Source organism: Vulpes lagopus, chromosome 5 (genome assembly GCF_018345385.1).
Source record: "Vulpes lagopus strain Blue_001 chromosome 5, ASM1834538v1, whole genome shotgun sequence".
Taxonomy (NCBI): Eukaryota; Metazoa; Chordata; class Mammalia; order Carnivora; family Canidae; genus Vulpes; species Vulpes lagopus.
Window position 1 is genome coordinate 24,624,499 of NC_054828.1, and position 288,358 is coordinate 24,912,856.

The 288,358-nt window shown below is 44.2% G+C and overlaps 3 protein-coding genes across 11 annotated transcripts; all 3 read right to left on the reverse strand.

Annotated features, from left to right (window-relative positions):
• Positions 1-25,854: 25,854 nt before the first annotated feature.
• Positions 25,855-65,908, reverse strand: IL1RL2 (interleukin 1 receptor like 2). The gene is made up of 11 exons (XM_041756128.1): positions 65,513-65,908; positions 64,928-64,996; positions 63,848-64,082; positions 61,285-61,480; positions 53,128-53,287; positions 48,862-48,936; positions 41,385-41,514; positions 40,482-40,618; positions 38,582-38,725; positions 29,515-29,676; positions 25,855-27,925 (listed from the first exon to the last, which is right to left on the reverse strand). Exons 2-11 carry the CDS (start codon positions 64,983-64,985, stop codon positions 27,564-27,566), a joined length of 1,659 nt encoding a protein of 552 aa, XP_041612062.1. The 5' UTR covers positions 64,986-64,996; positions 65,513-65,908; the 3' UTR covers positions 25,855-27,563.
• An 8,652-nt stretch (positions 65,909-74,560) lies between these two features.
• IL1R1 (interleukin 1 receptor type 1) lies at positions 74,561-146,900 on the reverse strand. 9 transcript variants are annotated; one of them, XM_041753977.1, is made up of 13 exons: positions 146,570-146,900; positions 142,834-142,928; positions 142,601-142,662; positions 95,689-95,755; positions 92,530-92,764; positions 92,232-92,421; positions 91,081-91,249; positions 88,592-88,657; positions 83,455-83,572; positions 82,549-82,700; positions 79,782-79,925; positions 78,637-78,804; positions 74,561-77,866 (listed from the first exon to the last, which is right to left on the reverse strand). In XM_041753977.1, the coding sequence occupies exons 4-13, from the start codon at positions 95,747-95,749 to the stop codon at positions 77,451-77,453; spliced, it is 1,719 nt and encodes a 572-aa protein (XP_041609911.1). In that variant the 5' UTR covers positions 95,750-95,755; positions 142,601-142,662; positions 142,834-142,928; positions 146,570-146,900; the 3' UTR covers positions 74,561-77,450. The 9 variants fall into 9 exon arrangements, with proteins under 9 accessions (XP_041609911.1, XP_041609912.1, XP_041609907.1 ...); XM_041753978.1 differs by lacking the exon at positions 142,601-142,662; XM_041753973.1 differs by lacking the exons at positions 142,601-142,662; positions 142,834-142,928; positions 146,570-146,900 and adding exons at positions 100,159-100,315; positions 100,788-100,905.
• Positions 146,901-216,030: 69,130 nt separating this feature from the next.
• IL1R2 (interleukin 1 receptor type 2) lies at positions 216,031-251,748 on the reverse strand. Its single transcript, XM_041754183.1, has 9 exons — positions 251,605-251,748; positions 234,722-234,849; positions 233,700-233,964; positions 227,295-227,475; positions 224,741-224,915; positions 222,583-222,645; positions 220,168-220,303; positions 218,368-218,510; positions 216,031-216,223 (listed from the first exon to the last, which is right to left on the reverse strand). Exons 1-9 carry the CDS (start codon positions 251,616-251,618, stop codon positions 216,081-216,083), a joined length of 1,248 nt encoding a protein of 415 aa, XP_041610117.1. The 5' UTR covers positions 251,619-251,748; the 3' UTR covers positions 216,031-216,080.
• Between the last annotated feature and the right edge of the window lie 36,610 nt (positions 251,749-288,358).

A 288,358-nucleotide genomic window follows, 5' to 3' on the forward strand; every position in this document is an offset into this window, starting at 1 on the left:
ATCTCCACGTGCCCTGGGCGAGAGGAGCCTCTGGGATCATTTGAGGGTGACGGGGGGAGGCCGGTGGGCACCCACACCCGCAGCCAAGGGACCCGGGGTGGTTCCCAGGTGCCCCCTTTCGCCCGCTCCCCAAACCCGTTTTCTCCACCGGTGACTGGGCACCGCAGGGGCACAACGCTCATTGGCACACCGGGCCGCTCCTGCCATTTCACGGCCCAGACACCTTGGCGGGCACCTGCTGCGGCTGGGGCCTCCCAGCCCGAGGGGCGCTGGAAATGGAAGGGTAAGAGGAACAGAAGCTTCTCTTTACCAACCACATAAAAGCAGTTCGCTCTTCTCAGGTCTTGCATTCACAGGGCCACATTACCCAGCTGCAGGGGACGCCTGCCAGGTCCCCACAGACCCTTCTCCGCCACCCCCCACTCGTGGCCTTTATTGTTCCCACAGCGTCTTCCTGGACCTGCCATTTGGCTGGAAAATCCATCTAGGAATCTCTCATTCCGCTTCACTGGTCCCCTTTCCTCGCCTCTGAGGAAGCAGACACCATCTGAAGGGCCACTACCCCGTCTTTCCCAAAGCAAAATTTCCAGGATTTTCACCCATGTTCTCCCTCCCCCCACCCCACTAATCCTCCCTGAGAAGGGTGTTTTTTCCTTTCTACCTATAGAAAAAGATGCTGGGTGTGAGTCCTCCATCCCTCCAGCCCTGAGTGCAGTCTTACCTCTTAAAGGCTTCGGCCCCGTCTCATTCGTATGGGCCTACGGGCTCCCCCACTGGTCTCCATAGAGGCCCTAATGGAAGCCTCCCCCTACATTCACTTTCCTGTGCAGCTGCCCCCCTCCACCTCCCCTTCCTTCCTGCCCAAAGGCCCAAGTCCAGCCTTCACCACCCCCACTGCACACCCACTCCTTGGACGCTTCAGTTCTGATTTCCAGAGTCCTACTTGAGCTGCTAATTAAAAAGTAATTGAAACCTTTCAAGTGGCATGCTCTCCATCCTCGTCTGCCCTCCACTGGGACCATTTGACTCTGTGACCACTTCCTCTTCAAAACTCCAACCCACACCCTACTCCCTTCTTGCCCAGCCTCCCACCACCAGTGGCTCTTTTTGGATTTCCACTCTGACCCTCCTCTCCTCCTACAGCTCAAATGCAGGCATGCTCTCCAGACCTACCATCACTTCTCTCTCCAGGGACTCCCATGGGTTCCCACAACTGCAACCAACAGCACTAACCTGCGGCTTTCAGGCCTACATCCAGGTGGGCTTTTTTTCTCAGCCCACCCCGCTTCACCCAACTTACAAATCCTTGCATGCCACCTACACAATAGGCATTGTGCTCACCCACTCCTTTTAGTACTCCACTGACGTTACCCCAATTCGGGCTTTCGTCATCTCACCAGGACTGCTGCAATGGCTTCCTAATTATTCTCCATGTTTGCCATAGTCATAGGGCATTCAATTTAGTTTCCTTCTAGAAAATCAATGATGATTGACACAGCCCATAAAATACTATCCAAATTCATTGCTTAAGAATCTTCACTCTGGATACATATCCCTGCTCCTAATGAAGCTGCAGAGCTGTGGAAAAATTATTTGCTTCCTTTGAACCTCACAGTGTTGCTATAGGAACAGTTGCTTAGGTTGTATACACTGCACAAGTGCGCCCAGGTGATGGAACAAGTTGAAACTAAAATCCAACTCATGCTCCAATCACCAGATCAGTCACCTAGGCTGAGTCTCAGTCTGGTCAGAGTGGGAAGAAGCCTTTCCCTAATTTCCCCAAACATTCAGTAAGGACTGGGACTTCCCAGATTTCTCTGCAATACATACATATTCCTGTTGCTACTCAACACTGAGACTCAAATCTTTTATTTTTCCCAAATATACCAGGTACTTGAACAGCCCCGTGTGTGCCTCCATCATCTCCGCAGCAATTTGTCCACCCATCATGTACCTAGGGAATGCTTATTCTCCAATGGCCCTCTGTCTGAGAAGGCTCTGTGCATCCTGCCCATTTGGAATTTCCTTTCAGCCACATCCTGGTAATAGAGTTATTGAGGACCATGTCACTCTGGCTTGGATTGTGCTTGTGGTTGGGAATCTATCTCCTTCACTTGTATCTGGGTGACCTGAGAGCAAAACCCAGAGTGGAGCCCATTCACATTTGCTGTTTTGAACTCAGTATTCCTGGCAAACCTGAATTTATAAATAAGCACTATTGGGTTACAATCTGGAAAGCAGAAGGATAGAGCATAGTTTAAGGAGTAAATGTATATTTTGCGGGAGCCAGGTTAGAGAATTATTTTAAAATAGCTTTTTAAATTAAAGCAATCACACACAATGGCCCTAGGAAAAACACAGATATGTGAAACAAAACCAAAATCACTTCTAATCCCTCCAGCCAGAGATGACTATTGTCCTCACTTTGCTCTAGAATTTTACAAATGGTGTTATATATTGGTGATTTCCCCCCAAAATGAGATTTATGTATTACCTGCTTCTTTGCTTAGGATATCATGAGCATTTTCTGATGACAAAGTATTTTCTCTTTTTTTTTCACATAAAGTATTTCCTATGGAAATAATATATTTAATGTCTTCATAGTAGTCTGCTTGGTAATGGTACCATAATTTATTTAAATATTCCCTAAATAGGTAGACTCACACTTTTCTCTATTTCAAGTAATACTGCAGTCAACATCCTTGTACCTAACTATTTGATACAACATAAGTTCTCTTAAGAATAAATGCCTAGAGGGCAGCCTGGGTGGCTCAGCAGTTTAGCGCTGCCTTCAGCCCAGGGCGTGATCCTGGAGACCAGGGATCGAGTCCCGTCAGGCTCCCTGAATGGAGCCTGCTTCTCCCTCTGCCTGTGTCTCTGCTTTTCTCTCTCTCTCTCTCTCTCTCTCTCATAAATAAATAAAATATTTTTAAAAAAGAAAAAGAAGAAATGCCTAGAGGCAAAAAAAAAAGACACATAGATCAATGGAACAGAAAAGAGAACTCAGAAAGACCCTCGACTCTATAGTCAACTCATCTTCGACAAAGCAAAAAGGACAGTCTCTTTAATAAGTGGTGTTGGGAAAATTGGACAGCCATGTGCAGAAGAATGAAACTAGACCATTCTCTTACACCATACACAAAGATAAACTTAAAATGGTTTAAAGATCTAAATGTGAGACAAGAATCCTTCATAATCCTAGAGGAGAACACAGGCAGCAACCTTTTTGAACTTGGCCACAGCAACTTCTAGCAAGATACATCTATGAAAGCAAGGGAAACAAAAGCAAAAATGAATTATTGGGACTTAATCAGGATAAAAAGATTCTGCACAGTGAAGGAAACAATCAGCAAAACTAAAAGACAACCTACAGAATGGGAGAAGATATTTGCAAATGACATATCAGATAAAGGGCTAGTATCCTAGATCTATAAAGAACTTATCGAACTCAACACTCAAGAAACAAACAATCCAATCATGAAATGGGCAGAAGACATGAACAGAAATGTCACCAAAGAAGACTTACACATGGCCAACAAGCACATGAGAAAATGCTCCGCATCACTTGCCATCAGGGAAATACAAATCAAAACCACAATGAGATACCACGTCACACCAGTGAGAATGGGGAAAATTAACAAGACAGGAAACAACAAATGTTGGAGAAGATGTGGAGAAAGGGGAACCCTCTTGCACTGTTGGTGGGAATGTGAACTGGTGCAGCCACTCTGGAAAACTGTGTGGAGTTTCCTCAAAGAGTTAAAATAATAGCTACCCTACGACCCAGCAATTGCACTGCTGGGGATTTACCCCCAAAGATAGAGATGCAGTGAAACACCAGGACACCTGCACCCCAGTGTTCACAGCAGCAATGTCCACAATAGCCAAACTGTGGAAGAAGCCTCGGTGTCCATTGAAAGATGATGGATAAAGAAGACGTGGTCTATGTATACAATGGAATATTCCTCAGCCATTAGAAACGACGAATACCCACCATTTGCTTCGATGTGGATGGAACTGGAGGGTATTATGCTGAGTGAAGTAAGTCAACTGGAGGACAATCATCATATGGTTTTTCACTCATATGTGGAATATAAGAAATAGTGAAAAGGACCATAAGGGAAAGGAGAGAAACTGAGTGGGCAAAAATTAGAGAGGAAAACAAACCATGAGGGACTCCTAATTCTGGGAAACAAAGGGTTGCAGAAGGGGAGGTGGGGGGGGGATGGGGTAACTGGGTGATGGGCACTTGATGGGATGAGCACTGGGTGTTATACTAAATGTTGGCAAATTGAATTTAAATAAAATAAATTTAAATAAAATAAATTTAAATAAAATTCTTTTAAAGTAAAATGTCTATTTTTATTTATTTATTCATAAGAGACAGAGAAAGAGAGAGAGAGACAAAGAGAGAGAGAGAGAGACACAGGCAGAAGGAGAAGTAGGCTCCATGCAGGGAGCCCGATGTGCGACTTGACCCCAGGACTCCAGGACCACACCCTGAGCTGAAGGCAGGCGCCAAACCGCTGAGCCGAGGGATTCCAAAGTAAAATGTTCTAATTGATTTTTTTAAAAGGATAAATGCCTAGAGGACACCTGGGTGGCTCAGTAGTTGAATATCTGCTTTTGTCTCTGGGTATGATTCCAGAGTCCTGGGATCAAGTCACACATCGGGCTCCCAACAGGGAGCCTGCTTCTCCCTTTGCCTATGTCTCTGCCTCTCTCTGTATGTCTCTCATAAATAATAAATAAAAATCTTTTTAGAAAAAGAATAAATGCCTAGAAACAGAAACACTGGGTCAAAAGCCAGGTACATGTTTAGGGCTTTCGATATCTGTAACTAAACTGGCCCTGAGCATCACAATACCAACCTCACTTTCTCATTTGAGATCAGTGACTTGCCAATTTCACCGCCCTCACCAAAATGGGTGTTTCAGATCACAGAGTTTTGAAGATGAAAAATAATCTAAGAGATGATCCTCAGCCAGGCTCTCATCCCTATCTGACACTGGAATCACTGGGGGTCCGGGTGGGGCATTATCTGCTCCCCAGGTGACTCTTTTGTGCAGCCAGGTTGAGAACCCCTCATGGAGTGTGCAGAAACTAAGGGCCAGAGAAAATGTGTAACTGGTTTAAGTTGACCCATTGGCGGAATGAAAATGAAAGTGATCCGAAAAGATAAAGAAAAAGAAAAATGATGCTTTTAGATGGGAAATGAAGTGATCGTTGTTTGTCGTTAATTATGGATAAGAGAAGCAGTAGTGACTCTGGGTTTATATTAGAAATCTCATTCTAAGTCTGCAGACTGCTTAAGAACATAGAGTAGGAGGACTGCTAAGCTTTCTTCCATTCCGTGGAGAAACCATTCTCACAAAATCCGCTCAGCACCATTTGCTCTTTTTAAAATCTGCATTTTTAAGAGTCTATCCTTAAAGGAAAGAGCATGGACTCCTATAGATAAACTCCGCGTGAATTGATTTTTACAAAACAAATAGAGTTTATTTTTACAAAAGCTCCAACAAGTAAATTTGTTTGTGTCAAGACGAAGAAAAAGAAGGGCATAAAAACGCGTTTTTAAACAAAGACCAACCCTGATAGTAGAAGTTAAGTAACTGTTCCTTTGTTGGGAAAATAAAACAAAAACATGCCCTTGCAAATGAAAACACTTCACAAGAGGGAAAAAATACCATAGCTTGGAGCCCAGAAGTCTCCAAAAGTCTTCTGAGCATGGCAGTAGGGCATTTGGATTGTGTGTTTGTTTTAGGTTACATTTGACTGAAGTTTAAGAAGAACTGTCATTCCTGTGACGTGTCATTGCTGCAGATGTGAGCACGTGGAGAAGAATTGTGAACGCGTGTGTGCGGATGTGTGTGTGCGTGTGTGCATGTGTGTGTGTGGACAGGAGAAGCTGAGGAATCATGCCTGACACGCATTATCTTTTAGAGACCAGCTGAATTAGCAGTTGTGACCAGTGGCTGCTCCCAGTCACCACTTTACAAGAAAGTGATTGTAGCACCTTTTTTTTTTTTTTTCTGAGAAAGGAAATATTCTCAGAAAGGAAAAGAAAAGGGTTTTTTTTTTTTTTTTGCTTTGTTATTTACTGCTCTCAGGAGATACACAGCTTGTGGTTTTGAAAATTTGAGTTGCCTGTCACCATATCCACCTTACCACACCCACCAGAGAAATGGAAAGAGTTCTGTCTTTAGTATTGATCAGTCGGTAAACAGCTTTGTAAATGAGCGCCCCCTCTCCTGCATTGCCAGGAGTGGCCCCACACAGGGCCTGGGACCCCAGGGAGCTTAGGCTACAGGATGGGGAGAAACCGTAGGGTCACTTCTCAGCCAGCAGGCAGGATTCTCACTTCCCTTAAGCTTTGCATCGGAGACAAAAAACAGGGACATACCCGAAAGCCATTGGCTTGCTGGTGCAATTAGGCCAAAGGACAAAACAGCCAAGTGTCTGGAGAAACCAGAACATCTTTATCCAGGAGACTATCTTTTCCCATCCTTGGAGAGTTAAGATAAATCCTGGGCACATCGGGGTCCTTGGGTGACCGCACCTGGAGGACACTCCCCAGGTGGTTCTGATGGCTTCTCGATCTCAGTACAATTGACAGGGGGGCCTGGCAATGCTTTGGTGGGGGCTCTGTCCTGGACAATGCACGGTGTTCAGTAGCTTCCCTGAGCCCTCTAGGCACTGGCAGGTGAGGAAAGCATCGGAGGGGAGCACCTAACAAAGGCATAGACTGGAGAACAGGGCAGTTGTCTGTGGTCTTAGGTCGAGAGCAGGGACCACAAGCAGCTACGGTGAGATTAGTGTGCCCCCAGGTCGGGGAGGCATTATTCTATCTCACGGATCAGAATTTAAAAAGGCTAAGCTGTATTCTTAAGGTCACCCAGCCACTGTGTCACCAGGTTGGGACCTGAACCAGGTCACTCACGCTCTTTCATTACTTTAACAAGGTAGAGAACTAATGATCAACTGTGGAATTTTGTCATGTTTTGGTTTTAAAAGATTTTATTTATTTATTTGACAGAGAGGAGTGAGAGCACAAAGCAGGGGGAGCGGCAGGCAGAGGGAGAGGGAGAAGCAGGCTCCCTGCTGACAAAGGATCCCGACTCGGGGCTCCATCCCAGGACTCTGGGATCATGACCTGAGCCGAAGGCAGATGCTTAACAGACTGAGCCACCCAGGCGCCCATCAACTGTGGAATTTTGAGCAAAACAAGGTAAAATGGGGTCACACGAGAAAGGGCCTAGATTTTAGTATATGTGCCGCCAAAGCGAGCATGAAGGTGCTTAGATTACCAAAATGAGCAATTGATTTTTTCAATGCAAGAGACATCCTTCTCACTAATCTTGACTACACTTTTTCGTAGGCAGTGGATGTCAGCTTTGGACAAAAAATGGAAATTTTAGGGGAAAAATGTTCAGGGAAACATTTTTATTGGCTGGGCCCAGACAGTATGAATGGATAGCAGAGTCATAACAAAGCAGCTAGTTACGGTCCAAACTAGAAGCTTAAAGATATCAATTCGAGAAATTTTTAGAAGACAGAAAATAGAAATTCAGGGGATACTTCTTTGTTCTTATGTATTAAGTAGCCCTACCAGAGGGACACCCAATCAGAAATTAAACTTGGGTCTCTGTGCAAAGAATTGTTCTCTTAGCTGAGACACATTTCCACTATGTCATAATATAAGTGAGGATAAGAAATCACTTGCCATTCCCTGTGAGGCCATAGTCATTTAGGAAGTCCTATCACCTTTCACTCACTGACAGTGTCTTCCCTTAGAAGTGTAGGTCCCAGGAAAACAAAAATAAAAAGAAGAAGAAAGAAACCATTTTCTTGGGGGCGGGAAGGTGATTGCACTTGGGAGAATGACTTATGGCCAAAGAGACCCGAGCACAGGGTGGCCCTGGTGCACAGAGTGGCATGCACGAGGAGGACACCTGATGCCAGGACCATTGGAGCTGCCAGGACACTGATCACAGCGTCACCCACAATGTTCTGGGTGCACACAGCTTTGCTTATGTGGGGAGTTTCTCACCTCCAGGCAAGGCTCTCCCTGGATCTTCCACCATTCAGTTGTCCCAGCCACTTTGTACTCACTCCAGACCCCAAAATGCCAGTTTACCTTCACCATCTCATGCCCCGGAGGTGACAGCACACCTACCAGTGCCCACTGGGCTGCGAAGGGCGGCTGAGGGTCCCTTCACAATTGGCCTCTAGCACCGGGTATGCTAACTCCACTTTGAGCCTGAGCCCCAGCGATGTCTGGCTGGGCATGGTACCGTAGACTTAACAACTGTGAGGAAAGGGATTCGAGAATGTGCAAATTGGACACTAACGTTGTCACAGGAAAACTATCATCTTGCTTCTCGCAATTACGGAATTCGGGCGATGAGTGCCCAGAGATTATTTAACGGGATATTAACACATTTTTCTGGGCAGAATGCACCAGAGCTAGGAATAATTAACAAAGTTACATGCAAGGAAACTGAACCACTAAGGAAAAAAGAAAGGCAACCCTGTGGATCAAATGAAAATCAAAATTTAAACATCCCCAGATGAGTACAATCATAACCAGAAGAACGTCATATATCAAATGTCTGGAATGCAGCCAAAGCAGAAAAACAAACAGAAGTGTGGTGTGACCTGTATACCTCCTGTATACATGGGAGGTACCAGGAAACTGAGTAAAACTCCCTGAAACAGCCCAAGGCCGTCTCCAGCTAAAGACAAAAGAAAGATGTTGGGGTCTGGGTGGGAGGGCAAGGGATGTGGTTATAGGGGGTTAGGAGAAAGTACAGAAAACAAGGGTAGGTGGCCTTGCAGACTCAGATAGGGTGACTCCTCTCCTGGTGAGTGTTTCTGGTGATTTAGAGTCTCCCTCCTCTTCCTGGTACAGAGAGGGAGACTGACAGATGAAGATTCCCCCTAGAAACATAAATACTCCACGCAGAAGGAGAACTTCTCCTGGGTTCAGGGCTTCTGTCATTTCTTAAAAATAATCAGCTCAAATAATTCTGGTGCCCAAGAAGCATGTTTGGGGTGGCCCATTCTATAAGCCCTCAATCCTTAGCCTTTAAACCAGTTTATTGACCTCAACTCAAAATGCCTTTTAAACACAAAGTGGTTCTCCTACTAGGGATGCTTAATGTTTATAGTTTTGCTCTCGGGTCCGATTCCATCAGTCCGCTTGAACACAGGCACAAAGAAACTTAAAATACGGAGATTTTTCAAAAGTCTTTGTAAGTCGGTCGTCTGTTTAGATTTCTAAGGCACAGCGGGTTCGTGATAGTGGCCTTCGCTAGAATTTCTTGTTTTATTGTTCAGAATACTCTGTGGCCCCTGCCCTTCAGCTTATCTCTAGCATCAGTGATCCAAATCTCTTTCTGACCTCTCTGATCTTCAACGGTTTCCTCTAAACTCCCCCCAAGGGGTACCTCGTGATCCTTCTTTCTCCTCTACAATATCTGCTCATCGACTTTAATTTTTATTTTCCTTTTGTTAAAGGCAGGGGACAGCTAATGAGTGAGCCCAGTGGTTTGCAACCACTGAAAGAATCAGCTCGTTTGTTCAGGAAAGACCACGAGTAAACAAACTTACCTCTTCACATGTGAATTCACACATGGTAATGGTGGTAACGTGGTAAGCAAATCAGGGCTTCCGGGCCAGAACAAACAAGTGCATATCATCAGCAGAATTTTCTTGTCATGTTTCTATAATCGATCCTACATGTCTTCCACAGCAATATGAAACCAGGTGAGGAAGAAAGAGAGAGAGAGAGAAAGCAAACAAGCAAGCAAGACATGGCCATGCACCGATCATCCCAGCTCATGCTTCTACCTACAGTAAATGGCACAATTCTCACCACTGACCCAGAAGGCCACTCCCCTGGGCTCCCTCCTTTCTAACACCAGAGAAAAACCCAAAGACCAAGCCACCACCACAATCAGAATTGGCCTCATTATGGAGAGCTGTTGTTGTATAATGCCACATCTAAATTCATCCCTGTAGAGTGATTCAAGCTTTGTAAGGGCAGAAAATGCTTTGCTTCTTCCTTTCTAAGTTTGTTGGCTGATGTGATAATGACACTGACATAAGACAGAGCCCCAGGAGAAAAGTAAATTGAATTTCATATGTGCAGGAGCCCCACAAAAATATGAGAACTGAAGAGGTGATCAAAGGAGGCAAGCAGCTTTTCTACCTTTTAGACCAAACATCACTCTGTGAAGAGCTGACAAGACAAAGGCATTTGGGCTTGGGGTGTAAAGCAGTGGAGAGGTAACAAGGCCTGTTGACACAGCCTTCTCAGCGGCGAATTCCCTACCTCTGGTGATAAGGATGCCTTCTAAAACCCTCCTACCTTTCACATGGGGAACTTATTTCCCACTTTCAGGGGAACAAAGGAGGGTCAGAGTGTCCTCCTTACACTGGCTGTTTCTCAAAGATCTTTAATTTAAAATCATCAATATGCCAAAAATGGCATACTTGGGGATGGTACATTCTTCTCTCCTTTAGTAGTCTTTAAACCAGCTAGTGGAGAAAAGGAAAGTGACTTCTCTTCCTTTGGATGTGTCAGATATAAAAACAAAAACCTAAAAACATTCCTTCCCCCACCCCATCTTAGTTGGTACCAAGATGGGCTATGCTCACCATCTGAACATTCCACTTCTGGACAGATGAAGGTAGGAGGCAGTGATAGCAACCCTCCCTCACACCAATGTGTGCCTGTGCTCAGCCCCCATTTTTGTGGCTGCTTGGCTTGTTCCTATAAGAAACTTATTTGTGACTTGAAGCATTATTCCAAGAATCTAAATATGCTGTTCCCTACTCTCTCTCAGGAGCCCACCGTCCTCAGAAAAGACCCACTGATAACTAGCCAGTCTCCTCCAAACTGCTCCACTGGAAGCAGGGATCAGCTCTTTCTCTTTTATTTATTCTCAAGATTTGTGGAGGGAGGGGATCGTGAGGGAGGGATAGGGAAGCATGACATTGTTGGTTCAACTTTAATTTTATTTTACTGAGTATTAAAAGTATGTATTTGACTAGGTTACATGAAATAGGTATATAAAAAGTTGCTATTGTTGAATTATGTGCAGACCATATCATGTTAGGACTGATAGAGCCTGGGTCATGTGGGGTCCATATGTATATAAGAAGTAGTTTCCTAAAGGAATCAAAAGAAGGATAGAAAAATGTATGGATCAGGCCCAGAGTGTAGCCCACCGCAGGCCTAGAACTTTGTCAAGGAATAAGCAAAAATAGGAAGAAAACCATCACTTAAGGGCATCATGGCATATTGAATTTTGGAGTTGGCTAACCCAATATTCAATTCGTATGGTATATTTGGGAAAGGCACTTACTTAAACTCTCTGAAGCTCCACTTATCTATCCACAAAATGTACCTCAGAAGGGTGGTGTGGGGAGTTGTATGCTAAGTGCCTGGCACATAGTAGATGCTCAACCAAATGTTAATCTATAATCATCGGCAGTGCCATTTGAGACACCAGGTGTAAATTCCCTGTGACATGCTCACACATTTGTGCAAAACACCAATCTTGTCCTGCTCTCTCTTTATTTCAAAGAGTACATACACTGCCTCCAGTGTGGTACCCACTACTACCCTCTCCCCACAGCAGCCCGTATTAAATGTCAGCTCTTTGTTCTTTTCCTGTAACAAAGCTTCCATGTTACCTCTCTGTTCTGTCTCAGCTAGCCATCACATTGTAGTGTAATCAACTGAGTTGACCCCTGCAAGTGTGCGAACGTAGTTGTTGGAGGTCTTTTCATTTAAAAACAAAACAAAACTGTACCCTCGTTGATATTGCATACACCTACTCTTGTTTTCATTTAATTCCAGGAAGGTATGTGGTAAGAGACTGATGGAGAAGTTTTTGGAGCAACATAGCATTCTAGAATCGCTAAAATGTTCCGAGGGAGCTAGTCACCTGTGCAGAAAGCAAGATCTAACTGACACACAGGATTAAGTAATAGGCAACAAGAACCATCCAAGAACCAATAACAAGCATAGAACCAAAGGTTTCTGGTGTCCACTGACATGCTGTTCTCATAAGCTTGAGCCCACAAGGACATATGATGATCAAAAGATCCTCCCTGAGGGCTCAAGATGGATAAGATTATGATAAGCTCACAACTAAGGCTACCCTCTGCTTTGTTTCATCCACATACTACAGGAATGCAAGAATCATAGAGAGTCAGACCAATTTCAAGTTTTTCATTATGGTAACATGCACATGTGGGGTTTACCGTTCTTAAGCATGCAGTTCTGTGGCACCAGGTATGTTTGCATCATTGTGCAGCCACCATCACCATCCATCCTGAACTTCTTCATCTTCCCCAGCTGAAACTCTGCACCCTTTCAAATCTAGTTTAATAATAAATGTTTCATGCACATGAAAATACATAGAATAATATCATGAGCATACATGCACCCGCCACTCAGCTTCCCCAAATTTCAGTTTGTCGCATTTGTTCCAGATCTCCTTCTCCTTTATTTTTAACAAACAGAACATTTGTTGATACCACCGGACACTCCCATGTGGTGCACTCAGGCCAACTTCACTGTCTCCCACCACCAAGGTAGCAACTATGTTCATAATTTCATAACATTTGTGCATAGTTGTAAATAATCTATCTCACTGTTGTGTATGTTACTGTATCTTTACTAGGTCTAACTAGTATCACTACGGTAGATATCAGTCTGAAACTTTCCATCAACATTGAAAACTCTTGACTATGGGAAACAAACTGAGGGTCGCTAGAAGGGGATTGGGTGGGGGGATGGGGTAACTGGGTGATAGGCATTAAGGAGGGCACACGATATAATAAGCATAGGGTGTTAGATGCAACTGATGAACAGCTGAAACTAATCTAAATCTACATCTGAAACTAATGATGTACTATATATTGGCTAATTGAATTTAAATTTTTAAAAAGGGGGAAAAAACACCATTGCTTTGAATTTTACCCATGTCAGGGCTTCCGCCCAAATCCAGCTTCAACTCTCATGGCCCTTTTCATCTCCTTTCTTGTCCTGATACTAATTTGTAGGGGGGTAGGGTCAGAGTTCAGTGAACAGTGGGGGAAGAGAAACCATCTCTAGCCCTGTGCTTCCCTAGGTGATACCACAAAACACACTGGATCAAGGAACCTAACTCTCATATCATGGAGTGCCAACCATGTCACCTAAAATCTTCTGTTCTTCTTCATCTGAAGATCTGTGAACAAGGTACCCAAGCAAGATTTTTTTTGTCTTGTTCCTGATTTTCAGCTGAGGGTGAGACTGAGAATGTGCTTAGTTCCCCATAACCTGAATACAAACTGCTCCAGCCAAAGGCCCACAGAGAAAGATATTGGAAAGGAATTGGTCCTATCCCCTCGCCACCCCCCAGCACCTCACCCCTCATCAAAAAACAACCCACTCCACATCTGCAGAGAGGTCAGGGGATAGGATTTCAACTCCTGCTGTGTTTGCTTAGCTGGTAGATTTATACAACTGCCCCTGTGCCTCTGAACTAGGGAAAAGTTGATTTGAGAAGAGGTGGTTTGGGGAGCACCAGGGCAGGTAGAGCAGGGCATGGATGCATGCCCCTCTCCTACTCCCACATAAACACAGGTCACCAGAGGTTGTGGTTTCTAAGAAGTAAGAACAAAAGATCCGCATGAACCTGCTGCCCTGAGCCTAGCCTGTGGCATGAAGCCAAGGTGGAGCTTCATGGGTACACTGTACAAGGTCTCCACTGCTCATCCATAGGAAAAATAGCCAGATGTGAATTCCTGGTAGGTAGAATGTCGGAGTGTCACCATTCCCCCACCTAAGGCCCATGGGCAATGAACGAGGACAGCAGTTGAGATGTCCCAGGAAGGGAACTGCCACCATGTGCAGTCAAAGATGTAGACATCTTTCTTTTCTGTCTCTCACTGCTCTGATTAGGGCCAGAGAGACAGAACAAGGACACAGACGCATGACAGCACCCCACATCCCGCTTCACTCCAGACACCAGAGGCTCATCTCCCATCTCTCCTCAGAGAGCAAAAGGAAAAGAAAGGCTTTGAATCAAACGACTCATATTTTAATATGGACTAGAGCTGCATCCTATAAACCCAGATGACTCTCCAAAATACCAAAAGTGACTACGATGCTATAAAATCTAGCCAAGTTATCATTAAGGGAAAGGGGGAAAGGGGGCTCAGCATTGGGAGGAAAATATATTTGTACCACCCTCACTGATTGATCTCAGTTACCTGGATACACCTGCCTTGGACCTGCTGCGACAACAGTCTTACTTGGCGGTTGGGATGATAAAGTGAGGCTTCGTTTTACACTTGCCCCTTCCTTGATGAGACAGCTCCAGAACAGTCTTAGAGCAAAATACTTACCCGTTCACTCATACAAGAAGCCCCAGGCTGCATGTTTCCGAGGCGAGAAGAAGGAATGTAGGATGAGCGTGCCAATCTACTCCCCGCCGTACATTAGTCACCACTAGAGATTTCTATTGCTTTGTGTCAAGTCAATTTTATTTAGAAGCCCTTTGAAATAGAAGGAAAAAAAATGCCAGGGCGCCCTCTGCAGGACACTTGGAGCAATCGCGGGCGTCTCTCAGGCAGCCTCCAGCCTCCTGGAGTTTAAGGGTTTGGGACCTCCTCGCGGCTCACCTGCAGGGGGGTTTAAGGACTTCCAGGAACCCAAGCAAAGCACATTTTTTGGATTCTCTGTCTGAGGCCACACCCTTGAGATGTGCGGAAGGCACAGCCCCAGTGTTGGGCTGCCCTCCTGCTCTCCCCGGAGCCCCCTGCGCCAAGTCCTGATACCAGGTAGCGCAGCAGTAGAATAGAAGTCTGCTTCCCCTTTGACATTTGTCCTTCAAACCCCAATCTCAGAGTATAGATACAGATAAAATCAGGCCACGTTTTCCTTACTTTGCATGGGAGCCATTATGTAGATTCACAAATCAAACTTGTACAAGAACGAGACTGGGATCCAATGTCACAGATGCTCCTGGGCCCCATGTTCCCATTATTCTTTCATTTGGCAGACCCCCGGGAGGTCCCACTGGGGGGGGGGGGGAGGACCATGCAGGGGCAGGACCTCAACTCCAGACAAGGCAATGGCTGTACCTGTTGGGGCACAAACAGGCTCTTGTCAGAATTGAGAGATATGATGCTTTATTTTCACCTTGAAGAAGATAGACAAAGCCTATCATTCGCAAAGTCATTTGTGGGGATTTTCAAAGGTAGCCGGTATTGCTTGAAACAGAAAAGTTGGAAAACAGTAGGGAACTGATTTTCAGGCATGGAGGTAGGGGTGAAGGTGAACTTCCAGCTCTTGTCCACCCACCCTCAATAAGATATTTGGTTTTGTTGACTTACTTCGAGTAAGTAAGTCAACTGGATGTTCTTCGAGACATCGAGTGCCTACTAAGAAGACCTTCTCAGTGCCTCAAATATCTCTTCCCAAGAGTTTCTGTGCCCTGGGGGCACCTGGCTGGCTCAGTTGGAAGAGCATGCAACTCTTGACCTCGGGTCGTGAGTTGGAGGCCCACACTGGGTGCAAAGATACTTAAAAAAAAGTAAATGAACTTAAAAAAAAAATCTGCATCCTGTCAGTTGTGGTATGGGAAGCGAAATCAAGAGGATGACATCAAAGCAGGGCCAGGAACATCCTAAAACCCCAAGCCCTCTCTTAGGTTGAGGGGATCAACCTCCCCAGAGAAGAGCATCTCTCCAACGCCCCCTGCCTGCCTCAGATGGGACCTCTGTCCTCTTCCTCTCTGGAAAGAGAGGTCTTCCTCACTGGGCCTTTAATGCAAAAGACCCCAAAACATAACATGAAACTTTTTTGCCCTGGGTGGGGTTTTGTCATCACTGTTGTTGAAGTAACTTCTGCTACCAGAGTAGTTAGTGGGAGGCTAGATGTTTCTCTCTTTCCGTGTGGAATCCTGAGTTGTTCCTCACCCCTGTAGAATGGCCCTTCCAGTTTTTAAGATTCCCTCAACTGGCTGGAGGAGTAGCAGAGCCCAAACCTGCAGGAGCACCCCAGCCACCATAATGAAGCCCTGCTAGAGAAGACACCTAATAGGGGTCACCAGGGACCGAGCATGCACATCTGACAGGTGCTCTAGAGGGAGACAGGCCTGAGAATTACACAACCACACCCCAGCACAGAGACCCGAGATGGTATTACTGGGTGCCACCATTTCAAAAACATCTTCCCACCATCTTGTCGATCATTTCTTCGAAATGTACAAAAACATATAAATTGAGAAGTTTCCCATTGTGGTTACCAAAATAAGAACTCAAACATAAGCCTGAAATTCTTCACTGAGATACCTTAGATTATTTCACCTTCTGCCATCTTCAATCAACATGGTGTGAGTCACAACTAGTACAAGGTCTCTGGAGGGGAATTTGGAAGGATATACCAGATGTTTTAATCTGGAAATTCTATTCCCAGCAATTTATTCAAGACAAATCATCAGATGAATGCACCTTGTTTGCCAAAGTTACAAATGAGAAACAACCTAAACATCCACAAATCAAGGATTAACTAAAGTTAATATATCAGTCCAATGGAATCCTAAGCTATCATTAAAGTGATGTATGGTGACAATAGTTAATACAAATATATATCTGAAAGCTGCTAAGAGAGTAATTCCTAAAAGTTCTCATCACAAGAAAAAAATCATAACCTTGTATGGTGATAGATGTTGACTTATTGGAGGGATCGTTTTATAGTATATACAAATATCAAATCATTATGTGGTACATCTGAAACTAATACAATGTTATATGTCAGTTGTACCTCAATAAAAAGTGTAGTTCTATGTTTCTTAGCTTATAACTATGTCTGTGTTATGCTGCTATGTTGGCATATTAGTATGTTACTGGAGAACAATTTGGTATATATTACAAGATAAAATGTATAAAATCTTTGTATATATTCATACATATACTAAAAAGCTAATAAATATGGTTTTTAAATAATTTCCTGCTTTATGAGTTTTTCCAGTGAGCAGAAAATCAAGAAAAGAAAAAGCTGTCTATATTTTCAAAACAAAACAAAACCCAGTGCCTCCTTCCCTAGCTTCATCCTACCCTATAGGACAGTGACAGGCAAATTTGCTCAAGTGTCTTAGAGTTGGGTTTTTGTTTTTTAATTTTTTAATTTTTTTAATAAAAAAATTTTTTTGAGAGAGAGTGCACAAGAGCATGAGTGGGCGGAGGGGCAGAGGGAGAGGGAGAGAGAATCTCATGCAGAGTCCCCAGTGAGTGCAAAGCCCAGTGCGGGGCTAGATCCGGGGACCCTGAGATCATGACCTGAGCCAAAACCAAGAATTTGATGCTTAACTGATTGAACCACTCAGGCACCCTGGGTTTTTGTTTTTTTAAAAATATCTTCTTTTTAACTACTTTATTTTTCAAACTTATTTTGGAGAAAATTTCAAACATATACAAAAATAGAGAAAATAGTATGCTGGACCCCCATGAACCTCATTCGTGGCCATCTGGTTTCATCAATTCTCCCACACTCTCCACACCTCCTTGTATTGGATTATTTTGAGACAAATCTCAGACATCATGGTATTTAATCCTAAGCGTTTCAGCATATCACTTCTGAAACACAAGAACTCTTTTGGAAGCATAAAAATGGTACCATTATCATACCAAAAGCTTAACGGTAATGCTCCAATATTATAAAACAGTCAATCGATGATAAATTTCCCTGGGGCCATTTCTTACAACTGTGTTACCCTGGGTGGGTTACCTACTCTCTTACATCTTTAATTTCTTTATTTTTAAAAAAGAGAAAGTATAGGCTAATTGAGAGTAGTGAATGAGATAATATACTTAAAGAGGTTAGCATGGAATCTGGCACATTCTGAACATCATTAACTAGTAGCGTTGTATGCCTTGTGATGTTATACACTTTCTCACTCACTAGGCATTTATATGAATTAGTCCTAATGTTGTAAATGTCCTGTTCATTTCTTTTGGCTCTTTTTCTAGTGGGCGTTAAGGATATTAATCTGTAACTTTATACTTCTGCATACAGTGTCTCAGGTTATTCAATGCTTTTTTATTTTATGTATGATTATGTAGTAAAATATGTCCATCTTTCCTTTCCTTTGTTTTGAGTCAATATAAAATATATCTATATTTTTTTAAATATATCTATATTTTTTTGTATTTTGTATTTTCCTGGTATTTTTATTTGGCACATATAAACATAAGGTGGAACTACTCCATAATTAACTCTACAAAGTATGTAAGATAATTTTAGGCTCACCATATTCACAGCAATACCAACAACCAGTTTTTGTCTAGGGCTCAAAGTGCTTTTCACATATATTGGTAACCACACTACCAGGGAAATGTTATTCTCCTCTGGATTCTGGAACCGAAACACTGTGGCTGATGGAGCAGAGAGATCAGATCCCTTGAACCCATAGTCTGCCTCTCTTTTCTCCTCTGCAAGGTGGATCAACGCCTGTGAAGCATGTAGTGCTCCACAAATTAACCATCATCATCATGAGCATTAGTGCAGTAATGACAATAAATAAGTGCAAAATAAGAATTACAGTAAAAACGACACTATGGCAAAGAGGATATTATTATTACAATGTAATAAGAGCCAATGTTCATTGAAGTCTTACTAGGTGCCAATAAGCATTTTAGTTGTTGGTTATCCTACAGCAGAGGTACTCTGATTTCCCCCTTTTTACACACAAAGCTACTGAGGCACAGAGTTTGTGACTTGCCTGAGGGAATCGCCCATCTCCCAGGTGTACTCAGTTAGTAGGTGGTGGAGTTGTGACTGCGGCCCAGGCAGTCTAAGGTCGGGGCAACTTTCCGGAACCACCACGCTTAGACCCCTGGCTCTTGGACACAGAAGAAGGAGGACCTCCTCCCACCCCCGGCCCCCCACTCTGGGGCAGGCTGCTGCTGTCCCCGAAGCCCAAAGGAGGGCAGTGACAGACAAAGAAAATGGCACTATCCCAACCGTTCCCACGGCTGAAAAAGAAAAAAGATATTCTTGGCCTTAAATTAGAGACCCTGGGGGAGCCGACTGTGTTCCCTCTCGTGCCCACCTGTGAACCCCCATTTCTGCCTCTGCAGGTGGGCTGAGCGAGTGGAGGGCATTGCCTCGGCCGCCAGCAGAGGGCGCACTGGCGCCGTGTGCGGTGGGGGGAGGTGAGCTGTCTCATTTTTTTTTTCTTTTTTTCTTTTTTGGCCAGATTAAGGCATGAGTTTCACTTTCTCCTTGTGTCTCTTGAGAAGACATGCTTTTCTCTTTCTCAGGGTTTGTCACCCAAGGGGCTGCTTTCTTTTCCTCTTGGTGTCATCCTTTTACACAGGCAGGAAATTATGTTCATTTCCAACTGCTGCTGGGGAGAGACTTCTGCTGTCCTGCAGTCGTTTAAAATAACAAACAAAGCTAACTGACCTGGAAGTTAGATAATCAAAGAAGAGCCATGATAAGTGCTCGATGAAGTCTTGTTGATTAAAAAAGAGCAGAATGTCATGATTGACCGGGTCACCAACAGTCGGGGAAGCTGGAGCCACGTTTTATAAATTGCTTTGGAAACACAGAAGTCGGTCATTAAACAAGTTGGTGGGCTGTGACCTGCATTTCGAAAAACTGAACCAGACTAGAACAAAATAGAATTGAACCCAGAACAAGAAACAGAGTTTCTTTTCCATTCTATGTATATGTGTGTGTGTGTGTACTGAGTTACAGTATAAAATGTTAATAATCCTGTAGTTTCCTGTAGTTTTCAATTCTCAAAATATTTGGTAGCAAATGCCAGCGTTTCACCTATAACCTAAGTTTAAGGACTCCAAGCTATGCACCTCTGGCCTGTGTTGCACATGGCTCTGTCTGCAAAGTGGTAAGAATAAAAGGTGCATCTTTGCTCTGGCCACCTTTGATAGATGTATCGAAAAATCATCCAGGGATACCTGGGTGGCTCAGTGGTTAAGCGTCTGCCTTCAGCTCAGGGCATGATCCTGGGTCCTGGGATCAAGTCCTCCATCAGGCCCCCCACAGGGAACCTGCTTCTCCCTCTGCCTGTGTCTCTGCCTCTGTCTCTCTCATGAATTAAATAAATAAAATCTTTTTTAAAAAAGAAAAAGAAAAATCATCTAGCCCATGTCCAAGCCTCATGTCTTACAAATATTTTCATTTTCTAGAAAGATGCTAACCAGAGTGGGGGTGGTGGTGATAAGGAGAAGGCAAGTACATCCCACCGATAACATAGAAGGTAGGAAATAGGGAGCAAGGAGGGTCAGAGAAATGAGAGTGTGATGAACCACCACAAAGAAACCTTTGGTCTCCAGGGTTTTCCAAATAAGTTCAAGGGCAATGTGAATAAATCAAATAAAACAGTAGGCGTCAGTGACTCAGATTAAGAAGTAATACAGCTACTGAATAAGACAAGGGAAAGTCACTATGCATCATTCTCACGTTTTTCTGTGACTATAATTACAGTTTGGGATTCACCCAGCTTTTCAGCTGGCACAACCACCAGGGTAGTATAATCAAGTTAGAAATATGTGAATGGTGACAAACTGGTTACTTGGTTGTAGTAGAAAAGGGTTTTTAATTTCTAGATTGATTTTGTTTAAATGTCATTTTCATATGAGTTCTAAACAAATAAAACTATGATTTGTATTTCAAAAGTGAGAATGAAATTCACTTGATGGACTTCTGATAGTTCCGAGACTTATAGCTTAGTGTCTCCATGTGGACAGACGGGTGAAGGGGTATACACTGTACCAGTACAGGCTTCGGATAGGATTGAGCCTCCCATGGCCCATAGTGATGCCCCACCAGCTCTGACCACATCCAGGTCTCCCCCCAGGACTGAGCTACTACAATCCCCACACCAGCCCCACTGCTCAGCAAGAAATTGGCATCACGTAGGAGAGAAGAAACAGAGCAAAACACAGCATACTCCGGGAAAACGCTTTGGAGCAAGGTCTTTCAGCTGAGTGGGAGAGTGCACTCCTGTCTCCCTTGAGCCCATTCTGGGCCTGAATTGGAAAAGATGTGCTTTCTCCTCTTCTGAGGTGGTGGGAGGTGAGGGCTGAGTAGTCTGATGGAGACAAGAAAACCTCCATCTTATAGTCCAAACCATCTGATGCTGTATCCCTGTGGATTCCATTCTTCTGTTATCCCTTCTCCTCCTGTACAATCTTTTGAGGCCTTGGCAGATGTCAGCTGTGCTCACAGGAATTAGTCAAGGGTAGATAGGCCAGAGCATCCAAGGTGGGCAAGTGGCAACTGTTGTTAATAGGAGAGCCTCTGACGGACAAGAGCCGGGGCTACAAGATCTAATTTCCCTTCTTAAGGGGAAAATCTCTTTCTCTCTCTCTCTCTCTCTCTGTCTCTCTCTTTCTGTCTCTCAGATGACCAGGGTTTGATTTTATTAAAGCAAATGGCAGGACACCTGGGTGGCTCAGTGGTCGAGCATCTGCCTTTGGCTCAGGTCATGATCCCAGGGTGCTAGGATCAAGTCCCACATCAGGATCCCCAAAGAAAGCTCCTCCCTCTGCCTGTGTCTCTGCCTCTCTCTGTGTCTCTCATGAATAAATAAATAAAATCTTTAAAAAATAAAATAAAGCAAATGGCAGCACCCCTTCAAAGCTAACTGGGTATGGAGGGAAGAAGGGTTCCCATCTGTCAAGGGCCCCAGAAGAATTCCATCTGAGATAGGTGGCCTCCAGCCATTCAGACCCAATGCTCTGCAGCTGTGAGAGCCAGTGTGCATATCCTCCCTCACCCCCACACTTACTCTAGATGTCGTGGATTTGCCATCGATAGAAGACTCTTTAATTCTAAGGAAACCAGGGTAAAATTTTCTACTTTCTTAATTTTCCAAACATAGCCCTGGATAAATCAACCCAACAAAGTATGTGTTGAAGGAAAGTTTATTGAAAAATGAATCGGCATCAAGAGCCAAGGAAAGGTCAATGGATTCCAAAGGCTCCGAGGGACAGTGCCCCCAACCCCATGTAGGTCAGATGGCTCCTTATAGTTCTGTGAGGCACGCCGAGCACTTTTGCCTCTGTGTCTTCATCTCATTTGACCTTCTGGGAAAAGACCAGACCTTCCTGGACCCTTATTTGATGTGACCCAGTCTTCACTCAGGACTTTCTCATGAATAGACTCATGGTATTTGAGGGGAGAAACCAAAGGAAGTGGGTTCTGGGCTGACTCAGTCATTATGGGAAAGGTGAGCCAAAAGGTGACTGAGGGGTTCGGCACCTGTACTTCATATTTTCTCTGACCCATTCACCTCTCCTCTCACCCCTGCCCTGCCCCCAGGATAGCCTGAGGAGAACTGGGGCCCACACCCAAAGAATGGGGATAAGGCCCCTTTTACCTCCGCCCCACCATGGAAACATGAGAGAATTAGTGGAGGCCTTCAGCTTTCATATAATCCACCTTTTGTCAGTTGTCCGTGGACATCTAACCTTCTTTCTTATGCAGACTTAGACATGAGTCCATCAGCTGGCAAATGTGTCTTAACCTTCTAAACACCATTTCAATGGCAAAGCCGAGCTAATTCAGTTATTTATATTTTTACCACATGGTATCCCGTTATCCATTAAAAACTAGTAGAAATTAACAATGGAATTGTTGAAATTAATAAACTAATACTAATAAAATTGAGGATGGGATGGGCATCACTGAGTATTCAGAATGGCAAATATTTAGTATGAGGCTTAACACTTCTTGATTACACAGCCTAATTATGTATCTAAATACTGAGACTAAATGTCAAAGAACACCTACAAAGCAGTGGAAATGCACATTTTGGGGACTGATTATGGATGAGATGGAGGAACCTCTGTGGAATTCCAGCACCCCTTCCCTGAAGTCTCCGATTGGAATCATCCCATTCTCTGACATGAGTAATTAATGGTTTCTCCATTTTTGGCCAAGGCCTAGCTACACAAACGCTTCTTCTCACAAACTTCAAGCCCTTCTCTCCCACCACCACCACCCCAACTGACGAGTGCCTCTGAACCTCTGCTACAGAAATTCTGGAAGGCTCTGAAGGAAACAGTCTTCAGGACAAGTTGTCAAGTCTCATTTGAAGAGTGTTCGGATGAAATTATGGCAAGAAGTGAACAATCTCAAGTACCATAACAGAGTGCTTGGAATCACAGCTGCTGAGTGTCTGAGGAAGAATTGAACATGGTCTGAGACATGATTGGACTGGCATGTGGCCAGGGGAGGAGTAACAGCGCTGTCCTCCAGAGGCCCAGGATAGGGACAGTATTATCAATTGGGTCTCCTCAGCTCAGGTATTTCCTTCAAATACTCCTCTGGCCTGAGATATTGTGTGGTAGAATGAGTATGGCTAAAGGTTCCTGGCACCTACCTTGGTCCGGGCTTCAAAACTCTCTGAGCTCCCCACAATCAAGGCCAAGCAGTGAGTAAGGACAAAAATCAAAAACTCCATTGGAATAGATATCCTGTGTGAATACCCAAGGATCAGGAAGGCTAGGGGTCCCTGAAAACATGGATGAGGATACATGGAAGAGGATACCAGCCAGCAGACAGGGCAGGGTGGTCTGGAAAGTTACTCCAGCTGAGTCCCCACAGGGACATAGTCATAGACCCCAAAGATGCCAATATGGAGCACCCTGTCTCCAGGGGTATTTTTTGTGTGACTTTAAGAAGCTAGAAGAAAATTTAAGATGTTCCAAAACCATGAGCTCCCTAATGCAAAACATTCGGTGCCAATTGATTTTTTTTCCCTTTCAATTAAACCTCTTTCCCTGAATATCATGGCCAGAGTACTTTCAAGTATGTCCAATCTGTTCATAAATAACAACTATTTATCATACCCATACTCACATATGTTACATCTTTTATCCTCGTGTCATCCCTGAATGATGACAAGCTCAGAGAGGTTGACCAGATTCTCAAAAGCCCCACAGACAGTGGAAAAGTTGAGTTTCAAACACAAGCTTTTCCCCACTAGGCAGAGCCCCAGATCCCCAGATTCCCAAGTAGTGAGGCTCTGGGTAAGAGATGAAATTCAGTGAAATCCAGTGCTAGATGTGACAAAGCTTTCCCAGGAAGGGACATAATATCCTCCATTGATGTCTCTCATCTAAAACCTCCAGCCAGTCAGAAGGATCCATTCAAGAAAGGTAAAAGTTAAGGAATTTTTAATCTTGAATGTTAAATTTCACGTGAACTTAAATGCTACAGCTTTGCTTCCTGCTGAGCAAAACCAAGACCAAACAATGGGATGCCTGGGTGGCTCAGCAGTTAAGCATCTGCCTTTGCCTCAGGGCATGATCCTGGAGTCCCAGGATTGAGTCCCACATCAGGATCACTGCAGCGAGCCTGCTTCTCCCTCTGCCTGTGTCACTGCCACTCTCTTTCTGTGTCTCTCATGAATAAATAAATAAAATCTTAAAAAAAAAATAAGACCAAATAAAACAAATATATGTGCCCTCCTGACAAAGCCTTGAGTAAATCAAGGGAAATCACTCAGAAGCCCTGTGTACTTCTAGAAGTCCATTCCCAGGTTTCTAGAAGTTAGTTCCAAAGAGTGGCAGTTGTCACAGGACTGAGAGGGTCAGAAAAGTTGCTGTAGGGTAAGAGCCACAGGACAGTGAGAAGGCAGAGTCATCTGTCCCAACTCTGCCATCAAGTATTTAGTTTACTCCTTTAGCTTTTCCGGATCCCATCTGACTAGGATCTGTTTCCCAATCTTTTTCACATCACAGAGCACAGACTGATAAAGCTCCAGACACACTGTGAGGAAATATCTCAGGAGTAACTGTCCTTGGAGACCAGCAACTCATTTGTGGCGGACCAGTAAGGCAGCCCTGGGCTACATGATGACTAAAATAGGATGAAAATCTCAAATCTGTGTTACTTTCCAAACAACTTTCAGGAGGACCCCAAAAGGCTCACTCGGTACATTTATCACTGGACCTCTACATAGAGTCCTATAAAATTCTGAGATCACATCTTATAAGTACAGAAGTGAAAGTCCCTCTCGGGAAGGGGTCCTTTTCTCAGGGCCTGTGGACCTTTTTCTCCATTGAAGAGTTTGGAAAATTCTGTCAACCTTCTCAAAATGCAGTCAAAATTTCATGTGTATGTGCATTTTTTTCTAGGGAGATATATAGGAGATATATACATCGTTCCTCAAATTATCAGAAAGGGCCACTATTTAAAAGGACAGAATTTACCAAGATAAGGCAAGCCTTATCCGTCTTTTAATACATGTGGCTGTATTGTACAAATCCTGATTCAGAGCACATGGTCTGTCACTAAGAGAATATATTCAAGCCTGAGAACACCAGCACCATGTCCAAATACATAAAATTCACTTGTTTTTCCAGCTGTAGGTTTTTCCAACCTACATATGTAGGCTCCATAAAAGGCTGGAACCCTTGAGAAAAGAAGCTTCTTCCACAGGACACAAAACATATTTGATAACAATAAAGTTGCAATGTGCTGATTTAATTCATTAATGTTATCCTGTTAATATACTTTGGCATTCTTTTAAACAAAAAGAAACATAGGGCACATACTGGAGAGGAAGGAAGTTTTTGACTTAAAAAATAATTCCAATTAAAAAAAATTCACCAATACTGCTGGCCTCCCATCTGCCATAGATTTTTTTTTTAAGATTTTATTTATTTATTCATGAGAGAGAGAGAGAGCAAGAGGCAGAGACACAGGCAGAGGGAGAAGCAGGCTCCAGGCAGGGAGCCCGATGTGGGACTTGATCTGGGGTCTCTAGGATCACGCCTTGGGCTGAAGTCAGTGCTAAACTACTGAGCCACCTGGGCTGACCTGCCATATTTTCAGAAAATATCTTTGCCTCTGACAGAATGGCTTTTTTTTTGTTTTTCTGATAGCCTCAACTTGTATAGATACAGTCATTTATTTATAAAATGTTAGTCACTGGAGAATCCTGGAGAACCTTTTCCTAAAATTCATAGGTATGCTGGGATGGCCTGAAAGAGGACACATTCTATGGTCTCACCCTGTCTCCTGACTCATGGGGCTGCTCTACCTCTCTTCGTCCTCTGAAGAGAAAGGGCTTGGAAAGAAGGGGGAGGCTGTAGGGGATGGTTTCCACATAAGACAAAGTGAAGAGCAAAGTGCCACAGAGCCTTCTCCAACATCAACAGCAATCTCCAGGTACTAAGCAGAGAAGAGAAATCTGAGGGGTGAGGGGGGACAGAATGAGGAACACATCAGAGGCCTATAAAGGAGGACGCAGAGCTAACTGTTTCTGTTCCCTTCCTGCCCCCTCGCCCCACACACTACTCTTTCCTGCATGCTGGGGTCTCTGTTCTCCCAACTCTTTCCTCCTGCTCCTCTTCCCCTTCCCCTGTCTCCTGTCTTACCCATTGGTCGACCCCATCCAGCCCCCATGGACTCTTCATCAGGGCCATGCTTTAGTCTGTTTGGGCCATCACCACGAGATACCACAGGCTGAGTGGCTTATAAATAACAGAAACAGTAAGGGACTTCTTGGGGTATCTTCCATGAGATTCATGAAATCTCCACCCTTCTGACCCGATCACCTCCCGAAGGCCCCAGCTCCCAAAACCATGACATTGGGTGTTAGGATCACAACATGTGAATTTGCAGGACACAAACATTTTGACCACAGCAGGCCACTTGTTAGGGCTTGATATCATCAACCACAGAACAAGAGACTTTGGACTCTTATCTAAGCTCCTCAGGTCAGAGTCTTTGAAAGTCATAATGAGTTTACAGCTAATTTTTAGCATCAAAAATCCTTGGGCCTTGTTTGCTAAGCCATAAATTGACTTATGATGAGGGGATGCTGAAAGATTAATTTGTTTCGCATGGCCTAGAATTGCATCATGTCCAGGTGCTAACTGTGTCTCTCACATGTTGCTCAGAATCCTGGCGTTCATAGGCCAGCTGGAAAAACAAGTGAAATGTTACTTATTTTGATTTGACAGATAAAGTCTTTCAAGGAGACCCAATGGGAAGGTAGTTAATGGGCAATCCCAGTGGGGCCACACTTGTGTGACCTCTAAGTGACTTCCAGTATCAGTGTACTAAGATTGTGGTCATGAAAAAAGTGCTGTTCTCCCTGCCAGCCCTCCCTAGGACCACAGATTGCCTCCTGCCATCCCTTGGCTTCCCTATCTGGCCCCATGGGTGTCACACTGTGCACCAAACTTCTTGACATCTCAACTGCCACTCTATAATCCTCCCTGTCCCATCCCCCAGGGGCTCACATGCTATATCTACTTTGTGTTCAGGGAGGGTTCATCAGACCCCATAAGTGAATGAGGGCCTCTTGGAAAGGTGACATCTTCCCCTAAAGGAGCTCCGATTAAAATGAGCAACAGACAGAGGCCCTGTTGCAACAAGTACACAATGGCAAGCTTCAAGTCGTCGGCCCAAATGCAATGCATCCTTGTCCAACCGTGAGCCACTCCATGCCGCCAACACCGTCATGGGTAACCAACCCCACATCGGCCCCCCACTCGCCAGCCATGAGGTGTCAGGACGTGTGCAGCTGGGCAGAAGAAGATGGTGGAAGCCTCTTGGGTGGCATGTGATACCTCACTTTTTTCCAGAACTTGGTCTTTGCACACTGTGACTGTTCGGTGATGTCCCCACTCCACTGGATGGCCCCGTGCTTCTGCTTGATGTACTGAATGGACTCCGGCATGGCTGTGTAGTCCTTGACTTTCTCCAGTTCAATCAGAATGACTTTCATCCCGTCCTGGACGAGTGCGTTGTAGACTGCAATTTGTTCTTCTGACATGTTCTTTAACAAGTCAAAGCTCAGGGATTCGGGAACTAAGATGATGATCAGTCTCCTGCACAACTTGATATTTTCATCGATGACATTGGCCACAGCTGGAAATAAAGAAGATGTATACTATCTCATGAGTGAAACAGCCTCAATTCATCTCTGAGAATATTAGAAATGGGCCCTGGAAAGACAACGTGGACTTCAGAATAAATGTGACTTAGGAATGGATGACAAAAGCGTTTTTTTTTTTTTTTTAACATTTATCATATCCTCTGTGAAACCTTCCTGATTTTCCCTGAAGAATTGGTCCTTTGTGTTCGTAAGTCATATTTTTTGGTAGTTATTGACAGGTCACTTTCCTCTGCTCACTGGCTCCACCTCCAGACCACAATCTACTCAGAACAAGGATCTTATCATGCCTAACTTTGTGTCACCAACCTAACTAAAGGTCTAGTATATATTAAATAATGAGCACATTTTTAAAATAGATTTTAACAGGGAAAATATAGATAGCTCCAATGTTGTATTAATCTTATTTTGTGTTTTCCTCTTGTACTTTGTAGCTACTTAAATGCCCAGGATTTATAGGACTAATTTGAAACTAAATAACATTCCCTGAGAGTTCTTAAAATATCCAGCTATGGACAAAATTTGGTCTTTTTTAGCAATAAAGATTAACTTTTACTTCCTCCTTATTCTTAGAATACAAGACTAGACTGTGACCTCCCCAAGATCATGTTCTTCTCTTTGGTTTATTTTTAAATTTTTAGTGCCTAGAATATTACCTGGCGCATAGCAGGTGCTCAATAAATATTTGCTGAATAAGTGAGTGAAAGAACATGCTGGTGAAATGTGAGCTCTTCCACATGTTTATGGTGAGCACTAGATCCAATTTTCATTTCCTAATGGAGGCTGATTTTATAACTTGAAAAGATGCGGGCTGAGATACAGTTGTCGCTCCCCGTGGATATGAGCAACCTACAAATCCAGCAACCTTTACAAACGACCCAGAACAGACCACTCTCAAATGTTGTACTCATGGTGTCCTCTTGACTAGTGGAGGATATTTATTTCAAATTTCAGCCATTTGTTGTATGGCATTCCAAGAAAGGAAACATGTAGGCCAAGAGGGAAACTTTATCTGTTGAATATCTGATATGCACTAAGCTCCATACTGGTCCCTGCTCAGGATTTACCTCATTTCATTCTCCCGCCCAGGTCAGGGAAGCATTCTCCTCCCCATTTGACAGATGAGACAGCTGAGGTTCAGAGATGTCACCTGCGTTGCCCAAAGCTACACTCCTGTTCAGCAGGAGACGTAAATAAATAAACTCTATTTTATTTAGGTAGGAGAAGCCTGGGCAGTCAAGGTTTATAAAAATCAGCATTAAATATGAGCTGATTTACATATTCACATGGATGGAGAATAATCAGCTGTTAGTCTCAAAGACTTGAGAGCAAATGACCTCTTTTCTCCTTTTGGTCTCTCAGCCAAGGCTGTCATCCGCCACCTGCTCATGTTACTCACAGTGAGAATCACATTATTTAAACCAGGAATCCCAGTTATCCTGTTACAGGCCTGAGTCTCAGGGACTGTGAGCTGAGCTCCCCACCCCACCATTTGTAAAGTGAAGGAAAAAAAGAATCTCCCTTTCTTTTTATTTGCTGTTCTTACATCTCACTCCAAACATACCTTGTCCAGGAAACTCATCCCTGCCAAATATGAATAACTTATATCCACACTGCCTCTCCAGCACCTCGGGCAGGATCTTCAACACCAGCGTGTCCACATCATGGCTCTGGATTTCTCCTTGAGGCTTGGGGTATAAGACATAGGCATCATACAGCTTGCCATCTGAAAAGGAGAAGGCATTATTCCTAGCAAATTATCTTATTTTAACAGAGCACAACTGAGTGGCTACCGTGATGTCCTCCTCCCTTGGGTTCAATGACTTCAGAGCGCCCGGTGGGCTGACCTGGTGCCAAGCATTGCCACACCAGGCTTCTCATTTTCTCAACACTAAATATTTCACTTCCTGCTCTTTTGCTTGCGTGGTTGGTCTTTTTTAGCAATAAAGATTATTGCTGGGGGACAAGCTGAATGCAATTCACATCTTTGTATCTCGATAGGTAAGGTGTTATTTTTTCCCTCCCTCCGGCTTCTTTGAGGATTTTTCCCCTTATCTTTGATTCTTTTGTAGTTTGAAAATGATATGCCTAGGTTTTTGTTTGTTTCTCCTGTTTGGTATTCTCTGAGCTTCCTGGATTGCGGTTTGGTGTCTGACATTAATTCGTGGAAATTCTCAGTCATTAGTGTTTCAGATACTTTGTTCCTTTCTCTCTTTCTTCTCCTTTGGGGTTCCCATCACACTTATGTTACACCTTCTGTGGTTGTCCTACACTCATTGGATACTTTGCTCTTCTCCTCCCCCACCTCCAGTCTTTGTTCTCTTTCTTTACATTTTTGGAGGTTTCAAGTGTAATATCCTCAAGCCCAGAGAGTCTCTGCTCAGCCATGTCCACCCCACTAACAAACCCATCACAGGCAGTCTTCATTTTTGCTACAGTTTTTTTTTTTAATTGCTAGCTTTCTTTTTAGATCTTTTTAGGATTTTCATCTCTCTGCTTATATCACCCATCTGTTGTTGTATACTGTCTGCTTGTATGCATTAGATTTCTTGGCATACTTACTGATCATGGATGCTTTAAATTCCCAGTCTGATCATTCCAACATCCCTGCCATTTCTGGCTCTGATGTTTGCTCTGTCTCTTCAAATTGTGCATTTGCCTTTTAATATGCCTATACTTTTTCCTGATAGCTGGATAGAATGTACTGGCAAAAGAAAGTATATGGATGCCGACACTTGGTGTCCCTGTACCTGATTCAGCGGTTGAGCATCTGCCTTTGGTTCAGGGAGTGATCCTGGGGTCCTGGGATCGAGTCCTGCATCAGACTCCCTGTGGGGAGCCTGCTTCTCCTTCTCCCTCTGCATGTGTCTCTGCCTCTCTGTCTCTTATGAATAAGTAAATAAAATCTTTAAAAAAAAAAAACAAGAAAGTATAAACTGGCCTTTAGTAACATGGTGATGAGGTGTGTGGGAAGGGGAGGGTATGGTCCTGTGATTGGCTCTGTCTTTTAGTGACTCTGAACTATGAACATCACAAGCATTTCCCAGTTTTTTATGCCCACTTAGGTGGGGCAGGATGGCCAGATTGGGCTGGAGTTGGGTATTTCCCTCTGCACAGGTCATTTAGGCTCTGATAATACACTAGTGGGCAAGGCTTTCATTAACTAGTTTATCCTAAGGGCAGACCTTGGTAATAAGAACAATGCTCTAGGGTATTTCAGAATGATTTTTCTACTCCCTCTGCTGGAAGCACAAGGAAATTTTTCTTTTCTTTTTCTTTCTTTTTTTCTTTTAGATTTTATTTATTTATTCATGAGAGGCAGACACACAGGAAGAGGGACAAGCAGGCTCCCTATGGGGAACCCAATGTGAGACTCGATCCCAGGACCCAGGGATCACACCTGAGCCAAAGGCAGACGCTCAACCACTGAGCCACCCAGGTGTCCCAAGGAGACTTTTCTTTGATATTTATGGTCAGAATCAGGTCAGGCTTCTAGGGGTAAAACTCATAAAGTATGGTTTTTGACCCCTTCTAACTAGGTCCCCCTAAAGATTTTAAGTCTCAGATTTGTCTACATTGAGCCTCCAATGATTTGTCAGTTATGGTTGATTTTCCTGCCCCTTCATCTTTGACCTATGAGGAAGATGGTCCTATCCCTGTTACATAAGAAACACGTCTCCAAAGTCACACAGCCCCAAGTCCAACCTGACTCCTTTGACTCTAAGTCCACCCCTCCACATGGTGAAAATGAGAATTGAAAGCAGGACTCTCCATCCATGTCGCTCTTGATGAGTCCTGTGCATGGGACTGTCGTAACTGCACCAGGCAAAATGGGCCAAGTCTCTCGTGATTCAGACCACCCATGAATTTCATCAGTGCAGGTGCACACGGCATTGGAGAGACCAAGCCTCTTAGCAAACTCCAGGAATCTGCTATGCAGTACAGTGAAGTCCAACACAACAGCCCATTTCGTCATCACCAAAATGATCCAAGCTCTCATTGAGCAACCCACCACATGTAACAGTCACTGTGCTCACCCCTGTACAGATGAACAGGACTCAAGGTCTAACTGGAAAGACCATTCAGAGACTTGGAAGTAAAAACACGGGGGGCTACAAAGATAACAAGTGGCTGAATGAACCGGAGAGACAGAAAGAATCAGAATTCGCTGAAGCTCTTGAGGAAAATTCACAAAGGATGGAGGCACCTCCTGGATTTTAAAGGGTTTGGGGGAAAATGAGGCACTAGAAATGGAGGGTAAAGAGGCCAACAAAGAGAAGAGCTTGGATAGGGAATGCTTATACTCTGCTCCGGGGTCATAGAATGAGTAAGAAGCTGTAGCAGGGCTCGAAGGTTTGAGTGAGCCTCTATTAGAAAATGTGATCTTTTTTGAGCTCCAAGCTATTTGAAAATTCACAGCTAACCTAATGGGACTCAAGAGGGAGCCATTCCTTTCTATTCCTTTTTTCTGAAAGTTTGTTTGATTGACCAGACCTGAAAAGAGGGCTGGCTCTGAACCCTACCACCCCCTGCCCCAAAGAAAAAGAGTAAAATCTTGTATACTTCTAGTTTTTGTCTAAATAATAGTGCAGACGGTCCCCAACTTCAGATGGTTAGATTTAACAATTTTTTGCCTTTATGATGGTACAAAAGTAATACACATTCAGGAGAAACTGCACTTCACTTTTTGAATTTTGATCTTTCCCACATGAGTGATGTGCAGTCCTACCCTCTCTCTGATGCTGGGCAGCACAAAAAGCCACAGCTCCAACTCAGCCAGGCAATCTCGAGGGTCAACGATCGATATACTGACAACCATCCTGTACCCACACAGCATGCTGTTTCCCACCTTCAGGGTAGTATTCAATCAATCGCATGAGACAGTCAACACTTCATTAAAAAATAGGCTCTGGTTAGAGATTTTGCCCAACTGTAGGCTAATGTAAGTATTCGGAGCACATGTAAGCCTGGCTGGGCTAGGCTGTGATGTTCTCTGAGTTACCTGCATTGAATGTATTGTAAACTTACGAAATTTTTAAACGTATGATGGGGTTATCAGGATATAACCCCATCATAAGTCAGGGAACAGCTGTAGTTATATATGTACAGAACTTCAGAGTTTATGTGTAGCTTTTTCTCATTCCGTAAATTCTCACACCAACCACCACTGACAACTTTTGAGTCTCTGCCCACCATTCCTGGCCATCCTATGGGAAATGGCAATGCACACACATGCGCACACATGCACACCCTTCCTCAGTCTCCCCACCCCCTATCATGACAGGAAGCCGTGTGGGAATGGGGGTTCTTTTTGGAGTGGTTCCACCCTCAGTGCAGAGCAGGACCTGAGACAGAGGAGGTTCTATCGGTAGTTGCCAAAGTCTGAAAGGAGCTCGATTTTAAGAGGCTCAAGGAGGTTGTTATATCTACATGGGAGAGAGAGAAGTTTAGACCACGTGCAAATTCAGCTTTTTAATAAATTAGGGTCATAAGGCAGGTACCAAAGGGATGATCGTTAATTTGTGTCTAAACTCCTTCTGTAACATCGTCAATGTGACTAGTCCATACTGCCACTCCATAAGTGGATATTCTTCTGAATTAAATTTCATATCATACACATGACTTTCTAAAGCCAAGGGAAACACGAAAAATATTTTTTTAAGATTTCATAAAGGTTTTGTTTTTAAACATTTGAGAAAAATTAAATTTCCTCACTTAAAAATATGATGGTATTTATCCTTTTATGATAAAAGGTTGGTTGAGCTGGTACTCTCCCTGCCACATAGCAGAGCCTCCCCAGTGAGTACAGTATTTCTTGGTCTGTAAACTGTAGCAAGCATCTGTGTTCATCACCACCTCTGTCTGAAACCCTGCCATTGGTATCTCTCTTCTCTCAAGCTGTTTCTGTTTCTCATTTAAAAAAAAAAAAAAAAAGGAGGAGGGAAGGAACTGTTTGTTGAGTGAATTTTCCCTTTTGACAGTGTTCCATGTTCCCTGTTTTTAAACAGGGTGTCTGAAAATAGAGGTGCTCCATGGTGTGCAAATGCAGACTCCGAGACAGAAGAGATTTGAGTAGCAAGGGATTCTCAAACCTTTTAGAAAATCAAACTATAAAATGTTCCCAATTTTTTGGTCATCTTTTTTTTTCTTTCTATGCTCTGGAGTAAAAATGTTACCTTTGTGGCTTGTTCTCAAAATGCAGTGGGTTCTCGCCAACTTGCAAATGATCAATTCCTCCTTTATTGACCAATAGAGCAAAAAAAAAAAAAAAAACAAGCTATGGCCATTTAGCTTTTTGAGTCGGCCTGTGGTTTGGAAGGGCGTTCTCAGACAACTGTCTGCCAGCACATCACGGCTCTGCCTGTCACGGTCACGGTGAGTGTCACATTTGTACCATCGAATCACATGTAAGGAACCTGAGGCAGACAAGGCTGTGCTATTTCTCTGGTCTTGCAGCTGCCAAGTGCACAGCCTTGGTGCAGACCCAAGTCCACCACTCCCTGTGGTGTGGCTGAGATGAAAATCGGGAGGAGGAAACTTCACAAAGTGTGTATCCTTGATTAGTCCTGTGCAAGTGTGTTAGATGGCATTAAAAGAAAAAAAATAGCCTCAGCAGTATTTCCAGTTCCACATGCTCTTTCAGAAGTGACCACACCCCCCTCCACACACACACACACACATACACACAAAGAGGTGGAATCTATTTCCACTCCCTTAAAATTGACTAGGACTCTGTAGCTGCCCTGACCAGTAGAACTGACATTAGAAATTTAGGATCTGAGTCATAAGAAAAAATACTGCTTTTCCTGGCTCTCTTGTTCTTGGAACGCTGGCGCTTGGAAGCCAATCAACCTGCCATGAAGAAGCCCAACGTAGCCCTCACAGAGACCGCATGGAGTGCCGCTGGGGAAACTGAGGCCATCAACTGATAGGCAAAATCAACTGCCAGTCCTCCAGCTGGGTTCCAAGACATCATGGAGCTGGGACAAGCCATCCCCACTGTGACTGTCCACATCCTGACCCACAGAACCCACCAGCAAAATAAATGGTTGCTCTATGCTACAAAGCTTATAGGTAATTTGCTTCCTGGCCATAGTAACTGCAAGAGCAATTGGGAAGGTAACAATGAATGGCATCGATAATGAAGAGCTTGACATGCTCCCCAACTGTCTATTTCACCCAGAAAACTGTAGAAATGTAGCCCTACTAGGAAGTTCTTTGAGGAAATGGCCTGGGGGCAGATACTCCCACAGCCTGCCTCTATCTAGCAGTGGGGTGAGGTTTATCTAGGTTCTAGCCAAGCTCCTTCTATTTCCCGAGGGGATTCAGTCCTATTTTTGATAAAACATCTGTATATGTCTTTATTGGCCATTGGCAGAAATACAATGTATTGTATACGTTAAGGTTTATGAGAGATTGCTTTTAAAGATTATTCTATCCCCTCTTACTTTCTTTTCTTAGGTTATTGCTAAATTTCAAAAGTAGTCAAACCGGACCAATGGAAAAATCAAACAAAATCAATTTGGCCTTCACATGTTTGTGTGTGTGTGTGTGTGTGTGTGTGTGTGTGTGTGTGTGTGTGTTTTACCTCAACTGCATGAAGTTTGGCATTTTAGCCCTAACATGGAAGACACTAGAAGAAAAGCCACATTAAACACGCTATACATTTACCACAGGAATGTTGTTGTAGACAAGATTCATTATATTCATTACACTCTTTAAACATAAACTTTTCCTTGGAAAATTGTCCCAGAAAAAGCCATGTGCTGTCATGAGTAATTAAAGGGTATTTGTGAACAGCACACAACACATCCTGTCATTGCTTTTGCCTTTACTTCTAAAGCCAAGTCATCTCGAAAAAGTGTCCAAGATTTGTCCTTAGTTCTATCTCCAAGCTTCATTTCACCATTTTACCTTCTGTTCACTCCACCTTCTTTTTGTTTTTCATCGTTCCATTCTACAGGCATGTTCTCCACAAACTTGTTTGGAAGGTAGTGAGACATGTGCAAATCTCCCCAGGAGATGTGCAAGCTCACCCTTGTATTTTGGGACACACAAGCATACCTAGAAGGAGAATTTTTAAAGTAGCTCCTATAATTTACTGGAGAACATACAGAACTCGTGGAGTAGGACTGTCAGTGACTCAACAAAATTGTGAGCTATTATATCCACCTATTACTCATGTTACAAAGCATAACTAATCTAGTTGGAGAAATGATTTACCATAAGAAGGCCACAATTTATCGATTTCCTCATTTGTATTTGCCACCCCTTGCTCCACAGTTTCCCCAATAAGCCAGGAAATATCCCCCAGGATCACAATGCTGGAAATAGCACCCGGGACAGATCTTAAGTCTCATCGCTAGCTCATTGTCAAAGCCAACACTCAGACAGGAATTACGGGGTAGTTCTCTAGGTGAAGCTGCAGAGATTTAGTCATAAAGTACGCAAGTACTTATCTGAATTAAGGGGGAAAAAAAGAGGAACCCTGGCTGACTGTGAGCCCCTATGTCCAAATTCGCAGCCTGAATTTGGGCTGGAGCCCGGTCTCAGCAGAGGGTGGGGCTCCCTGTGTCTCTCATCTGCTCAGCTCTGCTGCTTACCCCCTGTTTGGGGTGAATCACTATTCCTTCTTTCTCTTCCTGCTAAACTCGACCTCACCAGCAAGCAGCTGCACAGGCCCTTGGCTCTCACGCTCCTGGGAGTCATGGTGAGTCAGGGAGTGAGACACGCACCAGGACCAGAGATCTGGGAACACCACTCACGCCCCTGCAGGTTCCAGTCAGTTGATAAGCAGAAAGCCGGCGGATTGCTCACACGCCTGTGTCAGAAAAGATAAGTGGTGGTGCACTGGCCTCCTCTGCCACAGATGCAGGTGGGAGCATAGCCACAGGGAGGCTCTGTGGGGAACCCCGCCTCAAAGACAGACCCACACACAAACCCAGCTGACTGTCCACAGCACTAGGCTGCTTCAGGTTGCACCTGATGTGCAGTCGGGTTTCCACGACTGAATTTTGCCCTCAAAAAAGAACGCGTTGCCTCCTACATTGCTCAGTGACTGCCAATTTTGAATTCTGAAATTGAACTTAAAATAAAGCCCAAGTTAGGGCATCTGCAGCAATTTGCACTGTGTGTTGTATATGCAAACCCGGAACCTGACGTGAATAATGCCCTTCTTAGTGGTAGGTACTAATAAAACGTGTTTGGACACCCACTTCTCTGAATTCTAGCTCTTGTCCACATTGCTAGTCTCTGGATTTGAATGGTGTAAATGAATTTCCATGCACATGAAATGCATAGACTTCTCTCAGCTATGTATTAATTTTCCATCCAATCAGGGGACATTAAAGCAGACATAATACTTTTTTCAAGGCCTTAATAGATCACACCATTCTGAGACAACAAGAAAATAGCACAGACTTTTAAAAACCACCATGGTTGGCAGGGGTGGTGGCTCAGTGGGTTAAGTGTCCGACTCCTGATCTCAGCTCAGGTCTTGATCTCAGGGTCGTGAGTTCAAGCCCTGCATCGGGGCTTGAAAAACCCCACCACTTTGATGGCCAAGTACCTATTCCTCAGTTTCAGGATCACACTCAGGCATTTGTGTGTTCAGACGTGCTGCCAGGACGTCTGCTGAACAGACCACACTGAAACCTGGGGCAGAGTGGCAGAGGCAGCTGGCTTTGGCCTTCAGACAACAAGATGCCCCTTGTGCCCCAGGTCCTTGCTCAGGGTGTTCCTGGACTTCAACTCAATTGTGCCTACAAAACTCTGTGAGGTAGGGTCTGGTCACTTTCTACCCCCTCCCCCCTTTCCTCTGTCCCCTCTTCTTCTCTTTCCCCCTTTCCTTCCCTCTTTCTTTCCCCCCCCACCCTCCTCCCTTCTCTTCTTCCTTCCTTGTTTCTTTTTTTCTTTCATTCTATAGCCAATACTTCCTAAGATCATATGGAAGTAAGTGGAGAACCAGACGCAAACCCCAAGTTTCTCTCCAGCCTTGGGAGTCAGGGACTTAAATCTTCCAGGCAGAGATGCCTGGGTGGCTCTGTGGTTGAGCGTCTGCCTTAGGTGCAGGGCATGATCCCGGGGTCCTGGGATCAAGTCCCACATCGGGCTCCCCACAGAGAGCCTGCTTCTCCCTCTGCCTGTGTCTCTCATGAATAAATGAATAAAATTTAAAATCAATCAATCATTCCATCAGGCATCAATACCCAGTCTAGAAAGAGCTGAGCCACAGGCAGCTCATCACTCTCCATACCATAAACTCTGCTCCTACGCCCATGGTGTTGAAGATGTATTGCGAGTGGAGAGCACACTGTTGCTCTGGGAGAAGCTGTCTTCTTTGGCAAACAGCAGAAGATGTGAGAACCTCTCTGAAATGGTCACAGTGGGACCCAGAAGATGATGTGCTCCTGCTACTTAGCAAAGATTTGCTCAGCCATGATTAGCCCACAAGCCTCATTTGACTAAACGATCCTGGTGACCGTGGAGACGTTCCAGGGAGAGCCCTTCCTCCAAATTTGCCAACAACTCGAAAGGCAAGCTAGTAAAATAGGATCAAGTGTATTTACAATGGTTATATAGATGAGCAGATGCCAAGTAGGAGGCATTCTTCAGTGGCTCCCCACGCTTACCTTCTTTGGTCCCAGGAGAATGGCAGGCACTCCGATACCAGAGTACAATGTCAATCTTAAAAATGTTGTAGATGTACATGACAGACACCGCTGCACCTACCAAGGCGAGAAGCCCTCCTATCAAGTAGGCTCGAACATCTGGAGCTACAAAGGACAGCAAATAAATACATAAATAATCAAATGATAATTATAGTACAAAGAGTCAATTACATACTTTACTTTTTACAGGTCACGTTACAAACGCCAAATGGAAACATATTAGAGGTCAATGAGGATACTGCTTACATTTTTTTTTTCTGGCAGTTAAATATAATAGGTACATGGGAATAGAATAATCTGGTGTGGCCCACGAATTTTAGGAAGCAAATGTGCCCTTGGGAACCTGGAGAGGGCAATTCTGCAGAACCCCAGCTCCCGGGGGTGGCTACGGCGTGACTCCGGTGCATGAGGACTGCTCACCAAACAGGTCTCAATTAGCCAACACTGGACACTCTAGGGGTAAAACCTGAACACGCTTATTGGAAGGCCCTCCCCGGTGGCCCTGTGGCACAATCCTGATTATTCCACTGTCATAACTGCTCTTACGGGCACTCAGAATTGAGCAGCAGGACGCCCGTCATAAATAAAGAGCCATCAGCTGCCTCCCCTGAAAGGCAACTCTGTCTTCTCCATCAGACCAGCCACCAGCCAGGGTCCCCCCTCATTCTCTTCGTGCCAATAAGGTCTCAAAGTCCAGGCCAGATGCCTGTCTGCAAGGCACAGCCTCAGAAAGGGTGTCTCCTCTGCTCTGCTTTGCAAACACTTTGTGGAGCGATTATGGCAAAAGCAATGGGTGGGAGATGACCAAGAAGCAGAACCGGTTCCTCTGGAATGTCAAGTCCCAGCAAACAGGCTCCTACGGGTCCCATGGAGGAACAACACAGCTTTCTCCCTTGCCACAGCCCAAACCAGTCAGGCCATGGAAGGAAGCAAGGAAGCTCTAAGAAGTTCTCTCAGAACTTGAAAAGAGGAAGAAGAACAGAGGAAGAGAAAGTCTCTCCATTCTTAGAACCCACTGCACACACCACTTCCTTCATCAGCCCCTTCCCAATGCTCTAGTCTCCACTAGAAGGTGTCTATGAATGGGGGTGTGGTGGGGGTGGGGGTGGAGAGAAGGGGAAATTCTCTTTTCTTTGAAGCCCCCCAGAGCACATTCACTTAAAAAAAAAAAACACACAAAACTCCCTAAAGAGCTTGTCACAACCTGTCCTAAGTCACATCATGTGGCAAATGGTTTGAGGTCAAAGATATCCTTGTGCACTACTGCACATCTTTAAATGAATGGCATGATAAAGCATAATAACTAAAACACGTTCTGGGTCAACAGAAATAGCAATCTGTTGATTAAGTCCCAGCACGACTCCGCAGATCTGCTCTGCTCTGCTCTGCGTGCGGGTGTCCAATCTCATCCTGACCACCTGTTCGAACCTCTAGCTTCTCACTGTTAGTTGGATCTGCCCTTCCCTCCCACCCTCCACTTCTCTTTGTCCTTCTCCAGTTCTTGGAACCACAATGCCATCTATCCCTTGGGGAGGATGTGGGTCTGGGAACCTGTAACATAGAGACTTCAGGGATCTTGGGACTGCAATGGTCACGATAAGAAGACCGTGTCATGCAATGTTTATGAGACTCATAAAGCCCCTGGTAAGTAGACAGGGGTGATGGCTGGAAATTCTTGAGTTGGTCATTCATTGCCTTCCAGAGCATGCCCCCTCACCTCCTGCCTCTGCAAATGAGCTTAAAACCATAAAATTCCAAACAAGAAACTCATGCCTGAATATCACCCTCCTGCCTCACCCCCAATGTCTCCTTGTCATCATTTTGAACCCTCTGAATGGCATGTACCCCACCAAACCACTACCTGGGAGTTTTAAGATAAAGTATGCTGCTGACACTCCAGCATGACAGATGAAAGGATGGCCATAATCTTCCATTTTCACTTCCAAGAAGGTTATGTTCACTGTGTAAAAAATATGTTTCTGAAAAGGAATGTGGGATCTGTAAAAGAGAGAAGCCAATCAATTATATGTGAGTCACAGTTACCCAACACAGTGTATCATCTTCAGTCTTGAGAATAAAATTCTCTCTCCAGGGAACACTTGGGGCCATCCTGTTACCCTGAGAAGGCTTCACACATTAGCTCAGCGAGGTGCATGGATTGTGCCATTCCAGATCTGCATTTTCTTCTGGACTGTGACAGACGGCATCCTCAGCCCTCCAGAGCTTTCTCCTGCTCCTCTCCACTCATCCTCACTACCTTGCGGGACTCAGCACAAATTCTTCCACCCTCTGGCCTCACTGGTCTTGCTTTACGCCACCCAATTCGTGCCACCACAGATTGGCTTTCTACCATGCCAGTAGCCAATGATGAAATCCTGTCTCCCCGCAAAGCCCCCGGGCTGCTGCCTGCTTCACTACTGAAGTCTTGAAGATCTATGGCTCATGATAAAACCAAACAGGAGTGAGGCCGGTTTTGCGGAGTAGCTGTGAGTAATGGATTTTGGTGTGTGAAGCCCATGCTTGACGCTTTGCCTTCTCTGTCTAACTAGGATGTAGGAAGGATTGAGAACATGAGCACCTCACACTTCTCTGAACCAGGCACTCGGCCCCGCATAGCCCTGAGGAGATCTTAGAGAGACAAAGCCAAAAGGAGTGAGGAGGGGTCAGTGAGAAGCATCTTAAAAAAGCAGGACTAGCACCAATGTAATATAAGTGAAGGAATTCTTGCCAGCTTTTAGGGAAGCCTGAAAAACCCAACACCTACTCAGATCCTTCTCTGATCCGTTTGGATTCATTGTAGTAATCATCCACTAAGGTGTTATTGACTCTCCAGCATCGGAGATTTGTGTTATCCCTTGTGTCTGTGATGTTGCAGTCCACAGTAAGGGCGGAGCCTATAAGAACGAATTCATAAATGTTATATGAAAAGCCTACAAAAAAAGCAATTGATTAAATACTATTCTGAATATCTTTTGATTATTAAAAATTCCCCCTGGAGGTCAGTGCTCCTCTATTTTATTCTTTCCCTGGACACAGATCATAAGGGACAAATGACCTTCCAGGGTGTGTATCTCGTAAAGAGATATCCACATGCTGGCAAATATCACCAGCTTCTGGCCGATGACCTCTACAATATCAGGAACACAAATACTCCTACCAGTCTTAGGAAACTTAGCAAAGAACTTTACAAAGTATTTCACACACATCATCTCCTTCAGTCTTTTAATCTTCAAAACAGTCCTATAATCAGGAAAGAGGAGGTGCAGCAGTGTCCATGTTACAGATGAGAACACTGAAGTTCAGACAGATTAGTAACTTGCCCAAGGTCACACATTTGAGAGGGAAATGAGACATGAACCCTGGTTTTCTATTTCTAAATCCAGTGAAATTTCAACTTCACCAGTTGTGACTCCTATCCTGACTCCATCACACACATTCACAAATTATATTTAATAATTTTATATTTTTATATTTATTTATTTTCTATTTTATTTTGCTCCATGAGCCCAATATATTCCATCTATTTACTCTACATTTAAAAAATACTGTATTTCTACACAGTATACTTCATGATTCTTTATCCGAGGTGGAATTAAGGTGTTTTTTTTTAATCGTAAACTATGACACATATCTACTAAAAAAGTATAGAAGATAAATGTAAAAGACACATCCACACCACCTTCAGCCCAAGAAAATAGTATATTGCCAGAACTCCGGAAGCCTCTCACCAGTCCCTTGCCTACTTTATACTTTATCGCTTACCCCACTCATACTTGAACTGTAGCTTCCATTGCCTCACATTTTGTTTGCGATGCTCACTCACCCGTGCCGCTGCACGTACATGTGCTCCAGTCAGAGAAGAGAATATATTAGTGTTTATTTGGCTGCCGCTAGGCACACATCTGCATCGCTGTAGTGTTTGCCTCAACGAGTACGATTGCTAGGAGCTCCCTCCTGCGTGCCTCCTGAGGCTCTAGTGAACACCTGTCACGTTTACACACCCGTGTACATGACGGGTCCACACACCTATCTACTGGTAAAATTGGTAGATCATAGATGACACACGTACCTTCAACTTTAAAAGAGATACCGAATTGCTTTCCAAGGCAGTTGTACCAATTTACACTTCCGCCAGCAGTATGGGTGAGTGCTGGATACTTTACACACTCAACAGTGTGTAGTGTGGTCAGTCTATTTTTGTCATCTCGATGTGTGTGTGGAGACATCACAAAGTGAATTGAATCTGCATTTCCCTAGATTGCACCTGGTCGAGCACTTTTTTTATACTTTCCCTGGCCATATTGATACCCTCTGTTGTAAACTGTCACAGCGTGAAGTTGTTTTTTTTCTAGAAATGCATTGTTTGGACTTCCATATTTAGATCTATAACTCACTTGAAATAATTTTTATAAGTAGTGTGAGAAGGGAGTCAATTTTTCTTTTATTTTGTATTCCCTCCCATTGTCAAGTTCCATTTATTGAAAAGATCACACCTTGCCTGGAGCAGCATTAGCTTTGCCAAAATCAAGTGCGTTATATGGTGGATCTATTTCTGGGCCTTCAATTCTAACCAATGTCTATCCTTGTGTCAAAACTACACTGTCTAAACTATGGTAGCCTTTTAATAAATCTTGAAAGCTGGTGGTACAGATACCCTCAGCTAGTTCTTTGTCATTAAAAATGTCTTGACTGTTATTCAGTCTTTACCTTTCCATACCAACATTATAATCGACTTATCAAATTCAGCAAAAAATAAAATCTGTTGAGATTTTGGCTCTCCTTCAAAACAAAGGAAATATGTTTAATAGTTCAGTCTTGAGTTTGTTGTTTCTTCTATAGGCTTCTAAAGATAAATTCTTAAAAATCTGATGAAAGAGATTCTCTTACATTCTTAGTTTTAAAAGTTCTTTTTTTTTAATAATAAATTCCTTGTTCAGGTGTTTGAAATGACTTTTTGGTATCTACAAGTGTATTATTTTTTCTCCATTCGTTTATTAATGTAAAATAAAAGGATGACTTACCTAATGTGAAGCAATTTGGCATTGCTTCAGGTAAGCCCAACTTAACTGCAATGTATCACCCTTTGGGTTTGCTGTCAAATAAATATGCTAATAATGTGCTTAAATTTTTTCATCTATGTTGATGAATGAGATTGGCCGGACACTTCCTTTGTAACAACATTTTTGTTGGTTTGAGTGTCAAGATTTTCCTGACCTAATAAAATGAGTTAACGACGACTGTTTCTTCTTTTTCTATGCTGTGAAACAATTTGTTTAAATATGTCAAATTTCTTTATTAAACGCTTTGCAGAATTCACCGGGAAAGCCAAGTGGATCTAGAATTGTTTGTGACAAGATTTTACATTTACAGTCATATGCCTATTCTGGAATCTGTATGTTCCTGTGCCAGATCCTATGTGCTGGTTTTTAGGGAAAATAGCCCACTTCTTTTTAGATTTTCAAATTGTTTGGCACTAGGTTTTCCAGAACATTCTTTTATGATCTTTCTCAACTGTATATGATCGATGGTGATGGCCTCTTTTTCCTTCAGATTGTGCCTTCCTCCCTTTCTTAATCATTCAGGGGGTTGGCAAATACATTCCACTTTTCAAAAAACCAACATCTTTCTCTGTTCATCACTCAATTGCATGTTCATTTCCTATCTCACTATTTTCTGCTATTACTCCTCACTTTGTTTCTTCCATTTCTGTTGGATTTATGTGCTTCTCCTTTTCTGTCTTCAGGGGTGAGCGTGCAGCTCATGGATATTTCAACTAACTTACTTTTCTAATTGAGACTATCAATCATGCTCTGAGCAAATCTTTGTATCCCACCAACCTTGGTGTAATCCTTTCATGAGTATTCATTCTCAAATTATTTTCTGATTTCTATTTTTATCCATGGGCTAGAGGGGTTTTTATATGATTGCTCTCCAACCTATACAGTTATTCTAATTGTCTTTTTATTACATATTTCCAACGTCAGTGTCTTATGTCTGAGAATATATAGTTTACATGATTTCAATCTGTTGGATTTTTACAAATCAATCTTTACAGCCAATACATGGTCAATTTTATTAAACATTTCTCCTTTCTTTTTCTTTTTTCTTTTTAAAAATTTTATTTATTTGAGAGAGAGAGAGAGAGAGAGAGCACAAGATCGAGGCTCCATCCCAAGACCCTGGGATCATGACCTGAGCTGAAGGCAGATGCTTAACTGACTGAGCCACCTAGACGCTCCTTATTAAACATTTCATTGTACTTAGAAAAAATGTGTAATCTATAGTCATTGGCCTCAGGGCTCTAGAATATGAACATTAGGCCATTTGTTGGGCACATTTTGTTTGTCATGATAGGGTGTCTTGTTTGCTTTGTTCTACCAGCTATCTTACAAACTGCCATTATTATTATTCCATTATTGGTGTGGACTTAATTTCTCCCTGTAATCCTACCTAACTCTCTCTCTGCATGTGTACACACACACACGAAACACACACACACACTTTTAAGGCCAAGTAATTATGTGTCTACAGGTTCACAATTGACTTCTAATCATTATGAAGCATCTCTCTTTACCTCTAATAATGCATTCTACCTTCAGATCTACTTTGATATTAGCATAATTATGCCAAAGTTATTTTGGCTAGTGTTTATTCCATATATCATTTTCTAATCTTTTCTCTTCCAGCATCTATAAACAGCCCAGAGTTATGATTTCTTCTTTCAAATCCAGTATGACAATCTTCATTTGGAGCATTTGGTCCATCGTGTAATCGGTAACAAATGTACATTTAAATCAACTATCTTAAATATTTTTTTATTTGTAGCATCTGTCCTGTATCAGTCTTTTTTTTTTTCCTGCTGTCTTTTGATTCCTTCTTATCTTCCTCTTGATTATTTTTCATTGTTCCATATAACGCTGTATTTTTCAAATTATTACTATTTTAGGGTTACTGTAAATATTAAAACATAGATCCTTGAACTTATCAAAGTCTGATATTATTGATATTTATATTCTTTTCCCTAAGAGAATCTAAAATCTTTGGATGCAATAGCAATTAACTTTCTTCCAGCATACAGGCAAATGTGGTTGTGAATTCCAATTTCATATATATTTTAAATTCCATAAACAGTCATCATCATTATTGCCTTATGCATCCAAGATTCATTTGGATTTTTTCATATTTACGCCAACATTTGCTCCTTCCTTCCTTCCTACGCAGCTGATTCACAATCTGGAATCATTTCCTCTTGCTTAAAGAACACTGGAGTAGCTCCTTTAGTGTAAGACTGTGGTTGGCAAATTTTGCCACTTTTAGTTTGTCATATGTTCACCCACTATAAAATTAGCAGTATTTTTTTTTTCAGCTGACAACCTCCATTACTTCATGAAAAATTCCAACAGTGGGCGTATTGTGCACAAAGGGCTTTTTTCCCTCTTTTTTCCCCCAACTCTTAAGATATTTTTCCTTTGTTTTTGTTTGCAGTTTCACTATGGTATTTCAAGGTGTAGCTCTGGTCTTATTTGTCCTGTTGAGTCTCCTTAGCTTCCGGGGCCTTTACATGAACATGTCTACGTTTTGGAACGTTCTGAGATTATCACCTAAATAATATTGCCTCTCCTCCCATTTTCTCTCTCTTTCTTCTGGGATCACAATTATATTCATGTTAGCTCTGTGTAACCTCTCTCTCTAACTTCTGGTCTCTTGTCTCTCTGTCCTTAAGCCATTTTCTCTTGACCTATATTCTCACTCGGTAATTCTTTTTCAGATGTCTCATATGCTACTAAAGCTTTCACTGAGTTTTGGTTTTAGTTACCTGTTCCTTTTAAAACTTAATATTCTTTTGTTTTTAAAGTTTACAGTTGTCTTTTGAAAATTGCAATCATATCTTTTCCTCCTTTTTTAAGATTTTATTTATTTACTCATGAGAGACATACAGAGAGAGGCAGAGACATAGGCAGAGGCAGAAGCAGGCTTTCTGTGGGTAGCCTGACGAGGGACTCAATCCCAGGACCCGAGGATCATGATCTGAGCCAAAGGTAGATGCTCAACCACTGAGCCACCCAGGTGCCCCAATCATCTCTTTTCCTTCCTTGAACATAATAAGCACAATTAATTATCTATCTATCTATCTATCTATCTATCTATCTATCTATCTATTTATCTATCATCTATCTATCTGTCATCTATCATCTATCTATCTATCTATACCTGGGGCCCTTGGGATCTGTTTCTGTTGTATATGGCTTACCATCTAGAATTTACCACCTAGAATTTACATCACAAAAGTTATACATATTTGTGAAGGTTCTGAATACATACTGGCATTTCCTTCTACATAGTTTATACCAGTCCATTCATTTATTTATCTATCTCACAACTATTTCTTGAGCATCGGCTATGTTCTAGAAATTTTTCTGAGCACTGGTGATATAGGAAGGAACAAACCAGAGAAAAGGCCAGCTCCTAAGGAACACTGATTTATTTTTTATTTTTATTTTTTTTTATTTATGATAGGCACACAGTGAGAGAGAGAGGCAGAGACATAGGCAGAGGGAGAAGCAGGCTCCATGCACCGGGAGCCTGACGTGGGATTCGATCCCGGGTCTCCAGGATCGCGCCCTGGGCCAAAGGCAGGCGCCAAACCGCTGCGCCACCCAGGGATCCCCGGAACACTGATTTAAATAGAATTAGAGATACCAAAACAAAATAAGTGAAGTAGTGAAAAGTACTTTACAAAAAATAGAGAAAGGTCAGGGGATAGAGCATAACGGTGAGTGATGTGTGCTATTTTTTTAAAGGATTTTATCTATTTATTTGAGAGAGAACAAGAAAGAGAGCATGAGCAGGGGGAGGCACAGAAGGAGAAATAGGCTCCTCACTCAGCTCAGCATGGGGCTCAATGTGAGGCTCAATATCAGGACCCCGAGATCATGAACTGAGCCGAAGACAGACTCTTAACCGACTGAGCACCCCAGGCGCCCCAGATGTGTGCTATTTTAATGTGGTGGTCAAGTGAGATGCCATTCATCAACGATCTGATGGAAGTGAAGGAAGAGACCACGGAGCTGTGTGAGGAAGAGCATTTCAAGTAGAGGAAACAGCAAGTGCAAAGTCTCTGAGGTGGAACTGTGCTTGAGATGGTCAAGGAACAGCAGGTATGCCAGGGCAACCAAGTGTGAGCTTATCAATGTGAGCACTGGCAAGGGGAAGTCAGCCATGGAGGGCCATATTGGGAATGCAAGGATTTTGAATTTTACTCTGTGTGAGACAGAAAATCTTTGGAAAGCTTTAAACACAAATGGTTTAAAGGGATTGCTCATATTCATGGCCAGTAATGTATTAGAATACCCTCTATATTATCCTTGGTAATATTTGGTATTATACATTTTTTAATCCTTACCAATTTCACAGATACCATTGTTTTACTGCATGTTTCTTTTATTGCAGATGGCTATATTCTCATATTTTGTCAGTCTTATTTTTTTTTTTGGTCCTGTGAATTATTCATTTATCTCATTTGGCTTATTCTTATTCCTTGATTTGTTGGTATTTTTGTACAGAAATGATATTACCTGTTTTTTGATATCTCTGTTCCAAATATGCTCTCCTAGTTTTTCATTCACATTTTAACTTTACCATTTTTCCTATATACAGACATTTACAGTTTTTATGTTAGTCTAATTTTTAATCTTCTGTGATTCCTTCTATTAATTTTATGTGTAGAAAGAACACCACTCAGAAGTTAGCTATAGATTTATCTTAGTTTTTAACGGTACTTTTGTGGGCTTATTTTTATACATAGTTCTTTAATTCATCAAAAATGCATTTTTATGCCTCATAGTCTTCACATTTAACAAGTTATACTAATATCACACATAAACTATACTGTTCTCTACACATTTTTAAACCACAAATCTCCTTTATGAGATTTTTGTATATTCTAGGATCTACTTATTGTTTTCCATTATGTTGTCTTAATCTTTCTATTTGTATGCAAATACCAGTATTTATTTATTGTTGTTTTATAATTAAATACACTTTAATATTCACTAGAAAAAGTCTCTTTATTTCTTCTATGCAATTATTTTCTTGCTAAATTTTTCCAACCTTTTTTACATGAATTTTAAAAATGTTTTTATCAAGTTTCAGTACATTCAATGAAATTCAACTGGTTTTATATTAAACATGTATATTAATCTGCCCTTAGTGATTTCAATGACTCCAATAATTTTACTTACCAAGTTGTACTTCAATTGAATTGTTTTTTGGATAAATGATTTTAGGAATTCTTCCTGCATATCCATTTGTTTCTGCTAAGAAATCATATCCACGTGAAATTGCATTAGAATCATGTATGACACATTCCCAACTATTTATACCACAATGGTGTAAAGAAAAACATGACACTGGGATCCCTGGGTGGCGCAGTGGTTTGGCGCTTGCCTTTGGCCCAGGGCGCGATCCTGGAGACCTGGGATCGAATCCCACATCAGGCTCCCGGTGCATGGAGCCTGCTTCTCCCTCTGCCTATGTCTCTGCCTCTCTCTCTCTCTCTCTCTCTGTGACTATCATAAATAAATAAAAATTAAAATTAAAAAATTTAAAAAAAAAAAAAAAAAAGAAAAACATGACACTGAGCAGGCCTTCAATAAACATTAGTCAAGTAAAGAACAAAACCTATGGTGTGATGAATGACTATCTCATAAATGCATATTTTCAAACCAGAAATAATTAAATTGCTAAGGAAAAACCCTAAAAGCTGGGCTACTGGGAGAGTTCACTTCTAACTAACTAACTAACTTCTAACTAACTGCTAAGATTGTGTAATAAAATCTCACTACCTAATAATCTAACTATAGTTTGTAAGCAGTGGTCCTAGGCCAAGCTCTGGTCTAGGTCCTAGACAGAGAGAGAGAATGACCCTAATGTTTTATCTTTGCTCCTCACTGCTCCATCCTCCATCCCTTGCTTCTCCATATTCTTTATATCCTGTCCTCTTCTGTTCTTCTTCAGATCCTTCATTCCTCCACTCCACTGTAGAGCTATCTCCCCTCGTGTTGACTTTCCAGCCCTTTGTCTTTCTACTACTTCCTTTCCCCATTTGCCCACCAACATCTAACAATCAACCACCTCACCCCACATTCTTCCTCTCTACTTGGGATGGGACACAGAGACGTTATCAAAGGGAAGGCTAGAAAAATGAAAAACCCTGTGTCCTTTATAATGACAATACTACTTGCATGTCCTACAAACTATTCAAATTCAGTGTGTCCCAAACAGAGGTCATCACCAGCCAGTTAATGTATCACTTTGCACCAGACCACACACAACTAAAATCTGGAAGTCACTCTAGGCAACAGTTCTTCTCTCACCTCTTCAAATCATCAATCAGTAAGTCAGACAAAGTTCATCTCCTAACATGTCTCCATGAGTGCCTCCTTCTTCATGGCTAAACTTTCTATTTTCCACTTTCTGGTCCTTCCTTGGTAGTCTTGTTCATATCCACCTCTTCCATTACCATCTAGGCCAAGTTGCATCTCCAGACCTTTCTCTAGACCATGGCCATGGTCAACTTGACATCTCCATGTGGGCACCTCCAAGTACTCAACATAAACCCATGACCAAACTCATGATCTCACTCTTAAATCCAGTTTCCCTCTAGAGTTATATTATTTCATTGAATTATATCACCATCCAGTCTGCTGCATATGCCAAAAGGCCTAGCTCCCTTGACCTTGCCACATCCCTTCTGCCATGTTCAATCCAACACTAACCCCTGTGAGGTTGACCTCCTCAGATACCTTGAACCCATCCACATGTCTCCATCTTCAGTGCCACCATGTAGCCTGTGCCTACCTGATATCTTACCTGCATTTCTGTACCTGTCTCCTACCTGCCACTCCTGTTCTGTAGGGATCATTCTGGGTACAGGCAGCCATGCTGAGCTTTCAGGCCAGCAAATCACATGCTACTCTCCTGCTCGCAACCCCTCTGGCTACTTACCATTGTTCTTAGAATAAACTCCATACTCTCTGCTTTGGATTCCATGTTCCTACCAATTCTTGGCCCTGGATACTTCTCTAACCTCATTATCTAGCATTGCTCCAACCAGCCTGCCTCCTTCCCATTATTCACATATACCATAATCTGTTTTTGTCACAGGGCCTTTACTTTGGTTGTTCCCTCAGTCTGGAAAAATCTCACCCACTCCATCACTCAGGTAATGTGTCCTGACCGTCAGTGTCGCTGTTATCAAGAAGATTTCCCTGACCCTCTGCCTTCTCAATAGGTCCTTGTCTGTTCGATCTCACACTTTCCACTCCTTCATTGCATTAATCTCCTTGGTAATTACACATCTCATGAGCAGACTATCTGATTTATCTCTGCCTCCCTTCCCTGCTCAGACTTCAAAGCTCCATCAGAGCAGCAGTCATGGCTGCTTTCCTTCTTCTCAGGCTGTCTCTACTAGGCACAAGATGGTGGCCAGTAAAGAGCCACCAAATTCCTGTCTGAAGAATCCCCTGCTACTTTCACTCAAGATCAGATTATCAGCACTCTTCTCAATACTGGCTGTTGCAGCAGCTGCCAAAGTGGACTACAGGTTTCAGGACCCTCCTCAACTCTTGCTCAACCATCTCAAGACTGGTCTCATCCATCACAAACAAAGCCTCGTCACTCTTCATCCAAGGGCTCTTCAGCGGCCTCATGGCAAAGCCTCAGTGTAACTGGGCCTCTAAATCCTGACCCTGTTTAACACCTCAGGTCCCAGCACTCTTTTCCCCATGCTTACGTATGCTCTAATAAAATTAGCTTTAAATCCAATGCAAACTATGCTGGTAGACACTTCTATGCTTTGTCTTATACTATACTCTCTGCCCTGCCTCTCACACTTTACTTTTATAAACTTGACTCCTTCAAAATTCAGCTGAAAAGACATCTCCTCCTGGAAGCCTTCTAAGACCATTTCCTTGCCACTCTTGTGGCTATTCCTGATTCTTTTCCTGTACCCCGACACTATCTACAACTCTATCTATAACTCTATCCTTACTACATAATGTGAAATGATGATTCATTTATATCTTTAGCTCCACTACCACCAAGCTGAGAGCTTCTCAAAAGAAGAAACAATGGTTTTGGGTTTGGTTTGGTTTAGTTTGGTTTAATTAACAGGTTCTAACAATTGGGGCATGAACTAGGTCATAAATAAGTGTTTACAGCAATAACATGAAATATAGGTTATTTGAAATTCAATGACCTCTTGATGTAGTCTTCATTCTGTCTTTCAAAGAATTCCTTCAGCTACCAATGTAAAACTAAGCATGATAGTCAAGAAGAAAATCTTTTGTGCATATATTTGGAGAGATAACAGGTAACACAAAACTCAAGAGCATAGAAGTCATAAAATGTAATAAAATTAATTTTCTTAATTAAAGGGTTCCAGGTGGGAAGTAGGAAGCCACTCATGCTAAACACATGCCCCAAGAGAGCCACACCAAGAAATTGCTAGGTACCACCCAGTATTATGAAGTCTGACAGAAATTAGTGACATACAGGATGATCCCAGTTAAAGAAATACTCAGTCTTCAGTTCTTTCCATTTAGATGAGTAAACAGAAAAGACAGCTGTCTACTAACAAAGAGCAAAAGGCAACATAGCAAGAACTCCTCACCGAATGTGTTGAGAAGAAACAGTGCTCATCTGGGCACCAAAAGCCTCCATCCTTGTCCTGTTTCTTCACTGACCAGCTTTGTAATCTTCATAAGTCACCCCCTCCTGAGACTATAAAATTCATGGCTTAATGGGGCACCTGGGTGGCTCAGTGGTTGAACGTCTACGTTCAGCTCAGGGTGTGATCCCAGGGTCCTGGGATCAAGTCCTGTATCAGGCTCCCTGCAGGGAACCTGCCTCTCCCTCTGTCTATGTCTCTGCCTTTCTCTGTTTCTCTCATGAAAAAATAAATAAAATATTTTAAAAAAATAACGGCTTAAGTTAAATTATCTTTAGGGTTTCTTTTACCCTAAAGATTCTGTTTTCAAATATCCAGGTCATATGTTTGAGCAAACTGGCTGCTCTGGGTTGAGAACGGACACTTCATGAGCATCAGGTATCCTGGAGCTCTGCATACCCCAGGCGGGGGAGGCCAAAGCTGGAATGGCCCAGCAAAGTGGTCATACCAGTGACAGCTGAGGAAAATAAGAGGAACAGTAATATCTACCACCTCCTGAACACCTACACTTTGCCAGGCACCCCAGTACCCACTTTACAGACATGCTGTCATTTAATTTTCATACCAAGAGGGTTGAGTGTTCTGTTTTTCCAGATAAGGAGACTAAACTGCTCATGCCCTCTGCCCTCTTCTTTCTACCCTCTGATTCTAACATGGTAAGTTTGAGAGCCCACTAACCTTCAAGAAAATCAAGATTAAGAATTACCATTGCCCGAGAAGCCAGCCATCTCACACAAAGCCAAGAAGAAGCCAAGGCAATGGATATGAGCATACTTACTGATACGCACAGTGATGCTGTTTAAAACAGTGTAGTGTTTCCCTGTGTGTGTCAGTCGGGCTTGGCATGCATAGTTCCCTCCATCCTCTGCTGAAACATTGCTCACCGAAAGCTTTATTCCCCAGCGAATAAACCGTCCTTCTTTAATCTCTTTACAGTCCTAAATATAAATGTATATATACATGTATATTTTAACTCAAAGAGTATTTTGTGTATCAGTTACATTTCTAGTTAGCACCATCCTATGAGCTGCAGGGAGATGCAAAAAACGTATGTGATCCCTAGGTCTCGGGTAATTTATAATCTAACTGAAGACAATATCTGTATCTAGATAGATAGATAGATAGATAGATAGATAGATAGATAGATGATAGATAAAAAGATATCTGCAGATTCGACAAAGGATATGCTACAGGCTACAGTGAGTGCTGTAAATATTAAGTCTAATGGAAGTTGGGAGGATAGAGGCATAGGTGAGCTAGAAGGGAGACCGCACGGAGGAGGACTACATGGGGCCCACAGAGGGGTGCGGTAGGAGGGTGTGAACAGGCAGGAATGCCCTCCACCCACAGAGGCCCATATCTCTCAGTGGACCACCATCTCATGGCACCAAGCCCCTATGCCAAGATCGCAAGCCCACTTGATTATTCACTGCTTTCCAGGCCCAAATACACCTTCTTCACCTATTGGGTTGGACTTTACAGAGGTCCAAAATAACTCTTCAAGAATATTCTGCTTGAAGGCTTGAACAATAATAGTCAAAGTATGTCAGCTAGGCTTATGAGCAGATGTCATCTAACTTGTTACATCACCTGTGCTTCCACCCCAATAACAAGAACCCCAAATCAACTTGAGGCCTGATTAGTCTCAGGAATGCCTTTCTCATTTGTCATTCTCAGCAACCACCCACAGGGCAGGCCTCAACATCCATCTGTCCTGTCAGAGCTCACATTCTCTGTTAATCGCCACTTCTTGCATCTCACAGACCCACTCTGAACTCTCCCAAAACTTTTCTCCTGTCCTCAGAAAGTGCCACTCTACTCAGTGAGTTCTTGGGTTATAAGTCCATTTATTCGTTCAAGCATTCAGGTTCCTGCTCTTTGCTAGGCTGTGAGAGGCCCTGTCATGCAGGAATAAGATGTGGTCTATGTCCTTAGAAGCTCACAATCATAAGATAGAGACAAACTTATAACCCCTAATAAAAATTTAATTGTCCAAGTGTCCAGCTCTCTCGTCACTGAGTCAGCTATAGCTAGCTCAGCATCAGAGCCCATTCTTCACCTTGGAATGGTGTGAATGGATCCATCTTGGAAGAGGAAACTCATTCATGCCAGAATGAGCATTTATTTACAATGTGAAATTCTAGGAGTTGTACATTATTCCCTATTTGGGAAACCCAATTATAATTAGACAATTGCTTACCAAATAGAATGGGAATTACTAGTAAGAATCAGATGGGTAAAGGCATCTGATTCCAATACTGTGATGCCACCTTCTTTAGAGACAAACAAAAAGCATTGAGTCCTTTGACTATGAAAACTTCTTAAACTTCTTCTCTAGAGTGAGAGCTCATATAATAGCAATCTCTGAGCTCCCCTTTCTATGTTTCTATCATTGATCAGTCCTTTTCTAATCAACTCCTTCTTTCTCTCAAAATGTACAAATACTTCATCATATTAAAATGCAGCCTTGATAGCTTAAGAGCCATTCTCTTCCTTCATGGTAACATAGCACTGCTTCTACTGTAATCCACCATGCATCACTTCAGAATTTAAATTCTCAGAAGGCCTTGATGTTTCTTTAAAAATTTGTGGGCAACATCCTATTAATAAGATTTAAAGTTAAAATATTAATAATAATAGCAGCAAACATTTAAATGCATTTTGTCTTTCAAGCACCAAGAAGGACCACCTTTAACCCAATCTGTACAATGATTGGAAACATAAAGTGGCCCCAGAGCATTCTGGCTGACATGCAGTGCCTACAGAACTGGTTAGGCAACCAGCAGCTCAATAACAGAAAACCATGAAGAAGGGGATGAACATTGAAGGTTCCCCAGCAAGGGAATAACATGATTATATTTGTCTTTGAGAATGATCTCAGCAAACACAGAATTAGCACAGTGGTGGAGCAGAAATCATTGTATTGAGAGGTAATTTGGAATAAAAAAAAATACTATTCCAAATGTGAACACTTCATTACCTCTGAGAATGGATATTTTAATACCTGAATCTTTCCGTCTATAACATCTCAATTTCAAGGACCACCTTTACTCCTCTTGGTCTTCAACTCTCCCAGCTACAAGCTGAACTTTGTCATTATCCAGAACCACTATGTCTCTGAATTCCTAAAAACAAATATACCATTCTGATGATAATTTCTTATTATTCCATCTCTTCCATGCCCTCATTTTAACCAAAGAATAATATCTGATATTTATTTATCAAGTAATCACTATGTGCCCACACTGAACTAAGTACCTAATGGATAAGTTATTTCACTAACTCTCCAAAACAAACCTAGAAGACCATTTCCCTCAGACTGAATTTAGTTGCAGAAAACAAAAAACATTCTAGCTGTTTCAGGTGGGAAAGGGATAAAGCAGCATGTTAGGGGCTTACAAAATTTTCAGAGGTATTCAGGGAGTGAGATCTAAGCCAGAATTTCACTGCAGACCTAAGCTCACAGGACACCTGCTGCCTCCACCACAACTGTGAGGTGGAAATCAAGACTTGAAACACACCACACTGCAAGTCAGGGACCAGGGGTCGCCACTATGCAACTATAGTGTGCAAAGTCATGCCACTTCTAGAGGAGCCACACCAATAAACCCATCGGAAGCCATATGCACTGCCTCTCCACCCCGACAGAGCCAGACTCTGGGCCCTGGGACACGGCCACAGAAAATCCCCACGTGCGTGCTCTGGGGCAGAAAAAGGAAGATCTACCATACTCACGCAAGCCCTTCAGGGAAGCCAGCTGGAGAAACTGACTCACATCCACAGCCTGAGATGTAGGGAACTCTGGGAAAGCACAGGTAGTGTTTGAGTTGCTTTGTTCTTCCTTTGTTTTATTATTTATAGCTGCCCTGATTTAAAGAGGCTCACCATGGATAGTGAGCAGCTAGCCACCATATTCATTATGGACTTTTCTACCTGAACTTTCTATCAGACTCATTTTTCTGTCACCTTGAACCAGTCCCCTTAATCCCTGTCTTTTGTTTGAATTACCACTTTCCCTCAAGCCTTCCTTTCTTTCCCATCATGTGGCCATTACTTTGCTCCCCCCTTTCAGTTCCTCAATACGGTCACCCTTGATTCTTCCAGTATATTAAGCCTACAAAACCCCACCTGTGTCAGTTCCATCACCCCTGCCTCCATGCCTACAGCCCGATGAGCACTACAGGAGACAATCCCATCAACATTCACCTTGGCATCTCAACAAGTTCATGATCTTCACCCTAGAAATTCTTTGCTTTTGACTCTCTCATTCACATATTTACCTACGCTGCTTTTTCTAAATTTCCCCCTAACATCTCCTTCCAACTGGTGGAGAAAAGAGGGTCCACCAGGAATGAGTTCCCTCCACATACTCTCCCCTCCTTTCCCCTCACTCCATCACTTCTACATCATACACTCTCCTACATGGAGGCCATGTAGTCACTAAATTTCTGAAATAGCCTTAATGATCCACATGCCACCATTTGTAAACCCTTCCAATGTATTCATAGCAGTGACGACCTGAGGACCTTAGCCTATAAGATCTACTTCCTAACATCACCATACTCCACTCTGACATGGAACCCAAACTCTAACCAATGCCCCCAAACACCATTCTCTCTCACCTGATACCTTTGCAACTGTTGCTTTTTTTTTTTTCTAATTGCCATCCTTCCCTCTGCTCCCCACTGGCTTCATTACTATCCAGTCTTTAAGTGCACAACAGTCACCTCCTCCAGGAAGCATTTCCTGGCACAGATCCAGGCAGATAATAGGCTCTAAATACTTTCATTTGACAGAATAAAACACTGCAGCCCAAATAGCAACTCAACATCTGACAACTAGATCGTAACAAAAACAGAGCCCTAACTGATGTCACTGAATCTGGATAGGTTGGACAATTTCAGAATCTCTCCTCTTTATATTGCTTGGCTCCTAGCCTCTTGTCTTCTCAAGCTGAGCAGTTATTTTATTTTTTTTTAAGATTCATTTATTTATTTGAGGTAGGGTGAGAAGGAGGGAGGAAGGAAGAGGGAGAAAATCTCAAGCAGAGTCCTCCCTGAGTAGAGAGCCTAAGATGGCCTGATCTTATGACCCTGAGATCGTGACCTGATGCTCAATCAACTGAGCTACCCAGGGCCCCTGAGCAGTTATTTTAAAAATAAAAATGCCGGGCAGCACTGGTGGCAGCGGTTTGGCGCCGCCTGCAGCCCAGGGCATGATCCTGGAGACCCTGGATCGAGTCCCACCTCGGGCTCTCTGTATGATGCCTGCTTCTCCCTCTGCCTGTGTCTCTGCCTCTCTCTCTCTGTGTGTGTGTCTATGAATAAATAAATAAAATCTTTTTTTAAAAAAAGATTTAAAAATAAAAATGCCTGAACTTCATCCATGGATAATCTGATTCAGTGAGTAGATTAGTCCAAGCAAGTGCTTTTAAAAAAGGCAAAAAAAAAAAAAAAAAAAATCCATTCCTCTTAACACTGAGGTAGTAACAAAGTTGGTTCTAAAAATCTACCTCTTAGGGCACCTGGGTGGCTCACTGGTTGAGCATCTGCCTTTGGTTCAGGTCATGATCCCGTGATCCCAGGATTGAGTTTCTCATCAAGCTCCCTGCAGAAACCTGATGAAGTTTGCTTCTTCTGCTGCCTATGACTCTGCCTCTCTCTCTGTGTCTCTCATGAATAAATAAATAAAATCCTTTTTTAAAAATTTACTTCTCTACAAATGTCAAATGCTTTCAGATCTATGACCACAACAGGTCCAGGCCAGGAGGAAAAAATTCCAGAAGAGTCCTACTGTCAAGAGGGTCCATTGCCAGGAGGCAAGGATGGCAAGGCTGCAAGGTGGAAGACAGGATGCTTGAGGAAGAGTCTACAGAAGCCACAGAGAACTAAGACTCACCATAATCAGAGAAAGCCAAAGCAGGACTTGGAAAAAGGGTAATGTCACAGTCAGAGCCAACTGAGGCTGAGGGAACTGTGGCCTGGCAGTCAATACCCTCTGAAAAGAACAAGAATACTTTGAGGAAAAATTCTTTTTTCAAGTAGACTCCATGCCCAACATGTGGCTTGAGCTCACAACCCTGAGACCAAGAGTCATATTCCACCAACTGAGCCAACCAGACGCCACATTGAACAGGATTATTGTTAATAATTAAATTGTGGTCAGAGCCAAGGCTAATAGGCGGGTAATGAGAGAGAGTATGCAGAGTGTTTACGATATATCTTGACACACATTAAAGGAATACCTGTGTAATTTTTCCACTGGCCCAATAGTTGATACACAAGGAAGTGTTGGGGAAAAAAGGTTATATTGACTCCTACAAATATAATTGTAAAGTGAATTTTTGCTCAAGTAAAAAGTGAAAAATATTGGAGGTAGAAAGAACTCAGAAGCCATCCACCTATTCACTAGAAACTTACTGAACTAAAGCTAATACCTAAGGGCCAGGTATTATTAGCCTTGCAAGTGGAGAAGGCACAGGTGGTAACTACAAAGTCTATGAAGATGAACTTTTCATTAATGGAACAGTAGGTATTTAGAACTAACTCTCCCCAGTGATTCTGAAGGTGATGGCAGACAGACTGATAAGACAAGGCTTTTGACAGATCTATGTGTGTCAGGGACAAAAGCTAGAGCCAGGGCTCCACAATGAGGAGCATCCTCACCAAACTCTCAAGTGGTCAACTGGGATGTGAAAGGGCCACGTGGTTTGGTCGAACCACTAAAAGCATGGCCCTAAAAAAATGATCAAACCAATTCTAACTTCAAATGATGATTTTCACAAATTTACTTCTGAGCCAAGCAAGCCAGACACAAAATGCTACAAACAACAGGATTCAATTTCAATAAAGTTCATAAACTAGCAAAATTAATCTGTGCTATTGTAAGTCAGGGAGATTGGGAGGCATTGTTTTTGGAAGATGGCAGAAGCGAGCCTTCTGGTGGTATTTTAGTTCTTGACCTTGATCTTTGGAAGGCGTAGCCATAAGGTATGTTCACCTTCTGATTAACCGTCAAGCTGGGCCATTTTTGTTTTATGCATTTTCTATGTATATGCTATACTGCAATGAAAATGTTCATGCATTCCAAATATTGGTGCCCAGGATACACAAATATATAAAATCTCCTGTGAGTCGGGGATGAAATGGTAAGAAAAGTGAAAAAAAATAAGTAGGGTGGAAGATAAGAGTCAGAAGTTCAGAGGATGATTCAAAAATGGTCAGTAAACATGAAAAAGTTGATCAATCTCACTAATAATTAATGGAATTAATTAAGAAATTAATTAAGAAAAATTAAGAAATGTTTTAAGGAAAAGCAATTTAAAACAACAATAAGGTAACAATTGTACCCATCAAACTGATTTTTAAAAATATAAATCTTATAACGCAAAGTTCTATATAAGGTGTTAGGGAGCCCAGAATATTGCAGGAAGAGTATAAGCTGATATAAAATATTGTCGAGTAACTTGGTAGCATCAATAAAATTGAATACTTCGTTCATATACATACCCTACAGTCTAACAGTCAGAAGGCTAAGCAATGTGTACCCTAAAAAACTCTTACATGGGCAGATGTGCATTAAAAGACAGGAATAAAGGGTGCCTGGGTGGCTCAGTTGACTAAGGGACCAACTCTTGATTTCAGCTCAGGTCATGATCTCAGGATCCTGGGATTGAGCCCACCATCGGGCTCCCTGCTCAGTATGGAGTCTGTTTGAGGATTCCTTCTCTCCCCCTCTGCCACCCCTCCCTGCGCTCGTTCTCTCTCTCTCTCAAATAAATAAATAAATAAATAATAAATAAATAAATAAATCTTAAAAAATTTAAAAAGACAGGGATAAGGATACTCATTGCCATGGTTCTGTGAGACAGGAAAGTGGAAACAAAGTAAATGAACATGAAGCATATGATAGGATGCATAAGGCCAAAATTTGATTCTTTGAAAATAAATAATAGAACTGACAGCTCTCTTATGAGACTAATCAAGTGAAGAGAGAGAAATATATTGTAATAGGGATTAAAAGAAGAATCTTACCTGCAGAAACAGACATGAAAAGAGCAATGATAATAAAAGTTGTGTGCCGAAGTATCTGAAATCTTTAATGAAATGAGCGATTTCCTACCGAAAAAAATGAATCTTACCAAAACTCCTTCTGGAAGAAATAAATTGGCATAAGCCTATCTCCATTAATGAAATTGAATCGGTAGATAAAAAGCTTTCCACAGAGGAACCTCACCACCCGGTTGGTTGTATGGGCAAGTGCTAACAAGCAGAGTGACAGGAAAATGAATCCAATCTGTAATAACCAGCCTGTGAGCCTCCGTGCCTAGGATTATGTCTTAGACACTATCATCTGCGAGTAGAGCCAAGGAAAGAGAATGTTTGAAGGTGAAAATCCAAGGTGCAGAAAGGTAGGTGTAGGGTTCTCTGTGTAAAACTGGAAGGACAAGGATACAGTTTCACTGCTTGTACAGCATTATACAAAAATAATGCAGAGAATGCAAGCACCTATTAACAGTGGCTATGTGTTAGGAGAAGTGTGATGGGTTCAGGGCAAATAAAGCTCAGAAGCAGGAAGGACACTTGCCAGGGGTGACTTTTTATACTTTCTGATTATTAAATCATGGGCATGTAGCACCCATTCAAACAAACTAATCAATCTATTCAGAAAAAAAAATAACTGAGGATGGTCTGAAAACTGTAATTGTGGAGAGGTACTGAATACAAGTAACAAAATATTATAAAACTGTAATAACCACAAATTCTAAAATCAATAATTAGCAGGGCAAAATTATCACGATCACCTAACAAATATGTCTCAGATACACAAATCTCTTTACCAGTTCTGCCTTAAAAGATACGACTTAAAACTAAAAAGCAAGTGAGTTTTAAGGAAGAAGAAAAATACCAAGAGGAAAGTTATTTTGTTTCTTTACCTTATACCACGTTATTGAATCCAAAACACAACTCTGTGGGAAGTTCAGATGACACGTAAGACTATCGTCCCTTCCGGCATGTAATATTTGTTTGTATTCGTCTGATAAAATCAGTTGACCATTTCCAGAAATATCACACCAGTATTTTTGTAACACGGTTAGGTTTACATGTATTCTGTGACAGGTGTTTGTACTGCTGTAAGAAAATGGCAAATGGAAACCTCATGAACTCAACCACAAAATCAAATGAAGCCATTCATTCTCAAACACGGCCACATCATCATCAAGATACGGTGAGAATGTTCTACCTCAAGCAAGGCGGGATGCCATCTCACACATCATTAATTACAAAAGGAATAAAAACAGTATTTCTGTCACGGAAATGCTGGACCACACCTTAGCCAAGTGGTCAGGCTAAACACCACCAGTGAGGAGCAAATGGACACCGTGAGCCTTGGAGTGTGTTGTCTGAAGAGGACACAAGTGGTTTTCCAGCTGAGAAGTTTCAATCTCAACCTACTCATGAAGAGGTATCCGGCAAACCCAAATCAAGGGATAGAATATAAAACAATTGCCCATATCCCTTAAAAATGTCAATGTCATGAAGAATGGACTAAGGAACCGTTCCAGGTGGAAAGAGAATGGAAGTACCTGATACCCAAATGTAATCTATGAGGCCAGATTGCCCCCCCCCACCAGAAAGGAAAGAAAAAAACATTGATAAAGGAAAATCAAGACAATTGACAAAATTAGCATATGAGTGGAGAATTGACAAAAAATATTGTATGACAGTTAAATTTCCCAAATATGATGACTCTACTGCAATTATGTAAGAGAACATTCTTGTTGATAGCAAGTACCCACCAAACTACTCCAGGCTAAAGGAACATGATGCATGCAACTTACATGTTTTGGAAAAAATTGTTTAAAAAAATATTGCATGTAAATCTACATATACAGTTGAGCCTTGAACAATGTAAGTATTAGGGGCTCTGGATCCCTTACACCAGTGAAAATCTGCATAGAACTTCTGATTCCCCCCAAACCAAACTACTAATAGCTCTCTGTTGGCCAGAAGCCTTACTGATTACATAAACAATGGATGAACACATATTCTCAACGTTATGCGCATTATATACTGTATTCTTATGATAAAGTAAGCTGGAGGGGAAAAAATGTTAAGAAAACCATGAAGAAGAGAAAATACATTTATAGTAATGTACTGTATGTAAGTGGACCTGTGCGGTTCAAATCCACATTGCTCAGGGGTCAGTCACATATGGAGAGAGAGAGAGAATTTTAAGGTAAATGTGGCAAAATGTTAAACAGTGAGGGAATCTAGATAAAGGGTAGATGGGACTTCTTTATTCTTGCAAATTTTGTGTGAATTGGAAATTAATTCAAAGTAAAAATATGCAGTTTACTAAGTATGCATCGATCTGTATGTCAAAGATTTGTGAGAATCCGTGTTTCTTCCATGACAGACAGCATCTATGTCTACTTTCTATGAAAGGCTTTCTTTCCTGGTTTCACAGCTCCCAGATTTAAGTATTTTAAATGCAGCCTAGACATCCAGATGAATTTGCGTGCCATACCATCTCAAGCTCTCATAATCTAGAGTCAAACAGGACAGCAGACCTCCACAAGGCATCAGCATCCTGATCCACATGGTGAGTGGAATTGTGCAGAGGAGCCAGGAAACAGGGGTTCGCAACCATGCCCCCTCGTGAACCACGGAGAGTCAGAGGCAAACCCCATGGAGACAAAGCAGCGGGGAGAGAGCAAGATCCCCTTTCTGGAGTACCAATTTCATACATCATCTCAGCCAACTGTCCCTTCAACCCTATCAGGCTGGCAATACTTCCATTTTACAGATAGGAAAACCAAGGTTCAGAGTTATCAAATAATTTGCCAAGGATGAGCACATCAGTTAGGGAGGGTAACAAAACTGAGGCCCTCAGCCAGAATTTGTCCACAGATGTGTTTTATTTAAGTCACACACACAAAGCTTACTGAAAAGTTACACACGCACACACACACACACACATACACACAATTTCCAGGTTCCCTTGAAAAATTAGAAAACGGGCTTGAGCTGAACAGACTACTGGTGGGGCATGTGCTTTCTGGCTGTTAAATTCCTATCACAGAACCCTTACAAAAAAAGGTGCTCAAAGGAGGTTTATTCCTATCTAGTTGCACGACTCACACACACTTCTGGCATTCCAAGAAGGAAGGCAGCAATAACACTGGGAGAAACAGGTTTGCAAGCCAGTCTGGCTTGTGGCCTCATTTTAATGGGAAAAGATGCTTCTCCTGTTCCAACAACTGATTTACAAATCTGTTCTAAAACATGTTCACTAGAAATCGTCTGGTAACAATTATAAAACTCTATTTTATTCTTCTCTTTGAATTGTCTATGTTTATTAAGAATTCTCCTAAAAGAATTGTATATGCATATAATCAAAACATTATACATTATATGAATATGTATACATTATACATACATATTCATATACATATATGAAACAGAGAAGAGTTTTATTTTAAATGAGAAACTTACTTTATAACACACTGGTAGATCCCAGAGTCCTCCTGTGTCAGGGGGAGAAACAAAATCCAGTTTTGCTCCTGGTGAATTCTAGACTGTGTGTTTTTGGATATTGGGATTCTGCTAGGATACTTGTACCACGTCACATGTACCTTCCCAGACGTCAGCGGAGGGTATGTACAATTAAAAGCAAAAGGCTGGCCTGCGGAAGGTGCCTCGTTTTGCATACTAACATTCTTGCAAGAGTCTAGAGGAAGAAAGAGGGAAAATCAGGAACGAGAACTCTAGTGTTATTGATGATTAGTCTTAACAAATGCATCCTTAATTTTCTAGCCAATTTGAAATTTTATTGGGGAGCTTTCTCAGTGTGGGAATTGCCTGAAATAGTCTGCCGATGTGAATGCATAATTGGAAGTCCTTCAAATGTGTTCATAAAACACGCTGACTCATCCTCCCCACTTGGCATGATTTCTCTCCTGCCCGTCCTCCCTAGGAGCCCAAACCCCTTCATCCTTCCCTGGCAGAGTAAACGCTCCTGTTCCCAACCCTCGTCCTGTTTCTTTATGCTCTGCTCTCACTGTCTTTTTTTTTTTAAGGTTTTATTTATGTATTCGTGAGAGACACACACAGAGGGAGAGAGAGGCAGAGAGCCAGGCAGAGGGAGAGCAGCCTCCACGCAGGGAGCCCGACGTGGGACTCGATCCCGGGGAGCTGCCCTATTTCACCCTGTCTTGACTATTAGGTGTTAAGTCCCCCGTCCCGAAAAGGAGCGTCAGACAATCGGCTCATTTTGAAGTTCGTTTCTCCGGGATTGCCTAGCACCGCGCTGCCCTGCGCATCTTCTCCGAAGAAACCTGCTGCGCGATGGTTTCTTGGTTTTTACCCTGGGGCGTAAAATGACCTCCGGCCACAGATGAGCAGTGTTCTAGCCCCGAGCGCCCAGGCCTGCCTCCTCGCACCCCGCCCGCACCCCGCCAAGTCACCGCGGAACCCCCCGGTGACGCCTGAGGCCCGCATCCGACGCCGGGCACCGAACCCGCATCCGGACGGGCGACCGCGGGCGGCCTCGGGGCCGGGGGCAGCCGAACCTACCTGCACCGACAAAGGATGGAAGCGCGAGGGACACGCCGCAGAGCAGCAGGGCCAGCATCCCCCGTCGGGCTACAAGGGAGAGAGAAGGAGCGACAGGAGGCGGCGCGGCGGGGCGGGCGACCAGGCCCCTCCCGGGGCCGAACCCACCGGAGCCCCCCTCTGGGGGGGGAGCCCTCCGACCTGGGCCGCACACTCCCCCGACGCGTCCCCGAGCGGGAGCCCCAGAATCCCGCCTGGAGAGGGATCAGCCGGGGCGGGGGGGGGGGGCAGAGCGGCCCGGGAGGGCGGGAGGGCGGCCGGGCCCGGCGTCCGCCGCCGCCGCCGCTCACCTGCAAGCAGCCAGCTTCAGCCTACCTGGCGGAGGCCGGCGGGAGAAGAGGGGAGCCGGAGCGCCGCGGGCCCGGCAGGTGGGCCGAGCTGCGCACCTTCGCCCGGAGAGGGAATCCGCCCCCCCGGCCCCTCCCCAAGGTCTCCCTGGCCTCGGGGTCGCGCACCTGTTTGCCCGCCGCCTCTTCCCCTCCACGCCCCCCGGAGGGTGGGCGCCCCGCCCGCTCGGCTCAGCCCACGCGCCCAGCAGGTGCCTACCTGCCCGGCGGGCCGGAGCGCGCAGGATCCCGAGCAGAGGCAGAAGCCGGCGCACAGGCCTGAACCCAGGCGTGCAGGCTGCTTCCTTGCCGCTGTGGGCAGGGCGAGCGTGGGAAGGAACGGTGGCATCACACGAAGAAGTGGCTTCAGAGGCGTGTTACCTGGGTTTCTGGCGGCTCACGGGTCTTCCGTGGGCAGTCATGTCCGCATGCATCTGTTCCGAAGAGTCCCCGTAGATGAATTCTTTCCTTTCCAAACCCCATGTGAGCAGTTACTGCGTGCCCTGCGCGCCCTGTACAGAATGCCCCGAAGTGGAAGCCGCCCCAAATGACTTCCAAGGAGCAGCGTGCATCTGCCTGAGTCGTGCTGTTCACTCCTGCAAAGCAGACGTCCCAGTGTGATCCTGAAACACCTGGAGCCCAAAGTCTGGTCCTGTCGGAAAGTTCCAAATACGATGATATCAACCAGGACTGTTGCCCTGGCCATCAGGAAACACCCCCAGAGAGACCCCAGGGCGATACTGGGACTTAGAAAAAATGTATAACATGTGATCTCCATTCTGCACATTCCCAGTCAAGCTGTATCTGGTGGTGGTGGTGGTGGTGGTGGTGGTGGTGGTGGTGGTGGTGGTGGTGGTGGTGGTTTTAGAGACGGTCAGACAGAAGCAACCGCAGAAATAGGAGGGGAGTTCAGCGACTGCATTACTAGCAGAGCCCTCTGTGAAAGGCTCGAGGCCAGTGGTTTGTTTGCACATTTCTCCGCTCTTAAACATTACTGGGGATTCCAAAGTGCTTGTTTATGTGGCTTGTATCTGTCAATATTTACTATATTAGAAATTAAAATGGAGAGCATTTGGAACGTTTATTTTCTTACTTATTTTAAATAACAACAATAAACTTAACATAAATGTTGCTGTAAGTAGTGTACGTTTTATGAAAAACAACTGACCTTTCCAAAACAAACAGAACTATTGAGAAAAGTGATATTTTTCTACATGCTACCACATACCCCTACTTAGTGTTTGCAAATCTCTTTGATGTGTAACGTAATAGAAGACAGATTCTCATACCTCCTTTTGTATCAAAGCTCTTACCGAAATAACATGTCAGGAAAAGTCCACTCTACTCAGGTGAGAGAATGAGAATTAAAAAGACAAGTAAGGTCTGAATATTACTGTGAAGATTGTTTTGATTTCACAGATCTTGAGGATCCTTGGGGCTCTCACACTTTGAGGACCCCTTTGTTAAGCTATAAATGGAGATCTTTATTATTTTCCCCTAATATCTGCATTCAGTGAGGTTCCTCTGTACAGACACATTTTGCAAGGTTCATGCCCCCACCCAAAACAAAACAAAGGTGTGACTATAAAAACTGACAAGTGACACATATGGAGCTATTGTTATAAGCAGTGTTAGAAGTTTATTTTCAAATTTTTCTTAATTTTCATTGTTTCAGTTTCTACCTAATGAACAAATTTGTGTCATATCTTATTTTTTTAATAGTTTGAGTATAAGCATGAGTGCCAAGTCCAATCAGTATAGTTGCCCCAAAGCTTATGAAGTTTCAATGGGCTGCCCAGACCCCTGCAGTGCCTCTTTTTTTTTTTTTTTAAGATTTTATTTATTTGAGAGAGAGAGAGCAGAAGCAAGGGGAGCAGCAGAGGGAGAGGAAGAAGCCAGCTCCCCACTGAGCAGGGGCCCCCATGCAGGGCTCCTGGATCCCAGATCATGACCTGAGCTGAAGGCAGAAGTTAAACCAACTGAGCCACCCGGGCGCCCCCCTCGAAGCATCTTTCATGGGACATTTCTGGTATTTCCTTTTGCTGCTGAGGCTCTGGTTGGAAACTTACACTTTCGGGGACGGTTTCTATGCCAACTGTGTTTCCTGATATAGGGAGAATGAACCTCATGGCTTTGCAGGCAGAACTGATGCGGGCAGGATTACAAACTTTACAATTAAAAACAATAGAAAACCAAAACACATATCTAGGATCTCAATTACCTTAAAAGCTTGGAGAAACTCCAGAACATTGTTCGCTAATGAGAAAGGGGGAGGAAGAAATGCAAACTATTTATTTATGGAGCTTTTAGGCTTGCTTTGTTACAGCCATGAGAAAATTGCTGTTTTATGCAGGAACTTCCTGAATTCAATCACTTGATTATTCTTCTCTCATTTTCACATTTAAAATGTTCCTTTTAAGTGTGCATCATGCAACAGTTAACAGCTCAGTAATTTAAAACAAGTCATAAGTCGTGTAAGCAAGACCCAGCCTCAGAAATCACAGTGACCAAGTCTCCTGTATATGTGTCTCTCCCACCACCCAAACTCATTATCCTATTTAGCGCTTACCATTCTGATGTGTGTGTGTGTGTGTGTGTGTGTGTACCCCTTAAGCAATATAAAGTATGACATGCAAATGTTTTGAGAAATGTAGCTCTAGTTCATGCAAAGCCACTACTGTATGATACTCCATTGTATGAATGTGCTGCAACTTATGTTTCAAACCATACCTTTGGGTACGGTTTCAAATTTATATTTGGTCTTAAAAATAGTGTTGTGGTCAGGCTCCTGGTGGCTCAGTCAGTTAGGCATCAGACTAGGGATTTTGGGATTTTTGCTCAGGTCATGATCTCAGGGCTGTGAGATGAAGCCCAGAGACAGGCTCTACACAGGGCAGGCAGTCTGCTTAAGAGTTTTTGTCTCTCTCCCTCTCCCTTTGCCTCCCCCCTCTAAAAAAGATAGTGCCGTGGTAAAGATTTTTGTAATGTTCTTGTGTGTCGACTTTTGAGAAGTTATCTAGCGAGCAAAATTGCAGCATCATTGGGTAGATGCATCTTTGGCTATATTAGAAAAATCCTTCATTTTATCCACATTAGCATTCTTTAGAAGATAAAGTTCTCGTTCTTTCAATGTTCTTGTCGGTAGTTGATAATGTCAGGCTGACTTTTCCATGTTGCCAGTTTTGCCAGTCCAATGATGTAGAAGCTCTCTTGTGATTTTATTTTACATTTCTCTAATCATTAGTAAGATGGGACATCTTTGCCTATGTCCATTGGCCATTTGTGTGTATTTCTAGGAAACTTCTTTTTGTGTGTGTTGCCCTTTTACGCCCCTAGTTGTTGGTCTTCCTCTTGTGGATTTCAGAGAACTCAGTAACTCCCACCCCTGGTGTCTCAGGTGGTGTCTCCCACCCCTGCAGTTGCCTTCAAAAGGAGGCACAGATGTATCTCGCTGCCCTCTCCTTGAACCAAAATTCAAACCCCAGCAGCGCCCCTTATCTGGAAGATAGGGATGATGCCCCTTTTGCAGGGGTAACATTTATAAAAACCTCCTTGCAGAGTGCCTGACAGCAACAGATACTTGATGAGCACGGAGTTTATCCTCATCCTCCCAGTGACTCCTCCTCTTTCCAGGCTTTTCCAATTGCAATGGGAACATTCTTGGAAGTTTATGCCATTAAGCACAAGCCATGAGTAATGGACTCTTTTCAATTGTTTTGTTGTTTGGTTTGGTTTGGTTTGGTTTGTTCTTTTGTTTTGTGGAGGCCGAGAAAAATTAAGGCCATTCCACCTCAAGTTTAGCATTAGCACAAGTACAGCCATCTTAGGGCCCTCGGAATAATTGCTGAACTTTACAGGAAAAGCTCAGAATGCCCTCAGCAGAGAATCCCATATCAGATCTTAAGAAATCCCCCCACCCTTTCCCCCATATTGGAATGGAAAAAATTCCTCCACCCCTTCTGAAAATCCCCTAGACCAGCCCATAAAAAACCCAGCTGTAACCCACTTCGGGGTCCAAGCCCCTGCTCTACTGTATGGAGTATACTTGGACCCAAGCTCGAGCTTGTAAATAAACCCTCGTGTACTTGCATCGGTGTCAACTCCTTGGTGGTTTCTCGGATTCACAATCTTGGGCACAACAGTTTGGTGAAGTGAAAAAATTCCTCCACAGATTCATTGCCTCATCCTGAGAACAGGTGTAGAGCAACAATCTATGGGTGATGGAGGCACTGCTGAGCTCAGATTGGTTGAGTTTCACCTTCTGTCTATTTGCTCCTCAGGCAAGGATATGATGTGTATTCAGAAGAGTAGCAGAGCAATGGTTTTTATTAAAACGTCTCATATATAAATGCATATTTTATATAATGTCCAGTGGCTTTTCTATGGTCTAGTTAAACATCTGATGATTTCCCTCCCACTCAACCTAACATGCACAGAAGGTTTCCCAGTGAGAACGAAGTGGAAATACGTTCACGTGTAATGGGCAAATGCTCTGGATTAGGCTGGGATGAGGGGTGGAGGTGCTCCCAAGATCTTTGTACAATTAAGGTTCTTAGATTCTCAAATGTGTCCTCTCTGGGAGACGTGAAATGTGCAGCAGCAATTCTGTGAGAGGCTTTTGTGGCTGGAATGACATGAACCCCCAGAGATGGAAGGAGCAGCAGCCTTTGGCTTCCTGAGGTCCTGCACCTGCTATCTCCCCCCACAGCTCCATGATCAGTCTGTTCACTCACCCGCTGAGTATCCACACAGCCTCTGCGCCCCTGCGCCCCTGCTGCACACCAGGTGACCTCCTGCGTGCTCGAAACAGCCATAGAGAAGACAGATCCTCTCAGAGTTTACAGTCCAGTGGCTGGTATGTGGAGTGGAGGGACCAGAGATTGGGAGAAACACTGAGTAAAAGATGGTTTCAGGCTCATGAGAACCATATGAGGGTATGAAATATGGTGAAATGATCGGGTGTTGGGAAAGGCTTCACTAGGGAAGGGACCCCATAGCTGAGGCCTGAGTGATGACAAGCATCAGGCTTCCTGGTTCTCAGGGAGTCTGCTTCTCCCTCTGCCTCTGCCCCTCCCCCTGCTTATTCTTTCTCTCTCTCAAATAAACACTTTTTTAAAAAGTTAGTAATTATTTTTAAGTTGTACGGTTACGAGTGACTTTTTTCTTACTTGTACTTTTTAGAAATTTCTGCATTCTCTCAAACCAATATTGGTTCCATAACACAAAAAGATTTTTTTAATTCATTTAAGAAAAATGGTTCTCATACCATCAACTCTCAGAGGGATTAACCGTCCCCACTGGCTGACAGCCTCCCTAAACTTTTACTCCCTAAATGCCCTGCATCGTCATGTCTCCCAGCCAACTTACTTTATGCCTCATGTCCTCCCATCCCAAATCTCAGATAGCTCCCCTATACCAACTCTGAATGATAAAGAGTAGGTATTTTACTCAGGATTTAAGACCTTCTACAGCATGAGTTCATTCCCTGAAGTACTCTCTCTTCACTCTGTTCTCTGTGGCTAGATTTAAGTGTTTTCTGACTTTGAGATTTTTTGTTTAGTATGGCATGAGGCACATAATTAGCACTTTTACAACAATCCAAAAGTAAACTTGAAAGCAAACATATTTCCCCCATGTTTGGGAATTTGAGGGAGGACATGGGGTCCAGATTTAGGAAACAAGAAATTCAAGGAAGGCAGGATTATGGGATGTTCTCTAACAATCGTGTTCAAACAGATGGCCACTGGGCACAGCCCTGAAGGCGACGAGAAGCAGGAGACTGTCAGGCTAAGCAGGACCAGTGATGTAAGATGGCTGAGGAGAGGAAAAGGAGCCACAGCCTGGCGGGACTGACCACAGGGTGAAAGTGGAAGTGGGTTCCCACGGGAGCTGTTACACATGCAATGCCCCGCCCCCGCCCTGGCCTGGCCCCAAAGAAGTCCCAGGAGTCTCACTCTCAGAATATATTTAGTGAAAGGAAAACCAGGGAACCCTGTGGAATGGGGTCAGTGCAGCCCATCCCAGATCCAGAAGGGTGAACTAAGTGACACTTGGGATCACTCCCAGTCAACGGTTCTGAGGAAAACAAGCTTTGTCGACTTTCACTCTGGGTAATCTCCCAACTCCCAGCACAGGCCTAGAGAAGTCAACAGCATCCTGTGGGGCTAGACTCAGTGGTACAGGCTCAACTGGTCTCATAACTGCAAATTTTCCTGACTGCTGTGTTAATGTTTGGGCTGCAGAAATAAGGTGAATGCACAGGGTCTCTGCACTTTAATCAGCCAAAACCTGAGCAATATGTGTTAGGATGAGCATGTTTTTGTTTTGAAAGGTTAATACTCACTTTAGATAACGTCCTGTTTCCTGTAATTCTTCCTCTCCCTGAAACTAATATGTGCATGTGCGCGCACACACACACACACACTCATCTTTTGGGTGTAAACTAAATGTTGGTACATCAAAAAGAGGTCCCTCTCATCTGTCTCCCACGTACATTGTTTATGTGTAGTCTATTTTTGCTATTTTGTGAATTTTGGCTCCTGTTGTGATCCATTTGTGCAACTTATCTTGGCAAAAAAGGAACGAACTGCACCATTCCAACTCCGGAACATTCTCTCACCACCCGCCACCTCTCTGTGGCTTTCACATGAAGCCCTACTCACCGCACTCACAGATTCTAGCCTCAAAAGTGAAAAGATTTTCTTCTGACAATCTGATTTTATAACTCTATGGTACTTATATTTAAAAGTCCCTCGATTAATATCTGAGAAACCTGCTACAGTTGATCCTGGAATCCCGCACAGTTCAAAGCTGTGTTATTCCAGGGTCAATGTACATTAAAAATAACAAGCAGATTCTGACTTGCTAAAATTGGAGTAAACAAAAACTATTATCATTTCTAGAAGTTAACTCCAAGATGATTTGCCTTCCTCCCTGCTCAGTGGGGAGCCTGCTTCTCCCCCTCCCTCTGACCCGCGCCCCCCTGCTGGTGCACATGCAAATAAAAAAAGAAAATAAAATAAATAAAATCTTAAAGGAAAAAAAAATATGATATGCCTTCCTCTCCCTCCATGTCCAAAGCCCCAGAATCTGAAAAAGATACATTTCGGATAAATGAATTTCTTGGTTTTATCTGATCAAATGGCAACTTTATTTATTTTTTTTAAGGCAAAATTTTTAAAATATATATTCTGAGATTCTCTCTCAGTTACTGGACAGAGGCTTTCCGCACATAAAAACTTTGAAACACAGTAGGTCTTATTTCATAGATGAGAAAATGGAGATAGGAAACAGCCAGGTGCTTTGCTCTAGCTTAAAAACTGTGACAGTACAGGAATTTATACTCAGGATTTTTCCCACCAGATAGCGTCCTGACTGAGAAATATTTCCAAAGACCAAAAAACAAACAAATAAAAAAACAAAATAAACCCCCATTTCGAGGAAGCTATTTGGTAAAGAGTATAAAAATCCTCCTGACGAAAAAAGAAAAAAAACACTTTTAAATGGTTTTTTAAAATGGTTGTTAGCACTGACTTTGTTTGCTAATATATATATATATATATATATATATATATATATATATATATATATAAAGTGATAAAAATAACAAAGTATGGTGAAAGGCTCTGAATTTTTCCAGCGACAAATTCTGTATAAGCAAGTTTTCTGGATAGCTGATCCTGAAATTTTCAGGGGTTCTTGCATTTTTTTCATTTTTATTGAAAATCCCATCAAGAACCTGTTAAATCCCTTTCTTTAGAAACTAGACATCCCTTGGGACAACTGGGTAGCTCAGGGCATGATCCCGGGGTCCCAGGATGGAGTCTTGCATTAGGCTCCCTGGGAGGAGCCTGCTTCTCCCTCTGCCTGTGTCTCTGCCTCTCTCTCTCTCTGTCTCTCTCGTGAATAAATAAATAAAATCTAAAAAAGAAAGAAAAGAAAAAGGAGCTAGGTATCCCTTCAAGTCCCCCCGCCAACAGAGGGTCCGTGTGAATGAACATCAGTCCCTGGCCCTCGGGGACACAGGGCTCCTGGCCCCCGTGTCACACAGCTTCATCTGGGCATTGACACTGTATTTTTCCAATTGCTTTACTTCCCCCCTCCGTGTCAGTTGCACTTCTGGTTTATTATTACTCTTCCCTTTCCATTCTATTTGCAGATTCTAGTATGACCAAGCTTATTCACAGAATTGCTACAACCAAGCTCCCGTTCTGGAGGGCCCGCTGTATGCTGGGCACCATGCCTGTGGGAAAGTAGCCCATCTTTCTAATTCTTACGCAGCTCTACAAATTAGATAGTAGGCCCATTTTATAGGTGAGGGAACTGGAGCTCAAATAGTTCGTCCCAGCTTGCACACCAAGTAGGAGGCAGGATCTAGAGTGGGCCCTCAGGCTCCCGGCGGACCTACCTCATCTGGTGTGCCCTCTGGGTGCTGCCAAAGCCACCTGCTTGTGGGAATAGCTCGGAGGGAGGTCAGAACAGAGCAGCACTGACCGGGCAGGCCTGCCTCACCACTGGAGTTGGTGAGCGCTGTGGACGCCACAGTCTGCTAATTTCATTCACCTCCTGGGTCAAAGGAGAAAATTCATGGAAACCTTTTCTAAAATGTAAAAAAGTTCATACAAATGTTGCCCTTATCTGGTAAAGGGTTAATCACAATAATAATAAACCCTCACATTTTAAAAGCAAGCAAACAAGTGGAGCATAGTTGAGGCTACAGATGGGATTCAGGGCTCATTGGTTGGCCAATGGCCTCTGAATTCCCCAGGCAGAAGGGGTCCTCACCTACATCAGAGCTGGGAGTGTGGCCTGGTAAGCCCAGGGCAGGGTCGATGCAGAAACAGATTTTTTTTTTTAAGATTTTATTGATTTATTTATTCATGAGAGACACAGAGAGAGAGGCAGAGACACAGGCAGAGGAAGAAGCAGGCTCCCCTCGGGGAGCCCAATCCAGGACTCGATCCCAGGACCTGGGATCACTGCCTGAGCCAAAGGTAGATGCTCAACCACTGAGCCACCCAGGTAACCCCATGCAGAAACAGATTTTTTTTTTGAGATTTTTTATTCATTTATTCATGAGAGACATGGGGTGGCGGGGAGGAGAGAGAGAGGCAGAGACACAGGCAGAGGGAGAAGCAGGCTCCATGCAGGGAGCCCGACATGGGACTCGATCCCGGGTCCCCAGGATCACACCCTGGGCTGAAGGCGGCGCTAAACCGCTGAGCCATCCAGGAGTCCCAGAAACAGATTTTAATGAGAATACTCAATACCAGGTTTTGCCAATTTTATTGGAAAACTAAGTTCAGTCCATTGATCAGTGATACATGCTGTACATTAATCTGGTGTTTTACTATACAAAAATACTTGCTATCTGCTCAGAAGTATACAAACAAGTTTCTAAAATTCTTCATCATGAATCAGTAAAAATATAATTTATCAAAAATACCACTGGGAAAAAAATGGCTCAATACCTTTTCTCTCCTCACAAATACACAAAGAGAGGTGGAAGAAGGAAAATACAAATTCTGCTAAGCCTGCTTTAAGAACTGGGAGTGAAATGCTTTGTGGCAAACTTCCCTTCAAACACTTAGGCTGACCAAAAAAAAAAAAATAATAATCACCATCAGATAATGTGGTGAAATCTAATTAATGGGGAAGGCCTGAAAGGAAGGGCTTAAAGGAGGTTTTCAGGGAAAACAATAAAACAAAGGAAGTTCCCAGAGAACCAGGAGTGTATGTAGCTCCTTCCTCTGGAATCCTCCCCTAGGAAACGGGAGTGACACCAGGACATGCACTTTCCGGTTGGGGCTCCTCCTGGTCCAGGACCCATCCCTTGACTCTTGTCCCTCCCTAAATTCCAAGTGCAATGCCACCAGTAATTCTCGAATGTTTTCCCCACTCCTTACTTTCTGGCCAACTTTGCTGCTAATTCTAAGTTTCAGAATTGGCTTTCTTGGCCTACACATGCAAGTGTATTTTACAGATGACAGACTAAAAATCGTCAGCAACATATGTTTTGAGCATCTGATGGGTCTTTGGGGGGCATCACAGCCCCCCCACCCCCGCCCCAGCCCCGTGTGTGCTGCCAAATAAAAATAAGGCACTTTTTTTTTTAAACAGCAGTTCCAAAACAGAGCCATTACTCAATCTGATCCAGGAAAAAGCAGGTGGTAAGAGAAGAGGCAGAGAATTCAACTGTTTTTGTCTAGCTCCAATCATTTTGGGGAGAAAAAAATATACTGTATAAGTCTGTGTTCACTCATAACATTAATCATTAAAAATATAAAGAACACAGGGCCTGCCCATGTTCGTTGCCATTTAAAATGGGGCACGTGGCCCGCAGCAAGGGGTTTCTTTCCAGGGTTTCTCTAAGGATTATCATCAAGTTTAGAAAAAAAAAATTCTTATACCAAAAAAACCAATTTGGTTTCATTTGTAATTCCCTAAGAAATATCTACCTTTCAGGGAAAGAAGATATGAAAGCAGAGACGTTTTTCATAAAAACAACATAATTTTCATAAATTCCAACACACTAAAGTTTAGAATTTGCTTTCTTAAGTGAGAGCCTTCCTAGACTCAGCCACCATCCTAGGAAACAATCATTTCTTCTCACAAAAGCCCTGGGGGTAGGGCTGAAGGGGACATGGATTGACCTGAAGTCAAATGTTGAAGTCACCGCACCAGAAGTCAGCAACTCAGTTCTAAGCCCTGCTCCGACCTCAAGAAGAATAGAATTTAAAAAAAAAAAAGTCACTTACTTTATCAAATTACGATGATTGCAAAACTTAAAGAATGACAATCTGTGAACATTTTTCAACAAGAAAGCCCTACCCAAATCTCTGTCAGGTGGGCACACTCCTTGCAAAGGCACCCAGACCGAGGGACACACCCACGGCCTCCGCGTGGAGAGCAAGGCTTCTGGCTGGAAGCAGAACAGCCTTCTCCTGAGTGGCCACCAGCAGACCAAGTGCTACCAGACTAAGACGAGAGAGCAGGTGCCTTAGGGCAGTTTCTTGGGGAGAGCTCTTGGAGAAACAAGAGTTGGAGTAAATTTTGAATTTCATAAAGCTCTGGTCGGCTGGAGAAAATTCGAGAAGGCGTTCTGGTCAGAGGAGACAGGAAGGAGAAGCAGTGGCGTAGGAGCACTGGGGGCAGGATGAAGGTGCACAGAGCTGGCCTGGGGATTCCCAGCACGGGCAGTGAGGGGACAGCTGTGCACACACACTGGGGATGTGGGGCAGTGGTGGTGACATGTAAGTGGGGCATCTGGGGCTTTCGCTCCTCAACCAGGAGGAGCCCTGCCCAGGCAGGAGGCGCTTAGAGCAGCACTTTTTGAAGGGCGGCTAATCCGTGGGTCAGGTGTGTGACAGAGAGGAAGGAGGAAGTGACTTGGAAACTGTGCTTCAGAAGAAGCCATGAGTCAAGTGGAATGCAGAAGAGGAGGGTAGAACGGGATGATCACTGCAGGGGGAAGGCAGGCCGAGGTGGATCAAGCCTCTGCTACTCCCGCTTTTGAAATTCCCTCTCTCCAGCAGAAAGCTGAGGTTATTTCAAACACATGTAATCCTGACGAATCCCGTTTGCCCCTGAAATGGGAATTTTAAAGGTCTGTAAAATGAAATTCGGTCTCTGGAAACTGATGGCTGGCTGTCGATGCATATGGAAAGTGCAAAGCTGATGGAAAGTTCTCCCAGAATACTTCTCTACCTTCCTCGGTGAAATAACCAGTCTCACTTTGCAGGCAGCACCCCCGAGGGGAGCCACTGGGGTGCCAGGGGCTGTGCCATCCTCGGACTGCACCACGGCCCCATCGTGGACTGTAGACAACTTCATAAAACCGTTTATAGATGCTAAATATTTCCTGCCTGTTCATTCCTCTCATTTTCTGTCCTGGCGCCTGTTCCCGGTAGGCAGATCAAGCATTCAGACAAGGCATCTGTTGCCTTCTGAAAGGACTTCCAAGCCCTTGGTTCTGAATTGTGCTGACCTGCTACTGTCACCACATCCTGCTCCCTTAACAATCCGATTTCAGGTGATCTCAGGGGTAAGCGCCGCTACAGGTGGCATTTTATGACTGTACAGTCAATGGGGGCACAGCCCAGCCTGCAGTGCTAGAAGACAAGAGTCACCCAAGGAACTCTTGGCCAAGCTTCTCCCTGCTACCCGAGAGGCACCTGCACCTCCCTCTGCAGCGTCTTCGAGTCTGGCCTGGTGGCCAAGGACAGAAACTGGTGTTTGGATGAAGGTGGCTGCCGCTGGACCGGCATGTGGTACCTGACGTTCTTCCAGAACCTTGTCTTTGCAGATTGCAATCCCTCGCTAAAGTCCCCTGACCAGCGGATGGCCCCATGTTTCTGCTTAATGAATTTAATGGTTTCTGGCATTTTCTCATAGTCTTGGATTTTCTCCAGTTCAAGCAGGACAACTTTAATTCCATCCTGAACAAAAGCATTGTACATTGCTATCTGCTCTTCAGAAGAATTCCCCAGGCAGCCCAATCCTGATGTTTCTGAGACCAAAATGATGATCAGTCTTCTGCTTTTCCTTATGTTTTCATTAGCTACCTCAACAATGTCTGAAAAAGACAAAGCAGAGGAAGAGTAAGTAAAATTTCAATTAACAATCATTTTCTCCCAAACCAAAACCCCACAAGGTTCTTCCCATCTCATCCTTTTTGTGTTCTAATGCACTTTTTTCTCATCTTTTTTTTAAAGATTTATGAGAGAGAGAGAGAGAAAGAAAGAGCGAACACATGAACACGAGCAGGGGTAGGGGCAGAGGGAGCAGATTCCCCGCTGAGCAGGAAGCCTGACTTGGAGCTCCATCCCAGCACCCCAAGATCATGACCTGGGCCCAAGGCAGACACTTAACTGACTGAGCCACCCAGGTGCCCCTTCTTTTATCTCATCTGAATTAAGATGAAAAAATTTCCAATTGTATGGACCAGCTCAAAACCTGACCTACAAGAGTTGAATATCTCATTTAGGACTCAGAATACTTCAGGTGGAAATTTTAAAACATTAAACCATTTGTTCTCTTCCACTCCCATTCCACTCTCTTGCTCTCTCAGTTGTAAAGAGAGAAAGTTGTTACTATTGGATCTAACTAGTTGTGAAGTTTTCCAAAACAAAATAAAACTTAGTTAATTCTTGCACCAACAAAATACGAGTAAAAGTAAGTACTTTGCATTTAATAGATGTGAAAATCTTCATCACACCCCACAGAGGGGGTTCTTAACACTGCCACGTCTGAATACTACATCAAAGTTCTTCTAGAAAGGTGAAACCTAACTTTAGCAATTATTTTCACAACAAAGACTTTTACTTTTTTCCATGACACACATACCTTCCCCAACATAGGCATCCCTTCCATAAATGAACAGCTTATATCCACACTGTTCTTCCAAGACCTCAGGCAAGACTTTAAACACAAAAATATCTGAGTTAGAGGTGGACCCTTCCCCAAGGGTCTTTGGGTATAGTATGTATGCATCATAGGTCTTTCCATCTGAAGCTAGAGGTGAAAACATAAAATATTTAGGTCCAAAAAAGAAGAGATTTGGTAAAGTCAGTATCCCAAACATGCATTTCAGGATGAATTATTAATTTTTGTGTGTGAGTATGAATGAAGCAGCAATACCAAAAATACAGTAACTTTTTAAAATGTTACTCTCCTACAAGTTTCTATTTATTATGTTTTACTGTGAAGGTATTCTTATATTACTGAATGGCCACCTCATGTGCAGAGATTCTTTTTAAGATTTTTTCTTAAAATTAAGAAATTATTAAGATTTTTTTTCTTTTTTTTAAGATTTTATTTATTTATTCATGAGAAACACAAAGAGAGAGGCAGAGAAATACACAGAGGGAGAATCAGGCTTCCTCTGTGGAGCCTGTTGCAAGACTTGATCCCAGGACCCCAGGATCACGACCTGGGAGCCAAAGGCAGACAGCCACTAACCCACCCAGGTGACCTGTGCAGAGATTCTTTACCTCTTGCTCTGGGAACTACCTCTCACTCCCTGGTCTTATCTTCTCCCCCGGTGTCTCAGCCCTGCAGTCTACCCATTCTTTCTTTTATTTATAATTGTAGTATTAATTTTTTTTTTTGCAAAGTTGAAACAAAAGAGAAAGGGAGAGTTTCCCTGGTGCATGAAAATAGTAATTTCTTTCCTCTGAAAGCAGATCATGGGGTCATCCACGTCCTAACCAGCATGGAGCAGGCCCTCAATAATGCACATTGGATTTGTAAACAGACACTGTAAATGCCTGTTTATCCCACCGTTACGAACACTAAAGCAGCAACTTGGAAAACAAAGCTATGCAGTCTATTCAGTCCCCAAACTCCAATTACATACAAGAATAACTACTATTCTTGTATATGCCATATTTCATTTTAAAATTTAAGTATAAACCCTCAGTTATCTTCTACATCCCTTAACTATCCCCTCTCTCCAACAAGGAATTATTGCATAGAATACAACACTGTACCTTTTTTGGGGAGAAACTCATAGCAACAATCCCTGTACCAAAGCACAATGTCAATCTTGAAGATTTTGTAGATGAAAACAGAGCATGTAATCACTACTGTTAACATGACAAATACACCAATCATGTGCTTCTTGAAATCAGGCACTATAGCAGAAAAGAGGAAAAAATATGTTAGAACCAAAAGAATTAAAAATTGGGGCATACCAAATTAAATATTATTATCCCAGAGAAACTATTTGGGATTGGTCTGCAATCTCAAATCCCAGATAGTATTAACCTATTCATTATCATCACTTAAAAAAGCATAGTAATGCACAGAACCATCTAGCATTGATACCATATAAAACTGAATAAAGTGCACTGTATTAAATTTCCACCTAAATATTATAACACAGTTGACCCTTGAACAATATAGGTTTGAGCTGCATGGGTCCATTTATATGTAGTTTCTTTTTATGACAGTTACTATAAATGTATTTTCTCTTCCTTATGATTTTCTTTTTTTAACAAAAAATTATTTATTTATTCGTGAGAGACACAGAGAAAGAGGCAGAGACACAGGCAGAGTGAGAAACAGGCTCCCCGCAGGGAGCCCGATGCAGGACTTGATCCCACAATCCCAGGATCATAACCTGAGCCAAAGGCAGATGCTCAACCACTGAGCCACCCAGGTGTCCCTCCTTATGATTTTCTTAATAACATTTTCTTTTTTCTAGCTTACTTTAAGAGCACAGTATATAATACACATAATATACAAAACATGTGTTAACTGTTTATGTTATCAGTAATGCTTCTGGTCAACAGTAGGCTATCCATAGTAAAGTTTGGGGGGACTCAAGTTATACTCGAATTTTTGACTGGGAGTGGGGGTGATGGTTCTTCTAACTCTCATGTTGTTCAAGGGTCCACTGTATACAATAAACAGAAAAAAATGCCAAAGACTATAGGATAGAGCACTTCAGAATAAAGCAAGTCAAACTCACTCAAAAGCCTACAAAAGAAAAAAAAAAAGCCTACAAAAGTTTCTGGAAGCAGAAGAGTCAGGTGGTGGAAGTTGAAGTCTAGGGAAAAGGAAAGAAGGCGTTTAGGGATGCCATACAGAATGTTTCACTCTTCCACATTCTCCTACCTTCACTCCCTAATCATTCATCCAATGATTGCAGTGGAGGAGGGGCAGAGAAGCAAGGTGAAGGAGAGGTAAGGGGGTATGGTGTAGAGAAGAAAAAAAGAAAAAGTGCCTTCTAAATGTCAGGGGCCATGTAGGCACACAGAAGAGAGAATCTAAAAGCTCTATTATTTTAATTTCCCAATCTGGGTCTTTGATCAATCTGCAGATTATTTGGGTATGAAATGGAAATGAAGATATATGCCATTTTCCAACCCAATATCCAATTGGCCCAATGGATAGTTCACCTTTATAGTCTTGATTATGGCAGTTTCAAACAAGATCATGATATCTGTAGTGTAAATCTTCCAGATTTATTGCTTTTATTCAAGACTACCTTGATTATCCTTATCCCTTTCTTTTTTTAAGATTTTATTTATTTATTTGACAGAGAGAGAAAGACAACACAAGCAGGAGGAGCAGCAGATAGAGAGGGAGAAGCAGGCTCCCCGCTGAGCAGAAAGCCCTACAAGGCTCCAGCCCAGGAACCTGAGATCATGACCTAAGCCAAAGGCAGATGCCTAACTGACTGAGCCACACAGGTGCCTCATCCATTTACATTTCCAGATATTTTTAGAATAAACCTGTCTCCAACAATGCACCCACACAAACACATACCCTCACTTGCACAAATACTGTTGAAATTCATTGGAATTTTTTTGAATTTACTCATTCATTTGGGGAGAACTGACATCTTTATAATATGGAGTTATTCAATCTATAAACATTGTATATCCTTCCACCTATTTAACTCTTCTCTAATTTATTTCGGTAATCTTTTTTTAGTTTGTATGATGGAGGTCTTGAAGAGCCTTTGCTAGATTTCTTCCTAAGTATTTGACAATTTTTGATACTACTGTAAATGTAATCTTTTAAATTTAATTTCTATTTATTGTTGGTATTTTATAGACATACATAGAAACACTGTATACATATATATATATGTTTACATGTAGAGAGACTAGTGATCTTGCTAAATTTGTTTACTAATTCTCATAGTTTGTCTCTAGGTTTTAAAATTTTCTTCCATGTACACATTCATAAGTACCCTATATTTAATTCAATTACAAGTAATCACATTATTTAACAAATATTTTCAATATTGTGTCTGATTATATACTTGAAGAAAACCAATAACTTCTGACATCCCCTCTGGAATGTAGATATTTAGGCTTCTCCTGTACATCCATTATACTGTCATTTACCAAAAAATATTCATTAAATACCTATGATATAGCAGATTTAAGTCACTACTAGCTCTGGAAATAGGATGATTGGTAAGATAAATGGTCAGCACCATCACAGAATTTAAGTCAAGTAAAGAAAACTAAGTATGACAAATATTGTGACAGGGGCATAGGGTTCTCTGAAAGTGTGTAACAGAGGCAATAATCTCATCTGTGTGGTCAGAGAGTTTGTTAAGGGCAGGCAAGAGGACAGAAAGCTTCCTAGCAGAAGAAACAGTCCAGCTGACAAGTGAAAGAATAGAAGTTTGCCAGGTTAAGAGGAATTCAAGAGTGTTCCAGGCAAAGAAAACACTATATACCTAACGGTCATTGCAACAGTGAACCGAAAATACATTTCAAATATTCTGTTGATTACCTGGATGTATTAACTGGATATATGCTGTACTTATACCATCTGTATTCTTCGCTACACAGGTAAAGGGATATTGATAAAATCTACTTTCCACTTCTAAAATATTAAGCATGGTGATGATTGTACTCTTTCTTTTTTTTGAAGGATTTTCCACTCTGTTCAAAAGAGAGAGAATAAATAAAGTTATTTAAGTAAAACTACAACTGAGACACATATACATGGTTCATCTCTTTATCCACCACATGAATTATGGCAGAAATTATCACCAGGCCTATGCACGGGGATAATAATCAGGCTGTTAGCTACCCTGATCTGAGATTTCATAGCCCAAAGATCACTGTCAGTAAAAGGCCCAGTAGCAGAGATCAAAATAAAATTACCAGCCTCCGAGAAGAAAAAAGATGGATGGGCATTCTGGTTGTCATGGGGGCACAGAGAATACATGAAACAAGAGGAGACTGGAGCAGATGACCAAGGAGAATGCTAAGGAGTCAGGAGTTGATCCCTAGAGAGGAAACAGAAAGCCACTAGAGACTTGAGAGGTGGAGTGCCAGATTCTCCATCCCACTTAATGAGTCTTTCCTAAACTGCTTAAAAAACAGAATAACACGAAGGGTAATTCAGGAAAGTTGCTTCATTGGGATGTTGTAACATATCTATCTAAATTCAACAGAAAGCCTTCCAAGTGGTCCGGAATTTACACCACAATGTCATGTATTTTTACCTTAAGTGTTTAAGAACTTATAAATCCTGTTTAGCTCAGCAAAACTCAAAATGGGCAGTAAAGGATCAAGGGCCAATCAACTAACTTTTGCTATTCAATTAAACCATCAAGGTTGTATAAATTTCATGACATGAAATTTAATACCAAAATACCTCTGTGGTGTGAGTGGCTTTTAGCATACTTACGGTATATAATCCTCCTCCAGCACTGAGTCCTCTATATCAATTGATGACCCATTCCAGGTCCAGTAGACAAAGTCACTAAAGTGGCCACTGACGTTGCACAACAATTGTAGCTTGGATCCTGCGAAGCAATGTATTTTTAATCATAGCAATTGATTTTTAGCTGATCTACCTAGATTAATAAGTGGCTATTGAATAAAAATTTTAAATTATAGAAAAGTACAAAGAAAACAAAATTTGCCCTTAAACCCACCACTTGGAGAAAACCACGATTAGCAATCTCATGTATCTCATTCCTTATCTTCTCTGTGTACACATGCAATTTTTTCTTCACATGCAATTTTTTAAATGAAGTGTCGTCTACTATTTGTAAATATTGTATATTGGGAATTCCATCTTACTTGACCAGCCTTCCAAAATAGGCCATTTCATGGCTGCTTAGTATTCCATAATACAGATATACTATGATTAACAATTTTCCTATTGCTAAACGTAATTTGTTTCTAATTTTTTCATTATTAGGATTAATATTCTAATGACCATTCTTGTACATCAATACTAGACATATCCTGAAGTACTACTTTGAATCTCGACGTAGAATTGAGTGAGATACATATTTAAAAAGCCAAATGAGGCTGTACATGCCCACACTTTGTCCAATAGTGTATGTGATTGTCTTCTACCCCCAAAATCTCCAAATTCCAATTATTTTTGTCATTGCCCAAAAAGAGAAGGAAAAGTTCCATTTAAATTTTCATCTGCATTTCTTGAAATCACAGTGAACGTGTCTTTTATAAGTTTGGTATTCATTTGCCTTTACGAATTGCTTATTATACCCACTGTCTATTATTTAGTTGATTCTCATTTAACTTCACTGCCGTGTGGGAGCTCTTTATTCATCGAGGATATTAACTCTTTATCATGAATGAAAACTATTCCAAATACCACTTAGAGTTCATTGCTTTCATTTTCATTTTTGTTTAGGGAAATTCTTTGGTGTAGATATTTTTATTTTTTTATTCAGTAAAATTTCTGTTTTATCTGTTCTCACAATTTTTTTCTAAAGCTCTACCACCAAATCAGAAAAATATCCATGTATGTTTCACTGAGATATATAAAATGTTCCCCTTTGTTTTATTGTTTTGATTGTTTTAGTTCTTTACTCTGTCTAGAATATAAATGGGTATGGTGTGAGGGAGAGATTTAACTTAGTGGTTTTATCCAAATAGCTGATTGATCCTTCAGAACCACTTACTGAGTAACGATCTGTAATGCCACTTTTATCAGAAAATAAATTACTTTCTTGGTTGATCTGAATGTATATACTGATTCCAATTGTACTAAAATCTTAATTATTTCAGCTTTGGGGTAAATGTTAGTATTGCTTAGAGCTCTTCTTCCAAATATTGTTTTAATCTCATCATTTAAATCCTCTGGGTGATTTTTAGAATCTCTCGCCAACTTTCGAGCCCATTCATATTTTTATTGGAATTCCATCAGAACTATAATTTTAAGAGTCTCTGTCTTTACAATTTCCAGTTTTCCCTATAAGAAAAAAACATACACTTCTATTACAGTTTTCCTTAAATTAGTGTTGATCAAGATTGTATTCATTATTGTTCCCTTTGGAGACTTTTAAGACATTTTTATCCTAATTGCCTCCCTCCCCCATGAATTTTTAATACCACAGACAAACAGTATATTGCTTTAGGTTTTTTTCCACTAAGAACCAATTTTCTCCCCATTGGAAACAACATAACTCCCACTCCTCATCAATATATATGATTTAAATCTCAATTTTCCTGAGATATAGGTCAGAATTTGGGGAGGGGGTTTCTCCTCTATAAATTTTATATATTTTTGAAAGATTTTGCTAAGAAATTTATAGACATCTCTATGACATGTTGCAAATAGGAGCTCTTTCCCCATTATGTTTTCTAGCTGGTTACTGCCGAACAAGTTTACCATTTTAGAATGGTAATTAATTTTACTCATTTGCTTGCTGTTACAAATATTTTGTTTATTTTAATGAAGTTGGCATAGACAATGTACATTTAAAACCCATATCCCCAGATGAAAAAAAAGTACAAATGAAATAAAAAAGAGCAGTGTCCTGTTGCATATACTTCTGCATGAATAACTTTATTAACTGCTTATGAAAATCAGGAGTTTTCAGAGATCTCCTGAGAAGATTTTTCTTTAATCTTAATGTTTTCTCTTCAGTGAAGCCATCACTGGAGTCAGTCCCTATTCTCACCATCTTTCTGCTACCTCGACTCCAATCTGATATTCCTTTTCTTTGGGGCCAGACCCTCAGGTTTTAAAAGCAGCTTTAAGTCAAGCAAAGGCCATTTTTCCACAGGTCGGTTCTCTGAGGAACTTCCATCTCCCACCGAGAGCCATAAATTCAGGAGGGAAGCGGTCAGGTGTCAGACTGCCGTCAGGGCCAGTTAGGAAGCCATGATGAGCACTAGCACTGGTGGGTCTTATTTACCAAAAGCCTGAAGACACATAGTCCTGGAAAAGGCGGCCCCCCTGTGCACACACGTAATTTGTAAAAAGGAGTGGGCAACAGGAAGGGTACTGAGGTTTCATCACCAACACTCAGCACCATGAAAACAAATTCTAATGACTGATGGACATCAGAATTCAAATCACCAGATGTTTTAAGGAGGTGAGGTGCCAGTCTTTAATTGTATCTTGAATAGCACATGACAAAAGAACTATTTTTAAAAATTAAAAAAAAGGACCAAGGGGAAAGAAGAAAAGATAAAAACAATATCTAAACTCATGGGATGACCCCATTTGTTCCTGACAAACTTCCATCACATCTTCCTCCGCTCCCAACTCCCTTGGACTGTGATTCTCAGCAATCCTCTGACCTTCAAAGAGAAAGCTGAGTGAATTCACTGGAACATCCAGTCTTTGACAGGATGGTTCTTTGAGTTTCTGGAGATGTGTCGTCTGCCATCCTCACTTCAAAGTGAATCTCATTGCCATCATGTCCGATGACTCTGAGTTTAATGCATGCTCTTTCCTTCTTATCCCTTAAATCCCCATTTGAAGGTTCTGCCTCCTGGTCAGACATGGTGATGATGGCTTCACCCAGAGTCTCGTCCGCACAGCAATGGCCTCGGGGAGGCGGGACCTCGCTCGGAGATTTACAAATCCATCTCTTCCCCACAGCACGCCACCACAGCCGGAGGGACTTCCACTACACCTAGAATATTAATTTTGTATCTGGCCCATTAATAATATACTAACCCTAACTTCTCCCCTGTAATGCTCTTGAGGGTAATACATACATTATGTGATCTGAAAATAATAATAAAGTCCTTTTCTCCTTTACAGTAGGCCTGCCTTGGTTCTTTCATGTATGATTGTATCAAGTGGGTGCTTCTAGAATATGTTAAGTAATGTTGGTTATTTGGGCATTTTTGTCTTGCTCTTTGCTTCAGCAAGAGGGTCTATGCCTGTAGAAGGTCTAACACTATAGCGGTTTATCATTAAGAATGCTAGTGACTATTGGTTTCAATCGATGCTCTTTATTAACTTAAGGAAGTATCCCCCAGCTCCTATTGTTCTAAGTTATTTTATTGGTAATTGGCATTGAATCTTAGCAAATGCCTGTTTGAAACCCTTCAGGAGAATCATATGACAGGGTGATGTGTGCATCTCACCAACATGATATATTGAAATAATTGTTTTCTTATATGAAGCTATTTTTTTAGATTTAGAGATCACTGCCCCCTGAACTTGAGAGCTCCAAACTATGTACCTCTAGAACATGAATTCTTAATAGAAGCTACAGCCAACAGGGCAAAAAGTGGTTCTTGGGGAAAGGGCAAGAAAATCCTAGATCTTGCAAAGGTTTGTGGCCCTGCAAAGTGCCACGATACATCAACAGATATCTATCTGGGCATTACAACTGAGGAAGGAAGAAGGGAAGAGGATTGGGGGAGGTAAGTGCCTTGTTAGGCTCTACAGGGGAGCATTAATGAGGAAGAAAAGGGTTGAGGAACACTACTCTAGATTCTATTGGTCTATATTTAATTGTGAGTTTTCACAATCATCTTTGTTTATATCTACGAATGTCTTTATATTCCCTTCCACCAGGAATAACAACTTGGCCAAGCACAGAATCCACTAGTCACAAACTTCTACCTTCTAATCTCTGTACAATCATTCAAGGTCTTCATGCAGGTACTTTTACAGAAGAGAACTTTGTATTCCAGCCTGGCTTTTGGTCCTCCAATAGGAAAATCTGTTTTTATGTTTGGACCAATGGTTTTTAATAGAATTTTCAGTGGAGGCAGAAATGTTCTATATTTGTGCTAATACAGAACTCACTGGCCACATATGGCTATTAAGCCCTTGAAATATGGCTAATGTGACTGAAGAACTAATTTTTAATTGAACTAATTAATTTACTCAACTTAAATTTACATGTACATAGCCACATACAGCTATTGGCTATTGCATTATATAGTGTAGGTCTGGATGCTTCTAAGATTGTGCCTTTGTTCCTGAAATAAAAAAATTCACTGACTTGATGGTCATTCCAGAAAAATACTTTTCCTTTTTGGTCTGTTACTGTACACTTTTGTCTAAAAGCCTAACTCTGGTCTGAAGAAATCCATTCTGGGGATGCATGGGTGGCTCAGTGGTTGAGTATCTGCCTTTGGCTCAGGCTATGATCCCAGGGTTCTGGGATTGAGTCCCACATCAGGCTCCCTGCAGGGAGCCTGTTTCTCCCTCTGCCTATATCTCTGCCTCTCTATGTGTGTCTCCCATGAATAAATATATAAAATCTTTTTTTTAAAAAAAGAAAGAAATCCATCCTGTTCCACTCAGATAAATTACATTTTTCATTTCTAGTTCTGTTGAACTTAGCCTTTGGCTGCTGCTTTTATAAGGACCCACAGGAAAGTGAGGGTGGACAAATCAGACATAGCTAGATTTCTGCCATGAGAGGCAGGAAATCCAAAGAAAAATTTTAAGATATAATCTGTGCCACTTGCCCACTAATTATAGATCTATTTGGTAAACGGTTTCGGTTATGTAAAGTAAACGTAGAGTTCATCTTAATCATGAGTTCAAAAATAATGATTTCAGCGTATCCTGACTGGAGCCCACTTACCCAAACTTGCTTCCACTGTCTCATTAGCTGGACTCACAATTATAGGCCTCACAGGCTTGTGTTCTTCTGAAAGACAAACATCCGCAGGGCTTCTTAGTCTGTTACAGATCAGAATCTTGACTGGTGACAACTGTTAGCAAAATATACCACATGGCATCTGGCCAGATATTCCAGCAAGTCCCCAAGGCATAGACAGTAGGAGGCAGAAGGTAAGAGTTGTGAAGGAAGGAGACCAACACAGGCGACAGCAAAACCACAAATACATGCTACCCAGCCTGGTGGGCTCTGCTGAACCTGTCGAATATGGTGCTACAAACACACACCTCACCATGATTCCAGAAACAAGTGCCTCTCTTAAAGCAAATCGGGAAAAACAAATAGCTGTGGAAGGGTACCTCTGTGGATGAAGCACGGACCATCCAGTGATATACCTGCTTGTATTTAGTAATTGTAGTAATGACATAAGAGTGGAATGTCCAGCAATTTGGCATAATTTATGAAAATGGGCAGAAAAGTATCAAGGAGCTCCAGAAATTCATCTAAGTTTTATTTACAAGAAGATTGACTTCAAAGGTAGATCTGTGGCCAAGCCTGAGAAATTATGAACTGGAATGCCCAGTATTCCATCAGAATCAAGAAAGAAAAGAAAGAAAAAAAGAAAAGAAAAGAAAAGAAAAGAAAAGAAAAGAAAAGAAAAGAAAAGAAAAGAAAAGAAAGGAAAAGAAAGAAAAGAAAGGAAAAGAAAAGAAAAGAAAAAAGAAGAAAGGGAAAGGGAAAAGGAAAAGAAAAAGAAAAAGGAAAAGAAAAAGAAAAAAGTAAGTTCCATCAGAATGGGATACTGTCTCTTTTATTCCCTAATGTATACCTAGAACAGTGCCAGGTGCATAGTAAATGCTCAATTAATATTTTAAAATTCCTTTATATTTGTTTTACGAAAACAAAATAGGTTTTGTTTCCAATGTTCTAATACTCTCTTTTGTGATTAAATATATTATTTCTACAAAAGGGACCAAAAAAGAAGACAGAGAGTATTTAAAACATATTTGACCTACTAAAAAAATTCCCTGGGCAGCCCGGGTGGCTCAGCGCCACCTCAACCCAGGGCGTGATCCTGGAGTCCTGGGATCGAGTCCCACATTGCGCTTCCTGCATGGAGCCTGCTTCTCCCACCTGTGTCTCTGCCTCTCTCTCTCTCTCTCTCTCTCTCTCTCTCTTTCTCTCTCTCTCTCTCTCTCTGTCTCTCATGAATAAATAAATAAATAAATATTTTTAAAAATAAAAATAAAAATAAAAAAATTCCCTAGTTCTCTCTAAAATTCTGTCTGCTGCTCTGGTTGCTGTATGTCAAGACAGACCAAGAAGAGGTACCCAATGGTCAGAGAGAAGCTGCTAAAAACTCAGGATGGTAGTGATATAAGGACTGTGGAAAATTATAATTCACTGATGCTTGCAAGACCCAGGCAAGGAGTTAATTTTGATTCAATAAAATTAATGTTTGCGAAATATAAATTATTAGACAATTGAGAAAACGTAGCTATACATAGGGTGATCATATTTTGGGTTTACCTGAGGCAGTCCCCATTTATGCCTGTTGTCTCAGGATAGTTACTAATAAGGTCCCCTTTAACTTTTAAAGTTCTAGTTAAAGTAACTCTTCTTTTATTACTGAAAGCTTACAAAATCTAATATTTACAGAAAGGCTGAGCATTTTGCCCATCTCCAGGTAATTTGTAGGAGGGCATTTTCTTATAAAATAGCTTTTAAGGTGAAACATAGTTAATAGAGAACTGAAAGCCTCCGGAATATTTACAAGAATAATTATCATATGTCTATTTCTTTCTTTTCTGTTTTGCACCAGGCACATGATCACAAGCTGAGCATACTTGATCTCTAATCTGCCCAATAACCTCGGAAGGTTGAATCATTTTACAGAGGAGGAAACAGGCTTAGAGAAGTAAAGTAACTGAGCTAACATGAAACTAATAAGAAATAGAGTGCACTCTGGGAATGCAACATATTCCAAAGCCCATTAGTGTCCACCCCATCAAGTCAGTGTTCCTTACTGCTAGATACTCAGTCCTCCCAAGTGAAAGTGCTCAAAATTGCTCTTCGTCTTATACCAGCCACAGGGAACCCCAGAGCTCTCTGGAAGAACCATCGTTAGCCATACCAAAGAAATAGGCTCTTACTTCAGTTGGAAAACATAGGTCCTATGTTTGTCTAATCAGCTCTGCTGAATTAGAAGCAAGAATGCAAAACATGCATATAGTATTAGCAACAAAAAAGCTAAAGATCAGATTCTGATCTGAAGCAAGAATGCAAAACATGCATATAGTATTAGCAACAAAAAAGCTAAAGCCATGTGACCTTTGGCAAGTCATCGAGCCCCTCTTGGGTTTGGTTCCTCCCTGAACAATGAAGGTAATATTAGAATCATGGTTTCCAGGCCTTCCCAGATTCAAACTTCTACGATTGGAGCTATGACTTACCTATAGTAGTAAGTTCTATAACCCGGGTAATACGATATTGCTTTCCGGAGTATGTATAAAATGCTCCACAAGTATATTTCCCGTTATGCGCCGTAGTCACATTCGCTATGATGAGTCTATCTGTCAGTCCAATAAAGTTTATATTGTCAAGAAGCAGAGGTTTGCAATCCTAGATGGAGGGAGAGAAAAGACATATTAAAACCAATTAATGATTTTCCCCATCCTACCAGGAAAAGAAACTCCATTTTTTCACACTGGCAAATGTTTTATGTGGGTAGTGTGTGTAGGTGGTGTGTACAGATACACATATATTCATATAAATCCAAACATATATGAATCAAAGGCCTCAGGGGAATTTACAAGAATAATCATCATACATCTGTTTATTTCTCCTCTATTTTGCACAGACACATGATCACAAGCTCAGTACATACAGGAATATATGACTATGTTCCTTGCGTACAAGTTTTAATACAGCATTTTTTTGGCAATATTCACAATTATATTCCCAGAATATTACATTCTTATGCCTGTGAGACTTGCACTTTGAAGACAAGTGAAGACAAATTTACTTCGCAAGGAAAACATATTTGAGGGCAGAATGCTAATACCAGTTTCTTAGTAATGCTGTACTTCCTTTCTGCATTTATATTATTTATTTTGTATCTCTTTACCTCTACCAGATGATTCCCCATGTAAGCTCCAAAAAACTGGATACATTAAAGGTACCAAAACATGACGTGCTCCATGGACTGCTAGCCAATCCACTTTTAAGACAGTTACAGAAACCACTCAGTTACATAAGGACCATTTAATGTTTTTAACAAAACCAAAAAAGTATATCTTTTATAATAAATAGGGATCTCTCAAAAACTTTAAATTTATAATCAGCCTTATCTTTAAATATCTTTTATTTCTACTAGATTTTCTCAACTTTATCTCATTAAATAAAATTAACAGAAAGTAAGACTTTCATTAAACTGCAAATTAAATGTATGCCATCTTACAACCCTAAAAAAAATTCCTGTTAATTTCACCACGCAAAAGCAAACAATACATCAAAGTAAAAGTAGTCTGCAGATTCACCTTGTCTAAGGCAGAAAATTATTATTTGCTGCAAAAGTAAAGTATCATATTTAATATAAAATTACCTTATGCCACTGTATTTTGGGAAGCTCATTTTTTTCATTTTTAAAAGAATCCATATAAGGACACACAAGCTGTCCATCTGCCGCAACAAGTAGTTTCTGTTTAAATACTGCTTCTGTGTTGTAACACAAGTTAGGTTCATGCTGTACAAACTTAGCAGTTATTTTAATTTTGAGGCAGTCAGTTGAATTCCTAAAATAAATCAAAATAGGTGAATTCAGCATGATTAAAGATGTTTCTGTCCTTAACTCTTGCAGGCACACAGAACACATGTTTGCAATGCATTAATACCTTTCTTACCTTACAACACAATAGTAATGTCCCGAATCCTCCACCTTAGCAGGAACAAACCATAGTTTATCTTTGTGCTGATGAATCCTAGAGTCTACTTCCATAGATATAGGTGTCTTACTGTCATTTTTATACCAAATTATAGTGCCTTTCTCTTCATTTGGGTTTAAAAAACATGCACGGACATCAATTTCAAATGCAGATGAAACTAAAATTACTGGTTCTTCACGTTCCTCACATGTATCTTTAAAAGGAAAAAAGAGAAAGAAGCAACTTCTGTGAAAAATTAATGTAATATAGACATATAAACACAGCAATTATAAAATACATCAATTCATATTATGTATGAGTTTTAACAGCTTTATGATTAAAAGCATCCCTTTGGAAGTCTGAAAGATTTATATTCAATTCCAGTCCTGTCACTCACAATCTGTGTGCCCTTGGGAAAGTTACTTAACCTTTCTATCCCCTCTTTACTCATCTAAAAATTGGTGCTAATGTAGCAGGAGATAAATCTGCTTCAGTACAAAATGGACTGGATTTGCTCTCCCTCCTGAACAACTAAAAAAAGAAAAAATGGACCAAGTATATGAAACAATATTCAAGACATTGAACATCAAAGAACAAAGAACAGAAATAGCAGAAAGATGGAAAACAAAGTAGGTGAGCCCTACAATTTTCCCAAATTATTGTCCAGAGAAAGATTCTAGGTCATGACATTACAAGGAAGAATCACAGGCAAAGCCCAGTCTTCTCTCTGAATGGAGAAGATAGAGCTAGAAATCCAGGTAAATCACAAGTTTGCAGGTCAGAGTACCAAAGGGATTAGAGCGGTATAGATATATAGAGAGAGAGTTTTAGAGATCTATACAGTCTCCCTCAAGGTTTCAGCTGAGTACCAATTAGTATAAGCACATAAGAAAACTACCCCAAGTCAGAGTGAGAATTGCCAAAAGGATTAGAGTGACTATCCACTGGAGCACATACTGCTGTTCTCAACAGCTAGAATGGAAAACTTATTAATCATGGGACATCAGGGAGAGTACTCAGAGGGTTTTGACCAGCTATTTAGGTCTACAGTAAACCTTTTTCTGACTAATTAAGCTTTAAAGCAAAACCGGAAAGGATCAACTATTTCCAAGTAACAACCCTGTAGCAGAGTAGTTCAAGAACATTTTTAGTAATACAAAAATATCCAGCACCCAAACTGGTAAAATCTTCAATGCCTAGCATTCAATCAAAAATTACTAAGTATGAAAAAAAAAAAAAAAAAAAAAAAAAAAAGAAAAAAAAAAAATTACTAAGTATGCAAAGAAGCAGGACAATACAATCAATAAGAAGAAGAAAATAATCAGGGCGCCTGGGTAGCCGAGTCAGTGAAGCATCTGTCTTTGGCTCTGGTCATGATCTCAGGACCCTGGGATTGAGCCCTGAGTCAGGCTCCCTGCTCAGGGGAGTCTGCTTCTCCGCCTCTCTATGTCCCTCCTCCAACTCGTGCTCATGCTCTCTCTCTCTCAAATAAATAAATAAAATCTTAAAAAAGAAGAAGAAAAAAAAAATCAAAGCAGACCCAGAAATGACACAGATGATAGAATTAATAGATCGAAAAAGTAAAATAGTTATTATTATGTTCCATTTGTTCAAATACTATATCAAACATGATGAGTAGAGATATAAAAGATTTTTTTAAATTTCTAATGATGAAAACTATAATGTTGACTTAAAAAATACATTGGATATGATTAATGGCAGATTTGACACTGCAGAAAAAAAGATTAGTGAACTTCAAGGCATAGCATTATCAAATCTCTTTAAAGATAACTGAATGTTTAAAGCAAAAATTTTAAAAGTATTGTGAGATTTATAACATATGAAAAAGTAAGATGTATAGGAACAACTGGACAAAGTTCAAGAAGGGAGAAGTGGATTTATATTAAGTTTTTTATGGCATATGTGAAATAGCATAGTATTACCTGAAAGTAGACAGAGGCAAGTTAAAAATGGATACCATAAGCCTGAGGGCAGTAATTTTTTAAAAAGACAAGTTATTAGTATAAGCCAGACAAAACAGATAGAGTAAATTATGACAGACGAATGGCAAAAAAAAGCACATGACAAGAAGTTCATTATCACTAACGAGAAAATGGAAATTAAAACTACAAACAGGGCAGCCCGGGTGGCTCAGCGGTTTAGCGCCGCCTTCAGCCCAGGGCATGATCCTGGGGACCCAGGATCGAGTCCCACATCGGGCTCCTGCATGGAGCCTGCTTCTCCCTCTGCCTGTGTCTCTGCCTCTCTCTCTATGTCTCTCATGAATAAATAAATAAATAAAATCTTTTTAAAAAAATAAAACTACAAACAGATATTATTCCTTTCAGTATTAAAATTTAAAAGGTTGGCAATATCAGGTGTTGGTGACATACTGAACTTTCATCTGGTGAGGGTATAAAATGGTACAACCGCTCAGAAGACATTTTAGTAAGTTCTCGAAAAGTTTAATATAAGCCAACCATATAACGCAGCCATTCCCCTCCTAGGTATTCACTTAAGAAAAATGAAAATATATGTCCATTCAAAGACCTGAACACTAACTGAATAGCCAAGAACTAGAAATTGCTGAAATTCCCATCAAATGTGAATGGATAAATATATGGTGATATACCCCTATGACAGAAATACTATATCAAATAGTAATAAAATAGTAACAATTTATACAATATGAATAGATCTCAAAAATAATTATGATGACTGAAAGAAGCCAGACTAAAAAAAAAAAAAAAAAAAACTGTCTCTTGACGGTTCTCAGCTGTGGGATCATAATGACTACATTTAACACCTCTTCTGAATGAAAGCCAGGATCTCCCATCACACTCTTCAGTCAGGAACAAAGTCAGAGGAGGCCCGGCCTTGACATTGGAGGCCTGGATTTTTTTTAGCTCCTGCTCTGACACTAGCTACATGAACGTGAGTTCTTAGCCTCACTGGGCCTCAGTTCCCCAATCTGTAAATAAGATAATGTACAATACAGTTCTGTGACCAGGGCTCTCTGTTCTGGGATTCAACAGAAACAGGTGAGGAAAAAAATGACTCTGTCAGGGAAGGTACTTCATGTATTTTAAATAAAAGAGTTTTTCAGCAAACAAGAACATGAGGAAATGCTTAACTTACCGGCTTCCAGAGAAGAAATGAGTATAGCTATGAAACAAACAAGCCTGAGTAACTCTTTCATATTCTCCTGGAAAAGAGAGGAATGGACACGAAACAAAAATGAAAATGTTACTACTTCAGAAAAATCTCTAAAACCATATACACTAACTCCCACCTGCCTCCACCCTCACCCCCAAGTCACAATGATGGGTTAGTCTCTGTACATCAGTATGAACATGTTTCTGGTCAGAACTGGCGACAAATTCAAACAATTTAAGATTAACAAAACTTTTTTTTTTTAAGGTTTTATTTATTTATTCATGAGAGACACAGAGAGAGGAAGAGAGACAGAGGCAGTGGGAGAAGCAGGCTCCATGCAGAGAGCCAGATGTGGGACTTGATTCTGGGACCCCAGGATCATGCCCTGGGCCGAAGGCAAGCACCAAACTGCTGAGCCACCCAGAGATCCCCAAGATTAACAAAACTTCTATCATCTGTCCCAATATTCATTTCCAATCTTGTTTCCCATTCAAATTTCCCCCAAATCTAATCTACACTATATCCAAATTATCTAAACCAGCTTGCTTCTAACTTGTGTGGATTTATTCTCCAGCTGGAATGCACCCCACTGCTAAGACCCACTTACAAAAAGTCTTCCCATACTTCTAGGTGCAGCTCAAAGATCACACCTTCATTTTATAAGGTAGACAAACTAAATTGTTTGTACCAAATGATTGACAGCTACCTAGAAACACAACAAAGAAGACTAAAAAAATAATAACAATATATAGAAATTGAATGGTTTTTCCCCCTCCCTGAGGCTTTTTATCTAACATTTCTACAGTGAGCATGTACCCATCTTATCAAAGAAAACAACCAAAAACAAAGCCTCTCAGCTCCTGAGTGGTTTAGAAGGCCACATCAACACAGCATCAGCCTCAAAAGCTATCAGTCAGCGATAGGGCTATAGATTAAATTGAGGTCCTGGTAATTATGACCAACTGCATAACACTTTGCCCACATACATGGCAGGGGATGTAACCAGCTTAGGTACTTGACTGATGCTAGAAGGAAAACGTGCCCATTTCAATAAAACAATGGCACTAAAATAATATCAATTATTGATGAGAAAAAGAAAAAAAAATCTCAATTTTGCCTACCCTTCTAAACTGCTCAATCCCAAATGAAGTTAAGTTTCAACACAGCCTCATTTTCCTTTGGAAAGTTCCTTGTGAGTGCTCCTGAACAGGGCCCTGACCATGACATGTTGTAAGTTCTGGACTCATACCCCTGGTGAACTTCTGCACAAATTGAGGACCTGTGAATCCCTCCTATTCAGTAGACCCCCAACTAAACTCATCTTCTCCCCACCTCCATGACAGGCACAGCATTGCCCCACCCCAGCCACACACACACACCCACCCACAAAACAGGAGACCCAGGTTAAGGACCCTGACGCAGCCACCCCCAGAGCTCCTCTCTCACTCACCCTAGCCGGCATGTGTCAAGTGGCCCAGTTCACTCACCCACTGCTGACCCCTCGGGCTCAAGCAATCACCAGCTCTGCCTGGATTAATTATGGCAACCGGCCCCTCACTGGTCTCTTTGCCTGTGGACATACTACTTCCCTCCCATCCAGATCTACAGACTCACATTTACCAAATGACCTTTCAAAACACCTCCACTAGCTCCCCAGCAAATTTCTTAGCCAGAGCATACAGGTTCTATGTATGGAGGCTCTGACTTACTTTGCCAGACTCAAGGCCCTGCCCCCCTGTCCCTCACCCAAGTCTGCAGTCACACTCCTCTTGCCCGGTTCTCCACCTCAGAGCCTCTGCCTTCACTGGTCCCCCTCCCTTCACCTGGCCACCTCCCTCATCTATCAAGTCTCAGCCCCATCACTGTCCTCCCACCCAGACCCGTGGCCCAGCCAGGCCCTCCTCCTAGCCCCTGGCATGTCTCACTGCAGTTATCCCACGCCAGGAAGCGTCGTGAGGGCAGGCACCATGACAAGCCTGTCACTGCCACACATGCCACTGCACCTGAAACCCAAGCCCATGGGACGACAAATTAACCAAAGAAATGGCTATGCTCTCTAACCCAATCTCAGGGGCAATTTCCAGACTAAACAACCTAGTTTCATGTTTTAAAATCACCTGCCCTTTAATTTTTATAGGACATAAAACCTGTTTATATTATCTGTAGCTATAAGTCCATTACAAGCACAAGACATATTTTACTAAGACATCACTAATTCAGACTCTAATGGCATGCAATCATTTGAATATTAGCTGTAAAATGTTATAGTTAAGAAGTGGTATTAAAACACATAAAAGATGTCACAATGGGCTTTTTACATAAAGACATAAAAGAGGAAAAAAAAGACCTTCGAAGCATGGCAGACATCCCCTTTTATAGTTTCTTCAGTTTGCCCCACACATGAGGATAAGATCCTTAAGCCTGGCTCAAGCCTTGAAACCTACCTCAGCAGTAAGACCACATTCCTTAAATATCATGTAACTCTGACATTTTATTCACATAAATTGGCCTTCTCCCAGGTTCACCCACATTAATTGCATTATTATCACATTTACTTCTAACCTATATTTAGAATATTAAAATAAGTCTAGCAACCTGGCTTACTAGCTCTTTCTGTAACTGTGTGAATGTGTATTTCAAGGCTCCATGAGAGAGAGAGGCAGAAAATAAAGGGTTAAAATATTTCCTGATGGCCAGTTCCAGGCCAATCAACTGCTCATGTTAGTTTATCTAAAACAACATAAAGACACCACAAAACTAACTGAACAGTGCCAGCTGTTAGTTCCTGCAATTACAAGATCGGACTTGCTTGATTACTAAGCATGGGAGAAGAAAAGGAAGGTGCCAGGGTGGGTTTTATACAGATGATATCTGAAGATGTAATTCTGAAGTAATTGTAGGGAAATGCTGATTCGTTACGAGTCCAAGGCTAATGGCCTGCCACTGCCGGGCAGTGTGATGTTCGACACAACACCTCCCTGGGCCTCAGTTTCCTCATATGTACAGTGGGCAAGGAGTCAGATGATCACTGAGCAATTCCCACTCTGATAGTCTATAAAAACACAGAAGCCAAGCCCCATGGGTACAGGCTTTATTCCACCTCCCCCCGAACTGCTCTTAGAAAAAGTGGGGGAGAGAGTGGCTCCTTCCTCTCAACAGGGGACCTTCTGAATCTGTATCAGTCCCCAGGACCTTAGGGCAAGAGGGTCAGCTCCAGGCCAGCAGATGGGGTCATATGTCCAAGGAAGGACAATGGGAAGAAAGGAGGTAAAGATACATATACCCAAGATCAAACTAACCACACTCCTGACAAAAACAAACACAAGTCCCATTAGGCACCCCAAACAACACAGAAATTCCAAGGATGATGCCAAACCTGACTAGACTTGTACTGCCAGTAGTTGAAAGGGTGGCCAAGTAAGGAGGTCTCTCAAGAGCATCAGTGTGCTGCCGTATGCCAGGAAGAGTGCTAGTGCCAGAGACAATAATAATAATGACATAAAATAAGGAAATAAGAAGCCACTCTTCAAGATGCCCACAATTTAGGCATAAGCCACATGTGATCACAGATGTATCCCACACACCCCATCACTGGCACACTGGATCAAAGCTCAGCCTCTGTACTTTTAGTTCCGCATTTGACAAGATAAGGATGATGCCAGCAATATCTGTCACACACAGCTATTGAGGATGAAATGAGTTGTCACATGTGAGGATGTAGGACATTGGCAGGTGGTCACACTCAAATGTTAGCGATTATAAATCACCCCTGGTGCTGATGACAAATACAAGTTTTGGTGAAATGTTTTCAGCTATCCATTCATCTCTTTATTCATTCACTGCTGAACTCAACAAATGTATATTGGATATCACCACATGCCTGCATCCATGCTTGGCCATGGGAACAAACAGGAATGACGACCCTGAGTCGGGCTCAAGCAGGTCATTAGCCAGCAGGGAAAGCAGAAACAGCCACAGAACTAAACAGTGATGCAGGGGTGGCTATGGGGAGAGGAATGCCTAGGGCCCTAAGTCAGCCTGGAGGAGGACTCCTGGATTAGGTATTACCTCAACCTCATGAGGTGGTGGGGAGCACTCGGGGGAGACCAGTCCCCTCCAGTTCTGGAGCATAAACCAAAGATGGGAAGCCAAGAAGCAAAGCTGGGGAGGCTGACAGTGCCCAGATCACAGAGCCTGGCTCTGGAGTTAGGACTACAATTTGTTTTTGTTTTTGTTTTAGATTTTTTATGTACTTATTCATGAGAGACACAGAGAGAGAGGTAGAGATGCAGGCAGAGGGAGAACCAGGCTCCATGCAGGGAACCTGACATGGGACTCGATCCTGGGTCTCCAGGATCAGGCCCTGGGCTGAAGGCGGTGCTAAATCACTGAGCCACCCGGGGCTGCCCTAGGACTGCAATTTGTAGGTGGCAAAAAAAGAAAATCACTTACAGGTGTGAAGCCATAGGGTGGTGTACAATCAGATTCCATTTTTTATAGAAATCTTGGCACCCATGTGGAATATAAATCAGAGACAAGATGGTAGGCAGGGAGAGCAGGTTGCCATGAAAGGGTGTCGAGATGAGGGAAGATGGGACCATGAGCCAGCCTACAGTAAGAGACAGACAAGAAAGGGGGCGTATCTGAGATTCACTCAGAGACCAGCGAGAGGAGGGATGACAGAGGGGGTCTAGGGTGCACCAGCCCCAATTCATTCAGGTGGGGACCAGTGAGAGCCAGGCCAGGTAAGGACAGGTTCCAGAACCACAGGCAGCCCAAGGAGATGCCCTGGGTCTGCTGGGGCTAGCTAGCAGGGCTGCCAAATATCAAATCCAAGTGTCAGCTGATAGCTGAGTGATGCAGACACTGGAATGTGCTGGAACTGGACAGCACACAGGTCAATAGCAGCCATCATCACAGAGGTCACAAACCATAGTAGTAGGTTAGTGACCCCGGGAAAGTGGGTGAGCTGTGGGTCACAGACCCCTTCAGAAATCAGATAAAACCATGGAGCTATCCCAAAGGAAACTGTATGGACAAACAGAATGTTCTGTACACAACGAGAGATATGCCAGGATCACCTGAAGCTGAGGTCGGAGACTCCACCTATCTGTGAGAAAAGGCCGGCAGGCCCGAGCTGGGAAAGTAGCCCTGTTAGGTTGAAGATGGCCCTTTCTTGTGTGAAGCAGTCTTGCTTCGCAGGATGGAGTCTGCATCTTCAAGGGGACAAGTCCACCTGAGGAAGGAAGTGCACCTGACGGTGTGAGCTGCAATGAAGAAGCTTAAAGTCACCGATCACTGTGCAGACCTCAAAAGGTATCCAAAAAAACCCAAAACAAGCTGACAAAAAGGAGTCACACATTTAAAGATCAACATGTTCTACTGTCATCTGAGGCTCAGAAAATCGAGTCACGGGGGTGAGGACTACCAAGAGGTTGATAATGACCATCTCTTTTGGAATAAACACACACAACCTGTCACATCCCACTGGGCCCAGGGATGCAGAAAGGTTGAATGGCCTATGGGCAGCTCACCACTTTATGCACTTGGAGAACAGAGCTCAGAGCTCAGAGAGAAACAGATGCCAGGAAAAAATGAACAGGCCCTTTTTAAGAACAGGTACACTGTGAGTCCTCAGGCTTCCTTATGCCACGCTTATCAATACCTTCCCAGTTACAGAATTGGAAACTTCCAAAAAGCTGAGCTGTGACTGCTCTACCTGTTATGTCCTGCAGACATTCTACTATTCATTCCCTGGTTTTACAGTTTACTTTTAATATTTTGGAGTCTGGTGGTTTTTTCCAGGTCTGATTCATTTCCTTGGGTCTTCGAAATGCTGGTAAGGCTGAAGCATAGCGCCTTTTAATGTCCAATCAATAAAACAGCCTGACTAAGACAACACCAACATTCTGCTTAGATTAAATGGATTAATTACCACCTGATTGTTCATGTTAGATTGATGGGAAGGTACACAGCATAACATGAGGGGGTCAGAGGCACAGTGGCTTATCTACAGGAATCATAACACAAAGTCAAAGACTCCCTGATGTTCCTGGCTTCCTGGCCCCTGTCCTAGGCACAGCGCCCTCCCCACCTCCATTAGCATGGCTCAGGAAGGAGTGCAGCCTGGGGGTGGGGAGGTATAGGGGATGGCAGAGAAATTAAGAGGGGGAGATAGGGAGGATGGGGGAAGGATGACACGAAATGAAATTACTTGGAAAGTCCAGGAAATGCTTTGCAGGGTTGACTTCCCAAGCCCCCTAAACCACTTCATTTTCTCTATTCCTCTTTGCCCCAGAAAGTTTTTAAAAGAATTTTTATATTCACTGTCTCTTCTTCCTGTCCTCTGCTACTTGAGTCACGGGTTCTTCTCCTTGCCCAACTGCAAGCACTCTGCCATTCTGCCTCCATGGTGCCTCCATGGTGCTTCCCGGGGCCGTCACTTGGTTCTTCCATCTGAGTCAGCCTGCTTCTTCTGGGACTTCTGACTAGCTGTGAGCAGATTCTGATCAGAGGCCTCTCCCGGGGGTCCCTGGAGACACCCTCTTCCTCCAGAGCCAGGAGCATCAAGTCACAGGTTCTCCCTGGCACAGGGCCCCTTGCCTCAGACGTCTGTCTCTGAGACTCAGGGTTCGGGCAGTGGCTGTGGCTCTCCTGGTTGCTGGTCTTCTCTACTTGGGCCAGAAGAGAAAGCTACAGAGAAGATCCTCTCCCTCTCCCATGCTCCGGTGAAGAGGGCCCCAACCTACTCATTGTGCATATGGTAAGAGCTCAGGAAGGAAGGGAGGGAAGGGGGGATTCATCTCTCCAACATCTTCACATCAGACAACACACGGACAAAAGTCTGGCTTCGAATCCAGAGAGGAGGAAAGGATGGAATACGGGTACTGAGTGTGAGTCAGAGAAGAGAAATGCAAGGGCAACCATTATGAGGCTGGGAACCACATTGGAAAAGGAAGATTACTACTTCAGGGGTTTCACAAGGGTGCACAGCCAGGAAGCCAGGGAGGACACTGGGGGAGAACAGAAGGAGGGAGAGCAGACGCTGGGAGCGAGTCTCCCTGGCAGGGACACTGGCTAAGCTAAGTCAACCTCCCTTGTTCGGAGGCAACTGAGCAAAACCTGCTGTGATTTTTGAGTGGTTTCTGAGTAAACTTCAAAATATGTTTAGAAAGTATTAACAATCAAAAATGTCACAGATTTATGCCACTGTGGTGTTGTTTGGATGAATTTCCCCGCATAAAATAAAAGGATTAAGGAAGGGGAGAGGACCAATGCTCTCAGCGAATTAGCAAGCCCTAACACACTGCTCCTTTCCTACCCTGAGGTGCGGTGATGTCTGTTTTACATATGAAATTTCCCGCCCTGCCTACCATCTCCTCCATAGCAGATTCCAGCCCTTGTGTAGAGGCTCGGTGGCAGCACCTTGAGGTATTGATGCCCAGTGAGGGCAGTCAGCCGGGGCCTGGCATGACAGGCGGCCTCGACTGGTCACTTCTGCCCCTTGTCCCTAGAAGCCTGGTCCACTCACTGCCATGCTCTGGGGTGTGGAGACAGGAAGCACAGCTTTCTATGACAATCACATGAAAAGAGCTGGCCAATGTGAACTTCCTGAGTACAGTTCCCCTTGCTTTTCAGTGATTACAACACATCTGGAAACCAGTACATCACACCATGACTCTGTGGCACATGGAGAACCCTGCGAAGCTACTTGTCTGTTGAAAATAAAATGGAAATGCGAATGGGAGGCGTACAGCAACGTCCTACTAGACCTGGGATGACCTACTTCGACATGGACTAAATTACAGAAGCAGAGGTGAAGTCTAAGAATGAACAGTGAACACACAGGCCTCCAACAGAAGCCGCTTCCAGGAAGGGCTAGCTTCATCTGCTAGCTGTCCTGTCAGTCTGCAAGGAAGTCTATGCCCAGAGCAGACACGAAAAGTGACAGCTGGGGGGTGGAGGAGAGGGCTGCAGAGGGACAGTCACCAGAACCCATGTGGCTTCCACAAGGCCCAGGGCCCCAGGGCAGAGGGAAGAGGTGTTTATGCCCACTTTGTGGCCACACAGCATCTATTAACGCCTTCTTATTCTTGAAGAATTTCCTACAACCTTGAGGAATTTCCTTCTGATTCCTGAGGAATTCCCCCACATTGTGCAGCTTGCCTTCCAGGACAGCAGCCAGGCACAGGACAGAGGTGGCACGCATCAGACACACCCCACACATCAGGCACTTTCCCATACAGCATCTGCATGGAGCAGCCCCTGGCATGGCCCATGCTCTTTCTGTCGACATTAATCTCCAAGCTGGACTCCCTGGATTGCCCCCAGCTCGGCCACACATCATGAGGGGCCCTGGGTACACATGCAGGCAGACAGCCCAGCCCACACATCCAAGGCTGAAGTCTGTCCTCCCCCCACCTGCACAGCCAGGGCCAGTCGAACCAGGGAGGCACACTGGCTGTGGCATTCATAGGGGCATGGCCTAAGAAAGAGGCCTGTATATGCTTTGCCCAGGCTGTTAGGCCAACGAATTTCGGGGACCCTAGGTACCTGGATCGTGGCCATGCTGATGGGCACAGGTTCCACGCAGGCACATCCCTTTAGCCCTACAGACTCCTGGCCGTGCTGAGGCATGCAACTGGCCAGGAGGCAGAGCAGAACCGTCCAAAGTACAGGGCCTGGACAGGACCTCTCTTGCCTGGCTCTAAGGGAAGTTCTGCAGCAGCCAAACTTGTAGAAACCCAAGAAGAAAGAGAACACATCAGCAGAAGCCACCTCTTCCACCTTCCAGGGACTTGAAGGGACTCACATCCGAAATTTAAACAGAAATCCTAATGGTACTTTCCACATCTCCATCTAATACCAGCTCACTCTTCACACTTACAAATATATACACAGCATTGTTTAATACGACTTCTCATCCCGAACATTATTCAACATGTATATAAGTGTATATTTGACACAGCAGAGAAATATTCAGAGAATCTGGCTCCAACTAATTGACTATAACTGAGAAGGGACTGTGGATAGTCCCTGGAAGAAGCAAAGACTAACGCAGGCTCCTCAGCTCATGAATCGTCACAACCTCCTTGTTCTACCGAGAACCACCGTGAACACGTAGGGGGAATGGGGCATGGCATTAAAATCAAGCCTGGAATTATGATCTTCACCTCTTATAAGGACTCAAACAGCAACTAAACAGTCTCCAATACTGTTAAGACCAAAAATGTTACTTTTAAAGACAAGGCATAAAGGAACTTACTCATAAAGCCATAGAACCACATGCTTGTAGAAAATATTTTAGATTTCTGGACTTACCACGAGTCCCAGTTTCTTAGTCTAGAATCTGCAAATCCCCTGAAGCTGTAGCCAGTGAAGGAACTCAGAGTCCAACTTTCTGGGGTACTGATTTGACTCAAGGATTTTTCTGGGTGGAGTTATCTTTATATTAGAGAAAACGCAGCTATATTACAAAATGGAAAGAAAAATATCCAAGATGTAAAACATGAGTCATCAAAGAAATAGCTCTTCAGGTGAGCCACTCTGGAGTGCTAGATGGAGCATTTACTCTTCATTTCTCAAGAGGAGTCCTTTGGTGGTAAAATCTGAGAGGCACTGCCTTACATAAGCACCCACAACCATCTCTATCCGGTCCCACTCATGGGAAACGGAACCATGAAGGCCACCCAAAGTCACACCTACAAAGGACACAAAAGAGCGATCTAACCCTAACATTACTGAGCAGGGCCCCTAGGATGGTTCCACACTTGAGACAGGGAAGGCAGAACAAGGACGTGGCACAGTCTGGGGTTGACCACGGTGTAATACGACTGTTTCTGTTCTACAGAGGTGAGCGACGGACACCCCACCACACTTTGACATCCTACAACCCAACTGTGTGTTTAGCGTGGCTATGCCTGATTTTCCCCCAGAGAAAAAGTTATCAAAAACCATGAACAAACAAAACCACTCCTTCGACAGAGACAGTAGAAACACTCATCATCTCAGAAAGCCTGAGAAACACTGAAATTTTTGCAATTTTCCTATCAGATGATCCAAAAGCCTGCCTCATAGCAGATTCATCTGGTTTATTTACTCACACAAATGAGGCAAGGGAAATTTTTTAACCATCAAAGCCTATCGTGCACAGGGATTTGGAGATAAAGTAAAAATAGCCCCAGAGGTTTCAGGTGTTGCTATGCAGTCTAAGCTGTTCAGCTATGACAAGGCACAAAGCCACCAGATTGGTGGTTTCATGTGAATTTTCACAGCAGAGGGAAAAATAAGGCACAGAGGGACAGGATTACCATCACTAGAGGGCCGCAAGCATGAATGGGCCAGGTTCTCTGGGTGGTTGGATTGGATTTTATCACAGTGTCTGTTTTTCCACAATGAACTTGGGACTAGATATTCTCTAATAAGAATTTTTCTGTCCTCACTCCTCTGAGGTTTTTGTTTTTGTTTTTGTTTTTTTTTTTTACCGAGCTATAATACGCATACAGTGCCACACACAGTAAAACCTAAGTGTATAATTCCATTTACTGTGACAACTGAATCCACCAGGAAGACCCCATCAAGACATGGATCATTTCTACCCTTCTCTAAAATTCCTTTGTGTCCCTTACTAGCCACCCTTGACTGGACATGGCCCACCATTCTGGTTTCTATCATCACCAACACAACCCTTTAACAGTTAACATGAGTGCACACGGAAGGCTGGCTTACACCCCATCGGTGCCCTGCTATGTCAGCGCCCACTTGGCATTATGACCAAGCGATATGGGGAATGCACTGGTTCTCAAAGGGGTCAGTCTGGCTGCTAAGGGAGCACTTGTGAAAGTAAGGAGGAGGGGATACTTTGATCAAAATGAAGCATTTGGTGGTAGACTGACTTTCAGTACAATGCAAAGCAGTTCTGCAAAGTAAAGACTGTGCATGACTTCCAAGCCTCTGTGCCTAACTCTATCCTACGCTTACATAAAACATATATTGTTGGCACACTTTTCATATATACTGGATTTTCCAGGAATGTGATTACTGTGAAAACAGACAAGACTACCTTTGACTACCATTTAGACCTTAGACCGTGAGCAAAAGTCACTCATCATTCAGTGGTACTTGGATCCCCACCAAGATACCTCTGTTCCAGACCACACTTGGAGCCATTCCCTGTGACCCTACATTCTAGTCTATATAGCACATTTAGCAGCCACACTGGGTTCCAGTTTAGCTCTGCCTAAGCATCCATCCACACTGTGATTCTTTACTACATCGAGCTAGTATACGGATTAGTTGGAAATTACGTTGCAGGTAAGTTTCATTATATCATTTTAGAATTGCAAGTATTTGCATTAAAGGGGGTAAGGGGTTCTGAATGAGCTGACAAGCACTGATCTAAGTGACAGCATGTAACTCTTGATTTAACTCAGGGTCAGCAGTCATGGGCTGTATCTGCTGGGGTCCTTACCTTCTCTGGTTTGGGAAGCCATATGTCAGAACTTGGGGTGCACAGGCCACCTTCCCCACCTCCTACTAGCACCCTAAGTCCAGCTGAAACTCCGTTACCCGACTGCACTTGCAATGGGGAATCATTTCAAGAGACAGCCTAAAATTGCCCTTGCACCTCCTGAAAGGGGATCTGCACCACAGGAAAGGTCCCACTTTTCTCCATATCAGGAATTCTTTTTACTTCTCCTGAGCACTTCTTTGTATCTTGAAGACACAGACAGCTATGCACCACCAGGTTTCCTTTCTCTCACCACTGAAAGGAAAGTACATCAGTGTTGTCAACCTTGGCTACACGTGAGAACCACCTGGGGGCTTTAAAAACACCAGTGCCTGGGCGCATCCCCAGCGACGCTAGTTTGTTTGCTCTGTCTGTGGTCAAGTCCTGCCATTTGTCATCAGAGCGCCTCAGGTGATGCTATGGTGCAGGCAAGGCTGCGGCACCCGCTTACTGCCGCACCTGCAGCCCCACTTGGCAACTTTGCAAATCTAGAGTTCATGAAGGTTTACGTTTGACACCTTGCTAGGCTCATTGAGGGCGCCACTTCATCTCCACTCTTGGTTTTCTTTCATCCTATTTTTAATTTATGGCATCTTATAAATCCTTTCTGGAACAGGAGGAATGGGGTGGAGGAGGAAGCCTCCACTACTCTGCCTCGTGTAAGAGAAGGGGAGACAGTGCAGAGTTCAAAGGTATGTAGGTGACCAGGGACCTTCCGGAACCCCAGCCCCCTTCAACACGTGGTGAGATCACCCTGGTACCAGGGCTCCTCCACATACTCCCAAGTGCTGAGCATGACCAGGAGGCTTCGGAAGCATTTCCTGAGGTCACAGCAGGCAAGGGCAGGGTGGAGGGAGCGAGGAACAAAGCTGCTGACAGCACAGATCCTACAAGCCCTCCTGACAACCTCAAAACCTCAAAGAAAGGAAAACACAAACCCAGTTCCTGCACACAGCAGCAGACGGGGAACATCACTGGGGGTGGGGGGAACAGCCTATGAGCGTCCCCCCCATGACCACTGTCCTTCAACTAACAAGTTCACAGTGGGTCCGTCATGTAACATAATCTCTGCACTTCCCCACCCCCTGTGCAATGGTAGTTCACTGCAATTGTCCAGCTTTGCCACGTTGGTTAATAAGATGCTCTGTTTACAACATCTCTACCTGTTTCCAGGTGGACGCACCGTATCCCACTGATGCATCCCAACTACACGTTCTCCATCTTCCCTCCAAGTGCACAGCCAAGCCCTAGGGTACATCTCGGCACCCCTACCAATCCTTAGGAACCACGGAGCTGTCTCTGTGTCCGTTACCTTCCTGCCCTCTCCACTGGAGACCCTGAACGCTGTCCTGCCTGTGGGCAGCCGGGGTGCCCACACTCTATTCAATGAGACAAAGTTCAGAGACCCCCCTTATGCAGGAAGACAGCAGTTGTCCTGGAACTTCAACCAAGAAGATTCATATCCATTAGAGGACAGGGATTTTAATCTATCCCATTCATGGCTCTACCCTCAGTACTTGGAACAGTACCAGGCACAGAGTAGACATTTCAATAAGCATTTGTTAAATAAATAAGTGTATCTAACAGTGTTTAACCAACAGTAAAAGAATTACTCAAAAGATACTATCTAAAAAAAAAAGCCATAAAGAAAGCCTTGCCACATTATGCCCCACAGGGCTGAGCAGAGCCTATTTAAAAAGAAAGGTTTAGTTTGGCCATGCCAAGGTCATGTGAGAATTCAGGTCAAATATCTTTCCGGAACTACATGGAGGCTACCCCAGGGTGGACAGGTGCAAGTGATGCTCCACACGCAGTACGTGGCAGCTAGCCAAATAAGGCTGAAAACAAATAAGGGGTTCCACATCCCAAAGGCCCTGCCTTTTTGTCTAGCATAAAACATAATACAGGATGTGAATATAGAATAGTAAATGAAATATTAAATAGGACTCTAAATAAGAAATTAAAAGCAGTCAAGAGAGAAAAAGATGCCCACAGTACACAGTAAGCTGGGTGGGAAAAGGGGCAGCAAACTTCCCCAGCACTCCCCTCACCCCGCATCCCCCGGCTCTCCGCAGTTCACCAATAATCATGGAATTCCATTTTATATACTCACCTTCCAGAAGTTTGGTGCCAAGCCAGGGTAACCCAGAAAGCACCTTCCAATGGTGGATGGATCTCGGCTCACCTTTCTCTCCATGGTATCAGTGGCCCAGACATCCCTTACTGGGTTCCTACGCTGTGAGGCTAAAACCCTGGGACATGCCCATCTGCTGAGCATCTCCTGCCACCAAGAATCACTGCGGACAGATGCCCGGGCGGGAATCCACACCACCTCCGCAGCACAGGCCAGAGAGCCCTGGTAGGCACTGACCATGGGAGCCATCCTGCCCTAAAGCAGAGGCATAGGTTTGGAGTCCAGAGGGGTCGCCCTCCTTCTGGGTGCCAGTCCCCCAGGTTAGTAACCCTGTCTACGCCTCCGCTTCACTCTGCCCTGAAAGGGAAGTCATAGTAGCATGTGTCTCCCAAGACTGCTGGGAGGATAAAAGGGAAACGGAGAGGGCCTTTTAAACTGCCGAGTACTGGACCTGCCTGTTGTGCACGGGTGTCCGCCTGGCGTCTGTTTGTAGCTACACTCAGGGCAGCCCTGGGGGGCGGGCAAGTCAGCTCCCCCACTGTACAGGCCCTCCAGGGTCCCTCATCTTGTTGGCCAGACTGACCCCTCGGAGCCTAAACCCCCGAGCGGGGCCCTCCCGAACCAGCTGAACTTGGCCAGATTCCAAGGCGTGGACGCGAGTCACACACACACACACACACACACACACACACACACACACCTGGAACTACCCTCCAGGACCACCGGCAAGTTCCCCCCAAAGGATCTGAACAACCCTTATTCCGGCTTCACGCGGGAATAAAAACACCCCAAATCCCCGCAGATGTCACCGCCGCCACCTCCTCCCACGAGCTGACACGCAGGGGTGACTGGGGAAGGGCGCTTTCTGCGCGGTGGGCGCGGCGGGGCCTCCTACCTGGGCGGGGCCCGGCGGGGCGGCGGGAGGGGGCGCTGGGGGGCGCTCCGGGCCGCGGGAGGGGGCGCGGCGGTCACATGCCCGCGCTCGGCTGGGCTCCGGGGTCCGCGCGGGGCCGGAGCAGGAGCCGCGGCGCCCTGGCGCGGGGGGACTGCGGGCGCGGCCCCTGCAGCGCGGCGGCTCCGCTCCGGCTCTGCTCCGGCCTCGGCTCGGGCTCGGGCGCCGCGGGCGGGGACGGACGGACGGGGGCGGGCGGAGACGCCGGGGCGGGCCGGGCCGGGCGCGGGCGGGAGCGAGCTGGCCCGGTGCCCCGCGCCCTGCCCAGGGGAGCCTGGACGCCGCCCTGCCCCGCGCATCCTCGGCGGGCCCGGGGCGCCCCGCACCGCGGAGCGGCGGCCACGGCGGCCCCACCCGGGGTGACCCGGGACGCCCCCTGGACCTGCGGCCGGGCTCCCCCCCGACTGCGGGGCCCCGGGCACGAGTTGGCGACTGCAGCTCGCGCCCTGCCCCTGAGCTCTCGGCCCCGCTCCCCAGCCAAGCGCAGGACGGTGTCGGCGGTCAGCCCCCGAGCCCCCGAGCCCCCGAGCCCCCCGAGCCCCCGAGCCCCCGAGCCCCCCGAGCCCCCGAGCCCCCAGAGCCCCCCGAGCCCCCCAGCCCCCCGAGCCCCCCGAGCCCCCAGAGCCCCCCAGCCCCCCGAGTCCCCCGAGCCCCCGAGCCCCCCGAGCCCCCCCAGCCCCCGAGCCCCCGAGCCCCCCGAGCCCCCAGAGCCCCCAGAGCCCCCCGAGCCCCCGAGCCCCCCGAGCCCCCCAGCCCCCGAGCCCCCGAGCAGCCCCCCCCAGCCCCCGAGCCCCCCGAGCCCCCGAAGCCCCCCCCCAGAGGCCCCCCCGAGCCCCCGAGCCCCCCCAACACGAGCCCCCCGCAGCCCCCCGAGCTCCCCGAGTCCCCCCCGAGCCCCCGGCCCCCGCCCGAGCCCCCCGAGCCCCCGAGCCCCCCCAGCCCCCGCCGGCCCTCCCTGGCCTGCGAACCTGCCGCACCCACTACCTTCCTGGTACCTTCGTTTCTTCTGTGAAAAGGGGTCAGGGCAGCACCCACATCGTGGGCAGAGGACAGATACTAATGCGGTAAGCCAGCGCCAGGCCCCGGTTTGATACGACACGGGGTCCCCCCGCTATTATATTGCTACTGCTATGTGCCCGGGGCAGAAGCAGCTTACAGGTGGTACCGTCTTGATACCAGGCTTCTCGGCCACACCAGGTATCCTTTTCAGCGTAAAACCCACTTACTCCCATCCGCTCGTTTTGCACCTGAGGCCTGGCCCTCGGGGAAACTGAGTGAGTGGCCAGGGTCCCACGTGGACCTTGGTGCGGGGAGGGAAGGACGCTGGGTACCGGCAGCAGCCGGCTGGGCCTCCACGCCCAGCGGCCAGGGGCTTGCAAGCTGCTCCTCCCTTTCCACGCGCCGTACCTCCAGCAAGTGACAGGACTTGTTGACTTGTTTTGAGCGCCTAATGAGCCATCCTCCTCCGAGGACACGTTGAGTAAATGATGATTGCTTCCTTCCTAACAGAACTCGCACACCCCCTTCCTGTATCCCTTCCAGGCTGGGCAGGTCCTGGCTTCCCTAACCCATCCCTTGATAGCCGTGGTCAGAACCCCAAGAATTGAGATAACCCTGGCCTCAGGTGGCCCAGATAGAGAAATTAGCAGCAATAACTCATCAATCCTAATGCTGCCTTGTGGATTGATATGATGACAATTTCTCTATTTTTTTTTTTTAATTTATCTGGTTCCAGTGTTTGCATCTGGTTCCTCTTTCTCCAAGGAACACACTCAACTCTGGGACCAGTAACATGGTATTGTGAGAATTCATCAGCTTTTCCCCATCTCTTTAGTATTCCTTTTTAGGGTGGTGGTTCTTGAAACCTTAGAATCACCAGGAGAGAAATCTGGACCACTGATGTCCAGATCCATCACACAAAAATCTTTGGGGCTGAGGCCCAAGTGTCAGTGTTATCAAAACTCCCAGGTGATTCCACTGTGCAGCCAGGCTTGGGAACAACTGTCCCTTCAAGCCCCCATAGTGATGCCCTTTCTGTGAATCCTCCACCTGAAGCTACTTCGGCTCCTGTGTCCCCAGTGGTAATCAAAGCTAAAACAAGCCAGCCAGGCTGAGTGCTGGTGAACATAAACATATCTTGCCATTTATATAGTAAAGGTTTTTAAACAGTTTACAAAAAAGAGAGTAAAATTGGTCTGTGCAATAATGTAGAAATTAAAATTACACTTTTCCTTGGGTTTTTTTTTTTTTCTTTATATTCTGATGCTTCCCACCCACCACTACCCCAACCATCCTGCTACACACATGGGCCCATAGACTCGGAGAAGACACTCAAATACTCCTCTATACTATGAGGATGGGTTTTTGAAGACCTTCTCTTCTCAACTATAACCACGGTCCCATCTAGCACCTTAAATTCACCTCCTCCCTCACTCAGCCGTGCTGACTACTTTCCCTGACTTGCCTCTTCCCTTTGTTTCATTTCCTAGGTAGCTCATGTGTCCACCTGTCCTGCCTCATCCCAGAGTTGAAGACCCATGAGGTGGAGGTTGTCAGGCCTACATACTCTGGTCTCAACACCACACAGATGCTCTGAATGCAAGGGTGTACCTGCGTGTGAGCCATATCCCTTCAGGAAGGTGATGACAGATGTGTTTGACAAAAATTAATGAGAAACAAAAATAACATCCAGAGTCTCGTGACACCTTCTGGAGTGTGTCTCCCTCCCTATCCTCCCGTCTCTGAGACTGCTGTCATTTGGAAGACTTGACTGTCTGCCACCCCCAGACTACCTTTCTTGGGAGACCATATCCCCCCAACAGTTTGGAGGCCCCTGGGTAGCTCAGTCAGTTAAGTGTCCGACTCTTAATCTCAGCTCAGGTCTTGATCAATCTCAGAGTCATAAAATTCAAGCCCCACATAGGGCACGCTGGACCACCGTGGAGCCTACTTTAAAAAGAGAGAGAGAGAGAGACTGTATCCCATGGGGATTTTCAGTGTGTGCCCCTCTTGTCAAGCTGCTCAAATCATAGGACATTCTTTGAGAAGAGTATCTAATAATGCACAAGAAACAAAGACCTGGAGATCTTCAGTGTCATAGCAAAGCCATGTGTCCAGAGTGGTCTGTGCCAAGGGGCAGCTGTCACAGTAGAACTGCCTGGGTCGGAGGATGGGCTGTTTCACAAACGGTGACGCAACACTCCCATTGTGTTCAGAGTCCCCAGCCGCTCGAAAGGGACTGCTAAGGGGTAAGAAGGCCACCAGTGAGAGCAGCCCTTGCAGCTGGGGACACCGGGACAAACATGATCCAAGCTGGGGTCATTAAGTCCAGAGGATGACCTATAGACAGAAACCCTCCCCAGACGAGCCATGAGCAGCAGCCCACGTCCTTCACCTCCACCGCCCCCAAAGAACCCCAGTTACTCTTCAAAGGACAAAAGGGGTTGGCGAAGGGAAGGATCCTGAATGGAGGAGATGGAGTCTGAGCCAGTGGAGACGAGGCAACTCTGCTGGAGAGATTTTTTTTCTGGCGCTAGAGATGGAAACAAGGATCCGTGAGCTAAATTGACTTCCGTTGTGGAAAATAAAATTACATCTTTGCACACAGGGCCTCTGTGATTCTTGCTACGCCTATTTTGTGTTATTTATAGAACTGCCAGTAACTGCTCACAGAACCACAGTGTTCCCTGAGAGAGATTTAAAAACCACTGTCCTACATGGACTTCCTTCTACAACCTCGTTTTTCGTTCCTTTTACACATTTTCCACCTCCTGACCTCCAAATAACCACTTTTTCAATCTGTGTCTCTTATTACCACCCATCCACTTCTCTAAGTCCACTTCTCTAAGCAGTTTTATGTGAGTTTCTCTGATCATCTTTCCATTCAGATTCCTCCGATTTTACAAGACTTTTACCAGTCAGAAAGCTGCATGTAAACTAGAGATAGGAGTGGAAGAGAAAGTGTAGAATATCATAAAATTGCCTCGGGCAAGAAACTATTTCTTAACTTCCTTTATAAGAGGAGGCCAAAGAGATGGACGAGGAAGGCAGCCCTGCCAACTTCTTGTTCTAATGCAGCTTTAATCTTGCTCAGTGAAAGCCATTGAGTGCAAGAAATTTCTTGCACCTGTTTTTTTTCCATGCTAACAGCACAGAAACAGCACAGCAAGTTCCAGAGACCCAAAGACATAACGGCTTCTAAGAAGAGCTGCCCCTAAAGGAACCAGACCAGTGGCCTCTTTCTCATGAGCCAGATCTTGATCTGATGGTTGATGCAACACATGAAAGTCAAAGCACCAATAACCAAACCAGCCATCATCATCCAAAATGCAGCCGTTACCAAATTCCCCACATTATCCAAGAAGGGCCCCTTAGAGCCTTCATCCTCAGTCATGGACATGTGACATGTGACATGTGACATGGACATGTGACAAAAGCAATGCTTTCCTTAAACTCATCTTTAAACATAACAAAAATACTAGCTGCCTTAAACGCATTTCCTGGTATTTCCTACACAGTCCCACCACCTTTGGTTCTCTGCAAGTTTCTGTAATTGGTCTCTGTGTTTTGTCACTTTTTCTTTTCCACAAGCACCTTCCAAAATCCAGCGTTCGTATTGCAGCCTTTCAATTCTTCTCGATCTTTCCAAACATTACTGCCAATTTGTTTTCTCTAAATGGTTCCCTTTTAATATGATCGCTATAGTAGATTAATGATGGCTACAAATTCTTTGCTTCTCCTCCAATTAAGAAGTAAAGTCTAATTTCCCTCCCCTTGAATCTGGGCTGGTCTGGCTACTTACTCAATCAATAGAATGAAGCGGAATTGACTTTCTGGGTCTCCTGAGGCCAGATCATCAAAAACCTTTCAGCTTCTTCTTAGGCTTCCTGAAACACTCACTCTTGGTGGTCAAAGCTGTCAGATAAGAGGTGTTACCATCCTGAGGCTGCCATACTATTATAAATTCTAAACCACATGGAGGTCACACGGAGGCACTCCATCCCAGCTGGCAGCCAGAACCAACTACCACCATGAGAGAGCACCATTTTGGGTGTTAAGCCAGCCAATCCTGGTCAGCCACTATCTGCCTACATCCATAGGACTGTCCCCAAAGGAGAACCATCCAGCTGAGTCCCATCAATGCCAGAACCATGACAAACAAAATAGCACATTGTTGTTTTAAGTCACTGAGTTTGTAGCACAATAATAGGTAAGCAAAGCAATGACCCGACCCAGGAATGTGTCACAACTCTCAGTTGGCCTGTCCCCTACCATACAGAGTTAGCGGAGCATGCAAGGTCTCTTTGAATTAAAAGGATACCTATCCTCCCTTCTCTGGCATCACCTCTGGCCACTGCCCAGTTACAGACTTCCTGAAGATTGTGATTATGACTATCTTACCAGCAAATAAAAGGAAATGAGAGTTATGGGATAAACAGGTTTAGCTTTAAATATGCTATTTTGAGTACAACCTGTACTTTTCAGCAAGTGCTAACTGCAAGAAGGATATAGTTTCTAGTATTGTTGTTCAATTCAAGAAACAGAGCAGCCCAGGAGAAATATAAGGTTCTAGAGACAAAGGTACTTGAAAAAGTAGAGAGCAGGCCACTACCTCTGACGATACAAGCAAAAGAAAATCTCCCCGGACTCGAGAGCGCTGTATTTGTTGAATCATTTTCTTAATGTCCCAAGATTATGTTAACATCCATTCCATTCTTTTGTTTTTCTTCACAACAAACAATTTGGTAACAACTCAACAGCAAGTAGATTAATATCCATCAGTAATTACTGTTACACATGACTGCCCTGAGAGAGGATGGGAGCCAGGAAAATTCTCTGACCTGGGTCCAAAGGTTGGGAGAAGAGTCCATAATCCCGTTGATTCCTTCTTTGCCTCTTGCATCCTCATAGGAAAATCACTGAATTAAGAGCCTGGGTGGTGAGTGCTGAGCTGTTCCTACTCCAGGATAGTTACACCTGCTGTCCTAATAGGAGGCCAGTGCTACTGGGCTTTGAGTCCTCCTGAGAGTGACAATAGTAGAAGCCTATAATATCATTTCCAAAAAAAATGGCATAAAAGATTTAGGATCCAGACTAAACAAGACTTTGGGCAGGAGAAACAGGAGGTTCCTTAAGTGTGACTTATGCAAAGTTCTCAGGAGCTGGGTCCTTGTATTCTTCTAGATCTGTGCTGTCCAATACATGTGACCTTTAGAATCATAAAATTATTAAAATTATTTAAAATTAAATAAAATTTAAAACTCAGCTCCTCAGTTTCACTAACTATACTTCAGGAGCTCAATAGCCACACATTACTAGCAGCTATCATATTGGATAGGAAGCCACAGAACATTTCCATCACTGCAGAGTGTTCTAGAGTAGCAATGTTGGACATACCATATAGAGTAGCAATGTTGGACATTGCTACTCTAGAGTCTAGACAATTCAAGGCCTCTGGACCAGGGGCCCTTCTCCTGCAAGCTAGTTTTCATCCAAAATAAATAATCTGCTCATTTTAAATCTATATCTAAGGAAGAATCTTCTTTGCACTTTCCTCTTTCCTTCTGATCAACCATGTCATTATTCAGTCTATCTTCCATTGCTCAGCTAAATCATACCAGATCACGTTTTCTCTATATTTTCTGTGCTCATTTTTTATTTTATTGTAATTACTTTACATTCATCAATATAATGCTTTGTCCATAATTGTTTTCCTATCTATATTTTTTATTTTTCTAATAAAAATAAATGTAAGACCTTCCTATCAAGGATAGGAACCACGTATGGGGGGGGTAGATCTCTCCATCACATGTCCCAAAATACTCATATACAACCCTGAATGTCAGAAGTAGTCAACTGACCAGGTAAGGAGAAGAGTGCAGAGAGGTTTCTCTATGGTAAATGTCACCTCAGACTTTTGCTGCACTCACAATGATTTTTAGCAGAGGCAACTCCATGATCCCCAGTCACAAGGTCATAAAATCAGCAACAGGACATTTATTACTTTTCAATTTAAAAAAAAAAAAAGAGAGAGATAGAGGGAGACCAAAGATTTAAAATACAGTTATGTTAGCACTGTAAAATCTTACCACACTACATTTTTGTCATTCCTTTTTGTTATTCTCTAAGAAAAAAAAATCATTTATAGTACTTTGCCCTATTGCTTTGACATATTAACTGTGTGCTTATCAAGTAACTTGGTGATTTCCCAATCTGGACATCAAAATAATGACACAGAAAAACAGTCTCAGAGAAGGTGCCCAAGGAGAAGAGGTGTAGGTGGCACCCAGAACCCAGGCTTTCCTAAGAATAAGAAACAGGTCCCAATGCATAAGATTTTGAATACAAAGGAAAGCCCTACGTGTCCTAGGAAGAGAGTTTTACCCCTGTGCTGTCCCAGGAAAAGGAGAAGTCAAGAATAAAACACAATGCTTAGAAAGTATCGAGCACTTTCTTCACTTTTCCCTGCTCTATGTATGGGAGTAACAAGGTAGGTACCTGGAGGACCTGGGAAAAGCCAGCAATTGGGAAAGACTCTGAAATAGTATTTGCAGAAAAAGAAAACCAAGCCAGGCAAGGCAGGGAGAGGAGACCATGGCAAGAACACTGTCAAGCACACTGTGGGCTCAAGGGCAGAACAGCACCCCTATCACTGCCAACTCACACTCTGATCTTGTACATCTTCTTTTCAATTTATCCCAAAGTTTTTCATATTATTGATATGAAAATAATATCGATAATATTGACATGATATTATTGATTGTAAAGTGTATGGCTTTTCAATCTTGATGCCTGACTATACATTACTAGTATATAGAAATACAACTGATTTTTGCATTTTGATCTTGTGATCCACAAAATTCACTTATTACTTCCAATAGCTTTTTATTAATTTCATAAGATTTTTTTATGTCAACCACCATGTTTTCTGCACATAAAGACAGTCTCTTCCTATCTGGATGACTTTTATTTATTTTCTTGACTTTTAGATCATTTAATACCATGCTGAATGGAAATGAGGAAAGTGAACATTTTTGCTTTGTTCCTAATCTTAGGGGAAAGCTCTTAGTCTACGATGTTAGCAGTAGATCTTTCACAGGTGCCCTTTATCCTGTTGAGAAAGTGCACTTCTATTCCTAATTTTCTGGGAATTTTTATCAGGAGTAGATGTTGGGTTTTGTCAAATGCTTTCTCTGCATCTGTTGAGATCATTACATGGTTTTTCTTTTTTGGTTTTATTAATATAGTAAATTACATTTATTGACTTCCTATTGCTAAGCCAACTTGGCATTCCTGGGATAAAGACTTCTTGGCCATGATGTGTTAGCGTTTTTACATTTGTTGGAATGGGTTTACCAGTACTTGTTTAGTTTTTATGTCTTTCTCCATAAGGAATATTGGTCTATAGTTATTTTCTCTTGTAATATCTTATCTGGTTTTGATATCCAAGTAATACTAACCTCAAAAAGTTGGAGAGAACTCACAAGTCGGGAAGTATTTATTCCTCTTCAAATTTCTGGAAAAGTCTGTGCAGAGTTGGTATTATTTCTTCTTTAGCTGCTTGGAAGAATTCACCAGGGAAGTTATCAGGGCCTGGAGTTTTCTTTCTGGGAAAATCTTCCAACTACAAATTCAATTTCTTTCTTTAATAGATAGGAAGCTATTCAAGTCATCTATTTCTTTTTTAGTGAGATTGGCAGTTTGTGTCTTTCAAAGGAATTATCCAGTTTATGTGTCAATATTTTTAGCATAATTTTATTCTTAATGTTCTGTCATTAGCCTTTTAATATTTGTAGTGTAATGCAGGGATGTTACCTATGCCCCAATATTGATATTTCTGTCTTCTCTTTTATTCTTGATCATGCTGGCCAGAAGTTTGTTAATTTTACTGCACTCCTCAAAGCATCAGCTCTTGGTCTCATTGATCTCTCCATTATACTTCTGTTTCCTATGCCATCATGCTCTCTGCTTTGATCCTTATTACTTCTGATCTTCTGCTTGCTTTGGGTATAATTTTTTTTTCTCTTTCAGGTTACAGTGGAGGCCAAGGTCATGGATTTTACACTTTTCTCCCCATTTATTTATTTATTTCAGGGGGGAGCAGAGCGAGAGGGAGAGAGATAATCTTAAGCAGGGTCCACACTCAGCACAGAGCTTCAAGCAGGGCTCAATTCCCACAACCCTGAGATCATGACCTTAGCCAAAATCAGGAGTCAGATGCTTAACCAACTAAGCCACCCAGGCACCCCAACACTCTTCTGTCTTTTTTGAAAGGCATTTTGTGCTGAAAATTTCTCCACAAATGAGATTTCATTCCATATGTAAGAAACTTACTTAAAAATAGAACTATCATATGATCCAGCAATTCTACTTTTGGATATTTATCTGAAGAAAATGAAAACACTAATTTGAAAAAGTTTATGCATCCCTATGTTTACTGCAACATTATTTACAATAGGCAAGATATGGAAACAGCTCAAGTGTCCATTGATAGATGAATGGATAAAGAAGATGTGATATATATATATATATATATATATATATATATATATATATATATATATATTGGAATACTACTTAGCCATAAAAATGAATATAATCTTGCCATTTGCAGCAATGTGAGTGGACCTAGAGGATATTATGCTAAGTGAAATAAGTCAGTAAGAGAAAGACAAATACCATAAGATTTCACTTATATGTGAAATCTAAAACACAAAATGAAACAGAAACAGACTCAGAGATATGGAGAACAGACTAATGGTTGTCACAGGGGAAGGGGAGTGGTTGTGGTGGGCAAAACAAGTGAAGGGGAATAAGAGGTACAAATTTCCAATTTGAAATAAATAAGTCATGGGGATGGAAAGTACAACACAGGGTTCATAGTCAATAATATTGTAATAACTTTATATGGTGACAGAGGGTAAAGGTGATCATTTTGTAATGTATAAAATCATTACGCTATATTGTATACCTGAAAGTAATATGATATTGTATGTCGACTCTCATTCAATTTTTAAAAAGAAACTTGCAATACTGTAGTCCCATCTTTTCTTGCCTGGCTTTTTGTGCCATGTGTGTCATTCATTTCACTTTTATATATGTTATAAACCTCACATAGCACTATCACTACTTCTATTTAAATAGTCGATTTTCTTTCAATGAAATTTAAGTCAGAATTTCATTGCCATTTCAAGGGTTCTTTATTCCTCTGGATAGCTCCAGATCTCCGTCATTATTTTCCTTCTGCCTAAAGGATTGCCTTTAATATTTTGTGGTATATGTCTGCCAGTGATGAGTTCAAGTTTTGTACATCTGAATCAGTTTAATTTTGCTTTTGTTTTTGGATATTTTCATGGTGTATAGAATTTTTGGTTGATGGTATTTTTTCTTTCAGTACTTTAGAGACAATCCTTCAAAGTCTTCTAGCTTACCTTGTTTCTGTGAGACATCTGCCATCTTATCATCCTTGTTCTCCTTTGTGTTCTTTCACTTACTGCTTTTAAAGTTTTATTCTTCACCACTGGTTTCAAGTAACTTGATTATCACAGAACATAATGTATTTTTCTCTGGGTTTCTCAGGGATCAACTTAATCAATGGGTTTGTCATTTTCATCCAACTGGAAAAAGTTCTGGCCATTGTTTTAATATATTTCTTTCATAACCCCTCCTTCTTTTGAGGGACTTCAAATATATGTGATCTGGCTGCTTGGAATTGTCCTACAGTTCACCAATGCTCTGTTCTTTTGTGTGTTTGATGTTTTTGTTTTTTACCCTCTGTGTTTCATTTTGATAGTTTCTATTATTGTGTCTTTAAATTCATTAATCTATTCTTCGACAATGTCCAATCTGATGTTAATCTCATCCAGGATATTTAGATCTCAGCCACTACAGTCTTCATCTCTAGAAGTTAGAAGTGAGTCTTTTTTATTTATTTATTTATTTTTAGCATCTTCCACTTCTCTACTTACTGGTTTAGACATATTGAATGCAGGTATAATAACTGTTTGAATGTCTTGGTCTGCTAACTCTAACTTCTGTGTTAGCTTTTAGTTGGTTTTGATTAATTGATTTTTCTTCTTATTTTTCTATTTCTTGGCAATCTCTGTAATTTCTTATTAGATGCCAAACATCATGAAATTTAACTTGTTGGATGCTGGGTTTTTTGAGTTGGAGGATGCATTGTAGTTCTTGAAAGTGGGTTTTGCCTTTATGACTCCTTAGGCAGGTCTTTATAGCATTCAGCATGGGGCTCATTTCACGCCACTGCTGAAGCACTAGATCGTCGTCCTCTACCAAATGCCTGCAAGTTCTCCATTCTGGCTGGTGGGAACAGAAATTATTCTTAGCCTTGTATGCTATCTACTGTTTCATCTACTCCTGTAGGGTGGTTCATTTTCTGGCCTCAGCCAGTTCCCTCACACATATGCTCATCCATACTCTGCTAAATTCTTAAGGGGGACCCCCTGCAGACTTGAAGTTCTTCCTCATTGAAGATCTCCCCTCTCCAGCATCCATCCTGTGAACGATAGCCACCTTGGTCTCCCTTGGCCCTTGGCTCTCTCAATTCAGTTTTCTGGGCAGTTTGTTGAGTTCTGCATGGGTTTCCCTTCCCTATTCACGTGGCTGGACACTCTTCCATAGCCTGAAAGCTTTCTCACATCAGTAAGCAGGAGCAATCATAGGGCTCATCTCATTTTTCACCCTGTCTCTCAAGGGTCCCTGTCCTTCAATGGCTGATGTCCGATATCTTAAAAACCCTGGTTTTGTATATTTTATACAGTTTTTTGTTGTTGCCTGTGGCGAGAAGTAAATCCAGACCCTATTCGTCAATCTTGGCTGGCAATAGAACTTAGGTACACAGTTTCCAGAGTTCATAACTATGGCAGTTGGCCATGAACATGTCTAAAATTCTCTACACATCTCAAATTTTTTTTCTTCCAATTTTGTTTGGAAAAGCTTTTGAAATATTTATAAAACAACCCAGAATTAATAAATGTTAGCCAAGACCGAGACTTTTGAAGAAGGAACTAAATTGTGAATGATGTCAAGTTAAGGACAGTGTGGCAATTGTCAGAGGCAGAGAGACCAAAGCTGTTCAACGGGGAGTAGAAAAGGAAGACTAGTGAAGGGAGGAGGGAGGGAAGAAAGGAAGGATAGAAGGAAGGAGGAAGGAAGACATATAAAGTCCCAAGAACCAAGTTATCTACCTCCAGCATTGCCAAACCCAAGAATTTCAAAGGAAGAATTACTAGCAATTGTGATTGATTGAATACAGGTAACAGGAGGAAGAAGTTGAGAGGAAATTCTATGAGTGTTCCAAAAAAAAAATTGTTAAAGAGAAAAAATATTTTACATTAGTGGCTCTCCAAGGTCTCTGAGATCCTTTTAGAGGCCCAGAAGGTCAAAACCACTTTGATAATGATTCAAAGACGGTATGTATCTTCTTCACATACATTCTCCCTTAAGTATACAGTGGGTTTTCCAGAAACTATATAATGTATATCTCAAAGAGTGAATTCAGAAGCAGATATGAGAATTCATCTGTTCTCTGTTGTGCCAAGTATTCAGGAGATTTCCACAACAGCATAAAACAATGATATGTTTCCTTTTTTATTTTTTTGTTTTGTTTTCAAAATATATTTGTAAAAGAAATTTTGTTTGTGTTAATAAGTAATGAATTTATTTTTATTCTTAAATGATCAATAAATTTTTAAAAAAATATGTTATTTATTTATTCATGAGAGACACAGAGAGAGGCAGAGACATAGGCAGAGGGAGAAGCAGGCTCCCTGCGGGGAACCCAATGCCGGACTCAATCCCATGACCCCAGGATCATGACCTGAGCCAAAGGCAGACTCTCAACCACCAAGTCATCCAGTGCCCAATAAAATTTTATCTTTAAATTTGTTTTAGTTTCTAATAATTTCTTTTTTTTATGATGTATTTTTTTAATTTTTTTTATTTTTTATTTATGATAGTCACAGAGACAGAGAGAGAGAGAGAGGCAGAGACACAGGCAGAGGGAGAAGCAGGCTCCATGCACCGGGAGCCCGATGTGGGATTTGATCTCAGGTCTCCAGGATCGCACCCTGGGCCAAAGGCAGGAGCCAAACCACTGCACCACCCAGGGATCCCCAGTTTCTAATAATTTCTAATCAATAAAGTTCACCACATAAACAAATCTCTTTAAAGTTCTCAATAATTTTTCAGAGAACAAAGGGGTTCTTAGCCCACAAATCTGAGAATCTCTGTTCTACCTAAAGCTTTTTCAACCTTACAGAGACCCCTGTGTACTTCATGGAAGGGTCTTCCCAGGAACAAGGACGAAGGGCAGATCAAGAAGTCAGAAGGGAGAATCACCTCCAACACCACCTGCTTCATCTGTTGCCCAGAATTTGAAATGATAACTCACAGGTCACCAGTCCCTATAAGCTTCACCCACAAGGAAGGAACTGAGTGTTAACTCATCACTGAGATCTCAACTGCTCTTTTAGGTGGTACAAGTCCCATCCTGAATTTCTTAGAAGGTTTGAAAAATTGCCAGTGCTGCTTCCAATCTACTTCACCGTAATGTTCCTCTGCATCTGGCCCATGCCTAATAATTGATTGTTTATGGAAAAAAAAAATTGATTGTTTATGGAAAAAAAAAATTGATTGTTTATGGGACACCTGGGTGACTTCTGCCTTGGGCTCAGGTAGTGATCCCAGGTCCTGGGATCGAGTTCCACGTCGGGCTCCCTATGGGGAGCCTACTTCTCCCTCTGCCTATGTCTCTGCCTCTCTCTGTGTGTCTCTCATGAATAAATAAATAACATCTTTAAAAAGAATAATTGATCATTTATGAAGGAAGGAAATGTGTTAACTATCAGGCTCCTATGACATGTCTGACAGTAAGTTAGATGCTTTAACAGGACATAATGCTTATGCTCACCACACTATGAACATTGTCACTGTCCCCTTGTTTTCTAGACAGAAACAGGAAGCTTAAGGAACTTGCCTAAGATTATCCAGTGAGTGGAATAACCCAACAGGGACTCAATCCACTCTCCAAAGCTGATGGTCTTTGCCATTCACACTATGACCTTTCACTGCCCTGCCATTTGTCACTCTTGTGGTATCATTGCTTATAAAGTAAAAAAATCCTAAAATATTCTCCCTCTACAACTAGAGGAAGAACAGCTTAGTGGTTACAAGTGTAGACAATGGAGCTGGACTGCCATAGCTTGGATCCCAACTCAATAATGTATTAGCTTTGTGGTGCTGAGCAAGTCACTAAACTTCTCTGTTTCCTTGATGGTAAAATAATATTACTAATAGTACCTGCTTTACTGGGTTATTGTGAGGACTGAATAAGTTAATATATAAAGAACATTTAAATATTGTCTAATATATAGTCAATTGTAGAGATGATCATTATTTCCCATACATTAGTTAAATTTGGGTAACTTACTCAGGATCTTTGAACCTGTGAAATGGGTATAAAATATCTGCCCAGGGACATCTGGTGGCTCAGCAATTGAGCGTCTGCCTTTGGCTAAGGGCATGATCCTGGAGTTCCTGGATCGAGTCCTACATCAGGCTCCCCCATGGGGAGCCTGCTCTCCCCTCTGCCTATGTCTCTGCCTCTCTCTGTGTGTCTTTCATGAATAAATTAATAAAGTCTTTTTTAAAAAAAAATAAATGAAATAAAATAAAATACCTGCTCAGTTACACCAAAGAGTTATTGAGAAAATCACAGAATCACAGATAATGAATGTGCCTGATAGTATTTTAACTGAATAACATGCAAATATTACAGAAGCTTTATTTGGCATAAATTCCTAATGTGATGTCATTTTTGAATAGGGAGTTTTCTGGTAAAGAGTACATTAGTATTTCTGGTTAAAAGAGTAGGTACTTATCACCACAGCTGATAAATTCCTCATTCCAAAAACACTAACCTAACTTTGAAAAACACTAATCTAACTGAAAAGTCAGATATTTCTGCACAAACACTCAAGTCTAGAGTTACCAAGTGTGAAATGTAGAAGAACTTGGTCCCTGTGTGATAGGATGATGAATTCTGTCAATATCGTGAGGAACTATCAGACACTGAAATCTAAGCAGTCCTCAAAGATAATGAGGCACTTAAAACAAACAGAAGGTCAGTTTGCAACCAGAAATTTCTCAACATTCCTTACGTAAACTCAGAAATTCAATTATTGCCATGCCAAAGTTGTTCTGTTTCTCTTCATTTTTCATTGTTAAAAAGTTCTACCAAAACTTGAATCATTTCCTGTCTTGACAACCGCAATATCTTTTTCCTCTTCTTTCTACACTACTAAACTCCAAATCACTGTTGCCAAAGAAATTCTTCACCTCATTGCCAAAGAGGTAGCCCAAGCTCTTGGACGTTACATGCATATGTGCACACACATGAGGATACACATACATCCGTATCCTATCTGAAGTCCCTACCGGTGCTTCAGAGCACATACCATCTTATTTGTGATCTTGTTTCTTAACCATCTATGTGTCTTAGCAATGTCAGCACCATGACGGTAGGGTTTGAGTCTGTTTTGTCCACTGTTGTACTACCATTGCCTAGAAGAAAGCCTAAAGTGTAGTAGGTGCATTTTCAATTATTTACTGAATGAATGAATGAGTCACTTAATGCTGCAGGCTCTTGTATGCTTGATTTCAGTATTTTTCATCCCTCTCATTTAACAATATTTTATCTTCATTGCCCTAACTCTTCCACAAGTTATAGTTCTCTCAACCATCTTTGTATTGTCTCACCAGGCACTAGCCATGAATATGCAGGTAGTTAGCATGAAGACAACTTATCCGTCCTGGATCCTTCTAAGGATAGGTGGGACTCAGCCAATGGGACTTCACATTATGGAGACCTGGAGCAAAGTGTTTCTCACTTTTGATGAAATCAGGGTGTCTGAACATGGGAATGAGCACAGTAGAGAAGGCTGAAGTCCAAATCATCAATCAACCATCTCCTGAGCTACTGCACTAGGGAAGGACCCAGAAAAGGGATTTCCATAGGAACTTAGACCACCATTCCAATTCAGGGCTTGCATGCGGAATAATAAGTGGGCTGGAAAGAGAACTGATGTTAAAACCCTCCCCCTTTGGGCAGCCCAGGTGGCTCAGCGGTTTAGTGCCACCTTCAGCCCTGGGCGGAATCCTGGAGACCTGGGATCGAGACCCACGTCGGGCTCCCTGCATGGAGCCTGCTTCTCCCTCTGCCTGTGTCTCTGCCTCTCTCTCTCTCTATGTCTATCATGAATAAATAAATAAATAAATAAATAAATAAATAAATAAATAAATAATAAATTTTTTTTAAAAACCCTCCTCCTTCAAAACTAGATATGGGAAAAGGGCCTCATGAATCAGATGGAGAGATGGCTGAGTCAGGGGGCTCCATACCTGGCTGTGCACCAGTGTCTCATGGGCATTCTAGAGCCATACTTCCTGAGCAGAATCTCACCACAGATAGTGCCTGGAAATCTGTATGACTAAGGATCTACCAACTGCTCCCTAGATCAACACCTATTAACCAACAATTCCCCCAAGGGCTTTTCCAACCTGAGATTATGAGATAATGGGTCTTTGAAGGGGTGGAGCATGCCCTAGGGGAGTTTTAAATCTAGGTGGAAGTACTTAGGGTTATCTGTTTGGAAGGATACTTTAGTGGACAGAAGGTGGGGGATACAGAGGGTTCTGTAACACCCAGGACAGCACCATATAACAGAACATCCTCCATCCTACAAAACTTTCAAATATCCCACCAGAATGTGGGTAAAGTTTGAGTCTGGCGCCTAACTCTGTTTTTCACAGAAACAGAGTAATTTTTGGTGCCATTTTAATATGTATTGAATTTTCCAGAGATGCAGCTACCACAAAAATCAAGGGGAGCTAGAACTTTATTTTTTTCTGGAACTTGAAAAAAGATGTTTCACCACTGGGAAAATCTCATGATGGAAGGCAATGCATCTAACAATAGGTGAATCTCTGGGGACAGTTTCCACAGACACGTTCCAGCTGCATTTGCAGCTGCCACATTACAGACATCTCTGTCTCACTGCAGGCATCTGACAGGTCCTTTGTGCCTTCCACTTCAGTCACAGCCATGTATGACACATCCAATTGAATCTGGAATAACTGTGATGTTTCTCCTTCACATTACAATTAGGGTGATCTAGTTAAAAAATTTTTTAAAGATTTTATTTATTTATTTATTTATTTATTTATTTGGGAGGGCTACAGGGGAGGCAGAGGGAGTGTCAGAAGGAGATTGAGAAAGAATCTCAAACAGATCCAAGCTGCGCTGGACATGGGGCTCAATCCCATGACCCCAAGATCATGACCTGAGCCAAAATCAAGATTTGGATGCTTAACCGACTGAACCACCCAGCCACCCCTGCTCCCCATAGTTGAATTTGTGTTATCACGTGTAGATAGGATATGTTATCAGTGAATTTTATTGTAGGATAGTAAAGAGGAATTCTAAAATATTTTTTAAGAAAAAGAGCATTAAGTCCGTTGAAGTCAAGAACTACTGATCAAAACCACCTAATTCATCCCTCAAATCAAAGCTACTGGCTGGAGATGACATCACTACTATCTTTGACTTGTCCTTGGTGTCTCCTTGCTCACCCTTGACTTCATCCCAGTTGGTGGCCTATTCAATGACAAGTCTTCTAGGAAAACCACTTCAAATTCCAAGTTTTGCAGAATCCAAAGCGTCACAAAAGAGGTCTTTTTTTTCATGGGCAGCCTCTCACCCCCACCCCCTGATAGATCCTCTCAGCTTTCCTTGTGAGCCCTATATTGAAATATTATACCCAAGACCATGAGAAAGTTTTGACCCAACCAGGTTGGCTGAATTTTCTGAGCCATAAATGCCACAGGGAGGCTGAAAGTTCTTAAGATTTTGTGATTTGCCTTTTTAAACATCTCCCTTATTCTCATTTCTCACCTACATGCCACCAGGCAGATTCTAGCTGCTAAATGTGACTTAATTCTGAACTCACTTTTGTGACTGCCCCCAACTCCCTTTGCTTTCAATCCAAGAAACAATAATGTTACTGAGACTTATGACCAAGGAAGGATAAAACATTGTGCCAAACTGAATCTCAGCTCAGAATTATTCCCTTATGCAGAGACAATGAAGTTGCAAGGGTAAATCTTCTACTGTGGTTTTCCTATCAAGTTTCTCTTCAGGGAGAACACAACACTTGCTAAGTGATCAGTAGGTTCTAGATAGTTGGGGAGTAGCTGGGAAAGAGCCTCCAGGAGATCCTCCCAGCCTCAGCCTCGAGAGCTATGAGGGTGGCCACTCTGCCATCTCCTGCATCACCCTTGTCAAACCTTTCCCTGCTCAATAGTGGGGGTAGCATCTGAGACTGAGACAACCTCGCTCAAAAAGCTCCCCTCTCTCCCCCTCCCCCTTGCCATCCTCTCCCCCAATTTCTCTCCCACTATAGTTTCTTCCAAGTTCCCTTCCTTGCTCTCTATCAACTAAGAACGATACACATAAAACACTCCACTCATATTTCTATATTTTCTTAGAATTCTATTAGTGTACATTATCTTAAACCGTAACATTTTATTGTTGCATATATGTAAAGTATATGTGGAAAGCACATATGTGAAGTATTTCTCCTGGCCCTTTAATTTACCATTCATTGTGGTAAATGTGCCTTTGATGTACTCAGATTTGCTTTCAGCATGGAATTCTGGGAATACTTCATTCCAAAGAAGCTAAATGTACTTATGAGAAAACTCAGCTTGCTTCTCAAAGTGGGGTTCATAATGCTTTTCTCAACAACACAAAGAACACAACTTGAAATGTAACAAGAGTAGCATGGCATTGGTATACCTGTGGTTAAATGTCTTTGACCTATGAAACTTGACATTATATTATATTATCCTTTGAATCAACACACCTTGGATTGGGACGCAATGCCACCTTAAGAAAATAGACTAAATATACTTGCATACTTAACTCAAGGCTATATTCAGTCTTTCTGTACTTATGTAGATGCCTTTAAGTTGGTATCTACTCAGGGTATAGCATACCCTTGTTTCTCAGGAAAGTAAACCAACTTCTCTGACCCCACCTCCAGCCCATAGGTGTGGGCCTAGGGAAATACTCTCGTCCATGGATGCTTGGGTCGAGAGTATTCACTAAACTCTCTCCCAAGACTTTTGTATCAAGCCTGAAATACACAGAGCTAATTTCTATATGTCGCGGATGGAGTCAAAACAAAGGTTTTATTCTCCTTCAGACTCCTTTGGGAGATGCAAAGTGGACACCCTCCAAATGAACCAGAGAAGCAAAGAAATTCAGTTTTGAGAAAGAAAAGCGAGCAGTGGAGACAAAAAAAATGAGAAGGGACTCATTCAGATGCTGGGAGACAAACCCCTCAGGTTGGTTCAGCCCTTCTAGGAGTCAGACTGCTTCCTTGCCCCTAGGTTCCCAGAGGCACTTGTGAATGTTGACTAAATTTCTTCCTTTCTGCTTGAGCAAGTTTAACTCATTGAAACATGCCAATGGCTCTTGCCGCTGCCAGCTCCTATTGCTTGTAATCAACATCTAGCTGACATTCTTATCAGATTTTTTTTTCCTTAGAGTCAGTGGTTTTTGCAAGATTTGGCTCTTCTCTATTTCATGCCCACTTGTTCATTATCGTGTGTGTGTCTGTATCTAGATATATATATATATATCTAGATATAGAGATAGATAGATGATAGATAGATAGATAGATAGATAGATAATAGATAGATATTCTTGATACTTTGCGAAGAGTTTACCATGCCAGAGTACTGATTTTGATGAAAAACTTCCAGGAAGTAGCAGCTTTGGCCCTTTTACAAAGTCTTAATAAGTGAGAATAACCCTTGAAACTCAAGTGCTCGGAACAGAGTAAATGTTTTTGCCCAGCAGTGCCCTCTACTCACAAAGGCTATTTCCGAGAAGCCCATATTACACATCCCTGAGAGGCCAAACAGACTTGGACACACATTAAACACGCAATAAGCCTCCTCAAGTGCCCAAGTCACAAAGTGAGACTCACCTACACAAATAAATAAGCAAGGAACATACCAGAGGAAAGTTAGATGGAGATTCAAAGACAGCTTTTTGAGTACAAAAGTAACTGAAGAGAAATGTTGGTGGCTGTTTAACGGTCTGAGAAAGAAGTAATGAACAGTAACTTACGCAACCACTTTATTTTGTGATGTGAACAAGACAGTTAAGCAAGAAACAACCATGCATGGGGATGCCATAAACAGCATTAACCCACAGATAAGAGAGGCCAAGATGCCTCCATCTCTACTCTTTCCAGATGTGCTACATCAGCTTCAGTGGCCCTTCTATCAAGACCTTGCCAGGATGGCGAAAACACAGATAAAATGTTTATTGTGGTAATTGGCATGGTAGGTTTTTTGTGTTGCTACTTTTGGTTCCCCAAAGATAAATTGAGAAGGTGCTACGATTTCAAGTGTAGAGTTGGGATGTCTTCCCCATTCAAATTGGACATGTGGTTTGATGAGATATGGGACATTACTGCCCAATATTTAAAACCACAATGTTAAAACTAATATTTACAATTTACAATATTTACTATGTCATGTATCTAAGATTCATAAGGAAATAAGCATTGTTTTTTTTTAAAGTGGTTTTTTCCCCTTCCCTATTTACCACTAGATTCTTTCAAACTGGGTCAAACACTTATTGCAATGGGATAACAAATTAACATGAGAGCAATAAGAAGAAGAACTAGGAAAGTACAGATGTGAAAATTTTATCTAGAAAAATGTAGTCTGTGTAGTCATTGAAACAGGATAGTATGGGCATAAAAACAAACAGATGGAACAGAATGGAAAACCCAGAAATGGACCCATAACACTATGGTCAACTAATCTTTGACAGAGTAGGAAGGAATATCCAATGGAAAAAAAGACAGCCTCTTCAACAAATGGTGTTGGGAAAACTGGACAGCCACCTGCAGAAGAATGATACTGGACCATTTCCTTACATCATACACAAAAATAGACTCAAAATAGATGAAAAACCTAAATATGAGCCAGGAAACCTACAAAATCCTAGAGGAGAACACAGGCCACAACCTCTTTGATCTCAGTATAGCACCTTCTTACTAGACATGCCTCTGGAGGTAAGAGAAACAAAAGCAAAAATGCATGTTGGGACTTCATCAAAATAAAAAGCTTTGCACAGGAAAGTAAATAGTTGACAAAACCTTTGCAGTCTGCAGAATGGGAGAAGATATTTGCAAATGACATATCTGATAAAGAGTTAGTATCCAAAATACATATAAAAGCTTATAAAACTCAACACCCAAAAAACAAATAATCCAGTTAAAAAATGGGAAGAAAACATGAACAGGCATTTTTTCAAAGATATACAGATGGCCAAAAGACACATGAAAAGATGCTCAACATCACTCATCATCAGAGAAATACAGATCAGAACCACAATGAGATAGAACCTTCACCTATGAGAAAATTAACAAGACAGGAAACAACAGATTTTGGTGAGGATGCAGAGAAAGGGGAATCCTCTTACGCTGTTGATGGGAATGCAAGCTGGTATAGCCACTCTGTAAAAGGGTATGGAGGTTCCTCAAAAAGTTAAAGATGGAACTACCCTAGGATCCAGCAATTGCACTACTAGATATTTACCCAAAGGGTACAAAAGTACAGTTGTGAAGGGGCACATGTACCCTGATGTTTATAGCAGCATTATCAACAATAGCCAAACTACAGAAAGAGTCCAAATGTCTAGTGACTGATGAATGGATAAAGAAGATGTGGTCTATACACTCGATGGAATACTACTTGGCCATCAAAAGGAATGAAATCTTGCCATTTGCAACAATGTGGATGGAGCTAGAGAGTATTATGCAAAGCACAGTAAGTCATAGAAAAACAAATACATGATTCTACTCATATGTGGAATTTAAGAAACAAAATAGGCGAACATATGGGAAAGAAAAAAGAGAAAGAAAATGAAGGAAACATAAGAGACTCAACTATAGAGAACAAACTGAGGGTTGATGGAGGGAGGTGGGCAAGGGGTGGGCTAAATGGATGATGGGTATTAAGGAGGATACTTGTTATGATGAGCACTGGGTGTTATAGGTAAATGATGAATCACTAAATTCTGCTCCTGAAACCAATATTACACCAAATGTTAATTATCTCGAATTTAAATAAAAATTTGAAACAAACAAGAAAAAAAAAATGTAGCCTGGTCATAAACACTTTAGGATCAAGTATGTAAAGTCAACTCTCATGATTTCCTGATTTCCCCCATTTCTTCCAGTGGGAGAAAGGGAGAAAAAAGCAAACTCAAGAGGTTTTTGGGACAATGACCATCCCTATTTTATTTTTATTATTATTTTTTTTTTGTATCCACCAAAGTGTCTCATACAGTGCAAAGCACTCATGAAACACTGTTTGACATCTTACAGTCAGACAAAGTGGTCTCAGCTCCAGGTAGGGTGATGTCTACTCCTCGTTGAGGCTGAATCACGAGCAGCACTTACAAACTTTATTATAAATAAAAATCCCAAAATACACCGAAGAGAATTCAGATGCAAAAAATTAATCCAGAAACATCATTTGCAGAAGTGTGCTGGCCATTTATTCCAAAATCTAGTTTACCTTTATACTTTATTTTTGCATTTTGAAAAGAAGAAGAAAAACAGCAATTGCCATATTTATTTTTTTAACAGTCAATGTGGCCCACATTGTTAAGTAAATACCATGCTAACCATCAAATCTCTTAATGATCATACCAAATTTTTTTTCACTGCCAAGGAATTAAATATTAAATATTTAATTTTAATGGTTGGTGTAGAAGTTTGGATTGATATTTCCACAAATGACAAAGAGCTTAAAGTTTATCCCTTCAAGAACAAGGTGTAATGTGATAGAATTCTAATATCAACATTTTATGGAAAGAATATTCTTGGTTATGTCTTTACAAATTGTGGTTTACTTTTTCAAAGTTGGAGCAAATCACAGAAAATAGTCTACCCGAGTCACCTTCACAGGTCATATGCCCCTGTTCTTTCTCCCATCCATTAAACAATGTTAGTTTTTCCCAGGAGCAATACACTCCAAAGAATCTCAAGGGAGGGGCACCCGGGGGGCTCAGTGGTTGACAGTCTGCCTTTGGCCCAGGTTGTGATCCCGGGGTCCTGGGATAGAGCCCCAACAACGGGCTCCCCGCAGGGAGTCTGCTTCTCCCTCTGCCTGTGTCTCTGCCTCTCTCTGTGTCACTCAAGAATAAATAAATAAAATCTTTAAAAAAAAATAAAGAATCTCAAGGAAAATATACTTAACCTTTTTACGTTCAGAGCTTCACTGTTACTACTTTAGACAAGATTGGGGGCAGGGGGAGTTTCTTAAATTTCTTCCTCAGGAGGACTGGAGAAGAACAAAGGGAGCATTAGAAGTCAGAGAAAAGAAGGTTAAGAAGTCTGAACTATCTGACTGCAATACACCCACCTTGTCAATGCTAAACTGGCCCATGTGACCTACGTGGGTTTCTTTTCACCTCGTCAAAATGGATGGTTAGAGCAAAATACATGTTTCTTCCAAACAATCCATGTTAGCTGAGTATGTAATACTATGCAAGCCCCTACTTGCCCTTTTGCTTCAACATTGGCAGTCAAATCCTGCCATGCAGGGTCCCCCCACTGCCTCTGGGAAGAAGCCAGAGCACTCCATTTGGGGTCACAGACCCACCTTGATCTCCCCTGACTACCTTCTTGCACACATTTGCCTCCTTGCCAGCTTCCCCAGGGGCTACCTCTTTCCCTCCACAGAGAATGTCACCCTTCCTTCTCCAGCTCACACCCTCCTCCCCACCCTTCCCAACCCTTCCCAATACTGTGCATTCCTTCCAGAAGGCCTTCTAGGGTTTCCCCACTCCTTCGACCAGGGGAAACAGGTGACTCTCACCTCCTCTGCTGAGCCTTGGTTTCACCTCTCCCTCTCTAATGGCACTGGCAACCATCACCTTCATTTGGCATGAGTTCTTTACTCCCCTGACACTCAAATACTTAAAGATAGGCTCTTTCTCTGACTAACTCTAGCTTGAACTGAGTAGCTGTTTACATCTTTGCCAAAGAAATGACAGTAGCTGCATTTACACGAATGCCCACCATGCCTTAGAAGATTCAAACTACACTCACAGGACAGAGGGAACCTTTGATAGCTTCTGGGGACAAGGTTTTCTGGGAAATGGACCTAAATTCCCCCCCCCCCACAGGCAGGATTTGGCAATCTCCCTGGACAGCCTTGTTCAAGCCAGCTTTTTGTTTACTCAGGTCATTTACTGAATTTATGGCTGTCTACTTCCCAGGTCAGTGGTTCTCAAACCACATTACACTGGCTGCATGGTATGACCATCTGGTGAGTTTTTTTAAATCCCTATGCTGAGACCCAGCCCTATCATATCAGATCCTCTAATGGTGGGGCCCAGGCATCAGTATTTTCTTAAGCTCCCCAGGTGATCCCAACTCACAGCCAGGATTCACGATCGCATGCCTAGATCATAGAAGGTGATCCTATTTAGCAGATGTTCATTCTATTTGTACAAAACTATGTAGTTCACTCACACAGCAAAACCCATTTTCTATGGGGACCCAGCAGACTGCGGCCAGCCAAAGGAAGAGAGTTCAGCCTCAGGGACTTACATACAACAGGTTTCCCTAAAACAATAATTTATAATTTGGACATCAGATCCAGACCAAAGGAAGTACCTGTCTCCACCACCCCAGCGCCCAGCATTTTTCACTTTCCTGTGAACATAGTTCCTGTACACTTGTCAGTCACATTATCTTACCAATGCTCTTAAAACTTTGAATGCAGAAGAAGTTTAGAACTCTGATCTTGCAGTTACATAAATCTCAGAATTTGAGGTTAATAATACTCGAGCTTGGTGAGTGATGTTGGGTGTAATTTCCCACATTATTAACAATAGCAAAAATATAACCTCCCTTTCTCCTTGTGAGTCAGCTCAGTTACCCACTGTGTTAATCTAGAGAAATACTCGTTGAGGGAAATTTATTCAAAAGAGGTAGTCATGGCAAGTTCACATGAGTTTTTTTTTAAATTATATCACCACTGATTATAATCAAGTATTTTCCTTCCAGGAAGGAAATCTATGAATCTTTGCATTCCCAGCTTCATTCTATCTATGTATATGTATATCAATATAGCATTGTGTAAGTTTAAGGCGTACCAGGTGTTGATCTGATACATTTACGTATTGCAAAATGATTACCACCACAGCCAGAAGTAATACCTAACCACCAGACCATGAGTGAACACCTCCAACCCAACACATAATTACCACTTCTTTTTGTGGTGAGAATGGTGAGAACATTTAAGATCCACTCTCTTAACAAGTTTCAAGTATGTAAATACAATATGTTAGCCGTAATCGCCATGCTGTACCTTAGATTCCCCAAAATTGTTCATCTCATAACTGGAAGTTTTTATCCTTTGATCAAAATCTCTCCACTTCCCTTGCATTTCCCCTGAGCCCCTGGTAACACGACTCTACTCTGTTGCTCTGAGTTCAGCGTTTTTACACTTCACATAGTAGTGATATTATACAGTATTTGTCTTTGTCTTGCTTATTTCTCCTAGCCTAATGCCCTAAAGCTTCATATGTTGTTGCATATGGCAGGATTTCCTTCTTTCTCATGGCTGAGTAATATCCCGTTGCACATATATATCACATCTTCTTTATCCATTCACCTGTTGATGAATACGTGGGTTGTGTCCATACATTAGCTATTGTGAATAATGCTGCAATAAACATGGCAGTGCAGATTATCTCCTTAGGATCCTGTTTCTTTTTCCTTTGGATATACACCAAGGGGTTGCTGGATCATTTGGTAGTTCTACTTTTAATTTTTTTGAGGAACCTCCATCCTATTTTCAATAGTAACTATACCAATTTACATTCCCACCAACAGTGTACAGGCTTCCTTTTTCTCTACAATCTTGGCAACACCTGTTATCAGTTACCTTTTTGATATACAGATTATTCTTTAATGGACAGATAATACTATTCATGAAACCAGGTTTCTCCCACCTACTCCAGGCAGGATCTGTTCAATCATGCCAGAGGAATAGCTATAGCCATTGTTAATGTGTACCTTAACAGTTAATGTGTACCTTATTAATATATATATATTTCACTCGTATTCATTTTAGTTTAAATATTATCTACTGACCATTTCAAAGAGTAGAAAATAACCCTTGCACATAATATTCTTTTTAAAAACTACCTTATAGGGCCACCTGGGTGGCTCAGTGGTTGAGCCTCTGCCTTCAGCTCAGGTTGTGATCCCGGGATCCTGGGATCAAGTCCCACATCGGGGTCCCTGAGGGGAGCCTGCTTCTTCCTCTGCCTGTCTCTGCCTCTCTGTATATCTCTCATGAATAAATAAATAAAATATTTTTTAAAAAAACTAGCTTACAGATAGCATGTGCCAATTTGGATGATAAATTCCCATTGGAGGTAGAAGGAAGGAGCCTTAACTGCATGCTTCATGTGAACCATCTCTGAAAAATGTCAACGCTCATAAAACATGACAATTTCAACTACATCTGAAAAAGAATGATGCCATAAATTAGTGTTTCCTTCTATCAAGTTCTCCTATCATTTCAGCACAATGAAATACAAAGTAGTTTGGGAATCCAACGATGCATGTTCATAGCCTGATTCTGTTAATCATCCACTACTATCTTGAGAAACCACCTACTGTCCCCGAGTCTCTGTCTCCCTTGGTCCAAATCTGTGTAAGGGACACAGGTAATGAACCCAGAAATCATGGGGAGGAGACAGTTTGGGGCGGGGCGGCGGGGTGCTGCGCGATGATACTTCCAGGATAGAGCAGCTGCTAGTCAACCTATAGCAAGGAGATCAAGAGGCCACTAAATGAAGTTGCAGATTATAAAAGATCTAAGAAAAGTTGCCCCAGAATTTCCAGTCAAGTTCTACCCTCTCAGTAACTCCGGGAATAGAATTAGGGAAGCCACATCAGTTTGGGGGGCGCCTGCTCATGGCTTTGGAATGTCTTGGTTTTGTGGTCCATGCTGGAATACGCTGTTGGCAAAAATGACTGAGTGACTACAGTCATCAAAAGCACTGCTTACCTCAGCCAAGAAAGGACTCATTGTCAAGAAGTTCAGCATCTTTAGAAACAACACAGGATAATTTATAAGCACATTCACGACCAGTAATTTCCTCTCAAACTATAAAAAGAGGCAGACATCCACAAAAGATACAAACATGCGATTCCTTGGTTCTAGAGCAATGTCATTCATTCACTCATTAATTCATTCCAGGAATGGCTGAAGGCTTCAGACATCAAACTTGCTAAAATATTTTCTGAAATTTTAGTCTTTAAAGCAAACCATGCCATTGTTATGGGCCGACTGAACAGAGATGTAAGAAAACCAAAAGCCTCAAAATCTAGGAAGTCTAAAATATTTATTTCAATCATGATTAGCACAGACACATTTCAAAATTTACAAATATGTTTCTGGACTTTTTTTTGGTAAATATTCCTTTTTGTTGTCATTTTTACCCAACATTCTCACTTAACAATCACCTATCCTACATTGCTTTCAATTGGACAATTCTCCCTGGGTTAAACACCTAGAATTCACCTAAGGACTCCCCTTCATGTCAGAAGCAAACCCTGCCCTCTTTTCCCTGGACTAAGAGGAGAAGCTTCTTGAGCTTAAGAAACAGACCTCATAGCCTTTCTGCTTCCTACCTACATGTTCCTATGTCCACAGAAACTTGTACCTCTTAGTCCCTCTTTAGGGCCAGAAGCTTCTGGAACCTTCATCCCAGATGCTATACACACACACACACACACACACACACACACACACACATATTAATCCCCACCCTGCTCTGGCCACAAATGACCAGTTGTGCCATGAAGATGGATCTGAGTGTCCACCTAACCATCAACACTTTCTCTTGGTTCCCTGTGTTTCTTCACAAGATAGAAGCACCTGTCAGCTTCAGGCCTTACCATCAGGAACCCGAGGCTGTGGTCCATCCACATCCCTTCTGCAGAGAACCTCCCAGCTCTGCAGACTCATAAGCAAAGCAGCTCCATAAGAATGGAACCAGAGGGACCAGAATGAAAGAGGATACAGAGTAGAGAGAAACTCTCTCCCCAGGGACTTCCTCAAATAATAAAACTTAGGAATTTATTCTATTCTGTAGCACAGAAAGTCACGGCCTCAGGGCTTAGGAGACAGTCCCACTCTGCCCCATGCCCACTCAGTGGTCCTGAGGAAAGCTCTCGATTCTTCACCTCTAAAGTTAGAATAACCCTACTTGCACCTCCAGAGAAGGATGTAGAAGCTCCAGTCCCCGACGGGCTCCCGAGCACCAAGCAGACCCTCACGCATACAAGTGGCCCGCACTGCATGACCAGAGTTCTCATCTGTAACTCACAAGTGGCAGAGTCCTTTGGCTGTTTCTTTCCTGCCTTCCTTTCGGTGTTGACATTTGATTCGGTCTCAAAACTAGACTGTAAGCTGCTGCTCATTTTCTGAATCCTCCTCTTTTTCCCTCCTACCTCCTCTTCCTCTTCCAATCTCAGGGGCACCGAGAACAGGGCTTAGCCCAGACTGGACACACAATCATGATTCATCAAAAGGATCAGTTAATTTTGTAAGATGAAAAAAATGAAGGAGAAAGATCTTTGTAAGAGTTTTATCTCTGGAAGAGGTAGAATGTGTTTCTGTGGAATGTTTCCACGGCCATGTTTAGGCTAAGCTTTTGTCACTTGTCACACACACACAGAATTCAGGGCTGGGCAAGAGAGCAAAATGTCCTGGGTACCAGTCCTCTACCAGATGTCACCCATGTCACTATCTCTTGTGGCAAATACAATGACTTCTCCGTGTGACATCCATCATCCAGGTGAGCATTTATGGTCAACAGGGAAAGACTTTACAAATCTGTCACCATCTTTCTAGCCCATGACTGAAGACTACCTGAAATTCATAATAAAATCCAATCTCCTGATGGTGACCCCAAATGCCCACAGTGATCTGCTCTCATCCCTGTCTCCAAACTCATCTACAATCCCCCTCGATACAGTTGGCCGGCTCTGTACATATCTTCTTCTGGGCTCTACACTGCTGTTCCCTCTGCCCTCTACCTTTGTGCCTCAGACTCAACTCTCCCCTACCAGAGCTCCCACCACCAGGTTAAGGCAGATCTTGGCTCATCAGTCACCAGCGTAGCACCAGCCTATTTCTTTCATGGTGCTAATTGCTATGGGTGTAATACCTGCTGCTGCCCAGCTGTTTTGTGTGGCCCTTGCTGGCAGCAGCCAGATCACCCTCACCCACTATGGCATCCCACAGCTAGACATCCAGCAAGCCCTCAGAAAACAATCATTGAGTAAACCAGAAGTTATGATCGCAATTTTTAAACTAATCTCAGTGCCACTACAGACCTATTAGAATGGCCAAAATCCAGAACACTGACAAGATCAAATGCTGGCAAGGATATGGAGCAACAGGAACTCTCATTCATCACTGGTGGGATTGTGACATGGCACAGGCTTTAGTAGACACTTAGGCAGTTTCTTATAAAACTAAAAATAGACTTACCACACAATCTAGAAACTGTGCCCCTCGGTATTTATATAAAAGAGTTGAAAATGTATACAAGAACCTAAACATAGCTATTTGTAGGAGCTTTATTCATAATTGCCCAAAATTGGAAGCAACCAACATATTATGGAGTTAGATGCATGAATAAACTGTGGTACATCCAGACAGTGGAATATTATTCATCACTAAAAAGAAATGAACCATCAAGCCATGAAAAGACATGGAGGAAACCTAAATGCATACTACTAAGTAAAAGATGCCAGTCTGAAAAGACTATACATTGCTTGATTCCAACTATATGACACTCTGGATAAGTCAGTAAAAATATCAGTAGTTTCCAGGGGTTGTCAAGTGGGAGTAGGGAGAAAGAATAAGTAGAGCACAGAGGACATTTAGGACAGGAAAACACTCTGTATGATGCCATAATGATAGATGCATGTCATTATATACTTGTCTAAACTCATATAATGCATAATACCAAGAGAACCTTATTATCAACCATGGACTTGGGTGATAATGATGTGACAATGTTGGTTCATCAATTAAAACTAATGTGCCACTCCAGAATAGGGGAACATTTGATAATGGGGGAAAGAACAAATATAGGAAATCTCTATACCTTCCCCTCGATTCTGCTGTGAACCTAAAACTGCTGTCAAAAAATAAAGTCTAAATAAAGAAACCTGCATCATGAAATAAGATATGAGAATTTTTTTTAAAAAAATGAGTTAACCTCTTTAACCAAAAGACCATGAAAGTTCAATAAAAAACCAGTTGGCCAGCATGCCATGTTGACAAGTACATGGGGAAACATTTTCTCAAACATTCCCAGAAGTATTATTTAGTACAACCGGGTAGGAGGTAAATGGGCAGTTTTGAAATACATATCAAAATCACAAATGCACATGGTCTGTGACCTACAATTCCACTTCTAGGAATTTACCCAATAAATATGCTTGTTTGCACTTCTGCAAAATGACACAGGCAAGGCTGTTATTCATTGCAACACTGGTTGTAATAGCAAAAAAAATGCAAACAACTTAAAAGTCCACTGTAAGGTGAAAAATGCACCTCGTTAGATGCAGATATGGAACATGGCACAGGAGAGTGTATACCATTGGTGTGTGTGATGGCTAATTTTATGTGTCCATTTGACTGAGCCCAGATAGCTGGTTAAAGACTATGTTTAGATGTGTCTGTGAAGGTATTTCTGGAAGAGACTGGCCTGCAAACTGAGTAAAGTGGATGGCTCACTCCAGCGTGGGTGGGCATCATCCAATCCCTTGGAGGTTGAACTAGAACAAAGAGGCAGAGAAAGGTTGAATTCACTCTGCATGACTACTTGAGCTGAGACATCTATTTTCTCTCCTTGTTCCTGGTTCTCATGCCTTCAGACCTGAACTAGAATCTACACCTTTGGTTCTACAGCTCTTGGGCCTTGAAACTATGCCACCTGCTTTCCTGGGTCTACAGCTTATAGACAACAGATGCTGGGACTTCTCAGCCTCCATAACCACATAAGCCAATACTTTATCATCTTTTTTCTCCCTCTCTTTATTTATATATATATATATATATCTTTCTCGGTCTCTCAAAATATGCCAATGATATGCCCAATTGTATATATAAAACCTATAGGAGATTGATGTACCTATTTCCTGTTGGTCTTATTTCTCTGGAGAACCCTGACTAATACAGCATGGAAAAGGTAGAAATAACTATTAACAATTACTTAGCTACTTGTTGATGAGAGAGAGGGAAAGCGGTATCTGAGAAAAAGGAAAGAGGAAGGACTTTACTGAATAGGCTTTTAAACTGTGTGTTATCTACTCAAAAGTACACAAACTATATGTTATTTGTGGAAAATAAAATTGTTTAAGCAGTCACCCAGCATGGGGCTTGAACTCACGACTGTGAGACCAAGACCTCTACTGAGATCAAGAGTCAAATGCTTAACCAACTGAGCCACCCAACACTCCTTGTTTAAATTCCAAAATCTTCCTGAAGAGTTTAACAGCAAATTGTGTAAAATACAATTTTAAATTATATTCCTATACCCATATTACAACTGGAACAACTAAACAAAGAGAAAATAGGTAAGTTGCCTAAGAGAAAACAGAACTGAGTCTCCTCTCCCAAGCTAGCACTTGCCTTACTCAGTCCCAGACTCCTTGGAGATATTCTTTAGACATTCTTGATGCAGAATTGGGGGCTCATTGGTTAGAACATTTAAGGAAAATGTCCCCACATATTAAACACTCAACATGTCTAGGATGAGGTGATAAATTGGATAATCCTGCCAGGAAATGTCAGCTTGAAAATCAACTTCAAGTACCATTTCACAATGGCCCACACAAATTCAGAGACCAAGGCAGAGACCCCACCTCCCCACAATACCCAAGTGAAGGGATGAATTGGTTGAGTTTCTAGGCCCAGCACCTCCAAATGGAGAACTGGACTCCGCACCTTTGGATGAAGAACCAAGAACATCAGCACTCAGTTGTCCAGGCCAGTGCAGCACATAGGCTAGGAAGTTTAATAGACTTGGTATAGATTGATGGGCATTCCCTTATCATTAACTCATCACCTCTGGGCCACTTACTGAGTTCAGAGTCTTAGTTGGTTTGGTCCTTGAGCAGGTAAAATGGTACCAATCTTGTAAAACTGTGAACAGATTAGACATAATGATATAAGAACCCAGATCAGCATAAGTTCCTTAGTGGGAACTCAATAAATTGTGACTTATATACCTGAGTGAACAGCACAAACACCATCAGTGGTCCCAAACCTATGTGCCATTGTCTCTAGAATTCAGTAAACCCCACTTTCACCAACCTGTGGACTCTAAGTAAGATTGTGTTGTGAATCCCAGCTGTGCACTGCCTACTGGTGTGACTTTGGCCAAATCACTTGTACTTCAGCTTCTTAATCTGCAAAATAAAATCATAATAATGACTGCCTCATACATGAGGCACTTAGAACCAGATCTCACATGTAGTCAAGTACTCTTTAAGTATTGTCCATTGGTATTTTTTATTCAGTACCAAGTTCAAACCATTGCAAAGCATCACTTTGGTTCTGATTTTAACAGCCTAGCACTGAGCTGTTAAGAGTGAAACTCTGTACCCCCCCACCCCCGTAAAGCTTTTCATACTCACCAACTCCATGAGACTTACACTTACAAGTCTATGATCTCCATTTTCCTGATTCTACCCTTGGCTTGTATTCATTTGCTTAATATCCATTAAGAGCTTTAAAGTGTCACTCAATAAAAATGGAAAACAACCCAAATGAAATTAAACAAAATAATCAATTTGCGCCAGAAAATCTCCATTTTCAAAATCTTCTATGATTTTTTTTGAGATGATTCTTTCCCTGCAGAGTTAGGTAAAAATGCTCCTAGCTCCCTTTTGTTGGCTCATTCAAGAAACAGTCATTGAGCCCCCACAAGGTATCAGATCCCAGACCAGGCCCTACAGAAAGAAACACACATAAAACAAGTCCTGCCTTTGAGAAGGGGAACTGAAGAAAGCAAGTGGTCAATCACAATGCAATATAAGAAAAATGGTGCGCTGTCCTGCATGCAAGTGAGATAAGTAAGCAACAAAATAGAAACCATCTTCAACCTATTGTATGTCCATGCGCAGCTAGAACATACCAAACGCTAGCACTAAATCCAAGACTTAAGCAGTATGTTGCAACATGCACACACATTTTCACACACACACACTTTCTAAGTCTAGAATTAGAACACCTTGTCAAAATTTCAGCATGCAGTTCTCCAAAACTACATACTTTATAAGGTGACAATATAAACTTCATAATGACAACAATCGTAATTGTACCATTTTGTATTTTTCACTTTTTTTCTTTTCAAAGAACTTTCGTCTGTCTCATCTCTGTTCTCCATATAATTGTGCAGTGGGATGAAAAGTCAACCCTTATCTTTAAATTTTATAGACAAAAAGGAAATAAAATCATAAAGACTGAGTTTTGCCCTGGGTTGTTCAAATGGTAGAAAATCAGAGCAAAAGCATCTGATTCCCCACATTTTCAGCAGCCCTGCTGAGCGACATCAAATGAGGTCAAAGTCCCCAGAAATTAGGTTGGCATAAGTTACTGTAAGAAATGATTGCTTTGATGTGAGTAACCGAAAAGACAAGAAGCCAAAAGGTTTTACAAAGGGTTTCCTTAGCAGATCAAGACAACAAAGTAGCCGTAGCCAGTTATCAGATTAGCACATTTATTTTAAAAATGACAAAACACAGTGTTGGTGAAAGTGTGGGGAAATGGTGTTCATACAGTGCTGGAGGGAGTATAAATTTATAGCACTTTGTTAGATTAATTTAGTAGCAGGGATCAAAAGCTTCAAAAATCCTCAGGTGCTTTGATGCCACAGTTTTCCCTCTGGGACTCTAGTCCAAGGAAATAATCAAGAAGGGACGCAAAGCTTTTATTATAAGTACATCGGTTTTGTAATGTTGATAATGAAAAAGGAAACAATCCAATATCTACCAACATGACTTAATAAATTCTCTGTATAATGTGATCAAACAATTTTTGTAGGAAGAAATTCATTAGTGTGGTGAGATGCTCCAATATATTGTCAAAAGGGAAAAGCCAGCACGTACAGCTCAATATGGTTTGTTGTTGTTGTTGTTGTTTTTAATGTAAATGTACTCGGAGAAAAACATACTCACCAAAATGTTGACAGCATTAATCCCACAGTGATAGGTTTTATTTTTCATCTTATTGACTGATCCATAGTCCTTTATTTTATTTCTAACCATGAGCACGTGCAATTCATGTCAGCTTTGCAAGGTAGATTTTAGGAGTGAATCTCGGCCTCTGCTAGACCATGCCGGGCAAGGTTTTCCCCTAAGTAAGCAAACAGGCATGTGCCCAGAAGGGATTGTGGGATAGAAGATTGATACCCCCATGCTGACTTTGAGAAGGGCCACACATATCTCCTTAAATTCATCACCAATGAATGGATGAAGAAGATGTGGTCTATGTATACAATGGAATATTCCTCAGCCATTAGAAATGACAAATACCCACCATTTGCTTCGACATGGATGGAACTGGAGGGTATTATGCTGAGTGAAATAAGTCAGTCAGAGAAGGACAAACATTATATGGTCTCATTCATTTGGGGAATATAAAAAATAGTGAAAGGGAATGAAGGGGAAAGGAGAAAAAATAAAAATAAGTGGGAAATATCAGAAAGGGAGACAGAACATGAGAGACTCCTGGGAAACGAACTAGGGGTGGTGGAAGGGGAGGTGGGCGGGGGATGGGGGTGACTGGGTGACGAACACTGAGGTGGGCACTTGACGAGACGAGCACTGGGTGTTACTCTATATGTTGGCAAATCAGACACCAATAAAAAATAAATTTAAAAAATAAAATAAAATAAAATAAAATAAATTCATCACCAGAATTAGGAAGATTAAATTCATCTCCAAAAGTGCTCCCTGCTCCTTCTAGGCAACATTATTTTCTTCCTTTCCCCAGCAGATCCACATGCTTCCAAAAAGCACACACCCTCCCTTGGCCTCCAGCACACCACGGTGGTCTCCTGCTGCCCGTGGGTGGGTAGCAGGATTCCCAAACCAGCTGCACCATCTGAAGCATCCTTCCTCTACCTGGCTCCCCACGCCCTCCTCACCACAGCGTCAACTAGCATTTTGCAGAAGAGCAAGGAGTTGTCAGATGAATTGAACTGAATTGAACAGTAAACCTCATTTTGCTCTCCTTTTTGTGTTCTCATTTCCTGTCTTTAACCTTCCAGATCCTTTCCATTTTCTTATTATGCTTTCCCATAACAACGCTACCGATGGGATTAGGAAGTCAAGCATGTCCAATAAAGAAATACGGGACAATGTTTATGATCTCCTCAGAGAGTTTTTCCTTACAGCTCAGGGTGTAACGTTTGTAAAGCCTTGGAAAGTAACGCTTGTGCTTTTAAGATGACAGTTTAAGCCGTATTGGAGGAAGCGTGTCCGAGCACTGCTACTACAACGCATTGTAACTTTAACTGCAGCCAATGACACCCACGGTTAATAGTCACGCAATGCCTTGGGTCAAACATCGGGCCCGATTGTGCCCCTCTAAGACTGACAAAGCTTGATGGAAAGTGATAAAATAAGTCTTCGTTCTAAGATCAGCAACAATATTTTTAAAAGATTCTTATCTACAATACCCTCCCCTTGAACCTCACGATTTACCAAAAGTCACGCAACTATTTATGGCTTATAAGTAGTACACGGCTATAAAATATATTTCCCATATCTTTCATCGTTAATCTTCCATAGAGTAAAACATGCATCATCACAGCTGATCTTTTAATATAACTCACAGACACATCTTAAGGCTAAATATGCCTACAGAGCCGCATAACGCCAAGAAATACTTAAAATCCTTTTTTCCACAAAGCAGCATAACATTATCAGTTTTTATCAAATTCCATTTGTCTCTCCAAAATACTTCATCCATGTAGAAGTAAACAAAAAAGAGAACGAGGGAAAATTACAGGAACAAAAACCAGAAGTGCAATTAATCATCTTACCATCTCCTTTCTTCGTCGTGGGGACATTTGGGGATGGCTGGCCTCGCGGGAGGCGATGACTCTGAGGGTAAGCCCGCAGCCTTTCTTCCCCCAAATAAGTCAGCTGAGTGGATGTTGGTTCTTAAAAACAAAAGTGCATTCTGAAGTCAGCCCTGGATAGACTTGCTAATTCCTCTTTTCTTTTCCCAAAGAGCTTTGGGTCTGGTCCGTGCAGCAGGAGAGTGTCCCTCACATCTTGTCAACCGACCCAGTTTTACTGAGGCTGAAAGAAGGAGACAGTGAGTGACGTCTGTGTCAGAGCCTATGGGGGCTTTAATCCTCAGCAGTGACACATATGGGGAGCTATGAACAGGAAACTCAGCGCTGGGCAGCCAGCCAGAATCATTCCGAAAACGTGCCAAACTCTTACGAAACACCAACACGCTTTACCGCACACTTGCACCAAATGCTTCACAAGCCTGGGTCTCTATCCCCATGTGACCTCGTGTTAGCCCTCGACAGGGCTTGCCAGCATGTCCAGCCTGGCAGAGGTCCCCATCCGACGAGTCAAGGCCGCCCCCTCGGGTGCCAACCTCCAGGTCCTTCTTGTAACAACAGCCACAGACCCGAGCCTGGAGGACCCTTCGCTTCTTTCCATCTTCCAGCCCTGGGCCTCGGGGGGTGCGCCCGGCCCCCTGCCCCGCACCCTGGGAACCCCGCCCGGCTCTCTCTTGTCAGTGTCCTGCAGGCGGGGGACCCAGGGCTCAGGTGATGACCGGGCAGGGGCAGGCAGGAGGGGAGATGACGAGAGCCACCTGTCCGGCTGCCCCTTCGCTCCCTGTGCTTGGGCCCCTCCTCGGCCCTGCGTTCAGATTCATGTCCGTCACATGACACAGGGTCCAGCTTTGCACAGTGCTGCTCAAAACCCCGCAGCAAGACCAAACCTCCCATTTTAGCCTTCGGATTCCTCCACCCAGGGCTTCAACATGCCTCTCTGCCTTTTTCCCACTGCCCTTTGCGAGAAACCCTGCTGCCCGGCTGCAAGACCACCCACCAACTCTGGAAGACACTGCTCGCACCTTTGTTTGCATGTGCTCTGCAGCCACCACCCTCCCACTGGCCCTCCTTATCCCCTTGAGTGTGATGACACCCACATGCACATTTCCCCCTCCTCATCGCCCACTCTCCGTCCTTCTCATCCTTCCCACCACGCACTCAAGCAACCCCCCCCCACTCCATCCTGGGGTGATTTTTCCCACTCGGCACCGGTGTTTTGCCTTCATAATAATAACAGAAGGCAAGAGTGGTCACTGATGTGTCGGGCATTTTTCTAGGAAATTTAAATGTTTCAGAACCCTTCTATAAAAAAGTCTAAAGGGACCCCTGGGTGGCTCAGTGGTTGAGCATCTGCCTTCCACTCAGGGCATGATACTGGGATCCTGGGATCGAGTACCCTGCAGGGAGCTTTCTTCTCCCTCTGCCTGTGTCTCTGAGCCTCTCTGTGTCTCTCAGGAATGGATAAATAAAATCTTAAAAAAAGAAAAGAAAAAAGTATAAAAAAAAAAGTGTAGAAAAAATAAATACCTTCCTCAAGATCCCTTACGCTGACAGGGTGGAGCCCAGATAAGCCCATCTGGCACTGCTCTTCACTTACCCAGAGCCAGTGCTCTCCTCTCTGGGAATATATGGACTCAGGGACAATGCAGTTTCCTCTCACTCAGTATCCTTTCCAGAGTGTGTCCTGGAATGCCTGCTCATTTGAGGTAATTACCAAACAGCCGTGATTAATTGGTAGATTAATGGCATTTAACTGAGATACCAAATGTTCTACTTTAGTCATGGGCAGGGATGTTAGCAACATTAAGAATGAGCAGAATGGTCATGAGGTTTAGGGCAACATTCCTGTAGCAGTTTTGCTGACATGTTTAACCTACCTACAGTGCGAGTGTTCAGGTCTAGGCCATCTGGCAAATCAACAGACTGTTAAAGACAAAACCCCAGGGAGAAAGCTGAGAAGACCCTCAAAGGTCAGATTGAACTTTCCACCTTTCCTCCAATGTGGAGTAGACATGAGCCTTGAGGGACTCACTCCATCCCCAGCTCTAGATTTGGCCCCACTGGTCTGAGCCAACCAGGGTCATCCCACCACTCCCCACAAAGAGATTGTGGGATGGGCACAACAGGGCAAAGCCAGGTGGCACAGCATCCTCCTGGCCATAGAAAGGACTCAAGAGTGGGCCAGTCAGAGCAAGGCTCAGGGCTTCCACCTGAGTGGTGGCTGGGGAGCCAGAGGAAAGGCATCTCAGGGGAAGAAGTCTGATCCCATTACCTCTGCACAAGCAGGTTGCCATCTTTCTGCCTCCAGATCCTCCCTGCTCCTCCATCTCTTCCCAGTCCCCTTCCCCTCCTCGCTTCCCCCCCTCCCCCACCAGTCCTCTCCCTCCTCATCCTTGGCCTCCTTCTTCCCTCTCTTTCTTCTCCTCCCATCCTCCTCCTTCTCCTCTCACTCCTTCCTCCCGTAAAGAAAGAGAGAACGCCATTAGAGAGACTCTGAGTGCACAAGAAGAGGCCAATAACAAGAGGAGAAGCCACCGTCAGCAGTGGTTTGCGACTTCCAAACAAACACAGCTCATGGGCTCCCAGACATGGCTGTTTCGGCCCTTTGAAACACACCAGCAGCTTCCAGGGCTGCTAGCCAGGAGTGATGGATGCTGGAAGATGAATGATATTTCATTCCAGAGGAGCTTCCGGCCTCCCACTTGGTGCAAGACCCTCTTCTAAGCATTTTGGAATTAATTAAAAAAAAAAAAAAAAGACCTGGAAGACCCAGCCTTGTTCTCAAGAAGCTTAGGTAGGCTATAGATGCAACAATGGGCTTAAACTACCCCAGGTATTTGCCTCCCAAAATAGAAGCTCGTGACCCGAATTTTTCTCACATTGGTTTAGTTTATATCATCTTATCTAAACCTCCAGTAAAGGAGAGAGATTTCATTTCAAGGATTTTTCTGACCCTCTTTTCCACTCCAGACAATTACTTCTCCGTCCTCTTTCCGTTTCTCAACAAGGAGAAAAAAATGTCAGGAATCTACAATGTTTAGTTAATATGTGTGAACACACACACACACATGCACACGTGCACACACACACACACACACACAAACACACACACTTCTGCCCGAGATTTCTCAGTTGCTTAGTTCCTCCACAGGGTTCAAAAAAACAAATAGTCATAGTTGGCAAAAAAAATTCAATACCAGAAGCTAGTGGAAAATCTCCAAACTCCCAGGGCCTTTATAAATGCTGGAGCATAGAACTCGCTGACCCAGGCCCAGAGCTTTCACTCTTCAGACTATAAGAGACATCATTATGAGCACACTTTTATCAGCAACATGGTCTCTGTTGAAGCCCAGAACATTCTGTATTTATACTTAAGAGATCAGAAACAACTCATATATTTTCCCAGAATATTCTTATGGAAAAATGTACACATTCAGAATTGATTTGCATTTAAGAATATCTTTAATGTGTTTGTAATTCATGTGTTTCCTACACATCACAAATGATGAGAAAGAAGAATATGAAGAAGCACATGCAATCTCTTTGAGCATGAGCATGCGTGTGCATGCATGTGTGTGTGCCTGTGTGCAAGTATGGGCATACCTGGAATCTAACCTTGGCTCTTCCCCCGCAGATGCTGTGAGTCCTTAAGAAAGGGTAAACCTCTGTTTTACAGTCCAGCAACTTTGCAATTAAATAAACCCTGATCCAGGCCCCACAAGACCTGAATGAAAGAAACTGCTTTAACTTAACCATTGTGGCTTTGGGGAAATCACCTCTCTGTATCTCAGTTTCTATATCTGAAAAAAAAAAATGCAGTGTAGTCTAAGCCTTTGTTACATAAAGTATAGCCATAGGCCAACAGCATCACCAGGGAGCACGTCGGAAATGCAGAATCTCAAAAAATAATAAAAATAAAAATAAAATAAAAATGTAAAAAAAAAAAGGAAATACAGAATCTCAGGCCCTACCCCAGAACTACTGAGTCAGAATCTACATTTTTAATTAAAGGTACCCAGGTGACTCGTGCACATTTAGGTTTGAGGAGCTCTGGTCTGCATGATCTCTGAAGTACCTTCTCGTGACATGTTCTGTTAGTTTAACCTTTGTTCCTTTAAACAGGAAAATTAAAACTTCATGCCAAATGGCCGCCTCATAACCTTTGTGGTTAAGCCCTGGGAGAATCTGGTTTGATATTTGCATGTTGATTTCACTCTTGCTCCAGGCAACCAACATATAAACAAATCAGATTGTCTTCATGACCCTTCCAGACCACTAAGCCCCATGGTGTCTTCCAGCTTGGTACTAAACCTCTTAGGAGAATGCCATCCTTTAATGCTTCATACCTCCAGAGAGCTTCCTCATCCACCAGCGGGGGTTGGCAAGTACAGATTAGTGAACAGGAAAGATTTTACAGAGCTAGCCTTGTAGCACTTAATGAAGCCATGATCACTAAGAGAAAATGTGAATTGACTAAGAATGAGCCCAGCCTCGTGAAGCTCATTCAATCTCTTTGATGGGGTTATAGATGGGGAGATTCTGCAGAACACTGCAGACTCCATGAATTGAGAGCTCATGAAAGCATTTGAGTACCTCTTTCCTGTGAGCCAAATGAAGAATACAATTGGCAGAACTGGGTACTTTCATAAACACCCATGCTCCATGATAAATGAGTCAATCTAAAGAGTGGTCTCCAAGTGGAAAACCTCAGGTGCCCTATTTGGTCCCTCCTGGGAAAATGGCGGCCACGCTGGGTGAACACATGGTCATGGCTGACTCATCAGTTGTGGTAAGTCAAGAGTAGTGGAGAATGTGGGGAGGGAGGATTGGAAGGAATACATTTCTGCCCAAAAAAGCAAATTCAGGGTTAGAAAGCAGAACTGGAATCTGAAGCCAAAAATATTCTCAAGTGAGTATTGGCAAAAAGATCCAGAGGATGTAGAAGTGGATCTTGCTAATATTTCCAGAGGCCATGTATGAAAGAGAGGAGAGGGTCACAAAGTCAAGTGAGAGGCTAGAGTTGGAGCTGGTGGGCACAGTGCAAGTTCCTGCAGCCTAAGGGCAAAGCTGGCATGTCTACATGATGCAGGCACCCCGAGTTAGAATGGACTGAATATTCACTGGGTGAGCAAATCAGAATCCCAACAGATCCCATTAGGAGGGAACCATAGACCCAATCTCGCAAAACAAAATTTAACAAAGACAAATGTAAAACCTCCCTCTCTCTTCTCAAACCTAATTTTGTAATTACAGGCAGGGCACACAAAAAACAGCAGCATTGATGGAAAACAAAACCAAACAAATGTGAGGGATTTCGATTGACTAAGATGTCCTCAATGAACCCCAAATGCGACCAGAAACTGCATGCTTAGCCACCCTGGTAGAAGTGTGACTTCTATGATACAAGGGAGGATAGTCACTCCCAAGACAACACTCCAGAACAGTGTTTTCTAAACATGTTTCCCTTGTGACACTCTGAGGAAATGATAATGAGGGCTTTCCTGGCCTGAGAAGACCACCCTGGTTCTCCTGTTGCCCCATAAAACAAGGGGATTGATATCTGCACACCTGGAAACCATCAGGCCATGCCAGGGGCCAAAGTATCCTACCTCAGAGATGGAACTAGAACAATGGGGCAGAAAGTTCTAGAAACCAGTCTAAGACCTTTGTAGCAATAGAGCTCTCAGCAATAAAATGGGCCAAATCCCAAGATGATGTGTTTGCCTCATCCCTGAAGTATTCAGACAAAGGCCACTTGGAGTGGGCATGAACATCTAACAGGAATCCCTTCCACCATCTCTTCTTGGCCCTCTGATTTTTCTTTAGTATGTGGGTTGTTTTGTTCTGCTCTCGTGGCAAATCACTGTCAGGCAGGGCATTTTCTCGCCATTCACAAATTGAAATAAGAAACTGAGGCTAAAAAAAAAAAAGAAAGAAACTGAGGCTAGTAATGGCAAATCCAAGTCTAGAATTTATTTTTTTAATTAATTTATTTATTTTAGAGAAATAGAGAGTGCACATGAGCAGGGGGAGGGGCAGAGAGAGAGAAGCAGACTCACTGCTGAGCACAGAGCCCAACCCCAGGCAAATCCTGATGTGAGCCAAAGTCAAGAGTCAGACGCTTAACCAACTGAGGCACCCAGGTGCCCCCCCCACCCAGTCTAGAATTTAGATCTATAAACCTCAACCCCTTTCCTTGTTTTCTCTCTGGTTGTCCATTTCTGTGAACTTGGGGTACAGTTTTCAGTTCTTCCAGTGAATAAGGAATTCACTGTCCTTAATAAGGTAAGGTGATCTATTGTACTCGTTATATGTCAAGTTCTAAATGAGGCCCAGGCCAGTAAAAGTATCTGACTTCCTGTGCATTATGTAATTATACATTAGGTATAACTAGTTGGTCCTCAGTTGTTCTTCGACAGAAGGAAATACTGTTACTAAATCTATAGGAAGGTTCAAAAGGTTCTGATTACTACAGATTTTTAAAAGTAGTTTTGTTATTTAAACAATACAACCACACAAAAAAATACAACCACAATACAGAAGACAGGAAAAATAAAGTTTTAAAAGTCCTTCATGATCTTGCCACCTATTTGCTGATAACTGTTAGCATTTTGGAATATTTCCATTTATTCTTTTTTCCCATACACATATATCTTGGTAATCTCTCTCTCTCGCTCGCTCGCTCGCTCTCTCTCTGTAACCTGTGCCCAATGTGGGATTTGGCATGACCCTGAGATCGAGAGTCACATGTTTGACCAACTGAGCCAGTCAGGTGCTCCTCTTTGTAATCTCCTTTGATGTAATATCACATCACAAGCAGTTTTTTGTGCTATTACATGGCTTTCATAATTATTATCTTTGGCACAAAATTATCACATATTGCATACCACCTCCTAACCTGACACATTTTCCCTTCTCTGAAGTCTTAGTTCCTTTTATGGCTTTTGTTTTACATTTAAAAATTAAACAAAAAAAAAAATTAAACATATTTTATTCACACACTACATTTTAAAAGTCTGGGTGGATGGACACCTCCATGTCATTCACAGTGGTTCTTTGGGAAGCAAGGAATTGTCAATAATCCAAGATTCCGGCGCACCTGGGTGATTCAGTGGTTGAGCATCTGCCTTCTGCTCAGGTGGTGATCCTGGGGTCCTGGGATCGAGTCCCACATCAGGTGCACTCCTCCTGCCTGTGTCTCTGCCTCTCTCTCTGTCTCTCATGAATAAATAAATAAAATATTTTTTTAAAAAATCCAGTATTGTTTTGCTCTTCATATTTGTCTGTCTGTTGTAGATGTCTTACCAAAAGTCTGTAATAGTTATAACAGAAACTTAAAAAATCTCTAGAATATGAAAGGCTCAGTCGCTACAAATGGAACCCTCGCGTGCTCCTGCCCTGCCTGTAGCTGATACTTATACCATTGCACTCAGTACAAGGAAGTCAGTAGACCATGTATTATTTTAACTCTCTTAATGTCAGAATCCATGATGAAGTACCTTGGGAGGTGAGGGGGGGTGTGGCTGGAAACTATCGTGTTTATTATTCCTATATCCTCATAGATGAAAATTTCATGAGCAAAAACACATTCATTCTTCAGCTTACTGCCCCCGTGGTTTCAGTCATAGAAATCACAATAATAAAGAGGTTCAAACTTACCTGTTGGTTAACAGAAGGCTGCGGCACTATACTCAGTCCTTGACTCAGTTTCAAACCCTGTGGTTCTTTGTAAAAAGTACTTCTCCTTGAAAAATCAGTTCAATTTCATTACTTCAACTCCAACTCCCCCAGTGTGAAGGAATCCTAAGTAATCGTGTTCCCTTTCCCTAAAGTCGTTATAAGTAATTCTTCCTTTAAAAATATTCTTTCCACTTCCCTTCAAACCTCCTCTCTGAGAAATTCAAGCACTAAGTGCCTAGAGGGATGATTCTTAATAAGACCTTCTCATGATACTCTCTCCTACTATTGCCAAAGGAGAAAAGGCCCTTCCTTACCTGGGAGGAGAAATCCAGGTTCTAGCTGCAATCCTGAAGTGGGAAGGGGCTGAGGCATGTGGAAAACCTTAAAGACATTGATAATGTTCTATTTCTCAGGTTACTTGGTGGGTTCTTGGGTGCAGGGTTTTTAAGTCAAGGCCTTTTTCATTACATCTAGCCCTTTGTAAACTTCGAGTATTATGTAATTTAAAAATAATAAATGCCCCTCTCTTGCTGGCTTCCTTTTATTTTTTTTAAGGCTTTATTTATTTATTTGACAGAGCACGAGCATAAGCAGGGGGAGTGGGAGAGGGAGAAGCAGACTCCCCACTGAGTCGAAAGCCCTATGTGGGGCTCCATCCCAGGACCCCGGGATCATGACCTGAGCCAAAAGGCAGACACTTAACTGACTGAGCCACCCAGGCACCGCTTGCATTCTTGCTTTTATGCAAAAAGAAAACAATATTGAAGTGAAACCTCATCAGATAAAACAGAATTTATAAGCAAGCAGAATTTTTCTTCCTCATAGATAGGTTGTGTCCTTTCCTGCATTCCTTATCATCACCGCGACCTCATTTTAACGCAGAAATTGTATTTTCCCCTATTATTACTACCAAAAAACTGGCATCATCTGCTTTCCATGCAGGAATCGTATGTATGTGACTCTCAGACAAAATCACTGGTTCAATGATGTGGAAGGAAGGACACTGTGGTGGAGCAAGGAGGTAAAATCCAAAGGGTAAATTCTTGGGAAATGCTGTAAAGTGGACTTTGGTTAGGTTTTGACATACGTATAAAGCTATGAAATCATCATTACAATCAGGACAGTCAATACACTCGTTATCACTAAAATTTTCTAAAACCCTTTTGTAAATTCATCCTTCCTGTCCCTCCCCAGGCCACTGTTGATCTGCCTTTCTGTTACTACTGATTAGTTGGTATTTCCTAGAATTTCATATGAATCGAATCTTACAGTATATCTTTTTGTCTATCTCTCATCACTCTGCATAATTGTTTTAAGATTCATCTATTCTGTAGTCTGTATCAGGGGTTGGTTCCCTTTTATTGCTGTATAGTATTCCATTGGATGGATACACCACTGTTTTTATCTATTCCATTGTTGATGGACGTTTGGGTGGTTTCTGGTTTAAGGCTATTATAAGTAAAACTGCTATTGAATATTTGTCTACAAATCTTTGTGGCCTTTCACTTCTATTGGGTAAATACTTAGGAATGAAATACCTGAATCAGATAGTAGGTATATTTTGAATTTGAGGGGAAACTACCAAATCGTTTCCCAAAGCAGTTGTACCATTGCATATGCTTGCCAGTGGTATTCAAGAGTTCCGTTTCTTCCACATTCTCAGTACTTATTATGATCAGTCTTTTTAATCTTAACCATTCTAACAGATATTTCCCGATGAACTAATGATACGGGGCATCTTTTCAGGTGTTTTTTTTTTTTCAGCCATATATCTTCTCTGATGAAGCATCTGTTTAAACCTCTTGCCCATTTTCTAGTTGGATTATTTGTTTTTTTACTATTGCATCTTGAGAGTTCTTTATATATTCTGAATAAAGTCCTTTATCAGACAAGAGATTTGCAAATTTTTTCTCTGGCTCACCTTTTCTTTCTCTTGAGTAGCTTTAAAAGAGCAGAAAATGTTTAATTATGATGAAGCTCAATTTATCAATTTTTTTCTTTTATGGACTGTGCTTTGGTCATATATATCTTTGCCTAACCCAAGATCACCAACATTTTCTCATATTTTCTTCTAGAAAGAAAGAAAATATGAAAATTTCTTTTAGGTTTTACATTTAGTTCTATAATACATTTTAAGATAATGTTTGTAGTGGTATGAAATGGGGATCAATATTGCTTTGTTTTTTGGCATGTGGGCTTTCATCTCAAATATGGATGTCTAATCATTCCAGGACCACTTATTGAGAAAATTATCCTGTCTTCAATACCTTTACAAGTTTTGTCAGAAATCAGTCGTCCATATGTGTGTACTTCTAGTTTTGCACTCTCTATTCTGTTCCATTGATCTATTTATCTGCATTTATACCAGTATCATATTGTCTCAATTATTGTTTTTATGATAAATCTTAAAAAGGAGCAGTTCCTGATATGGTGATGAGAAAGGGCTCTGGCATAGGGAGAGGAGGTGAAGTTCAAAGGTTAGGCTCTTAGTTCCTCTGCCTAGCGTGTGTGTGTGTGTGTGTGTGTGTGTGTGTGTGTGTGTGAATATATGTGTGTGTATCTGGGTATCAGAGGACTACTTCTTTGCTAAATAAAAATTTTGCAATTTTCTCAATTTTGCAATTTCCTTCTATATATCTCCACTGATAGTCTAATAGCTGTTTCCATAAAATCAATCAAGTCTAAAAAGTGTGCCACCTTCATCCTTTTGTTAAGTGTAAATGCAGCATCTCCTAACAGACATAAACTGACTTGCATTCATGTGTCCAGCTCCTAGATTCTTATCTCTGAATATAGTAATAATGCAGCCATTTCCTAGATTCAATATCCAGTACCAATGAGCGTTCAAAAGTTTGATAGGAATGGGTTCACGGCTTTTCTTGGGTAACCATGTGGCAAACCAGGAGGCCTAGTTGATTAATTGCTCTAGGCATAGAGCGTGCATTATCTTGCATAATGGTTTCTGTTTGTTTGCAAATGACTGATCAAGAGTTAGTATCCAAAATCTATAAAGAACTTATAAAAGTCAACACCCAAAAAACAAATAATCCAGTTAAAAAAATGAGCAGAAGACATGAATGGGCATTTTTCCAAAGAAGACATGCAGAAGGCCAGCAGACACATGAAAAGATGCTTAACGTCATTCATCATCAGGGAAATGCAAATCAAAAGTACAATGAGATGTTATCTCACACCTGCCAGAATCAACTACACAAGAAACAACAGGTGTTGGCGAGGATGTGGAGAAAGGGGAACCCTTCTTATACTGTTTGTGGGAATGCACACTGGTGTAGTCACTCTGGAAAACAGTATGGAGATCCCCAAAAAAAGTTAAAAATAGAACTACCCTATAAGCCAGCAATTGCACTACTAGGTATTGACGCAAAGAATACAAATGTACTAATTCAAGGCAATACATGCACCCTGGTGTTTACAGCAGCATTATCAACAATAGCCAAATTATGGAAAGAGCCCAAATGTCCATTGACTGATGAATGGATAAAGAAGATGTACTATACATGCATATATAGTGGAATATTACACAGGCATAAAAATGAAAGAAGTCTTGTCATTTGCAATGACATGGATGGAACTAGAGAGTATTATGCCAAGCAAAATAAGGCAGTCAGAGAAAGACAAATACCATACGTTTTGCAAGATCATGTGTGGAATTTAAGAAACAAAACAAACAAACATAGGGGGCTGGAAAGAGGAAAACCAAGAAATAGATTCTTAACTAGAGACAACAAACTGATGGTCACCAGAGGGGAGGTGGGTAGGGGGATGGGTGAAACAGATGATGGGGATTAAGGAGGGCACTTGTGATGAGCAGGGGATGTTGCATGGAAGTGATAAATTCTTCATCTGAAACTAATACTATGCTGTATGATAACTAACTGGAATTTCAATAAAAACTTGGAAAGTTTTGGAACTTGGAAAAAGAGGGTTTTGTTTGTCTTCCTGCTTTATTCAGTTTTCTTCTTTTGTTTTGCAAAAGGGTTTAACAGGGTTTTGCTAGTTTTCTTAGTAAGATGAGTTAGATTGGGGGCATATTTTTTTTCTGTCCCTTAAAATAACTGCTCTCTCTTTTTTTTTTTTTCATTTGGTCTTCAACTCAGTCTTCCCTTCCCTGACCACATTTAACACCCACCTGTCTTGGGCAGTTGGGGTCACAGAAACCTAAATCCCTGCATAGGTTCTACATTTCATTACTGGAATCACAAGTCTGTCATACCAAATATTATTTTCTCATCAACCTCTTTGTGAATAAAAGGTGGAAACCAACTACTATGCAGCCTCTCATTCCAAAAGGCTCTCATTCTAAGATGTATCACGGAGAGATTTCAACCTCCTCTTGCTTCCCTCTTATGTGCCCCCATTATTCAGATAAACACAGACCTATAAAGCGAGACCTCCAGTTCTACAAGAACTGGTCCTGCAGGTGTGCTTCCTTGTGCTCTGTTCTCGAAGTTCATATGCGGTGTGCAAAGTAGAATTGCCAAGGCCATTTTTAGCACAGGTCAAAATGCTATTTAACTCATTAATGAGGAAATGAATAAGGAAGACCAAAAAAAGAGCCTTAAGAACACCGAGAAACACTGGGTTTATGTGATCAGTTGGAAATGAATATCAAGATGACATTGCCAAGAACTTCTGCTTCTAGGAAGGATGTGCTAGATGAAAGATACACTGGATCTTGCCACAGTAATTGGGCAAATATGGATATGCTTAAGTAGCTGTATTTTGGAAAACATCAGAGTTGTGAAAGCAATAGGAAGTCGAAAACACTTTCAGGGAATAGAGAACAATTTGAATATGAGCTTATGTTTTGCAGAACCAGCAATTCCAGCCAAGGAGTAGCCCAACTAGGTGTCTCACCAGACAGCTCCTTACACAAGCCAGTTTGAGTTAGACTGGAGCTGGGGACCTGCACAGAAGCCCCCCTGAGTTGTTCCGAAGTGATCTTTAGTTCATTGTAATACAAAGATCTCCACCTATGAGCAGAGCTTTCTCCTATTTTTTTTAACACACGATGTAGGCACTAGCATGTTGATATGGGAGACACACACAACTGACTCAAAAGTGCCATGCAAGCCTCCCACCACTCCCCCCTAAAACACTGAATATGGCTGCATGAACTAATTCCACAGGGAGATGGTCCTTGGAGAGCATTCCCCTCCCCCTCCTTGCTTCTATAATGAGTAATAAAAAATTCTTTGCTCTCCGCATTTCCTTGGTTCAATTGGATGCACCCCAAGTGGTGAGCGCCTGGAGATCAGTTATAGCAATGGCCCCAAATTTTCTGAAATTGTTGAACCTCATATTCATGAGGCTGAGCAAGTTCACTCTTCTGTAACCATTACTCTCCTGTAACATCAGTGGGCTGTGTTTCATTTAATTGGTCTTCATTTCAAGAGGCTTTCTTGATCAGGGTTTTTCTAAGGCTTTCCTCTTGAGCCCCAGGCACTAGCCTACATACAGTTGTTTTTAAATAACCAGTAACTATGGTTTCAGGTACTTGAGGAAAATGCTTAAAAAATGAATCATCAGCAGGGTTCAGACCTATTCAACTGCTCTGATATTTCCTACAGACATTGGATCAGAGCAGCCCGAGATGGAGGAGCCCCTGTGCTTGTGTCAAGACCAGCTCAGGGTTTACCCTTGACCACTCAGAACCTCCAACTCTTCGATGGAAAAGGCACAGTAAGGATCACACACAAGGAGATGATATCGCTCCAGACTGCAGCACCTTGGACACCGAAGCAACTGGGGAGAGGGTGGTACTCCCCCAAAAGAAAAAAAGATTTTATTCTAGGAACCCTCAGTATAAGTCAGCAGCTGACAGGTAGGAAAGTTAGATCTATTCTGCATTTTCTTTCCGAGCACCCACTGAAAGAAAGCGTTCTCTGACTCGTGGAAATGAGTCAGCAGGTGAAGCCTACTCTCCTGATGCAGCTGCAGAACTTCTTGGAGTCCAGGGCAGGACTAGATGTCCCGAGAAAGCAGTCAGCATTTACGGCCAGGCTAAGTCATGCGCCTGCCCCACAGCAGCTCATGGTCCCAGGGGAGCAGCCCCGGCTGGGCCTCCGGATGCTTCTGACATCATTCCTGTTCTCCCCTGAAGCTGGCGCAGGTTCAAGCCCCACCCCTGACCGCAGCTCATGCAAAGCTCCAGTTCGTCACATGGTTAGTTATTAAAGACATTGGAAAGCACTAACAATCTCCAAAAGCCAGACAACTTTTTAGCTGGACCATTAGCTTTTACTTGCACCTATCAAACAACATCTCCCAGCACTAAATCTCTGAAAGCCAGAGTCCGACTGATGGCGTGCTCACTCAAAGCATGTCGGGAGGGAGAAATAGAAATGGTATTGCAAGGAAGGCTAGGACTCTGTCTCCAGGGGCAGACTCTGACTCCTTCGGTCAGAGTAGGTTGAAGATGAAAAGGCAGGAAAACCAAGGCCTCTGTTATCACCTGCCTGTTGCTGAGTGTGTTGGCCCCATTTCTTTAGTCTACTCTGATTCCAAAGCTTTATATCAAGTGAATCAACAGTGTCTGAAAACTTCAAGAATGCACTTTGATCCAAAGCATTCCGGATGCACTGCGCATCCTTGGCTTCAAAACAAACAAGGCAACCGTTTTCGAGAAGATACGGTTAGTGTATTTTCTTCTCTCGTGTTTTCCACCAGAACGGAGATTGGGAAAAGAAATTTTCCAGAAATAGCATTCAAATTGAAGGATTGGATATAAAATGTCATGGAGGCAATATAAAGGAGAGGGAACCAGAAACAAAGATAATTATAAAACCAAAAAGAAATGGAAGAGGGTTGAAAGAAGGAACTGAAGGAGGAGAAAAAGACAATGTGCGTGTAAAAAGACACGTGTGTATAAATGTGTGGGTAAATGGTGGGCTACCTGGCCCGCATCTACTGATTCAGAAACTCTGGAAGGGGCAGGGGCTGGGAGTAGGGTGGACCAGGAAATCTGTGCTTTCCAGTGGTTCTTTTCTTTTCTTATTTTTTTTAAAGGATTTTATTTCATTTATTCATGAGAGACACACAGAGAGAGGCAGAGACAGAGGCTCCCCCACAGGGAGCTTGATGTGAGCCGAAGGCAGAGATGCTCAACCGCTGTGCCACCCAGGTGTCCCTCCAGTGATTCTGAGACAGGCTGAGGTTTGAAAAGCACTGACCTGGAACATTCTGTGACCCACATTTTAGCTTCTTTAAAGGTGGGACTGCGTTTTCTCTGTCTCGTGCATTCCCACAGTGTCCCAGGAAAGTGAGCCTTTAATAACCATGAGTGACTGGGTGGGCAGTTCCTATTATAGTCACGGAGGTAACCAGGACAGGAGCCCCTGGAACCACCCCTGGCCAGTGAGCCCAAATCCACCAACAACCTGACACCCCTACTACAACTCCCAGGGTAGCAATAGCTTCCAACATAAGTATTCGGGCAGGCCCACTTGGGTTTTCACAGGAGAATCAAGGTGTCATTCACATCCAATTAGCCCTGGGCTTCTAATCAGGGGTGGCAAGATCTCTGGGTTTCTTCCTTGGCAGGAAGCTGGATTACTCATTGGCAGGGGAGGTGCTTCCCAAACCTCTGACCCAAGATTGAGGAGGGCCCTGTTATTTCCTGTCCCTGGGTACAGGGGGTGAGTCTAAGTCAGTCTTTTTATTCTGCTATGAAAAACTTGATCATTTGTAGGGCAGTGGCTGAAATCATTGCATAGCCAGACTAACAGACACTCTTGCATGTTGTAGGATAGATTTTATTTTTGGTTCTTGGGAGAGGGCCAGAGAGGCCTTTGGATACTGTTCCGATTCTCCCAATCAGTTTCGATGAATTCGGCTTATTTCTACAGGATTCTTTTAAAACCTCTAATGCAGAGGTTTTAAAATGCAGAAATAGGTATTCTCATATACACGTGGGTTCAGCAAAGCTTTACCAAGCTATAATTCACAAACCGTAGAAGTCTCCCTTTTAAAAGTGTATGATTCCATGGGTTTTAGTATATTCATAGAGTTGTGCATCCATCAGCACTACCTAATTTCTGAACGTTTTCGTCGCCCCAAAAAGAAACTTCATGTGCATAGGTAGTCACTCTCCATTCACTTTGCACCAAGCCCTGGCAACCACAGAACTACTTTGTGTTTCTATGGATTTGCTTATTCCAGACATCCCACATAAGTGGAATTAAACAATACATGTTCTTTTGTGACTGTCTTCTTTCACTTAGCATAATGAGTTCAAAGTTCATCCACGAGGCAGTATGTACCGTAGTACAAATTTCCCTTGCTATCTGAAAGTTCACTTTATACCACTTGGCTTTTACAAAAGACCTACCTTAGCACATATTTTCACTAACTGAAAGATATCTAGTAGGGTTTTTCACTTTTACAAAAATGGTAATTGATTCTTCCCCTTACATCATTTCAGCTTACAAAAGGTTTCTTAGGAACACCTGGACTTCATTCCTTTTCATGGCCAAATAGTATTCCACACAAGGATGGATATACCGCCTTGTGTTTGCCCATTCATCACTGAATGGACATTTGGACTGTTTCTACTTCTTGGCCATAATGGATAATGTTGCTATGAACATTGGTGAATATGTTTGTGTTGTTGATTATGTTAGGTCTATATCTAGGAGTAGAATTATTGAGTCATATGGTAACTCTATATTGAACATTTTAGAGAGCTGCCAAGCTATGTTAGCAAGTCTCAGTGAATTCTTGCCAGCAAGGAATGAGTGTTCCAATTTCTCAACATCCTTACCAACATTTTATTATTACCTTTAAAATTTAGTCATCCTAGTGGATACAAGTTGGTATCTTGTTATGTTTTGCTTTACACTCCCCTAATCACTAATGTTGAGCATCTTTTCAAGTGCTTATTGGCTTGTTCAAATAGTTGTTTAATGGTTGTTCAAATCCCGGGTCCATTGTTCAAGTGGGTTATTTGTCTTTCTGTGTTAACTTTTAAGAGTTTTTCCTTTTTTAAGATTTTATTTATTTATTCATGAGAGACACAGAGAGGCAGAAACATGGACAGAGGGAGAAGCAGGCTCCCTGCAGAGAATCCAGTGTGGGACTCAATCCTGGGACCCCAGGATCATGACCTGAGCCAAAGGCAGACACTCAATCACTGAGCCACCCAGACATCTAAAGAGGGTTTTTGTTTTTACATGTATGAATACAAATTTCTTTTTCTTTCTTTCTTCTTTCTTTTTCTTTCTTTCTTTCTTTCTTTCTTTCTTTCTTTCTTTCCTTTTTTTATACAAGTTTCTTATGAGATATGTAATTTGCAAATACTTTATTCCATTCCATGGGTTATGCTTTCACTTTTCAAAAAAGCAACAGGTTTTATTATGATCAGCACAACTTTTCTATTTTTCTTTTGTTGCTTGTCCTTTTGGTGTCATAGCTTAGACACTATAGCTAAATCCAACTCATAAAGATTTATTCCTATACTTTCTTTGAAGAGTTTGGTCATTCTTGCTTCTACATTTAGGTCTATGATCCTTTTGGGTTAATTTTTGTATATGGTGTGAGGTGGAGGTGTAAACTTCTTTCTTTTTCTATGGACATCCACATGTCCCAGGACCATTTTTTGAGAAGATTGCTCTTTCCTCCATTGAATTCTTTTGGCTCTTTTGCTGAAGTCAGTTATAAGGGTTTATTTCTGGATCCTCAATTCTCTTTCACTGATTTTTATGCCTAGATTTATGACACCACCACACTGAATATTGTAATTTTGAACTAACTTTTGAAAATTGGGAAATCTAAGTCATTGAACTTTTTTTTTTTGTTTTATTTTCAAGATTGCTTTGGATATTCTGAATCCCTTGCACTTCCATATGAATTTTATGATTAGCCTCTCAATTTCTGCAATAAAGGCAGCTTGGATTTTCATATATATTGTGATAAATCTGCAGATCAATTTGGGGTCATTGCCGTCTTAAAACTGTTAAGTCTTCTGATTTGTGAATATAGGATGTCTTTCCATTTTTTTAGGTCTCCTTTAACTTCTTTCAACGTTTTGTGTTTTTAGTAAACAAGGCTTGTGCTTCTTTTAAGTGTTACTATTTTATTCCTTTATATGCTATTATAAATGGAATTGTTTTCTAATTTCATTTTTAGATTTTTTTTAGTGCTACTATATGTAATCTGTTATTTTTGTTTATCAATCTTTTATCTTATAAACTTGCTGAACTTCGTTATTAGTTCTAACAGTTTCCTGTGGATCCTTTAAAATTATCTGCAAATAGAAATACTTCCTTTCCTATATGAATGCTAATTGGTCTAGGTAGCACTTCCAGTACAATGTTGAATAGAAGTGGTAAAAACAGATCCCCTTCTGTTCCTGATCTTAGGGGTGGATACTGTCATTAAGTATAATGTCAGTTGTGAGTTTTTCAAGGATGCACATTATCAACCTAAGGACATTCCCTTCTATTACTAGTCTGTTGATTTTTCTTTTTATTATGAAAGGTTGTTGTCTTTTGTCAAATGCTTTGTCTGCATCTATTGAAATGATCATGTGGTTTTATACTTTATTCCATTAGTGCATTCATTGTATTACATCGATTGAGTTTCAGGCGTTGAAACAATCTTGCATTGTTAGAATAAATCCCCTTTGGTCATGGTATATAATTCTTTTATATGTTGCTCTACTTGGCTTTCTAGTATTTTGCTGAGGATTTTTGCTGTCTGTATGTACAAGTGATATTGATCTTCACTTTGCTTTTCTTATCATGTCTTTGGTTTTTGTATCAGGGTAATATGGGCTTCACAGAATGAGCTGTCAAGTATTTCTTCGTCTTCTGTTCCTCAAAAGAGTTTTTTGAAGGATTGGCATTAATTCCTCTTTGAATATTTGGTAGAAATGAATATCCACTGGAACACCAGTAAACCATCTGGGCCAGAGCTTTTCTTTGCAGGAATTTTTTTTTCCTTTCTTGCTGAGCTGGTTTTGGTAATGCCTTCCTAGGAATTTGTCCATTTAATCTAGGTTCTTTAATTTACTGGCATACAACTGTTCAAAATATTCCTTTGTAATACTTTTTGTGTCTGTGAGGTCCCTGGTAAAGTCTCCTCTTTCATTCTTGATTTTAACAATTTAAGACTCTCTTTTTTTTCTTGGTCAACCTAAACCAAAAGTTTGCTCATTTTTCAGGAAACCAACTTTTGGTCTTGTCAATATTCTCTATTTAATTTTCTATTTCATTTATTTCTATTTTAACCTTTATTATGTACTTCCCTCTGCTTGCTTTAGATTCTATGTTCTCTTCATTTTCTAGTTTCTTAGGGTGGAAAAACAGGTGATTTATGTGAGAATTTTTAAAATATAGTCATTTACATTCTTATATTTCTATGTACTGCTTTAGTTATATCTCTTAAGTCTGGTATATTGTGTTTTCAATTTTTTGCATCTTAAAGTATTTTCTGATTTCTCTTTTAATTTCTTCTTTAATTCACTATTTAGGATTGTGATGTTTAATTTCCACACATTTGTGAGTTTCTAAATTTCTTTCTCCTATCCATCTTTCATTTTGCCTTGTTGCAATTGAAGAACATACTCTGTATCATTTCGATCTTTCTAAATGCATAGATTACTTTATGACCTAATGTAGAATTATTGTGGAGAATGTTCCATGTGCAGTTGAGAAGAATGTATATTTTGCTGTCATTCGGTAGAGTATTTCATATATGTCTGTTAGGTCTAACCCACGAAGGAAAATTCACAAAGTCTACCATGCAATCAAAAACTACCAGGTGGGATGCCTGGGTAGCTCATTGGTTGAGTGTCTGGCTTTGGCTCAGGGTGAGATCCCAGGATCCTGCAGGGAGCCTCCTTCTCCCTCTGCCTATATCTCTGCCTCTCTGTGTGTGTCTCTCATGAATAAATAAATTAAAACCTTAAAAAAAACTACCAAGCATAGGGGATGTAGTCAATATATTTTAATAGCATTGTATGGTGATGGATGGTAGCTACACTTGTGGTGAGCAGAGCATCTTTATAGAGAAATTGAATCACTATTTGGTACACCTGACACTAATGATGTAGCCTCCTGTGTCAATTATACTCAAAAAGAAAATTTAACTACTAAGCATGCAAAGAAGCAGAAGAACATAACCCATAATGAGAAGAAATATAATCAATCAAAACTATCAGAAATAGATGATAAAATTAATAAACAAGGATATTAAAACAGTTATTATGACTGTATTCCACATGTCCAAGATGTGAAAGTAAAGATCAAACAGGTAGCAGAAATGTGAAAGATATTTTTAAGGATCCAAATCACACTTAATGAAATGAAAACTACCACATCTGAAATTTCTTTAACGAATGGGATTAATGGCAGATACAATACTGCGAAAGAAGTGTGTAAGAAACTTCGAGATACAGAAATAGAAATAATTCAAAATAAAACAGGGAGAAAAGTTTGAATTAAAGTGAATAGAGCGTTGATGAATTGTGGAACAATTAAAAGTATCCAAGTACATGTGTAATTGTAGTCTCCAGCATGGTTAGCAGGGAAGTGAGGCAGGATGAGGCAATAGAAAAAAATACTTGAAGAAATAATGGCCAAAAATTTTCCAAATATGATGTAAACTATAAACCCACATATCCAAGAAATGCAATAAACCCCTACTCAAGAAACCTAAAAAAGACTACACCAAGCACATCATAATCAAGTTGTTTAAGATCTGTGATAAAAAGGAAACTTTAAAAGTTGCCAGAGGAACAGAGGTAAAAATGACGTAGATTTCTTATCAAAAATGATGCAAAGTAGAAGACCCTGGATGAATGTCTTTAAAGCATTAAAAGAAATAACAAACTGTCAACCTACACTTTTTTATGCAGTGAAAACATCTTTTGAAATGAAGGGGAAATGAAGCTGTTTTTGGACACACAAAAGCTAACAGAATTCATCACCATCAGACCTACACTTGAAAAGTCAAAGAAAGTCCTCCAGACAAAAGGAAAATTGTACCAATAGAAACCTGGACCTACACAGAGGAATAAAAAGTAATAGCAATGATAACTCCAAGGGAATATACATAAGATTTTTTATTATTTAAAATCTGTTTTTAAAAATTTTGTTTATTTATTTGAGAGAGAGAAAGCATGAGCAGTGGGGAGAGGCAGAGGGAGAGGGAGAAGCAGACTCCCCGCTGAGCAGGGGGCCCAATGCGGGACTTGATCCCAGGACCATGGGATCATGACCTGAGCCGAAGGCAGATGCTTAACTGACTGAGCCACCCAGGTGTCCCTACTTAAATCTCTTTAAAAGATCATTGTTTGAGGGGCACTTGGGTGGCTCAGTGGTTGAGTGTCCGCCTTCGGCTCAGGTCATGATCCCAGGGTCCTGGCATCAAGTCCCGCATTGGGCCCCCTGCTCAGCGGGGAGTCTGCTTCTCCCTCTGCCTGTGTCTCTGCCTCTCTCTGTGTGTCTCTCATGAATAAATAAATAAATTTTTTTTAAAAAGATAATTGTTTGAACCAAAATAACAGCAATGTATAATGGGGCTTGTAACATGTGGAAGAAAAATCTGTGATACTAATAGCACAAAGGCCAGGAAGAGAGAAATGAAAGTGTTATATAAGGTTCATATACATGAAGCTGTATAACATGTCTTGAAATTAGGCTGTAATAAGTTTAAGGCACGCTTAATAAACCCCTTAATGGCACAGATTGTAACTGAGATGATTGGGCACCTGTCATACACTGCCAGGAGATTGATCTTCCTCAAGCTAATTGTATCAACTCTTTGCTAGTAAAAATTTAATTTAAATGGCTCTGATAATCTCCTCCAATAAATTCTGAAGGCTAAAGCCTATATTTCCATTCTTACCTGCCAAGATATCCCTTACATACCCTGTGAAGGAATAGGTCTATGGCATCCAGGCCTCCTCAAGACACTTCTGGAAACTCTAGTAGACAGTTAGCAATGTGTGAGGTGGTTTTGCACTAAAATTTTGCCCCCGGGGAGTAGCTAAACGTGTAGTGAGTCTCCGACAGTCATGCGGGAAGAGATCCAGGAAGGTATCAATCCTTTTGTGGATGGCAAAGAGCTCATGCCAGCAGAATCTTTAGATAGAAGAGGATAAAAAAGAAAAGAAAGGAAAGAGCTGCTCCAAACTAGCAAATACGGTGGAAGACCAGGTAGAGAGGCCCTTAGACTACATGGAGAACAGAGGCCCAGTCGGGAGCTGTCCTCACTAAGATGCCTATCATGTGAGGGAACCACAAGGAACTCCTAACAGCCCAAGTCAGCCCCCACATATGTGCAGCCCCAGTTGACCTCATGTGGAGCAGAACTGCCTGACCCCAGCCCACCCACAACATCAGACAAGAAAACAAAATGGTGGTTGTTTTACAGGACTTGGGGGAGAGGGTACAGGAGAAGACAGTCTCACAGCAATAGATAATTGAGACTGCTAATAACAATCTTAAAGTTTGAGCCTCTTTGCAGATTACCAAAACTATATTTAAAAACGAAACCTCAAGTCTTATGGTGAAGCTGAAGACCAAGTGCTGGTTAACACTGATGAAATAAAAAGAGCATGGGGCTGAAAGTGGGGACAGCTGGGTTGCGAATTGACTGAGCTACTTAAAAGGTGTTTGACTTTGATAAGTCACTTGACCTTTTGCTCCTCCCATCTTCTCATCATACAGTTAACTATTTTAGGGGGTTCTGAAGAAGGCCGAATGAAACCATTAAAAAAAAAAAAAAGAAGCTTTTTACTGGGTAAGGTAGGATTGCATGTTGCCTCTCCTCTTTTCTTTGAGCTCAGAGGTTTGTTGACCATGAATCATGCCTTTTCAAAAGGGAGCACTGTTGTCTCCTGCCTTGGAAAAGTAAGAGGAAGTGAGATCTAGGCTATTGAAGAGGTAATATTTTATCCATTTGACATCCAAAAAAGAGTCCTGAGAATGGCTCTTACGTGCTCAGAATTTTAAGCCACTTCACTGACATTCTGCAAAAATTCTAAGTAGGGGGTGACAAGAGCAGTGGAGGAGTCACACCATGAACTTCTGAGAAATCCACCACACTTCCCTTTTGCATCATTACCAGTCTGCTATAAACTGTCAATACCTGGGGGTGGAGGCTGGAAGGGAGAGAAGGAACTAATAGAGAGTTTTCAGTGATTGGATTCTTGCTTTCATTCTAATTTCTCCATCCCAACATTTGCAGAAGCTTCATGTGCCCAATAGACCCTTTCAGTGCCCAGATGAGTTTTTGTTTATTTATTTGCTTATGAACTATCTCCCCCACTAGGCTGTCAGCTGAGAACAGAAATCTATTTACTCTGTTCACATATTTTAACCATGGCTCTGAGAACAGTGCTCTGAATACTCATGAAATACCTGAGCAATGAATGTCACAGTCTATCCCAGCTGCTATGACAAAACTCCCACAGACTGAGTGGCTTATGAACAACAGAAATGTATTTCTCACAATTCTAGAAGCTGAAAGTCTGAGGTCAGAGTCGCTGCAAGGTCAGGTGAGGGCTCTCTTCTGAGTTGCAAACTTCTCATTGTATCCTCGCCTTTTAGAAGGAGCATGGAGCTTTCTGGGGTCTCTCACAGGCGCTCATCCCATTGATGAGGACTGCACCCTCATGACCTCATCATCTTCCAAAGGCCCCACCTGCTAATATCATCATCTTAAGGAGCTAGTATGTTAGTATGTGAGTTTTGGAAAGACACAAACATTCGGGCCGTAGCAATGAAGAAATACAGAGTCTCTCATGCTTTGGCCCTGACCCACTGCACCAGAAATGGGCCCCTGGGAATCTGCCTCTCACTGAGTTTTCTAAGTGGTTAATTCTCACGTACTCTGAAGATTGAGAACCACTGGACCTAATGTCTGGATCAAATGAGAACATTTAGAAAAAACAAGGAGATTGAAAAGGTTTCATGATATTCCAGACCAAGAAGAAAAATGGAAGCTTTATACCTACTGCCCCAGAGTGGTTTCCAAACAGACCAAGCACCCATTTTACTTGGTTCAAGCTCAAAATGGGCAGTAAGTATATTCCCTCAGTCCTTGCACTGTGAGAACATCCTCCTGACAGCTCTTTGACACTATTCTAGGCACATCCATGGCTAAATGATAAGCCCCCATCTTGTTCTGATATGGAGTGTGCATGTGGGCTCTGGGGTTAATCTGTTGGAAGGCAAAGCCAACAAGGAGACCCAAGTCCTGCTTGTCTGAAGGGGGCAGGCAGTGAGGGGGGCCTGGCTTCAAGGCCAGACAGACGAAGGTTCAAATCCAGCTTCTAATCTCATTCTTTACAACAAACATATTTTAGATAGATCAGATATTGAAATTAAAAACTTAAAGAGAAAATGTAGGAGGTAATTTTTACAATCGTCAACAGAGGAAGGACTTAGCATGACCTAAAATGTGGAGGCTATTGAAGGAAAATAATATATAATTTTAGCTGCATAAAAGTGAAATCCTTTCATCTAGAAAAGACATTGAAGAAAAATCTAAGTTTACCAAACAAATGAAAGCTTGGGGGGAAATGTTAGCAGCATGCATTATCCACAAAGGGTTAATGCTCATAAGAAATTAATAATTCCCACGAATCCAAGACAAAACTCAGCAAAGCCTATGAATACCCAATCTACAGAAGTGGAGAAGCAGACCATGAACATTAAAACTATGTTCAAGATTACTAAAAATGAAAGAAATATTAATTATGTCAATTCATTTCCTATTATGCTAATAGGAAAATAACTTGTTTTGGCAAAGACCAAAAGATTTCTAAGAAGTACGTGAGATAAAAGGTACCAGGCACAGTTATTGTAAACATAACTTGTTAGAATCTTTTTTGGAGCATAAAGTGTCAATGCCAAGCAAAAGTTAAAAGTTGCATTCCGTTTCACCCAGCAATTTAATTTCTCAAAGGTAATCCTAAACTGGCCATGACAAGTAAACAAGCCCTGGGTGTACACTACAAAGCTTTGGTTTTTTTTTTTTTTTTAACAGTATTTCCAATCTTGAAAAATTTGGACTGACTCTAAGAGTCCATTTTGGAGGATGTATGGCCCAAATGCTTCCATGAAAGAGGACCATTGGCCAGTCCTTGGCCATTGGCCAGGGGACAGGTGCATCAAGGACTCCAACGGGATGAATCACACAACTCTCACTTGGCATGTGAGACAGCAGTGTTTCTCTCTCATCACCCTGATGAGAGACTATAAAGCTGAGTGCTGCTACAACAGCTAGTTGCCACCATGAGAGGAAGCAACCTTCTAGAAAAACCAGCTTGCAGAGGAGGGCACATCAGAGGACTTCCCGGAGGTTAACAAGACCAACAACCAGTGAAGCTAGACTACTGGATTAAACCCATCTTGAAGCTACCTTTTCCATAGACTTCAGTTACAAGGGCCAATAAATTTCTTCATTGGCCAGTCTGAGTCACTTTCTGATACCACAGCCAAAAACCTCATGATAGAGCCATCGGTAGGGAAGTGGTTAAGGAAATCATGGCCCAGCCATGTACGAAAATACTGTGCACAGGATAAGAGGTATTGATTAGCGGTCTAAGCGGTGTTGTACACAGATTTCCACTAATAAGGAAAATGCTAGGGAATTGTACTCATGGTATCACCCCACTTAGGTAAAAAAATAAATTAAGCTATAGAGGGAGATAAAGATTAAAATCAGAGAGGAAGAGGAAGATTTATTTCTACCATTATGAACTGATTTTTTAAGACTCTGGCAATAAATATGTTACTTTCAATGTATCTGTATATGCATAAATATATATTTCAGTTTTAGAGCTCAGAAGTGTTCTAGATACCATCATGAAAGAAGTTATGGTCTAACAGATACTAAGAGTGTAGTCTCCAAATAGCTTAATTTTTACGTAAGATCAATTTGCATAACCTTACGCCTATTTAGCTTTTGATCACTTTCTCCAGTTCCTTGCCTGCCTTGAAATAGCTAGTATGTGTGTCTTGACCTCCAAAATAGTAAAAATAAATAGAAATTCCCTCACAGGCCCTGGCACCAAATGGCCAATCGATGCTAGCTCTCATTATTTCATTTTTCTGAAAGTAAAGGCAGCCCTTCGTGAAATTTATTTATTTTAAAAATTTTTATGTATTTATTCACGAGAGGCACAGAGAGAGAAGCAGAGACACAGGCAGAGGGAGAAGCAGGCTCCCTGCAAGGGAGCCTGATCCTGGGTCCAGGATCACGCCCTGAGCCAAAGGCAGATACTCAACCACTGAACCACACAGGCGCCCCTCCTGAAATTTGTTTTTTGCTTGGAGCTCTGACATTACATGTCTTCAAACACCCTAGAAGCAGCAACAGTTCCCGGATTTCAGCTCAGGAGCTGTGCGGGGCCTCCCGACCCTGGAAATGACATGATCACAGACACAGCCCCAGGGAAACCGGGAAGAGCCCTTTATGGGAACCTTAGACTCACTGACCCAATCAGCTGAAAAGGAGCCTTGGAGAAGTCATCTGGCTTCCCTGCTCATTTTTCAGAGGATTAATCAAGATAAATCCCTTGGAACTTTCCTTGACTGGATGTCGCCTCCTGTTCTCAATAGGAAAAAATACAAGTGAAGAGCTGTCAGCAAGTCTTGAGCCACACCCTCAGGATACTCGGGGCCAGGTTTTCCTTCCCCAAGGGTGGGAGAACTGAGAAGCAGGGCAGTCAGGGCTGCAATCTCTCCCAAAAACCAGCAGCCTGGGGCTCTGAGCCCGGTTTTGAAGCTTCCTTCCATCCCAGCTCACAGCTCTGCTTCATTTTGCAATGATGAATGTTCACACACACACACTTTGAGGGGTTTTTTTTAAGGACCTTCAATAGAGCTTTAAATTGTTCTCAGTTATTGTTGGTTATCAGGATAGCAGTTCTTCTAAACGAAATGTTAAGCCAGGCCTGGCTTTGAAGCTGCCTTATGCAGACATATATCCATCTGTGTAGGCACATGTAATTTCAGAAATCTTCCCAAGCATGTTATGTGTGCTATGGAGATGGAGGAAAGATATCAAAATCCATGCAGATTTTCACATAAGGAGGCAATGTCTGATGTGAGTTTTGCACAAAGTGCAAAAGAAGCCAAAGTTCGTGGTCCTCATACCTGGCACACAGGGCCACTCAACAAGTATTCCTGGGATGGCTGAGTGACTTTGCCCTGGGACCTGACGCAGATGACTTGCCTCTGTTGGGCCCCCGGTTCCTCTCTACACTGCTCTGTGGGATGGTGGTGAAGGCTGAGGTGAAATGCTTTGTCAAGGAAAGGCATGCTGTGACTATAAGACACTAGGAATGGAGGGTGGCCAACTGTGGTGTCCAGCTATGCGTATCAGAAACCAGTGGGTAATCTGAGGTGAACCTCCTGAGGAACTGTACAAACACCCTCCTCCCTCTTATCTCCCCTAAAATGCACATCCTCCCTGCAGTCAGGCCACCTTATCAGTGCTCCCACATGGCAGGCCCAGCCAGCCTTGTGCTTTGGTCCAAGCCAGGCTCCTTCTCTGAAATGAGTTTCTAGGCCCACCACCCATTTGGCACAGTTTGCCCTCCCTTTAAAGTTCAAACTTCAGTTTCATCTTTCCAAGAAGCCTTCAAACCACCCTCCAGAGCCACCTCTCTCTCCTGCCCTCTCCTGTGCTCACCACCTTTCCTTATAAGACAGCAGGCAACTTTCCCTGGATGCCACCCTAACAGAGGGAAGGTGCCAATAAGGCCACCAGGCTGATTGTCAAAGTGCTCATCTTAAAAGCCCTGACAAAAGCACTCTTTTTTTTTTTTGGCTTTTATTTGTTGTAGCTCAAGAAACATATCCTTGTATATCAAGAGCCCAAAAGCAAGAGGCCTGGGGCATAGAGCTTATATCATAGACCAGAGAGGGAGTAAACACTGGAACCAGCACATAACACCAGAAGTATAAGGGACTATGACTAGGTTTGGGGGCTTCAGTGGGAGTGGGGTGGAAGGGACCCAAGACAAGGAGGCATCTGTATCTGGATTTCGAGGCAAACCTTGTGTTGACACCCCTCCTCCTCCAACATGGGCCTGTGGCCCAGGAGCAAGGGAACTGGAATGAAGCAGGCAGGATGAAGATGGTCGGAGGGAGGCCTCAGGGTTTCAGTGGCCTCCAGGAGCTGCAGGAGGGCTCGGACAGGTTCCTTGGCTACCCACCCTCCCTGACAAAGCACATGCCTTATGAGACCAGTGACAAGGCAGGACACAGTGCCCAAAGACCAGGCCAACGGGCATCACGAGGCAGCTCCCAATGAGAAGGGGCGGGCAGAGAATCTTGGACCAATCTCAGTGCTTGAGAAAACACCTAAGACTGAGAGGGCCCGAGTTCTCTTGAACTGAAAAGACAACATTTCTCTACCCTCCTCACAAGAAAGAACCATTTGGGTGTATTTGTGATCAAACGTCACACCTGCCCGCATTCCCTGGGTGACCAACCATCCAACCAGGATGCCCTGGCTGCAGCATCACGGGGCAGGACCGACATGCTGGCCTGAGAACTTCCTCAGTCCTGGGCCTAACGTCCCCTCTTCTCAGGACCCAGTTTGAGTGAAGAGCAGAGACTGTGTCCATAGTCACACTATGTTCACTCACCCAGTAGAGCTGAATGTAGCTGTCCCTGCACTGAAGTCAGATGGGAGAGAGTGACTCTCAAATAATTAAAATACAGCATGATAAGGGGAAATATAAAGTAATGCAACAAGATAGCACTGCACACCTACCAGCATGGCTAAAATCGAAAAGATTGACAACAATGACGTTGACGCCAAGATGGCACTCTGGGAGCCTCATAAGTGCTGGGGGGAATATAAGTGATGAACTGTTTTGGAGAAAAGTGATGCTTTTTTGATAAAACTATATATACACCTACCCTTTAACCCAGTGAGTCCAATCCTAGTTTCCCAGAGTAAGTAAAAAGCACGTGTCCACAAAGACCTGCACTTTTTTTTTAAAGATTTTATTTATTCATGAGAGACACAGAGAGAGAGAGAGAGGCAGAGACACAGGCAGAGGGGAAGCAGGCTCCATGCAGGGAGCCCGATGTGGGATTTGATCCCGGGACTCCAGGATCTCACCCTGGGCCAAAGGCAGGCTCCAAACCACTAAGCCACCCGGAGGTCCCAAGACCTGCACTTTATGGCAAACTCAGTCACAACAGCCCAGAGCTCAGGAAAGCTGGCAAACGAATGATGGCATATTCGTAGGATGGAAGAGCGCTCGTGAGAAAAGAATGACCTACACACACGAGGATGAATCCCAGCACCTTCCGCCCAGTGAAAGCAGCTCATCACAGATGAGCACAAACCCCATGCTCTGTGTACATGAAATGCCCGAAAGGACAAAGCCAACCTGCGATGTTAGAATCGGATCAGGGGTTTCCCGGGGCTGGGGTGGGCGGCGATGACCAGGCAGGGGCACGAGGGAACCTTTCACAGTGTGGGAACTATCCTATATCTCGCCCGTGGTGGTGGTTAACACAGGCGCCTAGGTTTGTCAAAACTTAGCACGCTGCACTCTTAAAATGGGTGCATTTTCCTGTTTGTAAATTAGACCTTAAGAAAGCTGATTTTTTTTTTAATCAGAACCCGAAAATGTAATATGATGCGATAACACACTGTAACAAGGATGCACACAAAACACGGAGGGGATGAAGGAAGCCCTGGCCACTGGGCAGAGTGGAGACGAGGAGGAAGCGACCCCCTCCACCCCCACCCTGCAGAGACCGCCCATCTGCACAAAGAAGAACACGGCAGGACTGTGGGCTGCAGGAATGGCACAGAAGGGTGGGGAAATGAGAATTGAAAGGGAGGCCATGGAGAGCTTGCGAAAGACCTCCTGGACTCTACCTCTGGGCTAGTGTTGCCCAATTGCGGTGCCCAGACTCATGGAGAGAGCAGCTGGGTGGGGGGAAGTAACATGTTGCTAATTAGGACTCACTCAAGGGGATCCCTGCAATCCTGCAATCCCTCCCCTCACGTGAGGCTGCTGTGCTTCCTTAAGGGAGGGAGGGAGGAGGAGAGCACCCCGTTGGAGTGGGACTGTCGCCAAGTGCAGGGTAACAGTCAGGGGCCATGCTGTTGGTAACGGCTGAGATGTCTGTGCTTCAGGGGGATGCTCTGGCTGCAGCATCACGGGAGGATTGGAGCAATGAGGGGAAAGCAGAAGGGAGACCAGTTAGCAGGCTGGGACTATGGTCCCCCAACTCCCAGGTATGGCATTGTTTGGGTTACGGCAGTGGAGACATAGGGAAGAACATAAATATATGTTTTGGCAGCAGATGCAGCAGCACTTTGCAAGGTTAACAGCACTGAGTGGAGTTGGGGGGGGGGCGGCTTGCGCACCTACCTGGGTGTCTCAGTCGGGCGGGTGTCTGACTCTGAACTCAGTCAGGTCTTAGTCACCCGGTTGTGAATTGGGGCCCTGCATTAGGCTCCATGCTGGGTGTGGAGGAAAGAGGAAGAAGGAAGGAAGGAAGGAAGGAAGGAAGGAAGGAAGGAAGGAAGGAAGGAAGGAGAGAAAGAAAAGAAAGAAGAAAGAAAGAAAGAAAGAGAGAGAGAGAAAGAAAGAAAAGAAAAAAGAAAGAAAGAAAGAAGAAAAGAAAGAAAAGGAAGGAAAGAAGGAAGGAAGGAAGGAAGGAAGGAAGGAAGGAAGGAAGGAAGGGGAAAGAGAGAGAAAGAAAGAAAGAAAGAAAGAAAGAAAGAAAGAAAGAAGAAAAGAAGGAGAAGGAGGAGGAGGAGGAAGGAAGGAAGGAAGAAAATAGAAAGAAAGAAAGAGAAAGAAAGAAAGAAAGAAAGAAAGAAAGAAGAAGGAAGGAAGGAAGAAAAGAAAGAAAAGGAAGGAAGGAAGGGGAAAGAGAGAGAGAAAGAAAGAAAGAAAGAAAGAAAGAAGAAAAAGAAGGAGAAGGAGGAGGAGGAGGAAGGAAGAAAATAGAAAGAAAGAAAGAGAAAGAAAGAAAGAAAGAAAGAAGAAGGAAGGAAGGAAGAAAAGAAAGAAAAGGAAGGAAGGAAGGGGAAAGAGAGAGAAAGAAAGAAAGAAAGAAAGAAAGAAAGAAAGAAAGAAAGAAGAAAAAGAAGGAGGAGGAGGAGAAGGAGGAGGAGGAAGGAAGGAAGGAAGGAAGGAAGGAAAAGGAAGGAAGGAAGGAAAAAGAGAGAGAAAGAAAGAAAGAAAGAAAGAAAGAAGAAAAGAAGGAGGAGGAGGAGGAGGAAGGAAGGAAGGAAGGAAGGAAGGAAGGAAGGAAGGAAGGAAGAAAAAAGAAAGAAAGAAAGAAAGAAAAGAAGGAAGGAAGGAAGAAAAGAAAGAAAAGGAAGGAAGGAAGGGGAAAGAGAGAGAAAGAAAGAAAGAAAGAAAGAAAGAAAGAAAGAAAGAAAAAAAGAAGGAGGAAGAGAAGGAGGAGGAGGAAGGAAGGAAGGAAGGAAGGAAGGAAGGAAGGAAGGAAGGAAGGAAAAAGAGAGAGAAAGAAAGAAAGAAAGAAGAAAAGGAGGAGGAGGAGGAGGAAGGAAGGAAGGAAGGAAGGAAAAAAAAGAAAGAAAGAAAGAAAGAAAGAAAAGAAGGAAGGAAGGAAGAAAAGAAAGAAAAGGAAGGAAGAAAGGAAGGAAAAAGAGAGAGAAAGAAAGAAGAAAAGAAGGAGGAGGAGGAAGGAAGGAAAGAAAGAAAAGGAAGGAAGGAAGGAGAAAGAGAGAAAGAAAGAAGGAAAGAAAGAAAGAGGAGGAGGAGGAGGAAGGAAGGAAGGAAGAAAATAAAAAGAAAGAAGAAAGAAAGAAAGAAAGAAAGAAAGAAAGAAAGAAAGAAAGAAAGAAAGAAAAGGAAGGAAGGAAGGAGAAAGAGAGAGAGAAAGAAAGAAAGAAAAGAAAGAAAGAAAGAAAAGAAAAGAAAGAAAGAGGGATCCCTGGGTGGCGCAGCGGTTTGGCGCCTGCCTTTGGCCCAGGGCGCGATCCTGGAGACCCGGGATCGAATCCCACGTCGGGCTCCCCGGTGCATGGAGCCTGCTTCTCCCTCTGCCTGTGTCTCTGCCTCTCTCTCTCTCTGTGTGTGACTATCATAAATAAATAAAAATTTAAAAAAATTTAAAAAAAAAAAAGAAAAGAAAGAAAGAAAAGAAAAGAAAAAAGGAAAGAAAAGAAAAGAAAGAAAAGAAGAGGAAGGAGAGGAAAGAACGGCGGCCGGGCAGCTGGGTGAAGCAGCCTGCTGAGCGCCGGGGCCTCCCTGGGGCGAGATGGAGACACGGGGGCCGCTGGGGCGAGTGGTCCTGCGTGGGCGGCGCTTCGACAGCAGCCCGGGGCGTGGTCCCCAGTCCCAGCAAGGCCATCCGGGGCTGTCGGCGGGCGCGCGGGCTCCATGGCCTGCTTCCCCGAGGCACGACCCCCGCCTACGGGAGCGCAGCGCGGGGCCAGGGGCGCCCTCCGCCGGCTCCCGCGTCCCGCAGCCTCGCGTCACCTCCGCCCCCCGCCCCCCGCCCCCCGCCCCCCGCCGACAGGGAGGCGCCCGCGAGCCGACCCCGCGCCCCGCAGGCCGCCCCGCAGGCCGCCCGGAAGTCCGGCGGCAAGGCCCAGCCTCGCTGAGAGGCGGCGGGTCCCCGGGGTGAGAAACGAGCTGCTCCGCAGGAGGTGGCACCGCACGGTGCGAAAAGCAAGCCTGGCCCACTGGGGAGTTCGCCATCAGATTCTCCCAGGGCCGAGCTGTCGGGAAGCGGCTCCAGGGTCCGCCGCGTTGTACCACGCCCCGACCCGGCGAGCCCAGCTTCCTTGCCGAGAGTTAAGACCCGACGCAGAAATCCGAGGCGCTGATCGCGTGTGATTTTAGCGGTGCATTTGCAACAAAACCAGGCAGCAACAGGCTCAGGCTCAGAATCACAGCCTAGAGAGAGCTCAGGAGAACGTGCTTGTGTTTGGGGAACGCACGCCCAGCCGTGCTCCTGGCACACAACCGAGAGGGAGAGGGGTTCAGGGCAGAGGGAGCAGCTGCAAGACAGGGCTGCCATCCTAGGCCCTGAAACCTCGGGTGGCAGTGTGTCCTCACACAGGGTCAGGGTGAGCCACGTGCTCCGCTTCTCAGAAAGAAGTGGCTCTCCGGCCCTGTGACTCGACCTCCCCCTCTGTGAGCAGCCCCCCCCCCCACCTCCCACCCCTGGAGGAGCTGCCACCCCAGGAGCTCCTCACCCCACTGTCCCCCGATGCCCTCCTCCTCCGGAGCTCAGGCCCTGCCAGCCAGCCAGGAGCCCCCACTCGCTGCTGTGCGTGTCCACACGGTGCCAGGGCCCCCACCCTGGCCAGATGCCCATGAGGGAGAAGCCGTGGCCACCCCTCTGCCGCGGGAGGGTGCCTAAGTCTCCCTTTGCAGCGTGGGTGCTTCCTGCGCCTTTCCTTTCCCTGTGGCTGGATCAGAAGCCATCAGAGGCGAGGAGCCTGTCAAACCCCAGGGGTGACAGCTCCGCCATGGAATCAGCGACAGCCGCAGGCCTGGGATTTGGGCTGTGACTCTAGAAAGAAAGGGCACTACAAACTTTCCGGGGCTACCAATTTTGTTTGTTGAAAACTAATAGCTGGGCTCATAGCATCAGGAAGGTGAAAGGAAGTAACATTTCTTAGGTAATCAGGGCTTGGTTTCTTACCAGCCAATTCTTTTTTTTAAATGTGATTACCGGTTTCCTGGACCAGACAGACTCGGGAGCCAGAGCTTCTCCGGGCAGTGGGAGTGATGGAGTCAGGAAGCAGGGTGCAAGGGACAAGACCTCGGGCCCAGCCGGAGCTGCCACACTCTGGAGACTCTGGGCAAACTACTTAGCCTTTCTGTGCCTCAGTTTCCCCACCTGTAAATGAATAGTGATGGAACCTAAGGCCCAGGATTCCTGCAGGGACCTCCTGCTCATGCATGCACACACACCCACAGTGTTCAGTCCCAGTTCTAGAGGGGTTGTACCGTGTTGGGCAGTAAAACAGACATAGATGCTAGTTCTTGTGGAGAAGGAAGGGGAAAAAAACGGAGAGTGGTCGGTGGAGTGGGGCAGAGACCTGGGAGAGACAAACAGGTACTGCCCAGGGCCAGAAACTGAGGATGGCACGCACACTTGCGGGTACTTGCAAGGCCCTGAGAGTAAGTGCCTCCTTAAATGGTGTACCCTGGGTGCCCGGGACTAGGTGGGGTGCAGGAAAGGGTCAATCAAAGCTGGCAAAGTTCCTTGGAAAGCCCTTAGTCAGCTGCTCTGAAATGAAACTAGAAATTCTTAAAAGTTTCAAGAGGATCAGGCTATTTAGTGTTGGAGCAAATAGCTGGACACACCTCAAAGCAGGGGTCCCCAGTTCTAGCTGCATTTGAGAGAGGCCAAAGGCAGCGGTGGAGGGGGGGCGGGGGGAAGAAGGCATAGACGCAAACAAATCAAAACAAAAGCATTAATGCTGAAGCACAAGCAACCCCAGAGGTTCGATTCAGTAGCTCTAGCGTGGGGCTCCAGCACTCTCAAAGCTCCCCCAGGGGCCCCTAGCGCACAGCCCGCGTTGAGAACTACGACCCCACGACCCCACGTGGGACGATGTTTTCGGATCATAACATCAGTCACCCAGCGGGAGCACACTACGTGCCAATCACCTTGCCAAAGGTTTTCCGAGAATTTTCTCATTTCGCCCTCACCTGATTCTACTGGGTCAGTCACAGTATCGTCCCCATTGTACAGATAAGGAAACAGAAACTTCAAGGTTTTATGCAAATCTCTCGAAGTCATGCAGTTCACCTTACGCTGCCTTTCCGTCACAGCCCGGATTACTAATGTTTTTCATGAGTCTACTAAGTTTTCAGGGAAGGACTAAATGTGCAAGGGGCTCAGCTTAAGACGACAAGGCAAGGTGTCACTTACTTTACAGCGATTACCATGCAAAATAGTTACAAGTTTCCAAAGTCGGGCGTTCGGAGCAGTGAGTCTGATTCCCAGAAAATCCACTTCAGAGCACACATTCCTGGATGATGCCTCGTAACTGAGATGTGTCTGCTCCGTGGGGATGAGTCAGGGGCGGGCACGAGGCAGGGGGCTTGTCAACTCTGACACACCAGAAGTTGAGCAGGACACCACTTAAAAACAGTGGTCTCCTCCCTGAACCACAAAGTGAAGTTGAAGAGGAAACCTAAATTTCCGGAGGGGAATTAGCCAAGTCACAAAGGAACCACTAAATCTGGGAGACCACACAGGAAAGAAAATGCTGCCCGACAGATAGAAGCTTCTGGCCATCGTGTCCCGATGTCGAACCATGATAATTACAGAGAAGCCTTAGCGGCCACCCCAGCGCAGGCTCAGGAGGAGAGACATCAGACAGCTGCCCTGCGGTTCTGGGGCAAGGGTGGTCCCTGGGGACCAGGGGGTGCCAACACACTGCCAGCATGGCAGGAAGTCAACTCTGTGGTTTAGTCTCTTCTCCTGCCAAACCATCGCTGCAAAATCCCAGTCTGCCACTTACTAGCTGTGTGACCCTGGGCCAGTTACTTAACCTTTCTGAGCCACAATAAGTGATAGTTAATACTACTGTTTATTATTATTAAAAGTGGATGAGTCTTGAGGCACCTGGGTGGCTCTGTCGGTTGAGCATCTGACTCTGGATTTTGGGTTGGGTCACGATCTCAGGGTCATGAGTACGGGATCCAAGCTCAGAGGCGAGTCTGCTTCTCCCTCTCTCTCTGCCCCTGCCCGTGCTTGCACTCTCTCTCTCTCTCGCTCTCTCAAATAAATAAATTAAGATCTCTTTAAAGATTATTTGATTTTTTAAAAAGCAGATGAGTTTTTGTAGGATTATGTCATGCACCGCCCCTCATCAGATAGCACTGTGTTGGGCAAATTTTTCCAATAAAATACCAGATAGAAAAAGAAATATTTCAGACACTGTGGACCGAGAAGCAAATATATATTTGCCCTGGGTGATAGGCGCATTTTGGACCCAGGTGGTTCTGTTGGAGACAGTCTCAGGACGAAGAGCAATCAGCAGACCAGATCACCATGATGCGTAATTACAGGGGGCCAAGCCCCCACTGTCAATTCTCTTTGCCAACAGACACCCAGACCCTCTCCTCCCGGAGAGCATGAGTGTCTGCCCTCAGATGGCCCACCAGAAGTGAGGTCACCGAAGCTCCAGCTCCAGCTGGGAGCCTGCAGCACAGTCAATGCCCAGCAAGTGTAGGAACAGAGTGAGGAACAGCATAGAGGGGGACACACCAGCCTAGGTCCACAGTGCTCGCCCAATACCCAAGTGGGCCATACAAAAACAGGTGATAGGTGGCACTTGGCCTGGGGGCCGCCGTTTGTTGACCCTTGATGTAGCAGGAGAAACTTAAAGCTAACCCCATGTGGGCTCGGAGGAATGACCAGTGAGCCCACCCTCACCAGCATTCTCCGGAGCAGGACCCCATTAATGGGTTAGGAAAACACTTTGGTGGATCACGACTGGCTTTTTTTCTTTTTAATGTAAGAAAGAATGGACTATATCTGGGTTTCTCATTGCATCCATATATAGGGATGTATGTTCGGGGTGCAATGTCAAATGTGTCTCTTACTGAGGATTGGACTTTCGCCATATTTTTTGGCTTCTGTATACCTCAAAAGAGGTTATCACATCTATTCATCAAATACACATGGAACACTTACTATGAAAGCTTAGTGATAAGTTCTTGGAGGAAAGGGATCGAGTCATAAAGTCTGTTTACCCTGCAACCTACCACCTTAGCTGGTGGGTAGGTGAAGAGAGGAAAGGAATTTGCTGGGATGTGGAGCTAATGTCTAGTCCTGAGAGGACTGTGGTGAGGAGCAGGTCTTTGCAAGCAACCCCCACCATAGGCCTTGCAGGCTCTTCCAACGGGAACTTCATATAAAACCTCCAGTCCAGAGGTTCTCAGGCTGTGCTCAGAGGAACCCTAGGGTTCCTTGATGTGCCTTGGGGGTCCCCAGGAGTACAGGTTCTTGCCTTCCCTCTGTGATTGCAACTGGAGTAGCCTTGCATTTTCTTTCTGTATTTTGAGGTGACCTGCATATCTCTTCGGACCAAAGGGCTCCAGCCTGGAACATTAAACACCAACCTGCTCATAGACACACACTCACATGTGCCCGAAGCCAAGAACCACCGCCAAGAACCACCTACTGCCAACCTTCCAGTAATTGCTCTGTGACCCACAGGGGAGGGAAGGCCTTGCATTCACAAGTAAACAAACTTCAAAGAGCTGTTTAAAAGGGAAAACTGATGGTGTGTTCCTAAAAAGAGGTCAAAGAACATTTGATAACAGGGGGAGTGATTATTTATTCAGAAGTACACAAGGGAGTGTGACACAGAGGATCTGTAGGAGGTTATGAAGTCTGTTCAAGCAAATAAAACTGCAAGGTCTCTTTGGTCAGGTGAATTTTTAAAGGTTAGGATGGGTGGGACCCAGTTCTGGTGACTATGGGAGGTCTGGTTTCCTAAAGAGGATATGAAAATAAGTCCATTGAGTTGATGGAGCCCCTTGATGAAGAAATCTCTGGAATAGTTGGAAGAGTAACGGCCAAGGCAACCATTATGTGTGCATGATATGTCCAGTTTAAAGAAGATAACCATCCTTTCGATCGTGGCCTTTACAATGAAGCTGTGAAAATTACCCATGAGTTTCCTCAGTTTTTTCCTTTGGGGGTTGTGCAATATGATTGATCTTATTGAGCACATTGAAGACTGTCATAAGAAACCCCTGATATTTGAGGGAGATTTCTGTGATTTTTTTTTTGATTTCTGTGATTTTTAATATTTAACTTGTTCTCTTTTTTATTTCATTTACCTAACCTTATGAGATACTGCAATATCCCACTTTTGATGAAACCTGTCTGTATATTGAAACTTAAGGCCTCCTAAAGAATCCCATCTCCAGTAATATGGTCAGATCAGATGCAAGAACAAAGCAGTTGCCTTGAATTTAGTTTTCTGTTTTACTAATAAAAGCTGAAATGGTAAAAAAAAAAAAAAAAAAAAAGCTTTGCAACCAAAGCTGTCCGCCACCATGTCTGAGCTTGTGAGACCCAGAGAAGGAGTCGGGGTTCCCACTGGGGCCCAACTAGCATGTGACATTGGACAAGTGGCTCAGGTGACATCGCAGCTTCTCCACACGCAAACCCAGGGCAAGCCCTCCTCTCTGCCTCTCCAAGGAAGATGACGCAGATAGAACCATTTCAGGGCTTTCAATATTTACAGTGTCATGTTATTCATTTTCCCCCAGTTATTTGTTTCCGGGTCTTGAAGAAAAATCTCACAAGAAGGGGAATTTTAATTAATACCAATTCACTGAGCTCTCGGCACAACCTGAGAAAATGGTGACTCGTTTCAGTTCTCAAGGGGCTTTCCTAGCAAGGGAGGTGTCCCTGGTGATTCCACACCCTCATCTCTGAAGAGGAAAAAGAATTACTTTTCACCACAGCCACTGCCTTGGACAAACCATTCATTGAAACAGCATGATGTTGAGCATAAGTCAAAACATGCAAATGATCACCATGTTTGGTTTGAACACACCAGCCCTGGCTCTTGACCAATGAGAGATACACCGCAAGGCTTTGTGATTTTTCAAGAATAAATTCCAAGCTTTTCATTTCGAACTAATTTTATGCCTTGGGCTCTGGGTGCAATTAACCGTAGGCACTAAAAATCTCAGGAAAGGAGAAAACTTCCTGGAAATCCTGAGAGGAGAAGAGGTAAGGACCAGATTCTGGGTCTGCATAAGTTTACCACCAGCCAGCATCTTATTGACGACACATGTGTCCATGCTCACCTGTGATTATAATGCAATGCTATCATCCCTGAAAAATCAAGCACATAATAGAAAGTAGTCACCAGGCAATGTATTGACATGACAGCCTTAAGAAACAAACTGAAAGAATATTCTTCTCACTATGTTTAGAAATGAGGAAACGGGGGCACCTGAGTGGCTCAGTTGGTTAAGTGAGGTCATGATCCCGGGGTCCTGGGATCAAGCCCTGAGGGGGGCTCTCTGCTCATCCAGGAGCCTTCTTTTCCCTCTCCTTCTGTCTCCCTACTCATACTCTCTTCTCACTCAAATAAATAAATAAAATCGTTTTTTAAAATAGAATAAATAAGGAAACAGACGAAAAAAAGACAGAAGCCCCTCCCCCCAAAAAAAGACAGAAGCCCACTATATGAGTTGTAGAATGAATGAGAACATGTCACCCAGGCCTGATCAATCAGATGGTGTCATGCTCGTGGCTACAGTGAGCAGACCAGCTCCAGAGAGGAGAGTAGGACATAGCTGAACAGAAATATCTGAGAAGATAATTTTTTCTCATGTAGGTTGGTGCACAAATATAAGGTACACCTTGAGATACCAGTGGCTAATATTGCTTACCACGTGAAGAGAACCCATTAAAGAGACAAAGATAAAGCACCCTGATAGTCCCTGGATCATCAGCCATGCTGAAGCCACCTTGTTACCGGGTTTTATTTAACATTACTGTCTTTTGAGCTGGCAGATTCTCTCTATCTCTCTCTCTCTCCCTCATACGCTAGTTTGAGATGGGTTGTCACTTGCAAATACAAAAAAATAGTAGTATAAGTACTTAGTTATAAGGAGTGAGATTATATGCAAAAGGGTTTTTTTTTAAGATTTTATTTACTCATGAGAGACACAAAGAGAGAGGCAGAGACACAGGCAGAGGGAGAAGCAGGCTCCTTGTAGGGAGCCCAATGTGGGACTCGATCCCGGATCCCAGGATCACACCCTGAACTGAAGGCAGATGCTCAACCGCTGAGCCACCCGGGCATCCCTATATGCAAAAGTTTTATATTTTTATTCATTTTACATTTTAACCGTGATTCAAAAAAGAAAACCCCAAAAGTGACCTAAGTGAAAAACATAAATTCAAAATCTTGAAATATTATCCCTATAAATACATCAATGAGAGAAGTTGCTTGCTCATTTAATACAAATATGAAGTTAATCCTTAGTTGAATAGTCAAAATGGGGACTTTCCAAATTAGGATTTATAATAGGATTTTGCTGCTTTGAATGCCATCCAAAGGAAACACTTCCAAAACACAGAATGCTCAGTGGACCCACTCAGCCTTTCAATTCAAGACAAAAATGTTTATAGCTGTGAAGCTATTAAAAACACTTCCAAGAAACTAGTCAAAAGTTTTCTGGAAAACCGATTTGCTTCTTTGCACTCATTAAGATGTTTTATTAAGAAAATGGCTCTGAGTTCTGGCCTGCTGTTGCCAGTGGGTCAGGATTCTCATCCTCGCTCACTACGAAGTCTGTGCGATGTTCTCACTGTCTCGGGGTGAACAGCCACTGCCAGAGGCACAGTCCAGACTCTGACCTAGCAAGAGACATACTTGGCTACAGAAACCCCAGAAGGCAAATGTCATATAGTTCTGTGCCCAAGATCAGAGAGCTGGAGGAGTCAGAATTAGAGATCCTAGTGGGATGTCCCTGGCCACACTCACTGTGGGCCTCATTTGGAAATGATGAGGAAAATCCATTTGGCAAGTGTATCAGCCCCAAATCACTGCCATCCTCACCTCTGCATGTCAGAATAGAGCCAAGGCCACATGATCATCCTCCCCGGTGCCGATATACTTGGGGCCCTGAGATGACACTTGGCCCATGACCACAGTCCTCAGATTCTACTGCCTTATGATTGTAAGTCGAGGAATGATAGTTCTGCAAGGAGCTCGTGGGTCACTTAGGGGTACACAGGGGGAAACAGAGGCCCAGAGAGGGGAAGCGATGTGTCCGAGATCACACAGGCACGCCTGGGGAAAGAGCGTAGATGCAAACCCAGATCACACTCACCTGCCAGAGCCTCTGGCCTCTTGAACTTTCTTATCTTCCCACATGCTTGCCTTCCACCTGGTGCCCAACCTGGCTCATGGTTAATCCCATAGGGTGACAGATGTGCAGGCTTTGCCTGACCCCAGCTTCCCCAAACTCTGGCGACATTCGTTGTACCAGTAAAACAGGGACTTTTGTTTTCATTTTCCTTTTGTTTCAAAAATCGGTTTTAATGTTTTAATAAGCAATTCTAAAACTGTCATTTTGAAAGCAGAGCTTGAATTATTTCATTTTGATTCATTTGTGTGTATGCATATAAATACGTGCATACATATGGACAGACTTAGATGCACGCGGACCTATGCGTGCATGCAGGGCCACATACATAAGTACATGCAGGGAAGGGAAGGAGGGGAAAGGGAGAGGAGATCTTATCCCACAAAGTAGTAGCCGAGACTCTGTCCCTGTCTCCACCCCACCCCACCCTCCACCCTGGTCGAGCTTTAAGCATTGCTCACATCCCTGTCTGTGACTGAAACCGAAGATGTGGTGCCCCTTTGCTCAGTGTGGCTCCCAGAAGCACCTCCAGAGGTAGCCCACAGCAGCTAAGCCCAAACCAGCCAGACTCCCAGAATCCCCTTCAGCTGCTTGGCCTGCTGGCTGTACTCTCTCAAATGATTCCAAGTTCATAATAATTGAAAGAGGCAAACAGGAAAGAAAAAGCAGGGAGATTGCATCGTGGCTTCGGGTGCAAAGTTGCAGAGGTTGGGACTGTCGGATCCAAGTGGCAAAAGGGGACTCATCACTGTAGGACCAGAAGGCGAGCACCTGCGAGATGGCTGTCCTTGTGGAGCTCTGGGACAAAGAACGGCCGAATCTTCCATAGCAGCGCAGTCAGAGGGCATGAGGTCAGGGGAAGGGAGAGCGACAGTCCTGAAGTGGCTTGGGGCCGCGTGTGAGATGCACGCCCACGAGGGTGCAGGAATGACTCCCCACCTCAAACTCCAGAGTGGAAGATTCCCACCGAGCCCCTGAGTCAAGCTGGCTGCTCGTGGATGACAGAGCACAGACATGGACTGCGCGGGGCGGTCAGAGGACGTCCTCTGGTGAAGAGGGTTTGCCTGGATCCCCGGGTCAGAGCAAGCTGCCAAAAAATGTGAAGTTTCCCTGTCCCCATCATATGTGGCTGGGTAACCAACTGCCTTTTAGGTTCACACCAGGTTCTCTGATGTGAAAGCCTGAAAGGGTGTTGGGGAGTCGTGTGCTGTCACAGACCAGACACACGGGGCCCCCCAGTAACAGGGGGGTCTATGGTCTGTGTGATAAAGCCGCCCCTACCCCTTCCCCATGCACCTACTCTGAACCGGGAATTAAACATGATAATTAAATAGTTCATTTCTTTTCCCCTTAGAAGAGCTCTCTTTGGGGAATTAGGAAATTTAAAAAACTGTTCTGGGGTGTGGCATAAAGACAGCCTGGGGAGCTGGATGGGGAAGGCCTAGAAAACCCTCCTTCCTTTGGCCAAAGAGAAGCAAGGTGAGTACTCACTCACACCTTCATTAGGGTTCAAACTGAGGAGGAAACTAATGATTCTGGACCAGCAGGTCACCACCACCCTCACACACACACATACACACACACACACGCACACAGGAGAAGACTACACAATTGACCTATCAATTCAGAGTGACTTCTTAGAGTCCACATCAAAGCAGACTCTCATAGCCACCCCAGGGTTGACAATCTGGATGGTCCTGGAGGCTCCTTTCCTTCCACTGACAGCTAAGCTTTGAGCTGACTTCACAGGTCTGAGTTGGCGAAATGGAAGATCAAGCTGTCATCACCCCCCTGAGTTCTAAAGGCCTCCCCTCTCCTTCTAGGTCACTTCTCTGAGCAGAGAGCATCCACTTTCACATGGTCGCATAGTCTCTGTCCCCAGACCCCCTATAGAGCTTTATGAACAGAGGGTCCCTCTAGTAGACCAGACTTTCTGTGCCCAGCCCTAAAAGCAGGGTAATGACTACACCAGGCTCATATGGGCTCTTAACCAAGAACGTGTGAGACAGCCTGCCCTGCCTCTGTGAACATCCCCAGAGGCACGCTCTTTCTAAGTATTTACTTCTGCTTTGTCTCCTATTTCTGTTTCCTCAATCTTTTTCAGTGGACCCTTCATGTTACTGTCGTGCTACCTGCTTCCAGGAGCCACTCCCCCTTTTTAAAAAGCTAATTCAATGCAGCAAAACGGCAGGACACCTGCACCCCAATGTTTATAGCAGCGATGTCCACAATAGCCAAACTGTGGAAGGAGCCTCGGTGTCCAACAAAAGATGAATGGATAAAGAAGGTGTGGTCTATATATACAATGGGGTATTACTCAGCCATCAGAAATGACAAATACCCTTTTGCTTCCACGTGGATGGAACTGGAGGGTATTATGCTGAGTGAAGTAAGTCAATCGGAGAAGGACAAACATCAAACATTATATGGACTCATTCATTTGGGGAAAATAAAAAATAGTGAAAGGGAATAAAGGGAAAAGGAGAGAAAACGAGTGGAAAAAATTAGAGAAGGTGACAAAATATGAGAGACTCCTAACTCTGGGAAATGAACAAGGGGTAATGGAAGGGGAGGTGGGCGGGAGGATGGGGTGACTGGGTGACAGGCACTGAGGGGGGCACCTGACGGGATGACCACTGGGTGATACATGTTGGCAAATCGAACTCCAATAAAAATAAATGGGAAAAAAAAACTACAATAAGAAGGACCTTTCCAGGGGATCCATTTGATAGAGTTGGCCTGGAAATCATTGTTCTCCACCCACAATGAGAGCCATCTCTCAAATCTGGTCCCACTGTGCTGCAGGCAGCTTTCTCTGGCACTTTGTAGAAGGATGCTTGGCAGAAGCCATTAGCAGAGCCTCCCCTAGTGAAAGAGCACCCAGCCTTTGAGCATTTGAGTCCTGCGGTGTCTGACCCCTCGCACAATAGCCAACCAGAGAGCAAAGCGCTTCACACCAGCCCCGCACAGAGTGCACACATGGTCACAGTTGAATGAGTGAAAGAATGAGTGAGTGAGCGAATGAGAATACAAGGATCTAGCACTAGAAACACAGTTCATGAAGCTCGTGGGACTCTGCCAGTAGGACTTGGTCCTTTAAAGATGATCTTTAGCAATACAGAGAATCTTTCCAACTGCCACGTCAGCTGAATTAAAATTGAGAAATACAATGGACCGAGTGGGATGCAGAAGTCATCAAAGGTCAACCAGTGAAGAAGATCAGGGGTAGGACAGACACATTGCCATAGGTCTCTAGGGCAGTGACTGTGGCCAGTTCTACAACAAGGAAGTATCAGTGGTTGACATCATCAGGACAATACTGTGTATAATCTTGTGTGGTATGCTGAATCGGATGTACACATATTCATGTGGACTTCTGACTGTCTGGATTTAGTCATCAAACACTCTTTTTTGTGGTTATTATAAAGTCCCAAGTCCAAGGACCTTTTTGGGCATTGGTGCGGAGATGTAGCTGAACCATGTGGTGGCAACATCTATAGGCTCATGGCACAGAGAGGGCAATGTTCACAAAAATAAGGCATGAATAGGTCCGATTTGGGTCTGCAGGTGTCACATCTTACCCAGGGATGTTATAATATCAGCAGTAGCCAGCCTCCAAGATGACCCTCTCTGGATGATCCTCACTTTCTAGTAGCCATGCCCTGGTACCTTAACTATTAAATCAGGACTGACCTGCAGAAATAACAGTAGGGTCATAAACAGCATTATTGCTTCCACAATGGCATTTAGGACGACACACTCCAAAGGCAGCCAGCGCACGTTATGAAGACACTTAAGCTGCCCAGTGGGGAGTGTGCACAGCAGGGAACTGAGTTCCCCCGGCAGCAGCCAGCATCACTTGGTCAGCCATGAGATTTCTTGGAAGCAGAACTCCCTGACCAGTCGAGCCTTCAGATGATGGCAGCCTGTGATGGCATCTTGATCACCTCGTGAAGGTCCTGAGCCAGAACACAGCCAAGCCAGCACTCCTCAGTCACTAGTCCTCAGAGACTGTGAGATAATAAATGATTACCTGTGTTCAAGCAAGGGAAATGTATTAAACAGCAACAGATAACTAATACAGTGTCTATTTCTGCTGCACAGAAAGTATTTTTCGCTTAATTCCAAATTCAACTCTATTAACTGAATAATTGAGAGTGGCAAATATATGGTCCATGTACCCACTACCCCAATCCTCCTTCTATTCAGAAAATACAGGAGACAATTTTGGAAGACAAAATTTAAAAACTCAACAACATATGTGTGTGTACATATGTATATATACATGCATGTATATATACACACTCACATATATATACACGTATGTGTACTATCTCAGCCTATCTCTCTCTCTCTCTCTCTCTCTCTCTCTCTCTCTCACACACACACACACACACACACACACACACACACACAATGGTAGCACAGAATGAGAACCCTGGGTTTTTGGATTTACTTTGACCTACGTAAAATGGGTAAAATTTGATGCATGAAAGGTACTCTAAGGGAAAGGAGTGTAGCCCAGCCAGGAGAGCATTCATCAATGTTAAGTGTGTGTTGATTACATATCTAGAAGGGATATGTTCAGGAGCAAAACCAGGGAAATCAGGTGACTCAGGAACACAAGGTGCTGTGAATTTAGCCAGGCTTACTCCTAACATTTCTGAGGCTTAAAATGAGACTCCAAAGAGAGGCCACATACCATGGGTCTGGATATTTCTAAGGTGTTTAATATACAATTAGGAATGCTAAGTCTGAATCTCTACCTGTTTGTGTCCAGGTCCTATGGCCGCAACCAAGTGATTCCCTGACCCTAAAACTATAGGGGATTCCCCTCCATCCCCACCAAGCCACACCTTACTCTTCTGACTCAGGATTTCTAAGCAGTGCTAAAACCACATCCTCCCAGCCAAAGGGTGGCAGGAACTATAATTATTCAGGGAGCCCAGCTCCTGCCTAGACACCCACTTTTAGCAACTGGGGGCAGCCAACTTTAAACAAAAGCAGTAACTGTCTCTGGGTCCTCAGAGCAGACCTGTGATTTTCTCCTCTTCCCACACAAACCCAGCGCTCCCACCCCATATCCTTAGGCTCAGAGGAGTCCAGTTTGGTTCAAGCAATTTTCTTGCATAATTCCTTTTTGCCCAGTTTTTGGCCAAACCTTCAAAAAAATTTCTTAGGAGACTGAAATTAAATTTAAGAAGAAGTCTTTGGGATCTGTTGCTTATTTGTCTAAAAGTGTGCGGTCTAGGGCACGGCCATCTTACAGATCTAAGGGCAGCTCTGACCCTGGCTGCCATGGATGCCATCACTGAAGGCTACTCTTAGTGAAGGCCAGTTCAGGACTCACCACACTCCTCCTTGGATGGACCACAGTTGAGTGGATAGAAACAGAAACATCTGATAGTTGACCACGAAGATCCCTTTTAGTGGAGACTCCATCCTTCATGATTCTTTAATATTCCTCACTGGCAGCTCGTGCTTGGGTAGGACTTTATGTCCCTCTTTCCTCTCAAGTGAACATAACAGATTCTTGCTTTCCGTGCGAGCACTGAGCTGCTCAGTGTTGAGGAAAAAGCACTAAAGGTCATGGGAATCCAATTTTGCCAACTTCACACTATGAGAATGGGTTCCTTAGTCTCCCCATCCACCCTTCCGACATCCCAAAGAATGGGAGGGTTATTACCTTAAGGATAAAGACTAAACAATCCTCTTCTCGGACCCTTGCCCACATTTGGTAATTCCACCTGGGGCTCCAGTATCACAGGGATTCTATAGATGAGGGGTCAGTAGACCAAGCCCAAGGACAGAATCCTGCCCACTCCTTATTTTCACAGCTGTGTCCATTTCTTTACCTATTGCCTATGGCTGTTTTGTGCTGTAATAGCAGAATCAAGTGGTTGAGATAGAGACCGTATGGCCAGCAAAGCCTGAAATATTACCGTCTGACTCTTCATCTTCACAGAAAGATTTGCCAACCCCTCCTATGGATGATGACACCCATGAATGCTTCTAGTGCTTACTATATGCTGGCCATTGTTCTAGATGCCATACATGTCACATCTCATCCTTATGCCAAACTTTGAAAACATCCAATGAAATTACACCAGTTTCACAGATAAGGAAACAGAAGCAGAGAAAGAATTTAAGGAAACTTCTCCAATGTCACCAACCTAATAGGAGCTGGAACTCGATCCCGGCCAATCTGGGTACTATACTACCTGTAAATTCCATCAGGAAAATTCTACCTACATTACCAGTGGCATTGATTTCACGCAGCCTTCAGCTTCCAAATCCTGGCCTTCTGGTTCCCTCCATAAACCACTAGGAAGAGACACATTAAGTATAATGAACAAATGGACATTCTGGAATTCAATAGCTTCTTAAATTTGGTTAGAATGACCCATCCGTGGGAGCCTAAACATCACCGAGCACCAACAAAATGGAGTTTCTGTCTGTGGTGCAAACCTTCCTGAAGACCTCAGTGGCTTCACACGCATACAAGAGCAATGGTCCCAGTAAAGTCTTTCCTGAGCCACCAGCCAGGTCCATCAGTGTACACCAAATCAGTCACCCCAAGGACACAATTCTGAGGAAGCCAAGCTTTGCCTTAGTCAGCACATCAGCAACCCTTCCCAGAAGTGACCCCGTTTTATCAGTTTGCCTCAAACAAATGTTAACAGTAAATTCCAACCTATTAAAGTCCCCCACTGAGGGAAGAAAAGACTGTGTATTTAAGCTCATTGGCTTCAGTAAAGAATGACTATTTCCATCCTGGAAGTGTTTTTTGGAGAATGCCAACCAGCCATCATTCAATAGCAGCTTTCAAAGGACTGCTTGGTATCAATGAGCAGCAAGAGGAAAGCTTCTGAAAACAAGGCCATTTGATGGAAGATCCTAGAAGATTTCATGCATCCTGATCAAATAGGCTACTGGCTTCCTCCAGCCATTGGCCTAAATCCCAGTTTTTGGCTTGACTTAAAAGGATTTTAATAACTCCACCCGTCCGCACAAACAGGAAGATCTGTTGCATCTATTGGATCTACTGGAAGTGATACACACTCTCCCTTTCTGGCCACGTTAGGAGACAGGAGGCATGTGTGATTGACCTTAGACATCTGCATTGTCTTGGCGCTCTGTGGAGCAGGATTGGCGAGGTTGCAAAACACCATGCAGGCGTCGTGGCCAACTTAAACATCTCAGATGAAAAGTGCTTTTAGGTACAACCAACTTCCTAAAGTACTTCAGTCTTAAAATGAATCCTTAGAAGGGGCTAGAAAAGATGTTAAAAGGTCTCTAACTCAACTCGTTTGTTCTGCAAATAAGAAACACAAAATTCGGCGATGTTTGGTGGTATGTGGCTAAGATCACACCAGTAGCCCTAATACCGCTAGAGAAAACTAGCCTGATTAACGAAATGGAAGAGGAATATGTGCACTAGTAAACAATGCTTTGAAAAGTGGTGTTGTTCCCATCCCGGAATATCTGTCCTTCTCCTCAGAGTCAACTACATTTACCGTTCTTCGATGCACCCCTTCAGAAACATTGCAGACTGAGACAGCATCATCAGTATATAAGCAGGTAAACTTCTCTTCCACAAATCAGCAAGTATGTATATGATCACTCTGGGTCTTGCCCCCCAAATAATCCCCACCTGTAAAAGTTGCCACAAGCACAATGAAGACTATATTGATGAGACTCCACCAGGCCTACACCCACTTCAGATATTCATCACCCACCAAGTCCTTCTGGAGCACCCTCCAGGCTCATTCCTGTCCATGGAATACAGCCCCAGCTGGCAGTGCACATGCCGCCCACCTAAAATTAAGCTAAATGGCTTAAATACAAAACCTCTGAATCCTGACTGGGCATTAGTGATGTCACCTGTAATGGACATGCGTCGTGGCACTTGATGTTTCACCAGATTGGACACTATTCCAGAAGTTAATTCTCCTGCCAGAGTTGGAAACACCCCTCCATCGAGAGCAGCAAGCCCACAGAAGCAAGACACGGAGCTCTAGAGTAGGTAGAGAATGGAGACCCGGCAGCCACCACGGGAAGACCACCTCCTGGCCACATGAACAAAGCAGCCCGAGTTCTACAGAGCTGGAAAAAACTACACCATTGGCAAACCCCGCTAGCCACCACCACCTCATCCTTTAATTGGCTTCCTGGACAATCAGCAAAAATTGAGCCATCTTAAGTCAAAGTCTTTTTCCACAGTGATTTGTCATGGGCATTCTGCTCTTGGAAACTCACATCATGCAATAAAACAATGCCAAAACTAGTAACTAAAATACAAACACACATCTGTGCCTTTACCGTTATTTAAAATTTATCTGTTTGAGAAAGAGAGTACACAGGGGGAGGAACAGAGGGAGAGAGAGTCTCAAGCAGACTCCCGGCTGAGCATGGAGCCCCACGCAGGGCCCAGTCCCAGAACCTTGAGATCACGACCTGAGCCAAAATCAAGAGGTCCCAGGTGCTCCTCTTTTACTACTATTTAAATCAAACCCAACTTAAAAGCAACCTGGGGTCTCCTTGCCTGGCTGCCTCAATAGGAAGAGTGTGTGGCTCTTGATCCCAGGGTTCAAGCCCCATGTTGGATATAGAGATCACAAAAATAAATTATAATTAATTAATTAATTAATTGCAACCTAATAGTGTGTCTTTAGGAGGATTCCCCTGCCAGGTTGGACATACTGCAGTTTCTTGTAAGTCTAGTGACTCCTGCACTAAAGCCATTTACTTCATCATTTCCATTTTATCTTCCTAGAGTTATCTCCCTGGAATTCACATTCAGAATCTAGGTCAGCTGCCTCAAATATTTTATTTCTATCTGATGCTACCAAAAATAAAAAAAACTTTGAATAATATATGGGAGAGGATGGGGGCATTTCCATGGCAGCATCTACTTTCACTTGACCTGTCCCTTGATCTGCCCTCTCAAACCATCACCTAAACCCCCTGCAAGGTGAGCAAATAGTCTTGTGATCTGAAAGGCTAAAGAAAATTCCCCCCAAATCTCTCTCTCTCATGACCACACCACATTGTGAAAAATTCTACCACCAGCAGTTATTGAAGACACCCGTCTGAAGGTAAGTGCTCTCTATGATGGTGATCCATGAACTTCACCAGTTAGTAAAATATCAGCACATCTCAAGTTGGAACTCATGGCAAAATGCAAAGAAAATGAGGATTTCAGGACATTAGTCCTCTGAACTATTCAAAACTCAATTAAATGGATACAGCTAGAGCTGCCTTGCCATTCCCACAGGTTGTTGCAAGGATGAAAGGAGTTCAGTATAAACCATATAGAAGTATGAGCTCATGATTCTCTTGTCCATAGCCAGACTCTTGGAAAGAAGAAAAGGAAAAACCAAGAATGAGGGGGCTTACCAGCTAGACCCTAAGGTTCCAAGAAGAAGAGATGCTCAAGGATGAGGTGAAGAGGCCTGAGGAGGGCTTGTCTGCAGCGCACAAGGACAAGACTGTGACACTAGAGTGATTATTTTCCCTGAGGGCAACCTCAAAAGGTTCAGGATGTTCCCACTGATTTCTGGGCACACATTATTATGACACTCTCTTAACAACTTCTTCTAGATCCTTGGCAAAACCCCATCTTCAGTTTGTGTCTCCTCTGGGGACAACATTTTCCATGAACTGAATCCCTGCTCTGTGAGGTCATGTATTTGTGTGTGTGTGTGTGTGTGTGTGTGTGTGTGTGTGTGTCATTTTCCATGCATCGCCAGGCATGCTCTTCTTCTGCTCCAGAAACAGGTGGGCAAAGTCCATTTGCAGTCTAAAGGTATCTTTCTTTAATAGTTTTACAGATTTTTATTCTCCAGGCTGTCCAGTCCCAACCACTGAGCCTGCCCCCAGTGCACCCTCCCTGATTTGTTCAGCTGGTAAGAACCACCTTCGGTTTGCACCTGAGATTATTGTAAGCAAGGCTTGGGTTTGGGTGGCACACATCAGTGTCTGCTGTTGTGCCTGGAAAGGGGCTTCAGGCCAGGCAGGATATGAGGGGAAACAAAGGGAATGATAACTCCCCAGTAATCTAGGAAATCAATCAGCAATCGGAGAAATCACTATAATCCAAAACCCCCTCAGAACCTAAGCTTAGAGAGACTGGGAGTTGGAAATCATGATCTATGTCATCTGATGATTACAACCTTGGCTCAGAGAGACTGGGAGTTGGAAATTATGATCAATGTCATCTCATGATTACAACGATAGCGTTTATTCTATGACTCCCTGTTGCCAATATTACTTCATTTGATTTAATCCCTAAAGCCACGTTATGAGCTAGGCATTAACCTCCTAGTTTAGAGAGATTTTAAGGAACATGTCCAGTGTCACACAGAGAGCAATTGGCTGAGCTGGGATTTGAACCAGGCTAGCCTAGTGCTTGTTTAGCCACCATGTTATGACAATGCCTCCCAGTCTGAGGCATTCTGCAGAGGTCCAGAAAGGAGGTGGGACAGCCAGAGGTGAAGGACCATTCTGAGGCTAAAATTTGTGGCCAGATTTTTAAAATATAAAATGAATTAGGGTAGGAAGAAGAGGTTGTCAAAAAAAGACTGTTGTGGAAATGCAAAAACAAAACAAAACAAAACAAAAACAACAACAAAAAACACCCTTCATCCTTGGTATCTCTAATGTCCCATCTTACAGGCATTCTGGTCAGCCACTCTTGATAAATGTTTGCTATAAAAATTGATATCAAAAATAATTTTAAAATTATAAAATCAAAAAAAATTATAAAATCAATCATTTGCACTTGAGTTATTCCAAGATTTGAGAGCTGTCCCTAGTCACGTAAGAATGTGTTGCTTACCTGCCTGTGTATTGCCAGGACCCTGAAGAGCTGACTCTAGAATGACCTGTCTGCCCAAACCCTGACCATCCTGGGCAGACAAGGCTCACAGAACCCCAGGGCAGCATCCGTCAGGGCCATGTTCCAAGGCCCACCTCAGTAAGTGGAGCCCAGTTCTAAACTCACAGGCTGAGGATTCCCAGGTGGTTGGCAACACCAAATGACATCATAGCCACAGCCATTAAATAGCTGATTCCAAACTTTGGACATATTCCATCTACACGTTTGATGTGAAAAAGCAAACACCAGAAATTAAGGGGGAATGAGGATGTCATCTACCTCTCTGTTTGAAGTATGCATTCTGAAAAGTACTTATTCCACCTCCTGGGCTTAGTGGCTCATTGACCTTGAATTTCTCTAAAAGAAAAATATCTTCCTGGCAGTGTCAACACAGGGACACCTGGGCACCTCCACCGCTGCTGGTGACAATGTAAGTATGTAGTATCTTTCTAAGGATATTTTACTTAAAGCCCTTGGAATGCACATCCCTTGGGCTCAGCAGATTCATTCCTGGGAATTTACCATAAGGAACTAGTAGATAGGCGTCGGCAGTCAAGGATGTTTATTGTGGCACTGTTTATAATAACTAAAAATTAGAAACAGCTTAATGCCCTGTGGTAGAGATTGGTTAAATAATTTTTACAATGTTGACTCAAAGGAATATCATTCCTACCATTAAAAATTATCTTGCAGGGGGCACCTGGGTGGCTAAAATTTGCGGCCAGCATCTGCTGTGCACCCTCCCTGATTTGTTCAGGGTTGAGCATCTACCTTTGGCTTAGGTCATGATCCCTGGGTCCTGGGATCAAGTCCTGCATCAGGCTTCTGACAGGGAGCCTGCTTCACCCTCTGCCTGTGTCTCTGCCCCTCCTTCTGTGTCTCTTATGAATAAATAAATAAAATCTTTAAGAAAATTCTCTTGCAGATATGCATTTATTGATGTGACAATATTCAACCATACTTGAATCTTTTGGGATTTTAGTAGATGCCACCTCTTCAAGAATGACTTCCATCTATTTCTTTAATGATATTTAAATAGCCATTTCATTGTCCTTGTCCCACTCAAACATCAAGCGGCACCCTCTAGTATGTTCTAGAATGTTGATTAAATCTGATTTAAATTACCTCATTATTGTACAAACTTATGGTGCCAATTCTTGACTTGCCTGAGTGGAAATCCCAGGTTTGATAAATGACCTCATCTGGAAGTCATTGTTTCCTCTGGATTCTGGTCCTACTTCAGATCTGCCCCAAACCTAACCTGACAACTTCAAACTACAGCCAGTAGAAAAGCAGGCATTTATCATGATAGACAGGACATGTGAAGACCAAAACCAACTTTTGATATAAATGAATACTTCAACATGATCCAAAACAAGGGAGTACACAAAGAAATCTCTAACTTTGCAAATGACTCATTTCTTCCAAGTGAAAAAATGGCAAGTTGCTGACTTTCAAAAAGATCTGGAAAAAAACAAAATGAGTAGTGAGCAGGAATCTATAGCTGTGCTTCTCTGGGAGTATTTATGATTATACTTTTCCTTAAAATGACTTCCAGAAAAGTCACCTCTATGATATTTATAAGATAAAGAGGCCATCCTATCCATAATAACCCTGAGAAGAAATACAGCCATTCACTGTGGCCATTTGTTGGCAACATTCACCCATTGCCCCCACTGAGTCAAAGGGTAGCAAAGCCACCGCTGTCAGAGTTGGGCATTGTGTGTTTTTCCAAAACCAAGTTTCGGCTGTATTTGGAAAAGTGTGTGAACTTTGGGTTACCACATCCTTTTTTTATAAAAAAGATTTATTTATTTATTTACTTATTCATGAGAGACACACAGAGAGAGGCAGAGACTCAGGCAGAGGGAGAAGCAGGCTCCATGCAGGGAGCCTGATGCAGGACTAGATCCCTGGACCCCGGAATCACAACCTGAGCCAAAGGCAGACACTGAGCCACCCAGGTATCCCGAGTTATCTTTAAAAGGAGACTCAACAGCAGAAGTGATAGTTGCAAGGATGTGTACAATGTGTACAAACATTAGACAAGAAGAGAACTGGATGAAAATCCTAGCACAGCTACTGACCGTGGGGGTGGCCTGGGCAGACGTCGCCTTCTCAGCCTCTATTCCCCGTGGAGTCAAGAGGATTTGATCAGGTAACATTTGTGAAAGACCCTTTCAGGATGGCTGGAATTTACTAAGGACTCAGAAAAAAGCCCAATTGCCTTGTAATGGAAGCATGCCTCGGGAAGGGAGCCCTCGGTTGAGGATCTTCAACCAGAAAAGATAAAAACCAAGCAAGTGTGTAAAAATAAGACCACCCACCCCAAGACCCTTGAGAAACCAACCAGTGCCCTGTCCCACCTCCAGACAGCCAGCAGTTGGTGGAAAGCACCGCAAGGGCAAGATCTAACAGCAGTGACTGCCAGTAGAAAAAGGACAGCAGCCATCCATGGAAACTTTGAGGCCTTTCTCTTTCCCCCTGCTAGTCCCAACGAACACAGAGATGTGCATTCTGGAGAAACCAAGAGGGTATAAGATGACAGACCCTACCATATGCACAAGCATACAACACACACACACACACAGCAATGGGTAAACGGAAGACATAGGTTACGGGATTAGATTTTTTAAGTAAACAGTACTAAGTCTTGGCAATCAGAACTAGATTGTTGCAATAACACGACATTACTGAAAAGTTATGGAAATGGACCAATGAGTCATTAGGGGGATCCCCACCCAGAGGAAAAAGGGTGCGTCAACACACAACTGGCTGTAGTTATCGAAAAAAATTTATAAACCATGTCATGTCTTTGCCCCCAAAGAGGTGAGATGCCTGACCAAATTAGTTACACAATTGGTGAAAGATGTCATTTTTCCAACATACCTATGTGAGTGAGGTCACAAGAAATTGTGATGAGGTTACTTGCAAGGTGAGGAAGGCAGCAGCCTCATCCAAATGGCCAGTCTCCTGGACCTCACTTGTGGCATGGGACACCAGTGCTTCCTGCTGGAATCCCTCCTCGAACCTGGACGTGAACTCAGCACACCAGCTCCTCACCTTCCAAGCAGTCAGCTGGTCGCCTCAGACCCCTGGCCTCTTCAGCTGTGGGCATTTCCCCAAATTTTTCTTGTACTTTCAGCTTTATTTTCTCTCAGAAAACTCATCCACAGTCATTGCTTTACCTGCTAACCCCCCTTGGAAATCTCCTTACCATATGCATCATTCCTACTGCTTTGTAGGTGGATGTTTACAGATTGCCTGTGAAGATTTAGGCCTCCACTTAAATTCAATGCTGATACCGGAGAGTGCTTTCTCCTCCTAGGGGCAGATTCTTCAGTCGTTTGATCTCAAATCCCAGATGTAGGATCATGGAGAAAAAGAAAGAGGGGCCCAAACTTCTCAATGATTTCTAAATATGTATATATCGGAACCTAGTCGAAACAGCTGCATTTTGGCCTAAATTTAAAGATGGTACGTCACCTTCTAAGAAGGGTAAGACTTCAGTGACTACAGGAAACAGAAAGTAGAGGCTATGTTCCAGTTATCTATTGCTGAGGAACAAATTACTTCAAAACTTAGAAACTTAAAATAACAAGAATATTACTTCATCTTACACTTTTGTAGGTCAAAACTATGGGCGGTGGGGTGATTCATCTGTTCCATGTGGCATCAACAGAGGTTGGTGGCAGTCGGTTGGAAGAGGCCTGGTCTGGTGGGTCTCTGATGCATCTGGCACCTTGACGGGGACCACTGGGAGGCCAGGCTCAGCTGACACTCTCGAGTAGAGGGCTTACCTGGGGCCTCTCCAGCATGGCAGCCTCAGAGAAGATGGACATCTAATATGGCAGCTCAGGACACCAAGAGCAAGTGTCCCAGCCAAGACGCCCAGCTGTGAGCTATGGAGATTCCTGTGAGCAAACTTTGAAGGGCCCAAAGAGTTGCTTCTGCCTCATTCTATGGGTCATGCCAGTCACTAAGACCAGACTGAATTTAGAAGGAAGAGACTTAAATGCCATTTCTGATGAGAGACTTTGCAAAGAATTTTCTGCCATCTTTTTTTTTTTTTTTTTTTTTGCCAACTATCTTTCATCTACCACAGACCCTGTTGTCATCCCTTTCACTATTTTATACTTGAGTTAGGCCAACTAGTTTGCTCTGTGGCTTGCAGTGTCATCCCTTACTAGCTCCCAGTGAGGTGACTCCCCTTATGCAGGTGCTGTGGCAGCAGCAGACTTGGCATCACTTTTAGGTCTGGCATAATCAGTGACTGTCAGAAAAACATCACACCAACTTTCATGCTAACATCCATTGTAGCATAATATGGCGGTAAGGGTCTGGGTTTTTCATGGTTCAAATCCCTACTCTGTAATTTACTGGCAGTAAAAAAAAAATGGGCAAAGGCTAAAATTTTCTGATCCTCACCTTTTAAATGAATATAATACCTGTAGCAGGTGTTTCAGGGGGGCCCTCACTCCTGATCTGTGTCCATTCCTTCAAGTAAAATGTTACGGGGGCATTCTATACGCCTTTCAAGGAAACCCTGGAGACAAGAGCCCCAGTGGCCACAGCAGGTGATCTCCATAAATCACCTTTTGCATGTTTTTTCCTCACTTCCTGCCTTCCTCTCCAGTCTCCTTCCCTCCTGCTTCCTGGAATCACCTTCCCCATCAACTATCTGCATCTAAGTCTTCCTCTCAGAATTCATCTTCAGGAGAGCCAAAACTAAGGGAATTCTCACCTTGTAGAGCTGTTCTAGCAACACTTAAGCTCAGAATGTGAGAATTTCCTGTCACAGAGCTGGCAAATAGTGGTCCCAGTCCTTGCTTATTCTCTCCTCTCTTGGATGTCAGGACCACTCACCTTTCCCCAAACCCGGTCAGCCCTTTCCAGATCCACTCAATGCTCAGCCTTCCCTCCGTCCACTTGGTGAGATCCCCTCACCCCTATGCATCCAGCTCTGACCTCCCTGAGCCAGTGGCCCCTTCCAGCAGCACACCCCTCTCCTTCTTGCACCTTCCACAGTCTTGCACTTTATCACAGTCATTACGTTATCTCTGTCAGTCTTCTTCATGAAATGAGCTCTCACAGGCAACAGACAAGTCTGTTTCTGCTAGCTAGGGAAGGAAAACTTAATATTTGTTGGATGAAGGAATAAATCAATGACTGAACCGAATGTTCTTTCTCCTGTGACACATGCAGTGTCCTTACCCTTTTCCTACCAGCCTTCCACCAACCCGCACACACAACCACCCTACAAGTCATTCTCCTGCTACATTCTATCATGCCTGGTCTCCCCTGTGTGAGCTCCCGGGGATCACTGCACTGCATGTAGAGGCTGACATCTGGCCTTATGCTAGATCCACCCTCTAGCAAATCAAGGACAACGGGCTACTCCTCCAAAATAATATTCTCACTGGGGAAAGGAGCTGCCCCAAAGGAAGGGAGGTTGGGTAAGGGATCCAGGTGTCAGCATACCTGCTGGGGGCTGACAGCAGAGTGACATGCTGCATTGCCACACCAGCCCTCTTCCAATCCGACCCACAGAAACATGTTGCCAGGTTCCTAGGAAACCGGAGCCATAATCAGTAGGAAAAGAAAACCTGCTCACAGGCTGTCCTATACAGTAGAAAACGGAGTGCACGAGGCTGGGATATGGTTTTTCCAGAATGCCATGGGACAGTTTTGTTCTAGAAGATGAGGCAAAAGCCCACCGGGAGCTCAGGAAAGTTTCCCCGTGAAGGTAAAGACAGAACAGAAGTTCCCCTTCTCCTTCTTCCTGCCTTGAATGTAGGTGCTACTTCTGGCACTGCAACAGCCATCCCGGGACCCTGAGAAGAGGTCAGAAATTCAAGAGTCACTGATCCTGACATCTTCAAGCTGTCAAACTTCTATGCTTGACATAATGTGAGGAAAAAATAAACACCAGTTTTTGTTCAAACCACTCTCTATTGGTTTTTCTGTTACTTGCAGCCAAATCCATCCCAACAGATACAGATCTAAGACTAGACAAGACTCTTAGGTGCGTCGGTGGCACTCTCACCGGTGGCAGCCACAAGCCGGGGTGGCCCGGAGAAGCAGATACAGTCTATGAAATGCTATGCCCGCACTTGTTCCATGAGCTTCTGGAGAGCAAGGAAATGCTGCTGAATCTATCGATGTGTCTCCTCCTAAAGCACAGCATCTCACTCATGCTAGTTACTTAAGAGATTTTTGTTTGTCTACTTAATTTGCTCCTAAGCAGGAGAAAACAGAGGATCTGCCTTGAGCTACTGCAGAACAATTGTAATTGAAGAAATACTGGAGTCAGTATGGTCAGTGAGCATGGGAAGGTCAAGAGGCTCATGGTCCCCCTATTTCCCCCCAGTCACCCCACTCTACCACCACATGCTCTGGATTGAGGCTTTGGTGGAACAGAGGAAGGGGAACTGGAGGGCAACCTCTTCATAAGTTTTTTTCCCCTGGAAGATTGTAATTTCAAATGCATCACAGTAATTTATTTTAAAGATGGTGGGAGTTGATGGAGGTGGGGGGGGGGGGTGGATGGGCAATGCTGTGCTAAAACAAGAAGCTCTGCTCCTGAGATATCACCAGATTCCTTTCCCTCCAGGAGGTTTCTGAAATCAACCTGGGCTTATCACTTTGAAGATAAGTCTGAATTTCCTCAGGATGAACACCGCTGAGTAAAAGCTGACTCAAAAAGACACAGCAGACTCAAGTGTTTACCAAGAAAAGTGTACTCAGCATTTGACAGAATTCTCAAAGGACTTCATCCTAAAATATTTTTATTATAGTCTGAAATAATTCAATCACAGGCTTCTCTTAGTCAGAGTTCAGCAAGCACCCTGTGCCCAGACGCTCAGACATTTAAACAGGAAACTCTAATTCCAAAGAACAAAAAACATTCTGAACCGTGCCAGAGTCGGAAAGTGACCTTCCCTGCTCCCAGCACACTGTCAGCCTCCCCTACTTCACTGTTGGAAGATAATGTTATACCTAAATCTGGAGGCGGAGGTGGGAGGGTTCTCTTCACAGTGGGCTAAAGGAGCTCTTGCTCAAGGCTAAAGAGGCAGCAGAGCCAGGCAGCACCAGATCTTCGAGAAGGGAAACTCTGATCTCTGACTGTAGGAGGGAGTGATTCCTGGAACAGGACTCCAATCTCCTCCTTTGGTTACAGAGAAAATCCTCCTTGTTCACCTGAGAACATCCCACCTCCCATGAATGCCAAGCAGCCAGCGTGCTTTGTTCATTCATTCATCTGCTATCTTTGACATTGGGGAAGCTGCAGACCTCTGCTTTCCAAATAATATTTGTAAGGATGGATTCCTTTGAGGCAACCAGGTACACACCTGGGTAGATCAATGGCCCCTTGGGGGAAAGCCAGTATAGACCCTCCAGGTGTAGGTGGTGAGCTTCCTGGATGGACGTGGAGGTGGGGGCCAGGGACTCCGTTTTCCTTGTCTGTATGTGCTCAGAACCTTAACACTGTCCTTTGTACATTCATTCACCAAGTATTTATGGGGTGCTTCATGTGTGCTAAGTCAGGTCATGCGTGCTAAGCACAAGTCACCGGACAAAGCCATAGTGTATAGGGTAGAGACCCTACCTCAAGGAGCCTATAATCTACTAGAAAAGATAGACAAGGACACAGGCAACTTCAATGACCTAGAAGAGCAAGTTCAGAGATAAGAATGTGGCTTCCAGAGCTAGATAATAGGGTTCAAACCCTGCCTCTACTCCTTTGTGACTGAGGAAAGTTATTGAAGGTGCTCAAGCCTCAGTTTCCCCATATGTTGAGTATGAGTATTATTTGGGACAACAAATGAGATACTGTCTGAAAAATTACGTAGATAAATCCTGGCCTGTCTGCTTAATAAATGACAACTATTCCAACTGCGATGGCTTCCTGGTCCCCTGGGGACACAGAGAGGTGTCCTTGCCAGGTTTGAGGGGTGAGGAAAGGTGTCTCAGGAAAGACCCAAACAGTAAGGAATCAGCCACTTGAACACAAGGGGACAGAATCTTCCAGATCCAGGAAACAGCACGTGCCACGTTCCCAGAAACAGAGAGAACAGACCTGAGCAGAAATGCGAGTGGTTCAGTATGGCCAGCCCTGGGTAGGCAGATGGGAGGGCCTGGCAGGAGGTGAGGCGTCCATCCGTTCACTCAGCTAATTCGCTGGGCACCAGAAGCTGCAAACACAGTAGTGAACACGAACAAACCACAGCCCTCGCGGAGTTTACATTCTAGTAAAGGAAGACAGAAGCTGGCAAAATAAATGAGATAAGCAGGGGGACTGGGAAAGGCCTCTCAGTTTAGACTCCAGCATGCGGCCAATAGGCAGCCATTATGAAGTTTGAAGCAGACTAGAGACATCATCGCATTTGGACTTCAGAAAAATGATTCTAGGGGCACGGGGTGGGGTAGGGGGAGCTCAGTCAGTGAAGAGTCTGCCTTTGGCGCATGTCATGATCTCAGGGTCCTGGGATCCAGCCCCACGTGGGACTCCCTGCTCAGTGGGGAGTCTGCTTCTTGCTCTGCCCCTCCCCCTGCTTATGCTCGCTCTCTCTCTCAAATAAATAAATAAAATCTGAGAAAGAAGAAAGAAAAAAGAAAGAGAAAGAAGAAAAGAAAGAAGAAAGAAAGAATGAAAAAGAAAGAAAGAAAGAAAGAAAAGAAAGAAAGAAGAAAGAGAAGAAAGAAAGAAGAAAGAAAGAAAGAAAGAAGAAAGAAAGAAAGAAAGAAAGAAAAAAGAAAAGAAAGAAAGAGAAAGAAAGAAAGAAAGAAAGAAAGAAAGAAAGAAAGAAAGAAAGAAAGAAAGGAAGGAAGGAAGGAAGGAAGGAAGGAAGGAAGGAAGGAAGGAAGTGACTCTGGCTGCCATGTGGGAGTTGGGGGGCAGCCGGAGGCCAGCCTGGAGGCAGGAGGTCACCTCCCACCTTGAGACTCTGAAGCAGATCAAAGTGATGCCCAGGATGAGACGGTGGCCCCGGTGAGAGGCCCAGGTGCACGGCGCAGCCCGGGCTCCCTCACCCCACCCACACCCCTTGGGCGCCCCCTAGTGGCGGGCTCCCCGCCCCCCCCCAGCGGCGGGTGCGAGTCACGCCGCCCCTCGGGCATCCCAGCCAACACCCCCCCCTCCCCCGCCAAGCAGTCCTTCTCAGAGCCTTTACCGCGTCTACCGCGTGCTTTCCGCTCTGTGACCCTGTGCGGACTGATTTGGGGAGGCAAAGAGAAAGTCAGACCCTGACCCTGCTCTCCAATTACTCACAGCCTCCTAGGGAAGAAAAGAGAAAAATGTGATTAACAGCACAGGAAGCTAAAAGCCTAAAAGCTCTGATGAAGGCCCACGTGGGATTCAGGCCTGGGAGGGATGATGAGTCCGTGTTTGGAAGGGCTTGTGCTGTAGGCGGCCTTGGAACAGAGCCCTGCAGGGAGAGGAGGGTTTGGAGAGGAAGAAAATGCGTGGGCAAAGCCAGCTGCAGGAGAGCCAATGGGCAGTGGGCAGGCTCTTCCTCGGGGCCTGTCCTCTCCCCGCAGAAGCCGGCGGTCCATCCATCCATCCGTCCGTCCGTCCATCCATCCAACAAGCGCTGATTGATCACCTGTGAGTACCAGGCTGTAAGGACCTCCTCGCTTCTGAATGTCCCCTGAACAGTTGCTGAACACTTTTTTTTCTTTCTTTCTTTCTTTTTTTTTTTTTTTTTGGCACCAGGGTGAAGCCTCCTCATACGGGAAACCAGGACTTGGACAGCCGCTTAGAAAGGCTCTGTGGGGCTCCCTGGGTCTGGCCTTCATGAAGAGGACCCGGCGGCACTCCAACTTTTGCTCACAGCCCAGCGACTCTGCTTGTTCTCTCTTCCAGGGAAGGAATTCTCGATAATGAAGAGTTGGACAGAACAACCAAGGTCGTGGTACAGTTGCCAGAAATAACCAAGAACTGCTTATTTTTTTAGGAGGCAGTACCGGGTGCCCACTCCTGATGTCTCCCTCCACTCGGGCCCTGTCCCACTGCGGTCCCCTCAATGCCACCCCGAAGCAGGAGGTGTGAGGGGCCTTCCGTGGGTTTTGGAGAGGAGCCCAGCATGCGGTGCTCTGGCACATGCCCCTGTCCCGCCTCATGGGGCCTGGGCTTCCTGAAACTTCTGCAGGGCTCCTCCTGGGACTGAGTGTCTGATCCCCTCCTGCCCAAACATTCAGAACCAGGAAGCACCTTTGCCACACATGTGTGACATCCCTCCAGCGCCACCTCTGTCTAGGACAGCCAGCGGATCCCTGGTGTGTTCTCGAATAATGTCTACGTCTCCAGGGGGATCCCCTCTCCCAGGCGTTTCTTCCCCACTCTGTTCCCCACTCAGAACTTCTTTTGGGGTCTTTCGCGGCAAGTCTTGCATTTCAGGCCCTGCCTGGTGACAGAGGAGGCACGTGCAGTTCTGGGCCAGGGATCCAATGGCTGAGAAAAGATGCACAGGTGGAATTTTCTTGATGAAATCACCATGGTGCTGCCACTAAGGCCTATGGGAGTAGTTGGCCCAACAGAGTCAGCATTTTTGGGTGGAGGATCCTAGACAAACCACAGTGGATCTCAGGCTGTGATCATGCCTCAACATCACCCCCCGGCCTCTCATCAGGCAGCTCCAGCATTTCCAGCATGTTCCCAGGGAGGCCAGTGCTGCTGGTCTGGGGTCCACACTCTGAGAACCAATGGCCCGCACCAGCACCCTGCAAAATCTGCTCCAGAGGCCAGGTGGTGTGAGTGGAGTCAGGGCTGTGTTAATGTTGTATTAACTCCTGGGGCAAAGATATCTGGGTGACTCAGCAGTTGAGTGTCTGCCTTTGGCTCAGGTCATGATCCCGGGGTCCTGGGATCCAGACCCACATTGGGCTCCCCACAGGGAGCCTGCTTCTCCCTCTGCCTATATCTCTGCCTCCCTCTGTGTCTCATGAATAAATATAAAAAAATCTTTTAAAAAAAAGCCACCTGGGGCTCTTCAAAAGACACATGAGAGGCCAACACGATGTCCAAGGCCCAGGAGCCATGACCTTCCCTGCAGAAGACAGACCCCTCCCGATGGCAGGCCCCTCTCCCTGGACGGAGAAGCCTTCCTGCTGGCCCCCAGCAAGGTGCGATTGTGGTGGAGGAAACTCAAGACTGTGATTTCAACATTTTTGAGGTCTGGTTTCTTTACCCTCAAATTTACAAGGCCAAAAACATTTAATCTTTGAACTCTAATGTCTCCTTAGGAACCTGATAGTGGGGAAAAAAAAAAAAAACTCAAATCAAACTGGGGCTACAGAACACTATTTTACAACCTTTCCCTGCCCAGGCATGCCAGGCGGACGGCTTGGCTCTGCTTAACAAAGGACATTTGATAGTCTCACAAAAAAGTAAAAATAAAATCGGGAGCCTATCTATTTTGTTGGCTCTTTACTTTTGCCCATTTATTTCCTTGCAGAACCTCTGGTGAGCTGCCAGACGAAGCTGGGCATAACCATGTGTCTGCCACCCAGGCTTTGCAGACCCTTCCAGAGCTGGTGGGCCCTCCCGGAGCACGCTTTTCAATGCAAAAACAGTCTGCACACCAACCACCTCCTTTTATCAGTCTCTCACACTTGGGGCCTGGCACCATCCACCTGCCCGACGCTAGGCACCAGTGAATGAAATTAGTCTATGAAATTAGTCAAACTAGCCAATCTGAAGCCTGCTTCCCCCTACGCCCCGTCTTGTCCATTCCTTCCACAGAAACAGCAGAAAAGGCCATGGTTTGCCCTCACTCCCTCTGCCTCCTGACCCACCCTGGTGCTTCCCCGCGTGGCCCTTCTTCCAGGATCTGTAACAAACCATCTCTTCAATGACAGTCAGTTCCCCATCTGTTGGCCTCCCCATACCTGAATCATAATAAAACCAATATTTTAGGGGCACCTGGGTGGTGCAGTCGGTTAAGCATCCGACTCTTCATTTGGGCACAGGTCCTGCTCTCAGGGTCATGGGATCAAGCCCCGTGTTGAGCTCTGTGTTCAGAGGGTGGTCTACCGAAGATGCTCTCCCTCTCCCTCTGCCCCTCTGCACCTAAAATAAATAAATGATTATGATGATGATGATGATGATGATGAAACCTACATTTTTAAAACAGTAATTTGGGACAGGAAATTTAATCCATTAGAAATTTAACTCCTAATTATTTCTGAGCCTTCTGAGGGTTAAATCTACATTGCTCACCATCAGACCCAGAAAGATCTGAGAAGTTCACTTCTATTTCCTGGACAAGCTGCCTCCGAAAGGTCAAGTGGAACTGTGTGAGTGGGTTGTTCATCCCCACCCTGTGGGACACAGGCCAGCCGGAGTCCCATAGGACAAGAGAGCTAAAACCTGGGACATACCGCAGGGGCAAGGGACACTTGGGTCCCATTCCTGGTGCTTCCTTCCTTGTGGAGGACCCCCCTCCCCGCCACCTAGTTGCTCATCCCCCCACGGATTCCAGATGTATCTTTGGCGAGTTTGGAGAGGAACCAAACACATCGATCTCAGCATCTTTCAATGGCCAGGTTGCCCCCAGGAAAGCAAAGATTTGCTCTGCTCCTTCTTCCTGTGTTCTTGCAAGGGACTCAGCCCAGCCCGGGGCCAGCTGTTCTACAGCTGTGCTGAGTCCTGGGAGTCGGTATTAGGAAACCCTTCGTTGCTGCACATCTATTACATCATCCACATGATGATGTAATATTGAAACCCAACCTCCATGTCCTCACCTCCAAAATGTGGCTTACAGGGTTCACCTTGCTGATTTCTTTGAGGATTATATTGAGTAAAAACCCATAAAGTCTTGTACATTGTAAATGATTAAATGTTGGTTTCCTCTTCTTCATTTTTGCTTTTTTGCTCCCTCATCTAGAACTTCCTCTGCCTCGGTCCTTGCAGCTGGCAGAGCAGCTCCTGGCCCCACACGGCCCAACTCAAGGGCCTCCCTCAGGGGCCTAGACACTGCGCACGGGCCATTTCTGAGGAACCAGTGGGCAGCACCTCTGGGAGTTGGCTGTCAGGAGACTTTGTTTTGCTTTGCTTCATTTGAACAAGAAGGAGGAAGTGGTTTCTGTAGGCACACCAGGGAGGAGGAGGGTGGCCTCCAGGGCTGAGCCCTGTGGGAGACGGGCTGCGGGGCCCCCACCACTGCTGTGGTTGGCTGGCCTGCCACGTGAGCCACAAAGGGTGGGGGAGCCTCTGTGACTGTGCAGGGAGGCTCCTGGCACCACGGCGGACAGAGCCTGCTGCCCAGAGTGACAGCTGGACCCCCTGGGACACTGCCCTCTGTAGGCTGACAGCGCTCTGTGGGAGGCCAGGCACAGCAATGAGGAGATGACCTCGTGAGATGACCTGGTCCACAGATGCCCACATCTGGGACCAAGAACAGGAAAACTACCACAAAAACACGAGGTCCATTTATGTGTCCAAGTGAGCTATTGGCAGGAGTCTTGGAAATAATCAGTGCGTATCTGGGAGTAGGGACAGGACCCGGGAGTCTCCTGTCCCACCAGAGTCCTGCTGGTGGGATCCCATCTGTTCACACAGGCCAACGAATCCTGGAAAAACCTAAGTAACACAGGATTTCTCTATCCAGCCAGCATCCACACTCCTTAAGTGGCAGCCAGGTGGTGAGGCACCATGCCAGGTGCCAGGGATGTGTCAGTAAGAGGAATGCTCCTGTCCCTGGGAGGTCTTACAGGTAGATATATGACCCTACCCACTCCGTAAAGCCTCTCTGGATCCCCCCAACACGCGAAATACTTGAGACATGCAATTTTAGTGCATTGATTATGGTTGGTGTCTGTTACTGGTGTCCCCTGTCATCCTCAGTTCTTGGGGAAGTGGTATTTGATTACGTAGGGCTTGTTTTCCTACAGGCAGCACCTAGAAGTGTGGGACAGGCAAATGCTCCCCCCTGATTCTGTAGGGGGAGGTGAAAAAGTTCCATTTCAGAAAGTTCGACCAACAGAATGAACATGACATAGGTGAAAACATCAAGAAGACACCTTGGTTTTTTTTGTTTCATTTGGACTCAGATGTGCAGAATTAAGCAGAATCCTTACTTCAAGACACGTGCTCGGCATTAGTCCGTGAGTGGTCTGTTTCTTAATCTGTTTGGTAGTATCAGCAGTGATAATCCGTCACTCAATATGAGATCTAGAACTTGATGAACCTGACTTCTTTCTAACCCATCCCAGCCCTGGTCCCCCATCCGTCACCTGAGGTGTTCACTATCCCCTGAACCTTGGGTTGCTCATTCTCTTGCTTTCTTAAAACACAGACAATTGTAAACCTTTAAAGTCATAGATGTGCTCTTTACGTACAGATACATACATATCCAAATATAGTTAAATTACAGTTTTATCACATATGTGCTCTCAAATATAAATATATATAAAGAGGTAGGTATGCATGCATGCAGAGGGAGAGAGCGAGATTTTAGTTTCAGTTGTTTTTCACTTTCACTAAAAAGGGATCATGTTATAAATAAATGTTTCTGGGACTTATTTTTTTACTCAGTAATATATTTCTAAGGTTCATTCATTCTGTTGCATGGAACTACATGATATTCATTCTCACCACTGCAGAAGATGCCACTGTGATATTATACATCAGCTTATGGGCTCATTCTCTTATCTAGTGGGTATTTGGTTATTTCTATATTGCTAGTTTTTTCCCTCTGTATTATGGGAATTTCTAGACATACACAAAAAGAGGGAGAATCGTATGAGGAGCCATTACGCACTCATCACGAGCCTTAACAATTGTCAATACACAGCCAATCACATTTCATCCGTATTCCCCCCCGCCCCAAATACAGGACAATTCTGAAGCAAATCTCAGCTATCACCCATAACTATTTCTGTAAGTCTGTTAGAAATTCAACAACTCTTCTATCAAAAATGTAACATAATCCCAATATGGCACTCGCAGGCCTTCTACTTTGTTTCATTTGAACATTTATGTCATCATAAATCTGGTTTCCAAAATTCCCTGGTTGTCTCCTATTCTTTCTAAGCGCGAGACCCCACCCCACCCCACTTGTGAACTGTGGACAGAGGAAGTGCGTAAGCCGTGCGGTCAAGGTGGAGTCTCAACAGTTGTTGGCAGTCCCCTTCTGGCTGCAGTCAGCTTCTGTTCTGGGTTATTGCTGAAGCTGCCAGGACCTGGAGGTGGGGAATTCCGGAGAGCACTGGAGGAGGAGTCCCAGGAAGGAAGAGAGACAAAGAGCTGTGCGACGCCCAAGCCTGAAGATCCAGAAAGAGCACCAGCACCCAGGGCAGCCCATTGCCTCCATCTCAAACCTTGTTTCCACCTCGTTCACGGTGAAAGTTCCCAATTCGATGCCAAGAGGCCTCCATCTGCTCTTTCTCATTTCCTTCTCCTTCCTTACGTGCTTACAAAACAGGCAAGGAAGGAAGAGGAGATAACAGGCAGGGCAACACAAAAGTCAGACTCAAAAACCTTCTGTAAATGTCCTTGGTCTAAACCAGCGGTCAGCGAACTTTCTCTGTCCGGTGCCAGATAACCAACAGTTTGAACCTGGTTGTCACAACGACTCTGCCTTCCAAGAGCAGAAGCAGCCACTGGCAGTACATCAACAACATGACTGGCCTCCAACAGGACTTCATTTACAGAAACAAAGCGCGGGCTGCATTCGGCCAGAAGGCTGCAGGTTGTTGACCTTCAGTCTACACAGTACCACTGTTTTTATTCCTGTGTATTCCTTCTATGTTGTTGAAGATTAAATATAGCACCCTAGGAGAGTTCCTGTCGGTATCCGCATTTTCAGATGAGAAGACAGACCTATGGCAGAACCTAAGGCCTTGCAAGACTGGAAGCAGAAGCACCACGTGGTGAGCGTGCATTGGACCCAAGAAATCGGTCTTCAGAATCGTTGGGTTTTTTCCTCCTTTTTCTAAATGCACATGAACTTTAATATAAATTGCATAAACAATATGCCATTTTTCCTTAACATCACAAATATTTTAGTCTTGCATTCTTGCTAATTATAACTTATCGTTGACACGTAATAGCTCATCATCAGGGTAATAAGTTTCACTGAAATTTTTCAAACATCTATTTATATTCTTTTGTTGAATTAGTCTTAGGTTGACTCCCAAGAGCAGCATTCCCAGGGATCTCTAGGGCCCTGCAGCAGCGTGCTGGGCGGGGGGGAGCTCTGGCCTGTGGCATTTGCCAGTTCCTATGGTGTCAGTACTCCCACGACAGTGGATTTCAAGCTACCGACATGACATCCTGAACAGAGCTCGGAAGGGATGCCACACTTGGCTCTTGCAAGGAGCAGGCTGTACCCAGCAGCCCCCTGGCTTGCTACAAATCGCCTTTCTACTTCCCAGTACGAAGATATAAATGGAATTACAGGATGTGGGAGTTACTATTTGGAAATGACCTTGACATCGCCTTTTAAAACTTGATAGTGTGTGACTGCGTTGGTACCTCAATACTGCTTTAATTCACATCTCTATTACCGAAACAGATCATTTTTCCAGGGTTCTGTTATGTGTGTTTCTTCCACAAATTCCCTATTTGGGTTCCCCCAAGCATGAGGGTTATGATGCCTTTGATGCCTTTCCTTAAACCCTGAATTACTCTATACGTTGTCATTATTAATTCCTTGAACTCGCCTAACATAATTTCCTTTACGTTTTGCCTTCATTCTTTTGTTACGCAGCAATTGTAACACAGTCAAGCCTGTCCACCTATACTCTGGCGATTCTTTTATTGGTTGTGAACGCAAGAAAATTCATTCTACTGTCATCTATTCTACAAACATTCATTAAATGTTCAGTGTATAGCAGGCATGATTCCAGGTGCTAGGGATATAGCCGTGACCAAAATAACATCTCTGCCCTCATGCAATTCCCGTGGGGAAAACTGAAAATAAACAAGTAAATATGTAATGGAAGCTGTGGTGGTGATAAGATCTATAATAACACAAAGCAGAGGGAGAAACAGAGAGGGATGGAAAGAGGTGCTATTCAGACGTGCCTCTGGGAAGGTTACTTAAACAAAGACTTGAATTCAAGTGAAAGAGTGAGTCATGCAAATTTTTCTGCAATCTGATTTTTTAAATTGATTTTATTAAGTTAACTGGGATTTGGGGGGAGGGGGATGGGTATACGCGATAAAAGAGGCTCTGGTTAATTTTTTTCCAATGTGTATGCAATGATCCCAATACATTTCCATCCTCCTTATTTTCAGGAGCTTTGTTAGAAAGTTGAGTCTATTTCTCAGTTCACTAAAATGTCCTAACATGTATTTTTCTCACAGTCTATTCTATATTAACTGCTATTTGGGGGCTCATCCTTTTGAAAAAATTCACCAATTCTTGCTGATGCTCCTTCTTCGACATTTCTAAATCAAAATCCTTCCCGTCTCAAAATGAAATTCCATCTTCCCAAAAAAGGCAACCTACGTCTTAACTATCTTTGTATCTGGAACACCTTCCACGGAGCACAGCCAAAATTGATTTTTATTACATTTGTGTTAAATGAAGAATGAATGAATTATAAAACTCAATTCGATGTTTTTTTTTTTTTTTTTTAATTTTTATTTATTTATGATAGTCACAGAGAGAGAGAGAGGCAGAGACATAGGCAGAGGGAGAAGCAGGCTCCATGCACCGGGAGCCCGATGTGGGATTCGATCCCGGGTCTCCAGGATCGCGCCCTGGGCCAAAGGCAGGCGCCAAACCGCTGCGCCACCCAGGGATCCCTCAATTCGATGTTTTTGACTCCTGCTCAGGCCTAGGGGCACCTCACTCTTCTCAACAGGTCACACGAGTGGCCGCAAGCCACTCCCCCACCCACAAGGCACACTTGCTCCTGTCCTTCAGTTTCAGAATAAACGTCACATTCACACTTCAGTCCTTTACCATAAACACGGCAGCTCGTTAAACCAACTGACGGAGACCAGAGTCCTCGCCAAGGCCAAGTCACTTCCATTAAACAGGATATCACTTGTATTTGAATTCTTTTATTTCATTTTCCTTGGGTACGAGTGGGAAATCTTAGTGGCCGGTCTTGAACATGGTCCAACTGTATGCCTTTCCGCTTCTGTGTTTACACCGTCTATGCATCCATATTATTCCCACCAAAACCAAGATGACCAGGGAGAGGGGGGCCAGCACCATCCCCCAGGAGAACGAGGCAGCTGTAGGAAGAACAGAGCCACATCATGCACGGAAGGAACGTTGTCCCGCTGCCGAACGGGACCGTGCAGTGCAGGTTAACAGAGCAGACAGGAACTGGAGTTTGTTTTCTCTATTAATTGTACACTTTTCAGAAAACACTTCCCTCATGTCAGATGATGGATATTTGAGAAGGGCACCTGCGGCATCAGGGAAACAAGCAAGGTAGGACAAAAATCCCCGGGAGAGAAAGAGCACGGCAGGGGGCGAGGCTGTTCTACCCCCAAACAGTGTGCAATAAGGTGTTAGTTACCCGTTTAGGTCTCAACTAGCCAACCGGGACGTGCCCAACGTCCGGCATGCCCTCTTCCAACGAGCGTGCATGTCAGGAGGATTACATAAAGTGACACAGGACGAGACGACAAACTCTGAATAAAGGAGCTTTAGGTGTCAAGATGATTGCTTGGACCCAGTGACTTTATATTCTACTCCTTGGCATCTCAGTGTCACAAAAGTGCAGAATGAGTACAAATGAAGACGCAACAATCACACACCAGAACGTGAGTGTTCTTGGACTCGTTGATAACGAGGCCAGAGTTCACGTTTTAAAGCTTCTATTTCTCATCATCTGTCTGGGCCTCCGGGAATCAACCCAATCTCAGTCTATTTCCCCAGACGCTTCTTCTACCTTAAAATCCCCCAAGGTTTAGAAGTGCATCAAACTTGGGGCACCTGGGTGGCTCAGTTGGTTAAGCAGCTGCCTTTGGCTCAGGGCATGATCCCAGGGTCTTGGGATTGAGTCCCACATCGGGCTCCCTGCTCAGCAGGGAGCCTGCCTCTCCCTCTCCCTTGAACCCTTCCCCGGGCTCCCTGTCTCTCTCTCTCTCTCAAATGAATACATAAAAAAAATCTAAAAAAAAAAAAAGGAAGAAAGAAAAATAAATGTATCAAGCTTTAATTTTCTGTGCAGCCATCCAGATGCACCTCTCAAAGCTGGTGACAGGCTTTCAGCTGTGCCCTCTGCCATGAATCACAGTCAACCCAGCAAAGGATGTGCAGGGAGATGGCTCATATCATTGAAATGTTTGAAGGTTCCCAGCTTTGGGCCCGGACAAACCACAGGTTCCTTTGAGTCAAAATCTGGGAGTGGATTCTGGTTTCTCAGGGATGCTTCCTTTCCGAGTCTGCACAGCTACTGACTCTTTCATGGAAATGATCCCTTTCGTTGTACATAAATCCTAGCACAATGGTTCACAAACCTGAATGTGAGAGGAGCCTGTGTGTCGTCTCTGGCCTTACCCTGGGAGAATCTGGGTAGACCTGGGGTGAGCCCAGAGCTCTGTGTTTTCAACTAGTGGCTCAAGTGGGTGATGCTGGCGGTGCTCAGACCACAACTGGAGAAAAGTGGTCTGTGTTGTCATGCTTGCCCCGAGGCTTAAACAAATCCTCAGTGTATCAATTAAAAGTACGTCCGCAGCTGCCTTCCCAGCAAACACAGGGAATGTGGAGCAATTTGATTGCTACAGGCTGCCCAGAAGGCATAATGAGACTGCAGCTGGAGATCACTTTGGCTGGTGCCTCGGTTTCCTCTCTGGCTGTCAACAGTCTCTGCGTTACCTGCGTTTCCCTTCCCGCTTGGTACTTAACACTGGGAAGAAGTCAATGTGGTCAAACTGATAGCATGAGTTTCTCTTTTCTCCTTTTTAAAATGTCCTTAAATGGGCATGGGTTGATCTGATTAGTCAATCAAGGACTTTGCCTTAAAGCTGCCCTGAGCCCTGTGAATGTCCCAGTCCCCAGCTCTTGGAGAAGGGAGTTCCTCAATTTGGGGATAAAGAGTGTCTCACCATCCTTGAAGTGTCATGAAAAAAACAGCTGATCCTGCTGAGCCAAGGGCAGAACCACACAAAGACACAGGGGTTTTTTGTTTATATTTTTTCCAAAAGTCAACTTGCTGTTTAAATTTTTATTTGAACATAATCTCCCAAAGCTGGCCCCCACCCTACAAAAAAATAAATAATAAAAAATGAGAGATCTGCTTTGGGGGCTCCACTAACAGGAAACAGGGGTCTTCCTATGTAATCACCTAGAGAGCTAGCAGCTTTGTCTAGCACCCACAGAACACTGACTGTGCTGGTTTCCCCTTTAATGGTCCCAAAACACATACCTTCTTTGACTGTGGCATGGAGCATCTGAAAACTCAGTGTGTTTCGGACAAAGCATTTAAAATCCGTGTTCAAATCCTCTCTTATGACTGGATCAAAAATCAGTGGCACTTCGATGTAGTTCTCATTGTTTTCTGAGTATTCCCTGAGTGAGAAAACACTTACTTAAACACGACGTATCAAATGCAAGCCCAGAGACATCCAAACATTCTCAATGGGAAGGACCCGCTGTGCTTAAATAGGTCTCAGGATTCATAAAGTCAGGAAAACTTGCTGTGATATTTGCTCCCTATTTGGGAGACTTTCTAAGCCTGTGCCTGAACGTGGGGGTGACACTGAAGATGTGGGCCCCTGTAACAGGACACTTGTCACAAGGAGCCAGTTTCGTTTGGATAATGGAAAAATTCATTTTTTTTTAAATGGCCATTGATGAACAGAGAGGCAGTGGTGGGAAAAGAATGTCTGCCTTGGGGAAACTTGACTGTAAGGCCAATAAATTATTTGCATACTGAGGAGGAGGGAGTTTCCAGGAATCCTGGCCTCCACCATATTTCCGCCTCTCATCTCCCTTGCCAGCTGTCATTCTGGAAACAAGTTCAGAGTGGAGGACCGCAGACAAGGCCGGGCCAGGGAATGGCTCTAGCCAGCATTACTGCTATTTGTAATGTGATCATAATCTGAAGATGCTTCACTGCCATCCAGGAGCATGAATAAAAATGTCACTGATGTGGATCTGCTAGAACTATTTTTTTAATCCTTGAGGGAAAACTAGACCCCTTTAAGTGAGTGGATGGTATGAGTAAGCTGACATGGGACTTGTTAGTGATGCCAAGCTTTTCCCAACAAGGACTTTGCAGGCAGGCAGTTGTGCTAACCACATATAATTCTGATCCACTAAACTGCACCCAGAAACTTGCACAAAAAATCTGCAAGCGGAAGTTCAGGCTAATTCATAGTACTGGAACTGTAATCTTTAAAATACTCGATAATTTGCAACATTGAATGGTCTCCCTTGCTCAAACACAAATGGTTCACATTTGCAAGGTCTGATTGCTTTACTTTCGGAGTGAGAAAACATTTTCCAGAGATGAATGCTTATGAGAACAGAATTCTTCCTTTCTTTTAATATTAACCTTCCTCAGTGCCCGTGGCTGGCCTCAGATACCGTGGCTATCTTTCACTCTTTTAAGGGTTTGCAAAAATGTCTGATGCTCAGGTTGCAGGGAACGAAGTAGAAATGTATTAACTCCAAAGTATTTTTTTTAACTGCAAAAATCAGGAAACAAATGTTTAATGAAACAGCTAGAAAATGCAACATCAATGCCAAGTAGTAGATTACCACTCAGCTCCTAAAGGAAATTTGATCCTCAAGAACAACTGGTAATACTTAGCAAAACTCAATTTTTAAAATTCTAAAAATCTGGGGTGCATAGTTGGCTCAGTTGGTTAAGTGTGTGACCTGATTTCAGCTGGGCTCATGATCTCAGGGTTGTGGGATGGAGCTTGGCTCTGCACTCAGCGTGGAGTCTGCTTGAGATTCTCTCTCTCTCCATCTCCCTCTGCCCCTCTCCCCATTTGTACACACTTTTTCTCTCTCTCTCTCTAAAATGAATAAATAAATCTTTAAAAAAATAAAAAAAAATTCTAGAAATCTAAGAGTTTAGAATCAAAAAAATTATTTTAACTATAGTGTGTGTGTCACATGAGTAGGTTTGGTATGACACGGTCTCTAAAAGGAAGAGTGAAGCCCTCAGAAGTCCCATAAGATGCTTCTCAGCAGACAAAGATCTTCACCCACTTACTGGCGCTGCCCCTGGGCCACACGGCCACCCTGGTAGGCGTTCTCAATTTTGGTGTTGTTGGCCATCCACCAGAGCATGGTGGTCGACTGTGTCCCAGCTCCCAGAAACACCTTACATGGGATTGTCAGTCTTGACCCTGTGTACAGCAAGACACCACACATCAAATGTCAGAACCCAGCCAGGGAACAGGGGTCACACCAGTTCATGTGCCCACCAGCAAAACTTCCCCATTTTCTCAAACACCTCTCACCAGACAATTCTTTCCTTAGGAGGGAACCTAGTTCCCTCAAACGATTCAATTCAGATAGAACACTAGTATTTATCAAGTGTCTCCAGTTCCCTCAACCGGACTTCTCAAGAGGTGAAAACCCCAGGGGGGCAAATGGCTTCCTCAAAGCCACTCAGCTCCTACAGGGCCTTCTATTCATAGATGCCTTCTCCCACACTGTATTCTAGGTACCTCAAAAAGTCAGATTAACATTTGGATTCTTTCTCTCTGCCCATTGCTGGTCTCAGCCCTCATGTTCCCCCCAGGAACTCCCCAGTCCCACATCCTGTTCATTTGGGATTAACTCTTTCAAAAGCCACTGTATTGGGGCACCCGGGTGGCTCAGTGGTTGAGCATATGCCTTTGGCTCAGGTCATGATCCTGGAGTCCTGGGATGGGGTCCCATATCAGGCTCCCCTTGCAGAGCCTGCTTCTCCCTCTGCCTGTGTCTCTGCCTCTCTCTGTGTCTCTCATGAATAAATAAATAAAATCTTTTTTAAAAAGTCACTGTATTTTATATGAATGGTGCCTTCTACAGTTGTTTGGTGTGATGGTACTGGGCCCTCCTCCTCACTCACTCTAAGTTATATATATATATTTTAATTGCCAAAGGGGAGGAAAGAAAAAAAAAAAGAACAAATCCTTCCCATTTGTTTCTTCCTCATGGGTGATAAGCCTCCCTGTGGTGTTTTAATGTACGTAGCTTCACTTCAGACTTGAAATGCTAGCTCTTCTCCCCCCTTCACCACCTCTTACAATCTTCAAGATTTCTTGGCCAAAAGTGATCCATTAAATTTGGCCCCAGGTGATTTTGCCACGCACATGAGTCCATTCAAAACAATGGAGTAGAGAACCCAGCTGACTGGGATTCCAAGTGCTAGAACCCAGTCAGCACCGACCACGTCTCCACCTCCCCAGGTTTCCAGGTGGTTGTTCCAAGGGCTTAGGCAGCCATCAGGAGCTGCAACTCATAGGCCAGGCAGCAGTCCCAGGGTCTGCGCAAAAGTTCCCCTTTTCGGGGATCCCTGGGTGGCTCAGCGGTTTAGTGCCTGCCTTTGGCCCAGAGCACAATCCTGGAGTCCTGGGATCGAGTCCCGCATCAGGCTCCCAGCATGGAGCCTGCTTCTCCCTCTGCCTGTGTCTCTGCCTCTCTCTCTCTCTCTCATAAATAAATAAATAAATAAATAAATAAATAAATAAATAAATAAAATCTTAAAAAAAAAAAAAGTTCCCCTTCTCTATGGCCACTAACTAAAATTTAAAATATAAGCCCAACACCGAACAGAAGAGAGAGCTGGATAGGTGGATGGGAAGGAATGAAGGAGGGAGGGTAGGAAGGGTGGAGGGAAGGTGGAAGGATAAGGCCTACAAAACCATTATATGAAAACAAACACCAAAATGGTACAGGCTTCATGAACACACGGGCCTATTGGGACCCCCGCCTGACTTGCGTGTGGCCTCTGACCTTCAGTGAGCCACAGGGATGCCCTGAGCAGCTTTTCCTTCTGGGAAATGGGAGAAATGGGGCCTCCTACAGGGTCGATGTTGGCACTAAGTGGCATCCTGTAAGACATAGTGACAGGCAACTGAGAAGAATGCGCTGGTAGGGACAAGCCAGGCCAAAGGCATAACGGGGTGAAAAATGGAAAACCCTGTCGGTCACTCTCTTTATCCAACCTGACCAGCTGACCAGCTATCTTGGCAACAAGAACTGTCTCGTGGGGCCAGCAGTGGCAGAGTCGGCCTCACTTTACAGATGGACTCTTAAGGAAACGCTATGCATCAGCTGAGTTTTTGTAAAGTGAATTTTTAAAATACACTGCAGATGCTGGCTACACGAGAAGATCATGCTGCTAACCCTCTCATACAGTTGATGACTACCACCAGAACGTTCAGATTTTTACATTTCGATTTTTATAGGTAGGGCTTTCATGTAACAAAGGATACCTATTTCCACACAATGCCATGTCTAACATCTGACAGAATGAAATGTTCCCTCGTATCTGTTATTTCTGCCTCTCACGCCGGGGTTCCAGGGTCCACCCAGGCATGCTGCACACCAAATGGGCAGGTGTAGTCAGCGGGCACAAGGGGCTGGGACCCCCGCCTTTGGGGTCCCACAGGGTGGCAGTTCTTGTAGGCCTTACCCAGTGAAGCCAATATGGTCTGGTGAGGGGAGATAATCACAGGAATTGTCTCCTCTTCTTTTTCTGAGAAAGATATGAAGGAAGAGATCCAATGAGGAAAGCTTTTGTTTCAAGCTGAGATGCAAGTTCCATTGTTTAGCTAATTAACAAAGTTATCCTCCCCAGGCCGGCCAGCCATTGTAAGATTCGACCTTTGTCTGGCAAAGGAAACAGGCTCTCCACAAAATTGAGCATCTTTGGCCAATGCCTTTCCCAGAAGAGATATTACTGGAAGAGGCCACAGCTAAATACACATTCCACTAACAGATGTTCTTTGCTCTGTGAAAAATAATTAACCATTCCCTTCCCTGGCTTCCTGGATGAATTCTTAATAGTAATGTTCTCAATGCACAAGATAGGCTTTACCCCAACATCTATTTGCCCTAAAATCTCTTCTTCCTTTCCATTCCTGCTTCCCCAAGTCCGTGCCACCAAATACTGCAGAGTCACTTCAAAAACAAATAGAGACACAGGAATGTGGGAACCACCTGTTTATCCTGCTAATCCCACACTGAGTGATAAAGAGCATAACCCAGCATTGGCTACTGTGCCTTGTTAACTGAGGACATAACCCTTCGGGAGGCACAGAGGTAGACCTCTGAATAGGAACCCAGCTCCCCCAAGAGGCAGGCCTCCCAACAGCTTGAAGAAAGTAGGCACCTGAACTGGAGCAAAAAGCATGGCTAGGAGTGGGCCAAGGGCTGTCCATCTCCACACCTGCACGCTCCATCCTTACGTCTTCTCTGCAGAGCATTTTGAAATCCTAACCTGAGTAAGCATTAGGCAGCAGAGGAACAGTTGGCTTCTGGACCAAGACCACCAGGAGCCTCCCTACAATGGCCCTCACCCCCAACACTCGCAACCACATGGCTGCCACAGAGGCTGGGACAACAGAGAGGCAAGGAGACAGCCTAAGAGGCTAAATACCTCAGTGTTTCTCAAACCTGAGGGTGCAATCAGTATCACGGGGCACAGCAGGTAGGGGGGCGATTGCTGTGCTCCCCACACCGTACCCCTGTTTCTAACCCAGTAGGTCTCGGCTAGAGACAGATTTTGCAAGTCTACTGAGCACCCCGGTGCTAGGCCACCCTTGGAGGAGCCCTGAGAAACAGTGTGATCACAAGCCCCTGTAACATGTGGTTTGTCGCCCCCTGGCGGTCCTGTGCAGTATCACATGAACAGGATAATTCTGAGCTCCTTCAAAGCCACAGGAAGGCTCGGTGATTCTCCTGTGGGGGAACAAGGAGTTGCTACGAATGAATCCTCACAAGACTGTGTAATCTAGAGTTTTCCGTTCATGAGAGACACGATTTTCCCTGTGGTAAAATTGAATATCCGGATTTCTGAAAAAAAAAGTTAATCTTCTCCCTTCATAGACCAATTATTTAACCTTAACGTATTTCCAAAGCCCTCTGAAATGCCCTAAAGGACTCCAATTGTGTATTCAGTATATAAAATAAAGAAAAGCAGTGGACTCCCTAGGGCAGATTCCAGGACTCAAATACTTTGATGTTCCTTGCACTGAGCTTGATGTCCAGCTTGTAGGCGGTAAGAGCTAAACCATTTTAATTACTCATCAACACTGTTCACAACGTTATTTTCCAGTAGAACTCATGAGAGCACTCACTATTTGAAATTCTGCTTTCAAGGGCCACGTGCCTTAGGGAAATCCAAGAAAGGGGAATTTCCACTGAATATGCCAATGCATAGCCTTCTGACTGAAAAATCCAATAAAATCCTAGTGTCCTAGAATTATACACAAAGTTATGGCAACCATGTTCTGATGGCTGGCTCTGGAGGTGCAACCTTCCAAAGGGGGCTTTTCAGAGGGACCTTCAGAGTGAACCATTGTTTGGCCCCCTCTGCTGGTGTGTTTTAGCCACACGTGGAACTCTACCAACTACCCAGTGATGCACCTTTCATCATAAAAACTCCCCACTTTCTATCTTTCAGAGCTTCACAACATGTCTTATTAGCCTGCTGCTTTAAGAGAATTGATAGGTCTGTTTTCCTTTCATACCAAAGACATTCAAGGAATTCCATGTGAACCCTAATTTGTTCTTTGCATGTGTATTATTGACAGGGTGGAGAGGTAGGTACCTCAGCAGCAAGTACTCACTGTTGACACGTAGTTCAATATTCCTGGACACGTTGTACAGCATGCCTTCATGGGTGAATGTCACGGCACAGCTGTAATAACCCGCATCCTCCACAGATACATTATGTATGAGTAAGCGAGAGGTTCCCTTCACATTTAGGAACTTCTCATTGTCTTGATCCAAAAGGACAGAATCCTTAAAGGAAAATATTTTTCAAAGTTATGCTATATACTAATTTATATCTCAAAAGCTATATAATAACATCTGTATTGTCAATTTTGACTATGTGAGCCAAGAATTGCCCTGGTATTTACTTGGCAAACATACTTTGGACATAACACTAACTGTATTTTTTTAAGATTTTATTTATTTATTCATGAGAGACACAAAGAGAGAAGCAGAGACACAAGCAGAGAAAGAAACAGGCTCCATGCAGGGAGCCCAATGTGGGACTCGATCCCAGGATCGCAGGTTCACACCCTGAGCCAAAGGCAGAAACTCAACAGCTGAGCCACCCAGGCATCCCACTAACTGTATTTTTTAATAGAGGGAATTTAACATGTAAAATGAAATTGTAGGATTTGTTTAACCACAATGTTTACAGCACATCTGTGTGAGAACAACAGGGAAAAAAAGAAACTATCTCTTAGTTGATAAAGTAGGCCATTAACACCGGCAATATGGAGGGAAGAGTAGTAATATGTAGTCAGGATGACCTGAAAACTAACATTCAGAAGAAATGAAGAAATGATGTTGCAGTAATGACTTTAAAAATCATTTCAATTTTAGGAGCCAGTAAATGATGGAAAAAAATTTGTAAGAAAAAATAAGTGTGAGAAACCAGGGCACAGTTTCCATATGGACAAAAAATTCTGTGGGCTCTGCACTACAGAACCCTGAAGAGCAGGCCTCCAATAACAGAAAACATTGAATGGGACTCAGGAAAACATCCCACTGAGCACAAAGTGTTCTTTCAAAACCATGATGATCAAAAGCTTGTGACAGTCAAACATAACCTCGAGTCATCTCAAAATCTTGCTCTGAATAGGAGCCCACACATAACTAGAATAGTCTGTCAGCTAGTGGCTCATAAAGTATTATTTTACAATATATTTAATTTAAAAGAGAGAGTTGATTGTTCCTAATATGAGTTCCCAAACATGAAAAAAGCCAAATGTGGTTCAGCACCCCAGTTCTCCCAAGGCCCCAAGTCCCCAAGGCTCCCCCACATGGCAGTCGTATGTGCAACCTGGCCTCCTGTGCTGGAGTTCTGGCTTCACCATCTACCAAATGTGTGACCTTGGGCAAGTGCCTTACATTTCTGTCTCTCCATTTTCTAATCTGTAAAATGGAGATATTAACAATCCCTATTTTGTTAGATTATTTGCCAGGGAATCTAGAACAGAATTATACATAGTACATGATCAGTTATGATTAACCTTAATACGGTGTATATATAGCTCATAGCCATATCAGTCAACTGGCTGACATTTTCTTGACTAAAGAATTAATTTCTATCAAATTTTAGACAAATGGCTGTACTTTTCAGTATCAATCTATGGTCTGTCTATATCAGGAGTCAGTAAATTTTTCCTATAAAGCACCAGACAATAAGTACTTCAGGCCTACAGTCCATATGGCCTCTGTCCTCCGGTAAGTTTGAAGAGCTACTCAACTCAGCCCTTGCAGTATGAGACCACAGAAACAGCGTGGCCACATCCCAGTAAAACTATATTTATGGACACAGAAATTTGAATTTTATATCTTTTTCACATATCATTAAATCCTAGTCTTTTTTAAAGATTTATTTATTTTAGAGAGAGGGAGAGAGACAGAACACTTGCATACTCAGGGACAGGGGCAGAGGGAGATAACTTTGAGGCAGACTAGCCCCATGTGGGCTTAACCCTGAGATCATGACTTGGGCCAAAACCAAGAGTCAGACACTCAACCAACTGAGCCACCCTGATGCCCCTCTTTCAATTTTTTTTAATCATTTAAAAAAGTGAAAACTATCCTGAGCTGTCAGGCAGGTGGCAGGTCAATTTGGCCACTGGTTATAGCTAAAGTTTGCCCATACCTGGTCTACACAAATGATGTACAATAGTATTTATTCAACCAGATAAGAAAACAAACTGTTTATATTTACTCCTTTAACCCAAAAACTCATTATCATGTGCTTTAAAAAAGCTTCATTAATATGTGTACACAGTTGTTAATGAAACCAATAGTCTTCTCTACATTTCTACAAATGACAGCGTAAAAACCTATTTTCTTCAGCTGTCACTTACTCTGCATTCATTTTGCATTCTGGCTTCTCAAAGTTCTACTCTGAAGACCCTTACTCAAGCCACACAAAGATGAACAGAACACATTAATCACGCCCCCTTTTAAAATAACTAGTTGGAAAAAAATATTAAAAAAATAACAAATAAAAATAAAATAAAATAACTAGTTGGAAAAAAACCCCAAAAGTATAAAAGTGAATGTGTTGTCTTGAGAATAGGTATTTTATATCTTTCCTGTGGTTAGTAAGACACATTTTAATCAAAGTGTCAATTTTTAAAGATGTACCTTATACCACTGAATCTTCATGTCCATTTTGTTATGGGTAAATTCACTCAGATCAGGACAAACTAAGAACCCAGAGGTTGACAAGGTTAAAATTTGCGGGTACGATATGAAAGGCAGGGAAGCTTCTGTCTTCTCGAAAACCCTGAGCTCCACGGACATTTCATCACAGTAAGAGGCATTTCTGAAGTCAAGGGGAAAAAGCATAATAAGTGAAAGGCAAAATAACGGTAAAGCTAAATGAAATTGAGACTAATTTCCCAAATCCCATTAAATTCTGTGTTCTGCATTTTCTTGATTAGCATTGCAACGCTTCTCTTCCTGAACTTTTTGAGTCCTTAAGAGACAAAAAAGGTATCACATTATAACTACTCTAAAGAAATGATGACACGGTCTGCATTTTTCCCCAAGGACTCCCTGCAAGCCTGATTTCAATGCCATCAAGGGCCACTAAGAGATCCCCAAGCACCCTTCAAATGGGCCTGAACACTTCCAGGTTCTAGGAAGTCCCTGAGCCCAGCTCCAACATGCTTCAACTTCCTGGCACAGGATACCATATCCGAAAGGAGAGGTTGTTTCCTAAGAGCCACTGTTTACGTGGGAAGAAAATTCCCTTTACTTCTCTTGAGAATCATCTATCAACTGAAGTCAAATTTCAGAAAACCGTCAAGAACTTTGTGGAAGATATCTAAAGTATTGTTGCAATACTGCACGTGGGAAATGAACTTGGCAAGTTTGTTTTTAATTTGGGTTTTTTTTTTTTTGGCTGGCCTAAGTCTAATCTCAATATTATAACTGCAGCAAGACCTTAGAACTGGGGAAAGGGCAGAGGCAAACATGGATAGAAACGTGGCGAAAAATAGAGAAAAACATAAAAATGTAGTGATCTCAGCTAAGTTCCTGGCTACATAAGAAACAGGACATCAACAGAGACCATGAGAGTGTGCTGTATAAGGAGGGGAGTGAAGGGAAGGGAACCTGCACAGCAAAAGGTAGAAGTCTATATCTAAGGAAGGAACAAAATATGAAAAATGGATATGACAAAAGGAAGTGATAAAAGCTTGCCCTTGAAATTAAAAAGAATTAATTCAAAGATAAAATCCAATATCTATATTATATTTCTTGTCTGGTTTAAAAAAGGAAAAAGATGAACGTTTTATGCACAAAGAAATGCAGAAAATTAACCATCACCTTGAAAAATACATAATCTCACTGTAAGTCAAAGAGCTGCACATGAGGACTGTCTAAAGGACAGTACACACTTGAAAATCATCATCCCAGCAGCTGGAAGAAGTGCATGTCGGGCCCTGTGTTGGATGCTCTACATGGGTTATTTTATTCATTCTCCAATCCTATGCAGCAGGAATCATCATTTTTCGATGAGGAAAATTAAGCATACAGAAATTAAGTCATTTCCTAAGGCTGTAGAGCTACTAAGAGGTCAAACCAAGGTTAGAAGGCCAGTAAAGCTCCGGGAAAACCCGTAAATTAGGGCAATATCTCCGGAAACCAAACTTACTACGCATATCGAGAGTTACAAACCTATTCACGTTTTCGATCTGGTAATTCCCCATAGGCAAGACAGTCCATGAAAATAACTCAAAAGAATGATGAAGGGGGAATAATTTAATCACCACTCACATTCTCCAAATGGTGTGGCATCCCCACAGCAAAGGGATGGTGGTCATTAGTGCTGTTCACCAAGTATGTCCAGTTTCCCTATCCTGAGCATACAATTGAATTACACATCTTAGCCCCACTGTGGGTGGGTGCAATTATATGACTCTTTCTAGTCAATGAGATGTATGTGTGTCACTTCCACACCAAAGTTTTAAAAGCCATCCAAGATACTCTAGAGCAAGTCTCCTTCCAGTATGGCACCAACAACATTTGAGATAATGGCTGCTCCTTCAGTTTTGGACCCTGATTGGCCGCCAACACATCATGGGCTTGTAGTCTTGCTGCATGTGTGATAAATAAGCCTTTGTGGTTTTAAGTCACTGAGATTTGGGAGCTGTTTGATTTAGTAGCATAACTTGCCCACCCTGGTTGACAGAAAGACTAAGTGGTTTCTAGATCAAAAGATTATACAAAAATCACAAGAACAGGGCTGTTTCCTGGCCTATGACTGTAAATGACAAAGAGTATTATGGCAACGGCTTGGCATGTCTCACTCCACTGTAACTCCAATCTTAGACCTGGAATAGAGTTCTAGAGATCAGCCAAGTAGACTCTGTCACATGCTAAGAAAGTTTGACCCACACTGGGACTTCTGCTGCCCTCTCAATCTCAGATTTCTTTATTTCTATAAGAATAGAAAATAAATGGATGCCTGGGTGGCTCAGTCAGTTGAGTCTAACTCTTAATTTCAGCTCAGGTCATGATCTCAGGGTCATGAGATGGAGCCCTTCCTTGGGCTTCGTGCTCAGCAGCAAGTATGCTCAAGATTCTTTCTCTCCTTCTGCCCCTCCCCTCTGAAATAAATAAATCTTTTTTAAAAAAGAAAATAAGGGTATTAGGTACAATTTTTTTATTTTTATTTTTTTAAGATTATTTATTTGAGAGAGCAAGAGAGAATGAACAGAAAGGGGCAGGAGAGAGAATCTCAAGCAGACTCCACATTGAGCATGGAGACCAACACAGGCTCAATCTCACAACCCTGAGATCACAACCTGAGCAGAAATCCAGAGTAGAACACTTAGCCAACTGTGCCACCCAGGGGCACCTGTATAGTTATTTAAATTGAATATAAAAACAAACTTTAAATGAACAGGACTCAGCTCATATCTCCCTGATTTTTGCATATTATCACTTCAGTACTCAATACGTCTTGCCTTTGGGAAAGAAAAGGCATTCCTCTGTATATATGCACCATCTTCTATGGTGCTCCCCATAACTAGATGCTTCACATGCTGCGATTTCACAAGACTCTCCCAACAAATCCCTCTACAGAGGAGAAAGCTAAAACCCATAAATACCAAATCACAAGACAAAGGTTCTACCAGCTAGAAAATGAGAGGGCTAGGATTCATGCCCACACAATTCTAATTCCCAATTCCATTCTTTTTCTACCACACTATTAAGTTTCCTGGTAGCACTCTGCAGGAAAACACATTGGCATTTTCTACACTAGAAAGAAAGAAAAACTATCCATTTATAGCTATTGTAAAATCAGACATCCACATTTCCCTGATACAGAAATAAGAGACTTGTCTATTTCCCAGGCAGGGTTCACTGACAATCAGAGTTCACTGATTGAACACACATACACATACACACACACACACACACACACACACACACACACACACCCCATCTGGGACTGGGGCTGATGTTGTTTGAAATTCTCCCATTCTCCAGTAATTCCTTTGTGCTATAAATGTGCTTTCTTTGATTCTCTTCCTAAGTGAAAATAATCACAGGTACAGTGTCTCCTAAATCAAACAGATGGAGAGAGATCCTAAAGCTGGCTGATAGAAGGAGTGGGAAGGACACAGGGGAGAAGACTGTTCCCAACCAATCTGCCCTGGTCCTTTCAGGAGAACTTAGCAAGGAAATGTTTAAGAGCACCAAAACTAACCACCCTTACAACTTTCTTCTGCATGAAGCAGCAAGCTTTTCCAAGACCATTCAATGAGGAATGGTCTTTTCAATCAAAGGTGTCAGGAAAAGTGGATAACCACTTGCAAGAGAATGAAGTTGGGACCATTACCCTCTATATGTATATACCCATATATATACATATATATGTATATATATTAACTTTAACTCAAAATGGATTAAAGACCTAAACATAAAAGCTAAAACTCGAAAGACTATTAGATGAAAACATGAGGCAAAATATCTAGTGATATATTAGATATAGCAATGATTCTTTGGATAGGACATCAAAGCATAGGCCACCAAAGAAAAAATAAATAAGTGAACTTTATCAAAATTAAAAACCTTTGCACATCAAAGGACATTATCAAAAGAGTAAAATGGCAACCTGTGGCATGGGAGAAAATAGTTGTAAATCATATCTGGAAAGCAATCAGTACCCAGAATATATAAAGAATTCCTACAATTCAGAAATAACTCGATTAAAGAATGGTTAAAGAAGTCACACACACACACACACACACACACACACACACACACACAATGGAATATGACTCAGCCATAAAAAAGAGTGAGATCTTTTGCAATGACATGAATGGATAAATCTAGAGGTATCATACTAAGTGAAAAGAGTCAGTTAGAGAAAAACAAAAACCATATGATTTCACTCACAGTTGGAATTTAAGAAACAAAACAGATGAACAAACAAAGAAAAAAAGACACAGAGAAACAAAAAGATTCTTAAACACAAAGAACAAACTGGTTGCCAGAGGGGAGGTGGGAGAAATAGAGGAAAGGGATTAAGACTGTACTCAGGGGGGATCCCTGGGTGGCTCAGCGGTTTCGTGCCTGCCTTTGGCCCAGGGCACGATCCTGGAGTCCCGGGATCAAGTCCCACATCGGGCTCCCGGCATGGAGCCTGCTTCTCCATCTGCCTGTGTCTCTGCCACCCCCCCTCTCTCTCTGTCTATCATAAATAAATAAAAATAAATCTTAAAAAAAAAAAAGAAAAGGTGCTCAGTTTAAAAAAAAAAGACTGTACTCAGGGATGAGAACTGAGATGTGTATAGAACTATCGAATCATTATACTATGTACCTGAAACTAATGTAACACTGCATGTTAATAATACTACAATTTTTAAAAGAAATTAAAAAGAATAAGACAAAAAAATAAAAATTAAAAATAGACAAAGGACTTGAATAGACATTTAGCCACAAAAAGGCATGGAAAGATGTTCAGCATAACTAATCATTAGGGAAATGCAAATCAAAACCATAATAATATATCACTTCATGCTCATTAGAATGGCTATTATCCCTCTCCATGAAAAACCCAGAAAATAGTAAGTGTTGGTGAAGATACGGAGAAACTGGAACCCGCGTACATTGCTGATGAGGATGTAAAATGGAACAGCCACTGTGCCAAACGTTATGATGGTTCCTCAAAAAATTGAACATAGAATTACCTTATGATCCACCAATCTCTCCTGGGTTTATACCAAAAAGAATTAAGAGCAGAGACTCAGATAGATCCTTGTACACCTATGTTCAAAGCAGCATTACTCACAACAGCCAAAAGGCAGTAGATTGTCCATTGACAAATAAATGGATAACCAAAATGCGGTCTGTTTATGCAATGGAATATTATTCAGTCTTAAAAAGGAAAGAAACGCTTTCTTTAAGATTTTATTTATTCATGAGAGACACAGAGAGAGGCAAAGACACAGGCCGAAGGAGCAGCAGCCTCCCTGTGGGGAGCCCAATGCAGGACTCAATCCCAGGACCTTAGGATCATGACCCGAGCCGAAGGCAGGTGCTCAGTCAACCACTGAGCCAGCCAGGCACCCCAAGGAAGGAAATTCTGATACACACCACAATATGCATGACCCTTAAAGACACTGTGCTCAGCCAGTCCCAAAAGGACAAATACTGTCTGACTCCACTCCAATGAGGTATTTAGAGCAGTCAAATTTGCAGAGACAGAAAGCAGATGGGAGCTGCCAGGACCTGGCAGGAGGCGGGGATGAGGGGTTTGTGGTTTAATGGGCACAGAGCTTGTGGTGTGAGAGGATGAAGAGTTCTGGAGATGGACGGTGATAACAGTTGCACAGCAACGTGAATGGCTTAACGCACTAAATTGCACATTTTCAGAAAAAGGGATAAAATGGTATCTTATATTATGCATATGTTACCACAATTTTTTTTTCGAAAAAAGCAACAGGACAAAGAGGAAGGGGGTCCCACCCCACATCAGGAGCTGTGGGTTCGCGTCTCCACACCCACTGCCTAGGAGCCCTTGTAAGTGAGCTTGGCCCCCTCACACGCACAACAAGCGGTTGGATGAACTCATTCCTACAGCCTCATTCAGTTGTTCTACATTGATATCTTCCGTCCACGTGGACACAGACATGAACAAAATGCATCGAGTCCCTGTCATCCTGGAGTTGACATTCTAATGGTTTAGACAAATGTTAACTAGGTAAACACACGGTGTGTCAGGTGAACCAAAATACCAGCAGGGTAAAGAGAGAGCGTGTCAGGAGTCCTGTTTCAGGTAAGGTGGCCAGGGAAGTCCTCTCCAAAGAGGTGACATTTGAGCAAAGGCTTAAATGAAGAGAGAGAGCCACAGAGGCATCTGGGGAAGGCTCTCCGGTAGGACGTATTCAGGTAAGGTGAAGAGCACAAAAGGTAGATCCTCACCTCTACACTGGATTTTGAAATCCAGGGCATCACTGAAGAACTGTGCAGAAGCCCCTTCTGGAAGGAGATCCTCTCCCTACCCTAGTCCCCGGGGTGACGGGGGCTTACCTGGCAGTGCAGATGTAGGTGCCAGAGTCCTCCTGCAAGGCTGGCAAGATCCAGAGAGCACCATCCTGGACCCACATTCTCGTCTCTTCTTTCCCTGGGACCATTCTAGCAGAATCATTTTTACGCCACGCCAGGCTGGTGTGGGGGCTGACGGATGTCCACAACCAGGGCTGAACCTGGGGGCACCTCAGGACCACAGGCTCCCCTTCCACCCTGAAGTCGGTTTTGAAATACTTGCCACGAAACTGGCAGTTTTCTGCAGCCACTAAAGGACAAGGAGACCACAGTCAAGGCTTTGAGGCCTAAACCTCTTCGATGGGTGCATCTGAAGAAGCCGCGTGCCCCTAACAAGTGGCCTATACCCTGGGGACCCCATTAACCCCCTCCTGTTATCATGATTTCAAAACTCTCAAAAACAACTTTAGGGCTTCTATCAATTCCAATTTAAATTTTGTGGGAAAAGTTAAATCCGGTTCACGTGGTGACAAAAAAAAAAATGATTTAAAAGTTTGGTTGTATTTTTTTACTTGTTGACTCATTAACATTAAAAGTAGATCTTGGGCAGCCCAGGTGGCTCAGGAGTTTAGCGCCGCCTTCAGCCCAGGGCGTGATCCTGGAGACCCGGGTTCGAGTCCCCCATCGGGCTCCCTGCGTGGAGCCTGCTTCTCCCTCTGCCTGTGTCTCTGCCTCTCTCTGTGTCTCTCATGAATAAATAAATAAAATCTTTTTTAAAAAATAAATAAATAAATAAAAGTAGATCTTGACTGAGTTCAAATAGAAAAAGAGCTTAGTTGTGACAGGACAGACATGTGGTTTAAAATCCAGAAGCACTGCTTCCTTGGCCCACTCTTGGGCAGGAATGATTGATGCCCAGAACAAGCACCGTGCAACGGAGGAGATGGGCAGGAGGAAGGCTCTGTCCCACCTCATTTTTCAAAAACAGCAAACTTCACGGATAAATGACTGCTCTCCCCAGCGACACTGCAGGCAAGCCCTCTTCAGCTGAAGGACTCAGTTCTTACCTGTGTGTTCCTCAGGCTGAATGGTGAAGGTTGAAACACCCATTACCAACATGTACAAGATAAACATTGTTTCTGGCAACTTCCGGAGGACACGGGAGATGGAGATCTCAGATCCAGCACTCTGTAGCCTATAGGAGGAGACAGAGGGGTCAGCAGGAGCCACACACAGCCAGAGTGAACTCCTTGAAGATGGTCCAGCAGCAGGTTCTGGAGGCTTCTCCTGGTGTTAGAAACCTATTTGCCCAGATTTTTTTGACAAGAAAATGCAGAAGTTTTGGAGTTTCTCCAAGAATAGCTATATTCACTGAGCACACCTAATACCAAATCCCCAGAGCACTTACAAGGTGTCTTGGAATAGATTTTCCATATCCTCAGTGTCTCTCTCTCCCGAAGTGTGTCTTAATGTTCCCTGCCCCACAGGAGAATGGCTCAGCCACGGCCACTGCTCAGGTTCTGTCCTCCTTCAGGTCTTTACTCAAGCATCACTGTGGTGAGGTCTTCCCCTGACCTTCCTGTGTAAAACTGCACCACCCCTCTGCCTCCATGCTCCACATTTTCCTTTCCTGCTGTATTGCTCTCTGTGGAATACAGCATCCACGGTGTCTCCTCCCTCTGGAATGTCAGCTCATGGGCTCAAAGATTCTACTTTATTTTATTTACAAGCTATAGCCCTAACTTCTATTTGTTGAATGAAGGAGTGAATTAATCACTAGAAGTCAAAAGGTCCTCATATTTTACTCGTTGGTGAACTTTTCCTATTGTCTTTATGGATCAGCTCTTACGTTACACACCATTCCGACATACACGGATGGGTTATATATACCACCAACTACCTGGTCTAGAGTATCCTGGGGGAAAAGTGAAATAAGGTCCAAATAGTGAATAACTTACACAAGCTCATGAAACACTCCTCCCCATTTGCCTCCCCGAGACCGGAGCACCAGGCACTTCTGTACCTCCCTGCAATTCTCACACTGTATCGTTATTACCTGTTGTGTAGCTCACCATTGCCACAACAGTGCTGCCAACAAGCCACCTCAAAACTGAAATGCGTAAAACAATCGCCAGGCAATCACACCAATAGTGTAAAATGATTCTGGCTCACAAGTCTGTGGATCAGATGGGGTTGGCTAACCTAGATCGTCCTGGGTTAGGCTTGGCTCCACCCTTTGGGTGGGATCTAAGTCTGCTCCATGTGTCCCTCATCCTCCTTGGACCTACGACTTCCTAGGAGATGATCTTCTCCTGTGATGGCAAAAACACAAGCAATGTGGACAAGGGCACTCAAGGCCTTGCTCAGAACTAGCTGACGCTTGTCTACCCCACATTCCATTGGCCTTAACTAGTCACGTGGCCAAAGGTGCCACCAGTGTGGCCTACCACACCTGTTTCTTGTCTGGCTCCCCATGGGTGGGGACAGCCTTGAGAACAGAGGCTTGGTCTTATTCATAGCCCTCAAGGCCTGCAAGATACCCAGTCCCAGAAAGTACCAGGGAATATTTATTTTTTTTATTTTTTTAAATCTTTTATTATTCTTTATTTATTTACTTATGATAGTCACAGAGAGAGAGAGAGAGGCAGAGACACAGGCAGAGGGAGAAGCAGGCTCATGCACCGGGAGCCCGACGTGGGATTCGATCCCGGGTCTCCAGGATCGCGCCCTGGGCCAAAGGCAGGCGCCAAACCGCTGCGCCACCCAAGGATCCCCCAGGGAATATTTATGATCAGAAACCTAGCAGAGAGTTTAAAGAGATGAGTGAATGCAGATTTAAAAAAAAAAAAATTGCTTACCACCACTCTTCCCCCATTTCCTTAAAGCTTAACTTGTTCCCTGTTCTAGAACATATATCATTCTGAATGTCTCACAGTAAACCCAGATGGCCCTTAAGTGCAGGGCAGGGCTGGCAAACCAAGGAAGTAACCGTTGCACGCTAGAAGCCCTCTCTCATCAGAAGGCGTGCACTCAGAGTTGCAGTCTGAACTCTTCCTCTAGTGATGAGGAGCCAGGACCTGAGATTTTCCCCTTAGCTGGGTGTCTGCCCAGGGCTGTTTCCCCTAAACTCTTCCCACTCCTGCATCATCCTAACCTTTACATGTTTCTGAAACACAAACATTTCCTGTCATTTTAACCACTAACCCCAGCCTCAGGTTAATCAGGCCACCTGGTTAGCATAAAGGTCACATCAACATTGGCCAAGTCGCTTTGGGCTCCACACACACATTAGCTTCTCGCCTCCCCAAGCGTACCAGTCCCAGCCAAACTCACTGGTTCTCTAGAAAGGATATGAAAGAAGTTGGTTACACATCAATCACACATGTGTAACCAATACCACATATCCAAATACGTGAATGAAGTTAAAGCTGGTGACACAAGGATGGGTGTAATAGTGACAGCTACTGAGCTGAATCCTGAGCATCTATTCTCTCATTTTACCCCTGTGATGGGAATATCATGCCACTTTGGCAGATCATATAATAGATGAGGGAGGTTATGTAGCTTGACTAAAATCTTACAGCTAGTAAGCAGGAATTGAAGTTCAAACCCAAGACTACTGATTCCGTAACCCTTACTCTTCAAAAATCGAGTCTCCATGACGGATGCTGTTAAGTGTCCTCTAATATCTGTCCTCCAGCTTCGCCAATTATAGGACCCAACTCAAGAAGACCCATCACTGGCCCACACAAAGACTATATTTCCCATCCTCCCTTGCTACCAGAAGCTGCCACGTGACAGAATTTAGGCCAATAAAATGTAAGTGGAAATGTGGGGTCCTCCTGGGAAGTCTTCAAAGTCTCCTCCAATGGCTTCAGAGTCTCCCCAGGTCTTCCTTCCTGCTGGCTCAGTAGGGGTGTGGTGGTGGGTTGCAGCCACCATGTTGGGCCACAAGGCACAGATCAGTTGCTGACAGGGCTGGGACAGCAGGACAGGAGCATGAGTCCCTGGTGGCTCCACTTCGTGGAGCTGCTCTCCCACCCTAAACTATCTTTTTCTTTTCTTTTCTTTTCTTTTCTTTTCTTTTCTTTTCTTTTCTTTTCTTTTCTTTTCTTTCTTTCTTTTTCTTTTTTTTTTTAACATGTTTAGGCTTCCTGCCATGCACAGCCAAACCCAATCCCAATATGCAAACTTTCCAAAGTATATAAAAAGGACCCTAGCGGCCAGCGGCCAGATAGGGCTGTCACTAGTCCTCTTTCTGTTACTCGACAGTTTCAAACAGTTTCTGCAGATTGACATTAAAAGTCATTTCAAGGGATCCCTGGGTGGCGCAGCGGTTTAGCACCTGCCTTTGGCCCAGGGTGCGATCCTGGAGACCCGGGATCGAATCCCACGTCAGGCTCCCTATATGGAGCCTGCTTCTCCCTCTGCCTGTGTCTCTGCCTCTCTCTCTCTCTCCTGTGTCTCATGAATAAATAAATAAAATCCTAAAAAAAAAAAAAAAAAGTCACTTCAACTTAAAGGCAGGAGGAGCTGAGTAGCCTCCCTTATGATGACAGCACTCCTCTACCCCCAAGACAGGTGCAGACTTAGCCTTGAATTCTGTGGTTTGTAACCAAGCTTAGCATTACTTTTATAGTACAGAGTCAGGCTGTGTCCATCCAGGAGCAGTTGTGAGCTGAGGATTCACAGAGCTATGGAGCAGGAAGGGTCCTAGAGAAATCTAGTCCACTCACTTTCTCTTTCAGGTGTTGAAAGCACCTGGAAACCCTCTTCTCAAAATCACACATGTGGTCAGGGTGAGAAGTAGAGATGTTTCAACAAGGACCCCATTCCAGTGGAACAAAATCCTACAATCTTGTCCTCCTCAAGCAAAGGCTATTCCCCAGCTGCCCCACTTGTCCCCCCTCCAACCCCACCCTTTGGGGACCTCTTCAGCCAAGGGAATTGTGTTGGTTTCCCTCTGAGGACTTGGGCAAAACAACTGCTTTACTGTGACCTCTTCAGGAAGTGGCTTCAGGCAATTAAATCACAAACACGTAGTAGTGATCATTTTCAATAATCAAAACCTCAGGAAAAGGCTGGAATCAAAATCGCTGGAGTGTGGGAAACAGTAAGTCTCTGGCAGGCCCAAAGGAAAAAGAATTCGTTCTGCAGAGGTTTGCAGCAAAACATTCCTCTCCTGCCCTACTTTCTTTCAATGTGTCTTTAAATGACAGACAATTTGACATTTCTGCTTCAATCTGAGTTGACCTTCTTACTGGCAGAAAGAAATTTTAAAGGCTGCTGGATCCAAGAATTTGAGTGATAATTTTTTGGGGGGAAAGAGGTCACACAACCATACAATACCCAATGTCCAAAAACAGAGGAAAGAGATGAAAAACATGGCCAGACAAAAGAAAATGACCAACAATATGTGAAGAGTTCAAGGAAGGAAAAAGAATACAGTAAGTGGAAAGAACAAGTGGCACCACACTGAGTCCAGCTCCACAGGGTCAGCCTCCTAGTTGCGGATGGTACACACGGCCTACGAGTATGTAGCTGTTTGCTTCACCTTTTCATTTAATTTTGAAAAGTTTCAATGGACTAAAAAGGTGAAAGAATGGTATTACACCAGCATGTATTTCACTTACATTCACCAATTATTAATATTTGGCTTTATTTCCTTTCTCTCTGTCTCTCTCCATGTATATAATATGTGCACACACACACATATATACATATACATATTTTTCCCCTGAACACAGAAATGTTGCAGACATCTTCAAACTTCACCCCAAAAGCTTTTTTTCAGTATTTTTTTAAGTTTAAATTCAATTTGCCAGGGTTACCTGCGTGGCACAGCACTTGAGCATTTGCCTTTGGCTCAGGGCGTGATCCCAGTATCCAGGATCAAGTCCCACATTGGGCTCCCTGCATGGAGCCTACTTCTCTTCCTCTGCCTATATCTCTGCTTCTCTGTGTGTGTGTTTCTCATAAATAAATAAATAAAATCTTAAAAATAAATAAATAAATAAATAAATTCAATTTACCAACATATAGTATAACCCCTGTGCTCATCCCATCAAGTGCCCTGCTCAGTGCCTGTCACCCAGTCATCACCCCTAAAGACTTTAGAATGCATGTAGGAATACATTTTTTAGCAGACTAAGAAGAAATTACAAGTAAATGATAGCTCCAGAGATAAATCTTCAGGCATTTAAAATGATTCATCTCACTCTATAGTGCATTTTAATATATCTCTGAATTCAGTGAGAAGATTAAACTTATCTTTATTTCTATCTTCACCTTGTTCCCAGACGTTTTTAGGCAACTGTCCATCTATGAGTCAGGAGGTACAGTCATCCAAAAAAGCAAAACAAAGGTGACAGATCTTGAATATTAATGAAGCCAAATAGTTATCAGGCCCAACGCATACCATTTAGTCACTCCAGTTTGTAAAATAAATTCCTAAAAACCGACACATGTTGTGGCAGGCATGTGGTACAAAATCTTTTGACACCCATGGGAAAACAAATATTTGCATCAAAGTTAAGCTTGGAAATTTTTTAAAATTCAAGGCAGAAGTAAGATAAAAAGTATTTTTGAACTAAATCTCTGGAAAACACAGAATGTGAAGAGTTTGGGGAATAAGGAAATATAAATAAATAAATAGATGATAGATAGATGATAGATAGATAGATGATAGATAGATAGATAGATAGATAGATAGATAGATAGATAGATGATAGAGAAATCTAAATTTCTCTGCCTCTCGTTTCAGAGGCAGAGAAATATACCTGGTTTGAGCCATCTTTTTTTGAAAGCATACTGGCTCAAAGCAGATGGGTTGGCCACAGATTATTTTTGGTTCCACAGAAAAAAGAGAAGCTAGTTTCCCCACCACACACATACACACCCCAGAATTGAGGGAATTCAGTGCAGCAGGGTGGGACTGTCTCTGGTCTGCGTGGCCATGTCAAAATGAGAACACCTCAATGGCTTTGGCCTTGGTGGGGCCTAGAGAGACAGAATTGTTTCCTGGAAGCCATACCCCTGGAAGACCCATCTTTGGGCCACAATGAGCTGAATCTCAAAGGGAAAACCTAGAGAAGCTAAGACTTGACTCCACTTAGGGCTACAATGCTATCTTTATATTTCACTCTCTGCCAACAGGTATCTCCCTAAAAGCACCCTTTTGCTGTCAAACTTTTTGGCCAACTTCTGCCCCAGTAAATCAACCCAACTCATCTCCTCACTCATTTGAATCCTCTGTTCGTGTTTTGCATTCCCAGTAAGGGTGAACCATTCAGAGCCCCCAACAGGCTGGACCATCAACCAAAGACATTTCATTCACCTTCTTCCTGAATCAGGCCCTCTCACAGGCTAGCACCTGACAAGACCACTCCTCTAGCTCAGAATAATTGCCATTCTCCTGCAAAATGACTGATATGGAAGCTCCATCCATGACTCCCTCAGCACCCACAGTATGAATCCACTAGGCTTCAAATTCTCTCACCCTGCTATTTTTAGAAGAGGAATTTTTTGCTCTAGGCAATTCTAGAAGGTAAAACTGATGAGTCTGGCAGACTGCATCATCCCCATTATAAACAGGAAGCAATGGAAATAGATTCAGATTTGTTAAGTAATTTACCCAAGGCCACAGAGCTAATGCAATGATGGAGTGGAATGCAAACATGAGTCAACACAATCTTCAGCCTTGGTACTCATTCTCTGCTTTGTAGAAGCACCAGAACCTGGAGCTAGAGGGGGCTCCAGAAGCCATTATGCTTAGCAGCCCACCCTAACAGTCTTCCCAGACCCAACATCCTTCATAGATAGCCAAGTTTACCCCTCATTAGATGGACACTTCCAGTCTTGGGAAGTACACTTGATCAGATACCTCTGACAGTTCAAAAGGCAAATTTGCCTTCCCCTAAGCTCCATTCATTGGTCAGATTCCACCCTAGGAGGCAGCTCAGAAGTCTATCTGCATCTCAAAGTAGTCCTGAAAGTTAGGGAGTCTATACAGGAGAACACTGTGGACAACACATGGTCTTAAGAGTCTGATAGAACAAGTGTGAGTCCTGCCTTCCTGGTATGCCAGCTGGATGGTTTGGTGCCAGGGGGTAGATCATACTGCTTCTGAGAGGCTCAGCTTACTAATCTGCGGAATGCCTGTAGCCTGGCATGTTGCACAGAAGGGGCAGATAGCAGGATCCCTGGATGGCTCAGTGGTTTAGTGCCTGCCTTCCACCCAGGGCGTGATCCTGGAGTCCCTGGATCGAGTCCCACATCAGGCTCCCTGTATGGAACCTGCTTCTCTCTCTGCCTGTGTCTCTACCTCTCTCTCTCTCTCTCTCTCTCTCTCTCTCTCTCTCTCTCGGTGTGTGTGTCTCTCACATAAAATAAATAAATAAAATCTTTAAAAATAAATAAATAAATAAATGAATGAATGAATAAATAAATAAATAAATAAATAAAATATTTTAAAAAAAAAAGAAGGGGCAGATGGCATGTGATATGTAGAGAGGTCAGCACAGAGCTGGCAAAGAGAAAGCACTCAAGAAGTGGTGGCTCTCATCAGCATTTTGCAGAAGCAGACCCCAAAACTCAGGAGTTGAGTTACTTTCTCAAGAGCCCAGAATTGACACAACTGAGTGAGGAGTCAGAGCTTCCACCTTCTACATTCTTCCTAGCTCCTGCTACAGGTCCATCCCACAGCCTGAGAACGTTTGGTATCATAATCAGTAACTTACCTAATACCAATTACTATATTAGAAAGGTGTTCAACTTTACCTAATGGAATCAATAAGCCTGATGCCTAAATCCATATTATAGAAGTGTATGTATCATGTAAACATACGATCATAAATACACGAGCACATGCATTCAAGGCCTACCACGGATTTCTGATCCTTTCATTCAGACTGACATCTTAGTGGTAGAGTCTTTAAGCACAGAGAGCAGGAGATTGAAGCTGGATTCCTGGAAGCTGGATTCACTCTACCATTAACTAGCTATGTGATCTTAGGCAAGCCACAAAATGATTTACCCAATCTGGGTCAGTTTCTTCATCTCTAAAATAAATACAAAGACTGAGCTGCTTGCTGAGAGCTCCCAGGTTCCTCCCAACAACTGGAAAACCCTTGGGATTTAAATCAGTCTAGATCCGCACTTAGGCTTCAGCCCTGGGCACAGCTTCAATTTCTAAAGCACCAAGTCAGGGGCCTTCATCAGATAACCACCAAATCTCATCAACTCACTTGCATGAGTCCCAAAGCCAGCAAATAACAATGGCAAGACTCAAGACTTCTGAGTTCCCCTAGTAGCTGAGCACTCTGTGCTGGCATGGGACACGAAGCTCATCTTTTAAGCTGACTGTGGCTTTCAACCTCTTGTAATCAGTGTATGTAATAAATACCTCAGATATTTGAATTCTCAGTCATCCAGAAAACTTGTCCATCTGAAATATAATGTGGACAGAAGAAACAAGGACATAAAGATCTGAGGATGCCTGCGTGGCTCAGTGGTTGAGTGTCTACCTTCAGCTCAGGGTGTGATCCCAAGGTCCTGGGATCAAGTCCTGTATCAGGCTCCCCATGGGGAGCCTGCTTCTCACTCTGCCTGTGTCTCTGCCTCTCTCTGTGTGTCTCTCATGAAAAAATAAATAAAATTTTTAAAAACAAAAGATATTAAATTCCCAAAGTCTTCTACAATCAAAAAAAAAAAAAAAAAAAGGACAAAAAGAGCTTAACAGTTGAAAGAGAGCCAATAAGATCCTGGCACAAAGGCATGCATATTTTACTCAGAGAAAAAACTTTGCAGCTCTCTTGCAGCATCTCTTTCTCCATGTATATGAGTGTTATAGCTTCTTAGAGTGGCAATTATACTTTCTAAGGATGGTCACAACCTTATCACCCATCTTATGTGGTCTTCTATGATGTGACTGTGCTGCTATGTCATTAAAATGTGGAGGCCAACTCACCTCCCTTGAATGTGGGCCAGCCTATGATTGTGAATGCTTCCACCTGGCATCCTTGGAATGCTTGCTCTGGGAAAAGCCAACCACCATGTAAGCTGTCCAACCACCCTGAGACCACCTCTCAAGGGAGGCTACATGTAGGGAGTCCGATTCACAGTTCCAGCTATATCTGGCCTCACAGGCATCCCCTTAAAGGCATAAGCCATATAAGTAAAACCATCTTGGACTCCCCAGAAGAGTCCATTCACTAGCTGAATATCATTGTTTGAACTCAAACCATGTGGAGCAGAAGAATCACCTAGCTGAGCCCCTCCCAAATTCATGCCCTACAGGATATGCGAGTTATAATAAAATGTTTGTCATCAGCTGCTAAATTCTGGGGCACTTTATAATGCAGCAATATGTGACCAGAAGGCTTAATCAAAAGCAAATTAGAGATAGCAAACTAGAAAGACGTACTGGGCTAGCAGAAGAGAACACGTAGGAAGGGAGAGCCAGTTGATGGCAGCTGATGGCCCATTAACACAGAAGACAGAAGAACATTAAGATAGATGTGGGGGGTGGGGGAGAAAAGAAAAACATCAAGACAGTGCAAGAACCAAGGAGTACAGCAATCAGGAGCCATTAAGAGCAGACATCAATGGTCTCCTCCACCTCCCCATGCCCAACTGAGGGTATGGGGTGTTACAGCACAAAACAGTTGATGTTCACAATGATTTCCCTGAATCACAAAGAACAATTTAAATTTTGTTCAGAAAAAAAATAAAAAATAAATTTTGTTCAGAATCCTCTTTTCTAGGATGGGACAGTGCATAACATATGCAATGAGAATAACATTTTAATTTACTTTCCAGTGTATTTCTCTTCTTGCTGTCTCCACTTCTGCCACTATGGCCCAAAGAAAAGGGAAGCACAAAGTCCCCCTCAGAAAGGAGGGAAGGAAGTGCGTGCGATGTGTTCCTTCCTGGTAGGAAGGGGAAGTAGAAGAAAGGGCTCCAGGGGCTCCAGAGTAAAAGGAAAGAAACCACAAGAGGAAGTAGGCATATTGGCCCGCTCTCGAACCTGAGTTCAAAACACAAGTGCAAAGAGACAGAAGACCTGCTAGCCTGAGTTTCTCACTGATGGGCAAGAAATGCAGGTATTTCCCAAGGTTCCAGTGGAGAATGGGAGGTAAACTGAGATCTGGGCTAATCTGGTGCTGCTATGATGAAGGACAAGCTGACCTGGGGCTGGATATTCAGTCCATAAGGAGCAGGTGGCCAAATATGCAAACATGTCTCTACCAGGGGTAAATCTCACTTACTTAAGCCCTGCACTCTCTGCCCTCTGCTACCATGCCTTTCCTGGGGCTCCTCTAAGATACTGCAGCTTCTGTTCCAAATGGTTGGTGCTCGTCCCCTGCTGGTCATCAAATATTTTGAGTATCACCTGCACAAATGGCCAGTCTAAGCCAAGGGAGAAATGTGGCCACAGGCAAGACACAGAGGACCTGTGGAACTAGTGAGGGGCACAGTGGACCCAAGTTGGCTATTGTGGTGGCTCTGACACAGCTGCAAGATCAGACCGTGGGTCCTCCCAGCTGCAGACCTCAGCAGTAGATTCAGCAGGAAACCCCAGGACCAGCCAGGTCCAGGGACATCTCCGTAGGAATCCAGTGAAGGCCCTAGGCCATCAGAGGTTGACTGCCACCCTCCCCATCATGCCCTGGGGACATGGCTTCCCTATTTTCAGGCTCCTTCCTAGCTAGAAGAAAGCAAGGAGGTGAGAAACTCTGAAAATCTAACCCCAAAAAGATTGAATAAATATAAGAGAGGTAGATGTGAGCTAGCGAGATGGGGATGACATGGTATTAGTAGGTTTAATTATCCTTCCCTGGGCACCTGGTGACTCAGTCATTGAGCGTCTGCCTTTGGCTCAGGTCATGATCCCAGGTTCTGGGGATCAAGTCCCACATCAGGCTCCCTGCAGGGAGTCTGCTTCTCCCTCTGCCTATGTATCTGCCTCTTTCTGTTTGTCTCTCATGAATAAATAAATAAAATCTTTTTTTTTAAGAAAATTCCCCTTTCCTAATGAAAAGGGACCTCAAACACCAAAGGAAATTCTTTTAGAAATGTTATGAAAGGTACATTTTTGGGGATCAGTTTGCAGTGAGTAGAAATTTTCACCATGCTACATAGAGTTTAGGAATATCTCCTTCCAAAATTAAGTGGTCAAAAACGGGAGGATTTTCTCTTAATGGATTGAAAGATCGTCTTCTACTCTCTGGAAAATGTGCCCACCCAGAATGGCCTGTCCCCTAAGCATCACAGAAGGTGGCAGCTTCTCCAGCCCTGTGTCCAGCATGCCCACTAGAGTGGATAAAAGTCAAGCAAAAACAAGCAATTGAAAACCCAAGCAATTTTTCTTCTACTGTGTGGGGAAAACCCTTGCCACATAAAGCTCACCATTTAGCCTGAAGACAGCCCAGACTTACTGGTTTTTCCACAGACCCAAAAAGTCCCAAGATGCCCTCCCACAGCTGAAGGCATCCCCTGTGACTGGGAGTCAATGTTCCATTCACACACATACCCCCTCTGGCTGCTCTCAGCGTTATGATGCCCCATCACCCTGCCCCAGCGCCAAGAAGAGAGAGATCGGTGAAGCTAAACAATCTGAAACCCTACTTCCTCCCCTGCCACTCCAACTCAACTGCGCAACATGCTGTGGTGGAAAGACTCACACTCACCAATATCTGATGCTCTTCTACTTTTGGGGTACACACAGAATTCCCCTTCTCTGTACCTGTTTGGTTTGACATAGCTGCAGGACTGGTTATAGCCATGAAAAGGAAGCAGGAAGGACTTGGGTCACTTCCAAGCCTGAGCATTTCATTTCTGGTACCCTATCCTCCAGCACCCCTTTCTCTGAGCCATGGTTTATTGACGGTGGCCACAGAGGATGATCGGGTCATCCTGAAAGGAGGCTGAGGTCCACTTCCATCCATGGATCCACCTAGTTGGTCTGCTTCTTCTGCTGCCGAGTACCAGAAATACCTATTTCCCACCCTAGCACCCGTGTCAAAACAATCCAATGGATGATCTCCATGAGTTCTCTTTTGAAAATGTCCTGAAGTGGCTATGACAAGCCATCATAGTCTGACACAGCTGACCAATGACAATGATACAGCATGAGCAAAAAGAAACTCATGTTGTATCAAGTTTCTGAGATGTTTTAGGTTATCTAGGCCTTGGACGCTATGCCCAGCAATCAAACAGAAGAATTAGGACATCGTATTCATTTTTCTATTGCTGTGTAGAATCCCACAAACTCAGTGACTTTAGAATAACACACACTCATTAGTCATACTGCCGTGGGTCGGATGTCTGGTCTCAGCCTGGATGAAGTCTCTTCTGAGGGTGTAACAGACTACCAGAGCTCAGGGTCCTGTTCCAAATGTCTGTTCATAGAAGTCAGTTCCTTATGACTGTACAAACGGGGGTCCCCACTTTCTTGCTGGCTGTCAGCCAAGGCCACTCTCAGCAGCTAGAAACCAACCACCGTTTCCTGCTCCACAGTCAGCTCCACAACCTGACAGTTTATTTTTTCGAGGCCAATAGAGCAACATCAGATGTTGCTTCATGTCTCTCCGACCTCCTGACTCTGACCTCTAGACCTTTTTATTTAAAGTGGCCACCTGGTTGTGTCAGGCACATTCACGAAAATTCCTTTTGATTATCTTCAAGTCAACTGGTCAGGGTCCTAAATTATGCCTGCAAAATTCCTTTACCTTTGTGGTATAAGATAAACGATGAAGACATTGGGGCTTACAGGAGGTAAATAACTCCTCTAAGGAAATATCCAAAAGAGTGGGAGGGCCGGGATTTGCCCCTCATCCCATTCGCTCACCGGGTATGTGATCATATTGTCAGAAGCTGTCAAAGCCATTCCACAAATCCCAAACTGGGGTCTGGGCCAATTCAGCTTGTGAGTATGCATTATTCAGCCAGAATGTTGGTGTTACTCTTCGCTGAATGTCTTTCCCCAGAGACAAGCTCATTCCAGTTGGCTACTGGCCTTATCACTCACAGCCTCACAGATCTGAATGGCCCCTGAATACACTCAAGTTTGAAATCCCTAATGAAATCTACATATTCTTAAATTTCCCCTTGATGTTTCATAAAAAAATTCAGGTGGTATGAATACTTTCCAGAGATCCTTAACAAGAGCAAAAAACCTCTGCTCCCTACCCTGTCCCTGTCACCTGTCCCTGTCCCTGTCATCTGTGAGTGAAACTAACATCCAGAAGCTAAAGTTCCATCTCTAAGCCACATAGCCAAGTCCAGTTTTAAATTGGACTATTATGACCTACAATCAAACGCCACAATCATTCACCTCCTTGTGTTTAGGTAATTATTTATGTTTAAGATGAAACAGAGATTCTAACCAAAGTATACTTCAGAAACATTTCCAGGGAGTTTAATACAGATTCCCAGATTTCTGTTCATGCTACTGGTAAATAAAATGCCTGTTTTATCCAAAATTCATCAGATAAATTACAGATTCAGAACACAGGGTTTGAAAGGAGAAAAAAGGAGTCCCCGAATAGTTAACAAAAGGTGGGACAGTAAGGAGTGTAAGAGATGGAGTAGGGCAGTGGATCTCAGCCTTGGTTATACATCAGCACTGGTTGGAAGGCTTTAAAACCGATGTTCAGAGGGATGATTGGGTGGCTCAGTGGTTGAGCATCTGCCTTTGGCTCAGGTCGTGATCCCGGGGTTCCGGGATCGAGCCCCAACATCAGGCTCCCCACAGGGAGCCTGCTTCTCCCTCTGCCTATGTCCATACCTCTCTCTCTCTTTGTCTCTCATGAATAAATAAATACAAATATAAAAACTAATGCTCAGGTCCCAGCCCCCAACGTTGATGATGTAACTGGTCCCAGGTACAGCAATTTTTTTAAGAGCTCCCCTGGGTGATTTTAACACTCGTCCAGGGCTGGGAACTACTGGAGCAGGGACTCTTGAGATGCTAGAGGATCAACAACCCCATCACTGTTTCTCTTATGGCCTCACTGGGTTTGGCCCATCCACTGGCCACAAAACCTTCCATATTCCCTTCATCTCCGTGCAGCCCTTTGCCACCCTTTCCCTCCTATGTTAAGTAATGTTTCTTCGGGAGTGGAGAACAAAACTGATAGGAGACTGAGTTCCAGATACCGAGTTCCAGATACCGAGATACTTATTGTTCCTGCTCTACCTATTTGTCCACCTGGCTCAACCGCTGAGCCACCCAGGCACCCCTGTCCACCTGTTAAACAGAATTCTCCTATTTATGGCCTCCAGCCTCACACACTCATTTCAACCCAGTAGGTCGCTGTGAGTTGGGTCTTGAGAATGGCCTCGAAAGGTTCTTGTCCTGAAACAACTCTCTGGTCAGTTTTCCACTGGCTGTAAAACTTCTTGTTATCACCTAAGGAAGCGGTTCTCAAAGTGTGGTCCCCAGACCAGCAGCGTCAGCGTGACCTGGGAATGCCTTAGAGGTGCAGGTCCTCAGACACCCTGCATGCAAGTACTGAATCAGAAATCTCAGTGGATCCAGCAGTCCGTGCTTACTAAGCCCCAGGGGTGCTCGTGCACCCTCAAGTTTGAGAAGCCCTGGCCAAAGGCACTGTCGTGACCACGTGCCCCCAACCGGACAGCAGGTGATGGTAACAGGAAAAAAAAAAAAAAAAGACAACTCAAAGCCACATGACCCACGCTTGTCAGTCATGTTTTCATGTGACACTGACTCTGCTGGCCTGGGGGAGGGAAGGGGGGATGGGGTCTGAGGGTCTCTTGATCGACAGGGGTTCGCACAGGGGTTCGGTTGTCTGAAGCTGGGGTGTGAGGCCCGTGGGGAGCTGGGAGGTTGAGGGGACACCTGCTGGTAGGGCTTGGGAAGTGCTCCCGGGCAGCCAGCGGTCCTCACAGCAGCTCCCACCCAATCCAACCTTCCTGCTTGCCTTTCAGGGGAACCAAAGAAGCCAAAACCTGGAGAATGCGGTGGAACTGGACAAAACTACTGAGCCGTGAGACAAGGGGCCCCTTGTGCTGTGCAGGTGGGAATATGGCACTGAGTGCTGGGAAGGAGCCCCCAGCCCTCTTGGGACAGCAGAGCTCAGGGACACAGGCCAGGGCAAGGGGGGGTTTGGGGGGAAGCCAGCCGCTGGGGGGGGTGCTCCCAAAGTCAAGTCCCTCAACTGCCTGTTTGCAGAAGAGGAAACCCAGACAGAGACCAGCCTTGACCTGGATCACACCACATCAGTGGCAGGGCTGGGGGCCACGAGGTAGGGGACTCCTGAGGGAGCCGGGGTCCCATGAGGAGCAAAGGCCTCCAAGGGGGATGGGATTTGAGAGAGAGAAAGCCGAAGAGGGAGGGCGCCGTTTGGGCCGCACCCACAGGGAGCCAGGCTACACTCCAAGTGCCTGCATGATTCATCCGCACTGACTCTCCCCACCACCTTGTGGTCCTCCTCGGCAGAGTTCACTATTTACAGATGGGGACACTGAGGCACCGAGAGGTTAAAAATAAACTGTGCGATTTATTTCATTATGATTGAGGACAGAAAGCAACTTTATTTTAAAAATTGTAGCCAGTTTTATTATTTCACAAGAACGAAGCAAGGGATAAAGGTAAGTTTACTACTTCCTGGCTATAGATTACTGGCCACCTGCTGGCCACTGGGTAGATGATCTCATCCAAATGGCACCCCTTCCTTATCCACTAGAATATAGATTAGAATTTTTAAAAGACAGTTATAATCCGGGGGGGTGCCTGGGTGGCTCAGTGGTTGAGCGTCTGCCTTTGGTGCAGGTCATGATTCCAGTGTCCTGGGATCGAGTCCCATAACAGGCTCTTTACAGGAAGCCTCTTCTCCCTCTGCCTGTGTCTCTGCCTCTCTCTCTCTATGTCTCTCATGAATAAATAAATAAAATATTTAAAAAAGAATGAAAGTTATGATGTGGACACACGTGGGACATCATACAGCTAGTAGGAGCAAAGGCAGACTTGACCACAGACCCTTTAGCCCACGGCTCACACGTCACCACCATCTGCTTGCTACTCGGCTGAGACAACCCGGAGCGCTGGCGCCCAGTCAGCTCTGAAAACTCAAGTGTTAGAAAAGCTACACCTACTTGTAAAAAGAAAACACGCCATCCTCGAAAACCCCCTGATCTTCCAAAGAAGAAAGCCTCTAAATTCGGTGGAAGCCTCACAAGCACAGCCTCTCCTGAGGTGACCTGTCTGTAGCAATGGATCTCCTTATTGGATTCCACAGCTTTTTTGTCTGCAGCTTCGAGTCACAGAAGATCCTCAGAAACCCTCTGATCCAGCCCTTTTGTGACAGAGAAACTGAAGCCTGAGAAGGTCAGAGTCACCTTCATACAAACGAAGGTCACAGAAGTGAGGAATGTCACCCAGAGAAGGACCCAAGGTCCAGAGACATCAGGAAAGCCACCTGAAGTTCCATCCTGAAATGGAATCCAAGTGCCTGACCCCCCAGATTTCTCCCTCTCTCTCCCCCTCATCCTCTCATTCTCTCTCTCTCATTCTCTCTCATTCCCTCTTCTCATTCCCTCTCTTCTTATTCTCTTTCCCTCTCTCTCTTTCCCTCTCTTCAATTCCCTCTTTCCCTCCCTCTCATTCCCTCTCTTCTCATTCCCTCTCTCTCCCTCTCTTTCCCTCTCTCTTTCCCTCTCTCATTCCCTCTCTCTTTCCCTCTCTCTCATTCCCTCTCTCTCTTTCCCTCTCATTCCCTCTCTCTTTCCCTCTCTCTCATTCCCTCTCCAATTCCCTCTTTCCCTCTCTCTTATTCCCTCTCTTCTCATTTCCTCTCCCATTCTCTCATTCCCTCTCTCTCTTTCCCTCTCTCTCATTCCCTCTCTCAGTCCCTCTCTCTCATTCTCTCTCTCATTCTCTCTCTCTCTCTCTCTCTCTCTGTCTCTCTCTCTCTCAAAAGCCTCTTACCTGCAGCCCTGCATTCTTTGACCTTGTTGCTTCTTGCCTGGGGAAGCCTGCCAGGCCTGACTTTACCTTCAGTGGAAACTCTGAGGTCCAGGCAGGGATTTATACCCCGTCCTCCTGGGATTTCCTAATAGGGCTTGTGTCACTCAGTCTGACTGAGTGGCTGTGGACACACCTTCTCCCTCCTCGCAGGGGAGCTCCCTCGCCTGCGCTCCCTGCGTGATCACTCGGATGGGGAAGTGGCCGAGGAAACTGTGCGTAAGTTTCCCTGACTCGCTAAAACTTGCGTACTTCCAGCTGAGAGGCGGTTTTGAAGCCATGTGTGTTTTGCTGACCATGGTCCCACCAAAGGAGGTCCTCGGGTCCTCAGCCCGGGGATAGTTGGTGTTTGCCCCCATGGAGCATCCCTCCCGGGATAGAAGAGAAATGAAGCTTCCATGATCTTTCATGGCTAAGTGAAGGAAGGGGATGACTTTCCAAGTCTTTTTTTTTTTTTTTTTAAGATTTTATTTATTTATTCATGAGAGACACAGAGAGAGAGGCAGAGACACAGGCAGAGGGAGAGGCAGGTCCCTGCAGGGAACTCAACGCAAGACTTGATCCCAGGACCCCGGGATCACCACCTGAGCCAAAGACACAAGTTCAACCACAGAGCCACCCAGGTGCCCCACTTTCCAAGTCTTTGTTACAAGTTGTGGAATTTAAAAAAAATAAATAAAAAAAAAAGTTGTGGAATTTGCCAAACTGCATAGTTTGTCCTCTGGAAATGGAAATTCGGTCCTAAGTCACATCTGCACGAAATAAATGTCTCCTAATCCCCTTGACAGGCCTAAAGGTTATGTTGATGGCTCCTCTGTCCCCCTCACCAGGCCAGGCTGCCAGGTGTCAGGAAGGAGGGAGCCAAGGTGGGGGAGCCTGACCTGCATCTGCCTCAGGAGCTTGTGCAGAGCCCACCGGGACCCCCTGCAAGTCCTCAGATGCAGGACCAAGGTCAGCCCTGCCTGCCCCCTACCGGACTCACCACCCCTGCTGTCCGCCTGGGTCCAGTGCCCTCCTTGATATGAACAGGAAGCCATGTGGGAGAGGGTAAGAACTTGGCCAGGACCAAGCCATGGGGCCCCCAGAGCATGAACCCTCTGAGTCCCCGTGTCCTCTTATTGGGCCGAGTTGCATAGTGTAGGCAGGGGTGTAATACGGATCCCCGTTGGTGGATGGAAAAGAACACTTATCCAAATGTCCTTTAAAACCCATCTTATTAACCTTAATGACACTTTCCATCTAATTTACACAGATATAGGGCTCTTACAGATGAAAAGGCAGATAGACAAATATTGATAGACAGGTCTTGGGACTTTCATATCCCGAACACATAGTTTGGCGTTAAAAGGGCCCATTGCCCCTAGCTTTATCCTTTGGCTAACAAACAAGAAAACTCCCAGGGAATGACAGCTCTGATTGAGTAAATGAAATCATGGACCTAGACAAAACCTAGAAGTGCTTGTAAATTGAGGTCCAGACACTTAGGGGGACCACAGGTGAGTAAGCTGTATTAATTTATGTAACTTCATGATGGAAGCTGTAATACCCCCAAGATGGAGTTTGTTGGCCAAAGGGTAAATGCTACACCGTATCCATGTTTATTCTTTCTCCAAGGACCAAAGGGGGAATATTTGGTTTTGTTCCCAAAATTCTGACATGGTTAGCTTGAAGTTGGAGCTATACATTTTGGGTCAAGCCAAGTAATTTCAAGGGTGTGAATTCACTCCTATGGAGAAATTTCCCCAAATGCCTCACCATCCCAGAATGAAGGGTATGCAAATAATTGACTCCTGTCCTCACCCTTTCTGTGGTCAACCAAACACGCCAGTCCCCAATAACCTTGCCTTGGTTGGGATCATACTCGCTAAATAGCACAGGGAAGCCCACAGCTTAATATAGCCAAAGAAAAGAAGTGAAACCATGTGGTTGGCTGTTGGCCATATTGAAGTATAACTGCTGATCTTGTGATCCATAAAGAGGAATTTACATAACCTCACTTCTTCAATGGGAAAATGTGATCATGGAGCCACAAGAATTGTTTGAATGGCCCTTTCAAGAACTAATGCCTCAGACCCAACAGTCACCAAAAGTATCCACGGAACGATGGTGACCCTCCCTGCCTTCCTCCATTTCCGATCCATGGTCTACACTGTCCTCTCCTCGCTTATCACCAGAGCATTTGGGTCAATTTCTCCACCAACTAATGGGAAATGGACAAGGACAGAATGTTCTATAGTATCTCGAAATCCTTTGAGGTTTGAGGTGAAAGTAACCCAGGATGTTTATTGCAAGGATTGAAGCAATGAGTCTTCATTTTTTGAACCCAGGCCTTTCCCAAGTCTATTTTGAGTCAGAAATCAACAGCATGCTCTGAAAACCTCTGTGGCAAGGTTCCAACCCCCCTTCCTCCCCTGTGATGTGGAAGCCAGAGGATAGGGAACCATGAGAAGGGAGCTTGGAGGAGCAAAGAACCTGCAGTGGCCACTATATCATGGATTATAACAGAGACTGTTTGTCGCTGGTTTGACAGGATAGCCTCTGTCAAATTACCCCCCAAAATTCATTCATTCTTAGGTGAGAGACCTGAATTTGGGTTCAACAAAATATGGTTATCGAGGGACACCCCAGTGGCTCAGTGGTTGAGCATCTGCCTTTGGTTCAGGGATCCCAGAGTTCCAGGATCAAGTCCTGTATTGGGCTCCCCACAGGGAATCTGCTTCTCCCTCTGCCTATGTTTCTGCCTTTCTCTGTGTGTCTCTCATGAATAAATAAATAAAAATCTTAAAATATATATATATATATATATATGGTTATCAAACCCATAGGATCAATTTAGCAATCAGAGTCCATAAAATTGAAAATCCCAAGGTTTGTTCTGGTCAGCTGGCCAATAACAGAAACAAAACTCTTGTGTCTTATTCATAGAGGTAGGAGAAAAGTCCCTATACATAATCAACAAATTCACAAACTAAACATGAAAATACTGACCACAAACCGGCTTCAGGCTCATCTGTGAAAACAGCTGAGGTAATTGGGATTCTGTATCAGTTTCCTGTTGCTGCTGTAAAAAATTACCTCAAATACTGGCTTCACACAACACCCATTAATTCTCTTAGAGTCCTGGAAGTCAGGCGTCTGACATGGGTCTCTGTGGCCTGAAATCAAGATGTTGGTGATGCTGAGCCTCTTCTAGAGGCTCCTAGGGAAAGTGCACCGCTAGAGGTTGTCCTCGTTCGTTCACTGTGGCCTCCAGTACACCCCCTGTCTCCCTTGCTCCCATCATCATGTGACCTTCTTCTTCTTTTGAGGTCCTTGCTCACTCTTATGAGGACCTTGGTGGTTATATTTGGGGTCCACCCAAATAAGCCAGGATAATCGCCTCACCTGAAAATTCTGAACCCCATCTATAAAACCCTTTTTGCCACAAAAGGTAACATAATCATAGGTTCCAGGAGTTGGGACATGCACATGTTTAGGAGACCACTGCTCAGCCATGCACAAGCTCAAAGATCACTTCCAGTTTTCAAAGTCTGCGCTTTATGGTTGCGAACAAAAGCCTAGAAAAGCGCTCTACGTAACTGTGGATTGAACACCACAATCTCCTCTACACGGAGGGGCTGAGCTGGTCTAGCAAGCGCAGAGTAACACAGAGCTTTCAAGATCCACAGGAGAGACTATATTTTGCTGTTCAATTCAGGGGAAATCCAATCTTCATTATGAAAAGTCTTTGACTTGCCAGCCTTTCCTTTTGCTTCCTTCTCCTCACCTTGCTTTCTAAGAAAGCGAGACCCTGGAAATGGACGAGAATGTGCCCACTCTCCCTGCTAGCTGCTTGCAGGACCCAGGGCACGAGGGGAGGGGAGCAGGACACCAATCCCATTTCAGGCTAACTCTCTTTGTCAACGATGCCCAGGCCCAATGCAGAGCCTTCCACCCCTGTTCCTCCAACCACACGACCACGCTTTGCCCTGCGGTGGGGCTCCGGAGGCACCAGCAGGCCCCCCACGTGCTCTGACTGGAGGCCTGCTGCCGCTCCTGCTTCCCTGCCTTGCACGTCCACCTCCTGAGCCTGAGACATGCCAGTGCCGGGGATGTGGCCTGCCCGGGAGTGAAACCTAGAAGCCCTCCATCCGGGCCACTGTCAGGCTACTCACAGAGGGGAGCACGTTCTCTGCTCTACGGGAGGGGTGAACCAAAATTTATTTTCCTTAAAACCAGAATGAGGGGGCCGATCTCCTTAGCTATCTGACCTCTGTAATGGGCCATGTGATGCTCATCCACCGGCCAGCGTCAGCTCCAGTCCACCCACCGGGAAGAGGCAGGACTCGACCTGCCGGTGGTCCACGTTGCTTTCTGATCAGGTCTAGACCGCAAGAGAAGACCCCGGACCGTGACCTCATAGACACGGTCAGGTCAGTCCTCGGCGCAGAGCAGCCTGCTGTGCCTGGCCACAGAGATGCTGTCCATGTGGGCGGCTGGCGTGTGCTCGTCCCCCCTTTGCCAAGACCAGACTGCAGACAAGGCCGAGGAGGCACAGCCACCACGGGGTCGTCGGGACAGAGCTGTGGGCCTTTGCCCCCACTGGCCTTAGCGGGAGGGGAGAGTGGAAAGCCCATCAGAGAGCAGCTTCCGCACCCCTACGGGTACAGACCCCCAGAGCCCTCCCCCATCTCGGGACCACCCCAGCACAGCCTCAGCCTTCGCTTTCCCGCCTCTAGGCCTCCCGCTGCCTACCCACCCCCTACTCCGTACCTCACTGACTCCCCCCACCCCTGTGAGTACAAGAGTTAGCAAGTTGACCTGACACTCATGATAAAGGCAGTTTAAAACATGGTCTCTATGCCAGGACTTAGGGGTGCGTGTGTGTGTGTGTGTGTGTGTGTGTGTTGGGTTTGGGGGGCGGGGGTTCTCTTTAATGAAGTGCTACCCTTTCTCCTAGCTTCCCCAGGGCCAGGCCAGCCGGGCTTAACCAATAATCACCACTTCTAGCGCCTGGCAGGGCTCCAGCAGGCAAGGGGAGAGACCCCGCCACAAATTTGCAAAACTTCAAAAGAAACTGTCGGTGTGTTAAAAATTAAGGGTCCAAAAAAAAAAAAAATTAAGGGTCCATGCCCAAGCTGAGAAACAGGCATCGGCATATATGACATGTTTACATTTTAACAGGCAGTGCTAGCGGACTCACACAAACCTCAAAGGCAACATATGGAACCTCGTTTGAAGATAAAACTTCAAAGTCACCACCCCCGGGCTTATGTGAATGGAGGGGGTCACGGGCCTTTCTGGCCACCATCACTCACACCTACCCCCCACCCCCCACACTGCCGTAATAGCTCCCGGTTTCCAGCCAGCTCTTTTTATCCAATAATCTCTCTGTAATCTATAGAAAGTGCTGTTTTGTTCAGCTGACAGCTGAGCCCTACACTTCTGGAAAGCAGTGAGGGGGCTGACTGGCCCTGCAGGGCCCCAGATGCACCCACTACCTTCTCATCTGTGCATCATGTTCCGCAACACACAGCCTCACGGGAACCCCACCTGCTGGGGAAGAGGCCAGCCCTCTGCCAGGCACGCAAGCGTCATGCAGAGCCCTGACCCATCTGTCCCCTTCAGCACACTCATCGCCCCCGGGGCACGTAGTCACCTGGGCTCAGCACGTTGAGCAGCTGGAACAAGGACCTCCCTGAAGTTAATCCACGTTCCTCAGACTCCTGTCACAGGCTGGCACCCCCGCTTCCCCAGGAAATGACATTCGGAGAGGTTACACATGGTCCCACTTGGCCCGGCACCACCAAAGCTGCTGGCTCTGTCCTCTCGGGCCTGGGGGCCGTGACCTCCACGCATGGCGGTAGCCCAGGGGGACAGGGATGGGGACAGGGACAGGGACAGGGTGGTGACAGCCGCCCCCTCACCTGGCCTAGGAGAGGCTGGTCCAGTTTAGCGGCTAGAGGCAGTTACATGCCAAGGTGTATTTTATGGACTAGATGGTGTTTTTAGAGTGACTTCATTTTTTTTAAATTTTTTATGATTTTCTTGTTTCAATTCAATTAATTAACATAGAGCGTATAATCAGTTTCAGAGTAGAGGTCCGTGATTCGCCAGTCTTACGCATCGCCCAGCGCTCATCACATCCTGTGCCCTCCTTCCTGCTGGGCACCCAGCTCCCCCATCCCCCACACCCCTCCAGCGACCCTCGGTTTGAGTCCTAGGATTAAGAGTTTTAGAGTGACTCTAAAATGAATCCGCAGGGAGCCTCATCGCTGTCTGCCCAGCTCAGGGCCCACAATTCTCCTGTATCGACCAGGACTTTTCTTAACCGTGGCTGTGCTCCAAGGCTCTGACACCCAGGCCTTGCTGACCCCTCAAGGGCTAGCCAATCCCTAGAGGGAGCACCCGATCAGCCCCATCACGCCCCACTCCCACTCCCCCACACATCCCATCCAGAGCCCATAACCTGACCACCTCTGAATGTGTCCACTTCCGTGCGCTTGGTCCCCATTGGGGGGCGGGTCCATTTCCTCCCTCAGATCAAACACCTTTTGAAGCATTCCGATCTCCTTTGGGTGAGAAGAGTAGATTTAAAAAAAACAACAACTGTTTTCTTCACCCTGTCAAGAATAGTCCAGTCAGCAAAGGGCAGGCCAGAGCAGAGGGAAAGCGAGTGCCCCAGCTGGAGGAAGGAAGACCCAGCCAGCAGGTGCAGGAAGCCGAAAACCCTGCGTCAGGGAGAATCAGGGGCAGCCGTGCCCCTGGCACCGAGGCCAGCAGTCCTCAAAATTGTGGCCCAGGCCAACAGCAGCAGCACCTCCTGGGAGCTTGGCCAAAAACGCACATTCTGAATCCTCACCTCGGACTAGGAATCAGAACCTAGGGAGGGACAGAACAACTGATGCCTGACAGCACCCCCCCACCCCAGACAATATCTTCTCTTTTCTTTCAATTTTTAATTGAGGTATAGTTGACATGCGATATTATATTAGTTTTCAGGCGCACAACAGTGTTTGGGCATTTACGTACCGTACAAAACATTCACCATGGTAAATATAGCCGCCACCCATCACCGTAGTTATTACAATATTATCGACTATGTTTCCTACACTGTTCTCTTCATCCTTGTGACTTACTTATTTTATCGTTTTATGCCTCTTAATCTGTTTCATCTATTTTGTCCCTTCCCCCAGCCCTTCCCCTCTAGCAACCACCAGTTTGTTCTCTGTATTTATGAGTGTGTTTCTGTTTTGTCTGTTTTGGGTTTTGTTTTGTTTTGTTTAGGATTTTATCCATTTGAGAAAGAGACAGAGATAGCAACAGAATGAGGGAAAGCATGCACCACAGAGGAGAGGGAGAAACTGGCTTCCTGATGAGTAGGGAGCCCACCGTGGGGTTCTGTCCCAGGACCCTGGGATCATGATGTGAGCTGAAGGTGGACACTTAACCATCTGAGCCACTCAGATGCCCCTGTCTGTTTTTTTATTTTAGTTTTCAAGTAGAAGTGAAATCCTAAGGCACTTGTCTTCCTCTGTCTGATTTATTTCACTTAGCTATATGCCCTAAATCATCTGTGATGATGAGATGGTAAGATTTCATTCTTTTTTATGGCTGAGTGATATTCCATATACCATATCTTTTTTTTTTAAGATTTATTATTTGAGAGAGAGAGAGATCATGTGAGCAGGGGTGAGGGGGTAGAGGGAGAGGGAGAGAATCTCAAGCAGACACCCTTCTGACCATGGAGTCTGACATGGGGCTTGATCTCATGACCCCAAGATCACAACCCGAGCCGAAATCCAGAGTCAGATGCTTAACTGACTGAACCACCCAGTTGCTCCCATACCACATCTTTATCCATTCATCTATCAATGGACACTTGGGTGGCTTCCATGCCTTGGCTACTGCAGTGCTGCAGTAAACGTAGGGGTGGACATATCTTTTCAAATGAGCATTTTTGTTTTCTTCGGGTAAATACCTAGAAGCAGAATTCCTGGGTTGTACGGTATTTCTAACTTTTTGGAGGAATCTCCATACTGTTTTCCACAGTGGCTGAACCAGTTTATGTTCCCATCAACAGAACATGAGGGTTCCCCTTTCTTGACATCCTTGCCAACACTTATTTCTTGTCTTTTTGATACTAACCATTCTGAAAGGTATGAGGTGATACCTCATTTGGTTTTGATTTGCATTCTGTTGATGATGAGTGATGTTAAGTATGTGTCTGTTGGCCATTTGAATGTTTGAAACCGACAAAATTTCAAGAAGCGCTATTCCAGTGGTTCTCAACTCTGGCTGCGCAGGAGAAGTTTTAACAAATACTGGTGCCCAGACCCACCCTCATACCAATTAGACCTTGAAAGGGGTGGAGCTGGGCTAGTCGATACTTTTTAAACTCCCCCCAGTTATTCTACTGTGTTGCCTGCCAGGGCTGAGGGCCACTGCCTGAAGAGTTGAAGTGCTCACACTCTCCAGGGCTGTGTCTATGCCTCCTACAGGAAGAAAAAGTAATTAAGTGGGAAAAATTCCTAGGCTGACTCACAGAGGACAGTTAATAAGAAAGACAAAGGTGAAACTGGGCTAACTCAGAATAGCTGAACTACCAGGTTCCACCCTGGAATCAAGTCAGCGATGGAGATCAGACTCCAATCCACACTAACCAAGCTCAGAAAATAGACCAAGGTCTGGGGCAGCATCCCCATTCATTCATTCATTCATTCATTTCACTAATCCAATTTTGAGCACCTGCTCCAAGTCCAGCTTCGTTCTCGGCCCTAGTAACTCACACTCTAGTGGAGGAAATGACGATAATAAAGACATAAATAAATGAATGTCAATTTATAACAAGCAAGAAACTGGTCAGCCAATAACCAATACTAGGGTCATTCAGATGTCATTTCAGGGGCATCTGGGCAGCTCGGTGGTTGAGCATCTGCCTTTGGCTCAGGTTGTGATCCCAGGATCCTGGGATCGAGTTCCACATCGGGCTGCCTGCAGGGAGCCCACTTCTCCCTCTGCCTATGTCTCTGCCTCTCTCTGTGTGTCTCTCATAAATAAATAAATAACATCTTTAAAAAAAAATTCAGATGTCATTTGTCACTGGGTTTGGTCTCCGCAACTGGAATCATCTGTTCTCACCCATCGAGTATGTGGTGCATCACCTCCTTACCTTTGGGTGTTGATAAGCCTTGATCTGATAACACTAATCCAGTAAAAGTAGGAGCATCAGTAATGCTGACAGTTTGGGAATAAGTCCAGAGTGAAATTGACTCTGATTCCATCTGTATTGAAAAGGGTTGCTAAGTAAAAAAACAAACAAAATTATAGTGAGTACACATTACATTCTTAGGGAAAATAGTCACATACCATAAAGTGATGATACATTGATAACAAGTCATAATTATTTATTCTAGATGTCTCTATTCAGAACACTCTGTTAGCTGGATCCATTTACCCAGTGTACTTGACAGATTTCCAACTGCTTTTTAAAATATATATATAGGCTCAGCGGTTGAGAGCCTGCCTTCAGCTCAGGGCATGATCCTAGGGTCCTAGAATCAAGTCCCGCACAGGGCTCCCTGCATGGAGCCCGCTTCTCCCTCTGCCTGTGTCTCTGCCTCTCTCTCTCTCTCTCTCTCTCTCTCATGAATAAATAAATAAAATCTTTAAAGATAAAATATATATATATATATATATATATATATATATATATATATTCCCCAGTAACTCAAACCTCAAACTAATCTGTTTCTGAGTCAAATAAGGTAGTAAATGGTCTCTTACTTAAAATCATGGTTCACACCTTTTCTTCCACCTTCTGCAGGCAGAAGTAAAAGCCCCTACCCTAATGCTACAAGGAAGTACCCTGTCACCTCCATCAATGTCTCAGGAAGATGAGTGACCCCACAGTCATCCTGGCCACTCTCCAAGTGACTAAGGTGATCAAGAAGGCAATGTTAGGATTGTACACGAGCAGACATGCCCACCCGACTTGCCCTCTTGGGCCTGTACCCAAAGGAAGTTTATCCCCAGACTTCATCATAGCCCTGTTTGAGGGGTGGGGAGGAAGCTGCCAGCTTCTCTAGGATTCAGTCAATCCAACTATTAATCGTTTGAGGATTTAGAACCCCAAGGGCTCCCAAGCTCCAAGCTCTGGCTCCTTTCGATCCTGAAAGACAGAAGGAGCCAGCTGGGCCCGCTCTAACAAGCCCCAAGGAGCAATCCAAGTTTGGGGGCCATTTTAGGCTAAATACTAGTGGAACTAAGGAAAATATTATAGGGCCTTGTTTTGTCAGACAAAACAAGGGCCTTGTTTGTATCATGTGTTTTGTTCTCGTACTTGGAGATGCACAGATTGTCAGAGTAAGAAGAGAGTTGGGGCCACCTCTCCAGGGCACCCTCTTCCTCTGCAGATGAGGAAGAGATTTGTGATAGGACTTCACCCAAGCTGAAGACTGAGGGCTAAAGCCATCCTCCACTCACCTCCCCGATGAGTACTCGAGTGCTACTCTGAGCCTTGCTGACTTAGACAACAATTCTTTGAAAAAGTAGATGGAGAAAACATTTTCCAGACTCGGCTCTGTGCTCTCTGGATGCAGTTGGCCTCCTTCCTTCTGTGGCATGGGACCAGGCCACCCAGCGTAATGCTGGTCTCTGGAGGCCTAGCCCAGAGCCGTCTCTGGTTCCAGGTAGACTTAGGTTCGACAGCCAGCCTCAAACCCTCAGCAAGCGTGGTAACCTCCAGAGCCTGTACTTCTGCAATCATAAAAGGAGGGGATCCCAGGGTGGCTCAGCGGTTTAGTGCCTGCCTTTGGCCCAGGGTGTGATCCTGGAGTCCCGGGATCGAGTCCCACATCGGGCTCCCGGCATGGAGCCTGCTTCTCCCTCAGCCTGTGTCTCTGCCTCTCTCTCTCTCTCTCTCTCTCTCTCTCTCTCTCTCTCTGTGTGTCTCTCATGAATAAATAAATAAAATCTTTGAAAAAAAAAAAAAGAGGGTCCTGGTAACAGCTGCTCCAACACACAGAGCAGTGACTAAGCCCCTGCCTCTGGCCCAAGCACTTTATTCACATATCCACTTATGTCATCATCCCAACAGCCCGAAGGGGGTAAGCATTATGACGTATTGGCAGCCCTATTTTACAAATAAAGAAACCAAGGCATGCAGACATTAGTAACTTGTCAAAGGTTATGGGTTATGTTATGGGTTATGTTACAGGTTGAATTGTGTTTCCCTCCAACAACAAAAGAACCATGTTGGGATTCTAACTCCCAGAACATTAGAATGTTACCTTAGTTGAAAATCAGGTCTTTACAGAGGTAATCAAGTTAAAATGAGGTTGTTGGGCAGGCCCGATCCATTAGGATTGGTGTCCTTATAAAAAGGAGAAATTTGAACACAGAGATAGACACACACAAGAAGACAGCAGTGTGGTGCATGTACAAGCCAAGTCACCCCAACGATTGCTGGCAACACCAGAAGCTGGAAGAGATGAGGAAGGATCCTACCCTAGAGCAGTCAGAGGGAGGCCCACACTGGGCCTGCGCTGACACCCTGGTCTGGGATTTCTAGCACCCAGAATTGGGACAATAAGTAGCTGTTATTCTAAATTCCCCAGTTGGTGGCAACTGATGCTCACAGGGGGTTAGCGCTGGAGCTGAGATGCCAACTCAGCCTCTCTGGGCCCAGAGCACATGCTCCCATCACACCCCAGGGGGCGGCGGTGAGGGGGACAGCTAGCTGCCACCTCAGTGCAAGGACAGGACGTGGCTCACCCATGCTGGTGGTGGAGGAGGTTAGCTAAGAGCCCCACAAAGACGAAATAGGCAACATTTACCAGCTGGCCATCCACGTTCTCGCAAGATAAAAGGGTATGATGGAGATGGCAAACATCTCCAGGACTGAAACTGTCCCCAGCTCCCTAGCATGTAGCAACAGGACGGCTCAATCCAGAATGTCACGTACGTACCCTGCAGAGATGAGAAGGGTGTTTACCACTTTCTTCTTAGAACTGATATTTCACTCTGTGATAGTTGAACCTATCACATTCCATCAAGAAGTTAATTGCTTTGCTACTCCTGCCAAGTGTTTGATTCCAGAGGCAAAAATGCCTTCCCAGGTGGGGCAGGTGAGAGGCCCTCTCCAAATCCACCGCCCTCGAGCCTGGCCACACCTCGGGGTCAACACTAGGTCTCAGACCCGGCATGGCAGGAGATCAACTCGGGGGGCCCCGACAGAGGCACAGCCCTCACCCTGCCCAAGGGGACAGTCAGCACCACTGATCTTGAACTGTCACCCCAAAAACAAAGGCACGGTGAGCAAGAGTGGGAGTGCCATCAGTCACTAGTTCAGTGGAGCCTAATAAACATATATTAAGTGCCTGCTGAGTTCAGAGTTGACGTGCAAAGGTGAGCCTGTCTACTAGTTAGTGGCCTTGGGCACGAATCTTAACCTCTCTATGCCTCTGCGTTGGCCTCTGTACACTGGACACAACAACTGTGTCTGTCTAGGGTTGTTTTCCAGCACAAGAGAAGTGCTCGGCACAAAGGAAAGCACCCAGCGACTGCTACAAAACTAACACCAACTCATTAATGCACTGGACATGAAGACCTGGTCCGAAGCACAAGGCCACAAAGTACCAAGAAAGTCTGCGGGGTGAAATCCGCCTAGAAATGGCTCCCTGTTTATCCAGAGGCCGGGTAAGGGCCTGCCCCGCTCCCAGCCTTGGCTGCCAGGGCTCTTGGCACCACTCATGAGCACAGCCCCACCTTGGGTGCGGGGAGCAGCCTACTGCAGTCAGAAGGAATTTAGGGAACCCAGGATCCTGGCTCAGTGTCGAGTCAGCCTTGCCAGGCCTCTGACCTTATTCCTGCCAGTCCCCTCTCCCCAGTCAGGCCAAGACCTGCAGGAGCTGCCGTGCACAGGCATCTAGGGCCAGAGCCCAGGGGTGGGGAAGAGAGGTCAGAGGCCAGGAAACTGGTCCAGGTGCTTGAAAGGCAGTGACATCAACGGAAGGCCAAGTAGGTGAGTGAGGTGGGAAGCATGGGTGGGGAAAGGAGGGGAGTCCTGTGAGATGGGCCCATTCCCCTCACAGAGGTATTCCTGGATCCCAGCTAGAGAGAACCTTGTGGCGGCCTGGCCTTGGGGGTCAGGACCCTCAGATCCCTGGTTCTGATGGCTGAGCTCTTCTTTCTCCAGATCAGCTCCACCTGGCACCCCAGGTCACATGGAGGGAGACAAGGGAGCTGATGTTTATGAAGCCCATCTGTGCTCCAGGAACGGGGTTCAGTATACAACACACATCATTCCATCTCACGTCTTAGCACCCCACGCACTGCGTGGCACTGGTATAGTTCTCACTATACCACGGATCAAGAACCAGCAGGGCAGTGAGCCCGCCTCGTGGAGCAGGTAAGGAAGAGAGCCGGAGCTCCAACTGTTGGGTGCCCGAACACCAAACCCTGTTCCCTGATCCCAAATCCTGGGGATGGCGTGCAGACATGCAGCCAGCCGTGTGCCTGCAGCCCCGTGCCCCGCTCCCTGGGGTGGACTGGGGTGGAGGCCACTTGCCTGGCCTCTGTCTCCTGACCATTTCTAGAACCGACTGCTCCCGGTTGCCCGGGGACTGCAGGTGCACCCCTGAGTGGAAACTCTCCCCAGTCCGGTCACTTCTGCATTCCTCGGAGCCTTGGCCCTCACAGGGATAAACTTAATAACTAGGCCGACAGGGCTGAGATGTCTAAGCGCCAGGGCTTCTACGAATTCCTAGGCTGCATGTGACAGGTGGGAAATGGGCCGTCGGTCCACACTGGGTGGGACACACACCAAAGGACTGGGGGTCTTGGTCTATGCAGAGTCGGGGATTCAGAGCAGCCCCTCTGAGTTCCCGGGGAAGGTCTTGGCTGCCTGAGGCCCCCCAGAGGCCCTCAGTTACCCACCCAGGGACCAGGGTCCCAGTCTGCTAGGGAGAGAGGCCCATGGTGATCTCTTCAGTGGGCAAGATCAGGACATGACCTTGTGGCTACAGGAGCCTGCTGGCCTCAGTTGTCCTGTCTGTTAACCCAGACCCAGACCTTCACTCCAGGCCCTCATCCTACAGACACTCGACCCTCCCAGGCCAACACTAGGCCCCCTGCTGCCCACGCAGGGTTGTCTTCCTCACTCCCTCTCCCAAGTGGTCGCCTCTTCAGACAAAGCCCCCCCCACCCCCCCAAGTTAACCACTCACAGTGGACTTACTCTCCCAAATGCTTCCCAATTGACTTTTGTCCCTGAAATCTAAAAGTCATTAACACTGGAGCAAGAGAGCCAGAACTCACACATCCATGCCACTTAACAAGCCAAGGGAGACCTTGCTGTGTTTGCTTTTTCAGACCCTCCCATCACCCTGAGAACCAGACAGGAAGCAATTATCTCAACAGCCTTCCCTTGGAAAATAATTGGGCCAGCATGGAGAACTTTGTTCCCCTGCCCATGCCCCCAGGGGAGGAGGGCTGAGTGTGCTACAGGTGCCTGAGGACCAATTTGGCCAACCTTGGCCTGCCCCCAAATATCCAACCAGGCCTTCCTTGTCAGAGCTTTTCGTCCCTCTATGTTGACCCCCACAACCTTTCCAAGATGCCAAGAGAAGAAAAGGAGGAGTTACCCCAAAGTGGTGGGGCAGTGGGGTGGCATCCATGGCACAACTAGCTCCCCAGCCTGCCTGACATCCACCCCCAGGAGGACATTCCAGTCTCTCCCTAGCCCCCTGGTGGGTCCGACTCCCTGGGCTGGCAAGAGGATAGGCCCCAGGTATCTAATCTCCTGTGGGCCTGGGATTCTTCCTCCAGCTGTTCTCCACCCAGGCCACACCTGATCATCACCTGGGAGCTTTAAAAAATCTGATGCACTTCAGACCTGTGAAATCAGAAGGTCCGCGGTTGGGGCCTGGGCATCAGATTGCTAAAGTTGCCCCAAGGAATTGCAATGTCCAGCTGAGTTGAAGAATCACAGCCCTAAGCTTTGAGCAGCACTCACTTTGGTATCAGGCTGTGTTCGGTTTGCAAATGCAAGATGGCATCCAGATCTCCTCCATGCCAAGTTAAAAGGGGGCACTTGGCTTTATTAAACACTCAGTGAGAGTGCTGAAGGAACTTCCCTCGATTGCAAAGTGACCTGATAAAGAACATCAGCTGGCGAAGTCTGAAGCTGGCAATCCCACTCCATAGCCTTGCCACCACATCATGAGGAAAACAAGTCTATGGCCCCCACGTTGTGAGGAAGACAAGTCAATGACCAATGTTTGCCTAATACATGTAGACATTTTTTAACTAAAAACGTTTACTAAAAAAAAAAATAAAAATAAAAATAAAAATAAAAATAAAAATAAAAACGTTTACTAGCACTAAAGGACAAAAAAATTTAAAATGTTGATATATCTTATTGGGTAGGCTCAAAAAGTTCCGGCTTTCCCTTCATGCAGGTACTCCAACCACGGCCTGGCATGAAATAGTCCTTCAAGTCAAAAGCCAAGCCAGCCTTAGGCCATGAGAATCCACCAGGGACCTGGACAGGATACAGGATGACAAGACATGATCCCTAAGGGGGCTTCTCATGTCCTGTTTAAGCAAGAATGGAAAAAGTTCCCTGCAATATCTTAGTCACACATCTCAAATACCTTTAATGTCAGCGATGAGAATCGGTTTCTAAATTGCACCATGCACATTAGCTGGTCACTGTTCTCACAAAAAAAAAAAAAGAAGAAGAAGAAAGAAAAAGGAAGGAAGGAAGGAAGGAAGGAAGGAAGGAAGGAAGGAAGAAGAAGAAGAAGAAGAAGAGGAGAAAGAAAAATAAAGAGAAAGAAAGAAGAAAGAAAAAGAAGAAAGAAAGAAAGGAAGAAAGAAAGAAAGAAAGAAAGAAAGAAAGAAAGAAAGAAAGAAAGAAAAAGAAAGAAAGAAAGAAAGAAAGAAAGAAAGAAAGAAGGGCAGCCTGGGTGCTCAGCAGTTTAGCACCGCCTTCAGCCGAGGGTGTGACCCTGGAGATCCAGGATCGAGTCCCATGTCAGGCTCCCTGCATGGAGCCTGCTTCTCCCTCTTTTTTTTTTTTCTGCTTCTCCCTCTAACTGTGTCTCTGCCTCTTTCTCTCTGTGTGTCTCTCATGAATAAATAAAATCTTTCAAAAAATGTTTAAAAAAAAGAAAGAAAAAAGAAAAGCAAAGCCCACTCACACCACCAGTTGTTGACTGAAACAGAGATAACAGGAAACCTCCTCTGGTGGACGTGTTGACCTTTGGCTTGAGCTCTCTTGACCCGCACGCTGGCAGCACTGGAACCACACATGAAGGCCCATGTCGATGCTCACGTGGTTTCAAGGTCAGTTGTCTGAGAGGCTGGAAGGAGCTCAGCCTCACCCGCGCATCCCCACCGAAGGTGCACCACCTGAATCCAGGCACAGGCGAACTCCAGACAGAAAGCCCGGGACCCTCTGTAGAATTCGGACCCCTACTCTTCAAAAGGGACAATATCATATCAGGAAGACTAACCTGCTCCAGGTTACAGGAGACTAAAGAGAGGGCAACCAGAAGCCACGAATGACCTTGGATTCTCTTTTTCTCTCAAGGGCATTATTATGAAAAGTCAAGAAATCTACTCAAGGGATGCTGGGTGGCTCAGCGATTTAGCGTCTGCCTTCGGCCCAGGGCATGATCCTGGAGTCCCAGGATCGAGTCTCACGTTGGACTCCCTGACAGGAGCCTGCTTCTCCCTCTGCCTGTGTCTCTGCCTCTCTCTCTGGGTCTCTCATGAATAAATAAATAAAATCTTTTTTTAAAATAATAAATAAAAATAAAAAATAAAGGGACATGCCTACAACCTATTCTTCACTGGTTCAGAAAAAAGCAATACCCACGTGCATGCACACACGCACATAGGAGACAGCAGAGAACAAAGTAAATATGATAATATATTAACATTTGAGGAATCTGGGTGAACAACATGAAAATTCTTTTTACTACTTTGGCCACTTTTGTCTAAATGTAAAATATACCGAAGTGATTTTTTAGGTTAACAAAGCCAGCCCTGTACCACTATCCACACGTGGCTGGTTTTCTTATCTGCTCACAGGCCTGGGTCTCCCCCGACCAGGCCCAGACCTCTTGATCACACCCAAGGCTACCTGCTGAGGGCAGCCACATATGCCTGTTGCCAAGCTCCAGGGACCCCTTGACTCTGCAGCTGGCTTTCAGGGGAACCCTGCTCTGAAATTCCCAGGAGCCTAACACCACAGTCAGGACCCCCAGTCTTGTGAAACTTCCTCCCATCTCCCTGCCCTGGGGCCTACGTGGGAGCCACTAAAAATGTCCCCCAAATTTTGTTCTCCAACCGCCCCCCCCAACCTCATTCCAGGAATTCGGGGAATTGGGAGGAGGGCAGGGTCAGGAGCCCTCTGAACTGGCCCTACCTACTTTGGGTTAGGTTCTTCATGGTTCAGACCCAGGCTTGTGTGGAAACACACGAAGACCACTCACAGGAGGACCAGCAAAGGCTATTTATTCAGAGCTGGCTATGGCAAGGGAGTGAGCCACCATCGCTGGGTTTAGGGAGAGCTTTATAATGGAGAAAAGGGGGGTCCTGGATGGAGGCCGTGGGCCCAGTCACCAGGAGCCACACAACCTCTGTGATTGGTGAGGGTGCAGAGTTGGCTTTCTCTGGCTGTTACAGGGCTTACTGCTCGGCTTCCTGGACTGGGTGCTAGACACGCACCCCGACCTCCCTCCCAGGCTGCCCTGGAGACGGCGGGCTGGCTTCCTGGGCTGGCTACTGCACGCTGTGGGCCAGACTTCTGATTTTACGGATTTTCTGGCAATTTTCTTGTGTCTGTTCAGTCTCCCAATTTCCAAGACCAGAGACCTTCTACCAGGATCCAGTGATCTCGAGTCCCAACCGTCAGCCCAGAAGTGGGAGGTTTTTAAGCAGCAAGAGCGACCAGTTCTCTGATAGGTGCCCCTAGGTGTGGTGCAGTCTGGGTCTGGGTCTCGGGCCAAAGTCACAAGGGCGCCCCAAGAGCCGTGGCATCTCTCCTCAGCAGCTGCCTCCGTTGCTGGTAGCTCACTGTTGATAGCAGCAGCAGCAGCATAGGGGGCGACCCCTGCCCCTCTGGTCGCAGGAGTCAGGCCCAGGCCTGGGCGGGAGGGGATCACATGGCATCCCCACCTTCACTCCTTCTCTGGGAAGGGTTTCCGGTATGCAGAACTGGATTGTTTTTATTTAGGGAAGCTTTGGTGGTGTGACTGTTGTAGCTGCCACTTTGAGGCAGAGTCTGAAATAGGATCCTTAACATCACCTTCCATTCCCTTGCCTTTCTGAGTTTGCGCAAACCTGTCTTCTCCAAAACCTGCCTTCTCTCTGGTAAAAAGAAAGCCACAGGCCCAAGGTGGGGTCACTTGCCCAAGACAGCAAACCAAGACTGAATTGTAGTTTCAACCTTCTCAAGAAGTGAAAGCTTACGCCAATCAATCTGGAAATTTCTGGTCAGAACCACAGAGGCAATCTGGGCCTCTGGGTCACAGTCACAGGCGTCTCGAGCTCTCAAAGGAGGATGAGATGACCCACTTAGTAAGACCTCCTGCCCTTCCTCCTAGGGGAAGGTGACCCTGTCTGAAACTATCCTCTTTGGCTAATAACTTCTTGTCCCACCGTCCTTCCTATAATAACCTTCTATTTTGTATTCCTTGCTGCTCCCCTATACTTGCTAGACGGGGTGCTGCCCAGTACATGAATCATTTAATAAAGCCAATTCGACCTTCAAATGTACTTGGTTTCAGTGTGTTATTGAACACTCTAGTCAAGTGGTTAGTTAGCTCAGTTGGTTAGAGGGTGGCGCTAATAACACTCCAATCAACTGGAGCTGTGCAGTGAGTTTGTGGTGCAGATACAAGCAGCACAAATGCTCTCCGAAAGCCCAGACCTACCTCCAAGATCAAGCAGCCATGACATCTGCTTCTTCGGGATGTGGTTTGAAATGGGCTTCGGGAGCCAATGGCCAAGAAAGAATCCGTGAGACCTTTTCTGTGCAGAAAGGTGTTTTTAGGGCAGCCCAGGTGGCTCAGGGGTTTAGCGCCACCTTCAGCCCAGGGCCTGATCCTGGAGACCCAGGATCGAGTCCTGCGTCAGGCTCCCTGTATGGAGCCTGCTTCTCCCTCTGCCTGTGTCTCTGCCTCTCTCTCTCTGTGTGTGTCTCTTATGAATAAATAAATAAAATCTTTAAAAAAAAAAAAGGCGTTTTTATAATAGCATGGGGACAGGACCCGTGGGCAGAAAAAGATGCACTTGCATTGTGAGGGATGATTGATTATATACTTTCAAGTTGGGGAAAGGTAAAGACAAGGAAAGTTTTCAAAAGGACTTTCATATATTAAAGAAGACTTACAGGATCCTGGAGTCCTTGGCTATTTTCAAGCTACCAGTTGGTTTTCCCTCTAGCAAAGCATTAAGATTGGGAGTTCTTAGAGGAAGTATTTGTCAAGGGGCTGCCAGTCAAAAGGAGATTTAATTTTATCTACATTTCTTTTGTCTTTGTTCTCCAAAGCAATCAGTCTCAGGTGCAAGAAACCACATTTCTTAATTTTTCACACCAAATCAAATCTGGCTCTGACCACCCCCAATCCCTTCCCAAGCACACACACACACACACACACACACACACACATTCTTTAGTCAGAGCTGGTGAGAAAGTCAATCTCAGGCTAGTCCAGGGTCAAACAAGAATCCACAGGAAGGAACTTACTACCATTACCTTCTCTCTTTGCCCCAGAGACACATGGAAAACCTTCTCCACAGACAAGCCCAGATCCAATGCCTTGTACCTGTGAGACCAAGAAACCAAAGGGCCCCCATGAAAGACTGCTTCTTTGCTACCTCTATTCTTGCTAGGACCTATATCCCCATACTCCATGTACTTTATAGTACATATGATGTATGTACCTTGTAAAGGTCAAGGAGTTGATGTCTCTGGACCTTCCAACGCAACAGATAACATCTAAGGAGTGAGCTGGTGAGGTCTTCCAGGCCATTGACTCACCAAGACTCTCAGCCCTAGGATATAAGTGGCTTATGGAGGGCATCTAAACATTTGTCTTTGTTTTAATCAGTTTCTGGATGCCAAGAAACACATCACAGGATCACCACCACCAATAAAAACCCCAGACCCCAAGCAAAGACAAGACTCGCTCTCCTTTCTGAGTCTCCCATAGGCTCTGTCTCTATCTGCACTCTCTGAGCTCACATTTGCTTTCTCTCCCATGCGAAGCCAAGGACCCTCTCGGCTGTTCCTACGGGACCGCATGTAGCCCCCTTGGACCCAGCCAGCCTGTATCATCTGGTGTCCAGGGACATCTGCCACTATGCATCTTTACACAAGTGTGCATGCATCCCCCCACTCCCCAGGCCACTGTATTAAAATATATTTTAGAGGAAGAGGTAAAATCATGGTTCTTACGCAAATATAAAAATAAATATCAAAAGCATTTTTCAAAACATGAGGGCAACAAGCAGATTTTATAACCAGATCAGAGGAAGAGTCAAAACAGCACAGATTATTTGGAAAAAGCAGTAGTGGGATGAATTGCGAATGGAGGTGATGAGGGAGCAGAAGGCAAGTAGAGGGCAAAGCACAAGCACCAAAAAGCAACAACACCCCCACACACACTCCCAGAGGGGTATGTGTGACATTCCTCCAGCACTCCTGACTGCCCTGAAACCAAGAGAAGGGAAAAACAAATGATTAACTAATGGAGATCACAGTCCTGCAAGACATGAGCCTCTATCAGTTTGCAAACGTCTTAGTGGTTTCCATGGAAAAACACTCTTATCAATAGCATAACTTTCAGAAATCCGTAACCTCAATTTCCTGGAGCCCTAACAGCACCCGCCCATCCATGGTGACTTGAGAAGCAAAGGTAGGGGATCCCTAGGTGGCGCAGTGGTTTGGCGCCTGCCTTTGGCCCAGGGCGCGATCCTGGAGACCCGGGATCGAATCCCACGTCGGGCTCCCGGGGCATGGAGCCTGCTTCTCCCTCTGCCTGTGTCTCTGCCTCTCTCTCTCTCTCTGTGTGACTATCATAAATAAGTAAAAATTTAAAAAAAATTAAAAAAAAAAAAAAGAGAAGCAAAGGTAGAAGAAAGTGTAAGTAAAATAAAATAAAATGTCCTTATAACCTGCAGCCATTGACAAGTACTTGAGGCAGGCCGAGTATCACCTTCCTCCAGGAAGCTCCCAACTGTCTTAATGTTAATGTCTTGCTAGAGGCAAAAACAACCTTAGTTAGACTTTAGCAAGGCCTCCAGGGTCCCATGAGTTTTCTCTAGCATATGAAAACCCTTTTGGTGGGCAGCCCAGGGGGCTCACCCAGGGCCTGGTCCTGAGGACCAGGGATCGAGTCCCATGTCCAGCTCCCTGTGTGGAACCTGTTTCTCCTGCCTGTGTCTCTGCCTCTCTCTCTCTCTCTCTCTCTCTCTCTCTCTCTCTCTCTCTCTCTGTCTCATGAATAAATAAATAAAATCTTTAAAAAAAAAAAAAAAAAACCCTTTTGGAACTTCCCTTACCTTTACTTCCCCTGCCCTAAACATGTATATAATCAGATGCTCCTCACAATCACGGGGCAGTAGCTCATTCTGCCCCTGGGTCCTGTCCCCCTGCTTTAATAAAATCACCCTTTTTTGCACCAAAGACGTCTCAAGACTTCTTTCTTGGCCATTGGCTCTGGACCTCACCAACATCCCAAACTACATCAGAGGCAAAATTGGTTTTTCCAAGAGGGTAGGGGGAAGCCAAGTAAATCTCAGCCAGACACGACAAAATCTCCATTTCTACGAGCTCCCCGCAATTTACAAAGGGTTGCGGAATGGCTCCTAGGTGCTGAACAGGGCTGGACTCTGACAACCCAACCCCCCAAGGCTATACAACAGTGAGGCCAAGTTTTCCATTGAAACACACATTATTTTCTTCAACCCAAATCTCATCCAGCTCCACCCTTGCTCTCCCATCCCACCCTCATCTGGGTCCATCCAGGCTAATCCTGCACTGGGCCCAACCCCTGGAGGGGGAGAGAAATGAGAGGCTGAATGTACACACAACAGCCAGACAAACAGGGCCAGGGCTTGATTCTTGATTCCTAACTCACAGCTGCCCTGACACCTGTCCCCCTCTCCCATGCACCCCTAATTTAGGACCAGCCAGAGAAACCAAATGGGCACCAATCACATAGGATGCCCGGCTTCTAGTAAATTCACTGTCAGCTTCCCCAAGCCAAGTATCTCCAATTAGAGCACACCCCAGATCTCCCCTGTTGCCACCATGAAGCTTTCCCCTCCTCGACCTGCCTTCAATCTGGGAAAACCAGTGATGGTGGCTGACGCCCTTGCTAGAGCCAGCTCTGAATATACAGCCTTTGCTGTTCTCATTTGGCTAGTTTTCACTTACTTTCACAAGGTCATGCTCTGCACAACAGGATATAAAATACTTGTTTACCCACCACAACAAGCGAGGCTATCTTCCATGGCTCCTCTACAGAGGCAAGAATAAGACAGTCACACTTCAAGCACCATCCTGTCTGACAGGAAGTGTGTGTGGAGCGTGGGGGATCGGCATTGTAAGTCCCCCCCTTTCCTGGTCACTGAAGACTGTGGAAGGCAAAAATTGACAAACAAACAAACAAAATATGTCTTTAAAAAGCATTTGAGGGACGCCAGGTGGCTCAGTGGTTGAGCGGCTGCCTTTGGCTCAGGTCGTGATCCTGGGGTCCTGGGATTGAGTCCCGCATCGGACTCCCTGCGAGGAGCCTGCTTCTCCCTCTGCCTGTGTCTCTGCCTCTCTTTCTGTGTCTCCCATGAATAAATAAATAAAATTTTAAAAATAAAAAGCATTTGAGGGGCACCTGGGTGGCTCAGTCCATTAGGTATCTGACTCTTGATCTCAGCTCCTGTCTTGATCTCAAAATCAGGAGTTTGAGCCCCATGTTTGCTTCCACACCAGGTTAAAATAAAATAAAATAAAATAAAATAAAATAAAATAAAATAAAATAAATAAAATAAAATAAAATAAAACAGCATTTGATTACCTCAGCCCTCCCAAGCCTACCTGCACCCTACACATCTAGGCCTCTTCTGCTATATCAGGCACAGGACCACCTGTCCAAACCCCACCTTATCCCTGCAGCAGCTCCATCTGATGCTGAATCCCACTGCCAAACTCACCCTTCAGGTAAGAGAGCCAGCAACGGAGGCTCTATTCCGAGAGGCCTTTCTCCAGGGTCGTCCACAGAGTGTCCTATTCCCAACACCTTGGCCTTGCAATGAATCTAAGTTTTCTTTACAAACTTGGGGGAAGGGGTGCAGGGGAGAGGCGAGCAGGGATAGAGAATGAGGAAAACAGGAATTGCAAGAGGTCTTAAAATCCGTAGGCATTATCAGGAGGGTAAATTAATTATATTATTATGTTCGTAAATTACCTTTTACCGAGGGCATAGAGATTCTATTGTTGATCCATAAAATAAAAATTCGTGGAAAGCATTGGTGAATCCACTGTGGTTTTTGTAGTTATGTCTTTTATCAATTAATAAATACTCCAAATACCATTACTGTGATCAAGTAGGAGACTAAAGCTTTTTGCTACCAGCCACTGAGCCCCCAACCCAACACCTTGAGACCACACAGGTCCACCCAAGCTGGACCCCCACCCTTGCAGGAGCCCCTCTGGGCTCTGGCTCCCTTTGTGCTTACTGGGACAGGAGTGAGCAGCAACCCATTCCAGGCCCAACTCTGTCACTTTCTAGCCCCTGGTCCTTGGGCAAATCGCTTGGATTTGTTGAGCCTCCTTCCTCGAAGAAGATGCAGCCATACCCTTCCTTTTTTTTTTTTTTTTAAAGATTTATTTATTTATTTATTTATTTATGATAGACATAGAAAGAGAGAGAGAGGCAGAGACACAGGAGGAGGGAGAAGCAAGCTCCCTGTCGGGAGCCCTACGTGGGACTTGATCCCGGGATTCCAGGATCGCGCCCGGGGCCAAAGGCAGGCCCTAAACCCCTGAGCCACCCAGGGATCCCCAGCCATACCCTTCCTGAACAGCTCACCAGGCTGGCATGGGGCTCAGATCACATGATGCAGGTGAATGTTCTTTGAAAATGGTTTGGGGACAACTGGGTGGCTCAGTGGTGGAGCGTCTGCCTTCGGCTCAGGTCATGATCTTGGGGTCATCACAGTCCCACATCGGACTCCCTACGGGGAGCCTGCTTCTCCCTCTGCCTGTGTCTCTCATGAATGAATGAATGAATGAATGAATGAATGAATGAATGAATAAATAAATAAATAAATAAATAAATAAATAAATAGCTAGCCAGCACAGGCTAAAGACATCCAGAGCTGATAACCAACAGAACCAGAGGAAACCTGCAAAGGCCTAAGACTGATTAAATCCCTTTAAAAGGGGAAGACTTTTGCAGCAAACTTTCAGACTCCAGACGCTGACCCTTTCACATCTGACCACATCAAAAAGGCAACTTGCCCCCAAAAGCTCTGCCTGGCGAATCTCGGAGCATAACTGATCCTCCACTGCTGGAACAGCAAAGTAGTAGCGCTGAGAGCCCAAGTGAGAGAGACCTCATTTCCACTGTGCCCTCACTGACCCACTTTGCCTTTGGTTTGACTTTGGTCTGACTTGTTGTATCTTGCTTGTTGTGTGACTTTGTATTGTGCTTCACTTTGTGTGATGTGTATGAAGCCAAGTTAAATGCGTAGTGAGATGTCGTTGAGTCTGGAATCCTGAACCTGCTTTACAGTTGTGTTAGCCTTGCTTTATGATTAAATAAAGCTGGCATCGTGGAAGGACACAACCTACACAACCTGAGTGTGCGCCTTCATAAGGTGCTTGGAGACAGCTGTTGACCTCCTGAACTCCGGAAACTCCTAGAACCCTCCGCCTGTCATTTTCATCTTTTAGAAACTAACTAATGAATTGCTGGAAGGGGAAAAGAAAGACTTTTGAGGACAATGGTGCCAGAGCAGTTGAATCAGAAAATGCTCACAGCTACCTCAGCTTCATTATAATGTTAAAATCCTCCTCTGAATATTCATCTCAAGCCCTAATAAAGAGAGCCTGCTTCACCAACCCCTCCCTGGGCTCTGCTTTGCTACAAATGAGGATGGCCTTGGGAGGCAGCCCCACCTGGTGTAGTCTCTGCGTCTAACTCTCCAAGCAGGGGCCCCCCAAAAGGCCAGCCCCTTTCCCCATGCTCCTGCGACTCTGGGCACTTGATTCAGCAGCTATGAGCTTCCATCTCCTCATCAGTAGAGGAAGAGGTGAAAGTACCTGCTTACAAATTGTTGGGAATGAAACGAGAGACAGGTTCTTGTCTCATGGAGTCAGAATGAATCTTGCGGACACAGGACAGTGAGTAAAGCCCTAGAAGTTTCTTAAGCAAGGATAGCTTGCCATCAGGAGTGAGGGGGGCCCCAATAGGTTGCCAACGGGGGTGTCCGCTGACAGTCTTTTATTTAGAACTGACCAGGGAGCTTGTGGCCTTATGTCTTGGTTTGAGTGAAGACTAGTGATAACATCTTTCATGGCTTCCTTCTTTGGGGTCTGGTTATTCTTTGTTGGTCACAGATAACTGTCATAAAACAGACACCCTCTCCACTCACAGCTAGGGCACGGTGGTCTGGCTTGTTCCCTTCCCTCTGGTTTCCTTACACCTCAGCATTTGGGGGATTGCTGTGAGCCTCCTCACATAGCCCCGTATCCACCTCTCCCTACCTAGCCTCCCCTGTCCCTTACTCAGGGAGGATTAAAGGGGGTAATTCACAGATAACCCACTTGGCTTTAGTGTCTGGCTGCAGTAAGTACCTAGAGTAAATTCTTAGCAGTTTTTAAATTATTTTTTTTATATTTTATTCATGAGAGACACGGAGAGAGGCAGAGACACAGGCAGAGGGAGAAGTAGGCACCATGCAGGCAGCCTGACGTGGGACTCGATCTCAGGACTCCAGGATCAGGCCCTGGGCGGAAGGCAGGCACTAAACTGCTGAGCCACCCAGGGATCCCTAGTTTTAAAATTATTAATAAAAAATTAATTTTAGTAGATCCCTACAAGGCCAGATCTGAAAAATCAGGGGTTTTCGGCCCAGGGTGCCTGGGTGGCACAGTTGGTTGAGTCCCCGACTCTCACCCGACTCCTGCTTTTAGCCCAGGTCCTGCTCTCAGGGTCTTGAGATTGAGCCCCCAGTTGGGCTTTGTGCTCAGCATGGAGTCTGCCTAAGACTCCCACTCCCTCTCCCTCTGTGCCCCCTACTCGCTCACATGCTCTCTCTCAAATAAATAAATCTTTAAAAAAATTAAATAAATAACTCCCCAACTCAGCAAGCACTTAATTAAGTGTCAATTTAGCATTAACAGAGATGACCATGTTCGACCCAGACCCCCGACCTCAAGCCTCGAGTCCCACTGGGAAGGTCAGCACATCCTTGACGCAGGACCCATGAGCAGGTGGTCATGTTTTTTACTTGCCCGTGTTCTACACATTGCTCATTTGGACATTTAATGAGGCCCTGGGGGCACATGAGCAGCAGGGCCCGAGGACCCCGGGCACCGATGCCTCGGTGGCACCCCTAGGAGGGAAGCCGGGTGCCTCCTTCTTACCTGGAAGTGTAGGTGATGTCGCTGAGGGGGCTCAGAGCGGGTGGGTGCTGGCCCTTTGAAATCTCCTCTGAACATGTTTAGAAGGAGAAGCTGGCCGTGGACCCAGCCAGTAGGACAAGAGTCATGCATTAGAGGACTCGGTATTTTGGAAACCTGAGGATGCCCGAAGCATCACTCTCCCAAGTAGTAACAGGACCCAACTCTTCTGCCCTTAGAGGTTTTAAGACCCTTTATACCTGCTTTTTCTCAAGTGACTCTCCGCACTGTGCTGTGCAGTGTTCTTGCTCTCTCTCCCTGACAGAGGGAGCTTAGGGAGTTGGCCCAAGGTCATGCATGCAGGAAGGGCAGTCCTGCCTTTTGGATTGGGAGGACAGCCTGCTTTCCCAGGGCAGGCTGTTCCTGGGGCGCCCCCTCCTCAAGCTCCTGCTGGCGGAAGTCGCATGGGGAGCTGGTTCGACCGCACATTCCTGCACGACCCCACCCCCGGAGTCTCCAGCTCTGGAAGGGCACGGGGCCTGCGCATCTGCAGTTTAACCTGCCCGGGTGAGTCTGATGGAGGTCTCGGACCATACGTGAGAAAAAAATACTGTCCAGGAGCTGCGAGAAAAGGATAGAGTCAGCCTCAGGCTCTCACTCCCCTGGTGTGTGTGTGTGTGTGTGTGTGTGTGTGTGTGTGTGTCCATTTTCCTCTCTCTCCTCTCTAGGGAGAAACAACAAAGAAAACCATTTGAAAGGAGCAGGATCCACTTGGGATCTGTTTTTTCCAGAAGAAAGTCAAGGTGCTGCCCCAGGGCGCAGGAAAAGAATTTAAGGATTGCAGACTCCAGCAGCCTCCTCCCAGGCTTAGGCCGAGCCCTCCCCTGCTTGTAGCGTGCAGCCCGGGGCCCGCAACACCCAGAGGCCTGGGGGAAGCGGCCGGTTCCCACGAGGCCTGAGCCCCCAGCGGGGACGGCCAAGTCCCGGGCACACTGGTGTCCTGCAGGTGGGACCCTGCTCCCACGAGGCCCCGAGCAGGGATGGCCAGGTCCTGGGCATGCTGGTGTCCTGCAGGAGGGACCCGGTTCGCATGAGGCCCCAAGTGGGGACTGCCAGGTCCGGGGCACGCTGGTGTCCTGCAGGGGGGACCCGGGTCTTGGCCGCTCCCTGCCCCGCAGCTCGGTCTGCCGCCTGGCCAAGGACATTACGCCCCTGCAGGGCTGGGCCCAGGTCCCCCTCGCCGAGGGCCTGTGACAAGTGCGCTAATAACGGAAAGCTTGCGTTGTCTGCGCTCCCCCAGGTCTGTGCTCTGACTTGAGAAATGTTAACTCTGAGTTTCCCGAAACCCAGTGGGTCGCAGCGCACGTCTGGCCAGCGTCGGCCACCTCGCTGGGGCGCCAGAACCCCACGAGAGCCGAGGCCGCCGCCGGCCAGCTCACTGCCGCGGGGATAGGGTCTCCCTTGCCCCCCCAGGTGCGCACGGGATGGGAGACCGGCTGGCTGGGCCCTGGCGCCCCTCACCTGGGAACTCACTAGTGTTTCCCACTTAAGAAGGGAAAACGCAAATTCAAAATGAGAGCCGAAATCTCCTTGTTGAAAATAAGGGAGATTTTCTCCTCTCTCTTTGCTTAGAGCATTTACTGGAGAAACCCTGTGAAGCTCCTTCTCTCTCTTCGAAATGTATGCAAATCTTCTTTAGAGCTGAAAGATGCCTCCTGCCAGATTTTTGACCCAGACCTGTCTTTTCTTTTCCCTCCAGGACCTGGGATGTAGCCTATCTCTCTGTCTCTCGGGGAGAGCGAGAGCTTTAGGGTAGCAGGTGCCTGGTTCCAGCCGCAACACACCCTGTTGCCCTGAGAAACACCTCAGAGGGAAACCCCACTGACCAGTCCTTGAGACAGGCAGGGTGACCTTCCTCTAGGGACTCAGCTGCCTCTGGGTCAAATAAATAAATAAAATCTTTTAAAAAATAAGAAAATATCATGTCTAATGAGAATAAGTAAGGGTTATGTGCTACAACTGGATTCAAATGTTCTGTTTTTTAACTTTTATTTATTTGAGAGAGAGAGAGCGCGTGCACACAGAAAGCAGAGTGTAGGGGCAGAGCCGGATGCGGGGCTCGATCCCAGGACCCAGGGATCATGACCTGAGCTGAAGGCAGATGCTTACCCGACTGAGCCACCCAGGCGCCCTATATTCAAAGTCTCCTACTAATTTCTAAGATAACATGGGGGAAGACCAATCCAGTTCCTGCTTCCCCCAAAGGGCTACATTCCCGCTGCGCCTCCTCACCCCTGGTCCTGGTCCTGGCCCGAGGCCTGGCCAGCCAGCTCGCTGAAGGAGCTTTGCTGTTGCTGACAGAACCGAGCTGAGGGAGGCAGGGTGGGGATTGCTTTTCCATTTTTATGGGTGAAGTTCTCAGAGCTGTTCAGGGACGAGCTGGGGATCTTCCATCAGTCAGGCGTGCTCCTCTGCATGCGCCCATGAGCACATGCACCCCCCCAACTCCAGGCCTGGCCCCAGCCCCCCACGGCTTTCCCCTCAGCCCTGGACGGGCCCTAGCGGGGGACGGAAAGGGGAGGGAGGCTCTGCTTCTCACCTGGCCCAGGCACCCCTCTTCTCTCCGTGCTCCCCAGGAGAATGGTACAGCTCTGGCTGTCCGTGTCCCTGGCAGCCCCACACCTTGGAAAATCGCACGGTGCTCACCTGCTTCCTGCTGCGACCCCGGCTGACACAAGACCTCAGGCCGAGCCTCGGAACTAAAGATACCCTGGTCTCTGGCTCCCAGATCCAGTTTTGGATCTTACCACAAGGCCTCTTAACCACCCAGGTGAGTGCCTTCATTCTAGAATTGTCCACAGCAAGAAGGGGAAGGGACAGGGTGAAGGACTCTCCTGGTCCTCTGATTAACGGCAGCTGCTCTGTGGCTGACTGGTTGCGTGGTAGAGGCCCCTTCCCACCCCAACCCGGTGCCAGGCCCCCGGGCTCAATCTGCTTTGCCACAGCCGGGAGCCGGGGACCAGGGCGCGCCCTCGGCGGGAAGTCAGAAACAGCGAGCAGAGGTAAGTGCTTTGAAGATCCGCTTTCATTTATTTGTCTGACCTTCATCAAGTTGGGTACTTTGAGTCCCATTTTAAAGATGTGGACACTGCGAGACGCAGAGGCCGTGAGGTGATTTGACCAAGGCCCCTCAGCAGTGAGAGGCCCGGCCTGCCTACTGTGTCTACGCGGACACCTCTTGGTGTTCCCACTCGGGAGTCTGCAACGGCCGCCTGGGAAGGGCTGAGCCTTCGGGTCCGAAGCCAAAAGCCCCGCGGTTTGTTTTAGAAGCTGTACTGTGTCTCAACACGGGCTTGCCTAACAGTACTTGGCTTGCAAAGAAGCGATGCCAGAACTTCTCTGCCTGGTTGAGAAACCGCATGTGGTTTACTCCATACAAAACAGAAACACGTTATGAAATGCCACTAAGCAGAGCCCAGGTGGCCACAGTTAGCTCCTAGTTCCAGGGAACAGTCTGCAGGAGGGGCTCCTGGGAAATGTTGCTGTAGGCCACGTCATTGCCTAACCAGTGGCTCCCAGGCCCCTAAATTCCTCAGACTCTGAGGTCAGCTCCCAGGCTCCCCCAGGACCCTGTGATGAAGGCCCTTGGCCCAGGCTTTCCCAAGAAAATATTGGCTCTCTTCTGGGAAGCCTCCATTCAAAAGGCGAGTGAGCATGCGACCAGGGAGAGAAGGTGGCGGTAGCTCAGAGCCCGTGCACCAGTCCTGCGTTCGCTGGATGCCCTTGGGCAGATCACTTAGCCTCCCTGGGTTCTCACCTTCTCCCCTGCAAAGGGCACAGCCAGCAATTCTGCATTCCAAGATATCAACTTGCCTCTCGACTATCTGGGTGGATCTGCACTACCTCAAGGCATGCAAAGCCCAAGGTGACAGTGCTGGCTTCTACAAATGGCTTTAAAAAAATAATAAAAGCCATCTTCCCTACTATCTCATTAGCTAAAAGCTTTAGTTCTTGCACTTGAGGGAAATGCAAAGAATCCAAAGCCTTGGATCTGCAGAACTCAATAAACAACTTTGGACATACGTCAGAACCTCTCTGTGCTTCAGTTTTTCCCTCTGTCAAAGGAGGAGCAGCACCTTTAAGATGACTTCAGGGATGGTTCCCCATTTCTCAAAGACTCTGGGATGTCTCAGCCCATTCCCCCCACCCCCCACCCCTCCCCCTGGCCTGCCGGCCTGAGGGAAGCCAGCCCTCAAGCAACCTCCAGCCTGGGCTAGACCAATGGCAAATATGTCAGCCTGAACCCCCTGGTGATCCCTCTCTTGTCCTTTCCCCAGTGGCTCAGCCAACTGGAGACCACCTTAGAAAGAAATCCCTCTCCATGGGAACCCACCATTTCCCCTGATAATCCCTCTTTCAAGGAGGACAAAAGAGGAAAGTTGGGGTCAAGCAAACTCCAACTCCTGTTTGGTTTGCCAAGACTAACTTTCACAATAGGATGTCTGGGCTTTCCAGGGCCATTGAGCTTTAAAGAGTGAGGACTTATGTACAAGGGGGAGGAAGCTGCTCTTCTAGGCAGAAGGCATAGCATGGCATGGTGGAGGAATCTCTGACATGGTTGGTTCATTCTTCCGAACAAATGCCACCAAAGCTGTATCCTGAGTATATTACCAACATGTGCTCCCCTCCCGCCCTCAAGGTTGACACCCAATACAGTTGCCACAAATTCTAGAGGCACCATCTCTTTGTTCCCAAGCAAAACTTTCAGATAGGACTTGTAGTCTCTGTGAACAATAAAATAATCTGTTGTTCCACACCAAACAGGTGACATGGAGAGCCTCAGCATTCTGCTTAGAGATCAGTCCAGATAAATAACCATCATCATCATCTAGGTTGTCGCCACAAATATGCTTTACAAGCCGAAGTGGGTATTGCAGGAAACACTGTTAGTGGAATCCCAGAGGTCCAGGACGAACTGCATTATTTTTAAGATATGTGGAAGACATGATAACATGACATTTGGTACCCACACCTGCCTTCCCATACTGTGGATCTAAAAGCCCTTGCTGCTAGCATTCTGGACGCAAACTAGGTCCCATCAATTAGATGCATTTCCTCATGGTACTGGAGGTCAAAGGATGGCAGTGCCATTTTCCAGTAGCTTCTGCTATTGCCACTGGCAAGCATGACTATAGAGACGTTGTTTGTTTGGTTGGTTTTCCTGAACATCATTCTAGAGACCACTCACCAGCTCTGTGGGTGTGGAGAACTTGTTGCAGTAGGGGCACGGACAGCCTCCTATTTCTCAATCAAACTACAGGACAAGCCATTAACTCCATGGTTCCCCGGGCTGTCTCCTGATTTCCCACCTTTCCACTGAGCAGAAGCCAGTTAACTCAGAATTGTTCTGGCAATCAGTCCTGGAGACCTCTCCTATAGTCTGCTCCAGTCCTAATAGAAACACCCAGCATGTGTCCAGGACTGAGCTGCACACTGTGGCAGCAGTAACAAAGAGCTGATGATCCAGGTGGAAAAATACATGGAAAGAGACTGGTAGGCTTCCTTCTCTTTGCACCTCTCACTCTGCCTCAGGCCCATCTCTGCCTATTGAAATCCAACTCACTCCTCAAAACACAGCCAGATCTTGGGCAGCCCCGGTGGCCCAGTGGTTTAGCGCTGCCTTTGGCCCAGGGTGTGATCCTGGAAACCCAGGATCGAGTCCCACGTCAGGCTCCCTGCATGCAGCCTGCTTCTCCCTCTGCTTGTGTCTTTGCCTCTCTCTCTCTCTCTCTCTCTCTCTCTCTCTCTGAGTCTGTCATGAATAAATGAATAAAAAATCTTAAAAAAAAAAAAAAAAAAACACAGCCAGGTCTTACTTCCTCCAGGAAAGCTTCCCCGATGGCATTCTGGGAGCACTCTGTTCTATGACTCCCACTATTTCTCTCTTACAGCAGATAGGATATACACCTGGTATTTTAGCTATTTGAATACAATTATCCTCCTCCCCCCACCCCCACCCCCCACACAGGATGCTATCCTTTTTGAGGACAGGGACTTTGTCTTTTCTGACAACACTTGACCTAATACCAGTACCTAAACTAGTCCCAATAACCGCAATGGAATGACACTCATTGAGAAGACAAGATAGGACAAAGCCACTGAGAAACAGCACATGGCAATATATAAGGGCTGAACTGAGTGCATCTTACAAAGAATATCAGACCCCTTCCTCCTTTTCAAGCAGCTACTCTTCCCCCACACTCCCATCCCCACCTCCAATGCCATTCACAGTAGAAAGAGGTATATTCTCTGAGCAAACTGAATCATGGAAGTGCCAAACTCTGGGATACTGACAGTAGTGAAAATTTGTGGCCAAATACAGGAGAAATGAATTTTAATCTGATCTGGGTAAAATTATGTTTCCCAAGTCCCATCTACCACAAGAAATTAGAGGTTTTGTAAAAATTCAACACATCTCAAATCCCCAGGAAACATATCTCCATATTTGGGGATCCTCCTATGGAAAGGCCAACCATCTGATCACCCTAATGAAATCCCAGACCACAAGGCCTGCACAGGATATGAGATTTCTAATTGCCATTTCATGTCTCGTTTTTTAAACATGAATGGAGAGTGATGAATCATCAGACATTTCAGGAAAGTGCCCAATATGAAAAAGAGGAACTAAAAGAGACAAACAAATCCACAGAAAATTGAAAGGAGAAGAAATAGGGAACAGGAGAAAAAAAAAAAAAACCCTAGAGTGTCCTTGGAGACATAAGAAAAGATATTGCACCCATCCTACAAGTATGTATTATAAGAATAGGATATTGGGAGAAAAAGAATAATCAGAGACCATGGAAGATTTCTTGAGAAACTGGAAGAATATATCCAATTACCAAATTAGTGGACACAGCCCACTCAAGACCTCCCTCAAGTCTGAGACCAATTGCAAGTTTGAGGGATTCTCAAAAGTAGCCTCACGTTCTGTAATTCACTAGGACTCAGAACTCGCTGGAAGCTTTTATTCTCGGTTACAGGTTATTACAGGGAAAGACTACAGATTAACATCAGCCAAGGAAAAAAGTCCATCAGGCATAGTCCAGAAAAAGTACAAAACACAGAACTCCTGTCATCACCTCCCCACGGAGGCAGGGCACACTATTTTCTCAGGGACACATATGATGGTACTCATGAAGTGATTCTACCCAGGGAGGCTCACCTGAGCCCCACTGTCCAGCTTCTGCTGGGGCTCCATTACATGGGCTTACAGTTCATGTGGCTGATCTTCCGGCCCTACCTCCAGGCATGACACAAAGCTTCAGCCCCATACCACACTGTTGGTCTTTCTGGTGTGGTCAGTCTCCACACTAAGACTATTGGGTGTGCCAGCCCTAACCCTAAATCACACTGTTGGTTTTAGATATGAAAGGACTCAAAACATTCACTTCTCATTCACCTTCTGAAGAAACTACTAGAATTTGTGCTCTTGCAGAACTAGGGAATAAATAAAAAGGGAAGATGTGCTATGATAGATTGCAAAACAAAAGCAAAACAAAACAAAAAAACACCGCAAATCCTTTGCAGCTCCTTCTGTCTGTTTCCCCACTCTTGAAACCAGGTTGGCCTTGTGACTTGTTTTGGCCAATACAATGTGGCAGAAATAACAAACAATTTTCAAACGTCATTCTCAAGAGGCCTTGCAACTTCTGCTGTCACACTGGGAACTCTTCCACCCCCATGTGAATAAGCCCAGGCTGACCTGCTGGAGGATGTTGAGCCATGTAAAGAAACTGGTACCACGGTCATCCCAGCTGAGGCTCCACACATAGGAGCCTCAGCTGAGCCAGCCCAGGCCAGAAGAACCACCCAGCTAATGCATGAAATCATAAGAAATAAGAAAAATCTTGGTTGTTTGAGTCATTTAGTTTTAAGGTGGCTTGTTGTCCAGTGAAAGCTAATGGATAAACATATGAGCCAGTAAACAGGGGGGTCGATCCCAAGAAAGCTTTAAAGAAAAGAATTCCCATGAAGACATCCTGGCCTACCCTTAACAATGCGGGGCTGAGGGTAAGATACAAATGGAGAACTACCTACTTCAAATCTAAGCATTTAAAGATATGACTCAAGCAACAGATAGTTCAGTGAAATATATACACCCCTACCTTAGCAAATTCCCCAGCAAACCGACTGGAAGGAGGAGGGATGTTGAACTCCCACTTGGAGTTGTAGGCTGGAATGTAGAGAACTGACAGAAGAGCCAGCCTCTAGCCCATCCCCTCCTCCTCTTCCTGGAGGTTTTGTCCAACCCCCAAAGGGACCCTGCACTCAAGGATGGATGTCCTAGTCAACCAGTCAAGAAGCTCTGTCCACTCTCTAGCCTAGCAGCAGCACCCCTGCAATAGATGCCCATGGCCATCTCTCTGTCTTTCTATTTCTCTGTCTGTCTCTCTGTCTCTATCTCTCTCACACACGTACACACGCAGAGCAAGGTCCACACTCAGGGTAACAGACTCAGAGAAGAGGCTCCCACTGCACCTGGAAGCAGACTCACAGCAATATGATCAGGGAATTCCAGGATTCAAGGTATCCAGGGTGTGGTCTGAAAGGAGGAGCAAGGTTCTGGTTGGCCTGACCCTTTTACCTTACAGACTGCTCACCCTGTGGGGAGGGAAATTCCTGGAGGACTTTCAAAGCACAGAACTTGGGTCAGGGGTCGCTCTAGGTCTTGGCCTCAGGATGGTACTGATAACAGTACAGTAGTCCTAGAAAGCAAACGGCCCGGACTAGAGCAGGAGAGTGGGGAATTCCAAGAGAGAGGCCCCAGGAAAAACAAATGGTTTGGTAAATTATTTCATATTTCATCATCTGGATTATAAATTGATAGACCTAAAATGGATCTTAGAGCAAGAGAAAGAAATACTAATGGGAATCCCATAGAAATCTAAGCAAATGTGGGCAGCCCCCGTGGTGCAGCAGTTTGGCGCTGCCTGCAGCCTGGGGTGTGATCCTGGAGACCCGGGATGGAGTCCTGCATCGGGCTCCCTGCATGGAGCCTGTTTCTCCCTCTGTCTGTCTCTGCCTCTCTCTGTGTGTGTGTCTATGAATAAATAAATAAAATCTTTAAAAAAAAAAAAAAGAAAGAAAGAAAGAAAGAAAACTAAGCAAATAAAAACATGAAGCAATTATTAACTTCAGGAAAATCAAACATCATACATGAAATAAATAATCATTGTATACTATCTGGCTCACCCCTTATCTGCTGTGTGCCCAGAGGAAACCAGACTAGATAAATAATCCCTTCAGAGACAGTACAACGGTGTTGAAGGAAAGAGGAATCAAGTATGGTATAGGGATCCTTGAAGGAGAAGACAAAAATGCATTGTAGGACATTCTGGCTACAGTAATAATATGGAGAGGGCCAGGTTTCACTTTAGAGCATATCTTTGAAAGTTACATATTCACGGATAATGGCCTTGGAAATGAGAAACAGAGTATAATAATAGCACCCAAAAAGAGAGGGGGAGGGACTGACAAGGAGGAAAGAAAGAAAGTGAATGTGTATTAGTCAGCTGGGGCCACAACAAGACAGACCCTGTGGCTTAAGCAGAATTTCATTTTCTCACAGCTTTTGAGACTGGGAAGTCTAAGATTGAGGTTCTATCAGGGTTAGTTTCTGGTGAGAACTCTCTTCCTGCCTTCTTTCTGTGTGCTCAAATGGCCTCTCTCCGTGTATATGCAGGGAGAGGGAGAGAGGGGGACAGTGGAAGGGGTTAGAAGAAGAGAGAGAGATTTCTTCCTTTTCTTCTAAGGACACGGATCCTACTGGATCAGCTCCCCATCCTTATGGCCTCATTTAACCTTAATTACCTCCTAAAGGCCCTAGCTCCAAATGCAGTCACTTGGGGATTAGATAATAGTGATGACGGGGGTATCTGGGGGTATCTGGGTTGCTCAGTCAGTTGACTTTTGGCTCAGGTCATGGTATTAGTGTCCCGAGATCAAGCCCTGTGTCAAGCTCCCCACTCAGTGGGAATCTGCTTCTCGTTCTCCCTCTGCTCCTCCCTTCACTCCTACTCTCTCTCGAATAAATAGT

Excerpts from the sequence above, each read along its gene's own strand:
- IL1RL2 (XM_041756128.1), bottom strand. The coding sequence starts at position 64,985 with ATGCTGGCCCTGCTGCTCTGCGGCGTGTCCCTCGCGCTTCCATCCTTT. Across the intron at positions 48,937-53,127 it reads CAGCATCACTGTGCGTATCA|CAGAAACAAATGGATATGCA; the intron begins GTAAGTATGCTC and ends ATGATTTCTTAG. Across the intron at positions 41,515-48,861 it reads TTCAATTGAAGTACAACTTG|GCTCCGCCCTTACTGTGGAC; the intron begins GTAAGTAAAATT and ends TCGTTCTTATAG.
- IL1R1 (XM_041753971.1), bottom strand. The coding sequence starts at position 109,598 with ATGGCTCCCATGGTCAGTGCCTACCAGGGCTCTCTGGCCTGTGCTGCG. Across the intron at positions 82,701-83,454 it reads CTGGAGGAGGATTATATACC|AGTGGAAAATCCTTCAAAAA; the intron begins GTAAGTATGCTA and ends TCTTTTGAACAG. Across the intron at positions 77,867-78,636 it reads GGATGCCTATGTTGGGGAAG|ACATTGTTGAGGTAGCTAAT; the intron begins GTATGTGTGTCA and ends TGTCTTTTTCAG.
- IL1R2 (XM_041754183.1), bottom strand. Across the intron at positions 227,476-233,699 it reads ACCTACATCTGCACTGCCAG|AAATGCCTCTTACTGTGATG; the intron begins GTAAGCCCCCGT and ends CCTTGACTTCAG. Across the intron at positions 220,304-222,582 it reads GACCATATTGGCTTCACTGG|GGTCAAGACTGACAATCCCA; the intron begins GTAAGGCCTACA and ends TGCTGTACACAG.